The sequence below is a fragment of the Eleginops maclovinus genome, chromosome 18 (genome assembly GCF_036324505.1).
Source record: "Eleginops maclovinus isolate JMC-PN-2008 ecotype Puerto Natales chromosome 18, JC_Emac_rtc_rv5, whole genome shotgun sequence".
Taxonomy (NCBI): domain Eukaryota; kingdom Metazoa; phylum Chordata; class Actinopteri; order Perciformes; family Eleginopidae; genus Eleginops; species Eleginops maclovinus.
Genome location: NC_086366.1, coordinates 5,480,927 through 5,745,926, shown reverse-complemented (window position 1 = coordinate 5,745,926; position 265,000 = coordinate 5,480,927). Strand labels below are relative to the sequence as shown.

General features: G+C 40.7%; 10 protein-coding genes and 1 long non-coding RNA gene across 15 annotated transcripts in view; 9 read left to right on the top strand and 2 right to left on the bottom strand.

Annotated features, from left to right (window-relative positions):
- lekr1 (leucine, glutamate and lysine rich 1) overlaps positions 1-43,701 on the top strand; it is a 76,741-nt gene extending 33,040 nt beyond the window's left edge. The window contains exons 4-12 of the mRNA XM_063907375.1: positions 871-951; positions 4,991-5,155; positions 11,795-11,890; positions 20,479-20,556; positions 22,525-22,728; positions 29,527-29,602; positions 34,764-34,928; positions 35,696-35,866; positions 42,173-43,701. Coding sequence (XP_063763445.1) covers positions 871-951; positions 4,991-5,155; positions 11,795-11,890; positions 20,479-20,556; positions 22,525-22,728; positions 29,527-29,602; positions 34,764-34,928; positions 35,696-35,866; positions 42,173-42,538 — 1,402 coding nt within the window. The 3' untranslated portion in view covers positions 42,539-43,701. The remainder of the gene's footprint in view (positions 1-870; positions 952-4,990; positions 5,156-11,794; positions 11,891-20,478; positions 20,557-22,524; positions 22,729-29,526; positions 29,603-34,763; positions 34,929-35,695; positions 35,867-42,172) is intronic.
- A 5,551-nt stretch (positions 43,702-49,252) lies between these two features.
- On the top strand, positions 49,253-59,573 carry ccnl1a (cyclin L1a). 3 transcript variants are annotated; one of them, XM_063906241.1, is made up of 10 exons: positions 49,253-49,591; positions 50,108-50,182; positions 52,158-52,267; positions 54,141-54,261; positions 54,425-54,489; positions 56,687-56,786; positions 56,897-57,001; positions 57,261-57,511; positions 57,648-57,746; positions 57,894-59,573. In XM_063906241.1, the coding sequence occupies exons 1-10, from the start codon at positions 49,352-49,354 to the stop codon at positions 58,381-58,383; spliced, it is 1,656 nt and encodes a 551-aa protein (XP_063762311.1). In that variant the 5' UTR covers positions 49,253-49,351; the 3' UTR covers positions 58,384-59,573. The 3 variants fall into 3 exon arrangements, with proteins under 3 accessions (XP_063762311.1, XP_063762313.1, XP_063762312.1); XM_063906243.1 differs by lacking the exon at positions 49,253-49,591 and adding an exon at positions 52,668-52,840; XM_063906242.1 differs by lacking the exon at positions 49,253-49,591 and adding an exon at positions 52,668-52,936.
- Positions 59,574-60,917: 1,344 nt separating this feature from the next.
- On the bottom strand, positions 60,918-133,077 carry veph1 (ventricular zone expressed PH domain-containing 1). Of its 2 annotated transcripts, XM_063907899.1 has the most exons (15): positions 132,974-133,077; positions 124,448-125,029; positions 123,927-124,145; positions 121,873-122,047; positions 101,021-101,184; positions 99,211-99,420; positions 93,337-93,557; positions 91,578-91,781; positions 90,510-90,865; positions 85,799-85,938; positions 85,436-85,570; positions 78,175-78,292; positions 69,439-69,575; positions 65,895-65,948; positions 60,918-65,235 (listed from the first exon to the last, which is right to left on the bottom strand). In XM_063907899.1, the coding sequence occupies exons 2-15, from the start codon at positions 124,583-124,585 to the stop codon at positions 65,053-65,055; spliced, it is 2,454 nt and encodes an 817-aa protein (XP_063763969.1). In that variant the 5' UTR covers positions 124,586-125,029; positions 132,974-133,077; the 3' UTR covers positions 60,918-65,052. The 2 variants fall into 2 exon arrangements, with proteins under 2 accessions (XP_063763969.1, XP_063763971.1); XM_063907901.1 differs by lacking the exons at positions 60,918-65,235; positions 65,895-65,948; positions 69,439-69,575 and adding an exon at positions 75,364-75,553.
- On the top strand, positions 109,959-117,518 carry LOC134880780 (pentraxin-related protein PTX3-like). The gene is given in 5 exon segments (XM_063907859.1): positions 109,959-110,250; positions 113,155-113,314; positions 113,539-113,975; positions 115,290-115,615; positions 115,617-117,518. Coding segments are annotated over 5 exon segments (1,392 nt in total). The 5' UTR covers positions 109,959-110,111; the 3' UTR covers positions 115,947-117,518.
- A 1,107-nt stretch (positions 133,078-134,184) lies between the features above and the next one.
- On the top strand, positions 134,185-142,709 carry LOC134880810 (lysosomal amino acid transporter 1 homolog). Its single transcript, XM_063907891.1, has 8 exons — positions 134,185-134,356; positions 135,015-135,377; positions 136,184-136,313; positions 137,230-137,317; positions 137,979-138,088; positions 138,587-138,682; positions 139,754-139,939; positions 140,649-142,709. The coding sequence occupies exons 2-8, from the start codon at positions 135,178-135,180 to the stop codon at positions 140,763-140,765; spliced, it is 927 nt and encodes a 308-aa protein (XP_063763961.1). The 5' UTR covers positions 134,185-134,356; positions 135,015-135,177; the 3' UTR covers positions 140,766-142,709.
- Positions 142,710-144,057: 1,348 nt separating this feature from the next.
- On the top strand, positions 144,058-165,064 carry golim4a (golgi integral membrane protein 4a). The gene is given in 17 exon segments (XM_063907851.1): positions 144,058-144,657; positions 153,202-153,276; positions 154,385-154,434; positions 154,703-154,756; positions 155,270-155,420; positions 156,373-156,455; positions 156,557-156,640; positions 158,280-158,492; positions 158,581-158,787; positions 158,885-159,153; positions 159,610-159,686; positions 159,991-160,061; positions 161,003-161,114; positions 161,117-161,214; positions 161,519-161,587; positions 161,902-161,994; positions 163,335-165,064. Coding segments are annotated over 17 exon segments (2,043 nt in total). The 5' UTR covers positions 144,058-144,470; the 3' UTR covers positions 163,485-165,064.
- Positions 165,065-177,277: 12,213 nt separating this feature from the next.
- serpini1 (serpin peptidase inhibitor, clade I (neuroserpin), member 1) lies at positions 177,278-197,385 on the bottom strand. 2 transcript variants are annotated; one of them, XM_063906872.1, is made up of 10 exons: positions 197,305-197,385; positions 196,732-196,858; positions 185,278-185,569; positions 184,904-185,134; positions 183,939-184,133; positions 181,170-181,374; positions 180,543-180,640; positions 179,299-179,385; positions 178,607-178,696; positions 177,278-178,380 (listed from the first exon to the last, which is right to left on the bottom strand). In XM_063906872.1, exons 3-10 carry the CDS (start codon positions 185,546-185,548, stop codon positions 178,304-178,306), a joined length of 1,254 nt encoding a protein of 417 aa, XP_063762942.1. In that variant the 5' UTR covers positions 185,549-185,569; positions 196,732-196,858; positions 197,305-197,385; the 3' UTR covers positions 177,278-178,303. The 2 variants fall into 2 exon arrangements, with proteins under 2 accessions (XP_063762942.1, XP_063762943.1); XM_063906873.1 differs by lacking the exon at positions 197,305-197,385 and having other exon boundaries at positions 196,732-197,287.
- Positions 197,386-197,508: 123 nt separating this feature from the next.
- LOC134880143 (programmed cell death protein 10-like) lies at positions 197,509-206,957 on the top strand. Its single transcript, XM_063906874.1, has 8 exons — positions 197,509-197,842; positions 200,167-200,345; positions 202,163-202,216; positions 202,928-203,045; positions 203,683-203,809; positions 205,717-205,795; positions 205,896-205,978; positions 206,324-206,957. Exons 2-8 carry the CDS (start codon positions 200,256-200,258, stop codon positions 206,403-206,405), a joined length of 633 nt encoding a protein of 210 aa, XP_063762944.1. The 5' UTR covers positions 197,509-197,842; positions 200,167-200,255; the 3' UTR covers positions 206,406-206,957.
- Positions 206,958-213,397: 6,440 nt separating this feature from the next.
- Positions 213,398-237,630, top strand: LOC134880434 (WD repeat-containing protein 49-like). The gene is made up of 17 exons (XM_063907374.1): positions 213,398-213,478; positions 214,650-214,958; positions 216,660-216,833; positions 217,209-217,292; positions 217,426-217,518; positions 217,738-217,909; positions 220,620-220,787; positions 221,336-221,484; positions 222,507-222,740; positions 223,194-223,358; positions 224,461-224,576; positions 225,775-225,905; positions 232,588-232,700; positions 232,821-232,893; positions 233,747-233,937; positions 235,724-235,921; positions 237,001-237,630. Exons 1-17 carry the CDS (start codon positions 213,398-213,400, stop codon positions 237,163-237,165), a joined length of 2,616 nt encoding a protein of 871 aa, XP_063763444.1. The 3' UTR covers positions 237,166-237,630.
- A 311-nt stretch (positions 237,631-237,941) lies between these two features.
- LOC134880702 (uncharacterized) lies at positions 237,942-239,007 on the top strand. The gene is made up of 2 exons (XR_010167957.1): positions 237,942-238,535; positions 238,629-239,007. It is a non-coding gene; the product is annotated as an uncharacterized LOC134880702 (long non-coding RNA).
- Positions 239,008-259,347: 20,340 nt separating this feature from the next.
- zbbx (zinc finger, B-box domain containing) overlaps positions 259,348-265,000 on the top strand; it is a 34,920-nt gene continuing 29,267 nt past the window's right edge. Inside the window, exons 1-3 of the mRNA XM_063907372.1 lie at positions 259,348-259,507; positions 260,803-260,943; positions 261,416-261,529. Coding sequence (XP_063763442.1) covers positions 260,879-260,943; positions 261,416-261,529 — 179 coding nt within the window. The 5' untranslated portion in view covers positions 259,348-259,507; positions 260,803-260,878. The remainder of the gene's footprint in view (positions 259,508-260,802; positions 260,944-261,415; positions 261,530-265,000) is intronic.

The window sequence follows — 265,000 nt, the reverse complement described above, 5'->3', positions numbered from 1 at the left end:
TTGTTCTATTCAGCCATTTGTTAACAACCATCGTTTTTCAGACACGTTAACTCTTCACAAATCACCAGTGGGGTCCTAAAAAATCCAATGGAGAAATCCTATTGACTCTGAGACAAGGCAACCGGAAGTGGTAAATTGCTAACTCACTTCCGGGTTTTAGGACTGGTTCCTGCACCACTGCAAAGTTTACTACATTTTGTGTCTTTATTTTTCACCATAAAATGACAGCTTGTTTGGTAATCTTGTTCTTTCACAATGATTACAAAACCCCAACAAGAGCTTAAACTTGATCGACTAGCATAACGTTATATTTCCCCATCCAACTCAATCAAAGCCAACCCAATCTGGTGAAACTGGCAAGTAAAGAACAGAAAACCTTAACTTCTTCATGTCTTTAGATCATTATTGGTCATAAAACTAGCCTGTTGTTACCACGTATCATTCTTGAGTTGTCAGCTAATTTTGGGGCTCATGAATGAGATATCATGCATGTACCTCCAGGTAACTCTAAAAATGTAGCACTTAAAAAGGAATTTACTGACATTTTTCTTTTTTTAATCTCTATTTTGCACTTCAATCCCATTAATTATTCATTTGTTGAATTATGAGAATATGAGCAAGAGGGGGGGGGGGGGGGGAGGTCTCTCTTTATATCAATTACCTCTGAGGTACATTTTAATTTTTCATCTCATTCCATTTCATCACGATCATCCTCTGCTCTCCATCATTAAAGTTGCATCATCTATAAGCTCATTTTACCCCATGGGAGGGCAATGGCCTTACGTGAGGCTTAGGTTCTCTAATGAGTGAATATTGCTCACAGCTCTTCACCCTCATTCTTCTTCTCTCGTTCTTCTTCCTCCTCAACAGGCTGGCAGCAGCGGCAGCTTCCACGAAGGAGAAGGCAGAGCAGTTACTCGGAAAAGAGAAGCAGGAAAAGGAAAACCTCAGGTGAGGAAACAAGTAGAAAGAGATCAGAAAGGGGTTGCGGTCAAGTTGCGTATTTCTCTCAGTTCCTTACTGAGTAAAATGACCCAGAAGTCTCTAAGTTTCAGCCATGATAAGCGCTGTTTGAATCCTCTAGATGATAGGAAAGGAGCTTCAGTTTTCCTCTATTATCTCCTTAAGCTTAGGATACATTGGACCATCATTTACGTAAGGAGGGGAGGCAATGGCGTCCATTAATACCTTGCGGCCGCATCATTTACTACGCTGACAACGTTCTTTCGGTCATGGAACCAACCGATCGTGACCGACAAAAGCATACTGATTAAGATACAGTGCTTATTCAGTATTTTACAACGTATGCAATGACTTGCCAAAACACTTATATCTTTTGACCTTTCGACATCTTCAAGCAGTTGACCAATCACAACAGAGCCGGCCAGCTGACCAATCAGAGCAGACTGGGCTCTGGTTTCGGACAGAGGGTGAAAAGTAATAGTAGTATGAGTACAATAAAGAGCTTTTTGAACTTTAAAGCATGGAAACATGTCACAGTAGAGACACAAAATACTAATATAAAACCTGAAAAGGATCAGAATATGGCCCCTTTACGGAATAGTGGTTAGAAAAAGACACATGTCCTGAAATTTTTGATTCAGGTCATATGATATGATTTGGTTTAGCAGAGCTAAAGATGAAACACAAAAACGAAAGATGAAAAAGTCTGCATCCCCCTGATTGGCTGTCAGTTCCTTGACCAGATGTTTGACAGGAAGGCCAGGGCAGATGGGAAACAACTGTGTGAGATGATAGAGGGAAAAAACAATAAAAGAGGGAATGGAAAAACACAGGAGCGAAAGTTAATTCAGATGACCTACTGGCTATTTCCTGGAAATAAAGAGAGAGGGATTGAAAGAGACGTGACAGGAGAGAAGCAGGGGAGAGAGTGGGAGAGATGAGATGTGCTTTTCAATCAGGCCGCTGACGGGGAAAGTTGCTAAATGAGGAAACCATGGAGAGAGCGAAGGCATGCAGTCTCCTTCTCTCCCTCTCTCCCTCTCTCTTTCTCAATATATTAGCCTTATCACCTTTGACAGATCTGGCTCATATCTGTTCCTCCATTTGGTGCTGTCAGCCTTATGATTTATGTCATCTGACATTATAAAACAGGCTCTCGTGACAGGCATTGCCCTCCTACACTCCACACACACAAACACACTCAAGGAGAAGCTCAGAGTCTCCCCCCCTCATCCTGTCTCGTCTTAGACTCGGTTCATTTTTGATCACCTTAAGCCAAAATCTCTGGAAAAGAAAAACAACAACCACTCAACCCTGCTGAGCGCTCACAAACTCAAACTGTCACTCTGCACGCAAGACCCAGACTTATACATGAGTTTGCCTGTGAGTGTACAAAACTAGTGTGTGTTCGTGCAGATGTGGGGGTGTGTGTTCCTGTGAGCAGTGTTGCAAAGTAATTTGTACTTTTCTTGAGTGTTTCCCATTTATGCTTCTTTAAGCTTCTACTCCACCTCATTTGAGAGGCAGATATTTATGTTTTAATGCCCAACACTTATTGCTAACAACACATGATCTGCTTCTTATATCATTTGATGTATTAATGTGTATTTTCAAAAGTATTTCAAAATGGCTCCACATTGCATCCTTCAATGCTGATTAAAAAAGGATGATATAATAACCACAGTGATATAACACTGTAAAACTGTACCTGATATACAAGTACTTTATTTGATACCTAAGTACATTAAGCTAACACTACGTTTGTTCTTGATACTAATCTGAAATGGGCCTTTGTGCAGAATTATTACTCAGTACGAAGTATATTTCGATGCTAACATTTAAGTAGTTGTGACTTTTTCATTCAGATTTGAAGGCGCTATATAACGTGTAACATATTACAGGAAAGGGAAAACGCAAAAAGCCTAAAAGGTCCTCTTTAAATTCATATCCATGAGCCTGGTGCGCAGTGCTGGAAGAAGTACTCAAATCTTTAACTTAGTAAAAGTAAAAAAAACTCTGTTACAAGTAAAAGTATTGGCATCAAAATAAACGTAAAGAACCAAAAGTAAAAATAGTTACTGTGCATAAGATAATGAGGTACTTTAGCAAATGTACTTAGCTACTTTCCATCACTACTGGTTTGTGTCAGTGCGCACCCACCTCTGTGTGTGTGTGTGTGTGTGTGTGTGTGTGTGTGTGTGTGTGTGTGTGTGTGTGTGTGTGTGTGTGTGTGTGTGTGTGTGTGTGTGTGTGTGTGTGTGTGTGTGTAAAAAATAGGAAACTGTTCACTGTGCTCTCGCCTACATGTTCCTTCAAAAGTGTTCTTGGAATAACAGAATGTTCTATTCCGGCACTCTAGTTTTCCACGTCCACGCTCTTTGCATGGATTTGTGACTCCATTGCACATGTGTGTGTGTGTGTGGGTGTGTGTGACTCCAGGAGCTGAGCTAGTGATCTTTCATGTTGCTCAAAGTACTTCTAGTCTGAACATATTTCTTTGAGAGTGAGAGAGATGGAGGGGGGGGGAGTGCTGTAAAACATGGCTGTGCCCTCTTTCTGAGGACATGCCGGTTACATCAGTCCTCAGTTTCCCTCTCTGACATTCAGGCCTTTTTATTTTTTCATGTCCTGCTTTCTTTTTCTGCCTTTTAATTCTGAAGTATTCCCTATTTATGGATTACTAAATGAAAAAAACAATGATTTTTTACTTTTGTTACAACAGAATTAGATTTTCACAGAGAATCAAAAGGGGAGATTGTGTGACTAGATTTCCACAATTATTATTTTAAGTGCAGACTCAAACTGAAAGCAGTGTGTAATCTGTTCAGGTTTTAACATGTGGCACAGAGGTGCTTTTAAACCACCAGAGAAGGGAAAAATAAATATTCTAAAAAGTAGTCTTAAGAGGTTGGTACCACTTCAACTTGATTTTCATCCATTTTATTATTTCAATTTGTAACATAACCAAATTGTTTCCTGTGGGTCTGACCTGGAAGTCAGTATTTCAAGGGCTCGCTCAATAAAAAACAATGACATTTTTCCATTGGATTTCAGTATATTAGCGAAAACAAGCTCATACATGATCTTACACGCTTTGTTCAGCAGGATGATATCCACATATTACCACCACTTTACGATTCTTTAAGTAAAAAGCTAACGTTAGGCTATAAAGGAACTACAGAGTGGTCACATGACTTCACCACCGCTAAGCTAAACTGAACTGCATATTTGTGGCTCTACGTTTTGACACGCAGGACAGTTTAAATATAGTATTTAAAGAACATAGGAGGCAACGCTCTTTGCATGATTGCATGAGGAAGCAGCTGAAGGATTTGGAATAATGAGAAAATAGTGGGACATTTTAAAAAGTTCAAATTTAGAAATTCATTTTTTTTTTGGAAAAAGTGATAATTTCTTTTTAAATAATCTGACATTTTTTAAAGACAACATTTTTAAAAAATAATCTGAAATTCTAAAAAAGTATGATCTTTTAGGAAAAAAGTGATCATACATTTTAAAAATAGTCGGAAATTCAAAAAAGTTGAAATTTGGAAAGGAAATTGGGGGACAAAAAGTCATAATTTTGAAGAAATAGTCAGACATTTACAAAAAAACCTATCCAGGGAGAGTTTTCACAGAACATACAGTCTGCTCTTTGTCAGAAAGGCACACGGTTACACATATTCACCCACAGCTTTCTACTCGTACACACTGATAAACTCCACTGGAGCATGTGGGGATTAAAAGTCAAAGTCTTTGTTAAGAAGTGGGTAAGAGTGAGTTGCCTGAAGAATTTCTTCACCATTTTGGAATTCCAGCTACAACCACACCTTTAATGGCTGGCATCGTTTTATTCACACTTGTCAAATTAACAGCACTTGTTAGCAGCTACCTGGGAAGCTATCAACACTCCTGAGCCACTCTCTAGGTGACGGCTCCCGTAAGATGTTCGGACATGTTAGCTGATGAAGTACTGTCAATTCATTGAGATCAAATTAATGAAATGCTCTGTGTTTGTGTGTGTCAGAGGAGTGTGTGTGCGGCAGCAACAGGCCCTGCGAGCGACTCTTTCCACGCTCCGGGCCTATGGCAGCAAGCTCACAGACCTACGGGGTTTCCTGAGCCAGCTGACAGGGGCCTGGGCAGGCCTTCAGGTCCCAGATACTGCAGCACAGCACACAGGTGTTCTCAGGTAACACACACACACACACACACACACACACACACACACACGCACACACACACACACACACACACACACACACACACACACACACACACACACACACACACACACACACACACACACACACACACACACACACAATGATGCAAGGATAAGGGGCGGGACAACTCTTAAGTGGTTGACCAATGACAACAAAGCTGGCCAACTAACCAATCAGAGCAGACTGGGCTCTGGTTTTAGACAGAGGTTGAAAAGAGGTAGTTTGAGAAAAATAAAGCCCTTTTTAAACATTACGCATCTAAACATGTTACAATAGAGGCACAAAATACTAATATGAAACTGAAAACGAGCAGAATATCCTCCTATAGTGTAATATGTAAGATAATGTCACCGTAGAAAGGAAGAAACACAGATATTTAGGATTAAAAACGTGTCTTAAATGATATGTATAGTTGTATAGTTCACATATGCTGTTTAGTTTAATACATGAATTAAAAGCCAACACAGTGTTTGTATTTAATCAATCAGGTGATTACCTACTGCATTCAAAAAAATATATATTTAAAAGAAAGAAAACTGAAAGTAGCCTAAATGCAAAAGAACATTTGGGAGTATTGTAACACTAGTCACTATAGTATCTTGTATGTCTACTAGGATCTTATTCTTCATCACCAAATCCCCAGTTAAATGACCAGTGCTACAAATAATTGGCTTTTGGGAGACAACACACACTACACAAGACAATTTGATTTAGAAGAAGCACAGCAGACAAAAAGATAAAGCTTGATTTATCCCTGACCTAAGTTTCTGAAAGTGATTGTAGATTGGTTTGGAAGAAGAAGAAAAGGGTATATGTGTTTAATGTATTGCCATCATGCAGGGTTATATATGTGTGTGTGTGTGTGTGTGTGTGTGTGTGTGTGTGTGTGTGTGGTGTGTGTGTGTGTGTGTGTGTGTGTGTGTGTGTGTGTGTATATGTGAATTCCTGGGTGTGTATTTTATTGCATGTGTCGATTCCTGCAGCAGCTGCCTTTCATGCTTGCGCCACTAAACAAACACACACTCACACGGCATCACTACAAACAGCAGACTGCTTTCTTCCTCTTCCTCTATCAAAACCGGTTCCCTCCCTCTTTGCCTAACAAACACCTACACACACACACACACACACACACACACACACACACACACACACACACACACACACACGCACACACACACGACAGCTGTTTAGAACGTGCAGACCCACCCATGAGGTGAGCCTGGGGTGAGCTCTGCTTTGGGGTATTGACTGTCAACTTAAAACACACTCACACACACACACACACACACACACACACACACACACACACACACACACACACACACACACACACACACACACACACACACACTGACACACACACACACAGCCTGGTCCTCTCGCTTGTAGTCTCTTTAAAATGTTCATCAGTTGACAGTATTTACACATTAACCTTTGAACACACACACACACACACACACACACACACACACACACACACACACACACACACACACACACACACACACACACACACACACACACACACACACACACACACACACCCATTCCTTCCTTTCTTTAAAATGTTACAGGAGTTTGTGCAGCGGCCGTAAACACACATTTACACACACTCATTATAGTCTTGTATTGTGGGTGCTTCCCTCCAAACTAGAGGAGTCAACGCAGCCGTTAAACTAATATTTACTCCGGCTCTGAGATTATTTGCTCTCTTGCCTCGATTTATATTTCCAACGTTTCTCTTTCATGTCTGCTCCAACTCGCCGTTACGCAACACACACTCTCTGTGGGGATGTCCTTTAACTGACTTTCATCCATTTAAATCTCAGCTTCACACTCTGTCCGTTTAAACCTCCTCAAAATGCAGAGGTGGAAGAAGTAGTTTTACATTTACCAAAGTAAAACCACAGTATAAAAATACCAGTGGTGGAGGTACATCTACTCAAAAGTAAAACATGGAGGTGCACAAAATCCTTTTTACACGCTACAGGAAATAGAAACCCCGGCCTGCATTATAGGGCCCCGTTAAAAGTGCTTATACAATAGTTTTTGTCTGTATTTCCGTAGAAAAGGACCTATATCCAGCGAGAATGTGTGAAAACATTTGTAGTTGCAGTCTTTAACAAAGCACAGACCTTAGCCTGTCACAGGCATCTAACTCCGTGGTGATATGGGCGTTAACCGGCAATTAAACCATGTGCTACCTGTCTGTCAGCGCTCTATGGTTAGCATCTAACAGCAGAAGAATAGGAGAAGGTGAGGGGGAAGGAAGACAGAGAGACAGAGAGAAACACAAGGAGGTTGGCTAATGTGAACAGATGAATGTGGTTTACGATGAGGCGGAGGAGAAGAGGGAGGAGTCGAGAGGACAACCTCAAGGGATGTGGAATTTTACCGAGAACAAGACGAGCACTGAGGCCTTAAAAACATCATCGATCTCTGTTCCTTCTGAGCAGATGTCAGCAGGAGACTTGTACAGCTTGATCTGAAGGTGGTGGACAGAGAGTTTTCTTTCAACATAGGAAAGAGGTTGAGGGTTGAGGGAAATCAGGTGAAAGACTATGAAGGGTGTGTGAATCTGTGTGTGTGTGTGTGTGTGTGTGTGTGTGTGTGTGTGTGTGTGTGTGTGTGTGTGTGTGTGTGTGTGTGTGTGTGTGTGTGTGTGTGTGTGTGTGTGTGACCGATTCCTGAACCGCAGCCATCTGCCAACACCCCGGGCTATCCTTACACTGTATGGTATCTATTTACCCGGAAGCTAACTTTGTATGTGTGTGTGGCGGCAGCAATTAAAAGAAAAAAATAACATAAGTTCTCACCATGAGTCGTCTCCCCCCGCACCCCTCCCCCCCACTTCATTTGTCCATGCCTGTTTTTTCGATCAGGATACAAAGCCATGTTTTAACTGAAAAAATCTAAGATGATGATTGATATAAAAAATGAAGGAATAATATAACATTAAGACCAGAGACAAGGAAACAGACATTTAATAAACTATAACCATCACTAAAACAATATGTTCAGGACCCATTAATGCACATTTGACCTGGGATTTAACTCTGTTTTTGATATAAATATTAACTGGTGCACAACAGGGTCTTCAGTTTTATTGTATCTCTGATTTGAAGGAAACAGAGCGGAGAAAATAAGTTCTCTGTTTTGTCCAGGAAAGAGCCATCTTGTGATAAAAACATGTTTCTTTGTGAGCTGGGCACTACTTTCTTTCTGGGAGGATAAATGGTAAATTCCACAGTATTCCACTCTGCTATCCTGCACTTGTATGTTCCTTTTACAATTTTTCTGTGGTTCAGAAGTGCTTTTATTACACATAATAAACTAGGCAGACACCCAAAAATGTTTGTGGTTCCCGACCACTGAAGAATGTGATATTATAGTTATAAAGTCTCTCGTAAGAATTCCCAGGTGTTAATAGGGTTACTGTGAAGTGGAGTTACAGTGAGCTCCTCATACATCGACTCACATAATGTTAATCACAGCATAACTGGAGGCGCCGGGTGTGTCTGTGTTCGTTTCAGTTATGGTTTATGTTATTGCAGAACATAGTAAATGAGGGAAAATCAGTTTGTGGTACATTGTGTATTCCTTCCTTGAATCACAGTAATTTGAGGATTAAAGTCTAAATAATACAAACAATACGGTCCTTTCTTTTCACAGCTTATGCAACACTAAGATATATTTTCTTCTTTGGTTTTCATGTCTCGTTGACATTAGCATGTCTTTCTCTTCCAAGTATTCTTGCTTAGCTGCCTAATGGTTATCTAATAGTTAATGATAACCATCTGAGCCACACTTCATTCAGTATATTGGATGATTTTGGATCTGTCTACAACCACGAAATCTGTGAATCAGAGTTTGTTAAAAAGAGTGTTTCCTCTTTTATTGCAGTGTCAATGCATGGAAACATGGCTAATTCTGCTGATGGTGTTGCTGTAAATATATCACATTTTCAGATTTTCACTCACTAAAAACTTTACTTAGTGTTTTATTACTCAGGACTGGACAATAAGTCAAAGATAGGCTGTGATTGACCTGACAATATCTTGTTGTAAAATACGAGTACTTTTGTTCTCTCGAGTCAGGCCATTTTGGTTTCATGAGCACCTTTCATAAGGATAAACAGGGCCCCACCTCCAGTGCTATATCCAGAGCTCTTCATACATCTACCGTATGTTAGCGCTGTGACTCATAATGGAAGCTCCGGAGAGAAGGTCAGACAGGCTGTTTACTATCTTAAGTCTTTCAAGTTTTTATAGAACTAATTGTGTTTGGACATTTCTGTTATAGTGTGTTTTTTGGTCTTTCTGCAAGTGGTTCTCTGTGCTGACAAGTAGTCGTGTGTGTGTGTGTGTGTGTGTGTGTGTGTGTGTGTGTGTGTGTGTGTGTGTGTGTGTGTGTGTGTGTGTGTGTGTGTGTGTGTGTGTGTGTGTGTGTGTGTGTGTGTGTGTGTGTGTGTGTGTGTGTGTGCACGTGAATGCGTGTGTGTTACCTAACCCTGGCGGACTTGTAATGTCACAGTGACCAGAAAGCAATTATCGGTGTATTGCCGCTTTGAGCTGAACCTCCTACACTCCCCTCTTCCTGCTGAGAGAGCAAGAGAGAAAGAGAGGGGGGATAGATAAAGCCACAGAAAGAAAGGAAGAGGAAGACATAGATGAAGAAAGAGTGAGAGGAGAGAGACAGTGGAGAGAAGGAGGAAAGACAAAGGGAGGGAGAAAGAGAGAGAGAGCGCGGAAAACAACATGTGAAAAATGTCAGGCTGACATTACTGGATCAGTTTGAGAGCCGTCCAGAGTCACTGCCCCGCTGCTGCAGGACCTTCACACGCAACTCTCTCAATATACAGTAGACACACACACACACACACACACACACACACACACACACACACACACACACACACACACACAAAAAATACATAACACTTCTTTGACCCACTCCACTACCCACACTGCTAGCCATGCAAACAGCTCAACACCCACATGGAGCTGTCTGCTGGCTATTTTTGCTTTGTAAAACACCAAGGGAAGGCAAAGTACTTTGACTAAAGGTAATATTAAATAAAATCCAACTTTATTAAAATAGTTTTTCATTTCATACACAAAGGTAACACAGTGTGATTCACGAACAAATGACCAAAAATAAAAACATTACTCACTTGTCCTTACCAGGTAATAAACAGCTCTATGATGAATAAGAATGCTTAATACCAACACAGGACTGAATAAAACCATAATAACAATTAATACAATTACATTAAAAGCTCGTTTATAAAGGTTAGCCTTGATTGAGTTGCCCTCAGGTTGTCTGGGGGGCTGATCCGCAGTCTAGGGCTCAATGAAGTTCCTTACAGCAAGAATCTTAGCTGAGATAGTAGCTTAAAATATTGAAGAATTGGGCCTATAACTGACTTTTGTACTATATTGGTATGACTGACGCTCATTTTGGTACTTGAATACAACTGGTAACTTTAACTTACCATCCAACACATGTCTAATCGGACGAATACGCTTTAGTTGTTATCAATATAATTGTGTACGCTAACTATTTAAAAGCCTGTGCTTCATGCCAAAACACTAAATCTGACATCTGAAAGATAGAGGAAATACATCTTGATCTTCAGCCAATTTTACTAAATCATTTTTGATTGTAATCGTTTCTTAGTTTAAGTTTCTCACAGACAGAAGCCAGTGATCAGATAATCCTCCCAGAGACAGTTACCTGCACAACAAAAGTGGTGTTTCCTGAAAATCGTGGCGTGTCTTTAGTTATTAACTATTCAGACCCGGTACTTAAGTGCTTTTCTCTTGCGTGATAGCCACTCCTGCCCTCAGCTGCAGCAGGTCCAGCGCTACACTGTGATGGCCTGACACAGAACTTTAAATATTGCAGTTCAGCATTTCTTCCAGGTCTGTCTTTTTAATAAATGTATTCAGCGGACTGGAAACCTGATGAATGTGCAGCAAAAGGACACTGCCTACCTTTGAAGATAAAAGCAGCTTCAGATTCAAGCAAGGAACAATGTTGACATATAAAGCAGACCATATGCTTAGTTAAATTAGTTGAATACTTAACTCTGATTTGTACACAAGTTGTATCGTACCTTTTGTGGTGAAAATGAACAGACAGACAGTGAAGGGAGGAAACAGTAGTGGCTACTTTATGTCAGAAACACAACAATAATCAGAGGTGTTCAGTTTCACGATTTCCCTTGAGCACAAACTCCCTCATACTCCCTTCATCTCAACACACTCCCCTCCTTCTGCTGCCCCTGGCTTTCTCATTTTCAAATGCTTCCTTGTGTCTCAAATCCCCACCTTTTTTTCAACTCCTTCTCCAGCTCTTGTTTGAGGTTCTCTCAGGTTTCTGCCTCTCGTTTGTTCCTCTTGTTTTGTTTCTCCTTCCAACCCTGTCACAGGTAGATTCATTTGGTTTAGGGTTTCCTACATTTCTGAAGTGTGAAGTAACAATATGATTGTACTGTGTACTGTACCTGTCTGTCTCTTTCTGTAAATGATACCGTGTAACAGCCTCTGGTGACAAGCTTTGTAATCTATGTGTGTGTGTGTGTGTGTGTGTGTGTGCAGTGCTGACAGAGGAGCTGAAGCATTCCACTGTGGAGTTGCAGAAAATGAGAGAAGAGAAAGAGCGCCTAACTCAGCAGCTGATGTAAGTGTCTACAAGTATGTGACAACACACGCGTTTATTAAAAAACATGCACATGCACAGATGGGGACGCAGGTGGATTTTGGTATGTGGAGTATGTCGGGTGAGGAACAGTTCACCGCAGGGCTTGGCTCTCCGTATCATTTTCCTCCACCAATAGAAACCTTCCAAACAGCCCCACAGGTGCCGCCCAAACCAGGAAATGCTCACGTTCCACATACCGAGCCCGCTAAGCTGCAACAACAGAGGATTGGATTTGTATACACTCACACAGAGGTCTAGTCAGGGGTTTAGGGAACTAATATGCCCCTTCGGCTTCTGAAAATATGCTGATGACAATGCTCCATTTTCACCTTGACCTGCGGGAACACACACACACACACACACACACACACACACACACACACACACACACACACACACACACACACACACACACACACACACACACACACACACATTCCCAGAACACATAGTGATGGATGAATCCTGCTGACGTTTCCTCTAGCGCCACCTTGAGGTTGACATTTGTGTTTTTTATTAAATGTCTTGACAACTATTGGATCACATGTAAATGGTCTGACCAATCACAACTGAGCCAGCCAGCTAACCAATCAGAGCAGACTGGGCTCTGGTTTCAGACAGAGGGCGAAAAGAGTTGCTGCAGCACAGGCAGTATGAGAAAAATAAAGAACCTTTTGAACGTTAAAGCATGGAGACATGTCCCAGTGGTAGAAACACAAATATGAAGCTGAAAATGAGCAGAATAGACCCCAGATGAGCAAACGTTAACATGTTAAAGAGACAAGAACTAAGAATGTGAACATGATAAACATATAACTGCATGTTAGCATTGTCATTGTGAGCATCTAGCTTTGATTATTGATGCATAATGTGTTCATCTAACTTTAATAACACTACTGCTGGATATTCAAACCTATAAGTCAATGTTTATGTATTAGTTAATATGACTCTGTTAGTAAAGCCGTCACATAGAGACACCCCATGTTTACCCAGTTACCCCCAAAATGATGTTAAGTACTGATTTTGAGATGTTAAACAATGAAAGGGTCAAATTGACCTGAAGGATAATAGGAGTCTTGGATAAATACATTTGGAAAGTTCAATCTTCAACCGTGTCTGTAAACGACCTGCTATATACTGCTATCACCAGCAGGAGAACACTGAGCTGATCACAGCTGAGGTCAATTTTTGCCATTTTCTTAGAAAAGCTGAAGTTTATATACTCCCCAAAACTCCAGATGGATAAATTATTCCATATTGAGGCATCTCCTGACACTTGTTTGCACTTTCAAAAATGTTTGCATGCGTCTCTCCCGTTCTGAGTTATACTGTTATTTTAATCTTGTTGTGGTGACCTCATTCAGGATATCTGAAGAAATGAACCACTTTAAAGTGCACACATACACACAAAGACTTGGAAAAACACAAACGTCCTCCTACACACAGAGGGAGTAAATGTTAGAAGTTGCTGCTATCTGATAATCACAACATAAAAGAAGTGCTTGACCCAACAGACTCACTAATGTTCAATCCTCCCTCCTCTTTAACCTCCTCATCAGTCACTCATTTTCTCTCCCAACTTTTTTTCTTTTCATACATCTTTGTTTTTCACCTTTAAAACTGTGATAGGGTTAGGGGCCGGCCAGCCAACCAATCAGAGCAGACTGGGCTCTGGTTTCAGACAGAGGGTGAAAAGAGGTACTGCAGCACCGGCAGTATGAGAAAAAATAAAGAGCTTTCTGAACATTAAAGCGTGGAGACATGTCCCAGTAGAGACACTAAATACTAACATGAAGCTGAGAATGAGCTGAACATGTCCTCTTTAAAGTTATACCAATTAATATTGAGTATCAAGATAATAACAATAATCTCCAAACACAATCTTAATTTGCTCTCCAAACATCTTCCCACCAAACTGATTTAAGTCAAAGGAAAGTTCTCAGCCAAATCCCTCTGCTAGAAACCCATGGTGACCCCCTTCCCTCTGCCCCCTTTTCTCCATTTCGTGTGTGTGTGTGTGTGTGTGTGTGTGTGTGTGTGTGTGTGTGTGTGTGTGTGTGTGTGTGTGTGTGTGTGTGTGTGTGTGTGTGTGTGTGTGTGTGTGTGTGTGTGTGTGTTACTGGGGATCAGGTCTGAGACGGGGAGGATGGAGGGGATGTTTGCAGTTGCACGCGACCCACCCAGACATATGGACATATGCTATAGGGAGAATCAGCCTTAAGGCCATGTTGCATGATGAGGTGTGTGTGTGTGTGTGTGTGTGTGTGTGTGTGTGTGTGTGTGTGTGTGTGTGTGTGTGTGTGTGTGTGTGTGTGTGTGTGTGTGTGTGTGTGTGTGTGTGTTTGTGTGTGTGTGTGTGTGTGTGTGTGTGTGTGTGTGTGTGTGTGTGTGTGTGTGTGGAGAAAGGGGGGAGGATGTGAAGGAGCAGGATAAGGAGACGGATGTTTCAAGGGTTGAGGAGAGGGAAAACAGAGGCTCACATATTTATGAGTCACTGGACTCTGATTTCTACTGCTTTTAACCCGAGTTGTAACTTTATTGTCAGGTTTTCCTAAAGACATTTTCCGTTTGACAGCAATTTATCATTTCATATTTGTACCCAAATAACATAAATAAATTCACAAGTAACTACATCGTGTCAGAGGAGTTTGCAGTTGTACATCACATCCTCAATCTGAAGATTAGTATGATCTGATTTGCAATAGGTGCCACATTTAACAAAGTACACATTGGTAGCTTAAATTTAAGGAACAGAAAAATATTTTGTACAATATATATTACAGGATAATATTAAGCACACATATTCGTTGTCACAAGCTTCAGACAAATAGTACAATTATTGATTAGGACAAAATAAAGTGGTCGTAATACTACACTGGAAAATGACTCAGATATAAGTAAAAGTCCAGTGTTTAAAATCTTGCTTCAGTTTCTTTTAGTAGAAATGTACTATATAAGTAAAAGTTGGAAAGGTTTATAATCCTCGAACGCCAACAAGTGTTCCAGTCCCAGCTGTGTGCATCACCTTTTAGTGTCCCCTAGTTTCCATTGTGTTTGGAGCTTCTTGCAGCGTTTTGTATTTGCACTGTTTCTTTGATGGAGCGCTTCTGAACCTTTGAAACAACCAGTCGGAAAGAAATAAATCTCCCTAGTCAGGTCTAGACGAGACGTCTCAGTTGATTGGCTAACCGTCCTTTCACTGTCCAGTTAATTATGATTGGTCGTATGTTTAAAAGCCTCTCAAAGCCTGTGTGTGTGTGTGTGTGTGTGTGTGTGTGTGTGTGTGTGTGTGTGTGTGTGTGTGTGTGTGTGTAATTCTCACCATGCATCATTTCCACTGCTTCACAAACCTGCAGGTGATCCTTGCTCCCGATCCAAGTACAAAAAAAGTACCAGTTTGTTTGTGTGCATGTGGGGTTGCCATCACAACCGCCCAACCTTTGACCCCAACCCCACCCCACCCCCACCCCACTCCTCCTCCATCAAACATTGTCTTTCCGCACCTGTTGGGTTTTTTTTCTGTGGCCCCAGTCGCGTTGGCTTGGAAACGCACATACACACATATTTGAGGGGAGGTCTGAGGACAGCGAGAGAGCTGAGGAATCCCTCTGATCCGGGGGTGCAGTCTGATCAGCATGCCGGACACACTCAAGGGCAGCTTGTTTGTCAGGACACTTAACACACACACACACACACACACACACACACACACACACACACACACACACACACACACACACACACACACACACACACACACACACACACACACGTTCACACTCTCACAACTATACTTGAACAATCTTCAAGACCTTTAGGCTCGTTTTTAATCTTGATTTTGCCCCTGGATGTTTTTTTTTCTCAAACTTTGTGAACATGGATCCATTCTAATGTAGCAAATTGTTAAAGAGGCCCTATTCAGCTTTTTGGGGTTTTCCCTTGTGTAACTATATACTGTATACAGCTCCGGAAAAAAATAAGAGACCACGGAGAAATGTTGTCAGTATTTTATAGAATAGAATAAAAAAACTAAAATGTTTTAACTCAAAGACATAGCTATTGTAAAACCGGAGAAACAGATAATGCTGCAGCTGTAGCTTTTTGCGAGTGTAAATGGTCTGTAAAGATTAAATCCCAAAGTTTTTCTCCCACAAACCCCCCCCCCCCTGCCTGAAATGCCTCCATTGGACTCCTTTGTTTACTTCTGGAATATAGGGACATCACTATGTTACACCTGCGCTTCTATTGGCTATCGTTCCAACACATTGTACGTGATAGGCTCAGAGGCGGGACTCTTAGCAGCACGTATATGGTTTGTTATATGAGTCACAATCTACCACGCACCTCTTTTCCCTTCTAGACAGTCTTTGTCTTAGTGTGCAGGTTTGCCTTGCATGTGGTAAAAAAAAAAAAAGGTGCTTTTAAGTGACAGCGTTTGTCAAAAAAGGATCATAGTGAGCGTCACTGACCCCTGCCTGCGACGTCTGGATGACATGTACGTGTCGGGAAGCTTCCTGCCGCCTCCTGATTGGCACGAAACGTTGAACTCATCCTTTCATCAGAGGATGAACACATGGATCATCCGACACAGACGCAGGCCAGGTTGAAAGGATGGATTAGAGGGAAGCGAGGGAGAGATGAAAGACAGTATAGATGTACTGAGCAAGGCAGGAGAGATGAAAGAGTGTATGATGGAATGAGTGAAGGTCAAGAGAGGAAGAGTAAAGCATTGATGTGATTGATGTGATGCAGCTTGTTTTCATAAGTCTGTGTGTGTGTGTGTGTGTGTGTGTGTGTGTGTGTGTGTGTGTGTGTGTGTGTGTGTGTGTGTGTGTGTGTGTGTGTGTGTGTGTGTGTGTGCATTAAAGTGTGAGCATTGTGTGTGTGTCTGTTGGCAGTTAAACAACTATTGATCCCAGGGTGTATCCAAGGACCTCATTTCCAACGAGATCTTGTCTATTGCCGACACACACACACACACACAGACACACACACACACACACACACACACACACACACACACACACACACACACACACACACACACACACACATACACACACACACACACACCTCCTCCCTCACCTTGGTCCCCTGTTTATCTCACATTAGATAAAAATCACTCAAAGCCCTTCATGAAGGAGGAAGTCTTTTTTCTTTCTGTCTCAGCTTTAAAAAATCCCCTCTCTTTCCCTCTGTTATCATGTGAGCACATGCCGCACACAAAATGGTATTTTCCTGAAATGCAGAGTGTTTTTTATACCCTCTCTTGTGGCTGTGTGGTATTTTGGTGACGTGCCATACACCACAATGGGAGGAGAGGCTCAGCAGGGTGTTTCTGGTACTACAATTTGAGTGTCAGAGAAACACCATGTTGTTCAGCATCGGCTCAGACTGGATCAGCCAGCCACTTACTTTCATTTAAAAAGTCACACCCATATTTATGATACATTTTTGACCCTAACCACATCTATCAGGGTTGTGAGGGTTACTTAAAAAATGGTGACCTAATTTATTACCCTCAATATCAAATGCAATGCAAATAAATGAAGATGTTTTTGACTGAAGTGTATTATGTTAAGACAACAGAAGAACGTGACCTTAGAAAAGAAGAAACCAAGAAAAATGATTTTATTTATAAGACAACCTGCCTTTCATTCAGCATATTCAGACTATACACCAACAATGAAACACATGAGCACATACTACAGTTTAAAGAAGCATAAATAAAATCTGACTCACGGTAAATGCTCCTTTTTAGTTTAATACACACAGTTAAATTCACACACACTATTTTATGAACATATAGGTTCATCTGCTTAATTAAAAACAGAATAAAGGAACCAAATATTCTCTGTTTGGTTTGTATTAACATTGTAATCCTGCTAGTAATCCACCAGTAATCTGAATACATATTTTTTTCCAGTTCCTTGTTTTGTTTCTTCACTGTGTAATCCCATTACATGTAATCCATTACTCCCCAAGCCTGTTAATTACACAAAAATGTTTGTGACGAAGAAGAGTGAAGATTAATGTCATTCACAGCGGCTGATAGCTCTCCGTATAGCAGCTGAAGCCGGCAGGTACGCGCTCCATCGGCAGTCTGTAATTTGAGTGACGCTTGTTGTCAAGCTGTGATTACGCATGCCAGATCCAATGTGGTTACCTTGGCTAAGTCTTGCGCAATCAGCCGACGTATTCACTCGTAAATACGTCGCTCTGATTGATTATGATTCATTAATCTACACAACGAGGGGAGGCAGTGACGTCTTCAGGTTGCATTTCCATGAAAAATGTCCTCTAAAATCTCTCGAGAACCTGTTATTAACGTGCCCGTGACACGCCCACTTATGATGTTTGAAAATAGATTCTTCTAAATCTCACCTTTTTTCCATGTACACCCTCATGCCTGCAGCCACAACATACCCAAAGTGCTCTGCCACTCCTTCGGTGCACTTGACTGCACTTTGAACCTTATAGTTTAATAAAAAACACAGCCACCTGTTTCACATTTGTCTTTCTCTAAACTCCCTCTTCACCTTAAAGAAAAAAGGGTCAGGAACAGGAGAACAGAGGATACAGCTTAGTGGAAACAGCAGCTGGGAGTCAGATATCATGTCATCTCTGACCTTGAGGATAGAAAGACGGGAGACAGGGAAAGACGGGGGGCAGTAAAGTGCTAACCATGTGCTTTAGCTAAACAAGCAGATCAGCAGAATATGTGATTCGTTTTTCCTAATAACACATCTTTTGTTATTCACAGTGAGATTTGGAGCTGTGGTAAGCTGCTGGCTGTATGAGAGTACCGGTTTGGCTTTAAAAAAAACACGTCAACTATATTTTAAACTCTCTGCCGACACGGGTCCACAATGCAAGTTTATAGTGCATTAAATATCATTTATTGAAAACTGGTTTAATTTCAAGTCATGTCATTTCATACATGTAGTCACAAGGAACTAAGAATGTGTAGTTTGTCTTTCTCTATTTGTATTTTCACTGTTAAATGAAATATATCGTTATCAAAGTGTTCGAAAGACTTCCAAATATCATTATCTGTGGACTCCAGCACCAGGATGTTTAGTAACACCTTTGATGCTTAGAAAGCCGGCCAGCATACAATCTGTTCACATGCAAATATATTAAATTATTTTTAGACTTTTATACTGAATCTAATTTGGTAAAAACATACAAATACTCCCGTCTGTTTTCGATTGGCAGTGAAAACAGATTGTCTGTCTGTGAGCTCAGACGGGCAAGCCCTCTCACTCTGTATCCTCTTTGCGTGTGGCTGCAAGGTCACAGGGCTAGACAGGCAGCTACGCACACATGCACGCGCACACACACACACACACACACACACACACACACACACACACATACACACATTAACTGATCATGCCGTCACAGAGGGGATTAGGCTGGGAAGCTGACAGAGTTAGGAGGGTTAGGGTAAAGTCTGTTTGTGTGTGTGTGTGTGTGTGTGTGTGTGTGTGTGTGTGTGTGTGTGTGTGTGTGTGTGTGTGTGTGTGTGTGTGTGTGTGTGTGTGTGTGTGTGTGTGTGTGTGTGTGTGTGCGCTTCATACTGTCATGGCACGCAGAACTAGAATTAAAACTGATTTCAAATTTACTTTCTGAAGAGCGAGGCAGCAGCTGACGTGGAGGAAGAGGTGATTTCAGAAACATAGCTGCACACATGCACGCAACGTATTTAGCAAAAAAAACAAAACTCAATGTCTTACGGAAATCTGCTCCGTTGTAAAATGAATTATAGCGTTTTATAAGCCGAAAGAGTTGTGAGATTACATTCTTGAACTTTTGCTGATCCCAGTGGAAGAAGTCATTGTTAGGCTTCTTCCACCAGGAGATTCATGCGTACGTAGGAGTAAAGCTGTTGTATGCATTTAGAATCTTCCTGAAGTACTTTTCCGATGACACTTGAAATTGTTAAAACACACTCTGGGTGTTAGAGGCCCTATTATGCTTTTTTGGGGTTTCCCTTTGCTGTAGTGTTTTATCGTTTGTTGTGCATGTAAATGGTCTTAAAAGGCCCCTGTGTTCCTTCCAGAGTGAGTTTCTCTCCCACACACACACCCCCCTCCTCCTGCTTAAAACGCCTCCATTAGACTCCTTTGTTTACTTCCTGAACATAGTGACGCACTATTTAACACTAGTGCTTCTATTGGCTAACACTCTTACATTGTACATGATAGGCAAATGGATGGGATATCTCAAAGGGGTTAACCAATTACAACAGTTAACAATCAGAGCAGACTAGGATCTGGTTTCAGACAGAGGGTGAAAGGAGAGCACCGGCAGTATGAGAACAATAAAGACCTTTTTGAACAATAAAGCATGGAGACATGTCCCAGTAGAGGCACTAAATACAAATATGAACCTGAAAATTGGCAGAATATGTCCTCTTCAATATGATATGAATGTAAAAATGGGGGTACAATTAATGTGGATAACTTGTAGGGAGAGAGGAAAAAGCTAATGTATTTCAAGCTGTGTCATCTGTCTGTATCATAAGTGTACCAACTTAAGAAAAGGAGTGATCACGCCGTGTGTTTTGTGTCTCCAGGGAGCAGAGGAGACAGAATGAGGAGCAGCTGTCCTATCAGAAGCACTCTGAGAGCCTGCACCGGGAAACACTACTCAGGTATCTCGTGAGAAATTCCCATCCCTTCCCCTTATCCAACTTTCCCACAATCCCTGTTCTCATCCCACTCATTGTCCTCCACAACTTCCTCTGCTTCACTTCTCCTTCCTCCCAGAGAGAGGTGGGGATAGTAGTGTCAGTTGAGATCTGCTCTTGGATCATTTCAGGAGATCTTAGGCTCCGTAAAGTGCCAGTGACACAGCAGAGAGTCTCGTGTGAGGCCGGCGCAACAGATGGAAGCACTCCCTAGCTGGCTTGGAGTCATGTTTCTCACACACACACACACACACACACACACACACACACACACACACACACACACACACACACACACACACACACACACACACACACACACACACGCTCATCTGTGCACATATTGTAGATATGCAGAGGCACTTCTATTGGAGAGCACCACACCGACACACACCCACAGACGGACATCTACACACACAGAGCCTCTCATCTTTCCATGCAGCCGTTAGATGTTTGCGGCGTGTGTGTGTGTGTTTTTTTGAACATGGTTTCTGCTGGTTTTCTTTTTCTAAGCCACTGGCAGCCTGGTGTGTTCAATTACACTGTCGATTTATTTCCCTTCCCACACAGCAGACTCTGATCTCACCCTTTTGGCTGCTATACACTGCAACATATGATAGCACTCTGCTGGGGGAGGCTATTTCAGAAGGGATGGGGGAGAGTGGGAGAAGAGAGCTCAAAGAAAATGTATCGGAGACAAAAAAGATTGGAGACCATGGGATACTAAAGAGAGGTTTATCTGCTCAACACGGTTTGGTTTCTGCAGAGGAATCAATCAGTGCCTGCTATCTTTGTAGATGCTGCTTTTATGTTGAAAGGGTTGTGAATCTCTCCTGTTTCTCTTTGAGAAAAATGTTTTGAAATGGCTTTTTGTGAATGCCTCAGCTTCTTCTGATTTTCCACTGTAAGATACCATTTTTTTTTGTATTTGTTCAAACTTAATGGCAATTTAATGGCCAACTTTTCCTTAGAGCACAGGTGGAGGGTAACTAAGGGCCCGTGTCCACATAGCGCCTTTTTCTGACGTAAAATCGATTTGCAAACAACATTTCAATGCTTTTCTAAGACAGAGTAGTCTGGATTATATCATCTGTTTGTGCTCCCAATATATTATAATACATTGTTTTATCACTATGAGCACCAACCAGAATATTCTTGCTCTCACACTTTGTATGAATGAGCTTCACCCCCGTCTCTGAAAGCAGAAGAGCGAGGAGGACGATAGAAGTCACACACTCACAGCAGTAACAATCTCCACACATCTGATCTGCTCCAACAAACAGGCTTTTAGGTGTTTGTTATGATCTAAAAAAGACACGGTCAAAAACAAGCTTTTCATCCAATTTCTACGGTGTTGTCACCGCTGCTTTTCTTAGAAGTTGAAATATGTGGACACGGACCAAAATGTATTCCACAGTCTTTGAACGGATATTTTAATGTCCTCCTACTTTACACTTCTACTACACTTTAAGTCAGAGGTTGGACTGTTTTACTTTTATTTTACACGACTTTGGTTCAAATAAAGATTCAGAATATGACTTGAAATTAACAATACAAATATATTGTGTATTTTTTTGGGTTAAGACAGCATTTGCTAATTCCTTTAATTACATCTGGAACTGGGATGCTATCCTAACGTCAGCACATTCTGCAATATATTTAAATCCAATGGAAAAATCCCATTGTTTTTTTTCCAAGGAGCCTTTGCACTGTTTACTTCCTGGTCGGCCTTAAAGAAATACGTCATCACTGCACCCCTCACCACACTACTCTCTCTTATGAAACAAACTATGATGCTTACACTCACCTGTTGACATGTGTACCTGCAGGTGTGTGTGTGTTGTTGTTCAAAACCTGCACACACTCTATACAGATGCAAATTGGGAAATGTTTCCTTCTGTTTAGGCTCATCCTCTGCATCTTTTCCAACAGGTTAAAAGATGAGTTGGAGGAGAAACACGAGATGTGGTTGTCGTGCCAACAAAGGTATGACACCGTGCAGGAGCAGCTGTCGTCATGGCAGCAGAGAGAGGCACAGATGAGCAGGAAGTACCGCACAGCTGAAGAGGAAGTGACGCGACTAAGGGAAACCCTGGAGAAGACCCAGCAGGAAACGAGAGAGCTGAGGAGAGACAGGTTAGGATTCTTTTGATGCTCTTTTTACATCAAATTTTTCCTCTAATCCTGGATTCTTTCTACCTATTTTGTTACCACTTCTTTTAAATATCGGATTCTTTACCTATAACCCTAAACTAAAATGGCACTCCAATCTTCACGAAGGCTGATGGGCGTTTGCATGCTTCTTGAATGGTCCAATTTGTCATGCTGTTTTTCAGACTGCAAAGGGTTTATTGACATTCAATCCGTAATGTGGACACAGAATAAATCCTACAAAGATAGGATGCTGTATTTTCTTCCAGCTCTGACACTGGGAGGGAGCCTCAGTGCTTTCCCCTCCAGCACACACTAGTGGTTGTCCCTGGTCAGGAAATAGACTATTTAGTTCTGTTAATGTTAAATATTTACAAGTCTTTTGTGTCTGAGAGGACACGGGGTGAGTGCAGGCCGGAATTCTGTGAATGTGTTCTCGACAATGCTGAACCAGAAAGCCAGTGTCCCTCTGAGAGCAGAGGGAGAGGATCTAATGGTGCTGGGAACGGTGCCCAGGCTTTATGTAAGGTGTTACCTCTCCCTGTGTGGCCGACTCACACTGCTGAACAACCTTACATTTACGGGTGTTTATCCATCTACTTTATTTTGTTTAATTCTTTTGACTACATGCGTCTAGCGGTATTCAGATCCTCTACTTAAGCAAAAGTACTAATACCGTAGTAGAGAATGACACTTAAAGTAAAAGTATTTCAGTATTATCAGGAATACATACCTAAAATATTGGGAGCAAAAGTAATAGTTGGAAATAAATACATAAAGGGAGGACAGAGGGATTTTCTCTCCCTCACACTCCTGCCTGAAACGCCTCTATTGGACTTAATATAATTAAACGGGTGAGATTCAAACATTCAAACGTACAAATCATTCGTAGGGAAAAACACCCAAAAGTACAGGAAGTTTTATTCAGATGATCCAATATCCAACAGTAAAATGACACGGTTTTCAACTTGCCCCGTGCTTTTCCTGTGGCCTCCTTGTGTTTTCCCTAGTAAAAAAATACTATGCCCATTCTGGTGCTCCAATCCCACCTCCAGCGGTCTCCAATAAATACCTTAATCACCCAGTGCCCACAAACCGCCTTCAAAATAAAAGCATAAAAAACTACTTTAATGAACAAACATTATTACACTGAACAAGGACTAATATACTATAAACAGAAACAATATATATATATATTTTAAACTATCAAATAATATAAATCAAAGTGTAGCTCCAACAACTATTATTACATTATGCATCCAAGGGTTGGCCTCACATGTTATTAACCATTCCTTTATCGTCTCGTACATTCAATCCGTTGTCCTTACTTCCTTGTTGGTGAGGACAAAAAAATATATGAAATGAAAGTCGGATTATTTTATGGAACTATCCTTTAGTATAGTGTAAAAACAATATGTTTAGGAGCCATTTGACTTCCAACAAATGCAGAAGTAATCCTCAAATATTTAAATGCAAAGACGAAGGCCTTGAAATGAACGCTTGTCCCTCGAGGCTGAAATATTTTTTCCAGTTGAACTCATTTCTTGAATAAATGTCAAAAGCTTGGTTGAACACAAAGAGACAGCGAGGCATGTTTCTATGTGCTGTCCTCAGATGAACTGGGTTTAGTGGTTGGAGGGCTGACGGTCATTGTGTTTCTGTAGAAAGGAGACCTGATTGCCCTGCCGGTGTTCTTTTTCAATAATGGCCACCATCATCCCTATTATTACACGGCTACATACTGAGTTGAACCAACAAATTGACTCTCAAAATGTATTTCAAATATTTAGTTTACTTAAAAATGATGGTATTGCTTCCGCTTAGAAACAATAGTCCGTTCCTCTGCATACCAACGTCTGGAACTGCAGCGACGGCCACGTAACTTAAAATGACGGCAGCACTGATCGAGGTTTCCTGTAACCATCCAGGTCTGTTCACGTTTACTTTAAATGCTGCCAGAGCCCATACCGTGTTCCTTTAGTGTTTACTTCCTGTCTGTCTTCTTCTGTTGTTTTGTCTGACGTCCAGCTCTCTGTGTTTTAACCTCTCTCCTGCTCTTCTTCTCTTTTTCTTTTTCTTTACTGGGGACAGTTTAGCCATCATGAATCCAAAGTGTTGTTTTCTCCACAATTATATACTTTATAAAAATAAATAAATCCCACTTTGATCGATTAAACGAATGCTTGTCGTCCACAGCTGATGTTAAATTGACCGGACTTCTTTCTGTGGATTGATATGCCTGCACATTAGTCAGTGTCCTCCTTAACAACGTTCTGCTAGCAAAAATTAGCAGACCACAGAATGTCCAAATTGACCAATCAGAATGGAGTATTTAACTAAACTGTGTAATAAAGACAAGGAAGGAGTATAAATAGAAGCATGAAATGAGAGAGAAAAAGAACGGGAGGAGGCTGAGGGAGAGGGTGGGAGTCAGGGTGGGGGGGGATGATGGAGACTGTGACTGTGGTCGCCGCGGTTACTTCACACACTGCCTGTCTCTCGCATGCAGCCTGGGTCGAAGGGGCGCACACAATCTACACACACACACACACACAAACACACACACACACACACACACACACACACACACACACACACACACACACACACACACACACACACACATGAAACATGACAGCTTGCACTCAGCTGTGGAAAGTAACTAGTGAGTATTATACTTTTGTTTGTATTTAAAGTCCAAATAGTTCCTAGTTTCACTTAAGGAAAAGATGTGAGTACTTTTTCTTCTAACAATGCTTGCACTGGGTTCAAGTTTAACCGTCTCAAAGACAGGGACACAGCAGAGAGAGTGGAGAGAGTAAAAGATTTAGAAGTCAAGAGAGGTCAGGAGTATCTGTGCGGCTTCTCATCCATCGTTAAATACGAGAGGACTTGTTTCAAGTGGTGTTCAGGCAGCGGAGGAATGTGACAGGAATCATGATCTCTCTTCTGTCCCTACGCAGAGAAGTGGTTTAACGCCTTAGGCTTTACCAGGAGCAACTGATTACATGCAACAGAATGCAGGATCTAAAAAAGTAACTATTCCCTTGCAGTGACATAATAAATATCTGATTACTGTTACATTTCTAAAAACTGGGGATTACTAGCAGGATTACAGTGTTACTAAAACCCTAAAAAGAGCGAATAGTGTTTGTTGTAAAAGGATCAGATTGTGTTTCCTCTCTGTAAGCTGCTCTGTTCTGTAGGCTTATACTTTAAGTGTGAATCTATACGCCTACTGCCGGAATCTGCTTTATGGGTTTCACTTTCTTTGGTTCATTTTTTCAGTTTTTAATTCAGTAGGTGAACCTATGTGTTCATAAAATAGTGTGTTAAACTAAAACGGAGCATTTTCTGCTCAGATTAGATTTCTGCTTTAAACTGTAGTATGTGCTCATGTGTTCATTGTTGTGGTATAGACTACTGTCTGAACATGCCGAATAAAAGGCAGGTTTTCCCATAAACAAAATCATTTCTGATCCTAAATATTTTGGTTTCTTCTTTTCTAAGGCCTCATTGTTCTGTTGTCTTACATAATATACTTAAGGAATAAGGTTCTCTCGTATTCATCTGCATGGCATTTCATATTGAGGTAATCCAATAGTAACAGAAATGAATCAGGTTAGATTACTTTTTATGGTGATACTGTTAGATTATTTTACATGTAACTAGTAATTCTAACAGATTAGATTTTTAAAGTAAGACTTTTTTAACACAATAAAGCCAATTAAAGACGTATGTCAGATCTCAGATATTTCCAGTTATTTCCTCTCGTTTCTTTGCCTAGAGTGGAAAATACAATATCGTCGTTGTCTGGGCCTCACTTGCCATAAATTTCCATTTGCTGTAAATTCACATTTTAACAGGGCAGTCAGTTCCTGTTTTGAAAGCGTGGGGGAAAATTCTGGACTTTGAAATCTCAATCCATTTTCCAGAGTTATATTATTATCTGTGTTATATATTAGATGATGTCAGCTGATCTTAATTAACACACAATAACTTTTTAAGACGAGTGATGCTGTAACAGTAAAAAATGATTTGGAGAAAGGTCGGCCTACTTTGTGTGCTAGAATCAGCATAAAGTTTAAAAGATTGAATGTGCCCATGATGAGGAAGCAGCCACACACACACACACACACACACACACACACACACACACACACACACACACACACGGCACATGTACACACTAGCCTGTCCTTAAAAGCAGCCTGGCGTGTGAGTGAATGAGAGAGTGCTCCCAGATTTTCCCATCATTCCTCCCTGTAATCCCCCCAGACCTCCTTCTGAGGGCTGAATTTGCACGCTCACACTCCCCGGGCGGTCACACACAACACACACACACACACACACACACACACACACACACACACACACACACACACACACAGTTGGTTTAAAACTTCAACCTTTGCAGAGTTTTTTTTTTTTAATAACCAGAGACGGAACTATATCTGACAAACACGCAAGCCATCATGCATCAGCAGTTTGGTACATATTCAGCTTTAGAAAACATCAAATCCTCGCTTTCTTTTATTTTCTACCAGTTAACATTTAACTGAAAAACCCATAAAGCGCTTGAGCTTTAGAGATAAAAACAAAAACAAAGTAACGTCCTGATCTGACCCGAGTCTCTGTGTTCTTCTCATTCCTCCTTTTATTTATTTATTTAATTTAATTTGTGTTTAACTTTTAAGCAGAAGTATATATATATATGATTAATTCATTTATTCCTAATTGGATAATATTTCAATTTGAGTTTGTAGTAGATTTGTATATTGAATAATATTGAAATGTATTCAGTATTTGTATATTATTTATCTTTAGATACTTTTGATACATATCCATATTGTTGATAAGTACATATTTACTGTTTATTTCATTTTATTTGTTTTCTATAATATTTTTTACTCATACCTGTTTACTCTCCGCTGCTGTGATGAAAGTGACTCTAATCTCATCTGCTAAAGTAAAGAGTGTGCCGCATGAGTTTTACATTCATAATCTTTTAGAAATGTTTTCGCTCTGGTGGATAGTTTCATAATTCTTGTTTAACAGCCCTTTTTTTTAAGCGTTTGTACATCTCCTCTCTGAATCCCGTCTCGTAACGAGGCTGGGACACATTTAAATGAGCTGCAGGAGTCTTAGGATCTTGGCATCAAACTTCCAACTCTTGGGGAGCGTTCATGCATGGCTGTCTGTCTGCATCTATTTTCGTGCTTCTTTGTGTGTGGTGAGTGTGTGTGTGTGTGTGTGTGTGTGTGTGTGTGTGTGTGGGTGTGTGTGTGTGGTGAGTAGGCTGATGTGATTAGCCAGAGCCAGTGGAGTGAATAATATTGTGTCTGCCCCGACTAGGAAGAGAAGGAATGTAGCTGCTGCTCTTTGTAATACTGCAGATCATCCTCTCCACCATCCGATACACACACACACACACACACACACACACACACACACACACACACACACACACACACACACACACACACACACACACACACACACACACACACACACACACACTCTTACACAGTGCGCTATAAGATGGGGTGGGGGAGGGGGTCTTCGAATCCATTACAATTACAAGTTGTAGTAACATAATAAGACTATCATAATATTAAAGTACTGTAAAGAATCCAAGAGAAAAGAAATATCAGTAAGATGTTTTTTATATTATGTGGGACGACAGAACAATGTGACCTTGAAGAAGAAACCAAGATATTTAGGATATAAAATGTCCAGATTAAATTAGGCTACAACTATACGTTCATATCTGTATGTAATGTCTCCACTGTGACATGTCTCCATGCTTTAATGTTCAAAAAGCTCTTTATTTTTTCTCATACTGCCTGTGCTGCAGCACCTCTTTTCACCCTCTGTCCGAAACCAGAGCCCAGTCTGCTCTGATTGGTTAGCTGGCCGGCTATTTTTTTTATGTAATTGTAAGGGAATACAGTTCCTGCTCTGTAACTATTGAAATGTTTGTGTGTGCATATATTCATTAAGAGCTCTTTCAAAAGAGTGTTTTTCACCAACTCTTACTGTATGAATATTAGTGGTAAACGTTGTTCCTTACCTTGTTTCTGCTTCACATCTTATCAGCCGGACCAGCTGCTGATATTATATTTGGACAGGCGATCAACACATTCTCCTTATCTCAACTCCCATCTTTCTTTTTCCTGAGAATGTTTTCTTCCACTTCCTCGTTCCCCAGAGACTGTAGTAGTTTTTAAATATTCTTGACGCAACCTGACATGCTAAGAGGCTCATCAAAAAACAAGCATGTGTAAATATTATCAGAGCTTCTCGCATCGTGAGAGATTCAGACGGGATGTCGGCTTACTTACTTATTCAACTGCAGAAAGTGCTGCCCTGTAGAAATGCTTAATGCAGTGCTGTGTGTGTGTGTGTGTGTGTGTGTGTGTGTGTGAGATAGCTTTTTACACTTATTTTACCCGTTGACTTTGAACACTCACATCTCATGCCGTGTCACTGCGTGTTATCTTTTTCTTTAAGACGTGTTCAAGCCTTTTTAGCTCATATGAATTTGTTATTTTTTTGCATTTCCTCCAGAAGCTAAGCAGCCAGTGTGTGTGAACATGTGCTTTGGTCTCATATGGGCATCTAAAGGCATTCACACTGGAGCAGTAGTGTTTTAGGAACAGATGGAAGGAAGACTGTTGACAGCTGCTGAATCATGAAGGGGAATGAGTTTTTTGGTCCTAGGGCAGTTATTATTGAAACACTGTTTCACATCTTGCTCTTTACTTTTGTTTGTGTTTACAGAGAGATGCTGACAGAGTCCCAAAGCAGAGCCCTGACAAAGATGGAGGAAGACTGCAGACAGAAAATACAGTCAAAGGTAAATCTTCACCAATGTCGAATCAACATGGAGGCCTAAAATAACGTACCGTAATTTCCGGACTATAAGCCGCAACTTTTTGCACAAGCTTTGAACCCTGCGGCTTATAGTCCGGTGCAGCTTTCTATGGATTTTTCATGATTTTTGTGATATCGTAAGAGGTTTTGTTTTGGTTTGTTCCGCTGTTGTACGGCACTACTTTGTCTGGCGGAAGGGCATGTGATCAGACACACAGTCACGGGGGAAAAGAGTGGTATGTTGGTCACATGTCCGTCCGCCAGGCAAAGTAGTGCACGAAAAAGAGACTAGATTAGCAAGAACAAGACGAGTATTACAGGAGCAAAGGAAGCTTTCATCCACAAACCCTCATTATGGCAAACAAAAGAAATGCATATGATGCAGCTTTTAAATTAAAGGCAGTCGATTTGGCTCTCAACGAGGGAAATAGAGCTGCTGCACGTACCCTTGGTATAAACGAATCAATGGTGAGACGTTGGAGACGCCAGTGTGAAGAACTGGCTCAGTCCAAAAAGACGAAAAAAGCTTTCAGAGGTAATACAAGCAGATGGCCCAAACTTGAAGACTTTATTGAAGACTTTATTGAAGACTGGGTGAACACACAGAGAGCAAACGGGCGAGGTGTTTCAACTGTGCAGGTCCGACTGAAAGCCAAAACAGTCGCCACCGAAATGAAGATAGAAAATTTCAGAGGTGGACCATCCTGGTGTCACAGATTTATGAAACGAAAAGGACTGTCCATCAGGGCGCGGACGACTGTGTTTCAGCAACTCCCTCCCGACTACGCGGAAAAAATAACAAACTTCCGCAAATTCACACTAAGAAAGATAAACGAAGTACTTGAAGTACTTGAAGTACTTGTACATATACGTAAAAAGTTATGCAAATATGTACCGTTAACTTGTTTTTCAAAATGTTAATAAAAGGGATGTGTTCCCAAATAGCCATCTATTTCCTGACAATCCCCTTTGTGCATATTCTCTTACATATGGTGATTAAACATTAAAACACCTGCGGCTTTTAGTCCGGTGCGGCTAATGTATGAACAAAACAGGATTTTCCCCTAATTTTAGCTGGTGCGGCTAATATTCAGGTGCGCCTTGTAGTCCGGAAAATACGGTATGATGATGTATTTAATTGGTTTGATATTTAAACGGACCATATTGTCAGGGTTTGGGGAAATAGGGCCCAAGTGCAGCAAAAAGGGAGGCAGGTATGGGGACAAACAAAAGGCGAGCTTTATTCCAAAGCTGTTTTACAAAAATACAAAGTTAGGAAAAATCCAGGACATGAAAAACACTTGACTTGAACGCATGAAAGACGATAACGAACTGACAACAACACAAGGGAGACAAGGACTATTTGAACATGAGGTAGGGAGCCACAGGTGGAACCAATCAGGGGCGGGGTTTGGGAGGGAAAGCACACAAAGGGAGGCGGAAACACGAGGGCAACAGGTGACAACAATGAAACAATCAGACACAAGGAAAACCAAAAGACAGGAAATAAAAATACACAACAGAGGGAAAACATTTCAAAATAAAACAGGAAGTGCATGACAGGACTGGACATGAGTGACTTGACTAAACTAAAACATACAGGACCAACACCTGAAACTAAACAAGACATGACATAATATAAACATGATTAACAAATTTGACGAGACATAACATATTTACGTTTCAGGCAGTGGGGGAGTGTGTGCGAGGTAGAAACTTTAGGATTTTTACCATTGCAGACCATTTACAGGCGCACAAACCTATATAACACACTACAGGGTAAACCCCAGAAAGCAAAATAGGGCCGCTTAGAAAAAGTGCATTTCGTAGTTGTTTTCCGGACGTAAGGAGGCCTTCAGGTGAAATCCGTAGTCCGGAACTCTTTTTTATGATTGCGATTATTCCCATTTTTTAAAGATTAAGTCTCATTTTTTCACACTGTAAGAGAATACAGTTACATTTTTAAAATCCTGATGATGTAATCCCATGTCATATAATCCTTTACTCCCTAAACCTGAATAAAACACTGGTTACTCGAGTTAACAACCAGACTTATCTCCACACTTTGTCTCAGTCTGGCCATTGGCAGGCTTATACACACAGTTTACATCCTGTGAGTCAGACGAGCATCTGCCCAAAAACGAATTGCCTGCTAATTTTAATTTCGTCCAACATTACACAAAGGGAACTCAGAGCCGCTGAATCATCTTAAAGATAATACGACCCAGACATCCTTATAATTAACTAAAGCTTTCACCAGAGATGTTGCTTTAAATGCTCTATAGATGTGATGTTGTTTTAATTATGCTTGATGAGCTAAAACAAATCAGAACATTGCTCACAGCCACTTTGGGTGTATCAGCGTGTGACTGTCAGACATTTTGTTCCAGTCTGTCGGAGTAAATAGGACGGCATCAAACTCATTGTCACTGTTCAGAGGAGTTTAACAGGGAGGATCCCAACACACCCACACACACACACACACGCACACACAATGTGGAGAAGATTATGAGGCTCCACCAGTCTGTTTGACATGAGATAAAGTAAACACACACAAACACTCAGAACTAATCTGTGTTTTATTAGGCCAACAGGGTTAAATGTTTCTTGTCCGCCTGTCTGGCTGCTCAGTGACTTAGTGAAATGTCACAACAAAAAGGGAAATCTCACAAAAAACACACAATTAAAGAATAATAGGATTAATGGCTTTTATATGTTTTGCTTCTTTCTCATTTGTTGTTGTTTTACAGTTAATTCTTATTCATCTTATGTAACGCTGCCCCCTTTTCAAACTTCTAGTTCAAATTAAAAAGTGTTTGTTGTTTCGGTTTAGCCGATAGTAACGCTGAATGATATTTTGGATCATTCACAGCTATGGTTTGGCAGTACAGTACCTTAAGGCAGGAGGAAATTAGAAAATTGATATCATAGGAGGACGGTTTTAATATCTCTGTAGTGTCTCTGCTATGACAAAACTATAGAAGTACACACTAATTATATCATACAAGCTCGTGAATGATAGCTATCTGGCTGGCTAGCAAACATTGACTAGCTATAAAACTGATAGTTAATGTTAGCTATTTACTTAACCAGCTAGCTAGCTAACGTTAGCTATCTTGTTTAATAGCTTGTTAACATTCGCTTTATATCTAATTAGTTACCTACCTATATAACTAGCAAACACACTCAGTTGAATGCAACCGTTTTGAACAAAAAAAGAAGAATATTTTTATCTTTTGGAATCAAAAGAGTCCAATCATACAAACATTTAAAAAACAGATGCAACCTACCACGTTCCCAAGACTTTTTATACTATTTAATATCTTACTGAAGAAAAGAACCGAAGTATTGGCGTCAAAATATACATAAAGAAGCAAAAGTTAAAGTCAGTTTTACTCTTAATGGCCCATTTCAGAATCATGTGAAAAGGATTATGATTATTGTTGATTAATGTCTTCATCACAGCTGGAAAATGTGCAGCTAAATGTAATTACTTTGTATACTGCTGCTGGAAAAGTTGATTTATTAGTTCATTTAAATGTTGTAAAGTACAAGTACCTCAAAAGTGTACCTAGGTATAACTTTAGTAAATGTACTTTGTTACTTTTAACCACTAGTTGGCACTCCAACCAGCGAAACAGGAAAACACACACATTGCTGCGCCTATTAAGATTCAGACTTCAGTATATGGTTCTCTTAAACTAAACCCTTAAAGTCTGTTTGAGAACTGTGTTTCACTTGAGATCTACTTCATCTTAACCACTGACTAAATTATGCAGCTTAAACACATGTAAATCCAGAAATTCATCAAAGAATCCCACTGTGTCATCAAGCATTTTTGGTCACAATGAAAGAGAAAATGTAACATAACATTAAAGAGAATTATGTTCTGCTTCTTATTGTTATCCTGACCCCATAGTGTGCCAAAGTCACTGTAAATGCCACATGCCAAATGTACATTTACATTTCTTAACCGATTACTAGCTGGAAACCCCAACCCTACAAATGAGCACACACACTATACCATACACTCCACATTAAAAACTGATGTACGCACATTGTTCCCACACACACGTCCATATGGATTATTGTTCATTATGGGTTTCCTGGCTTATATTGTATACCCATGGACAGGAAGTGGTCTCTTTTTAAATACAAATCGCAGCTGTGCACATACACACGCACACTCTCACACAAACAGATTCACACAGACAAACCCTCCGAGCTCCTCACACGTGAACTCAACCCAGCAAAGAGGAAGTGGTGTTTTCTCATTTCATCCAACACACGCAATTCTCTCCAACTGTAACCATCACACACACGCACACACAGGCTGAAATATTTTCACATGCCAATCGTCTGACACCCACAACCACTGTCTGCTTTTGTTTTTTTACACTTGTCACGCATAATTGCACACACAGATAAACACACACACCCTCAACGATCCCGGCCACTGAGGCTCAGTCTGATGTTCCAAAAGCGAAGGTAGCCTTGGCCAAGCTGAACTAAAAATATGTCACATGCTGCATCAGCCCCATTCTTTGAAGAGCCTAATCTGGACTTTTATGTCCCTGACAATTCAATTCAATTTTGCCCCAGTCCGATGACAAGGCCAGTCACACACAGCTGTCCTTGTCACACTGTGTGAGAAAGCTTTGCACAACCACAGTGCCCTCATTTATTATCAAAGGGTGAAGACATTCTTTCTTTATAGAGCTCCAGCCCGCAGTATTAACGCCACATGGAACAATAACTCAGAGGGTAATGACTAAGTTTTAAGATATCTACAGAAGTGTCAATGTGTTAAACTATCCCTGACTGCAAAAAAGATTCCCTCTGAAGGAATATGAGCCTCTGCAGACCATTTACATGCACAAAAAGCTGTAGATCACACTACAGGAAAGGCAAAACCCCAAAAAGCATGTAAAAACACGAAATACAAATATGAACCTGAAACTCAACATCAGATGTCCTTTTTTAATGATGGACTGGAGATTAGCTATAGTTTAATTAGAGACTGGTTTGTAATACACATGCTTCATAGTATATCGTACCTAAAAATACCTATATACCATATCATGTATGTTATATGTTCAACAGCTTTGTCATTATATAGTCTCATGTGTCCTTTGTCTTTGTAGCTGAATGCAGCCCTAGAAGACCAGAGGACTCAGAATGCATTGCACCTTAAGGAGCAGATGAAGGAGTTTCTGAGGGATGTGGAGTTAGAGCTGACCATCGAGAGGGAGAAGAACCAACTGCTGCTCATACAGCACCAGCAGGACAACACACAGCTGCAGCGAAAGGTGCATACCTGCTCATTATATCTGAAAGTATAAATGACCACTGAACACAACACAATATCACATTCAGCATACCCCCCCTTTATATTTTACATCTTTCATGACTGCTTTTAAAAGTATGCAGATGACATGAAGATAAATGTGGTGGCAGAGATTTGGGCAGACATTTTCCTCCCTTCTGCTTTTGTTGCTTCATTTCCATCTGTGTTAAGTCTGTGCTTTCCAGGAATTTATGACGGGGACTTTCCAATGTGTTTCTTCATGGAATGCCTCTGTCTATGTATCTATTCATGCTACATACATGTCATTTATTCCCTCCACCTTTTGCATCATTTAAAACACTAATATAAATCACTGCTACGCATGCATGCAGACAGTGCTGTGTGTACGGAGGGGGTAAGGAAGAAAAAAGGACAGGGGCAGGCATTAAAGCCAGACAGTGGGGGGTGAGACAACAGAAACAATGACACATCAGGTGACTTCGCTTCCTGCTATTTCACACACACACACACACACACACACACACACACACACACACACACACACACACACACACACACACACACACACACACACACACACACACACACACACACACACACACACACACACACACACAAATCATACAGTATCATAAACCCAAAGAAGTTTCAAAACACTTCACTTATGTAACAATGACACTATGTTTTCTTCCTGCTGTGGTCAAAATATAACACAGAACCCAAAGAAGTCCAGTAACATTTATGTAATCTTGATTTTGTAATCTCCAGCTGGAGGAGAGAGAGCAGGTGCTAAAAAGACTGCTGGAGGAGAGGAAGAGCAGAGAGGAGGAGATACTCCGGGAAATGCAGCACTCCCAACAGCAGGAGGCGCTACAGCTGAGCCGAGCTGAAGCTGAACTACAGCTGCTGACGGAGAGGAACGCTGAACTTCAAGAAGAGGTGTCTGTGTGCCCAAATCATCCGTCATAACATGAAGTCATTAAACCCTCCAAAAGAACTTGTTAAACATTTTATCAAGAAATGATTAAGCCTTTAAACAGGAAGTAATTAAACCCTCCAACAGGAAGTAATTAAACCCTCCAACAGGAAATAATTAAACCCTCCAACAGGAAGTAATTAAACCCTCCAACAGGAAGTAATTAAACCCTCCAACAGGAAATAATTAAACCCTCCAACAGGAAGTAATTAAACCCTCCAACAGGAAATAATTAAACCCTCCAACAGGAAGTGAATTACCCCTATAACAGGAAGTTATCAAACCCTCCAACAGGAAATAATTAAACCCTCCAACAGGAAGTAATTAAACCCTCCAACAGGAAGTGAATTACCCCTATAACAGGAAGTTCTTAGCCTTCTAAAAGGAAGTTATTAAATCCTAATTGCGGATTGACATGACTGTGATCCTCCTTAGCAACAGTCTGTTCTCCTTAGCAACGGTCTATTAGCAAAAATTAACAACCTTTGGAATTCTCCAAATTGACCAATCAGACTCGAGTATGCATCTGAACCGTGTAATAAAATGTATTATTTTATGTCTGAGAGATGCTTATTCTCCCCGGTTATGAAAAGTCACGATAGTTCCAGAGAGAGGGGGAGTTCGTCCCACAGCTTGCCGCTGTATTGAGACCTTCTGCCTGAAAGAAGAGAACCTCGTTCAGCTGAGAGTGTGAGTTTATTACACGGAGTGGGTATGGGTCGGTTTGGATTTGGGCTAAGTCATTGTCTCTGTTCATGTGAAAACAAAGAGAGATTTGTGTTTGAAATGTATTCTATGGGTTCGTTGCTGTGCCAACGCATCTCAAACAGAGCTGGATCAAATTTAGTAAGTGTGTGTGTTGCTGTGAGAGTGTGGTCGCAGTGAGAGGGAGTGAGTGATAGGGTTGAAATGGGGGAGAGATAGAGAGATAGAGACAGACAGAGTTAATATTTGCTTTGGCAGCTGAGTGTGCAGTGATGGATGTCGGTGCCAGCAGCATCCAAACGGAGCTGAAATAAATTGTGAAACTAAAAAGTGAAAAGAGCGAGGCAGCAAATAGGAGGAAGACGGATGAGGCGGCTGAAGGAGGCATGGAAAAGAGAGAGTGTGTGTGTGTTTGTGTGTGTGTGTGTGTGTGAATGAAAGAGAGTGAAAAAAGCTAATTATGAACAAAGAGGGGACAGGATGAGCATCCTAAAGTGACTTTGCTAGGCTTTGTGTGTGTGTGTGTGTGTGTGTGTGTGTGTGTGTGTGTGTGTGTGTGTGTGTGTGTGTGTGTGTGTGTGTGTGTGTGAGCGCCTGTCTCAGCTGTTTGGCCACGAACGCACAGTTACACACTCTTTTTGCACTCCATCTGAAAGAAAAACCTGCCTCTTTATTTCCTTTCCTTTACTTCATAATAAGGGAATATGTTGTCACCCAAACCCTCTCACACGACACACACAAATGTAATTTGTTGTTGATTAAAAAGCTTCAAAACTGTACAATGCTTGTTAAAATAACAGCATTACAGTGTCAGCCAAACATCAGAAGCATGTGTGTGAAATCTTCTGCAGTAACTTTAAGCAATACCAAAGATCCCACTGAATCATTTATTCTGCATCTTAACAGTTGTTGCAAAATATGAATACACTATCCATTCTGCTCAACCACAAAGGTTTCCTTCAGGCTTTAACAGCGGGTCATTTTTGGAAATAATTGTACTAGTTTTAGTTGCCAAGATAAAGTGCTTACCACTGGCCTCAACTTTTAAAAACAAAACCGAAAAGGATCGCGTTAAGTAGATCCGTGCTGTACCATGCAGTGGAAAAACGACATCCTGGTCTCTTGAACGCCCCCCTTGCCTGTCCACATACTGTAGGGTTCAGCAGGTTCAAGGTGCCCTGGTGCCAATTACACAGCTGACATGCTCTTTTATGTCATTCATAGACCTTCAGTGCAGCAGCTCTACACCCCCCCCCCCCCCTCTGTTCCTTCACATCTCATTTAAAAGAGACATTTTCACTGTGCTGTGTCTGCAGATCAATCAATGTAATCCCTTCAGATGACCTTTGATTTCTCCTTCTCTCTTTCTTTCTGTCTGTCTTGCCTTTATAATGCTGTCTTTCACTTCTGTCTTTAATGACCTCTCTCAGTTTTTATCTAATTCAAACTCGAGCTTCTATCGCCCTGTTCTTTAGAAAAGATGTATTGATCTTAGGATGTGTGTGTGCGTATGTGTGTCCGTTAGAGATAATCAGGTTTTGATCATGACCTTGTGATATCGCCCCGTTGCCAGGAGACTGCAGCAAAGTTGTGGCATTTTTATCATTAAGTGTTCAAGCCAAATACATTTTTCAAGATCAAATCAAGGAAAGACTCATTTTAGATGTGACCGCCAAAAATCACCTCAAAAGAGGAATTCAAGAGGCCCTATTCTGCTCTCTGGGGTTTTCCACTTCCTGTAGCGTGTTATAGGTTTGTGTGCATGTAAATGGTCTGCAAAGACTTAAATCTGTAAGTTCCTGAACATAGTGACATCTCAATGTAACACACATAATATTTGATAGGCTAAGGGGCGGGACATCTCTAAGCGGTTGACCAATCACAACGAGTCGGCCAGTTTACCAATCAGAGCAGACTGGGCTCTGGTTTCAGACAGAGGGTGAAAAGAGGTGCTGCAGCACAGACAGAGTAAAAATAAATAAAGAGCTTTCTGAACATTAAAGCATGGAGACATGTTACGGTAGAGCAAAAATTACAAATATGAACCTGAAAATGAGCAGAATATATCCTATATTCTATTATCAGTGCTACAGTGGATTGTTTTACAGTCTCTTTAGTACCAACATCTTGTACAAGCATGTCATTCAATGGCTGACACAGTGCAAAGATTAGGTAAGGTGTGTAATCATACACACCCACACACACACACTGATGATAGTCCTTTCAGTCTGATCCCTCTCCTCCGTCACTGCTTTCCTTTTTATTTCTCTCTCAGCCCCACCCATACTCTTTCTCTCTTTTAGTTTCTTTATGTTGTTTCTCTGTCTCTGCCTCCCCTCTCTGTCTGGTCGTGTCTCCCCCCTCCTCCCCACCCTCTCTCTCTGGCTTTGTTGCAGTTGAACCAGGACAAGAGGAAAGGTCAGTGTGTCTGGGGGAAAGGACACCTGACCTTTAACCTCCCGCTCACAGCACTGCGGTCACACAAGACACACAAGGTCAAAAAGTATTGTGTGTGTGTGTGTGTGTGTGTGTGTGTGTGTGTGTGTGTGTGTGTGTGTGTGTGTGTGTGTGTGTGTGTGTGTGTGTGTGTGTGTGTGTGTGTGTGTGTGTGTGTGTGTGTGTGTGTGTGTGTGTGTGTGTATGCACCTCTTTTTTAAGCCCAAAAGCATCTTCTGTACAATTTAATTAGAGTAGTTGACTGTGTTTTCTACATATACGTGTGTGTGTGTGTGTGTGTGTGTGTGTGTGTTTGTGTGTGTGTGTGTGTGTGTGTGTGTGTGTGTGTGTGTGTGTGTGTGTGTGTGTGTGTGTGTGTGTGTGTGTGTGTGTGTGTGTGTGTGTGTGTGTGTGTGTTTGTGTGTGTGTGTTTGTGTGTGTGTGTGTGTGTGTGTGTGTGTGTGTGTGTGTGTGTGTGTGTGTGTGTGTGTGTGTGTGTGTGTGTCGCCACTGGAATGTGGTTTACAGTGTTAGATTAAAAGCAGGGGCTCTGTGGTTCTGCTGCGTGTGACTTCCATCTAACAGCCCTGTAATCCCGCTTTCACTGGGAGCCCCTAATGATGGCTGTCTCTCTCTGCAGCAAGACTGGCATGCAACACACAAACACACACACACACACACACACACACACATACACGCACACGCACACACACAGGATCTAATCCTGCATATAAACAGGGAGGAAGGAGCCTTAAACTCCGAGCCTTGTCCAGAAAAGGAAGTCTGCGAACACGTGTGTGCAAACGGTCACACACACACACTCTCACTGTAAATGCATACAGCGGCATAAGGCGTGACACGCTGCACATGGAACATATGACATAGTTGGCACCCATTAACACGTACACATATGTCGACAATTACACACACATAAAAAGAAAACCATACTCCAAATATGAGCTGGAGTAAACACACATTTACTGTATGTTTTTCAGCACAGATGAGAGCTCTAGTTACACCGTCAAGTTCCCCATGTTCCTCCAACACTCGTGCATACAGAATTTAGCACCTGGCAGAAGAGAGATTCATATTTTCGAAACCCGCAGCAACACACACACACACACACACACACACACACACACACACACACACACACACACACACACACACACTCCCATTAAAGCAACATGTGTTTTGGATCATCCCAAAGCCTGTAATCATCCGGCCTGACAGCTAGACACAGGGAGCTGTTCTCACTGTCACATCTCAGATAAACGCCAAATTACTGCTGAAAACTGATGGACTGCTGAATGCTGTCCGGAATATTAAAGCTCACAAATTATAACGGCCCATGCTGTGCTTAAAATCACTTTACTTTAGATTAATCTTTCTAGATCTAGGTATAGGATGGTGCAGGGATGATGGAGTTTTGGTATTTTGCAGAAAAGAATATAACATAACACACTTTTATGATACTTACACATTTTGTTCAGCAGGATAATCTCCATGTGATTTTTGAAGCGTTAATAAAATCTCCAGAAGTAAAAAGCTAACGTTAGACTATAAAGGAACTACAGCACGGTCACATGACTTCACGTCACCACCGCTAAGCTAAAGGTGGGTAATGTTCAGCGTGATGACATTTCGTCTCATTTAGACACTTTTTTATGACCCATTGAAGCTTTGGACGTTGGGTATTTACTGACATATTTTATGTTGTAGAACCAAATGTGAAAATCTCTTCAGCTTGTGTTAAGCACAGACCAATATTTCAGGCTAACAACCAAAAACATGATAAGATAAAACCGTTGACTTTGAGACGAGGGAAAATGCTGACTCATATCCGGGTTTTAGGACTCATTTCTGCACCACTCTATTAAGGTTTATTAAATCAAAGGGTGTCATATATATATTTTCAATTCATGTTTGCCTAGAGATGAATTTGATTTCTAGTGTAAAGCCTGGTTTATGTTCCTGCAAATCAAATCTGATATCCACTAAAAACCTGACTGTGTGTTATGTGTTTTTTTGTGATACAATACTCCCCCTTTAAAGTAATTCTTCGTGCCAAATGTTTGAGCTAATGGCTTTCTGATTTCTGATTCGACGGTGTCAGTTATATTTGGTTGTCCATTCAGACTGCCAACAGGAATCTCAATCCGTCTTTCGATATGTTTCTGTTCAATTCTAGTACTTAAGTGTCCCAGCAGACTATTTTGGGTTGCATACAGCATGTTCTGTTATCAAACCGCAGATGGTCCAAATGACGTAAAGTATTCAAATGGCACGTGTTTGTAATTAGATGAGCCAGTGAGCAGTGTGTATAGCCGTGCGCCATCTTGGTAGGAAATGCGTGTAAAGTGATGAGAGAGCTACAGTATGAAGGGCCGTGTGAGAGCAGTTGGTTCAATACTTGAAGAGAGCAGCTTTTTTCTGTGTAACGGTCTCATAAGAGGAGCTTCAGTTTGTTTTAATCAACACAAGTTTCCGTTGTGTTTTGTACGTATTTGCATCCATTTTTTGTATGTACTGCTTATAGTTGGTAAAAATGTTCTTCTTCATCGTGTGTTTTGGCACGTTTGTGTTGCAGCGTGTTATCCTAAAGGAAGTGTTTTGGGCTGTTTGCACAACTTCTGGTTTTAATGATTTGGTCCACAACATAAAATACTTCAGTAAATACCGCACTGGTGAATGTGTGAAACCTCTGTGTGTCATCAAAACGGCGGTTGCTAAATGAGACTAAACATCATCACGCCGAACATTAGCCGCCTTTAGCTTAGTAGCCTAACATTAGCTTTTTACATCTGCTGAGTTGTGTTCATATGTGAAGTTTATCCTGCTGAACAAAACGTTTGATAATCTTGTGTTTAGCATGGAGATTATTTTATGCAATATTGGAAGTCCAATTGAAAAATGCCGTTGCTTTTTGTCCAAGCAGCCCCTTATGATGCTAATTATCGAGTCGGCCTTCAACAATACTTCCTCCCATGACCACTCTAAGGCCATATTTCCTAAACCAATGAACTATTTTCTTTAGACTCACAAAGCTGAAGGTGTCTGCTTTCATCTTAAAGGAAATGTGTTATTGTTTTAAGGCCCTGAAATACTCCTCTCTTATCACCCTCCAGGTGGCGTTACTCCAGGAGACGGTAAGGAGGGAGTGTGAGGAGAGGGGGGAGCTGACGACTGCTCTGTCTGAAGTTCAGGAGGAGCTCCTGGGGCTGCGACCCCCAGTGTCTCATCAGCACTCCCCCAGATCTCACCCCACGGAGAGACAAACTCCCCCGGGGTTCAGGCACAGCCAGACCCGGGTGGCTCTTAATCGCTCTTTGAACTCCCCAAACACACTGCAACCCCCCCCTGCCGCCACAGACAAAGACACAAGCCGGGGCACAGATAGAGGAGGTGCAGGGAGGAGCTTTCAGTGTTGGAAAAGTGGTGGGGAAAAAAGACGGGAGGGGACGCTGCCCAGACTGAAGCCAGCCGCACTGTGAGCAAGTCATAATATAGGACCTTAAAACATAAGGTCAGTTTAGATTCTCTGATTGCCTTCTCTCAAAGTCACACACACACACAAATCATATCTACCCATAAACACACACTTTAACCCACTACTTCAGCCGTGAACTCCCCGGACACACTCTCTGACAGACATGCACTTGTTTTCTCACAACCTCCACTCACGCAGTGTCAGTGGCACGCACAGGATGTCACAGAAAAACACCCACACACACACACAGACACATGCAAACACACACAGACACAGCTGTGTTGCAAGGGCAGAGCTGAAGGAGCATGACAGCGTGTCCCCTGCTGCCACCCGTGGACACAAACAAAAGACAGGCAAACACAAAGGAGACTGTAAGGCAAGCACCCCCAGACACACACACACACACACACACACACACACACCTCAAGCATTGTGTGTTATCGACATCATTCACTCCGTGCAAGGTCTTTCCATTCCTCGCTTTCCTCTCCCTCTACATTTGGGATGAATTGGCATGATGGGAGAAATGCGTGAAGTGTGTGTTCAGCATGGAACTAATTTCCCCGCTCCCTGGCACACATGGAAAGCTTTTACTTTGACTTCCTCGTGTCCCTCTCCTTCCAACCCATCTGTGAGACAATGAGCGCAGAAAGGTGGGGCGATAATGATTTTATCCTGCCAACGTTTCCTGTTTTGCCAAAACACACACATATGGTTTACCTGCTTAAAAACCTGGAGAGGAATATCAAACAATGAACATGCGGCGCCATTAAAATCTATTTCTTTTGTCAGCACGGTTAAATTGGAAAATGTCATACTACACATGTCCATGTTGTTCCAGTTGCCCATATCTGAAAAACAACAACACATATTCCGTTCAGAGGTGGCACTTTTTTGTGCCTTGCAGCTGCCATCTTGTTGCCTTCCTGTGTTTCAGTGTGTGATTGTGTGTGTGGCCTTGTGTGTGTTTACTCATTGCAAGAGACGTTGCCATGTGTGTGTCTCCAGTGAGTGATTGTTTCCATCCTAACAGCACCACATCGCTCACTTTTAACAATCAAGTCACGTCACTGAAGGACATCGATTATATGGGCATCACAATGTAATGTAGTATGTGTGTGTGTGTGTGTGTGTGTGTGTGTGTGTGTGTGTGTGTGGGTGTGTGTGTGTGTGTGTGTGTGTGTGTGTGTGTGTGTGTGTGTGTGTGTGTGTGTTTTTTACTTTGAATGAAAGTAAGGTCAGTTTTCTATCGAATTCACTGTACCAACAATGTGTTTTCTCATTACTTGAATAAAAGTGTTCTTAATAACACGTGTTCATATAACACAATAAGAGGAACAGATTGAGCTATACAGTTTATTCTTTGAGCAGCAAGTAAGAATGCAGACTTACTGGCTTGTGACATCACTATGTAACACTCGCACTGCTATTGGCTGGCACTCCAACAAATTGTACGCGATAGGCTAAGGAGCGGGACATCTCCACCTTGGACCAGGACGTTACCTACCCTGGTAAAATAAAATAAAAAATCTCTAAGCGGTTGACCAATCACAACAGAGCCAGCCAGCTAACCAATCAGAGCAGACTGGGCTCTGGTTTCAGACAGAGGATGAAAAGAGGTGCTGCAGCACAGTATGAAAACAATAAAGAGCTTTTTGAACTTTAAAGCATGGAGATGTCCCAGCAGAGGAACAGAATACTAATATGAACCTGAAATTGAGCAGAATATGTCCCTAAAATAGAATACACCGATCCTTCATGTTACTATCTACACCTCTGCTGGACTGCTTTGAAAGATGTCTGCCACATGCTGACCTCCTGACAGCTCCTCACATTCTCCCTGACCGATGATCTTTCCTTTTATACTTCCTCTCACCGTGACCTGCATGTCTCCTGTGTGTTTGAAGAGATAACCTCTTCGCATACCGTTCAGAGGCATTAATACACTCCGCCTGCTCGTACTCTGCACATCAGTGTGTATGCTCTGACCACACACACCTTCTGTCTCAAACCCCCTTCTCTTTTTCCATAAATCTGCCTCTCTGTCAATATTCTTTTAATCTCTTTGGCCTTCTTTTTTTTATCCCACCTCTCTGACCCTGTAGCTTGGGAAGGAATTCCCCCTCAGCTTTATGCTCCCTCACTTTTTGATCCAGTCATCTCTCTCCTTTCTCCCCCTCTCCTGCTCTTTTTTTCTGGGCCTTTTTCCTTTGCTCGTGCCCTTGCTTTACAGCCCTTGACCTGATGTCCTTCCTGGTCTGTGTGTGTTTGTGTGAGAGATAGGGAGACGTCATCAGTTTGTGGCAGACAGATTCTGGCTCTTTTTATTATTAATTAATTCGAACAGATTCCCCCTTTCTACTTTAATGACTGGTTTCCTCCCTGCTTCTAGTTAAAAATGACTTACTTAAGAATATTATATGTTTAGCTGGTCTAGAACCGCTCAGTGTTACACTGCCTTGTGAAGAAAGAGCGAAAATCCTCATCCAATAATACTAAATATCATCAGGACAGTAAAAATTCCTCTGCATATTACTCATGGCAAGGGATGTTGGTTTAAACCTTCCACAGTATTGCTGTGTTTAACAAATCTAGGTTAGAGTGGTGCAGCAATGAGTCCTAAATCCCGGAAAGGACTTAGCACTTTGGGTTCCCTTCTCTCGAAGATAATGTTTTTTGAACATGTTGTTGGTTGTGAGCCTGAAATAAAGTCTGTGGATTAGGGAGCTGAAGAAATTTGAATAGTTTGTTCTACGACGTAAAATACGCCAGCTGAATTGAGACGACTAAACGTCATCACGCCAAACATTAGCCTCCTTTAGCTTAGCGTGTTGACGTGAAGCCATGTGACCGAGCTGTAGTTCCTTTATAGCTTCTTACTTAAATAATCATAACGTGGTGTTAATATGTGGAGATTATCCTGCTGGGCAAAACATGTATTTGCCACAGATAACATCTTCTGCAATATACTGAAATCCACCAGAAGAATCCAATTGCTTTTTGTCGGCCCACAAAGATACGTCATCACCCTGCCACTCCTTAGCAGCTTTGTGCTGTTGCACTTTTGGGGTACATACTTGACTGTCGGTTGTTAAATGTCTGTCTAATTGTTAAAAAAAAACATAATAAAAACAGAAAAAAAATAGTTTAAAATAATTAATAAACAAATGAACTAACTAATGACTAACATAGAGTCCTGTTACGTTGACATGAATCATCGCTCTTGAACAAACCAAACAAACCCGCACGCACAAACCTTCATATTTACACACACACACACACACACACACACACACACACACACACACACACACACACACACACACACACACACACACACACACACACACACACACACACACACACACACACACACACATTTAGGAGTGTTATCTCCTCGCAGTAATTATCATAGCAGGGCAGGCATACACAAGTGTCCCTTGGGAATCTATACAACTTGCTCGTAAACACATGCACGCATATGTGTATAACTAAGCCCTTGTTCGTCACTGGGCGTCCCTGAACGCCTCTCTCTTGCGTCGCTGTGGACGTTCCGGAATCCTGCCGTCCCGTGAGCCCTCCCACACCCCATAATTAGTGTCACCCAGGCAACGGGAGAAAGAATGCTCAGTATTCTTGTCGTCGTGGTAACTGCGTAAGTGTGGAGGCCGGAGGTGCTGGCTGTAGGTGTTTGGTTAATGACGGGGACAATGAGACCTCAGTGTGTGTGTGTGTGAGTGTGAGAGGGGGGGTATCTGTTTGTGCCACACACAGAGCCTCAATCAGGGTATGAAAGTAGACCCTTATGCCATGTTTGCATTATTACAGCTATTGCTTACAGCAGCTTTAGGCGTATGACCTCAGGAACTGTGGAGAGATTAAACTGTTCAGGGGACCCGGGGCAATAATTTGCTCCCCCCCCCATTTCCTCCCTGTGTGAGTTGTGTCTGTATATGTCGGCCCCTATGCACACAACAGACTACCACTGCACCTTATTTCCCTGTTGATCCAGTAAAAAACAAATCAAGTTAAAAAACCGGGGCTCAGGATTGCTGGGTGTGGGTTAGTTTTGGGTGATTTACTAATAACCTTTATTTAACAAGATGCACCGTTGTGGGCAGAAGATACATCTGAGGTGTCTTAAACTGGGTGAATGTTTTGTTACACACAATTTAATTAATCTTTTGGGTTTTTCAGTTTTTTTTGGTGTAAAAAATGATTGAGTTATGAACTTTTTACCTCTAGCACTGAAACAGAAATCCCTGGGATGAAACTGCTCTTTGACAACGCTGAGATAAGATGCAGAGAAACTGGACATACGTGGAGCTGCGTAGTGCATGCATCTTGGTCACCGTTTAATTTTAGGGCCTAAAGCAAGCATCCTATAACAATTCATCTAGAGTCCTTATGCCCCTAAGTGACAAGGCCTAGTAAATAATGTAATTCCCATACAAATGTGCAATTAGTCAACTTACCACATAGGAAATGAATTGCTCTCTTTACCAATAAAGTGAATAAACCAGCAAAAAAAATGTGTATTAGTGTAAATACAGCATCCACAGAAACACATATCCAAAAGGCGTACAACACATAAAGAAACACATGCATTAGTATAGGCCCATAAGTCAAAAAGAAACTGGGTCAAACACTGCACAGACTCCTGCAGCATCAACAAGGTCATTGAATGTCTCAGGATAAACTCTAGAAAGCCAGACGCTTCAATTGGGGGTCCTGTTTTTAAGAAACATCAATTGGTGTGTCTCTGGTTCCCTCTGCTGTCCGTTTTACGCTACTGCAAGGCTTCAGGCTATAAAATCCTGTGGGCTGAACAGAACTGAAACTGAACACAATGTTCCGTTTCCATAAAGCTGCACCTTCTTGGACACATTTTCAAAATCTTAATTAGGTCCATGATTAGCCTTAAAACAGGTTGCCATTTTTTCCCTTCCTGATATTCTGTATCTTTAAATGGTTAAACAGGAAATAACCAAGTAGATATCATTGATTTCCTGTGAATTGTGCCTGAATGACGCATGCCAATACTGATTTCATAACCCTCGTAAAATCTGCCCAGCTGCTGCTCTGACTCCTTATTATTTCAAATGGCGGATGGATATGTTCCATAGGTGAGAAGTCCGGACTTTCCCGTAAAGTACGTCATCGATACCGTGGTGGTGAGTCGCCTCCTTCTGGTGCCTTCATGAAACGTCGGAAATATTACCAACAACAATAAAAGTGTCCGCTTAAATATTTGTTTTACACACATTTTTCGTTAATTTTGATTGTAAAAGCATATGAGAATATTGCTATAAAATAGATAAATACAACTGAGTTCCCATTTAACAACAACCAACCATAGTTTTCCTAAAATGATTGAAACACTGTAATACTTATATTTATATTTTCTATTATTTTTTATGGCTGCATGATCAGAGGGTCTGTGATGGTTCATTATAGTTGTGAAACAGTTTTGGCCTGCAACTTATTTTTTGTCATAGTGTTTATTAGTCATAATTGGTCATCTAACATACTGGAGATATCTGGAGACTGAGCTTTCGGTGAGCAAGTAAAGGAAGCATTAGATCATTTACTATTTCTCATAAGGAAAATTATAGCACAATCATTGTCTCTAAGGTCAACTCATCTGTTTTATTAACACATTTATTTGTATACAATTGTTTTAACTCTGTGAGTATAGTTACAATCGGGTTAGAAAAAAAGGAAAAAAGAATAACGGTAGATATATATCAGTGTAAACATAATACAATTACAAATAAATATAAGCAGCAAATATGACATGTATCCTAAATAATACAAAGTATAAGATATGCTGGGTGAATTAGAATGATTTATAAAAGACAAATAAACTACAGCAAAAGAATATATATAAATGACAGGTGTATGAAGTAAAAGGAAAATGAGTGACCAATTTATTATCCATGATGGATTTCATACCAGCTCGATTCCAAGTAAGACTACAGTTTTGCCATTTAAAAAATATTTAGTTTTTCTTGATAATAAGAGGTGGGAAGTAAATAATCACATAACAAAATAAATCTCTAAAAATGTAACTATAGTGGACAAATTATTTTAACATTTTACAAAAAGTAAATCCGTACTTTGTTTGTCTTCAACACTTAAATGCTACTGATGCAACAATATTACCTATACATGTCTAGATGTCTCTTTATACACACATGAATGTCATCATTGTCTGCACAATGATTACTTTTCCATTTTATACTTTAAGATGAATTTAGCTGATAAAACGTTTGTATTTTATTTTAAGTAAGGTTTTGATTGCAGGTTTTTTACTTATAATTAAGTATTTTGACAAAAATGTATTGGTACTTTTTGTACTCAATGTAAAGCATCTGAATACTTCTTCCACCTCTGTTAATAATTTCTGTAATATGATTTTGTCAGAGGTGGAAAAAGTATTTAGATCTTGTAATTAAATAAATCTCAGTTACTTTACAATGGCTGGATTTCGTTTCTAATAGCTGTAATGAGGAACTATTTTACCCCTGCAGATGTGCACACACATGTGCTGCATCATAACTTAAGTCTTATTTAAGTGTTGTTAATATTTCACATCATTAATCCATATCTGAAAAGTAACTAAGGGTATTAATAAATGTAGTGGATGAACTATTTTACCCCCGCGGATGCATACATACACAAACGCTGCCTCTTTACATTACCGTGACGTCACGGCGCTTTGTCAGTCACCCTGCTCCGCCGTCGCTCAGCTCGTCGAGGCAGGAGGATTTTCTCTTATCTGCTGAAACCGCTGTGTTTTTTTTCTCGGGTGAATATGGCCGCGGGTCCCCTCTCTGTGTCCTCTAACGCGTCCACGAACAACGATGGCATCCTCATCGGTGACAAAGTATACTCGGAGGTGTACCTGACCATCGACAACTCTCTGATCCCGGAGGAGAGTCTCTCCCCGACGCCCTCGATGCTGGACGGCCTCGACCTGAACACCGAGACCGACCTCAGGATCCTGGGCTGTGAACTCATCCAGTCTGCGGGCATCCTTCTGAGACTACCACAGGTAAACACATTAAATAACGTAATTGAACTTGTTATTGTCACATGTAGCGTTACACATGTTTTATTTACACAACACGACTCGGCCTGTTAGCTGTTTGCTAATATTAGCTTCTTAACGTTAGCGTGGTGTAGTCAAAATGGCGGCGGTCCATTGTGCAAGGTTAAGATAGAATAAAATATTTTTTTTTTGTTCCGAAATTTCGAATTTTTTTCGTTAAAGCAGCATGTTAAAATAAAGGCATCACACAATTAGAAAAATAAAGAGTAGAAGGTAAACAACTATACTCACCTCAAAATAGAAAATAAACCGGTGTTACAAAGTAAATTATATACAAGTTTGACTGTAAGATGGACACCTGTACTGATACATGAACCCTGTAAAGGCCACATTGCTGCTACAACAGTTTTAAAGTACGTTATTGGCTATATGTAAGGTTAGGCCTCAGGTTTATGAGGCCTGATTACATGTCTAGACTCAGTTCAGAAGTCATATTTGCGTGTTTTTTTCTCTCTACAGGTGGCAATGGCAACCGGACAGGTTCTGTTTCATCGTTTTTTCTACTCCAAGTCCTTCGTCAAACACAGTTTTGAGGTAAGATCGGTTTAACAGCTCAACATCCGGTCGGTGTTAGCTAGCTACTGTTAGCCTAGCCTAACGTCACGGTAACGTTCTAGGCAGCCATGTTGTCGAAAGCCGTTTTTTGAACTGTAAGACAAAGAGGTGACGAGAGGAGAACTGTTTATCAATAATGAACAATGTAAACACTACAGGATGGACCCTGACTGAATAGTACCAGAATAATATTAGGTATATATCAGTATTGAAACGTTGTTAGCTTCCTAAGAGGCTTTCTTGCCATATTTGCAGTAGCTACAGTGTATACAATAAAAATTGTATTCCTTTTAGCATCCTTTTTGACAGTCATTGTGCAACAATTACAAAGTGTCTTTAAAATACAAACACACTAGACATTAAAAGTAAAAATATACATATTCACAGTAGTAAAGACATATTCACAAGAATACATATTTTAAATTATACAGAATAAATTAGAACACTCTAATATACCAATCTACTAAAGACATAAACATAGTGTACTATAAACATAACAAAAATAGTGCAAAGTAACTTTAATTAATAGTAAAATATCTGTATAGATTCAAATGGTGGTTAGCTGGCTTGTCGGTGGGACATTATACAACATGTTGCGGTGGGTAATATTAATAATCTTGTTATCTTTATAATAGTTGTAGATTTGTTTGGTGTTTCTGAGAAAACAAACCTTTTAAGAACTGATCCAGATGCATAAATCCTCCATTATATTAGCCAGAAATATGTTTGGAAAAGGGCAAACCCTCCCAAAAATCGGGTATTTTTTTGCCAAAAGGAAAAATTAAACGGTATTGCGCATGGAAAAAAAACTTGAGTATAGTGCATATTTGGTATTAACAATAACCAGTGTCACTTAATTAAATATCGTAAAGTTTATTCAAACTTGTGCATTGTGTTGTGCATAGCAAGTGTTTTACGTTTGATACCCTCGCGTTCGCCCCAGAAAAAATTCAGTACAGGGTCATGTAGACATATCCTGATTTAAGAGCCCTTTACTCTTAGATAACGGGCCACTCCGACAAACACAACATTTCCGCAAAGATAATAAAATGGTAGTTAATTATAGGGCTGTGCAATTAATCAAATTTTGATCGCGATTTTGATTTTTGGGTCAAACGATCTCCAAACTAATGTAATCGAGTTCAAACGGTTAATTTGGCATTTTCCGTTGTCTATGGTAGGCCTAGAGGTTTTCTGAAAGAGACGCGCATGCGCAATTCAGTCCCTCCCCAAAAGCATTCAACGCGGCCCTGCTGACTGGCTCTCAAAGCAGCTGTAAAGTGAAGGATGCGAGTTGTGTGTGTGTGGTGACCTGCAGTATTCAAAAAACAGCGCGAGTGGAAAAAGGCAGAGGAAGGGCAGCCCCGTTTGATCGACAAAAAGGGTAGAACAAGTTCTCTTGTATGGGAACACTTGGGATTCGAAGAGTCCAACGAGGCACAGCATCACGTAATGTGCAAAATGTGCTACAAAGTGATATCTGCGCCCCTAGCAACACCACAAACTTATTCAATCACCTCAAACTTAAGCACAAAGTCGCTCAGGACAAATTAATAAAGAAACAAAAAGACAAGGCCACAACCCCCACGTCATCAACACGGACGTCGATTTCAAACACTCTGTACAATGCAAATCCCTATCCGTCGAAGGCTTATCTTTTTAAGGGGAATTTATGAAGTTCTCAGTTACAGTTTTTTTGGAGAGAAATGCTGCATTGTGTTTTCAAACTTAAAAATAATCGTGATTTCAATATTGACCAAAATAATCGTGATTATGATTTTTTCCATAACCGAGCAGCCCTAGTTCATTAGTTTAATCAGACCAAACTTGGTAAATGTCTTAACTGTGTGTTTCACATCTATTGGTTGTAGAGGGCACCCCATCTCTGAATAAAGGTCTTAAGTTATTGAACCCCTTCTTCCAATTTTTTTTGCTTCACTTATCTTCTTTCCAGATTGTTGCTATGGCTTGTATCAACTTGGCCTCCAAGATTGAGGAAGCTCCCAGACGAATACGAGACGTCATCAATGTTTTCCACCATTTGAGACAGAGCCGAGGCAAAAAGTAAGTATCGACAATGAGAAAGAGATATTGTATGTTACATTTGAACACGTTTCATTGGTTCGATCTAATAATGTGTTGTATGATGTTGATCTGTTTTTGCTGTGAAAGTGCTCTTCTGTTATCTATGTGCTCTAAACCATTTTAAAACTTTTCAGTTTCCACTTCACTGGTAGTTACAGAAGTGTAATAACTCAACATATATCAGCTGAGATTGAAAGTACACTGAAATTGATACCTTGACAAATTCACTTAAACAATTGGCGTTCATTTTAAACACCAGAAGACAAGGCACGGCTGCATTATGGGCGCGTGCCTTCGTCTTCGTAGAAATCTGTTCATGTCAAAACTCTAGACCTTGGCATTAACTTGGCTTCTTTTTTCCCTTGCAACCAACTAACAGCGACCAGCTACATTTACCAAAGCCTGGGTGATGTGGAATGGTACGTAAGATGAAGCAGTCGGCATGACAACCATGATGCAAGGGGGTCTCCTCCCCCAGGGCCACCCCACCCCCTCCTGTGGGAAACGCCCGTGGTCTGAGCCACCGCGGGCCACTGGGATCGGGGATGACAGGTTGGCCGAAGGTCCTTGGCCCCCGGGGCGCCTTGAGGACTCCTGTGGTTCACTCTTAAGCTTTGGGTATCAGTCCGTCAATCTGCGGACCCCTGGGTAACGTAGTTTCCTTCACTGACTGCTCCTCACTGTGCATTTTGTTTGTGCTTACAGAAATAAATCCCATTCACCTACTGTTACCCATGGCTTTAATAGAAATATCACCTTGTTGTTCAGTTAGAGTAAATATCTGGATATACTTAATTAATGGTGTAGGCTGAGTGCATGCTCCGTAGCTTTAAGAGAAGACATTATATATTTATAGTAACTTTATATTGGCTTTACAGTAAGGGTACCAGTGTGATGCACCTGTAGTGAGTTTGTTGATTGGATGTGGATTTGATCTGTAATGTTCAGTGCGTGGCATCACACAGATTATTGTTACCATGCATGTGGTTTGTAGCATGTGGTTTAGTTTCTGCTATTTGAGACATCAAAATATTACTATTTTATTTAAACTTTGGTCGTTGTTGGCTCTGTTAAGTTGCTCAACTACTTCCCACAAGTGTTGGAAGTTTTACATTGATGCCGCTGAAGAATCATAAATATGACCTACTGTAGGCGTCTGATAGTTCAGAGTAATCTAAACTAAGGTTTTAATGTTAGAAAGCTGATGCATTTCTGAGTTTGCTTTATTTATTTCTTGATCTGTGGGTCTGCATCAGTAGGATCTGTGTTTAACCAGCAGATGTTTTGTAGGAGAGCTTAGTATCGTTTGCAGTGAAGATGAAATAAAGTCAAGTGACTAAGAAAGCTGTGCTTTGATAGTTCCCCCTTTTTAAAGTTTGGATATCTTGCTTTACTGTTAACAAAAGTCAGGTAGGAAGTGTTTTTCTTACTCTATATACTTTTACTCACTGCTAAGCAAACAGACGTTAGTATAGGTAAGATGTTTTCTTATTGTCATTATAATAGTTGTCTTTATTAGAGTTTGTGTTTGAAGATTTTGATTGTATTGCACGCTGAGGTGGTGGTGTCATCGATGTACTGAGTTGATATTTCTATTAAAGCTGTGACACGGGGTGAATGAGGTCGAGGGCTATCAACAAATCCCATAATGCTTTCACTGGAACCACAGGAGTCCGCAAACCCCAGCAGACTGTCAGGCATGCATACAGTTAGACCTGTTGCTTTAAGTTGGTTGAAACGGGAAACAAGAGAGAGAAAAAGAGTACAAGAAATCAAAAGGGCACTTTCCTTTCTTTTATTTTAATTTCCAAAGGGGGAAACATTATTTTATTTTGATTCCTTTATAAACCAGGGCTCCAAGTTCTTTGATACTTGATCAGAACTACATAAATACCAAAAACCAAGTCATCAAAGGGGAGCGGCGGATCCTGAAGGAGCTGGGCTTCTGTGTGCATGTCAAGCATCCTCACAAGGTGAGTCTAACACACTTCTAAACATTTGAAACGTGCAGTGGAGTTTAGCTATAGCAGCTTTTCCTGCTGATGCAACCACACAGGAAGCAGCTTTAGCAGACTCCCTTCTCAGAACGGGCTCATGTATTGGTTTCTAACGTGTCATTTTATTTTTTGATTCCAGATTATCGTCATGTACCTTCAAGTCCTGGACTGTGAGAAGAACCAGACTCTGGTCCAGACCGCCTGGTAGGTTCCTCCCTTGTTCTGCACTGACTTTCCCCCACAGCAGCAACCTGTGTCATATCTGCCAGAAGTGCCACCAGACCTGGGCTTAAAATTAAAGTTGAACACGTAACAAATGGTTGACTCACTTGAAGAGCACTTGATTTATCCTGGGAGAGTCCCATAAATGGAACCATCGGCTGTCAGATAAGTGATTCTCACGGGCCCCTCGTGTGTTTTTAAGCACAAATTTGAAAAGCCTTCAACAACCATTTTGCCCAGGTCTGACTGCGACGTTACCTCACTCCATTTTTAACCTTCCACCCTTTTCTTTCTGATGAAGCAATGTGTTTAAAGCTGCTGCGTGTCTCACTCTGTCTGCCTTTACATGGCTTTGCTGTTTAGTCTGTTTTGATTTGCGCTGCCCGGGGAACTTGGTTTAACTTTGTCCTTTCTCTCTACTCTTTGATTAAAGGGTAGACCATGCTGGTAAGTCACATAAAGAACCTCTGAACTCTGCCTCCTCCAACCACATGACCTCAGGAAGCTCCCCCCATTGGCTGGCTGCCTCTCTCCTGACAGCCAATCCCAATGCCGAGATTCACTGAAGGGGGCGGGCGAACCTTTCCCAACAGCCAACATCGTCTTGTTTTCTCTTGGGTGTCCAAAAGGATTTGTATTTTTTTGGTCTTGCTAAACAAGGTTTTAACTGTAATGCCTACTGTTGCCAAGTAGCTACATTTGATTTATATTCTGACTTTTTTTCTAGTTTACTTGCATCTAGCAATGAAGTAAACTTCAGCAGAATACCTTTTTTTGACTAGTTAACCTGCCTGTTTTCTTTTTAAACATTAACAGTAGTTTACTGTGTCCTGTCCCCAACTGACGTGGTGTCCAGACATGTCTGTCTTGCAGGTTTTGCCTCCAAGGACCTGTCTCACCCACGCGGGCGTGAGACTCCAGCGGCAGTGTGTTATCTTTAGTGATGTTGACATGGCAGTTTCTCAGTGAGCTGCCACAGTGCAGGGCACTTAATGCAGGCAGGTTAGACAGGAAGTAATCCCTGAGTGGCAGGTTTTCCTTAGGCAAACATCCAGCGGAGAGATTACATTACTTTGACTGTGTGATTATTGACATACACAGTGTATGCATTTTGATTCAGCACCTTAGAAAGGATGCATCTTTGCTTTCTGATTAGTTGTATATTCCCTGGTTGTGGGTCCTTTTGATAATTAAATGGGATCACTGTTGAGTTTTCGGGGTTCTACCATCATGTTTCTGTATTTTGTTTTTTGGACTTCTATGTCTTTTGAGGACATAGATGCTCACACCACCCTGTACTCTCCTAATTCACATCCTGGCCATTTTGTCTTTCCTAATGCTCTCCCCATGGCTAATCTAATTCACCCATTGTCCCAGACAACCCACTGACACGTAATCTGTTCTGCAGCACAGAGATTTCACTCAGCCTCAGTACTGAGGCACGGATGGCCATTCCTAATATCTTTTAAAATCCTTCAGAGGAACGGAGCTGCAGTGAAATACGATCGGTGGATGGAGGTCATTTAAGTTAAAAGTAGTTGTAGTTTAACCTCATCGATGTGTAGGAGGCAATCATACCAGTGTGGCATCATGTGACTTCATCAACAGCCTCTGACTCCCTCACATGCTGTCTCACTGTTCCTCACGTAGAACAATGTGAACGTGCATTCTCCATGAATGTGTTGCATCCGTATGCCTGCATGTCTCCCCCCCCCCCCCTCCCCTCTCCTAATGCAAGGCATGTGTCATCGTCTCAGTCATCATTAGTCTAACTCTAGCTGCTCTAAAGGTCATTGTGTGGTTTTAAAAACAGGGTCTTGGCGGGTCTTCTGTTGATTCCTCCCCATTTGTGTCTTCATGCTTTTCCTGTGACATGGATGCCCCAGAGAGAGAAATGGACAAAGTTACATTTAAAAGTTCAAAATGCTTATCGCTCTTGAATAAATGTTTTCCTGGTTAATTTGACGCTGTTAGTGCATGCAGTTATTAAATCTACCGTCTCTAAATTAGAAAAAAAACCAAAAAAATGAAGGATTTGGCACGACTTTCCAGATTTGTTGACCTTAAGTAACAGCTTAAGATGTGGTGCGTACTGCAACATGTGGGAATGAGGGAGCGGTGGCTCTGTGTGGAGAAGATGCTATGTTTTTGTTTCTATGTGTTGCTTTTGCCTCCGTAGGAACTACATGAACGACACCCTGAGGACGAATGTGTTTGTGAGATTCCAAGCCGAGACCATCGCCTGTGCCTGCATATTCCTCGCTGCCCGAGCGCTGCAGGTAGGAAGACACGTTTACCTGAAGCCTTGCCATCCAAGGTTTTTTTATAATTACATCGAGTGACATTTTTTTCCTTTTGATGTTAAAGCTGTTGTGTGTGTTTCTCTCAGATTCCTCTGCCCACCAGACCTAGCTGGTACCTGCTGTTTGGAGCCAGCGAGGACGATGTGAAAGAAGTCTGTCTCACCACCCTCAGACTCTACACCAGGAAGAAGGTAGGGCATCACGATGTAACACTCGCACTTCTATTGGATCCAACACACTGTGTGATAGGCTAAGGGGTGGGACAGATCTAGCTTAATGTAGAGAGATATCCCATTGAGGACAGCTAACTCTACATCTATCTGCTAAGCTGTACTTGACTATTTCACTGTGTGCTGCAGGGGAAACCTTCACAACAAAGCTATTAGCATCAGTGTGCTTTACCTGCCTCTGTGTTGTCTGTGTAAACTGACCGTGTGATTACTCCCCCAGCCTAACCTCGACCAGCTGGAGAAGGAGGTGGAGCGGAGGAAGGTGTATCTTGCCGAGGCCAAGCTGAAAGCTAAAGGTCTGAACCCCGACGGCACCCCGGCACTGTCCACGCTTGGCGGCTTCTCTCCTGCCTCCAAGCCCTGCTCCCCTGCAGTGAAGGTGGAGGAGAAATCCCCAAACCCCCAGACGCTCAAAACCGTGAAGAAGGATCCCGACAGCCGGAGTCAAGCCAACAAGAGTCCACACAACGGGTGAGAACCGAACACCGTATTTCAGCGGTAGTCCATCTTTTGTTTCAGCACAAGAGCTGTTCCTTAAAACCACTTATCTAACATCTATTCCTCTCTTTTCTTTTTAATTACATAAGCCTTATCTTTTATTTTCCAGCGTTAGGAAAGATGTGAAGATCGGGAGGAACAGTAGGAGCGGAAGTCGATCTCGTTCAAGAACACGATCCAGATCTAGATCCCGTTCCCCGCGCCGACAGTAAGATCACTTTCTGTGTAAAAACCTCTTTGGTGTACTGGTCCTTTGTTAACGTCCTGAACATAGTGACATCACTACATTGCGCCTGTATTTGCTAGCCCTGCAACAGATTGTAACTCTCTAAATGTCTTCTTCTCTCGTCCGCAGTTACAACAGCAGACGCAGTCGCTCAGGTACCTACAGCTCTCGCTCACGTTCCCGCTCTCACAGTCGCAGTCCATCGCCTCGGCGGCACCCGCCCTCTCCCCTCCTCCCCCACCTCAAGTCCAAGTCCGGCCACCATAGCAACAGCGACTCCTCCAAGCCCAGCGGTCGCCACAGCAACAGTGGCGGCGGCGGCAGTGGGGGGTCGGGTCACAAGAGGAAGCGCACGCGTTCCCGGTCACGATCCCGCTCGCCCGTCAAAGTTGAGCGGGAGAGGGAAAGGGAGAGGGAGCGTGAGAGGGAGAGAGATCGCGGCTCGTTCGACCTTTCCTCAAAGAAACATAAACACGAGCGGGGAGGCGGTCACCGCGGCGACAGGAGGGAGAGGGAGAGGTCCCGGTCCTATGACAGGGAGAGAGAGAGGGAGCGCAGCCACAAGAGCAAACACCACAGCAGTAGTGGCCACTCAGGACACAGCCGCCATCGCCGCTGACAACACACACACACGCGGGCTCTAGGACTGACGGTCACTTTACTATTTGCAGTTATACTCAACGTGAATCCGACCTGGCGTGCTCTCTGAAGAATGTTGAATACCGTTGATTGTCTCATAATATCAGTGTGACTCCTGCAGACGTTTTGCAAGTTCTTCCAAAGGTTAAATCTGTGGAAGTGAACCGGTCAAATGATTTCTTTAGCATCGGTTAACGAGAACTTGCACACACTGCAGCTGTAGAAGCCAAATGCAGTAGAGAGAACATGCCTAGTGTGGTTTTGTTTTGAGTATATTGCCAGCTTAATACCATCATGTTGGGTGTCTGGGTTTCTCATACGCATCCTGAAGATGACCATAAGATGTAAACTATATGGTTTACAGGAATCTTGTCTTTTATCACTCTTTCTTTTTATGGCCTTAGCATTTAAGATGAGTTATGTAAATGTTATATTAAAATGTAAAAAGCCTTTACTTTAAAGGCAATTACCAAATCAAATTAACACAGATTCTGCATGTACAAACGTTTGTGACATTTGTCATCTACACAGCCGCACACCTGTAGCTGATATTTAGCAGAGGGGTGTGTTGTGTTAATGAGTGTGTGAGGAACCCAGCGACTGTCTCTTAACCCTTTTCTTCACCGCACAGTGACATCAGTCCCAGACCTGTCGTCGTCCACTTCACATTTTAGGTTTTTCTTATTTTCCTATCATACCTCCTCCCCACACACACCACTACCATCTCTAGCCTACCCATGCGTTCTTAGTTTTACATGTAAAGTTATGGACTTTGGGGGAGACAAAACTTATTTACAGTGTAAAGAAGGATCGATATCTGCTGACGAAATGTGAACGCTTTGATTTATAAAAGCGAGCTGCTCAGTGGAACCGTTGAATGAACAAATGTAAAAAATAAAAAGCCGATCATTCAGGAAAGATCAATATGTTTGCACATTAAGGGACTGGTGGGCGAGTGGTTTTTCTTTAGCTTTTTATTTGGACAGATGTGATACTAAAGCTGTGTTTTGTAAAGTTTAAAAAAAATCTGATGTTTTTCCTTTTTTTTTTTTACAGCAGGAGATGCAGACTTGTTTCAAATTTTAGGGTTGTCAATTTGTTACACTGGTTTTAGTCTGCACGTGTTCATGTCCAATTTTTACTCAATAAAAAGTGAGTTATGCCACTGAACTGTACGGTCTTTATTTGTATCAATCCTAATGACTAAACTAATTGGACTCGTACCTTTATGAGAAGTAAAGAAACGTGGAGCATGAAACCACACGTTATCCTGGTTCGTTTGTATCGCCATAATTGAAAGGCAGTTCAGCAGGGAGGTTACATGTGTTTTAACAGCTAGAGGGTGCTGTTAGCTTTACCAATACAATTGCTACTGTCTGCATACTTGCCGTATTTGGGACGGACACAAGGTATGAAGCAATGGTTTAGGGCAAACATCCTCTCCGTCACACATGTAACTGCGGTTCTGTATTCAATTCTGACATACTACTAAAGTAACTCTCACACAAAAAAGGATAACACCTGCCTGATGACAGAACATCGATCGCACCAACGGCTGGAACTGCGACAACAACAACGACTTTACGGCAGCACTGATCGAGGTTTTCTGTAACTTTTCAAGTCCCTTTACAGTTTCTGATCCCATAACACGTCCTTAAACATTACAGAGCCCATACCATGTTCCTGTTAGTGTTTACTTCCTGTCTGCTTTCTTCTGTTAATTTATCTGATGTTGTCCGTCTCTCTCTTGATCCTCCTTAGCAACGGACATTATAGCGTTAACAGCGGTCGCCGGTCTGTACTACTTTAGTGATAACCCGTCACATGTTGGGAATTGACCAATCAGAATCGAGTATTCAACTAAGCCATGTAATAAACAATAATACAGTTCTAAAAGTTGAATATAAGTAGAAATAAAATGTGTAAAAGAAATCACAGTAGCAGAGTTTTTCATAAAGGAGTAATGAATCAGTCACATATTTTCATACTAATGTTATTGTAAAGGTTTCACTGCTTCTTTCTTCTGTTAAAAAATACAGAAAGGTTAAGCCGAATATCATGCAGTCATACAATCGTTATTTTTTGCCAACGGATCTATAAAACTGAGTCCCCGTTCTCAGCTTGGGGTCTGAAAGTTTTCATTCCTGCAACACAAATCAGTCTCTTAAAATAATTTTAATCGCTGAAAAGCAGAAACAATAAAGGCAGTTTGGGAAAGAAAAACACTTGTTTCTGCCAGGCTGTTTATCTGCGTGTAAAACTGGTCACTGAATCTCAACGATCATAACCATCTGCAGGGTTTGTCAGAGAAAAAGCTCTCTGTTTTGCAGAAATATTACCAAGACATTCACATGGAGTGGGCATGTGGAATCATGTTTGTATACTGCTGCCAGTGTGTGTGTGTGTGTGTGTGTGTGTGTGTGTGTGTGTGTGTGTGTGTGTGTGTGTGTGTGTGTGTGTGTGTGTGTGTGTATCCTGAAAAAAAATAGCAAAGGATGGTTTTTGCACAGAAACTATGTTTGAATCAATTTGTTTTTATTTCGAAGCTCCAGGAAACCTCTCTCCTAAACGTATTTAATCATCTTATTTTACTTCAAATAATCGAAACCGAGTGGGAAAGACAGAGAAATACACTTGATATATTTCACTGGTAAAAATGTTTTGTATACAGAAAAAAAGGCAGTGTCAGGCATGCAAAAGATGCAACAAGCAAATATACAATCCATAACAACTGTCAATAAAATACAGTATTAATTACTATGGAAGAGGAAAGGAGAGACATTCATTGTTTCAGTAATATTTTCCAGACATGATTGAAATGTTACAATAGTAAAAAATAAATATTGACCTTATATCAAAAATCAAATGTCATTTAACAAAACTCATAAAAAACAACAACTTTCCTATGATTCTTTACACAAGGCTGATATACATTCAGAAACGTTAAATCTTCACATTGTGATTGTTGAAATCATTTACAACTACAGCGCTTTCTAAATGTTAAATCTCATTGTGCCTTAAAATAGATCCATATACACTTTACAGTGCAAGACTACATATAGACAGACAGACAGACGGACAGACAGACAGACCGATAGATAGATGGATAGACTATGTACACAGATTCCTACACATGTATTAAGTATAACATTTGTACATTTTGGCAGTTAACGTGCCCCCTGCAGGCTTGGGAACTTGGCCCGCATGGCAGCGTGACGGCGTTCACTTTGTTATTTCCAAAGTTTGACATTCATGTGACCAGACACCAACACATCGACCCTGTGGATCGGAAAAGTGTTGAGTCAGCTTCATGGTACATTTAAAGCGGAGGGTAAAGGACTTTCGGAACGTCACTTGAAGCTGGATTTAACGTTTGCTTGCAATCAACCACGCTATGTGACGTGTGTGTGTGTGTGTGTGTGTGTGTGTGTGTGTGTGTGTGTGTGTGTGTGTGTATGTGTGTAGTATAGCTCAGCACATATACTTTTGTTTGTCTCAGCTGGGCAGGGTGTGCCACAAGACAAATGCAAGATAATAGTAAGAGTTTAAAATTGCATTTGTACTCATATTTATGAATGACAATACACCCGCTAGTTGCCCTGAGGCGCTAATCCTGATCAGTATGTTTGCCTGCTTTAGGACAGTCGATAGTTACTTTAGCTCTAAAGTAAGATTAAACTAAAATAGTCTACAGTCATGCTGGCAGGAAGTGCGCTTGGTGTTCAAGTAGTGGCCAAACTGTGGTACTACGCTTCCTGTGTGAGTCCTGATGTCAATGGGTCCAAAAGCAATTATCCTATTGACTTACACTGGGAAAGAGACAGATACATCTTCTACCCAGGATTAACACTTACATACCAATCATTTAACAATTAGGTAATACAAGTTGTTAAATGCTGTTAAAGTCGATTGATCCGGGTACTTTTTGTACCTCCAGTCAGTTCATTTTTGGCTTTATCGTAAACAGAGCAACTCTCATAGGGATGAAAGATGCCCCGCCTCCAGCGCTGTATCCAGCTCTCTTTATACAAGCCCAAATGTTATATTTAGAAGTAAAAACAAGGGAATGCAGAGGCTAACCAGAAGGTAATGTTTAGATAAATAGTAATACACAAAAATGTTGCTACAGGAAAAGTCAGAGGGATTTATTGTACTCGGACCACGAATGTCTGTACTGTACCAAGAGATGATGAGCTACTTCTGTCACGACCAGCAACATTTTCCTCCCTGTGGTCACGATACCAGACAATCTTAAAGTTTGTTAAATGTATGTTTATAAAACATTTGTTGCTCCGAGGTTGTGGTGCCTAGCCATGTGTGTAGTGGGCCATAAGTCCAAAAACCAACACATGAGTGCAGAAATTAAAAAAGGAAGAGGCAATAATGTGAATACTGTTTTAAGAGCAGATGCACATCAGCTCCTGTGTGAGGAGGAGAAGGGACCAAAAGCACAAACAGCGGTAACCTGACCCACTGGGAAAGGCAGCGTTATGACCGCATATTCACAGCTACAAAGTAAGTGCTTATCTGCTACACAAGTTAAGATTAAGACCACCTTTTTATATATCTTTTTAACATTTCCTTTTTATATATTTAAACAAAAGTGGGTATCGAATTTGGATCTAGATAACAAACTGAATCTGATGTACAGGAGATTTACAGCGACTGACTGAAAGTCTGCATCCTGGTTAGTGAGTAACAAAGGGGAAGTATGATGCTCAACGTAGTAGTATTGCTACAGGATGTCATTTTGTTGTAAAGATGTAAAAACTGAGACTGTAGTCCACTTAAACCGGAAGAAAAACTTGAGTCAAAGCGGTAAAACTCTGACCTTCGCAAAGGATTTCTTTTGAAAAAGACGGGGAAAGAGATCGCTATCCCCTTCAGTCCATTGCTGTTAAAACCTGAATGGTGAATTGAAATCAAATCAATGTGACTGAACTAGAACAGCTTCTAAATCCACAAGGAAACCACTAATTTACTTCAATGTTTTCTTTGAAATCTGCGGTCTAAACTCCGCGATGAGGCAACACTTTCTGCTCCTCGTAAAACACAGTGTGAATCATTGCAGATGTTCTTGATTCGGAAGGCCAGAAATAGCCCGGTCCATACAGTATTGAGATTGCGAAAGAACAGGAATATGACCAAATGACCATAACATGATTCTTAGGGGGCTTTGTTTAAGTAGAAGAGAAGAAAAAGAAAACAGGTCTACATGTTAATCTTATATGATTTCAGATGTTTAAATAACTCAATAAGAGCTCTTACTTACTGACTGGGGTTTGTTAGTGATGAAAAATACTGTATAAATCAGAACAAGGACATCATAAAACTGTTTTAAAACACCGGTTTGAATATGTACATCCACATCTCACCAGAAACTGTATATATAGTATAAGGAAGAGTTTAACATTTCAGGTTTTTTTTTTGGTTCAATATCAATATCACTATCACGTCTGTACGGTAAATGTCTAGCTAGCAAGCCTGTTAGCATAGCTTAGCATGAAGGCTTGTAACCGCTAGTGTGGCTCCATCTAATGCTTAAGAACTTGGATGTGTACTATAGGCTGTTTGTGCGGCCATTTTTGTTGTTGTCACCATTTGTCACAGCCATGAAATACTCCGACACATGGCACGCATAACTCAGATTTTTCTTTGTTTTGAGTACAGATGAAACAAACAAAAGAAAATGTGTTGTATAGCATTAAAAGTAATTGGATTTACAAGGATTTTGTTACTTTTGGACAAAGCCAAGCCAGCTGTGCCCCACTGTTTCTAGCCTTTATGCTAAGCTAAGCTAGTCTAAGCTAAGCTAATGTAATCTAAGCACTCTTCTGGCTGTAACCATGTATGTCGGCAAGAAAGTGAATAAGTATGTTTCCAAAAATGATGTATATTCCGCGCATACGCACACGCACACACGCACACACACACACACACACACACACACACACACACACACACACACACACACACACACACACACACACACACACACACACACACACACACACACACACACACACACACACACAGTAGTGAATGCCCTTCCCATCTGCTTTCCATTAGGCTCCTCTTCCTCATCCTTTCTGCATCAAGAGAAACTGATCAGTCTCATTATTGCTACAAGTCTTCAAGACGTCAGTGAGCTTCTATCAATGTGTGTGTTTTTTTTGTTGTTGTGCTGAATACTACTCTGGCCTCAAATACATCTCAATCATCATGCATAGTTAACTCATAAATCCCAAGTGTCCACAGATGCTGGTTTAGTTTGGTCAGGGAAGCTCCTAGCAGTGTCTCGAGTGTAGAAATGTCCATGTATGATCGAGTCAGGTGAGGATCATGTGTAACTCCGGGCTTTAACACTTACGATGGTCCACAGATGCACCGATGAGTCCATGGTGTAACAGTCAGTAACGGTACATCCTTCATTGTGACTTGACACAGACCAAGTCCATTATTGCTGGTTTATTTAGTTTTACTGCATAAAAATATTATTAGATTTCACCAAAGTAATGCTACTGGCAGTGGACTTTAGGTGCTTTTTGTGCACAGATAAAGACAATGTTTATCTCTGTTTGTTTCCAGAAGTTTGTCATGTTACCAATGGTGTGCACAGATACACTGGTTTCTGGTGTTGTTGTGGCCCTCACAGGTAGGTGGTGGCCTCTCTGTTCTCCCTCTCTCGGGCCTGAGCCACGGCCACGTTGATGCACTGCAGCCACTCCTCAGCGTGCTTCTCATCGTGAGCTTTCAGCACGTACGTCTTACTGTCCGTGAAAATCTCGAAGGCCCGCGGCAGGCCACGATCACGTCGCTTCTTGGCTACAACCTGTGGAGAAAAAGATGACCAACGTCCGTGGAGAGACATCGCTGTCATTTAAAGATGGATGTGATTTGGCTTCATGTAGTCCTCCTCCTTTCTGACTCTACAGTGATTCATGTATTAATTGTACAGCTGTCATACTGTAGAATCTAGGGATGATATCTGCCTGCTTAAATCATATGAACTCTGACTAGGGAGAATTTACACAGAGAACACTCTAACATGATCAGATGAAGAGAAAGAAAACTAATAATAAGAAGACCCTTTATTAATCCCCAAAGGGTTATCAGTTTTTATCTCTGTTATTATGTATACACCACAAATACACACATGCCTTTGGTAATTTCTCTTGATCCATTTATTATGAACTATTGCATCAAGATTACTGATAAATACTGAATATTGAATTTCTTTTTTGGTCCAATTCTGACTTGAACCCTTCAGTTCCCAAGCTTCCCCATAGACAGAGCTACTGCTGCCCCAATGAGTTTGTGATTTACCTCTGGCATATGTTGGATTACCGTGCCTGTCCCTTGTAATTAAGTAAATACTCATAGATGAGAAATGCTCAACAAAGTTTTCCTTTTTGAAAACATATATATAGAGAAGGTACAAATATTTTAGGAGCAGTTTTTTAAACAATGAATTTAAATGATGCTCCTCACCTTGACACTTTGCACCTTGCTCAGCTCAATGGGCATATCATCCAGCTCATCCTTCTGCAGGAAGACAGAACAGGAAGTAAATTAAAACATATATCTTTTATTTTTATTTTGCATCTGGAGCTGTGCAACCTGTTGGATAATGCAGTCTAAAGAAAACAGACATTAATAATATAGAAAACAGTTTGGGCATTTTTGGTTGGTGGGCATACAAAAAACGTCTGCATGTTACTTAAGCAAAAATCAATCTGTAGTTTTATATTATTGTCTTACTGATGCTTACAATGTGGTGGAAGAATATCATAGCTTGTGTAAATACTGTAGGTTTCTAAAACTGTTAAATAACTAGAAACTAAAGCTTTAAGATAAATATATTATAAAAAATTACTATATTTTGCCCCTAAATGTAGTGGAGTCAGTGAAAGGAAAATAGTACCTTAAAAGAGAACACAAAACAGCCCTTAAGTTGGTTGATTTTAGCAGCATGATGTTCATTTTGTGAATGAAACACAGCCACATATAAAAGCTCTCTGTGTATTTTGAGTGTATCAATACTTCATGTTGCCACCATGTCCTGACACTGTGTCTCAGAATTGTTTCCAGTGAGTACTAACTCAGAACAAACCATTCACAGGATGAACAATTACACTTTATTGTTCTGTTGCTTCGCCAGGGCAGGAAATGAGATCCTCCCACTCTGCTGCACAGCGTGTCCATGTTTCTATTTCTAAGCATCTTTGTTTGTTTTGAAGAAGATAAAGTGTAGTTGTGTGTGTTGAACCAACGCCATGTCTCCTTTACCATCTTTACTGATCCGAGTAACGCAAATACACATCCTTTTTTGTCAGGAAGCAAAAAAAGTCCTGACAATGAAATAAATGGAAACCAATGGCTGCATGAAACCAGAGAATGTATATGTAAATGTGGGAAATGCCTGAAATGTAGGAAGATTAAGTTCTGCAAATTTCAGCAACAAAATCAACAAAAGAAGAATACTTTCTTTATACGGACTTATAAAAAAAGGCGCTGTGTCAAATTCAACCACGGAAAAAAGGACATCCACAAATTACCCGGAGGAGGTGTTTCACTCATATTTTTAATTCAGACCTGTTTTTATTGACATCTGTTGTTTTTATGTGTTTCAATTTATCACAAAGTTATGTGTTATTTGGTATTTATTACTTGGGAAGGAGGGGTTGTTTTGTTTTGTTTTATTTTGAGAAGAACATATTTTACTTTCTGTATGAATAAAGTTTGATTTCATTACTTTTTTCTCTCTTTATTGTTTACTGTGTTGAAATGTTCAATGGATCATACTGGGCAATGAGCTACAATGAAAACATAATGAGTATCCTTACTTCATAATATTTGATGCACTTGGTAAATGCCCAAGTAAAATAAATGCACTAACTTAGTAACCAGAGCGAGATACAAGACTTAGCTTTGTGTGGTTTTGGGGGCATTTTTCAAACCTCTTAGTGTGTGAAAGCTCCTCCATCATTCAATTTGGAGGAAACAAAACATTTTTGTGTTCTTAATCTCACTCCCCGTTTGGGAAAAGGTATTTCACAACCTACCAACCACCTCCAGAACATGCTGGCAGAGAAGAAGGCTCTGAGAAAAAAGACACTAAAACTTTCCAACTTGTGGCTGCTGCAGAAGAGAGAGACTATTACCATCTGGATAGGAGCACAAAGACTATTGTTAGGGGTAAAAAAAAAAAGAGCTTGCTCCGTTTCAACCACTAGAGAATACCCCACTGTTTTCAGATATTCCACTTTGAAGTTGAGCCTAGCGCTTGTTTTTGGAAGCTGATTGTATAAACATGTCTAAAAACTGACAGCCTCTCTCCTGTTATCTGTGAAAATTACAGAATTGATAATTAAGAGTTTTTTTGCTGTAGAAGGCTGACAATAAACAGGTTATAAACACACAGTAAAATGACCCTAATAAATCAGATTTCCCCACAAACAGAACTGACTTAAAGAGGGCACATTATGTTCATTTTCAGGTTCATATCAGTATCAGTAATTTACTGTTCAAAAAGCTCTTTATTTTTCTCATACTGCCTGTGCTGCAGCACCTCTTTTCACCCTCTGTCTGAAACCAGAGCCCAGTCTGCTCTGATTGGGTAGCTGGCCAGCTCTGATGTGATTGGTCAACCACTTAGAGATGTCCCGCCCTTAGCCTATCACGTACAATATGTTGGAGAGCTAGCAAATAGAAGCAAGAGTGTTACAAAGTGATGTCACTATGTTCCAGAATGAAACAAAGTAGTCCAATGGAGGCGATTCAGGGCAGGGGCGGCGTGTGTGTGTAAGGATTATTTTTTCACAAGTAATAGTTGTGTATTTAAAATGTTCCTGAAGTAAAAGTACAAAAGAATTGGCATCAAAATAAAGTACCATAACTAAAAGTACTCATTATGCAGAATGGCCCTTTAAAACATTTATCATATCACTGGATTATAATTATGTTTTTTATTTGTGTGAACATCAATCTACTTTTGCAGCTAGTGAAGGTGAAGCTAACTTTGAATGACATGTTGCACTGCCAGGTCTCTTAATCCATTAGTTCATCATTATTCATTTGATACATTTCGTATAATATAATGCTGCTGACTGACTATGTATATTGTCTAACCAATGTGTGAAGAAGCATAAAATGGAAAGACTCAAGTAAAGAACAAGTACCTCACAATTACACTTGTGTACAGTACTTGAGTAAATTTACTTTCCAACCCTTGTGATCAGTGACTTCAGACTTTGTGCGACCTTACAGTAAATCATCAGTAAACACAGGGGAAGTTGAAGGGAAAATGATGCTGTTAAAACCCCTGAGACATCTCATCATCACTTCTTGGATGTCAATTGTCTTTTTTTCAACTGCACATACTTCTCTGTGTTTGCTACTTGTGCGTAGTGATATCTGCTTTGGGTTAAAGTGGGTGAGAATGACTCATATTGCAGCGTCATGCTTTTGGCCTTGGGAGTCCTCCAAGGGTCCGTACTGGGGCCAATGTTTTTTTACAGTCGGATTCACCGGATACTGCCGTGGGGAGATTTGAGCTTATCACGGGATGAAATTTCCACTGTTTCATACATCATGATTCAAATGGAACAGTGAAATATTACGAGGAAATATTCTGCTCATTTTAAGTTCATATTTGTATTTTTGCCTCTACTGTTTCCATGCTTTATTGTTTGAAAAGCTCTTTATTTTTCTCATACTGCCTGTACTGCAGCACCGCTTTTCACCCTCTGTCTGAAACCAGAGCCCAGTCTGCTCTGATTGATTTGCTGGCCGGCTCTGATGTGATTGGTCAACCACTTAGAGATATCCCGCCCCTTTGCCTATCACGTACAATGTGTTGGAAAGCTAGCCCATAGTATGCCTCACTATGGTCCTCCAGTAAACAAAGGAGTCCAATGGACGCGTTTCAGGCAGGGGGGGAGTGTGTGTGTGTGTGTGTGTGTTGACCCTTTAGCCTTTGCAGACCATTGACATGCACACAACTTATGTAACACACTGTAGGAGGGCTACGTACTGATTTGCCTCTCCGGAATAGCAGCTGGTTTCCTGCCAAGGTGAAGTAGCGGGTTTTCCAGCGCTTGATGAACTTCCAGCGGACCTGCTTCTCCTTCAGCTTCCCCTCGATCAGCGGCTGTCCCTCCTGGTTCACAACTGGAAGAACATGAAAACACAGTGAGAGGTCGAAAAACAAGAATGTAGTTGTGAAATAAAGAACTATGTGGCATGTTTCACAACCGACCAGTACGTTTCCAGACTCTGCACGTAGATTTTTACTCCACATGAATGGCCCGATTCCTCCCACCACACCATTTCACAAGACCCCCTACATGGTATGAACATTTTGTTACATCTGGCTTGCAAATATCTATTTTCCCATTCAAATTTTCCCTCAGTGTGTGATCTACCCTAATAATTGAATGTTCTATCTAGCCTGTAACATTGCAGCATAAATGTGGGATTCTCGTGATACAAAAGGCCCGACCTCTCTGGTAGAGTTAGACGACTGTTGTCTATTTGCACCCTGACGAAAATAGATGCACGGCAGCTATTAACACCAATATAGAGGTACAGTATTATATTATATTGTATCGTGTAAAAGTATCGCATTGTCCCTTTTTTTGATCGTCTCGTATTATCTCATATTGTGTCGAAGTTCTAACGGTATCATATCTTCTCTCTTCGCATTGTCTCATATCCTATAGATTCGTATCGTAACATCTGTTCTCGTATCGCCTCGTCTCGCATTGTATCGTATCGTCCCTTATTGTCTCATATCGTCTCGTATTGTTTCATCTTGTAATGTCACGTATAGTTTTGTATCGTATCGAATTGCATCGAATCATATCACCTCGTATTGTCTCGTTTCGTACGTGGCCACTCTGCTGATCTTACATCATTTATCCTGCTGTCCTGAATTTCCCTTTAGTACTCCTCATTTTATTTAAATACAAGATGCTTAATAACCCTTAGGCACTATGAATTTCATTTGCATGAAATTGTGGCATGCAAATTTGAGTTCATCAAGTTCCAGTCAACATTAGTGTGGTTAAAACAACAAAAGCATTTTATCTTTTTGATTAGAGGAGAACTCCCTGGACTGGTCTGATTGGAAACTCAACTGCATAGAGCATTTGGACCATGGTGTGTGTGTGTGTGTGTGTGTGTGTGTGTGTGTGTGTGTGTGTGTGTGTGTGTGTGTGTGTGTGTGTGTGTGTGTGTGTGTGTTTCTTCTATAACAACAGGAATTAATGTGTTTTTAAGTTTATGCGCATAGGTATCTTGATGGAAGACAATTTAACTTCTCAAGTTGTTCTGACCAACAGGAACATTTGAATTAAAGTGACCACAGATCGGTTTTTACTAAAAGTTCTGTGTGTGTGTGTGTGTGTGTGTGTGTGTGTGTGTGTGTGTGTGTGTGTGTGTGTGTGTGTGTGTGTGTGTGTGTGTGTGTGTGTACAGTGAGACTTTTATCTCCAGACCAGAAAACAGATGTTTGGCAGCTTCAGGTTTTAATGCCAGTAATCCAGGACAGAGCCCCTCTTTGTATCCCACCACAATGAGTAAAGCAATCAGGAGATGACTGCAATCTGATAAGAGAGAGTGTGTGTGTGTGTGTGTGTGTGTGTGTGTGTGTGTGTGTGTGTGTGTGTGTGTGTGTGTGTGTGTGTGTGTGTGTGTGTGTGTGTGTGTGTGTGTGCAGGAAAGATGATTCACAGAGGTGCCTGACGCAAAATAAGACCGACCTTCAAAGGTCATCTGTTGTACATCAATGTAAATCAAATATATTTTATTTTGACAGAATGCCAAACTAATTATAAAAGTGTTACTCTAAAAGTTATCTGTGTTCCCTCACAGTTACATTGTAACATATAGTCTCTTGTCGTATTGTCTGGTATCGCATTGTACCAAATCCAATCGTATCCTATGGTATCATATTGTCTAGTTTCGTATCATCTTGTTTCTTCTGATCGTATCGAATCGCGTCACCACGCATCGTCTCGTAGGTAGCCTACTCAAAAAGGTAACTGTTTTCACTGACAGTTACATGAAAGACAGACATAATCAGCTGACTGTTACATTTCTGAAAAAAAGGGGATTACTACCAGGATTACTATACATTTTAAAATGCATTTCATCCATTTCCTTTTTATGGTTTTCACTTTCTTTGTTCATTTGTTCTTTTTTAATTCAGCAGGTGAACCTCTATGTTCATTAAATAGTGTGTGTGAGATAAACTGTGTGCATTAAACCAAAATGGAGCATTTTCTGTCAGCTCAGATTTGATTACTGCTTCTTTAAACTGTAGTATGTGCTCATGTGTTTCACTGATGGTGTATAGCCTGAATATGCTTCATGAAAGGCAGGTTTACCTATAAATAAAATCTCTGAGCAGAACACATTTATGTCACTATATATCTTAGTTTCTTTAGCATGTTTGCAGAAAGACAGAGGACATGTTTGGATCGGATAAATGAAATGCTTAGAGAACATCCCCTGTATTTATGTGTGAGTCAGTGTGTGTGTTGTGTCCTAATCTCCTTGTTTTTGACGTCAGCGTGTCTCACACACACAGTGTTATGAACTCTAGCACCTGCCTCAGGCTGACTACAAATCCAGGAATCATTTTCCAGGTGTCGGCATGACAGAGAGGCCGAAAGATTTATGCAGCAGACAGGTCTCTCTGCACCCCGAAAAAAAATATTTGTTACACCTTAATGTTTGGGGTGTGTTGACCACCAATATATAATCAGTGGTTCTGTCTAAACAGGCAGACAGGAAGTCACACACACACACACACACACACACACACACACACACACACACACACACACACACACACACACACACACACACACACTTGGAAAGAATGTAACTGATTAGTCAGATGGATGGCATTCCAGTAAATCATCAGTCATATATAAAAGCTTACAAATACAAAATCCCTCATCAGTCAAACGCACATCCATTATTATATATTTGTTGATATTATTCTGAATCATTAAGTCTATAAACATGGTGGGGAAGGTTACTAAAAGATATGTCATATTTTTTTAGTTCAATACATGAATTAAAAGCAAACACAGTACAATGTTTAGTTATCTCTCTCTTGTAGAGTAATATAGGTTTTTGTGCATGTAAATGGTCTGCAAAGGATAAAATCTGCTGTTTCTCTCCCAAACACTCCCCCCCTGCCTGAAACTCCTCCATTCGACTCCTTTGTTTTCTTCCAGAACATAGTGACATCACTATGCAACACTTGGACGTCTATTGGCTAGCGTTCCAACACATTGTACGTGATAGGCTAAGGGGCGGGACATCTCTAAGTGGTTGACCAATTACAACAGAGCCGGCCAGCTAACCAATCAGAGCAGAGTGGGCTCTGGTTTCAGACAGAGGGTGAAAAGAGGTGCTGCAGCACAGACAGAATGAGAAAAATAAAGAGCTTTTTGAACATTAAAGCATGGAGACATGTCACAGTAGAGGCAATAAATACAAATATGACATAGAAGAAACTAACAGGACAAAACTCAAGTGTCAAATCATTAGCAGAAACAACAACAACGACAACAGGAAGAGGTGCGAGGAGAACAGAGTTTAAACCACACTTACTCATTCTTGGTAACTACCAATGTTTGGATAAAATGTGGTTAAATGTCAAGTTTTTGCCTCTTTGAGTGATGGAATCTCATAACTGGAAAACATGTAGAGTCATAGCCAAGAGAAAAACTGCTGTCAGAAACATGTCTGGTTTTGCAAAAACGTGTTTCAGAAAGGAAAACAGTTAAAGGAGAGATGACTCTTTTTGGATTGATTTAAGTGTAAAGAGCACAAAAACACACACAAACATAAAAGTATCTTGAAATAAACACAAGAAATGAAACAGCGATTGGATGAAGTCATCGTCTATGAATTTAATGCTTTCCGACTCCTTTTCATTTCACCTCATTTGATCTCCTGCAGTTCAACATCTCCAGCAGCAGGTTCAATGGAATACACTGAAGCTAATACTGTACGACATGTGGCTTTTGTAACCTTTCATTTACAACACTCAGTGTTATTTATTATACTTTTTTTAGTGCTGCCAATTGAGGAATAATACGTTTAAATTATTGTTATTTACTTAAATTAAATTCCTGACAATCTGGTAAAAGAAATCTGAATATTTTCACTTATTATAACATGATACTGCAATATTCTTGCCAAAAACAGAAGACTGAAAAGTGCTTTTAAAGTATAAAAACTTTAAACTTGTTTTTCTAAATGAATGCAGCAATTTCTTACAAAAGCAAGAAGCAAGGAGATATTTTAGTTTGACTAGAATGAATGTCAACTTTGAAATAATCTGCCAACTAAAAAGGACTAACAAGTGAACTTTTTACTTCAAGGACTAGAAAAGGGAAGGTTTTCTTTGGCTGAAATAAAACTAAAATGCCCAAATGTTGTTAAAATGACAACATAAAACCACTGAAAGTTGAGTTAGAAAATGCTGCACAAACCATTACATCGTCGACTGTAATTAAATAAGAATATCTAAAAGCACCTTTGAGAAATGCTGTCTTAAATTATTTAAAAACATTTCTCTATCCCCCAAATCTCCATCTCGGTAATAACACTCTCTGGCACAGTGTGAGGAAAATATCCTGAATTTGCAACATAATTCCTGGATCTCAGAATTTGTGTCCAGCTTGTCCTCACTGATGGATGGGGAAATGATGGAGAGTCTTACTTGGGGTTTTCCATTAAAAAAAAGAAGTACAAGCAAAGGCACGAGGGAGGGAGAGTTTGATGCAACATGTGTGTATATATCTATGTTAAGAGGCTCCATCAGGCTTTTTGTGGTTTTCCCTTTCCTGTAGTGTTGCATAGGTTTCTGTGCATGTAAATGGTCTGCAAAAGGCTAAAATCCCCCCAGCCTGAAACACCTCCATTGGACCCCTTTGTTTACTTCAGGTTGACATCCTTACGTAACATTTGCACTTGTATTGGCTAGCGCTCCAACACATTCTGCGTGATAGGCTAAGGGACGTCTCTAAGCGGTTGACTAATCACAACAGAGTCGGCCAGCTAACCAATCAGAGCAGACTGGACTCTGGTTTCAGACAGAAGATGAAAAGAGGTGCTGCAGCACAGGCAGTATGAGAACAATAAAGAGCTTTTTGAACATTAAAGCATGGAGACATGTCCCAGTAGTAATGGTGCTGGTAGAATGATAATGTACCCACGCATAAAGAACAGTTTTGAGATACCTGTACTTTCATATTCCTATAGTGAGCATGTTTAATGGCCTTTATTTATCTTGTTGACACATTTGATTAATTTGATTTGCAAACACACACACACACACCCCCCCCCCACACAAACACACACACACACACCCCCGCACACACACACACACACACACACACAGCCCTCTGCTCATTACCGCTCCCTTCAAAGGCATTCCAGTAGTTAAAGTAAATCATAAAGCATTATGGGAGTTGCAGTAACCTCTTGCTCCACTTTGACCTTTACAACACTTTAACTTTCTCTCTTTTTGATGCTTCATCAATAAAAACACTAGACCAGCTCCTTGTTTGTGTTTTTGTACAACATCTGCAATAACCCCAGCGGGCAAATGTTTACTACAGTGGAGCATTTAAAGAGTGTAAAATAAGGAAAATGTGGCCTGTTGGCGGCTGTTAATGCAGACAGCATGCACAGATTATGTGCTGCATCTATAATGAAAAATATATATGCTGGATAAAACTTGACAGGTTACAGTTGGACAAAGTTTCCAGAGGCTCAGGATCATTCTGAAGACATGATGAAGCTCTCAGTTTCATCCCAGCCAGCCCAAACAGTCCGGAAACGTTGTTGTCATAAATACACTCCAGATATCGTACTCCTAGTTTAGCTCGTTAGCTCATCCAATATTAGCCAGTGATCTTACGTTTCCCATGCTAAGAGGGGGGAGACACAGGTTATATCTCCTTTTTTCCATAAATCTGGACCCAGCTCTCCTCCTTTCATCTCTTCGGTTTACCCAGCATCCTGTGTGTACTTCTCCAGACTTCAGTGGGGATAGCTGTTGTTTCCGACCGCCTTGCTAGCTCCTAGCTGCTAGCTTACTTTAGTGCAGTCAGCTGTCCCTAGTGTCAATGAGAAAGTTTAGAGAGGACACATCTTAATAAGTGCCTGATAGAAGTTATTAACAAGTCAGATCAAATAAGGACACTAAAAGTTGAAAAATAGTAGAAATCTAGCGGGAGAAACTGCAGCAGGCTGTATGCACGGTTAGCACATCCTCAAAAACAACTACCACAGTGTGATGGATCAATGTTTTCCACAACAGGTGAGGTAGCCCCGTCTCTTCACAGTTATGCTGCGGACTGTCGACAGCTGACTGAAAGTGTTGTTTGAGGCCACTGAGTTCAGGTGACTGACACAAACATGTCAGGCCTCAGGTGGTAAAGGTCGTAGAGGGGTCCCCTGTTCAACTCAGAGGGCTGTTTGAATACAACACAGGGCAGATTTACATCCAAGTTGTCTCTCTCCGGGGAACACACATGTACACACATATCAGGAATACTGTTAAATTCACACTCACAAGCAACAGAAAGTGACTGCAACTCATATCACACTTAATAACACAGGAATGTGTCTCATCACTGCTGAGGTGAAAGGTGTGTGTGTTAGCTTAACAGTAGAGCAGTGTGTGTGTCAATATGTTTTAGTTTAATCAGATACAGGAGGCGTCTCTGGGTCTTACCTTGGTATGAATGGATTAGGAAATATAAGAGACTTTACTCTGCTCTGTTGTGTTTCAACTAACTTTCCTTTTACATTATATTAGATACTTTATGCATCCTAAAGTGGGAAACTTTTTTGCAGTGGCATGTTAAAACCCAATTGTACATTCAAACACAAGTGCTAATTGGTATTTATAATTGTTCTTTTATAACTATGCAGTTTTTTGGTGTGTATTTCTGCTCCATTGATCAACAGTTGGTAAAATGAAATCTATCAACTAACAGATAAAAAGTAACTTTGAAGTGTTTTTATGAATTGTTTTGGAAGAACTCAACGCTTGTTTGACATCAACACTACACACAAAGAGCTGAACAGAGAAACTTCAAGAGTAATTTAAGAGTGTAACTATTTACAGTGTGTGTGATTTGAGAGTAGTTATTTTGCAGAATAATTATGTATGTTTGTAAAATCAAAGAAGCATGCTTCATTTCCTTGACATTTAAGAAAACAAAGCTTAAATAACAAAGGTTGTTTATTACTCTATAAAAACCTGAGAGACACTGATGCAGTAATCTGAACCTTAGTCTCTCTAAAAGCACATAAACAAACACACACACACACACACACACACACACACACACACACACACCTTCCTCTGATCTGCAAACTACAGTACTTCCTCCCTCTAACAGCAGAGCCTGAAAACACCGTGATGGGATGCACGTTTACCGCCCCTTATTGTTGATTTAAAGTTCTGAGAAGCCGTATCATCTGATTGTTACCTCCCCAGCCTCCATATTTCTTCATCCTAAAACATTTGCAACACACTTCCCTCTTCTAAGTCCTCTTATATAAGCAATAACTGGCCTTATGTGAGACTAACAGAGACAACAGAACAATGGGACCTCAGAAAAGAAGAAACCAAGATATTTAGGATCAAACATGTTTTGGGTTAGAGGAAAACTTGCCTTTCATTAAGCATATTCAGGCAGTAGGCACTATACCAACTGTAAGGGATACAGTTACCTTTTTTGTATCGTGATTACATTATCCCGTTACTCCCCATACTGCTTGAAGTCTCCAGTGTGTGGAGGAAAAACACACACAGTAATCTAAATGTGATTTAAGGATTTGGCCACTTTTCCAGGTCTGACTTCATCAGGTCATCGGCGCGGGTTAAGTGAGTAAAGCGGTCCAAAGTAAACTAATCAGAAGTGAATCATGATGCCACTGATTGACTCATTACTGGACCCTTCAAATCAGACTGGCAACCATTAAATAAAAGCCGCTCTCCGCTCCATTTACCTCCACTGTTCTGGGAAAAGATAATTCCCCCTGAAGGCATTTTGAGTGAAAACATCCCGCGGAGCTCGGCACTGCGATGGTGACATGTTTACAAAACGTGAAATAAAAATCTTTCAACGTCTCACTTTACTTGTTTTTTCCCCTGTTTAGAGAAGACGGGTGAAGCCTCAGTGGGATACAGTCTGTCAAAGTGAGTAATTTCATGTTAATGTAGAAGAAGAAGAGAGAAGAGACGCTCAATTTATCAAATTCATTTGAATGTTTTTGTCTCTGCTTCAGCTTTTTGGCTTTGAATTTATTGATTTTATCTTATTGCATCAGCGTGTTCATCATCATTAACTTATTTATTACCAAATTCTATTTACACAAAATAAACGTCATATTAATATGAAGTTAAAGGGCCATATTCTACTCATTTTCAGGTTCATTTTAGTATTTTGTGCCTCTACTGTGACATGTTTCCATACTTTAACGTTCAAAAAGGTCTTTATTTAACTATGTGTACTCTTACTGAATATATGTAAAGGTGGAAGAAGGACATCTTTAACTTAAGTAAAACTAATAAAAGTATAAGCACTTAAGTACAGTGATTGAGTAGATGTACTTTCCTGTCATTTCCACCTCTGAGTATATATACATTTGTGTGTGTGTGTGTGTGTGTGTGTGTGTGTGTGTGTGTGTGTTTGTGTGTGCGCGGGCGTGCGTGTGCGTGTACCTGTGGCCTTCTCAGGGTTGTTGCACATGAAGCAGAGCCACCCTCCCTCCTCCTCGCTGTAGCCGAACAGGTCGAAGAAGCGCACCTCGTCGAGCTGAACCTGGAGACTGTCCAGGTCCTGAAGACAGCAGAGGAGGAAACAGAATATTTATTAAATGTCCTGACACTATATTTGAACTTTTTACTTAATAATATTGACAATAGACCTTGTTTCACTGAAGACATTTCACAGTACAGATGAAAAACAATAAAATGTACGGAGGCTGATTCAGTTTCAGGGTCCTTGTGTTGTTCATATTGGCTCACTGTCATGATTTATGCTGTGAATAAGGCTTACTTGCCAAAAACAGAGTCCAATTTACCTAATATTTAGTTTATTTTATTACATCTGAACATGTTTTCCTATAAGGTGGAAGTGATTTGTACCATGCCTGAGTATAATGCCCCGTACCTCCACTCCCACGCCTATAGCTTTCATATTAGAAATGTTGCTCCATACTTAAGTACACTTACTTCATCATGAGTGTCACATTTGTTTATATTTCCAGTAGAGAATGATACTGGTGCAGGCAGTGAATATTTTATAGATTTCCAATGGGACCAATGCCGCTGAGAAATGCCTTTCAAATCGTTTTATTCGTGTATAACAGCAGTCAGTTTCCTGTACAGTTGGTTTTGGACACATAATGCTGACCATACTGTTCTAGAAGAAATACTTTCTCTATGTAAAGAAGACAAGAGACGGAAAGAGGTTAAAACAAGGAATCAGCAGCAGCAGACAGACAGGAAGTGAACACTAACAGGAACAGCAGAGCAAGACTGAAGAAGACGCCTTGCTGCACATTATCCCTCACAGTTTGTCATATTTGGTTTTCAACTAGAAACACTGAGAAAATAATAAGTCACAGGAGACGTTTAATAACCATCCCACAGAAATCTATTCAAGCTCATCTAAATGCAGTAACACAACCACAAACACATAATGATGAGTGACCCCTCGACTCGCGGAGGTACTTGACATTCCAGTTAAGGACTGTGCCTCAGTGTTTGTGTGTGTGTGTGTGTATGTGTAATTGAAACCAATAGCTATCCCTTAAGACCCCCTCCACATGGTATCAGTTATATTTTCCCTCAAAAACACACAAATATACTTCAGTGACAGTTAAACCCAGGAGATAAAACACATTTATCTTTGGACTGTTTTGGCGAAAAACAGAGACATTTAAGACGATGATTAATTACTGTCATTAGTCCTTAACTCCTTATGATATAAATATCCTTAGGTGTGTGTGTGTGTGTGTGTGTGTGTGTGTGTGTGTGTGTGTGTGTGTGTGTTCATACTGTATTTATACAATAACTCATTGTATTGCTATGTAACCCTAATCTCTCTATGATTAATTCAGGGTTTATATATCCTGACCACCAAAAGGCACAAGTATCTGAAGACTTTTTGCATTTTCTGATCATCAATTTCAGAGTTGTATTTCTCCCCATGAAACCCCCAGAGAACAGGTAGCTGTAACGCTAAGCTACTAGCGTGTTGGACCTTTCGACCCGCGCCTCTTTAAGAGAGTCCTTGATGTTAATGAGCAAGGTTGTATATACTGTTTTTATGTGTGTACTCCCATTTGGAAACTATATTTTACACACACATGATTGATCATCAGAGTATTTGAGTTAAAACAAAACATTTGAGGTGAAAGGGCTCTGCCTGCAGATCCAGATAAACAGGACCATGTGGGGCTAAATGTGTGGTTTTATGTTGATTTGTTTTACTAGTTATGATTCAGAGGACTGAGGGAAAACATGTTGCAACCGTTAGAAATCCTAACACTGATCAATAGTAAAAAACCTGAGAAATGTGAGAGACAGAACTCTGGATAAAGAGGTGAAAGTAGAAGACTGAATAAAGAAAACGAGAGAGAGAATCAAAATAAAATAAAACCCCAAATGAAATAGCGTGGAAAGTACATTTATTAAAGAAGCTATTTCTCTTTGTGTTGGGGTCTTCCCTTTCCCGTAGTGCATTGTAGTGGTTTAGTGCATGTAAATGGTCTGCTAAGGCTGAAATCACAAAGTTCCTCCAGAGGGAGTATCCTGCAACATAGTGACATCACTATGTAACACTCTGGCTTCTATTGGCTAGCGCTCCAACACATTGTACGTGATAGATTTTTTTTTAAACTATATTTTTAAGAGAGCAATGAGAGATAACCAAACCAGTTCATTGGTGTTAAACTCACAGTAAAGTTCTGTGATGCCAAATATTGATTATAGCTACTATTAAAGTACTTTCTCCAGTGAATGGCGATCATTTCAGTTAAATCCAGGACACTCATTTAAGGGTTTTAAGTTATTGAAGTCGGAATAACTTGTGGCCGGAACAAAAATTCCTTTTGAGGATTACAAAAAGGAAATGCTCATGACATGTTACTCAGAATTGCTGCTTGTTTTTTCTGCCAAATCATGGCTGAACAAATGTCAAGGGTATTAACAGGCCATACTATTGTTTAGTGATTACAAAGCTGCTGTGAATCATCTATAACAGAAACAAACAAATAAAATCAGAAGCGGAAAACCGATGTAAGACCGCACCGTGAGTCAGATGCCGAGCAATAACAGAGGACAAATCACATTAGATGAGTCATTACATTATACGAGAAAGGTAGCATTTGCCCATTAAGAGCAATTTGCGTGTCACCGCACGGCACACAGCTGACAGGCTATGATGCAGGGCGTACATGATTTGTGTGTGTTTTGAATGAGCCTTCAGGAAGAAGCCACTGTGTGTACGTTGACAAATGCCGGGCAACACTAAAGAGGACATCATAACCATGTTAGACTCACCAGGAGCAGAGAAGTGGGTCCAATAAAGAGATGAAGGAACAATGGCAGGATTATGTGAGTCTGAATATAATCTATCTATCCTCACGTAACCCCCGTCACCCGTTTAACACAAAGCTGCTTTCTGTAAATCATCATCACATGTGCAGCTTAAACCACAACAATGTCACACTATTTAGTACACTTTAAAGAGGACTTACAATGCTCATTTTCAGAGAGAGAGACACTTTGCAGACCATTTACATGCACAAACACCTTTAACACTCTACAGGAAAGGGAAAAACAACCAAACCAAAAGGCAGAACAGGGTGGTGTTATCTTTACACTGGGCAAGGCTAACTGTTCCCCCTTGTTTTCCAACCATGATGCTAAGCTAAGCTAACTTGCTGTTGACTGTAGCTTTGTTTTATGGCTGGCGTTGATCAAAAATAAAGTAATTTATTTTTGCGTAGGAGATAGGGAAGAGAAACGGGGGAAATAGAAACCTTTTGCTGTCCTGGTGGTACTTTTTTCTCCTTTAATTTAATCAAGATGCAAGATTTTACCTGAACAGGAAGGATTACAACAGCAGCCGTGATGGAGAGCTGCACCGAATCTGCTGTCATGCACAGTTTTAAAAGGCTATTGTGTTAAAATCAGAACAAAATCAGTCTGTAATAAGTGTTTTGGTGGTAGGCTGCTGAAGCATTTGTAAAAAAGCCTTTTGTGAGAGAGCTTTGAAGTCGGATATAAATTGCCCCAAGGGATGTCCCTTGAATCTGGGAATGTCTTTAGGCTACATTAGCAGCTACTACCATAACACTTCCAAATAACGGAAAAAAACTATGTTTGGAAAAGGTTTATTGTGGGTAATCTAGAAAGTTTAATAATAATTCAGATCTTTTTATAAAGATCTGAATTATTATTGATTTTGAAAAAAACAAAACAGAAAACTGACACCATTGAGTTAGTGTTGTTTGAGGTAATTGGGGTATCACTCTGTTGAAAACCTAAATATATGTTTATATTACATACAAAACAGAGAGTTTCTGGCAGTTTAAACGTATTTAACTGGCAAACAATTCACTTCAAGTTCAAGAAATGCACACATTAAGCGGGCAATAATACGATAGTTACAAATGAATCTTCTTGTCGAGGTAGTATAGGTTATTTTGCACCTGGAGAGCGCAGAAGATGAGAGGAGACAAGAAGAGATAAAAAGAGAGGACAAGAGACGGGACAAAGAGGAGAAGACAGTAGAGAGTACAGAGAAGCCTTTTGGAGTTTTTTAAAAATAACTTAACCAGAAAAAATAAAGGCAGAAGGAGGTGGAGGCAGAAAGAGGAGCAGAAAGGGGAGTGTGAGTCAGGAGAAAGGTGAGTGGATGAGAAGTGGGAGTGTTGGAAAGGGGAGGGGCGGAAGAGAATAAACAAGGAGCTAAGCTTTACTTTTGCCTCTCCAACTTTCATCCTTCCATTTCTTCTGCTGTTCCCTTTAGTGTGTATTCCTGTCTGTGTACTTCTGCTGATTTCTTATACTCCCTTGATTCTCCGTAGCAATGGTCTTCTAGCTAAACATAGCAGACCTCTGGAATGTTCAAAATGACCAATCAGAATCGAGTACTCAACGAAGCCGTGTAATAAAATCCAATTAAAGCACGCACAGAGAGGCAACAATTCCTTAAAAAAAACCATACCTTTTTGCTCTTTCTTTTGTCTTCCCATATTGCGTTGTAAGGTCTTTCCTTCCCCAGATATCTTAACCCTAACCCCAGTCTCCACTCTGTCTTAAGCTTCACTCTATCTCTTCCTCCTTCATCCTCTTCCTCCACCACACTTTATCTACTCTAAACTTGTATCAACAAACGCTCACTGTGGGCTGAAGACAGAGCAATGGTGAAACAATAGATGTAGTATCTCCCCTCTCAGGCTTCCACTTCCACATGCCATGTCTTTCCTCCTTGGTCTCTTGCCACATCCTTTGTAACAATTGCCCCACGATGTCCTATTTTATTCAGCCTGTTCAACATCTTCCCACCATCCTCCTGGGTTTTCTATTCTGCATGTTAATACGTCTTCATCTTCAGGTCGGTTTTAGTCTCTACCTATTCCACTTCTCCCTCCCCCCTCACCGATATGCGCACACCAAAAAACCACTTATAAATGATCCGTGAGTTATTTATTTATTAGTATTTTATAATGTATCAATAATATTTTAATTATTCAATTATTATTTACCACACAATGGTGAATTCACACTCAGAAAACCAGGAGATAATAACTTTAAAATTAAACATGTTTATTTATTTTTCACTTATTCCAAAGTCTACGTACAGAAATTACAGAAATGATATTATTTATATTTATTATTAATTTATAAATGTTATAATTTGTATTTGTTTCATTCTATATATTTTTTATTGTAATTATTATATTTATTTTGTATTATTATTTATATCTTCTTTCTCTTGATCTCTTTTTTTGGGATTGTGGATCTTCTTCCAAAATAAGAATGTGTATGTTAACATATATACTGTATGTGTATGTATGTATGTATGTTTGTACCCATAGCCTGAGTATTTTTACCGTTAACTCTTTTACATCCCCTTTGTTCTTCGTTTCTTTTTAACACTTTTCTCTAACTTTACATTTTTCGCTTCTTCTTCATCACTATATTTCCAGCACGCTTCTACCACATTCTTCCCCATCATGTCCTTTCGTTTATCCCTCTCCTTCCTCTGCTGTGATGAACACAATGATGGTGCAGCTCTCTAATTTCTTTCCTTAGGTTTAATAGTTTTATCTTTATATCTTGACCCCTGACCGAGGATTGAACTATTTCCATGCTTTAAACTATTAACATTTTTATTGTTAAAGCATCTTTTCCAATATTGTCTTTCCAGGTAATGGTTGAAGCTCTTACCCCCCTCTCATCTTTGCTCACAGCAGTTTTCTATTACCTCCGTGTCATAAAACTACTTAACTGAGTTGTCAAAAGCTCTCTATTAAATCTCCAGAGCCTCATAAAGCCCTGCAGTCACCTTTTAAATCTCCCTGTCAGTACAGATATAATATATAAAACTTTACTGTCTCATTTAGCTGTCCTCTCGTGTGCATCTCTTCCTATTCTGCACCATGTGTTTCTGATTGGCTGACGATGGTGGAGTTTTAGGTTTAATAGAGAGGAAAAGAAAGAAAAGAGGAAATGCAGAACATATGGATAAAGGGAGAAGTTGTGTCCCTGGGAAATGAAACTGAACCCATTTGAAGCCAAAAATAAATACATTCAAAGTTATTCTGTTAGGGTACATTGTGATCTTGGCAGGTCTGGGGAGTAAAGGATTACATGTAACAGGATCAAGTAACCAGAAAACAATAAAAGGTAACCTCACAGATCATGTGACATTTGTAGGAATTACTAGCAGGATTACAATGTAAGTCAAAACTAAAAAGAGTATATTGTGTTTGTTGTAAAAGGTTTAGATTTGAATTCTTCTTCGTAAGCTTGCGATCCTATTGGCTAGCGCTCTAACAAATTGTACGTGATAGGCTAAGGGGCGGGACATCTCTAAGCAGTTGAACAATCACATCACTGGGCTCTGGTTTCAGACAGAGGCAGTATGAGAAACATAAAGAGCTTTTTGAACTTTAAAGCATGGAGACAGTAAACGCAAAACATATTCATGTGAACCTGAAAATACACATAATAAGGCCTCTTCATAACTTACACTTAAACCCTGCTTAGCCATCCTTACATTCATTTAAAATAAATAATAATTCTATGAAATAATATTGAACAGTTTCAGTGAATATTTGTATAAATGGTTTACTTTTAACTGGAAAAAGTACATTTACCGGATTAGCCTACACACTTTTACTTGAGTAACATTATCAATTCAGGACTTTCCCTTGTGGGGTATTTCTACAGTGTGTTATTTATTGCTAACTTTAATATGAAAGTGTGTGATTATGAATACCTGTGTTTATTCATGATCCGTATGTCAACCATAGCTGCTCGATGTGAGCCACAACACGCGTTTAGAGGAAAACAAACCACAGCTGTGTTTTCTTTGTGGGTCTAATTATTTCCTAGAGAACACTTAGTATGTCACACACACACACACACACACACACACACACACACACACACACACACACGATTAAGATGATGGGAAAGGCCTTGTATATAGAAATGTCCACTTAGTGCATTCCGTATTTAAACAGTGGATGCTTCTTTCTTTTTACTACCAATGACCGCACGCACACACACACACACACACACACACACACACACACACACACACACACACACACACACACACACACACACACACACACACACACACACACACACACACACACACACACACACACACACACACACACACACACACACACACACACACACACACACACACACACACACTTTGGTCCAGTACCTTCCTGTGAGGGGTGGTTTGCTGCGTCATGGCCTTAGGGAAGCTGTGAGCTCCTTTCAGCTGCGTCTTCTCCCAAAGAGAAGCGAGTTTCTGGACACACTCATCCCTGGAGCACAGAGCGACACTGGACTTACTCTAGTCAAAAAATGACAAGAACACAGATGCAAATTAGAAAGAATGTTGTTAAAACAAAGGTCCTTGAACAGATGTTGACATTAAACACATGCAAACACACCCCTTTAACTGTACAGCTCTTCAAATATCCCCCAAAATGAAAACAGAGGAACGGAACATTTTTTTTTAGCACTACGATTATTTCTAAATCAATAAAGTCATTCATAAAAACCCTATTGTTCTCTTCACCTGCAGATGTAGCAGCATGATGTGAATCCAGAGGTGAGGCTGTCTGCTGGTCATGTTGAAACAGGACTTGGCGTACAGACAGTAGTGGCCCTTGAGAGAACAGGAGAACGACAGCTTGGCCACACATCCCCGATTTGAATCTGTCACACGCACACACACATAAAAAAAAAGCACTTTAAATATACCAGATGCACAAGTTAAACCACAGTCAGTTAGATCCTCTCTGCCTCTTGCACATATGTACTTGTGTAACCTTGGGAGCATATTTACAGAGTGATTCATAGCACGCAAGGACACAGCGGCTCGTTGCCATCACGGAACGTCTTCTCCACCACCACCACCTCCCACACACTCCCAACTCAAAGCTGGTTTCTGTGCATTGCATGTAAATAACTTGGTCATTTGAATCAAAATAAAACAATAGTTTCTTTTTGATGTGCCTCATTTTAGTAGCAGTAAAAGAAGAAGTAAAATACTCTTTTAGCCTCATCTAAAATAAGATTTTGTGCAGCAGTTGGGTCTGATTTACTGGTAAAAGAGGTTCCCAATTTCTCCTGTTTTCAGCACTAATTACACAATTTTGGTAAAATATTTATGCTCTTTCCGGTGTAGATGACCATAAATGGTGGTGGCGAAGTCCATAGGGGTGGCCTGGGAACTGGAAGGTCACCAGTTCAAGTCCCCGAAAGACCTAGTGCCACCGTGGTGTCCCTGAGCAAGACACTGGTTACCTACACTGCTCCCCGGGCGCCGTACATAATGGCAGCCCACTGCTCCTAACACTAGGATGGGTCAAATGCAGAGACCGCATTTCGTTGTCCTAGTACTTGTACTCTGTGCAATGACAATAAAGTTGAATCTTCATAAATATACATACAGATGGATACCACTCAAAGCAAAGCATGTGATAGTAGTTCATCCCCCAAAATATTGTTTATAAAGGAAGAGAAGCTCTCTGCATCACTGACTTGTTTTCATCTATAAGCTCTTGACACTGACTGGTGAAAACTTAGACAAGACTGCCAGTTTTTGTACAGATTATTTATGTTATACTAAGATGCTAGGATAAGTGGCTTTAGCTTTATGTAAGAGTGGTATCAATCCTCTCCCTACCTGCCAAAGAAAGTGAGTAATTTCCTTTTTCTAACATGCTCAAATAAATAAAGTATCTTCTAGTTCTTGTCATAAAACCGTAACTCTAAGCTTTGCTGGATATCTACATACTTTAATAACAGTAAAGTAAAAATATAGAAGCTTCAGGTGACTGACGTGGTTCAAAGGGATAAAACTCCACCTTCATTGGGTTTTTTGGTCATGAAGGTAAACAAAAAACTCCTTTCAAATGCATGAAATAACCGACTTTATAATCCCCGATCGTCAACAAGCTCTCCAGGTCCCATCTGTGTGCATCTCTTTTTTGTGTCCCCTGGTTCCCGTTGTGTTTTGAGCTTCTTGCAGCATTTTCTATTTGCAGTGCTTTGTTTACGCAGCGCTTTTAGTAAAAGCTGCTCATGTGTTGTCATGTTGGTGAAGAGGTTTTTTCATTGACATGATTTTTGGCATATCTGTGTTTTTATATTTGCATCGTTTTGGATCTGCAGCTTGTTTCTCCTAATGGAAATGCTCTTGGCCGTTATTACATGTTTGCCTTTGTCGGACATCGGACAATATGAAGCGGAAAACTTTAAACCTCCATGAGTATCAACAGGCTTGGGAACTAACAGATAACACCTGATTACATAATCAGGATACAAAAAAAAGTAACCCTTTCAGTTACAGAAAAACAATCTGAATACTGGTACTTTTTTTACTTTGGGATTACTAGCAGGACTACAGTGTTAAAATAAATCTCAAATTATTTTTTAAACATTTACAGGTAACTAGTAACTGTTACAAAACACATTTTAAAAGTATCCTTCCCAACCCTGTTTGTCCTGCTTCACTCTCACGTGTGTGACATGTGTGTTTCCAAGAGTTTGTTTATGTTCTCGATTGTCGGTGACGCTGTATATTGTTTTGCGTCACCGTGTGTGTATATGTGTGGATGTGCATATCCACTCTTCCGTGTAATCCTCCTCCCTTGAGATGGGGGGTTCTGCAGGTCAGCAGCATGATGACATCATCCAGCTGAGACCACCCGTGACATCATATCCTCAGCACCAAGGGCTTGATTCTCATTAAGCGACTTAGCAATAATTATGTATGGTGTAATTGATGTGTGTGTACGTGTGCAACAGATGTATGTTTACATTTCTTTTCAGATTTAATCAATTAACGGGAGGCAGAGGAGGAGTTTGTTATTTTTTGTCTGCTTTCCTTTTGTGCATGCGTGTGTGTGTGTGTGTGTGTGTTTGTGTGTGTGTGTGTGTGTCTGTGTGTCTGTGTGTGCGTGTGTGTGTCTGTGTGTGCGTGTGTGTGTGTGTGTGTGTGTGCGTGTGGCTGTCTAGGAGTGTAGGTGTGTGTGTGTGTGTGTTTGTGTGTGTGTGTGTGTGTGTGTGTGTGTGTGTCTGTGTGTGTGTGTGTGTGCGTGGGGCTGTCTAGGAGTGTAGGTGTGTGTGTGTGTGTGTGTGTGTGTGTGTGTGTGTGTGTGTGTGTGTGTGTGTGTGTGTGTGTGTGTGTGTGTGTGTGTGTGTGTGTGTGTGTGTTTGACTCCTGGCTGCCTCTTAGTTAAAATTACATTCAGGCCAAAGGGCTGAGCAAAAACATCCCCTCCAGTCAATCAAAATATCATCACCTCTAGTGTGTGTGTGTGTGTGTGTGTGTGTGTGTTTTCTGACAACTTTGTCTGTTCCTAATATGTTCAAAAGACTGTAGCCGTGTCCCTATAGGTCGGGCTGTACTGTAATTGCATTTTTGCGTACGTTTTGTGTGATTTGTCCAGTGTGGACTGATGTGTAATGTTGCATACGGGCACAGGGGTTTCCAGAGTTCTTGTTGCCTAACTCAATGGTAGTCTGTCATTTAGGTTTATGATGTATATCCCATTGAGCTCAGATTTACCATTTCGGGAGGGGCTGGATCAAGTTTTAGTTAATATGGGAAATAACATGACAGTTAAGTATTAATTTAAATAAAGCAAATCAAATTGAAGAATTGAAAATAAGCAGAAATGGTACGGCATGAATGAAAACCAAATATGTAGTCCCTGAATTTAAGAACAATGAGAGAGGAAATGTGAAAATGGATTACAAAGGTTTTAGAAAGTAGATTAGATTAGTTTGGAGATGTAACAGGTTTCTCATTTCATTGTTTTTACATGAACCGTTTGACCCGCTGTGCTACTCAGCACACACTGCAAGAAGTACAGCATTAAAGCAGGCGAGCACACACACAGAACTGCACCCATATATACATGTACTTTATGCATACTTCACATACGCATGACATTCAGCTGTTTCTACTTAAACCTGACTGTGTTGTATAGATCAAACTGAATTCAATAACCCTGCCCACTTCAAAACAACTCTCTGCTTCTTTACCTTGATTAATTTTACAATTCACAAATTAGTTCTGTGACGTTTGCCCAGTAGAGTTTGGCTCATATTATTTATATAAGAGTTTCTTCTCTTCTGATTCAGAACAAGTTCAGGTCAAAAGAGTGTGCAGCCAGAGAGAAGAAAAGGTCTTGCAATATTTTACTTTTTTCCCATGGAAAGACCTGAACCAACAACAAGTTGATCACTGACCTTAATAAGACATTGAAACTGCATGGGGAAAATTTAATTATAAGACAGCCTAATAGTTGTACACCCCACATTGACTTACTTTGTCTCGGCTAGAGCATGTACTATAGTAAGTTTTGATGCTTTTAAACGAACTGTTAGCTTGTGAGGCGATATACTAAACATTTGGATGAACATGTGACAAGAATATTTTGTTTTTGCCTTGGTTTGGAGCTCTGATTAGCTGCTGGTTAAATGAGTTTGGGCTGTTAGCAGAAAGCTTCTAATTCGACAGCTAGCTTGTTAGATAGGTAGCTCTGGTAAGCTAGCTTGTAATGTCGATGGCTAACATTAACTGACCAGGTTAACAGATAAATAACTAATGTTCGCTTTCCAGATAGATTGATAAATAGCTAAGGTTTGCTAGCAAGCTTGTTTGATAAATTGCTCATGTTTGCTTGTAAACTTGTTAGATAGATAGCTGACGTTCGCTAGCTAAATAGCACACTCACAGGGGAATTTGAGTTTGGTTTTAAGGTTAACTTGTTTTTATACATTTCCTCACTGTGGATCAATCCTATGATCACCTCTTCTGGGCTGACAGCACTTCATAACTGGAATCAGAAAGTGGAATATAAATATATAAGGTGTCAGTCCAGAGAAGATAAGTCTATATTAGGACTCAGACTATTACTGTGGTAGAGGAATACAAACACACTGATATGAACTGTGGAAAGGATTCAATTAATGATCAGCACATGCAATAGTAAAATAAAGATACTGCTCCCATAGAAAGAAATCCTCGGGCGATCGTGGCTCAACGTACTCTATGTGTATAAAGGATGAACGTGAGAGGGGAAGACGAGGCGTATTCGAACCACATCATTAATTAACCCCAGCTCGGACTGTAATCTCCTTCAGGTTCAGCAGGTTACACAAACCTTCCCCCTGCCTCTCTCTGTGGACCGCTCTTATCTTCCCCATATACTGCAATAACACGGTCATTAAATCATATCACTGCTGATCTCAAAGAAAGCTGCTTGTGTTACCTTCTATCACACACTGCTCTGGTATGGGGATCTGCTGCACCATGTCTCTGCAGAACTCGCTGATCGCCTCCATATTGTCTCTTAAGTGGATGAAGAGCCTGTCAGTTTCCTCCTCCTTCTCCTTCTTCTGCTCATTGCTTTGACAGTTCTGCGCCTCTTTGACATCAGGGATGAGCGTCGAGCTGTCATCCCTCGGTTTGCTCTCAGCAGGCGGTGCTTCCTGGTTTTCTGAGGGTGAATTCACCTTTGTGTTGGAGAAAATGCCGTCTGGACTCGGCTCCAGGGCCTCAGCGTCCTCCCCGGTGTCGGAGGTGATGGAGCGCGAGCGCACAGCATGCAGGGCCAGGCTCTTTGACCTGAGAGGAAAAAACAGGAAATTTAATCAATCAACAAGATGTTGAGTCTAAACTCATTTCATTCGGTCTGCTTCAGGTTTTTGACACTGTCCAGGAGGTTTGGCATTCAAGGGGGATATTGTTGACGATAATTTAGAGAACTAAGCGAACCACATTCAGCAGGAAAAGGTCTGGATTTCAGTGCATGGCAGGGGTATTGTTTGCATTAATTTGAGTTTGCTAAATATATTGTGTCTGCCTTTCTTGCCAAAGGTAGCTTGTTAGGTAGCAACCTTAGCTGGTAGACATTAGTAAAAGTTACTAGGCAGATACTTAACATTGAGCATGGTGAGCAAATTAACTACCTACATATAAACCAAACACTAACTGTAATAGTTGCCAAACCATAACCATTGTAATAAATAAAAAAAGGATAAAAAGAAATACAAATAAAATGAATAAAAAATACAAATAACAATAAAGTGAAATAAATATCATAATATACATTGTACAATGTCTGTAATTAAAAATAAATAAATAATAATAATAATAATAATATAGTGAAATAAATACAATAACATAATAAATAGCATAATTTTTTATTTAGTTTAAAATAAGTTTAGAGTAAAAACACTTGTTGAAATCAGTTTAAAATTGTAGGACTGGCCATTCTTGGCTGCCATACGCTCAGATATAAGCATATTATGGGCTGTAAAGCTACGTGTTGACAGACCTGTTGAATCTCATTTCCCTCCGCTCCTCCCTGACGGCCTGGCTCAGGCTGTAGCGTCGCTGTGGGGCGGGAGACTCCTCCGTCCCGTCTTCTCCAACCTCCTCCCCCATTTTATCCTCAAAGGCCTGGATTTTCAGCTGCAGTCGCTGCTCTGACCCCCGTCCTCCCCCTGCAAGAGAGGCAAAGGGAGACATCTCGTCGACCCTGTAAAACACACAAACACAGACTGTAAGGCAAAGGGTTGCATGTGGTGGGCAGCTGAGAACAGACACATTTGGATGGACTTCAGTAGCCTTATTATTCACCTCTCCCCCTTTTCCCCCCCTCACGATGACTGGCTCTATTCCTGGGTCTCTCGCCCCACGTGTCCCCCTTTTTCTTGGCAACATCTCACCTCCTTTTGGCTTTGTTTTTCCCACCATGCTGCCTGTCTTCTTTCTTTTCCTCCCAAACCAAAGTACTTATTCCCTTCATCTCTATCCTTCACTTTCTGTTGCCATTCCCCTCCTTAATAACTTCATTAAACACTTCACTTGTTTGTTGAAAGAGGAATTCCAACTGCCTACGTTTGATGTTTTTCCTCCGTCTTCACCCCCATGATTTTTCCCTAATAAACCATCCTGCCTCACTCGATCCCTTTATCGTTTTTCCAGAGGACCCCAAGCAAAGACTCTGGAAGCCTCCAATCCTGCACATCATGTTCTCGTTTCGGGTAGAGCTTTGCGTGTCGTTCCCACACTGCAGCCAGATGAATCCCAGTAAACGTATGAACATTAACACACACACACGCATTCAGATGTTGAGCATGCACACTGCATTGAAAGCACTTTTCATAACTACCATTTGTTGTTAATATGGCAGTTACATGAACAAAGTCATCAGAGGTCAGAGTTAAACATAAGGAAATCCACGTTTTAGTACAAAACATGGATTAAATGTGTTGGCTCAGTATGTGTATCCTCTTGGTTTTGTGCACAGTTGACTACTCACTGTGACACGCTGATAAATACAGCACTTTACTTTAACTTCAAATACCAATCAAAGTTGAAATAATTGTTTTATACGAATTGAGAGTGTCCTTAAATCCATGATTACTTGCTTTCTTGACATGTTAGAAGAGAAGTTGATTACATCTCTAATGCCTTTAGGTTACATATGGAGCTACAGCAAGCTGCCAGCTTTCTTAATTGAAGCATTTAAAGAGGATTTGTCCTTTCCTGTAGTGTGTTGTATAGGTTTTTGTGCATGTAAATGGTCTGCAAAGGCTAAAGTCCCTACGTTTTCACACAACACACACACACACACACACACACACACACACACACACACACACACACACACACACACACACACACACACACACACACACACACACACACACACACACACACACACACACTCATCCCTTGCCTGAAAGGTGTCCATTGGACTCCTTTGTTTACTTCCTGAACAAAGTGACATCACTATGGAACACTTCTATTGGCTAGCGCTCCAAAACATTGTAGCTGATAGGCTAAGGGGCGGGACATCTCTGAGAGGTTGACCAATCAGAGCAGACTGGGCTCTGGTTTCAGACAGAGGGTAAAAAGAGGTGCTGCAGCACAGGCAGTATGAGAAAAATAAAGATCTTTTTGAACATTAAAGCATGGAGACATGTCTCAATCGAGGCAATACATACAAATATGAACCTGAACATGAGCAGAATAGGTCCTCTTTAAGACCTGAATACTTCTTCCACCACTGCCTGTGTGTCACTAACCTGCAGTGCATGGCCGTGCTGTCCTCCAGTCTCCTCCCCAGCAGGCGAGCTATAGCGGTGAAGGAGTTGCTCATCCTGTAGATGTCTTTACCGCAGCCACCCAGTAAAGAAGGGTACCGGTCTGTCAGCGCTCTGATCTCCAGCAGCAGCGTGTGGTGAAAGCTGTGGTCCATGCTGCCCAGACAGGACACCAGGTACACCAACGAGCCGTGAGCGTGAGCCTGGAGAGGGGAGGAAGCACAGGGAGGAAGATAACATGTTAAACTCAAATCAAATGTTATTTATATTGACAAACATCACACATTACAATTATTTCTCAGGGGGCTTTTTACAGTTTAAAAAAACATTAATGGCAGTGTAGAAAATATAACAAAAATACTACATTAAATTGTAACATGTGATTGTTAAAAAAGATCAAATTAAGTCAATTAAAATATAATATAATAAAATATAATAAAAATAAAAAGGCCCATGAGGATGGTGAAGGGAATAAAACAAAATAAAATGAATTATAATAAAATATAATTAAACCAAATAAAATAATACTAAATAAAATAAAACAAAATGAAAAAAAAACAAAATAAAATAAAATAAAACAAAATGAAATAAAACAAAATGAAAAAAACAAAATGAATAAAACAAAATGAAAAAAAAAACAAAATAAAATAAAATAAAACAAAACAAAATAAAATAAAATGAAAAAAACAAAATAAAATAAAATGAAATAAAACAAAATGAAATGAAGATATCCCAGGTGGATTTTCAATGCAAGCCTGAGCCAGGCCTTATAATCAAGCTTTGTTTGTCCAAGAATAAAAATACATTTGGTTTAGTGGTTGTCTCTATTGTTGTGGGTGTGCTTCTGAGTGAACTGAAAATGACTGATTATGGGGCAAGCTTTAAAATGATCGTGTCACCACATGTTTTTTGGTGAAAGAGAAGTGCATTTTACCTAATTCGACACACAAAATTGTTTAACTTTCAAGCAGTTTGGGGTCAGTTTGGTGAAAAGTCTTTTGTTTCCAAATCCTGACAAACAATTATAACTACAAACACATGCTCTCTGCAAGGAAACATGAACTTATTCTTCTTTTTTCCCAATGGCATTACTGTGTACACACATTTCAACATCCTCAATACCGCTTTTTGTAGTAGGAGTATTCAAACTGCTCAATGTCGACACAGAAAAGCACTTTGCTACGTTCAATACGCTATTGTTTGTTGTATTTCTTAAGGAAGGCGAATACTTTTCTTTAATATTTTTAGAAGATTTAAAGGGCTTTTTTTTCTAATGCACAAAAGCTACAGTGCTGTTCTGGTAATACAAATCTGAAGTCCAACAGTGCAAAAAAATTATTAAAAAGACCAAAAAACTAAAATACAGAAATAAAAAGTGCAATAAAATAATGCTGTTTCCAATATATTCGAATGGTGATATGCACAGTGATAGACGTGGAGGACTACGAAGTTATTCTTATATTACATAACGTTTGAATTATCTCTCAATCAAACTCTTTGGGATTCATGTGGATTAAGTGGACAGGAGCAAGCAATATGTTTCAAAGGGAAAAACCTGTGCTTCCAGAGATCAAGCACTGGTATTAATGGTAGAGAAGAATGCAGATACTGCACAGTGTGGACATGTTTTATAAGCATTCTCAGTAGGGTGCTATTTTAACACAAGCTCAAACTACCAGAAAAAGTAGAACTGAGCTTCATACCGTTACAAAATACCAATAAATATTTAGGAGTTTGTTAACCTGCAGGTACAAAGACTTCACTGGGATTTGCACTACTGCTGTTAATGCTTTTATTGTGTTTTTAAGGACTCATTTCCATACTTCCAAACATTACAGCATCAGCAGAAATGGCAAGATGTACTGTTTAGAAGTGATACAGTTCACAGAAATCCTAATGAAAGCCAGCTTGCTCAAATTAAGTCTCAATCATCACAGTCACACATATTTAATTGTCTGGAGAAAGCGCTTGGCTAACTTTTAATGTCCTAAACACGTCACTGGTTTCTCCAATTTTTTATGAAAGTCTTGCGCAATAACAGGAAGTTTAAAAGAACCAAGAACTGTTGAATTTAATAATGACGTTTAATAATGTCCAAATAATTATCGTAGAGTAACAGATATTCCAAGAAAGTGCCAAACCTGACAGCATGGATACGGATCTGGAAAAATAAATCAGTTCTTTCCGTCTCATGTGTACACAAAGACACAGTATGGCCCGTTCACTTCCATCACTTCATTATCATTACTGCATTGACACATGGAGCCAATCTGTTCTGGCGGTAGCACGTGTTTGTAGGGAAGAGATACAGTATTTGTTAAAACACTTCACTGAAGCGATGCATAGTTCTGAGTTCTTTTTACAAATAAAATAGAAAAGAAAACACTGCAACGGTCCAGCAACAACCCACATCACTAACCTGCTTTCTTTTATTGCTGACATTGATATGTGCTTCTTTTGGAGCTGCAGTCTGTCACACTAACAAGCCCCACGGACACACTGCTCTGTTTGAATGTGTGTTTTCTTTGGTTAAATTATCCCTCCCTTGATATTGCTCTATCTGAACGGAGTAACTTAAGATTTTTTAGCAAAGAGCTGTGGATCAAAAGTGATATTCCCATAGTACAACAACATCAAATTTTCCTTATCAAAACCAAATATTAAAAATGATTTGAGTACTTTAATACCCCATTAGTCATTTGATGTGGATAATGACTGAATGAAGGGTACTTCTGTTGCATTACTAGTTACGTTTTAAAAATATAAATGTGAAAGAGAAAACCATAAATCACAACTACTGTCTGAACTGTAAAATGTCTTACTAGAGTTATTTTGGGTAAGTTATGCCTTATTTTGTGTTCAAAAGTATTGTTTTTGCTCGAATTACAGAATGATCTTGCTCAGCAGCAGTTTTTTAAATCCCCTGACTGAATATCATGTTCCCCCTCTCTGCCACTCATTCCCCAACTTTCTGGCATGTATTTGCAAACCCCTGCCAAGTCTTACATTTGTATGAGTTATGAGCAGAGAGGGTTATTTATACCTTCTTTTGAATAGGTTTTATAGGGCTAAAGAGGTAAAAACTAATAATCATACAGCTCTATCTTGGACCCCTTGGGGTTGGGAACCAGTGCTTTATTTTTTAAATAATGACTAAATAAATGTATTTGTTACTTAACCTAAATGCAGTTGCCCTTTTGGTTACCAAAACCATACTGTGTTCCTGTTAGAGTTTACTTCCTGTCTGTCTTCTTCTGCTGTTCCCTTTACTGTTTACCTCCTTTCCTTTAGGACTTTTAGGACAGTTTAGCCATCATGAATCTAGAAGTGCCTTGTTCTTCACAAATATAAAACGATGGAAGAAACCGAATGTGTGTTGTCCACAGCTGACGTTAAATTGAATGGACTTCTTTCTGCGGATTGATATGACAGCAATCGATTTCTGAAACGCCTTAATTCAGATGAAAAATGAAATCTTATAAGCTTGCACTTTGATTAACTTTTGTTATATGACACAAAGTCCTGAAACAAAATGTTGACTACCTCTGTCTTTAGGGGGTAAAGGAAGCCAGAAAGACTGTTGTGCAATCCTGATACAATCAAGTATGTGTGTGTGTGTGTGTGTGTGTGTGTGTGTGTGTGTGTGTGTGTGTGTGTGTGTGTGTGTGTGCTTGTGTATGTGTGTGGCACAACACAAGAATCCACAGGAGGTTCTCTCCACTGCCATCACCAGGAGGCCTTTGCAGAGGCATTTCCCAGAAAAAACACGGCTTATTTTCCAAATGGTTCCAATGTGAAGAAAGACAGGACACTGAGGCACAACCAACTATGCGTGTGTGTGTGTGTGTGTGTGTGTGTGTGTGTGTGTGTGTGTGTGTGTGTGTGTGTGTGTGTGTGTGTGTGTGTGTGGATTTAGGAGAAAAAGTTGCCATGGAGTAATAAAAAAAACTCTGTTATGGTTTCCAGCTCCATATATGTGTGTATGTGTCAGTCAAAGCCATGTTTTCCCCTTTTTGTTAATTTACCATAATTTGTCGTTAAACTGCCTTAAAAGGACCCGGAGCAAAAGACGAGTTGGAGCCCCTCACTGTGTCCGCCTGTCACCTTCATCCCCCGGTCTGCAAGAGTCCTATCGTTACACAAGTGGACAGTAAGGTATTGCTTACTACTTCTTCGCAACAGAAGTTGATACAACTATCTCATACTTTATATACTTATTTATAACACAACTTAGTTGAATAATGGATTCTGATTGGTCAATTTGGACATTTCAGAGGTCGTTAGTTCTCACTAACAGACTGTTGCTAAGGAGAACATGCCATTGCTAAGGAGGATCGAGATCGACTTATTCAGTCATACGAATCCGCAGAAAGACTTGTGGTACATTGAGCATCATCGTGGACAAAAAAGTTAATGGTATACTTTTTCAATATTTGTTTGGTTAGTGGACATTTTGCACACCCCCCCCCCTCTCTCTGCAGCCATCCCACCTCACAGTTTACTCCAACTAGTCAACATGCAATTAGCAGCTCAGAGTTTTTACAACAGCCAACCACAGTCTGTTAACAGCTGAAAAAACAACACTTTCTATGTCAAAAGGAGTGCCATTAAAGGCAAATGAATAGCCAAGTCTGCAGGGCAGCCAAGTGTTAAACTCACAGTGTTGGTCAAAATGAGGCTCATGGGACAGATCCAGTCCACAGTGGAGGCAGAGGAGTGCAGTTAAGGATGCCCTTCTTGTAATAATAACTTATAAAAGCACCTTTCTTGCTTTTTATGTTCCCTTAAAGTGTGTCATGCTTGCACAATAAGGCTCTTGAACTGTTCCTTATTTTGAGAGGTTTTTCTCCCCACCAGAACAGCAGCTTGTTATGATTCGTCTTCTCTATTCAGCTACAGGGAGACAGAAATTTCCTGAGGAGTGGGCATGTGTTTGTTCAGGACAGACGCTTCTTTAGCAGATATCAGACTGCAGATAAAATATCCGGATGTGCCCGGTCTGTCCCGTGGGTTAGTGTGTGTTTTACACTTGGCAGGACAACAGAGAACAAGCCATGTGAGCGTGCAGCCTGTTCCTCCCTAGTCTTTGCAATAATCACTCCTGCCTGTTCCAGAGCGTTTGAATACCTACCGCTACGCAAACGTGCAATAAAAGCATTCATTAAAAAGTAAGAACTTTGGAGCCTGTCTGTGTTGCAGCGACAATAACGATTGGAAAGGTTAAAGAGACCATATTTAGCTCATTTTCAGGTTCATATTAGAATTTAGTTCCTCTACTGGGACATGTCTCCATGCTTTAATGTCCAAAACACTCTTATTTTCCTCATACTGCCTGTGCTGCAGCACCTCTAGTCACCCTCTGACTTAGACCAGAGCCCATATCCTGCCCCGTAGCCTATCACGTGTAATCTGTTGGAGTGGTAGCCAATAGAAGCGCGGGTGTTACATAGTGATGTCAAAAACCAATTGGATTTCTGTATATCGCGGAAATTAAGCTCTTTGGCAAGCACATGTTTATAATACTTAAACATTTTGTTCAGCAGGATCATTTCCACATGTCTTCATGACCCAGAGGAAGCTTCAGAAATTCACCAAGGCTTACAATGAAACTTTCAAATGTCTTCAGCTTGTGTTTGACACAGACCTTATCTCAGGCAAACAACCAAAAACACATTCAAAATACTTGGAGACAAGGGAACCGGACGTGCAGAAAGGCAAACTGATTTCAAGATTATAGGACTCCTTCCTGCACCACGCTATTACCACTGAAGCGTCTCCAAATCAATACAGTGAACACTTCCCTATCAACTTCAAGTCACTGCTGCAAACAGGTGCAAACTTTTTGTGTGTTTGTACCTCACTGATGATTCCCACGGCACCATGGATTTTGGCCACGTGACCCAGGAGAGTTGGGCACTGTTGTCCCACAATCCTCAGTGTTGGCAGGAAGCTGACCAGTGAGGAGGGGCTGGCCTGAGACACATCCACCAGCGCTCCCAGCAGGCACTCTGTTAGGGCCTGGTCTCCAAGGTAGCTGACAAGTGCGGGAACCTGAGGGCTCAACATCTGGATAATAAACAAAGATAGAGGGGGAGGAAAGTTGTGTTCATTACTGTTGGTTGAAAAACTAGCTAGGGCTAACATAGTATATCTTTTACAAATGCATCAATTGCATGTTAGCCTTTCAAAACGCATATTTTGGAACCCATAAACCAATGTTGTTGCAGCGAACACTGGGATAGGCTTCCTCTCATTTTTAAGGAAGTGTAGACATTTAGCTGTCAAACTTTTTTTCTTCCGGGTCTCAGCAGGAGAAGTTATCCTGTCACTGTTTTGGCATGCCCACTCAATACCAAACAGAGGCTCGATTTTAATCAAAGCTGGAGGTGAGGGGATTGACCTTTTGAGAGGGATGAATGGACTGCTTACTAATAGCCAACAAAAGATGGACTGTACCAATGTCTGGACAAATGCAGAGAAGTGGATCCTCATTATCTAGACTAGACTGAATCACACTAACAATGCATACCGTGAATTAATGAGTCATTTGTTCTAGAAATTCATTAAAATATGAAACAATTTCTCTTCCTCAGGGAGAATATGCTAAAGTTAGCTCAGAATTTCAGTATCATTGACATTTTCATCCTTTTTAATACTTCATCATTTCCAGTATTAGCCTGCAGGAGGTTTTTGCAAACAAATGAGCCATAAAGCTGCAGTCATCGCAAGAATATTTAGTGTGTCTGTGTGGGCAGGGGGGGGGGGGGGTAATGCAGATTAAAATAACTCCAGATGGATGGTTTTGTAGTCTTTAGCATGAGTAGCTGTTACCCCCTTGTTTACTGGTATGTGGTACTTTCCACAAATTTTGACACCAGCAGCGCTGCCCAAAATATGCAGAATTCAGGGAATTCCTCCTGAGAAATGTGCACCACACATTGAGTCTGTTTGGCTCCATCTTTTACTGCTGGCAGAAGGTATTTAATACATTTCAACATGAGCTCAATACAGGATATGGAGAAGTTTAATGGAATAAAGGTCAGATTCAGCATGATTCATGTTACTAAAACACCCCACATGTAAGTTGAATTGTGTTTTATTTTCATATAACCCCAGTCTGATGTATTGTGACTGCCTTATTTCTGATATTAGGATTTATTATTGCTGGTTTAAGGTGTTACTCTGCTTTTAGAGAGTTACTGAAAGGTTGACAAAGGTAAGGCTGAGAATGTGTTTCTTTTTTTAAAATATGACTAAATATATTTTAATCACTGGTAAAGTAACTTCTGTCCATGTGGTTAAAAAAATAAGTAACAGTCTGCGAATAGACAGACAGGAAATGGGAACTGCGGTACATTTAGAGGTTTGTCGGCCATTTTTGGAGAAAGCCTCTATAGATAATTGACCTTAACTGCATTTATCATGCATTTCTAATCGTTTTGTTTTGTTAAGTAGTCTTGGGAGTGGCTGTAACACCTAACAACACAACAGTGCCTACCAACCATGTTTAAAAAATGGAAAGGTTAGGCTAATTTGCTAGCTTTACAGTTTAGGTGAATAGGTTGCTTATGCTGTTATCCTCCAAAGATGGCCGACTTGCTGCTGATGACATCACATTCCCATTCCCTGTTACACATCTACACAAACAAACTATGCAAACACTCACTAGAGGGTGTTGCTCGGCAACAATCTGAATGAGCCTGATCAGGTGTTGCTGCTCCGGGGACTCCAGCTGTGACATCATAGCAGTGAGGTTGCCTAGGTAACCGTGGATGGTGTCTGGTTGCCGGGGGTAGACTGAGGGTAACACGCGTAACAGCATGTGGTTACCTGTCACAGAGAGAGAGACTTAAGGCAAAATACATTACATATGAATTAAGGATCGTTATATTAGGTAGACTTAATGCCTGATTTTTTTATTTTTGGGTTAATATTTAGGCTACCTTCATTCCATTTAACTTTCCATTAAAAAAGGTGTGATTTTAATTCACGTATTAAACTCAAACAGCATTTATATGTTATATATATGTTGGTTTAAAAGAAAGTCAACAGGTTACCCTACTTTTATATTGAGATACTCACATTAGGATACTCTGAGGTAACTATTTGTTTTACAGGTAACCAGTAATTGTATGGAATATATGTTTTCAAGGTAACCCTCCCACTCCTGATTATAAAAATGTCAAAAAACAATAACCTTTCATATTTCCCGTTTTCCATATGAACACACACACACACACACACACACACACACACACACACACACACCCATCAAGATACAACATCTGTGTTCAGTAAATAAAACGCTCTCCGTTAGTTGTCAGTATCCCTTCAAAGACGCTGAGGCAGGAGAAAAGAAAGTCAGTGCTGACGCCAGTTTTCTTCATAAAGGCATTTGTAAATCAGCACGCAGCCCAACAAAACCCACGGCATTACCCAACAGCCTTTGACTCACGTAAGAAACATCTTTAAATGATTCACACTGACGAACAAAGACTCTTGTTTTCAGATGGTAGGTTCATTACTGGTGGCATTTCAAGATTTTGAACAATGGCTTTTTGTGTCCTAAATTGAACCGACGCCAGACGACAAGAGATATTGTCGTCGCAATTTGGAGATTAATAGGAAACGTTGTTAAGGGTATTTTTTTTATGTCAGCAGGGTTTAAAACGAGTACGAAATTACATGTGGTGTTGTTGTGACGGGGTTTATTCTAATGATCTTTAAAATGTACGGGACAAATGAGAATGAATGTGTGTTATCTACAACCGGACTTTTTTTGCAGATTGATATGACTGCATGTAAACCTTGGATGCTCCTTAGCAACGGTCATATTATCCTTAGCAACGTTCTGCTAGTAGAAAATAACAGACCTCTGGATTGTCCAATTTGACCAATCAGAATTGAGTATTCAACTAGACCTAGAGTGATAACTGTGCATCAGAGGATTTTCTTATATGAAGTGCTAATGTCTGCTAGGTCCGTCTCAGTATTACGTTAGTGTATTGAGCTATTCTTCTCCCAGTCGTCATTATAGTCATCATCACTAAAATGACATTACTGTTTCAAAATGTTAAGGAAATCCACACAATAGTCATTGAGATATTTCAGACTGGACTGAAATGGTGAACCTACGATAAATGCTGCTGTAAATCTTCATTCAGTAGCAGCAGAATAGCATGTGCATTGATATCTTGACATGAAATTACAGTATTTATCATATTTATTTATCATGAACATCTGCTCAGTAGCTCACATGGTGAACTTTTGTCATATTCAATAAAATCCTACAGCAGGAAGCTTGATAAACGGTTGCTCACAACAGGTGATTTACAGCTATAAATCACTCTAACCACAGGCTTTACTCTGTTAGTGCTCAGTGGTACCGATCAGGAGAGAGGATTGACTGCACTGTACAGAGGCAGAGGAGGGAGGAGGCGTACATAAATACTATGAAAATTATAGCTGGCTCTAATTACGTCCCTTTCTCTTCCTTTCAAGCAAATATTATACCTTTGAAGATCACACACACATCTCTATACCATACAATTCAACATAGAAAGAGACGAAAGAAAGATAGAGCTGGTGATGAACATGAAATTGTAGTATTTATAGGTTTGTTCAGAGGAATGTTAAAAGGCAGGTGGAGACGAGAGTCTGCACAGAAACACACTGAGAAGGATTTATAGAGCGCACCTGCACACTCACCTGAACACACAGACATTAGATATGTGTGACATACACACGCTGTCTTCATTATGAAATGTGATTGATTATCCTGCAATGACCTTTGATTTCAAAGGCACCGTAGACATTTCCCTCCAAAAATCTGTGAACTAACTGATCTGTGAAACATGATGGTTCTGTACTAAAGAAATGTCCCATCAGAATCCCTCTGTTCATACCGAAAAGGAATTAACCAATTCTGGAGAGGCTTGTAACTTGGATGGAAATATTACCTGAATACAGTTTCTGGATATGTTTGTACCTAGGAGGACACTAAAAGGATGTGAGTCATGGAAAGAAAACTGTTTTTGCTGCATAATGGCTGCAGAAAGCCATTATATTCAACAGCAAAGAGAAAACCATAAACTGAAGGTAGCTGTGCTGGAGCCAAATCAAAAATAACTTTCTGAAAGCTGAATTAAAGATGCGCCTGCATTCTTAGTTCACATAATTGACATTTATCTCCAAAGTCCCCATGGAACATTCAAACTGATATATCAGGGATAGCACCTAGACAACCAAAGAGATCCCTTTAACCATTAAAAACCATGCAATATCTCCTGTAAAGGTAAAAAAAATCACATTTAGTAAGTTGTATTATCTGCCAGAGTACATGTACTTGTCTGTTGTGGCAGCTAAAAATAAATGAGTGGTGCTTAGTTTAATCAGGAAGTCAGGAAGTATCTACCAATTATTTCCCAAGCAATCTTTAAGTCTTTAAAAGTCTGCAAGTACCAAGAAACCAAAGTGACAATATTAAATGTCTTGTTCTGTGTCTGTGGAGGCCTGAAGAAGTAGATCTCTTGTGTTACCGTCCTTTTTTAAGATAATTAAAGGAAAATTTGTAATTTGTTGTTTGACGTGCTATACACGACACAGCAGCTTTGAGGCAGTGATGTAGCGCTGCTTGGTTCGAAGATATTTGGCCATAAGTGAGAACGTTGGACAAAAGACACTTTTTGGACCAGATGTTAGACACCTAAGTGCTTTAGATTTATATTATAGGAACCATTAGTCTGAGCAAAAATGTTTTAGCACCAATGTTATAGTTTAGATACTTCATTTATTCAGATATTTGAACCTTGGCGTTAGCGTGGCTAAAGAACGTATGATTCCTTTCCCTGAAGTCTATTTAAAGAAATTATTTAGCATGAAGCTGAAGGCAATGATTTATATATTCCAGGGACTAATCAAATATTGCTGCATCTCCAAGGTAGACAAAGAACGTTTCTTTCATATCCCACATTGTACATCTATTGCCAAAAAACACTGAGCTCTAATGCAAGGGAGGATATTGTGCAGTTCAAAAATGCAGAGATCAGCAAACATAATATCCAGAGGGATGTTTCTGGACAGCTTTACTACTCTAAGCTTCGTCTGTAGCTTCCAACACTCATTTCGTGCACGTATGTCCTGATAGTCGTACATCACACAAGTTCAAATGACTCCATGTGGGTGAAGGCAGCGGAGACTTACTCAACAAAAAAAGAGACAGGAGTCAAATGTCTCCCAGAGAGGTAATATATTTGGGATTCTGCACATTTTTGTGTATAAGAAACAACCCCCCCCCCCCTCCTGCAACCCAGTAAAAATAGTTTGGAGTATTTGGCCCAGTATGAAAGCTCTCTGGAAGGGATCCAGTTAGCAGAGTGCAAAAAAAACCCATGTTACATTTCATCGCCTGAACACATGACTCAGGGTGCTTCATGCATTGAAATATTTGATATCCAAATCATGAAGTAGAAACCATAACAGCAGACCAGATGTATGCCACACACACACACACACACACACACACACACACACACACACACACACACACACACACACACACACACACACACACACACACACACACACACACACACACACACACACACACACACACACACACACACACACACACTCTCACACACACACACACACACACACACACACACACACACACACACACACACACACACACACACACACACACACACACACACACACACACACACACACACACACACACTCTCTCTCTCTCCTGCAAAGTTTAAACTCAATGAACATCTTTCCCTTTCACCCAGATGCCTCAACTCTGTGTTTAAAAGACAAAATGTCCCGTACATGCTGAACTTCTTCATTTTATATATAACGAACAAGAGACCGGTTAAACTTGACTAAAAAAAGTAACCTTACTCTGCGCTTCTTACACTTACTGATGAGTCAGCACACATGAAGCGCAGCCGGATGTGATAGTATACAGAATGAGATTCCTTGCTGTAAAGTCATTTCAATAAGTCATACTTAAAGCAGGGCATTTGTCACTGCTTAAGCATTTCCTGAACACATTCTGGTTGTTTTAACATCTAAAACTGCTGAGCTGAGGACAAATAAGGTAAGACTCCTACTGAATACAGTAAGTCATCACACTCATATGTTTGTCTTTTTGAGCTATTTGAATGCGTTTCCAAAACTGTCATTTTTATCCAGGTCACTGAATTGCCTCCAAACTCACTCAACCTGATTTGCCAATTGGGTTTCAGCCTTTTTTTTGATAGAGTATATTTTATTACAGTTTGCATGCGTAATACTGCTCTTTTCTCAAACAGACACTTTTGCCAACTTCAACAAATGCAGCAGCTTGCTAAGTGACCTGATGACTCTAAACATTGTTTCAGGGTAAAAAAAACTCAAAGTGTCTTCTAACACTAAAGGCCTCTTCTCCAGCAGTTAATGAGTAACAGGCTGATTTGAATGAAGGATAAACAGTGGGGCAAAGTCAGCCACCAACTGTGCACGTTCTCCCATTTAAAAAGATGAGAGATGCCTGTAATTTTCATCATAGGTACACTTCAACTATGAGAGACAGAATGGGGGAAACAATCCAGGAAATCACATTGTAGGATTTTTAAAGAATTAATTGGTAAATTCCTCGGTAAAATAAGTATTTGGTCACCTACAAACAAGCAAGATTTCTGGCTCTCACAGACCTGTAACTTCTTCTTTAAGAGGCTCCTCTGTCCTCCACTCGTTACCTGTATTAATGGCACCTTTTTGAACTCGTTATCAGTATAAAAGACACCTGTCCACAACCTCAAACAGTCATACTCCAAACTCCACTATGGCCAAGACCAAAGAGCTGTCAAAGGAGACCAGAGACAAAATTGTAGACCTGCACCAGGCTGGGAAAACTGAATCTGCAATAGGTAAGCAGCTTGGTGTGAAGAAATCAACTGTGGGAGCAATTATTAGAAAATGGAAGACATACAAGACCACTGCTAATCTCCCTCCATCTGGGGCTCCACGCAAGATCTCACCCTGTGGGGTCAAAATGATCACAAGAACGGTGAGCAAAAATCCCAGGACCACACGGGGGGACCTAGTGAATGACCTGCAGAGAGCTGGGACCAAAGTAACAGAGGCTACCATCAGTAACACACTACGCCGCCAGGGACTTAAATCCTGCAGTTCCAGACGTGTCCCCCTGCTTAAGCCAGTACATGTCCAGGCCCGTCTGAAGTTTGCTAGAGGGTATTTGGATGATCCAGAAGAGGATTGGGAGAATGTCATATGGTCAGATGAAACCAAAATAGAACTTTTTGGTAAAAACTCAACTCGTCGTGTTTGGAGGAGAAAGAATGCAGAGTTGCATCCAAAGAACACCATACCTACTGTGAAGCATGGGGGTGGAAACATCATGCTTTGGGGCTGTTTTTCTGCAAAGGGACCAGGACGACTGATCCGTGTAAAGGAAAGAATGAATGGGGCCATGTATCGTGAGATTTTGAGTGAAAACCTCCTTCCATCAGCAAGGGCACTGAAGATGAAGCGTGGCTGGGTCTTTCAGCATGACAGTGATCCCAAACACACCGCCAGGGCAACGAAGGACTGGCTTCGTAAGAAGCATTTCAAGGTCCTGGAGTGGCCTAGCCAGTCTCCAGATCTCAACCCCATAGAAAATCTTTGGAGGGAGTTGAAAGTCCGTGTTGCCCAGCGACAGCCCCAAAACATCACTGCTTTAGAGGAGATCTACATGGAGGAATGGGCCAAAATACCAGCAACAGTGTGTGAAAACCTTGTGAAGACTTACAGAAAACGTTTGACCTCTGTCATTGCCAACAAAGGGTATATAACAAAGTATTGAGATGAACTTTTGTTATTGACCAAATACTTATTTTCCACAATAATTAGAAAATAAATTCTTTAAAAATCAGACAATGTGATTTCCTGGATTGTTTCCCCCATTCTGTCTCTCATAGTTGAGGTATACCTATGATTAAAATTACAGGCCTCTCTCATCTTTTTAAATGGGAGAACTTGCACAATTGGTGGCTGACTAAATACTTTTTTGCCCCACTGTATATGTATACATATGTATATTTTATGGTGATGAAATAGTCGGTAAAACCAATAGAATTCTCAAAATCAGTCCCATTTATCACCTAGACAACGCATACGATCATTAGTAATGTACTGTGCAAGCACACACTGAAGTGATTTTGTTACTGGTCTGTCAGAGGAACATGTATGATGTGGTGCCAGTTAATTTTCTCCTCAGATGGCAGTCATTAGGAAAAATGTACACCGCACACATGCACAAACAAAGGAACACCCCCATATGTTTATTCCTCCATTAAAGGGGCCATATTCTGCTCATTTTCAGGTTCATATTAGTATGTCATGTCTCTACTGTGACATGTCTCCATGCGTTAATGTTCAAAAAGCTCTTTATTGTTCTCATACTGCCTGTGCTGCAGCACCTCTTTTCACCCTCTGTCTGAAACCAGAGCCTAGTCTGCTCTGATTGGTTAGCTGGCCGGCTCTGTTGTGATTGGTCAACCACTTACTGATGTCCCGCCCCTTAACCTTTTATGTACAATGTGTTAGCCGTGTAATAAGCAAGATAAATATCATTAATTAAAAAAGAACACCTTCAGTTGTGTTGGGAGCCTGCTGTTCTTTTTTCATTAATGACCACCAGGAAATGAAATGTAAAAGTTTTAATAAACTGTCAGCAAGTTAAACTAATATTGTGTTGCCTCATTTTTTGTTATTTCAAATGCTAATAGGGAGACAAATGAAGCATCTCTGGCTTTTTCACACAGCCTCCGCTCTCTGTGTGCAGCTGTCTGAGTGAAAAGGCTCCATGCAGACAACAAGCGAACAAGTATGTGTTTCAGGAAGAGAAAAAAACAACACACACAATGACAAAGAGAGACACAGGCGGGCAGAAATATGGAGGGGAGTGGGAACGGGACATGAGTGGGAGAGGGGGAAAATCCTAAAATGAAAACACACACACACAAGTAGATATAATGTCACACACTCATACAAGGGCACGTACGGTGAATACACACATGCTGAGACTGATAAATAATAAACAGCCCCAAAGCAGGAGAACAATAAACCCATTTAGAAACTCCTGACGTCTGGGATCCATTCAATCTTCCATCAACCCACACACACACACACACACACACACACACACACACACACACACACACACACACACACACACACACACACACACACACACACACACACACACACACACACACGTCTCTGCAAGGGGCAAGAATCAGTAGAGTTTCTGCCGCCCCCCACCTCTCCTCTCTTTCTTTTTCTTGCTGCAGTTATATCTGATTACGACATGCGGGATACCTCCAACGTCGCATTACTCACTGACTCACTGGTAGGCTGGAGCGCTGCTGTAAACCTTTCTAAACTTGTGAAAGCCATGTTTTCACAAGACAGGAGATTTAGAGGATATTCCCAACGTTTAGCCATTTTGTTTTATGGCTGGTCTCAGGTCATACATAACCAAACGAGATTAGGCAATTATAGAGTAGCAAATAAAGGTGAAATACTATAAATAACAATCCACAAAACAGAGGGGGAGGAAAAATGTCAACTAAAATATAGATATGGATATTTATGGACATAGCTAAAAGATAATAACAGTTATTATTAGACTGCTTCCTTGAATACTAGATTCTGATTGGTCGATTTGAACATTCCAAAGGTTGTTAATACCCGTTGCTATGGAGAACAGACTGTTGCTAAGGAGTATCACGGGACAATGTGCAGTCATAATTCCGCAGCAAGAAATCCGTTCAATTGAAAAACATATTTTAGAAATCTGCTTTGGACAACAAACATTCAATTATTATCCATCAGAAAACACATGGGATACTTTTTAATATGTATTTCATATTTGATGAGAGCACAGCCCTTTAGATTCACGGCAGCTAAACTGTTCTAAAAGTCCTAAAAGACAGGAAGTAAACTCTAAAGGGAACAGCAGAAGAAGAAAGACAGGAAGTAAACCCCAACAGGAACACGGTATGGGTTCTGGTGGTGTTTAAAGAATGGTTAATGGAAAAGAAAATGTGAACAGACTTGGACAGCTACAGAAAACATCGATCAGTGCTGCCGTCATTTTAAATTGCGTTGCTGTCTAATCTAATCTTGTCTCATAATGGATACATAATTGAATTTTATATGTACATTAATGTCACATCTTACCAGAAGGATATAAGCATTGTTTAGTGTAACTCACCCATTTGACTCTTCATGGTCAAAAATATGAACTTTATTTCCAATTGTCATTGTTATTTTTTCCATATTTAATTTCCCTATTTTGAGTTTATAAGGTTATTCTCTTTGGGTGTGTGTGTGTGTGTGTGTGTGTGTGTGTGTGTGTAGAGCATGAAGCCCCTCTCTCTGGTTGAAGTACTTTACACTGCCGGGCTTCCTGCCAAAGGATTGCTCAGCATTTAACAAGAAAAGAGGGGTAGAGGGGGGAGTCATAAGGGAGGAGGGACAAACACAGTATGAGAGAGGGGGTAGAAAAGAGAGCCGTGGACCTACAGAACTGCAGAAGGTGAGACAGACAGGGAGAAGCAGCAGAGACACACACACACACTTAGACAAGCAGTTGGGAAGACCAGAAACTTAACACACTCATTCACACACACTCATTCACTCTCACTCATTCAATCTCACTCATTCACACACACTCATTCACTTCCACTCATTCACTCAGCATGTTTCGGTGGACGCTCCCCCAGGCAGTGTGTGCGCTGTCGGCGTGTGTGTGTCTGGTTCTCACAAACGAGTATGATTTTGAGGTCAACTACACTGACCCCTTCTACAATGAAATCGGCGATGGAGACACACCAGAACGTAAGTGTTGAACCCTGTGTGTGTGTGTGTGTGTGTGTGTGTGTGTGTGTGTGTGTGTGTGTGTGTGTGTGTGTGTGTGTGTGTGTGTGTGTGTGTGTGTGTGTGTGTGTGTGTGTGTGTGTGTGTGTGTGTGTGTGTGTGTGTGTTATCAGGTTAGTACTCCCACATGGACGTGGTTGCAGTTTAATTCAATAATGGAGCATGGGATTGATTTCTTGGAGGATTCCTGCATTGGGGTTGTGCGAAAGGTGAGCTCAGGACATTAGGATTCATCCTCCATGTATCATTATAACCACAGTGGAAATCACGCTCTTAATGATGTCACAAATATACTGTAGGAGCCTTAAACTGACAAAAAAGTGGTTAAAACTGAAATTGTCAATATGATTTAAGTATTAAATTAACTATTCTGTGACAGAGAGACAAAAAGAGGATGGAGGGTAAATAGAGGAATATAGCAGGTTGCAGAATAGGAGAGATAAAGACAGTTACAATTACCTGTATGAACATGTAATCTAATCTGAGTATCACAATATAAAAGTATGGTAACCTGATTATTTCCCACTAGTTTTGGATACCTCAATATCAAATGCAATTTAAATAAATACAAGAGAAAAAATGAGTGTTTTATGCAAGACAACAGAACGATAAAGAAGAAGAGAAGAACTGAAAATGCTCCGTTATAGTTAACCAACTGAATTAAAAAAGAACAAATGAAACCATGAAGCAGATTCAGGCAGTAGGCGTATAGATTCACAGTTAAAGTATTAGCCTACAGAACAGACCAGCGAACAGAGAAGAAATACAATCTGATCCTTTTACAACAAACACAAAAGCTCTTAGTCTTTTACTAACATTTTAATCCGGCTAGTAATCCCCAATTATTAGAAAATGTTATTTTTTTCAACAGTAATCTGATTACATATGTTTGTCTGCAACTGTAAGGCAATATTTTATTTGTCTCCGCATTACGTAAGCCGGTTAAATGTAGTGCATTAGTCTGACTGAAGGGTACACAGACTGTTGGCAGAGTCAAAGAATATGCTGAGCCAGAAAACCACGTATATAACAGCATGAGTGGCTGCTCGGTAATCTCAGTATAGCATTATGAAACACTAAACGTCTCTGGGCTGCTTTGGAAAGCGTCCCCTTTTTGTGAGAGGAAAGAATGTGTTCAAGTGTGTACATGAAACAGAGAGTGTTTGTACGGGCCCCCTCAAACTTTGCATTTGTTTGTTGTTTAAAACCCGGCAGGAGGTGTAATTACAGGCAGCGAAACTCTGCTCTGGGCGCAGCGCTGCGATGTGATTAAATCTGGAGAAATGAGTGCCTTAAACACATGACTGAGAGTAGGAAAATAAAGGCACTTAAAGAAAATCATAAAGAGTTTGTTCCTGCCAAAGCAAGGAGGGCTGGTAGCAAGAAGAAGGAAAACAAAGAAGCACTTAAATGGTTACTGTATGGAGTAACATGGGTGTGATAACGAAGTAATATGGGTGTAATTGCAGTGTAATATGGGTGTAATAACAGTGAAACATGGCTATAACATGAGTGAAATAGGCGTGTCTAATAAAAGGAGAACTATGAAAGGAGTAATATGGTGTACTTACGGTGTAACAGGTGTTTAAATGTGTAATATGGATGTAATAACAGTGTAATATGGGTGTAATAACAGTGTAATATGGGTGTAATGTATAAAATACCAATCAATTAACAATTCTAATTTGTGTTTGCCCATTTAAGGGTTAAATATATACATTTCTTAGTGGAATATAAACCAATGGGAGCATCGTAAAAAGGGTCTTGACATTTCCAAATGAATGCCTGGCTAAACATGTGGCCGATAAAAGATAAGTATGTGTTGGCTAAAGGAGGGTACAGGTTGTTCTTCTGCTACATCAAGTCACTTTCCATGTGTCTGTTTTCCACTGCGTGTTGTAATGTACATGTGTGCATACAACGCATGGTGTTTGGATTAATTCCTGCACTTCATTCATGACAGAAGTGGAAACTATTACAGAAATAGAACTAATCAGGTCGTACAGTCATAGATGTTAAACGCCTTCAAACTAAGGAGGTCAAAAGGCTAAGCCCATTTCAAAGGTAATTTTACACCCCCCCCACCCCAGATCCATCAAAATCCTTCATAACCCTCTGACAGTCCTGGGCTTTTAGTTTGGTAAGTCAGAGGGAGCAGAGTGCACAAACCCTTCTGTCTGAATTACTTTGACCCTTCGGGGACAGGCAACCTAAACAAATCCTGCAGTCCTGTGATGAAACCGCTCTAGAAAACATCTGCAGGTATAAACAGAGTGTGTGAGGTAAAAATGTTAATCAGAACAGTGTGTGTGACACATATTCCCACTCCCCAGGCTGTGCTTATCTCTCCCCGACTCCCAGCAGCTATTTCCTTTACAATTCAGTCAAAGAAGCGTTCACTTTCCTTCCTCCAGATGAGGAGCGAAGTGTTTTATGAGTCAATTGTGCTTCTTCTTTCTCACGTTCGTATCTCTCCCCTAACATCCTCACTTCCTCTAGTGTCCCCATCTTAACTCTTCATTGTTCCTGCTCTTCCAGTACACTCAAACATGTTGGACCTTAAAATTCCTGTCAGAGCTGGAGAGATGATAATATGTTCAACTCATGTGAAACAAGTTGAAGATATTTACTGCAAAGCCACACCTGCGCTGGCATCTGGAAAATAACTACATATCATTGAGTAATCATGTGCAGGAATATGTCATTACTTTCCTTTACTCTCGTTTTTTAAACCCAAGGACAGAGGAATGCTTTAGGAGTTTAAACGGTTGAAGAACTGCCTATTATTATCCACTTGCATTGCCGACCTATGTGTACCTTTCACAAATCTTAACCTTTCTCTCTTTCTACTATCCCTCTATCCAGCCACGCCGACTCCAGTTCCTTGCAGTACTCAGGACCTGACCAAATGGGACAAACTATTCTTGATGCTGGAGAACAGTCAGATGAGGGAGAACATGTTGCTGCAGTACGCAGACGACATCATCAAGGTGGAGATGGGATCGCTGCGCGGGGAAATGCTCAGGTTGGTTTGGGCGAAGCGATCGGGGGTGCGATGGATAATAAGTGGAAATGACTGAGCGAAAATATCGGGCATGATTCTAGTACTCGACAAGTATTCTGAATGCATCCAGTTTCTTTACATTTCAATGGTTCAGAGATTAGATTCTGGTGAATAATGAGAGCCTTGGTTTCTGAGAATCATAATTTCCAAGAGGTTTACTTTTTTTTACTGGATCTTTTGTTCAGGTTTGTAGCACAGTATGGCGGTTCCTGTGGGGTTGCGGTGGAGACAGCAGGAAGAAGAATGGCCCTGCAGCTTGATGGCCGCCTGAGAGAAACAATGGAACGTTTCAAAACCAGAGATCAGAATTCTGCTGGGAATTCTGCCGGGATATCCAACCACCAGGAGTCGATGCTGCAGCAGCTCCTCTCCGCAGCACGAGCACAAGCTACCCGACTCACCAAACTGGAGACCAGTTGCTTCAGTAACAGCCCAGGAGCTGGGATGGGGATGGATGTTAAGACGGTATCCAAGCTCCCCGAGGCAGCAGTGAACGAGCACCTGGAGCAAGAGGTCACGTCCCGAGAGGGGGCTTTGGACGGCTTGCTGGCTGCGCTGCAGCAGACGAGGGAGGAACTGGGGGAGGTGCTGAGGTCATCGCGGCAAAGACAATTACCCGCAGGTGAAATATCCATCCTTCATCAGCAATCTGTGTGTCTGTCATTACCTCTCTGTAATTGTCTTCACCTTTCACACCAAAAACCTTCCACCTTCATTTCTCTCGTGTGCTTTGACACATTCAGGTCAAGTTGCTTCCAAACGTCTAATTAGGCAGCTAGTTTATTTACTAAACAGCTTTTCCACTTATCCTGCCTGTCTCCAGGGATGTTGTCCTAACATATCCTTTTCCTTTCACTTACTGACATTAGTCTGCGTCAATGTGGTCATGTCAAAATGAAGAGGATGGGCTAGAGGGCAGGAATAGTGTGAGCCCCATAATGTATTTCTGTTTCTTACACATTAATTATACAGACATTTTAGTGAGTCTTCAAACAAGATACAAATAATTGCATCAAACTTTTCGCTCAGGCCGAGACTTTGTCCATCAAACTTTAAGCTTTGCCTTCAGCCATCATCTTTGATTTTCATTATAGTATTAGAAACTTAAGGATAATAACGAAAGTCAATAAACGCATAGAAAGAAAATGACAGACTTCTTCTTGGACTGACTGTAAGCACAAATACTCTCCGATTCTCAGACATTTTTTTAATTTTAACGAGCTACTACTCTGGTATACTGTGCATTCAAACAAGCATGCACACACCTTTACAGTCGAGAATGTAAATCTGGCCTACATACGGAGAGAGGTGTACTCGTTAGAAGGTCGCTACAAAAGCCACACCAAAGCAATCTGGGCAAAGCAGAACCAGATGGAAACCATCATGAATACATACACATGCACACACACAGCATGTTCAGCATGTGCAGCACGTTCAACGTCCTTGTGGCAGAAACCTGAGACAAATGTAGCGTCAATAATACTGAGAGCAAGAGAGAAGGACAAGAGGAGGGAGAAAGGGATTAAAAAGTGACAAAGAACACAAAGTAAAGGACGCAGGTTAGGATTCTCCTGCCATACCTCCAATAGAGCTCATAAACTCAAAATGCACAAACATTGGATTATGTAATGGAGGATAAATTACCTCGGAAGGACTCCTTAAAGGTCCTACAAAATTAAAATTAAAAGTAGGTTTTCCAATGCAGGGTGAGTTCAGATAAGAGTGATCAAAAAGAGAAAGAACCAGACAGAAAGAGAGTGAAACAAAGCAGAACAAATCCATGAACCTGATGACCCACAGAGGTGTGTGTGTGTGTGTTTTGGTGGGGGTAGGGGAAAAAAACTCCATTATTCATGATGTCATCACCTGATGTTCTTACTGTTTTAAAAAGATGATTCCTATTCAGTGACCCTATCACCCTCTTCTTGATGTTTAGGTTGTGAGATGGCGCTCCTCTTCCCCATGCGTTCCCGTCGAATCTACACCTCCGTGATACCAGATGTCCCTCTGTCCATCTCCTGCTTCACCGTGTGCATGTGGGTGAAGCTGACCGTCGCCTCTAACAGGACCGTGCTCTTCTCCTACGGGAACCGTCGCAACCCTTATGAGATCCAGCTGCTGCTCGGCCAGACCTCCGCTCTCTTCACCATCGGAGGAGAGGCTCACCTGGTGGAGGCTCGGGAGGTGGTGAACCCGTCACAGTGGACCCACCTGTGCGGGGTGTGGTCCTCCGAGCAGGGCCTGGCGACGCTGTGGGCAGGCGGGAAAAAAGGTGGCCGCCACACCTGGGGTCGCTGAAGGACATGTTTTACCCGACGGAGGCTCACTGCAGCTCGGGCAGGAAAGGAACGGCTGCTGCCCCCTGACCCCCAGCGGCGGCAGCGGGGTGGTCGGGTTCGAGGCAGGGTTCGATTCCAAGATGGCGTTCACGGGGAAGATGACAGGAGTGAACATGTGGGACAGGGTGCTTTCAGAGGAGGAGATTTCCCAGCTGGCTTTGCGGGAGGGCCAGGGCTGCGAGCAGAGGGGGAACGTGGTGGCGTGGGGAGTGACGGAGATGGTCCCACATGGAGGCGCTCAGTTCGTCAACTAACAGATTCACAGTCCTCGTGGTGGAAATGTCTTTCTTCACAATCTCAATTGTGAATATGAGCAACGTCGTAATAAGCTTTAATGCTAAAACTGAACAGAGCAACTGCTTCTATCACCTCTGTCTCTTTAGTTACATCTTTTAATTATGTCTCAATTATCATGAATCTAATGCTGCGATGAACTTTACTGGAGATGTTCAGATGAAAGAAAGCTAATTTAAAGAGGCCCTATTATGTTTTGGGGGGGTTTTCCCTTTCCTGTAGTGTTATATAGGTTTTGGTGCATGTAAATGGTCTGCAAAGGCTAAAATCCTAAAGTTCCCTCCAGAGGGAGTTTCTCTCCCACACACTCCCCCTGTGCCTGAAACGCCTCCATTGGACTCCTTTAATTACTTCCTGAACATAGTGACATAACTATGGAACACTCACGCTTCTATTGGCTAGCGTTCCAACACATTGTACGTGACAGGCTAAGGGGCGGGACATCTCTAAGCGGTTGACCAATCACAAAAGAGCCGGCCAGCTAACCAATCAGAGCAGACTGGGCTCTGGTTTCAGACAGAGGGTGAAAAGAGGTGCTGCAGCACAGGCAGTATGAGAAAAATAAAGAGCTTTTAGAACATTAAAGCATGGAGACATGTCCCAGTAGAGGCAAAACATACAAAAATGAACCTGAAAATGTGTATAATATGTCCCCTTGAAGGGAAGATTATTTTAGCAAAGTAACCTTTTGAACTAAGGCAACACAAACACATACACACACACACACTGGCGTACAAAAAGCATATACAAATTGTATTGTGGAAGGAGATGTGCTGTATTTACCAAAGACTCAATTAGACTGCAGGAAAACAAAGAGTGTTTTGTTGAAGCGGACTGGTTCTGACCAGTAAACGGAGTAATCAGCAGACAGGCGTGCAGGAGAGGAAATGAGGTGACACAGATTTACAAGAGATGATCTTGTAACTGTAGAGTAATGATGCATTTACTCTCTTTCTATCTACATCTGTACAGAAATAGCTCAATTATCAATGCAAACTCCTGATTATATAATATTTTATCCACATTGTGATTCAAAGCAGATACTAATGTGTTAATAATGTGTAGTACAACATGTTATTAAAAACTGCTGTACTCGCCTTGATCTGAAGCATGGAAACCAGCAACAGCTTCATACAAACAAAGAATGAGGGACTTATTGTTTTAGACTTAACCTTACATTTCCATGTTTACATTGGTATGAGTTATATAATTGCTGTTCTACTTTGTTCGTGGTTCTCATTTAATCTTAGGGTAATTTATGTGTGTTTTCTTTGGCACCGCATAAAGCAATAATAGTAAAACTGTAATATTTCTAATGTGAATATGACATTATTGCTATTTGATAAAAGAACTGAGGACAATGTTTACACTAATCTTTAAATCGTCTTGTATTATACTGTACATTTTTTTTTGTTGTTATGTTTCTGTGGTATTCTTGTGAAAAGGTGAATGTATTTTTGTACATAAATATATTTTGCATAACATGAGTGGATGGATGGAGAGTGAGACTGAATAAACAAGTTAAAATATAATGTCTTCTCGTAAGCAGTGTTTCTTTTACTTGAAAGTCTGATAAAAAAATACACATTTTTACTGAAAAGTCTCTATGAAGCTTTAAGGTTCACTCAATAAAAATGTTTTAACTTTAACATTCACACACAAATCTTCACTCTGAGTCCAACTTACTCTGTCTTTAGTTATCAGGGAAGCTTTCTGCCGAGTGTTTTGCTCACTGGTTTTGGATTAGTTAACCTGTTTAAAGACCATTCATTTGACACCGACAATAAATCTGCAACTGTATCTTAATTAAACAAGGGCCAAAGTTTAACCTCCACTCATAAAGCTTCTTTACAATAGCCAAATAAATGCATCAAATCATCATTCCCCAAAAATACAATATAGAGGGAACAACATGCTTTTCCCAATGAGTTTTCCCATGTCCTGTTAACTGGGGGTCAAATCACTGAAACAGTCCCTCTATAAATAATGTAACCTTGTACCTGACGGGTTAAGGGGCGGGACATCTCTGAGAGGTTGACCAATCACAAGAGTGCCGGCCAGCTAACCAATCAGAGCAGACTGGGCTCTGGTTTCAGACAGAGGGTGAAAAGAGGTGTTGCAGCACAGGACGTATGAGAATAATAAAGAGCTTTTTGAACATTAAAGTGTGGAGACATGTCAGAATAGAGGAACAAATCACAAATATGAACCTGAAAATGGGTACAACATGTCTTCTTTAAGAAAACTTGGGCAAAGTTTGAATCACACAAACGTATGCCATAGATGGTTTTTCTACTTCTGAAAGAGCAGATACTAAACAGCTAACACATGCTATACAGTTTCCTGAGGCCCATCCTGCTATATGAAATATAACAGGTTTCTCCTGCAGCTCTGCAGAGTCTTCAACTGTGTCTGAAACTGTGACCTGTTAGCAAGTCTTACCTTTCACACTGAATTCCAGCAAACCCACCCTCCCTGAAGTATAATCACTCTGCCTGGTGTTAACCTTACAAGCCAGAGTACAGTATCTACACATGTCTCACAGCAGGGGAGAAAGGAAATATAAATTTGACAGACGACACATACCACACTTCAGTGTTACCATAAGATCAGATTTGACTGTACTCTGAGAAGGAAGGAACCATGCCTATGGGGCTAAAGTAATGCCATATGTGTGCAGGTACTAATGCGAGAGAGAGTGTGTGTGTGTGTGTGTGTGTGTGTGTGTGTGTGTGTGTGTGTGTGTGTGTGTGTGTGTGTGTGTGTGTGTGTGTGTGTGTGTGTCCGACATTTGATAATGACCAAGGCCTGTTGCGGCTTACTGTAGTAGGCTATAAAACCTTCATGCTGCATCCTGCTCCTAGCTTCCTGTTACTAGTAAACACACACACACACACACACACACACACACACACACACACACACACACACACACACACACACACACACACACACACACACACACACACACACACACACACACACACACACACACACACACACACAAAGCTGATCGAAATACAACAAGTAATGTGCCGTCACAAAGAACACATGTGGTGAAACCAGGCTTCACACACACACACACACACACACACACACACACGATCCGTCCATCCATCCAGCTAGCTCCTGTGACCAAGGTTTCATCACACCCCCCATCATCAACCCCATTACATCAGCCCACTTCCTGAACAGAGGGGTTGCTGGGAAAAAACAGAGGTAATCTGTTATTGCTTCGACAACTGTGTGTGTGTGTGTGTGTGTGTGTGTGTGTGTGTGTGTGTGTGTGTGTGTGTGTGTGTGTGTGTGTGTGTGTGTGTGTGTGTGTGTGTGTGTGTGTGTGTGTGTATACAGTCTGGCATGTGTTTGTAGTCTTTTGTTTATGTTGTGTTGTGTTTATGTTGAGGTTTCAGAGGTGGAGAGGCTTGTTAGAGAGTTTGTGATGCAGTGGAGGCTGAAAATGTGGAAACTGCTTAGGCTGCATTCAAAACATAAACTCTTTTAATAAAGCCCTGCAGCAAGTCATCTTCACTTTCCCCCTCTCTCTTTTGAGTTTATGTGTGTGTGCATAGGTGTCATTTACGTTGGAGTCGCTGGAGATATTTCCCCACCACTATTTGAAAGTATAATTTGTTTAAAATGTTTGGAAAATAGCATACACAAAGAAATGAGAGGTTTATTTGCCCAAGAGAAAGTGTGCAATCTTGAGAACAGCTTGTTTACACATGGTTGGTGTATTTCTGGGGCCCTTAGCGGTGTAACTTGGACATATGACACATTTATTATAAATAGAAAATAGAACAAGAAGGAAACCTTGCTCCAGCTTTGCAGTTCCTCTATCTGCTGCTAGAAACACCAAAGTGTAATAACTTATTCCTCCAATCTTGTGGCTTTTTTTCCCCAGAATATCAAACGTTTTTGACCATTACTGACACTATGAAGCATCGATTTCTTCATTGAGGTCCTTGTTTGGTTTGTATAGTCGCACATAATGGATCACATGTGATAAAACACGTTGATCTACACGCCTACTGCCTTAATTTGCTTTACCCCTCCCAACCCTGTGTTTATATTTCGACTCTACTTACCAGGCCCACCATCAGATCATTACCCCTATGAAGCTGGATTATAGCCACTAGAAGCTTTGGTTTTTATTTGCCTTAAACTTTCTATCTCTCTAAAAATATGTCCTCTTCCTTTCACCCTGTACTTCTTTCTTTTGTTCCACCATTTCTCACTCTTTCTAAGCTTTCAATAACAAGGCCAAGGTTCACTTCTTGTTGGTGTACACGAGGGTCCTGAAGTGTGATATTATGAGGAGAGGTCATGCATCTATTGGAAAGAAATCTCAGGGTCAAAGCTCTGAAACAAACATTGTGACTGTATCTCCCCTGAGCGTCAGACGTACAGGAATTTGATATGTAAACTACAAAGTGTGCATGTTAAAAAGGAACATGTTAAAATGACACAATGATAAAATAAAGACAGGATTACATAGTTAAAGGGGGAAATGTACCAGAGTTAGGTACCCTCTGGAGTTCTTCTAAACAAACATAAAACATTATTTCTGTCCCAAAAAATGTGGGTATCATGAAGTCAATTTTTGTAATTGTTTATATTTTTAACTCATGTAAAAGGCCTGATAACTGATCCATCCATCCATCCACTTTACAAGCTTGCTGATTTAGCTACCTAGCCACGTAGCTACCGGTCTAACAAATGTGCTAGCTCTCGTAAGATCTATCTAGCCATCTAGCCGTCTGTCCGTCTGTCCGTCTGTCCGTCTGTCCGTCTGTCGTCTGTCCGTCTGTCTGTCTGTCTGTCTGTCCGTTTAGCTTGCTGGCTAGCATACATTAGTTATCTATTTAACAAGCTAACAAAACAGTTACCTAGCTATCTATCTATTATGTCTTTTTTATTCTTTTTATAAACAACATTTGGCAGCAGTTAAACGAACTTGATCTTAATTCACATAAAACAGGCAATTGTTTTAAAACATTGCAGCCTGAAAGGCAAATTCATCTTTTCAGTCTCTAATCAGAAACAGCTGCTGTCTGTTTGGCAGCGACCACCTTGTGTCTGTATTTTCAGTCACGGTTTTATGAACGATAGGTGTAAAGTGTCTCTTCAACTATCTCCCGCTTTAAGCTCAAGCCTTGGCTTCACTTCAGTCGCAAAATAAACTCTAAGGCAGAGAGCTAAGCTGTTTCATGTGCTGAGCTGCTGCCAGACAATGTGCTCGCTGGGGGCATCACCAGGGTGGGCGGCTCACTCTGTGAGGCTGTGAGTATCTGTGGGGGTGTGGGGTGAGGGGGTGCATGTGTGTTTGAGGTGTTCATTTAGCATGTAGCTATTAGTGTTGAATTAAAAAACACACCTGTGTATACACATTTACAGAGACCAACGAACATAATGTAAAGTGTTCTCTCTGAACTACACAGCAACAGTCAGGTTTAAATGAAGCATGTGTGTGTGTGTGTGTGTGTGTGTGTGTGTGTGTGTGTGTGTGTGTGTGTGTGTGTGTGTGTGTGTGTGTGTGTGTGTGTGTGTGTGTGTGTGTGTGTGTGTGTGTGTGTGTGTGTTTGAGTGTACAGGCCTAAAGCGGGAAATAGATCTCCATCAAGGATTGCTAACTACTGCCCTTAAGACACCTATAACTTACTAATGAGCATCAATGTTATAAAAAGGGTTAAAAGGGCAGAGCTTTGGGGAAATGTCCCTTCACGACTTTCAAGAGGTCAGCACAGTTCACCTTTCGCAATTGTTAAGACAGGAAGTTGAAATCAACACTGACCAGTATCCAGGATGGGGAGGGTCACTTTTAAAATGTAATAAATGTAATCAATTGTCTAATTTAAGTATCGCAGTATAAAAGGACTGTCCTACCTCCCAGCACACTGAGCGTTATGGCCTCGGTGTGTTCAGCCAGCAGGTCAGCCTTGGCGATGGCAGCCAGCGACAGATAACTGGACATGTTCCTGCTCAGCTCCCGGTTCCCTCTCTGCAGGAAACGCACCGCCACAGGGACGGCCAGCATCATGACGGAGGGACAGCTGTAGTTCTGAGGAGAGGAATCAAGAGAGGAGGAACAGGAGACAGCCTTTGTCATATATCCAAAAACAGGGGCTTTTATTTAAGGAGTTATCAAAGACCTTCAGGGTATTTCTTTTTTATTTATTATATATTTAAGTCTTCTCTTTCTCCTTTGGCCTTAAATCTGCACTGTACCTTTTCCCGCTGTGACACCGTAAACTCCCCCACTGCGAGACGAATAAAGGTTTTATGATTTAAAACGTCATTAACGTATGAAAGGGAGGAAAGTGTGAAAGAATATTTGAGGATGCAGGTTTGTATGGTTTGTCCGTGTGAACACTCACAGAAAGAAGAAAGAGAGAACAGGATATGAAATGCACTAGCACCCTCAACAGGACACACTGATATACAAGTGTGTTTGAACATAGTCCTTTGTGTGTGTGATATTGCTGAGCCTAACACTGCAGGCTATTATTGCAAATTATTTCAAATGTAGTATAAACATCAAGTTTTACACTTCTAGGGTCTGCAGCAGTCATTACATACATTTAATTACACGATTTAGTTAAATACTCGATTCTGATTGGTCAAGTTGGACATTTCAGAGGTTGTTTATACTCGATAACACACCACTGCTCAGCAAAATAATAAGTTGCTAACGAGGATCAAGAGAGAGAAGGAAAGAGGATATTGACATTTGTCAGGATGTGTCGTATTCTGGGATGTTCACTGCAACTCTGGGATGTTACAATGTGAGCTCATGTACCCAACATTAAACTCAACCATCATTATTAACTTCTACTTAGAATACCCAGAATGCCTTTCAAGCTGCTGTTGATGTTTTGGAGAGTTTAAAAAGTGTGAAGCCTTATTTTCTGTGTCTTTCACATCTCTGTTCCACCACTAGATGGCAGTGCAGGCAACGTATCCACAAAAACGTTACTCACTCATCAAATTAATCTACCATCATGTTATTTTTATCATCACCCTTATTTAAATCTAACCAAACAGTACATTTTTGCTCAGCTTCCCTATGTACAACTTTATTTTTGGTACTTAGGTATATCTTGATGCCAATACTTTTTCACGATAATTATTTTTCCTAAAGTAAAAAATGAATACTTCTTTCCACCTCTGTCTCTGTGGGAGTTTCAGAGGAGGGGTAAGTAGAGTATTTGTGCATGCACAGATTCAAAATGACAGGATGACAGAGAGAACAGAAGAGATCAGAGAAAAATAAAGGTAGACGGGGGGAAAAGAGACAGTGAATAAGTAAGACAGAATAGAACGAAATCAAGAGGAAAGAGACTGACAGAGTTAAGACATCAGAGCGGCTGTACGTGCCTCTCGGTCTCATTATGATGGTATTAAGCACATTCCCCAAGGAAACGGAGAGAGAGAGTCGGTCTGCTTTTAAGCCTTTTAGCTGCTAGGTCTGATGGGAAACCAGGGCATGATTTACATTTCCTCTGCAGTGTTTATTTTTTAAGTTTATTTGCTATTAAAGAGGCCATATTATTCTTTTTGGGGGTTTCTCTTTCCTGTAAAAAGACATAAAGAGGTTTTTGTGCATGTAAATGTTCTGCAAAGACTAAAATTCTTGTTTTCCCAGAGAGTTTCTCTCCCACATAATGTATTTACTATTAATTTGTATTAAATTAGTTCAATTGAATCGCATTTATTTCCAAGAAATTAAGAAATAATAAAAAATGTTTTAGGCAGCTCTGTGTTTAGTGACTTCTGTTGGTCTAAAGTGTATTTATAAATCTATGTGTTGCTTATTATTTATTTCCTGGCAAGTATTATCTTTGTATTACTGTAAATAAAGTTCGATTTGATCTAGTTAAAGCACTTAGAGCTGCAACATCACAAAACAATGCCTCGTGTGCATGTGTGTGTGTAAGTACCTGCAGGATACAGCTGGTGATGTCAGAGGCTATCTTGGCGTGCGGCGTGTCCTCTGTGTTTTCACCTTGCGGGGTGAGGTTGTGCTCGAGACACGACTCCCACAGCCCCACCAGCGCCGTGCTGTGCTGCTCGATGGAACCCGTCTCCCGTATCGCCGTGGTGATGCGCGTGATGCAGATCTCCACCACTGCCTGGTCGTTGTCATTGGTCAGATAGTCCTGTGAGCCAGCAGACGGTGAGAGGGCACAATTAATTAAGGATGCAGTGAGGAACTGAAGGACAAAAAGATGAATTATGGATAAGAGCATGAATAATTAATTAAACTAGGACATGCCCTTTGATATCTTAGGTAAATTAAATTAAGTGCAGGCTTGGATAGTAACAGATACATGTAACAGGATTACGCATTTAAATAAAAGGTAACTTTATTCCCTGCTTTTTAAATAAAATCTCTGAGCAGAGGACACATTTTTGATCCTAAATGTCTTGGTTTCTTCCTGTCTATGTGTTGGTTTCTGACCTGTGAGCAGGAGATAGCCTTGATCTGGTCCAGAGCCTGAGACAGACCGGCCTCGATCTCTGAGTCCTCCAGAGAAAATAGATCCCCTGCTCTGGACAGATCCCGCTGCCCCAGCACCTGGCTGAACAGCTGGTGCATCCTGGTCCGGTTTTGGGGACTCCTTTCAGACCAGTTTGGGACTGGTGTCCAGTTTAAGAGCCCTTAATGGTGTATGGATACATCCCTGACATATTCTTCAAAGACAGCAATCTTTTACATTTTCCTCCAGGGCAGCATTTAGAGAGAATGACATGTCCTTATAAACGTATCGAGTCTTCAAATATTACATTTTGCACCATTTTAGGTCTTCTGGCTCCTGTGAACTCACTCTAAATTGTAAAATAACTCCAAGAAGTCTTAGAGATCATCATTAATACTTCAAGAATGATGATTTTTTAAAACTCCTCTGCAGTATGGTCCAGATTCAGGTAGGTTGGAGAGGATCGGACGAGTTTCACCAGATGTTTTTCTGGGTCTGCCCGAGGCCCGTTACCATGGAGATGAGGGATTTTCTGGAGGAGGCAGCGTTTCTGCAGCAGAGTCCTGAAGTAAAATGAAGGAGAGGTAGGTTACATTGAGGATGGGATGATGTATGAATGAAACAAGAACAACCTCAGGGTGAGCAGGAACCACGACTTGACTCACAATATTGATTGAAAATGATTTTATCTCTCCCACTAACAAATAATAGTCCGTTCCTCTGCGTACCAGATGCTGGAAATGCGGCGACAGCAATGTTACTTAAAATAAGGGCAGCACTGATGGAGGTTTTTTGTAACTGTCCAAGTCGGTTCACATTTTCTTTTCCATTAACAAGTCTTTAAACACTACCAGAGCCCATACTGTGTTCCTGTTGGTGTTGTCTTCTTCTGCTGTTGTGCTTTCCACAAATATAAAAATAAATATTCAAAAAGCGCAGTAAGTCTAATGTTTGTTGTTCATAGCTGACACTAAATTGACCGGACTTCTTTCTGTGGATTGATATGACTGCACATTGACCAATCAGAATCGAGTATTAAATTAAGCCGTGTAATAAAGAGAACCAATTGCTAGGATGTTCATTTTGACTTCTAGGTCGGCCTACAAACAATAACATAACTTCCTCGACCAAGGTAACTATGCTGTCAAACAGGCTTCATGTGAAAATGACATTTAACAACAAATATCTCCTACTCCTATCATGGTCCCTCATCTATCCCTCCCCCATTTTTCTCTCTTTCCGTTTCCCCTCTGTAAGTTAATATGTGAATAAGTTGTAATGGATGACTCCTTGGTAATGTGTGACATATCTGCTTCAAAATCACACACACACACACGCACACACACACACACACACACACACACACACACACACACACACACACACACACACACACACACACACACACACACACACACACACACACACACACACACACACACACACACACACACACACACACACACACACACACACGCATACACTCTGGGAATGTGTGACTCACAGAGGTGTTTGCTTTAACTGTGCAGTTACAGAGAGCATATTCTACACTGTGCTGGCTTCAAATTAAAGGCCATTAAGCATGTTAAATATTCTCCATCGATTAAAACAGTGTGTGATTTGTTCTATCCCTAATATGCTTTCTAGTAATCATTCAGATGCAAAATAAAATTCATAAAGACAGGATGTTCCATTGAGAACAAACAATTCTCAGGCGTAAAAGTGTTATGAATGAACTCAGAGCTGTGGGAAATTAAAGGCACCGTGTTAACCATTATCACTGTTTCTGTCAGCCTCAATTAAACATTAAACACCAGGAAGTGTTTTAGAAGGGTGGGGGGTGGGGGGGTATGTTACACACACATTCAAATACATACAGAGGCTTGGGGAGTAGAGGATTACATATAACGAGATCATTATGTTATCAGGAAAGTAGTAATTGTGACGGATCACATCTTTGAAAGGTCTTCCCTTTCCTGTAGTGTCATATATATATATATAGGTGTTTGTGCATGTAAATGGTCTGCAAAGAATCAAATCCCTGTGTTCCCTCCAGAGGGAATTTCTCTTCCAAACACTCCCCTGTCTGAAACGGCTCCATTAGACTCTTTGTTTACTTCCTTAACATAGTGACATCATCAGTATGTAACACTCGCGCTTCTATTGGCTACAGCTCAAACACATTGTACATTATAGGCTAAGGGGCATCTCTAAGTGATTGACCAATAACAACAGAGTCAGCCAGCTAACCATACAGAGCAGACTGGGCTCTGGGACTGGCTTCTGTGTAATTGTAAAATACCTGGAACATTAAAGCATGGAAACATGTCACAGTAGAGGCACCCAAGACAAACATAAACTTGAACCATGATCACAATATGTCCTCTTTAAAGACATGCTCCAAAACCCATCCAAAGGTGTGTATCTTCTTTGGCTTCATAACTCTTTATCTGTCCTCTGTGCCACAAAAAAAATTAAGTTTGCAAGTAGGAAACAAACACATTATTCAAAAACAGACACCCACTGTGTCTGCTCCTTCCTTTCAGAAGATCTAAGCATATGTATCTGTGTCATTGTCTGCCTGCTGTTCTCACTTTTCTCTACAATCAGATGGCAGCAAGCTTGGGGAGCAACAGATTACCTCTTTTTTTTTTCAGGTTACTAGTATTTGCAACAGATTTCATTTTTAAAGTAACCTTCCCAACCCTTGACGTCATCTAGTTCTGACACCTTCCAATAAAAGTCACATTGGAGCGAGCCAAAGCCGACCACAGGAAACAAAGCGGAGCCCTCTGGAGACCGTCGTCTGTCCTGCCAACACGGGGATTGGAGAGCAGCCCATTGCTAGGAAACCACATCAGGAATGCTTATTGGTCCGAGCCAGGCAGCCTGGACCAAAAACAACAAAACAACCATAAACACAGAGCGAAGAGATGTATCTGTCGCGCGCACGCACACACACACACACACACACACACACACACACACACACGCACACCTATTACCCTTGATGTGTAGAGCAACAGTCAGGAATGGAAACGCTTGTCCATGCTCTCATCACTTCCAGACTCGACTGCTGCACTAGCATCCTCTATTGCTCACCAAACTAAATACAATCTTCTATGTGTCCAGAACCCCGCGGCCTGCCTGCTCACCTCGCCAAGACAATCAATCCATCATATCCTCCACTATCTCTCTTTCAAATACCGGATTACATTTAAGATATTAATGTCCATTATAATAACGTTTTTCACAACTGTATAATGAAAGACAACAGAACAATGTGACCTGTGTCCTCTGCTCAGGGATTTTATTTATAGGAAAAGCTGCCTTCGATTAAGCAGAATCAGGCAGTGGTCATTTAGATTCACACTATCTGTAAATGATAACCCTACAGAACAGTACAGCTTACAAACAAGAAATGAAATCTGATCCTTTTACAACAAATACTTTATGCTCTTTTTTAGCTTTTTTTTACAAGCATTTTCATCCAGCTAGTAAGCCACAATTGTTGGAAATGTAACAGTATTCTTGTTTTTTATGTAGGTGAAAGGGAATACAGCTACCTTTATGCTGTATCCCGATTGCATAATGCCGTTACATGTAATCACAAGCTTGGAGTAGGAGAATAGAAAGTCAGAAAGATAAAGAGCTAGGGAGGACAGATGGAGAGGATCAGAGAAAGACAACAACAAAAAAACTTCACAGGAAAACAGACACCAGGAGGAGAGGAGGAAGGAGAGTCAGAGGGAGAGAGAAAGCCAGAGGTGGATAAGGTTTCTGTGTCCTGAATTCTCTGTGTAACCTGCAGACAACACACACACTGAGCACCTATTATTCTACCTGAATGCCTCATTAAAAGCCTCACACACACACTTGCACATACAGTATGACAGACACATAATATCCTCTCTCTTCTCCGTATAGTACACTGCTGTGTTTATTTACAGGTAAACTTTCCTTTCAGTAGCAAGCCAACCATGAGTGACTGTGCCAGTGTGCGTGTGTGAGTGTGTGTGTGTGTGTGTGTGTGTGTGTGTGTGTGTGTGTGTGTGGGTGTTGGTGCGGGAGTGTGTGCCAGCTAGAGCATCACATTCATAAACATTTAAGTAAAGTACCAACAACAAAGGTACAACAACGCAACTAAGATATGCTGTTCAGTTAACCGTTAAGTATGTACAGGTGGAACAAGCTGCCACTATCTTTTACTGTGTGTGTGTGTGTGTGTGTGTGTGTGTGTGTGTGTGTGTGTGTGTGTGTGTGTGTGTGTGTGTGTGTGTGTGTGTGTGTGTGTGTGTGTGTGTTTAAAAGCAGAGGAAAAAAACGGACCTGAGGAATTTCAGTTCTTAAACAATCAGCTAGTTACTATTAATCACCCAGCTACAGCTCAGCAAGCTCAGGAATGCAGCCTTTACACACAAGCACACGCGAACACAAACACGCATGCACACACACATGTACACGTACACACACACACACACACACCCACTGACACTTATGATAAGTAGCAGCAGGTAGGCGATTTTTTTACTTTTTGGTTGATAATATCCTTAAAATGTGTGGTATCTAAAGCTCTAACAGGCACCAACATGTTGCACGGGAGATGCGGGTAGTGGGGCACTGGGTGAGGGGTGACAGGGGTGTGTGTGCAGGGGGTGTGTGTTGAGAGGGTCCGGGGCTATGTGAGGACAATGTGACCGAAGGGCCTCTCTTTCCTCTCTATCCTCCAGCGCTGTCTTCACTCAGCACTCTGAGAGAGGAAACACTGGCTCTTTTGTATGACCTATAAGACAGACCTCCTTCCCCCGTCTCCCCCTTTCTCTCTCTCTCCCTCTGCTCAGTCGGCCCTATCCTTCTGTGTAATGTGCACCTGCTCACTCACACACACACACACACACACACACACACACACACACATACACACACTCACTCAATCACTCAAATACTTCAGAAAGGAGCAGAGTGAAAGGGAGAGAAAAGAGCACTGCATTCCTGTTTTCTCCACATAACTGCTTCATATCTTTCTTTCAGTCTTTATTTGTGCATAATTTGTAAGGGGAGGAAGAAGGAGGAGAGAAGTTCAAACTCGGTTGGAAGGCTGCTTTTTTTTAATCATTAGTAAGGAACATTTGATATTTGGCAGCTTTATCAACTTTACTTCCCAAAGAAGTAGTAGTTATTTTATAGCCTAACATTAGCTTTGTTCTCCTAGCGATATCATTTACGCTTCAAAAATCTAAAACGTGTGTACATCATAAACATGTGCAAGCACCAGAGATTATTTTTCTACAATACACTGAAATCCAAAGGAAAAATGCAATTGGCTTTTTGTCGAGGGAGACTACAAAAAGTCCTCGCTGCACTACCGTGTAATCCATACTAGTGATACAATTAAAAGCTGGTAAAGTTGGTAGTTTCCCTATAACTGGGCCATCACTTATGTAACTGATGCCATGAATAAATAAGATGAATAAGTCACAAAGAAGAGATTCCCTGAAGATTTCCCTGGGAATAGATCCACACTGCCAAAGAGAAATCAGCAAAGACTTTTGGAAAGACAGACCCCGGGGTTTGGGAACATAATGTATGAGTGTGGAACGAATGGAAAGGTTTTCCATTATTCATGCCCAGAGGTAATGCAGCTGCAGAGCAACGATTCGGAATTACAGTATGACAGGAGATGCAGTAGATAACTACTGTAAAAGCAGACTGAAGAGATTAAGTCAGACAGAACGGGAAATACGGAGACAGAAAGCAGAGACTGAGCATGACGGGAGAGAGTGAATATCTCACTTTCTCTCTTGAGAGTTCAATGTGGAGCTGATAAGAGCTCCAGACCACAGGAACACTTAATGTGACAAGTATGGATGACACACTGCAGAAAGATAAGATGTGCAATCAACAGGGTTGGGAGGGTTACCTTAAAAAATGTAATCCGTTACAATTACCAGTTTTCTGTAACCTGATTAATGTTCCTCTAGTGTGTAATACATGTTTTTGTGTACCTGGCTTCTATAAGCTAGTGCTCCAACACATTTTATGATAGGCTAAGGGGCGGGACATCTCTAAACTGTTGACTAATCACAACAGACCGCAACCAGCCAGCTAACCAATCAGAGCACACCAGGCTCTGGTTTCAGACAGAGGGGGAAAAGACGTGAAGCATCACAGGCAGTATGAACATTAAAGCATGAAGACATGTCCCAGTAGAGGCACAAAATACCTGTATGTGAACTTGAATATGAGCATATAAAGCTCTTTAAATGATCAGAACCATTGGGAATCAGACCTAAACTCAAGAATTTCTCCCACTCCAAGATTTCTCATGCAAAAAATACATTTTGGGACCTACTTTGCTTGATATCGTGGTGAAATGTCACAGACAGGGAAAGAAAAAACCCTAACAAAAGTAATAGAAGGTCCTCAAAAACTATTTTAAATGGGCTTTACTGTGTGTTTGCAGATGAAAGTGAATGTGTGTGTCAGTAGGCACACTGTGCAATATCCAAAGTGTGGAGGGGGGGGGTTCCTCTTTTAAATTTGCGCTGTGAGACTCAGGCTTCTCAGCGGATTTCCACAGCAGAAGGATGTGCCGGTGCATTACCGTAACACTCAGCCAACTAACATCCACACATTTTCTAAACCATTTATTATTCATTACTCCCCGCTGCAGCCAAAACTCTCCCAGAGCTGAACGGAAGCATGTTCTGCCCTCAGCACATAGATAGAATCGGAGGATGAAACCCTCTTTATTTGTCACATGCATGCACACAGCAGAGCACACACAGTGAAATTAGTCCTCTGCATTTAACCCATCCTAGTACTAGGAGCAGTGGGCAGCTATCGTGCAGCATACCGGTGTGACCCAGGAGTGCAAGCTTAAGGGAAAAAAAGTCAGCGCATTAAATATTATGACCTTGTTCGTGATAGTGAGTTGCTTTCATAAATATATATCCTTAATACATGTTTAATTTGCTGCTAAGTTTAGAACTCCTTTAATAACTTGCTTTTTCCTGAGCAGGCTTGGGGAGTGACATGTATTCCCTCATAGTTATATAAAAAAAGATGTCATTAGATTACTGTTACATTTATAACAATTGGGGATTTCTAGCAGGATTACAATGTCAATCAAAACTCAAAAGAGCATATAGAGTTGGATCAGATTGTATTTATTCTTTGCAAGCTGTACTGTTCTGTAGGCTTATACTATAAGTGTAGATCTAAATGAATTTGCTTTTATATTGTGATACCGAGATTAAGTTACTGGTGGTGCATATCCTGGAAAACACTGTTCTCATACATTAATTGGTTAAAAATAATTGCAACCTCATTTACTCTGCAGATGAAAATGAGCTAAGTAGCATCAGGACAAGGAAATGCAAAGACAGCATAACATGACTCCACAAAAACCCAGTATATCTTTTTCTCTAAACAGAAAACTGAGTGTATCCTCATTCCTGGAAAACAATTATGGTCTTCACTGTGCATCTATGTGCCCGTGCTGCTCTGTGATAAACTGGGAGACATGACAGATTTGGCAGGAGTGCAAAAGGAGTAAAACACTTGAACGAATGGATTGCATGTCTTAAGTTAATTAGAAAGTATTATATTATATTATATAGTCGTTTTCATTCACAATGGAAGTGAAAAAAGAGAATGTGATACAACAAGAAACTGCCAGAGACATCAACATCTGTCTGTGACCTTGAGGAGTGCCCCCTCAAACACACGAGCATGCACACACACACACACACACACACACACACACACACACACACACACACACACACACACACACACACACACACACACACACAGTTGGAGCAACAGTAGATTTCCAGAGCATAACCAGATATACACAGACCAAATGGTATGAGTAATGCGACTGAACTTGCCTTTCAAGCTGTAAGCACACATTCCTCTGTATTTACACCGAAAGACACACACACACGCGCGCACACACACACACACACACACACACACACACACACACACACACACACACACACACACACACACACAAAGGGAGATGGGGGAGAGAGACTGAGAGGCGACATGAAAGTAAAGCAGGTGTAAAATAACAACTCCATTTTTTCCAAATAAACCTACAAATATTCACTGTAGAGCTGCACGTGTGTCCTCTACAGTCCATCGTATTTTTACACGAACATTATCGCGTAAACTGTTAGCATTATGCAATAATTAACTCGTATTTAACCTTACATATTGCATTCAGCGCCTATAAAAACAAGCCACGAATTCCCCTCTTCAATCCACCTGCTCTGTCCATTCATGTTTACAGATGACAATGAAAAGGCATTTTACCCAGCAGGAGAGATTGTGCATGATTCCACCTCATCCAGACAACTTTCCCGACATCAGGGAATGTGGGTGGCATTCATTCCCTTTATCCCAGCAACGCGTTTCTGTCTGTTAACGCTAGATTGCCATGCAACAAGAATGAAAAAACACAAACATGGTTGAATTCCTACAACCGGACGAATTACCTTCTCCGTGCAGCGCGAGGACGCTTCGGTCAGTACCTCCAAACCCCTCCGTCTGCAGCGGCATATAGCAACACACATTCCCCCTGCACAGCTTCGGGTTCTGACCATCCTCGTCGGCCACCATTGGAAAGCGCGCCACCGTGCGGCAGACGAGAGCGCGCCGTGCAACAGGTGGATGGTGGGAGGGACAGGTTGGGATGCTGCCTTCAAGTGTCCCCGGGAAAACATAGGAAACAGCCAACCATAACGTATGTGATTTGTCACATGAGCTAACACACCAGAGTAACAATCTATCAACTTCTATCATTTGAGATCAGTTATCAGCTGAGAACCAGGAAAACTGAAAATGTACTTTGCACTAAAGAGCTACTTGCACTACTGTCAAATTGTGTTGATTGTGTCTAATATATGTAATATTACTTAGTTTTTTTTTGTATACCCCTTTTTAATCCCCCTTTTTTTGTTCCTATGCTCTTATCTTTTTATGTTTTATGTTCTTGTTTATATTTGCACTGTGGGACTGCCAGAAACGGGATTTCAATGTTCTGTATGTATAACACATGTGGAAACTTTGACAATGAAGTGGACTTTGACTTTGAAAGAAAATAAATAAATCCTGCATGCTTTAAACACAGGATCATGTTGTTAATATTATTGTTACTGTTAAAATCAATATCTGTGGGTATAGCAGCAGCAGTAGCAGTGGTACTATTATTGTTGAATAATTGAATGCTTTACTAAAATAAACAATACTCACTATATTGTTTAGTGTATCCTTTATGCACTGCTGATAAGTCTGCCATCAATAGGTGGCGGTATTTCCCCAGCCATTTTGTTGGGAAGTGAAGCTAGACAATATGTCCACAGTTTCTAATGGGTCAAAATAAAAGCTCATGATTTGGCAATATTGTTGGTGGTGCTGGACATACTTGTATATAGGCTCGTTTCTTAATGAGACTTCACATTTTATAATGAACAACCTAATCGCAACTTGGCCCGCTATCCATTCTTGCTCACGAGAATAGACATATTGTAAATCCTGCTGGACATGTCTGCTCCACACAACCTTTTTTAAAAAAATGTTTTTATCTGCACAGCAGAAAATATAGTATATGTATATAGTATATGTCTAAATGTCTTTTTTTTTTTATTTGTCAAAACTATTGTCTTAAAATTTTATTTTGAAAATCCCCATCTGATGTAATGTCCTTCGTGAGGGCTGGTTACTTGGGGAACAGCAGCGATGGATAACATTAAGCTAGTAGCTTATATTGCGCGTTCTTTAAAGACCATAATTATATATTAAAGAAACATAAGGATGTGGGAGGAGTTTAAAAAGAACCGATAAACACTTTCAAGGATTTTTCGAGTCCATTTTATCAGGTGGGTGGTCACCGGAAGCTATTTTTTAGCCGTCTTTTTGTGTTAGCATCTCATCCTCAAGTGTGCAAATTAGCCTTAATGACAGTGTTGAAAGCGAAAGCAAAATAAGAACCAAATAGAGTATCACAATATGGAGGGATTTTCCGAATTATAGGGCTAATCACTAATTTAGGATTTACTCAAATAAAGCAGATGTTATCACTTGCTCAGTGCATGCCCCAAGAAAGTGCACTGGGCATTGAAGCAAATGTTCGTAGTGGCCAAACGGTGGTACTACAACTCAAGTGATGTCATTTTGGCCCTATAAAGAATTGGGAAAGAGACGTCTGTAAGTCAACATGTCATTTTTTTGGAGCTAAATAAACTACCCAGCAGGAACACTTATATAGCCCTTATTTAAGCTTAATCCAGAGTTATTATCTGTCTCCATTCATTTGACTGGGTAGAGCGGGAGATCGAAGGTGGAGCTTAAGGGAAACTCAAGTGCGCATGCTCTACAGGGCAAAAGAATGGATCTTCCGGGTACTTTCTGAATCTACAGTCGCTCTATTTTGGGCTTCATTCGCCACTGATCAACTGTCATAAGAATGAACGGTGTATCCAGTTCTCTTTATACACCCATGGTTCAGTTCCCTGTTGTGGTTTTTCTGTCTTCCAGTCTCGTCCAATGACGGATCTATTTTATGAGGCAGGCAGGTGTGTCAGACCTCGTTTCATTAGGCTTGTTCCAAGAATAAACCACATCTACTCAGGATTTGGGAATAGCAGCAGGAGGGAGGACACCGTGCAGGAAGCCGGGGAACGGGACCGGCATTTGGGCCATGGCCACCGCGCGCTTCCCTGGGAAGAGTGCGGACGTGGCCGCCTCGAACTGGAGCGCTTCTCCCGGCCGGCCGATGTGTGTGAACGGGACCCCGTGGATCCTTTACCTGCTGGAGGAGTGTGTGGATAATGTGTGGGAGTACTGCAGCGTGGTGATAGGACTTATATCCATGTTCTGCTTTCTGCTGTCCACTCTGCCGTAAGTAGCATCACGAAGTGTCACTGATAAACTATGAACTGTTAATCACACACACAAACGCACACACACACACACACACACACTCACTCACTCACTCTGTTACACCGAACACCCACTGTACACTGTTTTAAAATCAGAGGTGGGCGAAGTACTCCGATCTTTTAATAGGTAAAAATAAAAGAACCACAGTGTAGGAAAACTCTTAGTAAGTAAAAGTACAAAAGTATTAGGATCAAAAGATACTTAAAGTAATCAAAGTAAAAGTTCTTATTGTGTAGATTGGTCCAATATGTTATATATGTTGATGTGTTCGTGTGTTTATCAGGCTGGTTATGGTGGAAGACATTGAATTACTTTATTTGACTCTGAATTAGTACAGTAGAAATACAAAGTAATCAAACAGAAATACTCAAGTAAAGTACCTTAAACATTGCTATGAGAATTGCCATTTGGGTCACAATAAGTACATAACTGTAAATTAGATATTTGTAGTTTATTTGCAAAGTTTTCTTTAGCATGTAAAGCTCACAACTGTCAGCAGGAATGCTACTGCCAAATCCAACTAGCTCATGCTTATAAAGTAGCTATCCATCATTCCTTTTTTATTACAGCACCCTTCCGCACTACATTCGTACCGTCTCCAATTTTATTATGCTGTTTACATAATATTTAAATGTGAGATCCAATTAGATTAGATATATTGTATTGATCAATTTAGGACTTGTTTCAGATAGATGCTTATAGAGGTGAAAGCGTTGGTGTTTATGAAATTAACTTGATCTTGTCCATGTGTTGTCTCTATCCAGGCAGGTGTACGAGGCCTATAGGAACGGTAAAGTGGAGGAGGCAATGTCGTTTGGCTTCCTCTTCTTCCTCTTCAGTGGAGACTTGACCAGCTTTGCAGGGTGCTACCTCACCAGCCAGCTGCCAATTCAGGTGTGTGTGTGTGTGTGTGTGTGTGTGTGTGTGTGTGTGTGTGTGTGTGTGTGTGTGTGTGTGTGTGTGTGTGTGTGTGTGTGTGTGTGTGTGTGTGTGTGTGTGTGTGTGTGTGTGTGTGTGTGTGTGCGCTTTGAACTCAATGCCAGTGCTGTTAGTATTTGGCAGATTCAGATCCGTTGGAGTCATTTTTCATTTCCTTTCTTGTCCCTGAAGGTAGCGAGTCACTACATTTCAGAACCCCTGTTCATACTGTAGGCCTTTTCCTGCAATCTCTTGTACTTCTAACACTGTGTGTGAAACTTCCAAAATGTACAGTCTGTTTGCTTATTTTGAAAAGACATTAGGTGCTATTACATTTACAATTTGGTTGCCATATACAGTATACATGGTAGAATGTCTCAAAGGCTGTTTTACTAGGGCTACCAATGTTCAAAATGTTAATAGCAATTAATTGGATGCTGTCCATATTTAGCTAGGGATTAATCACAATTTAATAACAAATTAATTGCACATTATTCATCTGTTTTTAATTGACCTTTTAATGTATATTTTTCAGGTTTTTTTATACTGTTTTCACAATGGGAGTCGTCCAATATGCTTGGTTTATACAAAATGTGTTTTTGTTGTTACTGCAACAATCCAAAACAAAGACAAATGTAGGTTAATTTAAATCAATTGAATCCCCTTCTAGCTGTAGCCATTCATTTAGCTCTTGCTGTTGAAATGTTGTTAATCGGCCATCAAAAAAACTGTGCCGTTAAAAGGAATTTGCTTTATTATGGTTTTAACTTTTAAACCCCTAGTTTTTACCATTTTTTTCTAGCTTACACAGCACTATAAAGGAACCACTATAACAATATAAACTCCTCGACTCACTTTCTAATTACATTTCTTTTTCCATGTGCTCTCTCAGGTAGTCACAGTGGTGTTCTACATCTTCACAGACCTGATCCTCATCTCCCAGTTTCTCTACTATAAGATCAAGAACAGCTCCAGCAGAAGTAAGCACGCTCATGAAGAGCATCACCATGAGGGAGGAAGTGTTTCCTGCTGTTTACATCAATAATCATTTGAGCTGGCTGACTTGCAGGCTGCTGACTTCATAGATGACACAGGCTCAGTCCCAGTTGTTATGTAATTACAGTGTGAGTTGTTACCACCAGAGCCAAAGTGCATGACTGCCTAATGACTCATGTTGAACAAATATACTATATATATATGAATCAGAATCAGAAATCCTTAATTTGTCCCACAGAGGGGACAATTAAATTGTTACCGCAAAGGGAGGGAGGGGGGGGACAGTATAGATAATGACAAAAATAGTCAAAGTAAAAAATGCATGCAGATAATACCAACATTTAAGTTAGCTCAAGGAAACACAAGCGAAGTAGGAATATAATAAACAAATTGGTGGAAATGTAGAAAGTAGCAGCCAGTTAACAGTAGTAAAAGAAAAGGTATAGTAAGAATGTTCAATAAAGACATCATAATCAGTTAACTTGAAATGTCCGGTAAGAAGTTATTTTACAGATTTGAATGTTCAATTTCTCTATTCTAAAGCAACTTTTCAAGCTGATAGTCACACTGTGTTGTGTTGGGGTAGGCTATCATTTGTTTTGTGTGTCTCATTGTGTATTCTTTGGTTTTTGTGTGTGTCTGTAGAAAGCCCTGTGCTGAAATGGCTGTGTTTCATGTGGTGCGGCTCTGCAACGTTAGTCCTGCTGGCTCTACCCAAACTCATCGTAGACAACAGTGCTTCTTTAGACACCAAGGTTGGTATATCGTGTATTGTATATACAGTATGTTAAAACCAGTAACATAAAGACAAAGAAACCAGCAGTAAAACTGAATAAATAACATGTTGTTGTCATTTATGTCAGCTCAGTATTAGCAGTCCCCACATCTGTACACAAAGCTGCCTCTCATCCACTTTAACTAAACTGAGTAAACTGCAGCAGAAACTGTTCGTAGTGTTTTAGTATATCCTTTTCTGAAGGTATCTTCTGCGTGCAACTGTCTCTGTATGCACATTGTACACAGAGGCTAGTTCCTTGTGTGCGTTTACCTACTACAATAAACCTGATTCTGACAAAATATTGAAACATACTATTAAAACACATTGAACAAATCTGAGTTAATTTAATGCTTTATAGAAAAATACTGTGTGTGTGTGTGTGTGTGTGTGTGTGTGTGTGTGTGTGTGTGTGTGTGCGCGTGTGCGTGCGCCGGCCTGTGTTCCTCTTTCTATGTCCTTTCCATATGTTTTCCAGAGTACCTCTAAATCAGTGGAAATCACAGGCTATGTATGTGGATACCTGGCATCTGTGTTCTACCTCAGCTCCCGGTTCCCCCAGCTCTATAAAAACGTAAGTGGCCATTTGTCGGTGTGGTATTTGAGGTTGTGGATGTTGCAGTGCCACCATGATAGAATATCTCAGGGAAAACTCAACTTATTATACAACAGTGAGAGTTTGTGTATGTGTACAAAAACAAGAACCAGACGCTAAAGACAATGGTGCTGTTGTGCTGCATAAACATCTTGGCACGACTGCAGATATTAATCACCGGAGGGGATCGTCTCAGTATGCTTAGAGAAAATCCTCGGCACACACACACACACACACACACACACACACACACACACACACACACACACACACACACACACACACACACACACACACACACACACACACACACACCCAAACACACTATACCTGAATATTTGGTATCAATACGTTTGGGTTGCCCTGTGGAAAGTCCTACATGCTTGCACATGCATCTTTTTCAGCAGAAATCCCAAAACATTTGGAGAGTTATTCATCAGGTTAACTTTTATTATTTACCCTTCAGCAGAATTTGTGCAAATACTTTGCCTAATGTTGGGTCCAGCCCATGTAATACGTGGCACTCAGTTTTCAGAGATTTACACTTGTGGGGACAGATTGAACTGGGAGTAAAAAACTCCATTGTTCAGTCAAGGTTAAAAAGTTTCCCCTGCTTCACAATACTGAATGGATGCTTTCAGACTCTGACAAACACACATCCTGCTGCTGTTTGTGCTGAAAAACCAACCATGAAAGAGGCCCTATTCTGCTTTTGGCTTCTTTTCCCATTCCTATAGTGTGTGTTATAGGTTTTTGTGCATGTAAATAGTCTGCAAAGGATAAAATCCCAAGGTTCCCCTGCCTGAAACGACTCCATTGGACTCCTTATTTACTTCCTGAACACAGTGGCGTCACTATGAAACACTCACGCTTGTATTGAGTAGCGCTCTTACACCTTGTACGTGATAGGTTAAGGGGCGGGACAGCTGTAAGTGGTTGACCAATCACAACAGAGTCGAGGCTAGAATAATAGTGACAAATGCAGTTATGAAGCTGGTTATAATCTATATTTCTGCCACTCTTAATACTATAAACCATTTTTTATTTTAGTTCCAGCGACAGTCCACGGAGGGCACTTCTTACATGTTGTTCGCTCTGGCCATGATGGGCAACGGGACATACGGAGTGAGCGTCATCGTGGTGCTGCCTGCTCTGAAGGGCTCCAAACAGACCTTCATCATCAAGCACCTGGCCTGGCTCATTGGCAGCCTGGGAGTCCTCATACTGGACTTCTTTGTATCCTTTAAAGAACACGTTTAATGTACAAAGCCTTTCAAATCTGAAACTCACTTGAAAACTTGAAAAAAAAGCTAAAATTGTCACTGATTTTAATTTAAAAGGGGATGAAATTGTTTATATTAGCATCAAAATTCATAATCTTTGGGTTTTGTGGTAGTTGAAAAAAGGATAAATGAAATGTAAAACAACAATATAAAATATATATATTTATAAATAAATAAACATTGGAAGTTTAAGTAAGAATGTTCAATTAAAAATATAAAATAAAACAAAGATATTTATAGAAACATAGAGTTATATTAAATTTGACAAAAGAGTCCAAATATTTAAATGAATATCAGATGTTAATTTAAAAGTGCGTGTAAACAAATAAAATAAAAATATTTATGTTAATATAGGTATTTACAGTCAAATTCCTCATGAAAAATACAAATATATATATATATATAGAAACACAAGAAGTTAAAAAGAATATACACATATATTTAAAGACTTTGAAGTCAAATGTCCAGTAAAAAAAACCACCATAAGAATCTAAAGTGAAAATGTGCAATAAAAAGGTCAAATTAAAATATAAAATTATATAAAAATAAGAAGTTAAAGTAAGATGTCCAATTAAAACTAAATAATACAAATATTTAAATGAAAATAAACTTGTACATATTGTTCCAAATTATTTTGGTGTTTGCTCCTTAACTCCTGTCAGGTGACTGCCCAGTTCGTGGTGTACAGGAAGAACAGCTCAGCAAAGGGCAGCAAGCTGCTCAGCGTCCCGGAGGTGGAGCCTCTGCTGTGTGAGGAGGTGGAGCTGTCGCTGTTATAGGAAACAGAACCAAACATGGACTGCCCAATCTGCAGTTTCTGATTTATCTGCTGATTCTCTGTGACTATTGAATAACAACTTCAGAGAAATTGCAGAAGCTATATGCAGCCGTGTTGAGGCACCAGCAGGATCATTACTTTCGAACATGATCAACCCCAAAAATATGGTTAACTGTCTTTTATGTGACAATTAGCCACGGAAATATCAGGTCGAAACATTTTTCTCCAGTTAGTTTAACCACAACCTTTCTGTTTTAGGCAGGCCATTAAGCATTTATCAGATTCCTTGTATTTATTCTGAATAGAAAGGTCAGATTTGTTACATTCATCCACTGGGATTACTTGATTTTGTTTTGGGACGGAAAACAATATTTTTATTGGCCACCGGGGACACCTAGAGGAGGGAGCTTAGTGCCAGACCTCTCCTCCTAAATGCAAGCTTTATGGAATAAATAAGTGCCTGTTATTTATACACACATTTTTGATAGGGAAGCTTAAATACTGCTGTATCATATTGCAATATTGTATGAGGAGGCATAGTAATGGGATTCATAATTTGGTATTTGAGTGCCATAACCTACCAGGCTTTTTAAACATGTTTTTATCTTGGTTGTTAATTTCTGAATGTGGTCCAAGCTCTCTATTTTTATGCAGAATTGTGTGCCTCTTAAAGTTAAATACAACTTTATTTTATATGCATTGTCAAAACTTGCATGTCTTAACTATTGACAGCGTTTTATTGAAAGAGGCCCAATTATGCTTATATATTATGGGTTCTGTGCATGTGAAGTGTCTGCTAAGGGTAAAATCCCAAAGTTCAGGACCATAGTGACATCACTACGGAACACTCGCTAGCGCTCCAACACATCGTAGTGATAGTCTAAGGGGCGGGACATCTCTAAGTGGTTGGCCAATCACAAAAGAGCTGGCCAGATAACCAATCAGGCACAAGATACAAATATGAACCTAGAAATGAGCATAATAGGGCTCCTTTAAGCCTCTGTTTTACTTCTCTTATTACTAACATGTTATGAGCTGCATAGTCTGGTGTCCTCTTATGCAACTTTTACAATTATGACGTACAGAGATAGTCATTAAATAAGTCATTACTTTTTGATAATGTATTTCCAAATGCATCTGAGAATAGAGACATTAATGGGATGTCTTAAAGACGTAGTTAAAGTCATGAGGCTTATAATCCGTTTGCACGTTAGTTTGTTTTTCTGTTCTGTTTGCAGATGCTCTTGTCAAGTCAATTTTAATGTTAACGCGACGCGGTTGAACAAAACAAATACATGAAAACAAAGCAGAACAAAAATGAAACAGAACATATAATGTTCTTAAAGGATATCGGCTTCGATCATTAGTAAAACTGTGGTGCTGTTTCTGCAAAATGAAAGTAATATATCTTTCTACCTCATTTAATGTGAACATAATTAAGAGCTTGATCAAACACATTGTATATACACATTTAAAACATGCAATGATGTTAGGACTGGCTGTTATTTCACTCTCAGCCTGTCACTTGATGCAATAATGTGTAATTAAGTTGATATTTGGGGAATTCCTTGTTACTTTTTTTACTGTAAATGAATATTTTTTTGTAAATTGATGCAATTAGAGTATACATTTTTTTCCAATAGATTGAACTTTTTGCTACATATTTTTGTACTGCACGATTCAAACCTTGATTATTCCTTCAAATGAATAGGAAACACTTTGCAAAGTAGCACAAACAAACTTGTATGACTGTAGAACATGTGTTTATAAGACTAGGTTTTGTCACACTGTATTGATTTCAAAGCATAATGTTATTTTCTTCGTATTGTGTACATGGCAAGCGTCTTCTCATATAAACTGTAGTACAGACCAATGTATGTATGATGATAACTATGTACACAACTTGAATAAACTGCAATATATACTCAGTCAAAAGGTCAACATACACTTTGTGTCAATATGTCTTCTTTTTCGTTTTATATATAAGACTGAAAAGACCAAAAGTGTAGCGTTCAGTCATTTATGAGCAACACAAATATAGTTTCTTGTATTTATTTGCATTGCATTAAATTTGGACGTCATCCAAAAGTAATGGAAATGTCATTTATTTTTTATTTGATAGGGACAATTTAACATAAATACAAAGCATGAAAACTGATGTGCTGCACAGAGAGGTTATAGCTATGGCTAATTTTCAACTCTTGTCCCTAGTTGGGCTTTTACATGTGCGGTGTAGTTAAAATATGTTCTTTGAGTATCATAAAAATCACAAAACACTATAGAAATACAATGAAATACACCTCACATAATACACATACCACAATACAGAAACACCTTAGTCATTTACAATAACTTTGTTAAAAATGGGTACAGCTCTGGTTTGTTTTTAGCCAGCACTTAACCTTTGATGTGAAGGGTTTTATATCTGGAATTAATTTGATTTCAGTTGGTAATGTGTTCGAGAGCTGACAGCCCTTTATGGAGAAAGCTGATTCATCAGGTTGCTTTACTTTTATATTATGATATTCAGATAACGTTACTAATTACAGGTTTTACTAGGTTACTAGTTATTGTAATGCATTGTATTGTAGATTTTATACTAACCCTCCCAAGCCTGTTTATGTGCAGGCTGTCAGAGGGGGGAGAAGTATTCAGAGGCGTTACTTCAGTAAAAGTACCAACACATTATTGTCAAAATACTTCTTTCAAATACAATTCCTTCAAAATCTCAAGTAAAAGCACAAACGTATTATCAGGAAAATGTACTTGGAGTATAACAGCAAAAGTAATCATAGTGCAAAACATTTCAGGTTATATGTGTGTATAATTATATTTATTTATGTGACTAAGTCTATATAAAATGGTTGCATCAAGTAGGATTTTACTGTTGAAGACAAATAAAGTTCTGATTTGCTTTATGTAAAATATTTAAATAATTTGGCTCTGATTTAGTCCACTAGTTTAACTTTTAGAGATGCACTTTGATAATAGTAGCTAAAGCTGTTTAGTAAATGTAGTATTACATTATTTCCCCATTGAAATGTTTCACAGCACTTGAATAATTGTACTTAGTTACTTCCCACGTCTGCATGTTGTACCCGTATTACAACAGGTCGTTTTAATCGGGCAACTCCAAATGTCCCAACACCGGACCCTCACACGCCTGTAGCCGCTTTTTGATCGAGGTCTCCCGCGACCAATTGATAAAACCTGCCCCCCTGAGGGCGGGGATAGGGAAACGTGTTATTTCTTGGTCTTTTTTTTTCAGGAGGAGAAGGAGGGACTTCCTTCAGAGTTGTACCAGGATGGCAGGCAGCTGCTGGGCTGACACGTAACTAAAGTTAAAGGTGGTATGGAGGCCTCGTCGGGGACTTGAGGTTTTATATTTTTTTTCCCGTAAGCTGCTTTGAATTGCATCGTGGGAAACAACAAGCAAGAGAGGGGAGGAAACTCAACACGCAAGCCTTTGCAGGAGTGAAGTGAAGGAAATCTGGAGCGGTTACTTTGAAGTCGCTAATGGCTTTTGCATTGCTACAGTAATGCATACATCGGGGGATTTAAGCACTTTTTTTGACTGCTCGGAAATGGTTTAGGAGTGAGAGCTGTTGTTGTTTTTGCAGTCTTCACTTTAAAAGTTCAGTAGGGGAAGTTTTTTCCTGCAGCAGAGACGGGGTTTTCTCGCTCGGACAGCGGGGAGGGGTCCAACATGGGTAGCGGGGTTTGCTCCCGGAGGCAGCGGAGGATCTTTCAATGTCTCCTGCTGCTCACCGTGGTTTGCGGGATGATGTACGGAGGCATGATGTCCTATGAGATGCACACACAGCTCAAGAGGACCGAGGCCATGGCGCTGAAGTACCAGCAGCACCAGGAGTCCCTGTCGGCGCAGCTCCAAGGTAAACAGAGACGGTGATTTTGCATGGGGAAATGACACGCCAGGCTCCCTTAAGAAAACTGTGATTTTAAGGTTGTAGTGGCTGTTGTTACTTACCTACACATCTTAAAACAAATTCTATGAATTATATTAATTCATTTGGAGCTGCAGTTGAATTCGGTTTCATGCAAGCACCTCAAAGTTTAATAAATCAAAGTCATATTACCAGAGGTGCAAGACGTATTAAGTATTAATATTAGTTTGTAGCACACTTAATGTATAAAGTATCCTACTTTTACATTTTCAAGCTGTAATTTGGGCCCTTCATAGTGGTTATTTGACACATAGTCTACAGATGCATATGTTTTACTGTTAATATACATATTTTCCTTTTTAGTTCTGTTTTATTTTCTATTTTGAGTTTCTATATTATGTTTGTTTGTCTATTTTCTACTTTCACATTATGTGCAATGCCTTGTTTTGACTTGCTGCTGTGGTGAAAACATTTCCCAAATTGGGATCAATAAAGGTTATCTTATCTGAAGTATTTCAGATTGCACTGAAGTACCAGATTGTAGGAATACTATGTTACAAGTAAAAGTCTTGCATTCAAAATATTACTCAAGTAAAAGTAAAAAAATATATGCATTAGAATCTGCTTTATGCAGATTGGCCCATTTCAGAATATTATATGTTTTGATTATAGTTATTGATTTATTAATATGATTATCACATGTTGTACAGGTGAAGCTATGCTTTTACTGCTGGGAAGCATGTGAATTTAATCCAGGTGTAACTAAAGTCTTTATTATGTGTTGATCCTATTGTTTATCATTACTCCAAATCTGCAAAGTAACTAAAGGTATTAAATAAATGTAGTGATAAAAGTACAAAGTAGCATAAAAAGGAAATACTCAAGTAAAGAACTAATCCCTCAAAACTGAACTCAAGTACAGTACTTTACACCACTGCATATAACCCAAAATACACATGCAATGCCAGGTGTATTTTTGCATGAGTCAAATCAAATGCAGAAGTGACACTCTCTATCTGCCATCTTATCTACTACGCTGTTACTACATCGTAAAGCCAGGCAGAGATTTGTCTTTAACCTGACCTTAGGTGGCCTAATCCCGTGATAAAGCAGGTTAAATTCTGAGCAGATTGTACTCAGTGACAGACAGGTTATTTTTAAAGCTCTAGTTGTACTGTAAAAGAGAAATAAGACCCCACTCAGAAGGGGTTTTACTGCTGACTGGAGGCTATGACACACACATTAACACACACCTGGTTGAAGTCCTTGTGTCCCCAGGCTCACCTCACCAGTATACCAATGAGTGTACTTTAAAAGGCATGAGGTCAACCTACACATCTGCTTGTGTCAACCACAGCTGGAGGAACAGATGAGGAAAAGAGGGAACAACCTTGATTTATTACAAAGGCTTGACAATGTTACGTACAGTAGTGTCATTTTAGAAACCATTTAGTGGATTAGTGTCCGCATATTGAACACAGCATTGTTTGCGACACTTTCACTTGTTGTAGCCACATTCTAAAATCCCACTATAACACTCATGCTTCTATCGGCTAGTGCTCCAACACATTGTACATGATAGGCTAAGGGGCGGGTCATTTCTTGGCGATTGAGCATCACAAAAGGGCCCGCTAGCTAACCAATCAGAGCAGACTGAACATTAACGCAGGTAGAGTAGGCTACAGTAGAGGCACAAAATACAGACACCTGAAAATCAGCTTAAAATCTCCCCTTAAAAAAGCAACTTTTAGCCTCATGCTTTACTCTACATAGGGTCTTATCCTACAGTAACGTGACCTATTAACTCCCTCCATAGAAACACACTCCTTGTGCTCACAGGATGTGAGGTTTGTGTCATACCATTATGCAATGAGGTTAAAGTGAACACTGGGTGGAAAGCTTCATCTATCCAGGGGAAGGGTTGTGACCACATCTGGGAGTCAAATAGTGTGTCAGGGTTCTGGTCAGGCTGTTAATTTCATGCAACCTTTGATCCACCTACACAGCAGCCCTCTCTTCATCCAACATGCAGTTGCTTTTAAGCTTCTACTTATCATACTTGTAGAAGTAATAGCCTACATACACATCCACAAAGGCCTTTGTTGTCATGTGAAGCACTCTGTGACAAATTACAACCCTTCATTTGATCTGATAGCTTTAGTGGTAGTGAGACAAGTTACATTTACGTCTATAGAGTGGTGCAGGACTGAGGCCTAAAGCCCGGAAAAATAATAGCACTTTACCACTTCCAAACTCACTTGTCTTAAAGTCAATGCTTTTGGTTAGATGCCTGAAATAAGGGTGTGTGCTTAACACGAGCTGAACAGATCTTCACGTTTTGTTCTACAACATAAAATAGTGAATACCTCACCGGTGAATGTCCAAAGCTTTTTTATGTTATCAAGATTCTACATTCAATTGAATATGTGCTTTCCCCCGAGCTAACAGCAAGTCTTCCGTTTAAACAAATGGCTCCTAGTGCATTTTTTCAAAGCTTCAGAAAAAGCTTATCCATTCAAAAACGTTGCATGAAGTTGGTATTGCTTCATCATGTGTAGACTTTGGTCGCCACGACCTTACTTTCAATGTGAAATGATGGATTATTGGGGTCAATAACAAAGCACAGGCCACTTGATATCCACTGCTGTCTGTAGATTGCTGTGGTGTTTTGTGTCCTATATTTAGAGGTGGGCCATAGCTGGGGGGCTGTGAGTCAAATGTATTGATTCACTGTTGCCCACTACAACCACAGGCTGCCAGTTGTCAGCCATTTAAAAAGATCAGCTGGCACTTTGTGGTTTTACTTGCACTCAAACAAATGTGCGTCCCTTGTCATTTAATACCCCTACACCCCCCTTTTACTGCAGACACACACACACACACACACACACACACACACACACACACACACACACACACACACACACACACACACACACCATGTCATAATACAACACATTAATCAAATGGAATAATTGCTGCCTTCTCTTTATGAGTGGTGTAATCCTTTTTCACCAACACTGTTGTCGCCTACTGTTTGTCATAATGAGGGCGTTCAGTCTGCACGATTTATAGAGAATTAATTGCCATTATATTGACGGAAATTGAAATGTTCAACATGTTTCACAAAATTGGACGGTTGATAACTTTTTCATCATTATCATGGAAAATAAATGACATAATGACGGTGTGATTTTGTACTTGGATATCTTGTATTTTATCACATATTTAGCAGTCAACAAATATGCTTCCTGCACTTAAAATAATGCGTTATTCGGAATCAGAATAACATTATTCCTCCCACAAAGGGGAAATGTACATTTTTACAGCAAAATGAAGATAGAGACAAAAAGAAGAAGTTATATAAAACAATATTAGATAAAAGGGGATGCACACATTTCTTTTTTAAATTAGATATTCAAATCTACAAGTTACATTCGGAGTAGATTCTACAAATTACACATTATTGCGCAACAGTGGTGCCATAGTCTTGTTAGTTATATTATTGCACGTAATAGTAGTCCATATTGCAATAACATTTCCATTATTGTGCAGCCAAGAGTTGGAATTGTTTAGTTTTACACATACCATACAGTAAATACTAGTATCCCTTGTATTTTCTGTGCTTTTTTCTGTATTTTTTAATAATTAAAATTAGTGTTTGCTGTGTAAAAGCATAATAAAAACCAGCATCTCATGTACAGATTACAACTAAATCCCTCCTTTTCATTTTAAAGTTTGTTACTGGGACTTTCTTCTCTGGGTAATGGGTTTCGAATGTCCAAATCTCTAACTCTCCCCATGAGTTGGTTGAAAAGGAAGTGGGTTTCATGCCATGTTCCCACCTGTTTGAGCTGTGGAAACTCACACCACCCAGTCTTTGTCTTCGGAGTAACCTTTTGTGTTTGAAAAAAAAGGAAACCCCTAATGTGTGTGTAGTGTTATGAACAAGTATGGGTTTACATGGTATACAGTTACCTGTGTGGATGAAAGAAGGTAGGAGGTAAACCGGGAGGCAAGGAAGTTAGAAAGCGACAATATGTGTTCCCTTTCTGCCCCGAAAGAGTGGTGCAGCTTTTCTGAAAACTAGCCTGGATCACTCCATCTACAAAACTGGTTTCCAGACATCCGTTTACACAGAATCTGAGGAAAGACAGTGCTTCTGGAAGCCCTGTAAGGTTTTTGGAAGTGAAAGACACTGCCTTTTTTGAGTTACAAATGACCTTTTTAAAGAATACTGATGTCAGAGACTGCCAGACTGAAGTGGAGCCTGCAGTTTTGATAGTGGATGGATTGTGCCATCTTGATAAACAGATTTCCGCAGTAGGATGGTATGTCTAATCAAACACAGCCTCGCAGGGCTTTTCTGCATACTTGTCTGATCATAAGATGTTTTTTTGAATGGCGACAGTATCCGACAATATGTGGAGTGCCCAAGGGTAAAAAATGTAAGACTAAGGGTGTCAACGCTAATTTGTTATTCATATGACACCAAGATAAAAGTACACATGAAGCTCAATCCTGTTTGGTTAAATAAACCCACAGTAAGTCCTCAAATTATTTTCTATTAAATAAAAATAAAAACCTCAATCCTTTTCATTGACTAAGAAAACCTGCAGGCTATAGATAAAAAGTCAAGGTTTATTTGATGCTTCCCATTACATTTTGTTTATTTCTGTATAAAACATTGTGAAATTGTTATATTTAAGGTGCTTTACAAATGCATGTTCATATTATCCTTATTACATTTGGAAAACGATATGTTTAACTTGAAATGTGTGACTATCAAACACTTAAATCAGTGCTCGACCCGCTGCCCTTACCGGTTTCCAGTGTTTACAATACAGAGTTTTACAAGCATAGGCGTTTGCTGTGCCATAACGTCACATCATACGACTCATTCAGAAGAAACATGTGACCTTCAGGTTAAATAAATGTAGAAATGAAATCCAAACAACTTCAAACCAGCCAAATAAGTTCTTTGGAGATGTGTAGTGACTGCATGAACCTCTTTGAGCTTAATCTGACAGAGGTCCAGACACATGAGATCATGGGAGGTCTTATTCTGCTTGTTGGAGGCTCTGTACCCTCCAGCAGTGAGAAGTGCCAAAGATGAGAACATGTTGCTCAGGCCACTCAACACACGCACTCCCACACACACCCTCTCTCTAGGGGACAACATACTGTAGGCAAGCAGGGCAACATCTACAAAGACGCTGCAGTCTAAAAAAAGAAATGTTAATTGAATGTGCATTTTAATTATTAAAACCCACTTTTAGTGCCACGAGGTAGAGTCAGAAATCACATTTCATACAGCGACTCAATGTGCATCAAATAAAAAGCTTGTAACAAAACAGGACAAGGTAAAGAGAGGAAAAAAATACAAATAAATGATGACAAAAACTTCTCGTGCAACATGACATCACAAACTACACCCTGTAAAACTGAATTCAACGGTCGGCTCATCTTCGGATTCATATTTTGAGACTCTTTTTACAGCCTTTAATGTTCAAAAAGGGCTTTATTTTTCTCCTCTTTTCACCTTCTGTCTGAAACCAGAGCCCAGTCTGCTCTGATTGGTTACCTGGCTGGCTCTGTTGTGATTGGTCAACCTCTTAGAGATGTCCCGCCCCCTAGCCTATCACATACAATGTGTTGGAGAGCTAGCTAATAAAATCACCAGTGTTACATAGTGATGTCATATGTTCTAAAAGTAAACAAGGGAGTCCAATGGAGGCGATTTTAGCCTTTGTTGACTATTTACATGCATACAAATCCCCCGAAACTTCATGTAGCCCCATTAATGAATAGACCAGTATACCTTAAAACAAGCAAAACATTCCCTTGAGCTTCTTTACACACTTTCCTTATCTCGTTCAAACCTCAACGAGCATGCGAATGAGCACTTATTGTTAGAGGGTTTCCCCTTCAGACCGATGAAGCATTACCCCTAAGGTCTGGTTAAAGTGAATCAACAGAGCGAGAACAAGGCATCTCTCTATGGCGCTGACCTTTACTGGCCTGCTGGTTTATGTGGAGGAGACTGGATTGGTTAGATTTGTCCAAGTCAGTGTGCTCTGTGAATTCTATTGACACGGAGACATTAGACTGTGTTTGAGGAGTCTTTGTGTGTCTGTTCGCATTCCCTCCCATGGGTACACAAACACAGGAGACTAATTTATTAAGATGACAAGAATAGTTGGTAGTTCAATAAAGCACACAATGTTTGGGCAGTACGTCTACCTATAATACATTTTTATTCTAAATGTATTGGAACATTTGAATCCTGCTAGTTATCCCCATTATATCAAAAATATAACAGTAATCTGATTACATCTTTCTTATGTGACTCTAAGGGAATACAGTTACCTTTCTGTTGTATCCTGATTTTGTTATCCTGTTTCATGTAATCCATTTCTCCCTAAGCCTCGAGTAAATGCACTTTCCACCCTTGGTTTATGTCACCATTAGTCACCACCTTATTAGCAAGTCTGTGTCTCATTCTCTCTCTTAAAGTGTGTGTGTGTGTGTGTGTGTGTGTGTGTGTGTGTGTGTGTGTGTGTGTGTGTGTGTGTGTGTGTGTGTGTGTGTGTTTCCATGACTCTTTCTTTCCCTTCAGTTTCTCCTCTTTTGTGTATTTATGTTAACCCTATCTGTCCCTGTCTCATCTGTGTGAGCCTTCATCAGCTTCACTCTGCATTTCTTGTACTTGAATAATTTGTCTTCTTCAGTTTTGAAATCCTCCTGAAATTATAAAGAGAACATTGCGTTTCTGACAATGAATCTGTGGAGTTGCCACATCATCAGTTAGACCGCTCACCCTGAGTCACAGGGGTCTGGGGGAACATGTCAGTAACTGGAAGATATATATTTTTTAAGCTGCTTGAGTCAGATGACTGGCAAAGGAAAAGGATTAGTGTCAGAATGGATTGTTTTTTAAATATAAATTTAAGTTGGTCCAACTATTATGTACCTTTCTTAAGGAGTTCATATTCTGCTCATGTTCAGGTTCATATCAGTATTTGATCCTCTACTCTGACATGTCTCCATGCTTTAATGTTCAAACAGCTCTTTATTTTTCTCATACTGCCTGTGCTGCAGCACCTCTTTTCACCCTCTGTCCGAAACCAGAGCCCAGTCTGCTCTGATCGGTTAGAGATGTCTCACCTTTTTGCATTTCATATATAATGTGGTGGAACATAGTGATGTCATTATGTTCCAGAACTTTGGGATTTTAGCCTCTGCAGACCATTTACATGTTGAAAAACCTATATAAGACACTACAGGAAAAGGAAAACCCCAAAAAGCATTATAGAGCCTATTTAAATGTCGACCCCAATCTTTCTTCCTCTCTTGTGTCATGTGGTTGTTGTTGCTTGCTCCAACCTTCCTTCAGCACCCTGCCATTTATTATTCATGTGTTTCATTGTGTGTGTGTAACTATCTGTAGTGTCAGCTTCAGAACATCGTACGCTTCTACAACCTGTGGTCCGCTGCTACCACTACCCGTACTCCCCACACGTTTACATGGATTAATGTTGAATCCAATGTTAATATAGGGAATAAAAGAAGAATCTGTGTGAGAGTGTGGAGTTGGGAAGAAGAGTTTGCTCATCCTGTTTCAGTTAGAGTCTACTTACAGCCTGCTCTCAGAAACTCTTCTGTAATTAAGGGCTGCGAAATCACACACATTTGATCGGAATCACACATAAATCTCACATTTTAAGAATCCCAATGTTTGTTAAAGGGCAAATATCTGTTAAAATAAAATGTGGAATGAAATATTGTGGAGCTGCATATATCCCTGCCTACAGATTGTATTCTGCAGACTAAATACAACATATTTGTTTTGTGTAGATCATCTTAAAGAGGTCCAATTATGCTTTATGGGGTTTTCCTGAAATGCCTCCATTGGAAATCCTTAGTAGATGTTTGTAAGATCACCACTAAGGGGCGGGTGGACCAATCAAAACAGAGCCGGGCAGCTAACCAATCAGAGCAGACTGTGCTCTGGTTTCAGACAGAGGGTGCTGCAGCACAGGAAGTATGAGAACATAAAGAGCTATTTGAACATCAAAGCATGTAAAATGAACCTTTAGAAGAGCGTAAAACGTCCTCTTTAATCAGGCAGCCTTACTATAATCATCCATTCTCATGATTGTACTCGTGTTTGTAGCAGACACCTCCCACCAGGCACAAAAGCACTGTGAACCAAACTAGTTTTATCTGTAAATATCTTTGCACCACCAGCCTTGTGAGGAATACCACAGCTTCTTGCAGATGTAATGTGCTGTTGTCCCAGTCTGGTTGAATAAATATCACACCTGGCTTTCATATATACCTCATCCTGTTTTATGTCCATCTCTCTGCAACTGGTGTTTAAGTGTAGAGTGTTTGTGCTGTGAACATATTTGTTTAGTTTATGAACCTTCCTGCAGGCCGAAAACAGGGTTCAAACTGCTCATTAAACCTACTCCCTCCATTTCCTCCCCTTCATCTCCCCCTTTGCTATCTCTTTTTTTTTATGTGCAGTGGTGTACGAGCATCGCTCCAGGTTGGAGAAATCTCTTCAGAAGGAGAGGATAGACCACAAAAAGGCCAAAGAAGGTGAGGAAAATCACATCTACATTAAATTCTGACTCTTGGCCAACATCTCGATTAAAGTTACATTACATGTACCTCAATATTCAGAGATTTTATTTATAGGAAAACCTGTCATTCAGCATATTCAGGCAGTAGCCTATACACCAACAATGAAACACATGAGCACATACTACAGCGAGCTGACAGAAATTGCTCCGTTTTGGTTTAATACACACAGTTAAGCTCACACACTATTTTATGAACATACAGGTTCACCTACTGAATGAAAAACAGAAAAAATGCACCAAGGAAAGTGAAAACCATGAAGCAGATTCAGGCAGTAGGAGTATAGATTCACACTTAAAGTATTAGCCTACAGAACAGAGCAGCTTGCAAAGAGGAAATACAATCTGATCCTTTGACAACAAACACTATATGCTTTTGTTACTCATTTTGTATTGCTGCTAGTAATCCCCAATTTTTTAGAAGTGTAACGGTAATCTGAATACGTCTGTGAGAGTCAGTGAGATCAGACCATTAAAAGGGTTTGTAAACCAGTAAAAGGCAGGTTTAAAATATTGAAAAAGCTCGTACAAAAAAATATGAAACTGAGTGGACAGGTAAGGTGAAACATAACGAAAGAAAACGGTAAAACAAAATAAAACAACCAAACAGGAAGCTTTGAGTAACAAGGGTAGCAAAACCAGGAACGCACACAAGGAGAACCAGGAATCAGACAGAGGCATGAAACCAGAACGACACGGGGAAACATTGACAACAACAAACTGAATGAGAACACAGGGGAGGAGAGGCATATATACTCACAGGGCTAATCACACTGACACGACACAGCTGGAGAGGGCAGGCACAAACACAAGGGCAGCAGGTGAACATAATCGGACAATCAAACAGGCGGGAAAATACAGACAGGGGGTAAAACACAAAGGCAAAAAAGATGAATAATAGGGCCACTTACAGTATAAATGAAAATGAGTGGTTGGGTGTTTTTGGAGAATACAGGACATCATAAGTCAGCATCATTGTTTTCATTTAAAACCAGTTATTTCTCAAGCATTATTTTACCCAACATTGATGAAAATGTACTAAAAAATGCTATTTTTTGTCTTTTTAGATTATCTGGTTTATAAGCTGGACACACAACAGTCACTGAACAAGGAGAAGGTATTTTTACACAGTTTACATGTATATCCTCATGTGAAACATCATTCAACTCACTTTTATATAAATGTATCTGTCTCTTATCACCTGTCCTCGATCATTTCATGTCTACTCATCTTGCTTTAATTAATACTGATGCTACTTTTGGTTATAATTCATCTGTTCACCATCATACTTTTGGAGGAAACACATAGTTTGCTAGGTTTTTCAATAATTGCTGACGTGGGAATTCTTCTTCATAACTTCTCTTGTTGTTTTTATGCTCTTACAGCAAGACTTCAACAGCAGATTCAATTCTCTACAAGTGCAACATCAGATGCTAAAGGTATACATTATTATTACCCCAACACATTATAACACTTTCATAAACTTTATTTCTTATTCATTGTCATCTTTTGTATGAACACCATCTCTGACCTTGGCACACCACATCTTTCCTCTCAATGTTTATTTAATTAATTAGTATAGAGTTAAAAAAGATAGCCATTTGCCTCTGTTCTGCTAAGCTAAGCTAACACGCTGACGATTGGCAGTAACCTCATTTATAAGTCAATTTTGAGTAAAAAGGAAATAAGACATACTTTGCTTGAGTAATATATTGATCGATTTGCTGAATTGAAACAATGATTTGCTTTATTATATTTTATTTCTGTTATTATAAGTAGTTTCGAGCATATGCCACACAAGCATTTGCCTCATGATAAAAAACACTGAAAAAATGTACACAGTTGAAGAAACAAGAAAATGATCATGTCCCGCGACCCGTTAGTTCTGAGCTCATTGAGTTGCTTTATATGTGCGTTAATTTGTTATTTATTTGTTGTTCCCTCTCTGTCAGAACCAGCATGACGACCTGAAGAAGCAGTTTTACGATCTGCAGGAGCAGCACCAGGTTCAGGGAGACGACCACAACCGGCTGCTGGACGAACACAAAGAGCACTACGAGAAGCTGCAGCAGGCTAAAGACGGAGAGATCACCCACCTCAAAGGTACGGATGGCTCAGAGACGTTACGTTAGAGGTAATTAATGTGCAGGGAGGCGGTCAATTATGCAAAAAGAACACAGACAGGATGATCAGGATCCCGACAGCAATCTAAAATCCAGGTTTTCTGTAACTGTCCAAGTCTGTTCACTTTTTCTTTTCCATTAACCAGTCTTTAAACACTGGCAGAGCCCATACTGTGTTCCTGTCCTCTGTAATGTCCAAATTAACCAATCAGAATCGAGAACTAAACAGTGTATTAACATCACTACTCAAATATACTGGGACCAAGTGTTGCGTTCTGTAGTGTTGTGCACAATAAACACTCTTTGTCTCCATCTTCTGACCTCATACAAAACTGCAGTCGTGCTTTATGTGCAGACTTTCAGATATAGATTTTCAGTTTGTAGTTAAAACCGTTAACTAAACTAAACCGATTTGAGCCTCATTTTTGATAATATCTAATAGTTCATTATTGCTTTACGATATTTACCCCAAAGCAGGAATATGAAGAAACAAGTCGGATTGATGAGGAAAACAAACTCAAATAAAATAAACAATATCACTAAGTGTTCTAAACAGGTCTGTAAATGTTTGGCTGAATATTGCTGGTATTATTTTTAATCATTCTCGTTTTAAATCTGCCTTTATTATTTCCTTTAAGAACTTAATAGCCACTTAGAGTAACTTACATTTGCATAATCACGCATTTTAAACATTATTATGCATTATAAAAACATATGACGTTTAACAACTGTGGGATCTATACTGACTAAACCTATTATTCGTAATAAAATGCTTTATAATGCGTGTAATTATTGTTTTGAAGCACAATGAGTACTAACAAGTGCTAATGCTGCTACAGTGCTACAGTATAAGCAGATTATATAGCATTATATTCATGTTACATATCAGAAAGCGTCTTGTTTTCCTTCATGTTTTCTGTTTGTGTTGGCAGATAATGTATATAACCTGAGAGAGGAAAACAAACACCTGAGGAAAGCACACCACGACATTCACACACAGTTGCAGGATGCAGTGGTGAGACTCATCCTGAAGGTTTTTGGCAGTGAAATTTCAGCCTTAGATTAAGATAATTGTTTTTTCAAGATTTGTTTTTTTTTGCATGTTTGTGTGCGCAGGTCGTACATCAGAACCTGAAGGCGTCACACACACAGCTCGCACTGACACTGGAGGACCACAAGAGTGCGCTGGCTGCAGCTCAGGTACGCCAAGCAGCAGGGATGCAGTCTCATTGTCTACTCCGCTCACTGAATAATATTATTAACAGCTGATTGATGCATAACAAGTCTGTTCTTACACATCAAGTGTTAAACAAGTATCTGCTCGTGTAATCAAAGGCTTTGGAAAGAGGATTTGAATTTTAATAACTTGGTTTATCCCAGGGAAAATTGGATTCAGTGAGAGCTAAATTATATAACATTTAAATGTGATGTTTGTATAGTTATAAGAAGTGAAAATGTGTCATACTAATCTAAAAATATCAAATAAAATATCAAATAAATATAATTATTATTGAAGTAAAAATATGAAATAATAATAAAATAAAATATCGAAATAATACAAATTTATATTTTAAATAATACAAATATAAAAAAATGTGGAAAATATGAAGAATTAATATAGATACATATAAACTAAAGAAATAAGAATGTGCATTAAACGATAAAATAAGAAATATTAATAAAAAACAATAAAAGAATCTCCAATAAAAATGAGATATATTAAAGAGCAACAGGCTGCATGCACACTGATGGTTTAAAAGCAGGCGAGTCTCTGTTACTGCAGTACAGTTTGTCAATCATCTGTATAACCTCATTAAAGTCCTGCTCAGCACTCCTCTCAGCGTCTATTCACCCTTTACTTTAACCTTCTCAATAAAACAGAACAAATGTCTATTGCAGCCGACTCCATAGCAGGGAGGAAAAATAATATCTGGTGCTGCTTGGTGTTTTTTGAGGGGTAATTATATCAGATGTTTTCTGCTTCTCCCTGAGACTGACCTCTGATGGTTTATTGAATACACTGCACTACTCTGCTAATTTACTTTAAAAAGCCTTCCTCTTCTCCATCCGCACAAATTCATGCTCCCTCACTCTCTGCTCTCCGTCTGTCTGTATTCTCAAATTTATTTTGAAGCCTGTCCTGCTTTCCATCAGTGCTTCTGGCCGATGGGGTACACACACACACACACACACACACACACACACACACACACACACACACACACACACACACTCACACTCACACACTCTTTCCTTGACTGCATGGGGTTTGGTTTAGTCAGGGCTGTCAGACATCGGCCAATCAGGCAGAAAGCTATAATGGAGGCAGTGAAGCGAGATAAGGAGAGGAGGGGAGAATTTAGCAAGAATTTTGACCATTCAACCCTCAGGCCTGTGTGTACAGCATGGTGTCCTTTAATGGTTAGAACTGTATGGTTCATTTGAAATGAAATGTCTGTACTTGTGTGAGAGTTATCTATACTTATTATAAATAAGATGGTATTAAATGTAACACATTATCACATTAATGGGATACTCTATGTTTATCTGACTTTCGGACTTGGTTTTCAACCTCAACTATGTGTGTCTTTTCTCATTTAAAGGGTCCCTTTTTGCTTTGTGGATTTTTCTCTTTCCTGTAGTGTGTTATATAGGTTACTGTGCATGTGCAAATAGTCTGCAAAGGCTAGAAATCCCTGTGTTCCCTCCAGAGGGAGTTTGAAATATGTCCTCTTTAAACAATATTTAGACTATTAGGTTAATTTTTTTCAATATAGAAAATTATGCAGCATCACAGCATGTTCACTTTCTCCCCGCCTGTGTGTTTTGTTCCCTTCAGGCGCAGGTGAATGTTTATCAGCAGATGAAGGAGACCCTGAACAGAGCGGCAAGTGCGAGACAGCCTGAGGTAAACCCCGCCCCCCCGCAGCCTCAAGCAGCCGCCGTCGCACCTGAACCCCACATTCATGCAGCCCAACAGGAAATTGTACTGCAGCAACCCCACCAAGAGGTGCCCGCACACGGGGAGGAGCACCTGGACACTGATGCCAAGGTAGTCTTCGGGATCACTGTATTAGATATAGGAGTGGTGTTATAAAAACACACACATCTGACTCTTCCTCCTGTTGCTCTGTCCTCAGTTGACCAACAACCCCTTGTCAGAGAAAGAGGAGGACAGGGAAGGGGAGGCAGAGAGGAAGAGAGAGCTGGCGGAGGAGGAGATGGCTCAGGCCGGACAGCCTCAGAAGCTGGAGGAGGATCCCGATCAACCACAGGACGAGCAGCAGCAGGAGGAAGAGGAGCAGCAGCCGGATGAGAACGCCCTGGAGCGAGACAGACAGCAGCCGGTCAGTTTAACATCAAGTACACCACATCTGATGTCTCACATTAGCAGCATTAACTCTATGTGTCTGATTGCTTTTTTCTTTGTTCGTCTCCTCAAAGGGTCCCCACGCAGAGCTGCATCAGGAGGCCCACGCCCAGGTGGAGCGCGTGAAGTCGGCCTACGAGCAGCAGCAGGAGCAGCAGCGCCTAGAGGCTCAGCGGGCCGAGGAGCGCCGGCAGATCCAGCTGCGGCAGGAGGCGCTGCAGCTGCAGAGAGACAAGGTGCTGCAGGAGAGGGAGCAGAGGCTGAAGCAGGAGCAGGAAAGAGAGCATCAGCAGCACAGGGAGGCCGACCGGCGGGAGCAGCTGCTGAGAGAGGAGCACCACAGGTCAGAGGTCACACCAGAGCGAGAGCCTAAAGAGTGGTGCAGTGATGAAGGATTTTTGGACCTTTAACAGTTCAACTTGTGTCATTTCAGTCATTTTATTATCTGTGTTTCTGTCTTATTCTGCTGCTACAGTATAACACCTAAGTTTCCCTACGGGGATCAAAGAAGGTCCATATTATGTGAACTTAAGATACTTAACTTGAACTTTATATTATCTAAGTTAAAGGTGGCTAATGTTCGACGTGATGATGTTTAGTATTTTATTAAGACACTTGTTAGCAAACGCAAGCACAAAAGTAAAATGGTAATATTTGCCTCCAAAATCGAGCGGAGCAGAAGTACTTCTTAGAAAAAATTGGAAATACCCAAGTTAAGTACAAATATTTCAAAATAGAACTTAAGTACAGTATTTGAGTAAAGTATTTGTTGTATTTCTCTTTCGCTGTTTTGATGCAGGAAGAGGAACGAGTACGAGAATATGGACAACGATATCGTTCAAGGAGAAGAGGTGCAGCACCCTGATGATGAAGAAGGTGAGAGAGGAAGATTACCAGTATAAACAAATAATAGTGGTTTTAGCCGTGGTGCTGCAACTGTGATTGCATTTTAGATTATATTTGTTTGGTCTAAAAATGGTAAGAAATATTGAACTATGTTGTAGCTGATATACTGTATTTAAATGTTTGAAAATTAATCAATTATTAAAATAGTCGGCCATTTGTAATCTGTCAATGGACAAATCTATTAATAGACCAATCGTTTCAGCTCTAATCAGATGAGTTCTCAGTAGCAGTTGGTTCAGTGTGTGTGTGTGTGTGTGTGCGTGTGTGTTAACAGACACTGCCATTTTACATGAGGATGAGGAGGAGGAGAATCAGGAAGTGGATCACGACATGCCTCCACATCAGGTGGCTATCTTTCCATCCCGCTCTTCCTCATCTCTCAACACACGTTTGCCTCTTCATCATCTGTCCTTTCTTCTCCTCCACTCACTTAGCATTCACACCAGTGTATCACATGTCATACGTCCATTCAGCCGTCCATCCACACATCGATTCTCCCCTAACATTTCCCCTCATCCATCTTCCGCTCATCTGTCAACAGAGTGGTCTGTTAGAGCTTCTGAATACCAACCAGGCAATTAAAACGGACATGTTTGTATTTAGTGCCTCTACTGGGACATGTCTCCATGCTTTAATGTGCTGCAGCACCTATTTTCACCCTCTGTCTGAAACCAGAGCCCAGTTTGCTCTGATTGGTTAGCTGGCCGGTTCTGTTGTGTTGCCTATCACGTACAATGTGTTGGAGCGGTAGCCAATAGAAGAGCAAGTGTTCCATAGTGATGTCACTATGTTCCGGAAGTAAACAAAGGAGACCAATGGAGGCATTTCAGGCACGGGGGGGAATCTTTTATTAGATTATTTATACTTTATTTATCCCAAATTGGGAAATTGATGAAAATATGAAAGTATGCAAGTGGAATAATAAAAAAAAGACAAACAAAAACTATAAATATATATATATATTTAAAAAGTAGAAAATATAGCATCTAAAGAGGACACCGTATTAAAAAAAAAAAAACTGAATAAATTTGAATTTTTAAAACTAAAAAATGCCTTTTGTCCGTTTTCACTTAAAGAACCAGTGCATTGTGGGAGTTATGGTGGCGGTAGAGATGGTTCTTACTGATGTCCAGTGGTCTCCAGTCAGTGTAGCATGTCTCTTGTGCTGATTCCTCTGCTTTATTTGTCCTTTCACTGCCATGTCATTCATGGTAAACATCCATGCTGAACTAACAGGACTAACTTGGAGTCCAACGTGTTAACCTGATTAATCTGCGCTGCTGTAGGGCGCTGGGATCGGTGAACCGGACCCCGAGGACGACCCCAACAATCAGGGAGAGGATGAGTTCGAGGAAGCCGAGGAGGATCAGCAGCCGCAGCCGCAGCACAGGGTCCCAGGAGAGAGGAGGAGGTGGTGGTGGATGAGGAAGAGGAGGCGCCAGCCAATCACAAGCCTGACACTCACCCCGGACAACCTGCCGTGGAGGAGGAACTGGTGGTGAGTTAGGGACCAAACGGTCTAATACACAGAAACTATTGTCTGGTTCTTCTTATATTATAAGTATATCGTACGTTGCATTGTTGGAGGAGCGAGGGACTTGAGATTTGTATTGCCAATAACTACGCTGTAGCTATTTCCAATACAGTATGAAAATAAAAACTTTCAATTCTATAAATCTTGACTCGAACACAGTAGAGTTTTGGATGGAGACAGTGAGAGTTTTAGATCTGGAGGGCAAGACTACAGGATCCAGAAACACGAATAGAGTCGTGTTTTAACTTGTGTGTCTCTGTGTGTTCAGATCGCCGGAAACCCAGATCAACAGGAAGATACGCTGGACGACCAGTACCAGGAGGAAGTAGAGGACGAGGTGTGTATCTCTCGTTTCTTTTTTCTGTTCTCATGGTCACTGCCTTTCTCTATGGAGATATTTCCTTACCAAACACTTCCTTTACCTTCGTGGGAGTAATGGCAAACAAACATTTGACGTGTTTTAATTCAAATGATCCACCAGCTCATTTACTGAGATGTTTGAGAGGGCAGGTGTGGAATTGGGATAAACCGTTTTGTGATTACCTCTTTTTGAACATAGTACAATAAAACATAATATATAAGCGAGCAAATACAGGAATTATTTTCTTATCCCTTTAATGATTTTCTTCTCTTGTTGTTGGTGTCCTGAAGGTGCAGGAGGATATAGCTGGTGGTCAGAAGAGAGAGGAGGAGGAGGTGGAGGAGGAAGGAGAGGATCCGTATAACGAGGACAACTTAGAACCGGTGGGTTCTTCTTCTTTCTCTTTACTAAAGTCACTACGTTTAATCCTTTTAACCTGAACCGGGAATGACTCAAAGATTATTGAACATTCATAAAGTGTCCCCGTGATACATGTCTATTATAGAGGATGAATCACGATGATATGTAGATGTTGAGTGTCTTTTGATACCACCACATACTGCTGAAAACATATCAAACTAATAAAGAAGATAGGGTTTTGAATATTTACTTAACAGGGATGCATCATCAGTATTAGCTTCACAGGGTTGAAGTTGTGTGTGTGTGTTTGTTTTAGTGTGTGCTGTGTGTCGGTGTGTGTCGGTGTGTGTAACTTGAGCCTTGCGGTCGCCCGTCCTGGTAAATGAAGGAGATCAGGTGTAGAGTCTGTCCAGGTGTCGGGTCACCACCTTCATTTTCAATTTGTAGAAAGAGGAAGAAATCTGTCTGAATGAAATCACACACATTTATAACTTCAATATAAATCTAGAACATAATTGACTTCTTTACAAAATGTTGTAAAATAGGTAAGGTTCTCTAGGCTGGTCTTGATATTTATTTTATATTTAAAAGAAACTGTCCCGATTGAAGAAATTCTAAATAAAAATAAAATCGGAATATTCTGTAGTTTTGTAGCCAGGATCTGAACTCTCTCCAGCGCTCAGCCAGTGAGTGAACAGACTAATGTTTCTGTGTAATCTGAGCTCAGTGGAGCTTTCCCTTCATTCAGCTTCATTCATCCGCCGCTGCAGGCAGAGGTGTCTCAGTTCATCCTCTGCATGAGCCACTGCCTCACTGTATATACAATAGAGTTCAAATCCTGCGTGTTACAATCCTCTGGACCAGAGGCTTTCAGAGGAAAATCTATTTGAAGGGAGGCTCAGTGAATGTAGTTCTTAAATCAGTTAAAGTCAGCCAACTCCAACCTTTTACTTTAACTTTTAATTTAATTGTATTTATTCTTGTTTTATTAAATTATTCCATTTTAATTGTATTCCTATTTAATTCTTATTTTTAATGTATTCTTATTATACTCCTGTTTAATCTGTTTTTTAAATTCTTATTTTATTCTTGTTTTTATTATATTTAATTCCTATTTAATTTTTATGTTTAATGTATTCTTATTTTATTTATATTTATTCCAATTGTATTGTTAATTTGAACAATTATAAATATAGTTTATTGCTGTATTATTATTATTCTTATTTTTATTTAGATCTTTTTTTCAGTCTAGTGTTTGTATTAAGTGTTCTATTTGGGAAGAGAGGGAAACTATTGTTTTCATTTTAGTTTTCTGTTGCCTTTTATGTAAATAAAGTTTGATTTGATTTGTAATTTCTTTCAGGATGAAGTGAAACATCAGGAGGGGCCGAGGCAGGAGGTGGGTCACAGGAAAGAGGCTGAAAATAACGAGGAAGAGAACTACGAAGAGGAAGAGGAGAACCTGGATGGGAACGGTCGGGACAAGGGAACCAATCGGAGGGCAGAGATGTGACGCAGACTTTAAACCAGTTGCAGTGCCTTTTTTTCGGGTCTTTCTTTCTCTCGTTTCCCAAAGGAATACAAACACAGCCATCCGTTCGGAATTCCAATAAGGAAACTGGGGCTGTTGTGCCTGGAAGATGGGATGCTATTCCAAACACTGGGGGTGGAACTGAGCAGCTAACACTGTGGAAATGGACAGGCTTCGTGGAGCAGAAATGGGATGTATACTTTATATATATTTTTTATTCATTTGCTTTTCTGTCTACGCCTGATCGCCTGCCTGGTTTTGTAGGCAGAGAATGTATTTCCTTCATGTCATGTCTTTGAATATTTGTAAAGAAAACAAAGATAAATTATGTTACCTGCATTTTTTTTAGGTATGTTTTTATGAAAACAGTCTTTGTAGATCTCACATTTGTATTTACAACTGGCATTCCAATCGCTGTTATTTATTTTTGATCGCAACAACTCCGACAATCATTGTCCTGACTGAACACTTTGTGTCATCATGTACGGAGGCCGACAAGCGCCGACACGCTAGAACGGCCCAAAATCTCCATTAGGAGAAATGCGCTGAAGCTTCAGAATCGAAGCAAATAAAAAGAAGAAGAAACAGAAGAAACAAATTAATGACACAACTCCAACAACTTTGTGTAACATGCACAGTGTTTACTATAGGCGCTGCAAGAAGCTCAAAACATAATGGAAACCAGGGGACACTTTCAAAGTGACGCACACAGCTGGGATCGGAGCGCCTGTTGACGTTCAGGGATTATAGAGTTGGCCAACTGTCACTGTTGTTGGAAACCTAAAATGTGAGTTTATCAATTTATTTTAACAATGTGATCACAGGATTCCTTCTGATATTATTGCAGACCTGCTGTAAGCTAGCCAGCTAACGTGGCTAACCTAGTCATTTCAAATATGCTGACGAAACACTTTGAAAAGAGGAAACGGACTAACAGTTTGTCAACTTTATAGTCCCCCAATATCAAGAGTGCTCCGTTCCCAGCTGTGTGCGTCACTTTTTTACTGTCCCCTGATGATGTTTACGTCTTACCTACAGCTTTTCATTTATGCGGCGCTTTTAGTTAACGCTGCACATGTTTGGTCATTGATGTTTTTGTATTTGCATCGTTTTTGAAGCTGCAGCACGTTTCTCCTAATGTACTTTTTTGGGCGGCTGTAGTGCGTTTGCACCTGTCGGCCAACATAGTAATGGCTTTTACCAACATACCAACCAAGCGGGAGTTTTTTTCACTGGATATTTCTGCTAAACGCCAGCCAAAAAGACATTTTTTTATGTGCTGAAAGAGTCACTCTGACATGTGCCTTTTGTTCTTGGGAACCTCTACTAGGTCATCTAGTCATTTCAATAGGAAAATCATTTCCACAGGATAGTACAGATGAGAGATGCAATTTAATTATTACAAACTGTTTTAGTCTGCTGTACAATGTATAAGGAAACTAATGCTGAACAATTTTACATTTTTCCACCAGTTATATTTGATACAAAACAGTGTGATTTTGATTGTGTTGAACCATGTTTGCCACCTGAACGTGTGGAATAAAGAGGTCAAAGGATTTTAAGGTCATTGAGATTTCTTGTGTGATCTGAATCAGTCGGGTTTATTGACAAGTAGGTTTACTTTTTTCTCTTCACTGTTGGGATCGGCAAGGTGAGGAGATTGTGTGTGAACTCACTCACGCGGTAAAATGAACCAACAAATCAGGATGAAATGAAAATCAAACGAGAGGGGGGTTTACTGGGAGAGGCAATTACCTCTAATGAACAACATTTGTCCCCGGCACACAGTCTCAATCAAATCATCCCTCCTCCTCTCTATTCCTGACACTCACTTCCTGTCAACACCCCTCTCCTTTCTCTCCATTTACCCCTTTCTCTTTCCTTGCCTCTATTCTCCTGTCATCATCCCTCAGCTGTTGATCTCTCCAGGGAGATGTGGGATGCTGCAGGAGTTAACAGGTGTCTCATTACTGAAGGCCTCAGGGACACACACTCACATTTGAAAAGTGAAAAGCAATGGCAGAGAGATGATAACTCCTCCTCACTTTTTAGTCATCATTTCATTACTGGGCATGAATCATTTTAAGCCCAGAGTCTATATTGAGACGCATGCCCACACGACTGCCACAAATGTTTTAATGTAATTTTAAATATCCTGTTTATCACCAGCGCAAGGTTTACTGGAAAGCTCTGAGCTATGAAAGGAAGTGCGTCTCTTTTTTTTACTATAATTGTTGGGAATATCAACTCTCTCTCACTTATCTGCCATAGTGGAGGAGACAGTGATGGCAAGTAAATTTGCACAAGTACTGCACCGAAGTAAAAATGTAAGGTACTTTTACTTCAATTTGTATTTTATGTCTCTCTGGGACATGTCTCCATGCTTTAATGTTCAAAAAGCTCTTTATTTTTCTCATACTGCCTGTGCTGCAGCACCTCTTTTCACCCTCTGTCTGAAACCAGAGCCTAGTCTGCTCTGATTGGTTAGCTGGCCGGCTCTGTTGTGATTGGTCAACCGCTTAGATGTCCCGCCCCTTAGCCTATCACGTACAGTGTGTTGGAACTCTAATCAATAGAGTGTTACTTAGTGATGTCATAATGTTCCGGATCATCATTCTGCTTTTGTCTCTTTGCAGTGTTTTCATCTTTTTAGCCTATCACGTACAATGTGATGGAGTGCTAGCCAAGAGAAGCGATGTCACTATGTTCTGGAACTGTGGGATTTTAACATTTGCAGACCATTTACATGCACAAAAACCTATATAACACAGAACAGGAATGAGAAAACAAAAAAAAGCATATTAGTTCTTCTTTAAGGGGAAAGATTAGAGTATTTGTTCCGTTACTTGTCAAAATGTTCCCTAAAGATAATCGATAACATTGTGAATCCATCATTTATAAAAAAATCAACAGCTTGTCTTTTGGGCTGGGATCCTGTGTGCAGTGAGCTCATTATACTGTCTCCCGCAGCAGAAATGATCTCCCATTCATCAGCTGCAGACATTCCTCTATCTCCAGACACACACACACACACACACACACACACACACACACACACACACACACACACACACACACACACACACACACACACACGCACACGCATTGCACAAACAATCTTCCACTCTTAAATGAGTCCCAATGAGGCGTGAAACTGTCAGTTTGTGCCCGGCTGTGTGCTTGTTAGAGAGATACCGGCTGCTTAAATTTCTCTGCTTTACTGTGAGGGAAAAGAAACCCAGTGCCCCAGTTTTTAGACCGCTGCAAAGAAAATAAAGCACAGCGACAACAGCTATGTATGAAAGTATGGATTTGTTCTTTTATCCAAAGCACTTTTCAGGACCACACTTTGATTGGGATCTACAGTAAGTCCTGCCAGTGTCAGTGCTTTGCAAGCGGCCGAGGATTAATCGCTGTGTTTTGTATGCGTGACCAGCTGGGTCATTACCCAGTCACTCAGAGGCCATTGTCCTCGGGGGATTCTGGACACTAAATGTTTGATAAGGCTTTAAACGCGATGACCTGTTGTTCTTTTCAGATTTTTCCGGTATTAAACTGAAGATACCATTTAAAATACATGGAGAATTTTTTTATTGTTTTATTTTGTTGTATATATATATATTTATATTTGAGGAAATTATTATTATTGTATGTGATTTCTTTTGTAATTTAATTCATATGAATATTATTTGTATTTTATTGAAATGTTTCATGGGAGTTTTAGTTATTTATTAATTTATAAATATATTTTCATTATAATTATTAATTATTATTTATATATATGATTATTTCTTACTTAATTTGTATAATTTTAAATGCAGTTCTTCTATTAGTTTTGCTATGATTGTTGTCTTGTTCCGTCGAGAGGAGGAGGGAAAGAATAACACGCACACCTCTGTATTTTGTATTTTGCAATGAAGGGATTACCAAGTCACTATGTTGTTGATAAAACGGAAAGTATCTAAGAATCCATACCATAATGCACATATTAGTTGGATTGTGTTTCTGCCGTGTAAGACAATCTTAGAGAAAATGAAGAAAGCTCTGCTTGGTGTGTTTGGTGCAGTCTGCAGCAGATAGTGTGAATGTGTTGGCTCAGCAGAGTCCTGAGAGATGTCGAGTGAGTGGAGATGAGTCATGCAGCAATCTGATCATCCTTCCTCCACTTCCCCTCCATCAAAGCCAAAGTTCGTCATAACCGTTCAATCTTTGTTCTGCACCACATTCAGTTAAAGACAGAGCGAAACAGCTGCAAGACTTCAGGAAATGTTGCTTTTATTATGAAAATATGTGGAATGGATGTAAAAAAATATCATTAACAAAGATCAATAATGCTATGTATAATCGTACTGCATATAAAAGGATTTTGCATGGCCTTAAATCTAGTCAGTGTTTTTCGGCAACTGTAGAGACACAATGTGTGTGCTGAAGAGTTCTTTGCTGACGCCTGGTCATTACTGCAAGGGTCATAAAATGTTGCACATCCTGGTGGTTTCTGGGAACTGTAGTCTGGTGGGTAGAGAGTCTTCTGGCAGCTTTGGGATCCCATCGAGGATCTCAAGCTTTGGCAAACAGAGGAAAACACTGCAAAGAGACAAAAGCAGAATGATGATCCGGAACATTATGACATCACTAAGTAACACTCTATTGGCTAGAGTTCCAACACATTGTACGTGACAGGCTAAGGGGCGGGACATCTGTAAGCGGTTGACCAATCACAACAGAGCCGGCCAGCTAACCAATCAGAGCAGACTGGGCTCTGGTTTTAGACAGAGGGTGAAAAGAGGTGCTGCAGCACAGGCAGTATGAGAAACATAAAGAGCTTTTTGAACATTAAAGAAAAGAGACATGTCACAAAACACTATTATGAACCCTAAGATGAGTACAATATGACCTCTTTAAATGACAATCTTCCTCTAATATAATGCCAGAAAGCAGGACTTCATTTCCAGGAAACTTCTCCCAATGTTTCCCTCTCACGACATCACTTTGTATTGCTTTTTATACTGATAGCATCGATGTGAGGCTCTTTGAAGACAAAGCCTTCTCTTCCACAACCTTTTACACCATCTCTTATTTTACAGTCTCTGCCTCCTTGTTTTGATGCACCCTCTCCTTTACTTTGTCTTTGTCTGCTCACCGCGCACGGTAGTCCTGAGTGAAGGTCACAGGGTTGCGGCTCAGGTTGAGGGAGCGCAGCGGGCTGATCCCCAGAGCCCCCAGCCCCCCCAGGGAGCCGATGGCGTTCTCAGACAGACAAAGGTGCTCCACCGCGGGGAGCTTTGGCAGCTGACGCAGACACACCAGGTGGTTACGGTGCAGGTTTAGCATTCTGCACCTGCAAGGACGAGGCACAATGCCATCAAGGTTAAGGCAATGCTTTATGAACAAACAGGAAAGTACATTGGTAGACTTAATATCGGAAACGACAGATGAAGGGATGGATGAAATCAATAAAACCAATTCCTTCAACAACAGGAAATAGGAAACGCACAATTATGTCACGTTGGAAAGATCATAGAAGAATGCTGGGACAACATAAATCTTCCAGAAAAAGAACAGCTCTCCCATCACACTACAGCAGTTAACTGGTGCACTCTGGGTAATGTGGTTTTCTACCTTGGCAGACGTACAGAACTCAGGTTGATGAGGGAGTTGTCAACCAGTTGTAGTTTCTCCACACGGATCAACCGGCGGAGGATCCGGAGGAAGTTGTCTTTCTGGAACGGGTCACCCAAGTCCTGGTAGGACAGATTTAACTCCTGAGGGCAGAAATTGTGAAGGTTTTCATCTGTCTGCCTCTGTCACAACTCTAGCAATCGCACAACATTGATTCATTGCTCTCACCATTTAAATTATAATACTACCATTTCACCCCAATAGTGTATACCACCATATTTCCACTCATTCTATTTTCCTGATTGTTATCTCTTTCAACAGATTCTGCAATCAGACGATATTTGGTACCAGATGCTTCGTGGTATCTGTTTCTGATTATCTAGTAAACAGTGTTCTCGTAAAACAATCCGGACGTAGACGTTCTCTCTCAACTCCATCTCCAATATTGGATCTCAAGTTGCTAATCTGGTATTAAACTACTGTCTAGCGAAATAAGAAGGAAGTCTAGGCCTGGAGATGTGTTGGTGACACCAGAACAAAGAAGCAGTGCTACCTGCACCTAGAGGAGTATTACGACTGATAGCCAATGGGTTACTAGAATGCTATAATGTCAAAGTTTTCTGTTGTTTGATTGATAACCAGTTTAAAAAAAACAAGTCATCTTTCTCTGACTGTGTTTATGACATGCCCTTGTATTCAACCTTGCTGCGTTTCGATGTCGTTACGGTCCATTTCCTCTCTCCCTCTATTGTTTGCTTTTCTCCTGTATTGCATATTTGTACCCTTATTATACACACACGTACACACAAACACAGCCTCCTGACTTACCAGACAGTTTTCCCAGTTCTCTTGCAGTCTATCCTCCCATCGTTGTCCTTCCTCCCCCCTTCTCCTTCTCCTACCTCTCTCCAGACAGAGGTCATCCCCCTCTCTCTGGAACAGCTCCTCATCTGATGGCCCTTTCATGATGACATAGTAGTAAAATAGATAAGTAATTTCAACAATGTTAACGTGATTATTCTGAATGCAGTTTAAATGTCGGTGCCTTCCAATGAAAGGCTGAAATACTCTTATTCTTATTCTCCTGCACAAAGCAAATATAATTTTCTAAGGTTCTCTCAGACAAAAGAGTCCACATTGTTTCACAGAAAGTTCTTCTGTTAATTTATCCTCCTGTTTCTTTTAATCCAAAGTTACTGCAGCAAAAAGAAACACACTGCTTGTGATTTTTCTCGACTGTCAAAGTGCAAAGGTAGGGGTTTTGTCAGAGTGATACAGACCTTCTCTGACCCTGGGGCAGGTCAGCTGGTCGCCCGTTACATCACACTGCTCCAGGCGATGCCAAGACACGAAGCGGAAACGACTCGAGGGAAGCTGAGAAAGAACAAGAAGAGCGCAGGGTGAGCTTTGTGGTCACTCACAGGGCAAATAAGAGGCAACGGTCTGCTTCAAATGATAATAATTTATAAATAAGGAAGCAAAACGTACCCAGGAACATACAGACCAATATCAGCTGTGCCCTTTCTAAATTAGAGAAATGATGATACATGACAAGAAAATGTGATCACAGGTGCAGCTGTGTGGTTCTGGAACATAGTGACATCACTATGTAACACTTGCACTTCCATTGGCTAGCACTCCAGCACATTGTACGTGAAAGGCTGTCCAAGCGGTTGACCAATCACAACAGATGGCCAGCTCACCAATCAGAGCAGACTTGGCTCTGGTTTCAGACAGAGTGTGAAAATAGGTGCAGGCAGTCTGAGAAAAATAAAGCGCTTTCTGAACATTAAAGCACGGACACATGTCACAGTAGAGGCACAAAATACAAATTTAAACCTAAAAAATGAGCAGAATGTGAACTCATTAAACTTAATGAATGCTAGTTCAAATATAATCATAAGGCTATAAAATATGATGCACAACTCAGCAGTGAGCATGCATAAACAAAGACCTCTGTACCGTTCAGTGTAATGCCAAAGACACCAGTGATTGGGACTAGAGGACACACACTAAAGCTTAATCTAGCGCAGCTTCCATTAGGGCGGTCTTAAACTGGATTCCCTCAGCTTGCAGTTAGTATGAAGCTTAAATCAATGGGTCATTTCTTAGACCATTAACCAATACGTGTTAACAAGTTGAAGGTTTGACTCAAACTCTTTCAGATTTGCTGATGCTTGACAAGGACTAATAATGTTTTATCGTCTGATGATAGAAGCCTCCTCCCTCTTTGCATATATTTCACCCCTTATCTCTCACATCAAACACACCAGAACAGATCTTTCTGCCAGTATTTCAGGTATCACATCACACTGTAGACGATCAAATACCAAATCCAAGTGGGATTTTAATTAAATTAATTGAGCAAGTGAATCTACGCTTTGGTTGTCCTAAAACATTTAAACGTTTTTGTTCAAGCGGCTCTCACCTCCAAATGGAGCACATTTAGAGACTTTTTACTTCAGTGGGATGCAGGAACTCTTATCCCGACATGACCTTTTGAACTCCCTATACACCCATCTCGTTCGACCTTACTTTGTCTGTAACTTTACACCTTCCTCTGTTACTCTAGACACAGTGACCCGCTATACTCATTCACTCACAAACAGCCCCAGCTCACTTATAGAATACTGAAACGTACACTAATACATTTGTTGGATAAGGGGTTGGTGAATTAAATGTACATATAATAATATGATCGGCTGTAATATTAATAAAAAATATGGATTCATTATTTAAAACTGTTGGGGAACAAGATTGAGGAAGCCTCAGAACCAGCAACCCCAAGCTCATCCGAGCTCATCAAAGGGGTAAAAGCTAAAGAGTAGGGGGAGTGGCGGGTGCTACGATACCTCCCCAAAGGGTGTATGACAAACAGTTCACGACTTTTGCACCATGTATGTTGAGTTGTTGGAGGAGCACGCGACATAAGATTTTCATTGCCAACATATACGCTGTATCTGCTGTGCATATGACAAATAAAAACCTTGAAACCTTGAAACCTTGAAACCTTATGAAAGGGGAAGGGTTACAGTCTTCATGGCGGGACCAACATCATGACATTTTGGTGCCAACAGAACAAAGTCTGTTGGAATTGTACCAATTTTTTAGGTACGGCCAAAATGCCTGAATTGATTCCACCCACAGAAGCTCAAACAGGAAAAAGTCTCCAGGGAGCTAAAGGCTAGAGTTTCTATCTGACAATATCTGTTCAAAGGAAGCTTATAGTGGAGGAGGAATCAGATCAGTAGTTCTCTGCCTCTTTTAAGCCCTCTAGAAAAGGTGTTGTCACACTCTGATCGGTCGAGAGGAGAATTGCCCAAAGCTGCTCTCACTTCTTAATTAGCAGCGGGTCCACACACTCTGTGCAACAGGTGATCTGAATAAATCTCCAATCAACTCAGGGGGGATTGTGACATTCAGCCAAAATGGATTTGGAAACAAGCTAAAGGACAACAAGTATCAAAGAATGGGGGACTGCTGCACGTTAGGTACACAAGCAATAAAAATCAACCAAAATCAGTGAAATGTTCCACTATTTTCTACTGTGCAAAACAAATCTGTAACAATCTCTACGATGGAAAAGAAGTCAGGTCCAGAATCTCAATATTTTTGTTTGCAATGAGTCCAATAACCCAGAAGAAACTCAGTATTTTACCACTTCCTGTTCCCCATCGTCTCTAAGTAGACCTTTTGTTATGAATTTTGTTTGTTGTTAAAAAGCCTGAAATAACCTCTGTGGATAACAAAAGCTGAAAATGATTTCTTGTTTTGTTCCTGGTGAATGTCATATGCTTCTGTGTGTTAGTTCTTTTACCTCTTGTGCTTGCATTTACACTTCAAAAATCACAAATGTGTGTTAATATGTGAGGATTACCCTGCTGAACGTAACCAGTAGGTATTATATATGTGTGTTTGCCACAGGGTTTATTTTCTGTAATATTCTAAAGTCCCATTGCTTTCTGTCAATGCGCTGCTCATCACAACATCATCACTGCTCTATTACTCAATGCAGATTCATCTGTGTTAGTTAGGAGAGAGGAAGCTGCCAAAATAAAGACAAAAAATGGCTTAATAAATGCATTAATATGCTTTTAAATGTATCAAAAATATTTAAAAAGCACTTAATGTGTATTTTCATCTCCACATGGGAGGATCCGGATAGATGCCAGCTTTCATCTTTCTTTATTGAAATAGTCAAGAGGGTAAAAAATCAATCTAGGCGAGAGGCCAGCGCCCTGAGGGGTAAAATAGAGAGAGCGGGGAACAGACGGAGAATATTAGGATCAGTTGAGAGAGGGAGGAAGAGAAGAGGGAGGAAGGCTGGAATAGAGAGATTGGGAGATGAGAGAAGGAGGTGAAAAAGAGGAAGGAATAAGGCAAAGCTAACGATGTGTAGCACAAATGCCTTAAGGAGAGCCGCAATGGATAACTGGCTTAATGTGTGAGTGTGTGTGTGTGTGTGTGTGTGTGTGTGTGTGTGTGTGTGTGTGTGTGTGTGTGTGTGTGTGTGTGTGTGTGTGTGTGTGTGTGTGTGTGTGTGTGTGTGTTTGTGTGTCTGTGTCTGTGTGTGTGGGCCACTTACAGGTGTGGATACAAGTCCAGAATCGGGACTCTGGTCCACAGAGAGGGGTGTTCGTGTAACCCTGAGGTCAGAGCACTGGGAAGAGTGGGATTTGGGAAAACTGCCAGTGAGCGTGTTCACACCTGAAGAACTGAGAGACAGAAACATAAAGGCGAGGTCATCCGGGACATTTTTTTGCGTAATGTAAGCCCTGCTGTGTGCTGAAACCCTGACCACCGCCGGGTGGGTAGAGTTACAGAGAACTGGGCCTGACAATGCAGATTAGGACCCGTTGCCACGACAGCGGCCGACACCTGAGCAGGTGCTATTAGCTCATAATAGCACCTGAATGCAGGGGAAAGCTGGACACTGGTGCCTCTGTAATTGGGGCGGCTTGTACAGTAAAGAAAACATTTGACCCCTTTTGGTATTCTATTATTTGCAATGCTAGTATAAGCTACTAGGCCTACTAACATTTAATGAGTATGTAGGTCATTTAAAAAATAACTTCAGGGCTATTAGAACCTGAATGTACTTTATATGTATATCTTAAAACGGACCTCTGTCTGAAGAAAATAATTTAAAAAATGTTTTAACTTAATTAATAATATTATGAAAATACATTTAGTCCAAATGAATTTTTTAACGATTGAAAAAAACATTAAAGGGCATATTCATGTATTTATCAATTCCTTACTTCATTGATTTGTTCCCTCCTATATCTGGTCCCTGATAATGTAAAGTGATTCAATTGGCAAACAGCACCCTATCTCTAAACATGAGATACCTGTTGTCTTACCTTTCGGACATGTCCCAATCTGCTGGTGATAAATTCTCCCGGCCTTCTTTAACGCATCGAGAGCGGCTCGGTTTGGCCCTGCAGAGCTGCAGCTGTTACCCATGGAGCCGCGGGGTTTGTCAGTGTTCACAGAGAGAGAAAGGGCTACCGTCCTGTCTGCTGGCGCTCGCTCCGGAGACTGACACCAGAGTGGGCTGTAGGTGAGATGGTTGCTGGTTACCTGGCAACACTGTTCAGGTGTATAACAATACAGGTAGAGAACAGGAAAAAGTCACATTTAAAGTTCCTTATTATAAACTTGTTCTTCAGCTTCTACCATTTTTATTTGAATTGTATTTATTCCATTCAAATTTGTAACTTGGATCTGTAAATGCCTCAGTAAATATCCATACAGTTATGAATTAAAAACTGGAAAATAAACCAAGTGACTTCCTAACTTCAATATACATTTTCTGTGAATGACAGTACCTGTATGGAGGACTTAAGCATCCTGGTGGCCATGACAAGCCAAAATTGACTACAGAAGAACTAAGGTGTAAACTAAAGGATCAGTAAAGGGAAAAATACAAATCCTTAACGGGCCCCATTATTATATCAGGTTAGCTGGCTGGCTCTGTTGTGATTGGTCAACCACCTAGAGATGTCCCGCCCCTTAAACTATCACGTACAATGTGTTGGAGCGCTAGCCAGTAGAAGAGCGAGTGTTACATAGAGATGTCACTATGTTCTAGAAGGCCAATGACAGCCTCCTGGTGGCCATGGCAAGCCAAAACTGACTGTCAAAACGCAAAAACTAAGGGTAGGAGGAAAAAAATGCTAATCATCACTCAAGTAGTCCAGTTTTATTTCAGAATAACGTCAGGATACAAAAAAAGGTATCTGTATTCTACTAATTATGTCTCGAAACATATTAAGGTAACGCTCACAACCCTGCCCGGTCGGTATGGATATTTGGTGAAGGGTTATTCAGATTTATTAGCAGCACAGAATGAAGACATAAGGCTAAGCTATCCTACCAGCTGCTGAAAGTAATTTATATCATAGCTTCCTAAACCCATGGGCTGTCGTTTCTCAACATTGTGTCTAAGATATTGCAGCAGTAAAACACTGACGGGATGTAAAAGCTATTCGATTTTTCATAGAGGTAAATTAAAACCTCTGGTTCTGCAGGGGACTGTGCACATGATTTCCTCTGACATTATACTTGTGGTTCATCACAGATATTGCTTTTGCAAGTTATTCAAAGACAGAGTTATCATTTTTTTGCAGCAGTCAACTACAGCCTGCTTTCGCTGTTTAGCAGTTAAAGGATTTCACTTTGAGTGTTGTTACTTCATCTCGTGTGATAGCCCTACTCATCTCATGTATAATTAATGTTCTTAAATCGTCAACTGAGGATTATGCAGTCACTTCAAAGCATCATTTTGTGTTTTTTCACAAACTACAAACACTCATATGATGACGGGGAACATTTGGTAGGGATGTAACTATCAAGGTTTTCTTTTCCTAATACTTTATTACAAATGACCATGCCAGTTTCATTCAGACAGAAATACATGTATTTGCTCTGCGGTGGTACTACAGATTTAAGCTAATTGGCCTGAAGCCTTAAAACTACGTACACATTTAAAAAAGGGCGGCTACTTCTTGCACCCGGGTCTCCATAGCTAACGAGGCTATTTGCACCCCGATGTCCGTGACAGTAATAATGAAATCCACCCTATTCAATTATAATGAATTGCCTTTCTAAGCCATGTGTTAGAAGTCATGCAAGTTCTGTTCAAACATTGGCCAGCATAATAAAATAAATAAGTGAAAACACTACACACTGTCTTGTTCTCAGCCCAGGGACAGTTTGCGAACCTGGTGCTGAAAAAATAAGTCCTGTCGGGTTTTTATGAGGAAAGTAGGTCAGAAAATGGTGTAATGTGTTTGGCTTTTCATCATCTGAATGAACTGAAGCTGAATTACTGATTTCTTGGAGAGAAAAACATTACAGAAGTCTAACCCATTTTGAGATGTTTCGCATAATTGACTTTTTTTCGATATGTATATTTTAAAGATGATAAATGTAAGGTTTATAGACCAACAATGATATGGCTGTTAAAACTGAGATCTGAATTTGGGCTCTCCTTGATTTCAGAAGTCTTAGCAGACACCCATACGATGTTGTCTAATAATCTACCACATAAATAACAATATTACTTTAACAGACGGATTCAAAATAAATGTACACTAAGATACCGACTGGATCAACATGTAGGTCTCACTTGTCTTCGGTCACCGTATATCCTTGCCTTGCTGAGCGATACGATCTGTTTCCTTGTGTGTGTGTGTGTGTGTGTGTGTGTGTGTGTGTGGTAGCAGGTGATGCCACAGACCTGAAACCAATCCAAGATGACTTGGCAGGACATTGGGAAGGACAACAGCCAACTTCTGCCCTCAGGTTGGCAGTTTAACTGTAGCAGCCAGCCTTAGGGCATCATATACAACCCATTATATATTCAGGCAGCACATTTATATATATTTATGAACAGGATATTTAAACCGCTGAGGCCTTGCATTTTTTTCAATCTGACCAAATCCTTCATTTTAAAAGAACCTTTTTGTATTGTTGTATTATTGCAGTGCTTTCTGCCTTTCCACTTCAGTTAAATGTGTTATCCATACCTTGTCTGTGCATTTTTTTTCAATAAAGAAACAAAGAGAGAAGATAAATAAATAAATGTTTCAAATAAAACATATTTCACACATGGCTGCTGTATGCATCTCACATTCAAAAAAGGACACGGCTTTGTTTAAATGGGAACACATTCATGTTTTATTGAGTAAAAGACTTGACTACAGCTGGTGTTTCTGTTTCTCCCTGTATGTACATCCAGAATATGGTGCAGCAGATCTTCTTCAGTGCCTGCATGCTCCGGTCCGTCTCCATAGCAACCCGCCTTAGTTACGCAGCCTCCTCTGCTCACCTGTGAGATGCCCAGCTGGGGCCTGATCAACCACTCAGATGTGATAAGGCATATTAGTTCATCAGCAGTGTGCCCTACCGTGTAAAAAATGACTAGAGTACTGTCAGTGTATTACTAAGATTCAGTGTGTAGGGAATGGGAGTGTGACGCCATCAACGGCAAGTCGGCCATCTTTGGAGGATACTAGCGACCCGTGGACTCAACCTGTACAGGACCGACATCAGTAAGAGTGATCGGTCTGTTCTTCTCTTAATTCATACGGACAGATGTAATTAATGAACTGATTTTTTTAAATAACGCTCCTCTGTTTCTGCTATGCTGATAGATAATGATGGCTGCTGCTATCCTCCAAAGATGGCCGCGATGCCCCAGAATGCACCGCGGTTCGCATTCCCTATAGGGACAAAATGTCTATTCTGCAATAAATACTGAGTATATGTGTAAATATAGACCACAATGTCAAATGTACAGGGATGTAATTAAAGTGTCTGGAGTATAAATATTTTGTCGATGTGTGTGTGTGTTGTGTTTGTGTGTGTGTGGGCGCAGGTGAGTTTGAAGCTGCTGAACTTAAAGGGGTTGTGCGTGGATTACGTGTGTTTTCATCTTCCTCATATACAAACCGTTTGGTTACCAGAGAATATGTACATCTTCCTTAGTTCTGCTTGTCTGTATACAATAGTTTTAAAGCTTCCAGTATCAAAACACAGTCACGCTTATATGTCGTATGCCATATTTCAATATATAATATATCGTGTTATATTTTTTTTAAAGGAGTATAAAACACAGCTGAAGATGGCGATAGAGGATAGGTAGCGTTTATGACGTCAGGATCTGAGATCTGTGTTTACATGGAGTCAAAGTCCTGGTCGTTGGGGTCGATGACCTCGGGGGTCATGACCCTGCCCATGAAGAGGATGGTCCCTGAAGAAGAAATGTAGAAAGTGAGGTGAAAACACACCTTCAGTAAATCAGACGCACGTTTACTGTACACACACACACACACACACACACACACACACACACACACACACACACACACACACACACACACACACACACACACACACACACACACACACACACACACACACACACACACACACACACACACACACACACACACACACACACACACACACACACACACCTGTCCTCCGGTTTCTAATGACGAAGAAGAACGGGTGATCGGCCATGACCTGAGGGTACAACACCAGAGTCCGGGTGAGGGCGATCATTCCTGAGAGAGAGGGAGAGCAAAGGGGGAGAAAACACCAGGTATTTATTGATCTATTAATGATTTAATGAGTTAATTAAATAATGTTTTCATTTATTCTTCTATGTACCCCCTCATTTAATTCATTAATTATGTATTTATTTATTAATTCAAATACTCATTTAGGCTCTCCATGAATGAATTCATTCATTTTCTATTTATAAATGTATTTAATTTTTAATTTAATCATTCATTTCTTTTTTTATTTCTCTTAAAAAAAAGATTTACTTATTAATTTCTTTATTTTTGAGAATGAAAAAGGTTGACAAAACACCATGGTTATTCATGTATTCATTAATTCATTTCTTTATGTGTGTACGTGTGAGAGAGAGGGAGAGCTTCACTATTATTTAAATGCTTTTGTGTTCATTTTAAACGAAATTAAAAACAATACAGACTAGTTGAAGTGGAAGGGCAACAAGCTTATAATAAAAAAGATGAGAACAGCATATAATAAAATACCAACAATGAAATAAGGTCAATCCATTTAAATATCTACTATTATGAATAATTATGAAAAGATATATGAATGTCTGTGTGAAGGTGCAACAAGTGTAGAAACACACCTGATCCAACGGCTCCCTCTGCTCCCTCCTCCGTCACCTCCAGGTACGCCTTCTGCACTGCCTTCCCAATGTGCAGGTCCTTACCATCTGTTACACACACACATGGACACACACACACGGACACACACACACACACACGATGCTTATTTATAGTGTTTTTCCTACACTGTGTTATGACTAATTATATTTAAGGTAAATACCAGAGTGCGTCGTTCACTACTGAGCATGCAATCACATCCTGCAGCTCCTTTTGAAAAGAAATCCCGTCTGCTGCGACAGGAAATCTTTATGATTTGATTTAAAGCATACAGCGTGTCCTCTGAAAACATGCAGAGGTGAGGACGGTTTGGTACAGAATGTACTGAAGTGCAGTACAGCCTGCAGACTGCGATTTCACAACACCATGTCAGTTTCACCTGACCAGAGGAACAGGCTGTTCAGCATGAAGCACAGACGGTCTGGAGAATTAAAGCCTTTCATCGCTTTATCTAAAAAAATAAAAGGGGATTTTATTTACTAAACAGATATTTTTTAAATACAATAATTTGTTTCTATTTTATTTGACCTTCTATCCAATAATTTGCTTTAACTACTAATTTGAATATACAACTTTTGTTATGTTTAATAAATATTTGTCTTTGATGTTATTTTGGAAATGTTACTTTTACACCCTACGTTTATAGAAATATAATTATTTTATTCAATATATTTTTTATGGCACATTCTTTCTGTAAATTCTTATTCTTTATTACAACATTTTTTATTCGATTATATTTTATATTAACTTGTTATGTTTATATAAATATCTTACTTATGTTTTTATTGCAAATTCTTACTTTAACTTATGTTCAGATAAATATATATTTTTTGGACCTTTCACTTTAACTATGTTTGTATAAATATTGTTCTTTTATTTCATATTTTTTAAACTTTTTTAAATTTTCACTTCACAATATTTCATTTTATGCTTGACTAATATTTAAGTCTCCTTTCTCTTTGCCTGTGTGTATGTTTGTCTCTCCGGATCTATTTTTGGCGGATGATGATGTGACAGCTCTGACCTGCCCACTCGCTGCCAGTTACCGTGGTTACCTGAGAAAGTACCAGAGGCAACTTCACTGCAGCCAAGGAGCAGAAATATTAAATCACCTTCTCACGTTGAACCCTTCTCTGTATCTATATGTGGTTTATATAATAACTAATTGTCTCACATTTGCCCAGTTTCTCATGCGGGTGAGAGTTACCTGTCATGGCGGACAGATCTGCGTCGTTGGTGAAGATCTTTTTTATTCCCAGCTCCTGCAGCGTGCTCCTCAGGTCGATCTTCTGCTCCACTTTGAATCTGGGAAAAATAATGTGAATTTAAGAAAACATCTGATGCCACGTTTGAGATGGATGCAGAGGCAGTTCTCGAACAATTTGACATGGGGGGGAGGCTATCGTGCTGGGACCAGATATTTTATGAGGCACAGACACAGACAGTGTTCAGGATAGTAATCACGCAGACCCCAAAAACCCATAAGATAATAGGATTGGTATTTTGTGTCAGTTCCTTTTTGATTAAAGGGGCCCTTTTATGCTCATTTTCAGGTTCATATTTGTACCTAGGGCCTCTACTGTGACGAAAAAGCAGGGTGCTTCGAGAAATGTCCCATGACAACTAATCATTACAAAAAAACCAAAACCAAAAGTAAAATGTTGTTTTTGTTATGTTTTATTGATTTAAAGCAAAGGATTGTTCCAAGTTTCCCCCTCAGGGACTTTATTGTATCCCTCTATTAAAAAATAACCACTAATCAACATACAAGAAACCGTGGCATGTTGAGGTACACAAAACAGGAGATGTTGTAGAGCAGAAACTCATCTCTCACCTGGGCAGGTAGACCTCCACCTTCTGCCGTTTGACATTGTTGGCCCACTCCTCCAGCAGCGCTGCTTTGATGATGGGCTCCAGTGAGGCCAGAGGAACCTCCTGCCGTGGCAGAACGATCATCATGGACATGTCCTCCCCCTCGTACGGCATCTCCAGCACCTGGTATACACCGCCGGCCTCCTGTGAGCCGTCGCTGAACTCACCTGGTGGGGGGGGGGGAAACACACACAAATGCAGGTATTTGTACACACACACACACACACACACACACATAGGTGTCTTTTATACTGGGGATGCTGGGGATATAACCCAACCACTTTCTGAAATTATAAAAAACTCTGGCCTTGTGATTCTTTTATTTTATGCGAATAACAATATTTTTGAGCCACCATAATCATTGACATAAAAGCAACAGACCTGAATCCTATCCTCACATGTTCAAGACAGACAGGACATGTTACGCTAATTTTCAGCTTCATATTTGTATTTATTGCCTCTACTGGGACATGTCTCCATGCTTTAATGTTCAAAAAGCTCCTTATTTTTCTCATACTGCCTGTGCTGCAGCACCTCTTTTCACCCTTTGTCTGAAACCAGAGCCCAGTCTGCTCAGATTGGTAAACTGGCCGGCTCTGTTGTGTTTGGTCAGCTGCTCAGAGATTACCTGTCCCTTAGCCTATCATCTGCAATGTGTTGGAGCGCTAGCCAATAAAAGCGTGAGTATCCCATAGTGATGTCACTATGTTCCAGAAGTAAACAAAAGACCAATTGAGTAGTTTCAGGCAAGGGGGGGGGACTACCTATGAAAGGAAGGGACGTTTTTTTTAATTTTGATTTTGTAGACCATTTACATGCACAAAAACCTATAAAGCACACTGCAGGAAAAATAAGTAAAAAAAAAAAATCATATTCAGGACCTCTTTTAAAAAATATGAAATGATGCCATTGCACACACACACACACACACACACACACACACACACACACACACACACACACACACACACACACACACACACACACACACACACACACACACACACACACACACACACACACACACACACGGCAGTGCGGTAAGCACGTAAAGCACATCGATCAACTGTATTGATTACAGTGTGTGTGGTCATGTCCCTGATGCACTAATTAAAAACCACTGGCGCTTCACTTTAACGTCTTTAGTGGTACTCGGTAGAAACATGTTCTACACACTGTAAGCACTGTATGTGGAGGCTGCGAAAGCAACAAATAAACCAAATCTGGGCTCTAAATAAATGAATTCTGCATGTGTTTACCCACACAAAGAGCCTTATAAAGAGCCAGCATTTTATTAAATGAAGTTAAACAGTACATCTTTTTAGATGATCCTTTATCCTGAAAATGTCCACCTAGAATTAAAATTCAAATAAAGGATTATCTCACTCACTTTGCATTTGTGTGTGATGGAGATTACAGCTTTTAACAACGCCAGGCTTTATTTCAACCTTGGCACATTATTTTTCTTTTGAAGCTTCTTAAAAGAGGGAAACAAAAAACGCTTCACCCTTCAGTTACTTGTTGTTTTGTATGAATGCACAGTGAGGCGATGTTGCAGCAGACAGCGGGGTGGGGTTTCTAAAAACAGTTTACATGATTGTGCTTCAGAATTCAAAAGCAGATTTCTCCCCGAGGGCCTGTCCCTGTTCTCCCGTTTTGCACGTGCACACACACACACACACACACACACACACGCACATGCACACGCACGTCTCCTTGATCCTGAGAATGTGTGCACCCTGTAAACGTAGGTGTGTGACCTCACTACACAGAGACTGCACCAAAATAACTCGACGACTTTAGCAGCTCTGCAGTGGAAATCTGATGTTTGGCAGTACGGACTGCAGAAAATAAAGACTGGCATTATTCAGATAGAACAGCGTTATAAACAGGTTCGGGAGTTACTTATAAACGTGAAATTTAACGTCAGCATATCATGTCAAACATTTGTTCAGAAAACACAGTGGAATACTTTTTGAATATTCTTTTTGTTTTTGTTGGAAAGCACAACACTTTGGACTCATGATGGCTAAACTGTTCCCAGTAAAGAAAAGAAAAAGAGAACAAGAGCAGGAGAGAGGTTAAAAGACAGAGAGCTGGACATCAGAGAAATCAGTAGAAGAAGACAGACAGGAAGTGAACACCGACGCCCGAAACGCCTCCATCCGACTCCTTTGTTTACTTCCCGAACATAGTGACATCACGTGAAAGGCTAAGGGAAGGGACAAATCTATCCTGTTGAAAAATCACCAGCCAGCAAACCAATCAGAGCAGACTGGGCTCTGGTTTCAGACGGAGGGTGAAAAGAGGTGCTGCAGCACAGGCAGTTTGAGAAAAATAAAGAGCTTTCTGAACATTAAAGCATGTAGACATGTCCCAGGAGAGGACACAGAATACTAATATGAACCTGTAGATGAGAATACAGGGCCTTTTAAACTCAAACTGTCGCAGTAACGCTAATATTATTTGACATTAACAAAGAAGGTTTTAAAATAATACAACTCGATCAAATATAAATACCAGAGTGTGTGCTAGTGAAGACTTACACACGCATTAAAGCTCAGTTAGCAGAGAAGAAGAGCCTCGTGGGACAACACTCCAAATATGAATATTTCAGATATAAGATTAACATTTTAAACATCCTCAGGAAACACCAGCCAAAACGCGCACACACACACACACACACACACACACACACACACACACACACACACACAGAGCTCCTCCCTACCGTAGTAGAAGTCTCCCTGCTGGTACATCATGAGCGTCTGGACCTCGGAGCCGTCGTCTCTGCTGAAGGAGAAGGTCCTGGTGTTTTCTGGCCTGAACTGGTTTTTCCAGGAGCCCCTGAAGTAGACGGCGTTCACCAGGGTCAGGCGGGTCACGCTGCTGAAGTCATCAGCTGAGAGCAGGTCCCGGATCTTACCTGTGGGGGGAGGGGGGAGATATTGGTAGAGGATCTATATTAGCTTACATCGGCAGGAGGACAGCGCCTGCTGTGATGCAGCATTTAAAGTAATAGTAAACCACAGTGTTGAAAACCTCTGATACAATAAAAGTCCTTCATTCCAAATCTTACTTCAGAAAAATCAACAAAATAACTTGAAGTACAAAAAAAACCCAAAAGTGGTCATTATGCAGAATGGCCAACGTATTTTACCACAGGATTGTAATAATTGATCCATTGATCCTGTAATAAACAGGCTTTGAATTGAACTGCAATTATTCTCATTTCATTCTTAATTGTATTCCTACCTTTGATAATTGTTTTATTGTATTCTTATTTTAAAATTCTTACTCCATTTTGATTCCCTTTACATTGTGACTTTATTATATTATTCTGGTTTTATTTTGAATCGTATTCCAACTTTATGATTTGATTTTCTATTTAATTTATTCTATTCTAACTTTATTATTTTAATTGTGTTTATTCAGTCCTGCTTTGTTATTAAGTTTCTCATTAATCACAAAGTTACATGCTTGTTTATTGTTGTTTAAGTGTTTTATAAATAAAGTTTCATTTGATTTGATTAAAGGGAATATAATGTTCATTTTCCAGCTGCTAAAAGAGGCACTAACTTAAATAACTTTTAGCCATGTATTCATTACAATAGTTTTGGTGCAAGATGATGTGATCTAACTCATCAGATTGATGTCATTTAGTCTGCTGAGATTGTGAGTGTCTCTCTGACTCACTCTCGGTGTGATTTTCCACCCAGTTGTTGATCTGATCGGCCACGGCGGCTGATTCGCTGAAGTCCACGGTTTCCACGTCAGCCTGGAAGTACTTCTTCATCAGGTGCAGGAACTCCGGGTTGAACGTGATGCCTTCTTGCAGGAGCAGGCTGTTGGCGAACCGGATCACGTAGTGGGAGTCGTCTTCGGACAGCGCCGCTGTCAGGTTCTGCAGCAAAGAGAACTCCACACCTGAAGGAGAGAGAGAGAGAGAGAGAGAGACCTCCATAATGTATCTGAGGGTCCATGCAGCTCATTTTTCAAACTTCTCTTCCTTCACCCTGCTATAACCGCAATGCTGCATGTGTACTTGTGTTTACGGTTGTGTCTCTCACCTGGCAGCAGATGACTGAAGCCCACCGCCTGTCGTATCTCCTCCAGCGAGGCCCCCCGGGCCCCTAGCTCCACCATGCCCAGGGCCAGAGCCACGCTGAGCGGGGAGAAGATGATGTTGTCCTGGTCCCCCGCCGCCTGCAGCCGGTGGTACAGTCTGACCGAGAACTCTGATGTCGTGTCCTCCGGAATGTCCGCCGCCCGGCAACCGTAGCGCGGCAACAGGACTAAGAGGAGGAGGAGGAGCGGGGAGAAAACGTCCAGGATCAACATCGCAGCACGGACCAAAGCCAGCTGGAGGGAGAGAGAGGAAGAGATGAGACATTGAATGCGGTGTGTAAAAAGATGAGGGGGGAATGAGGCAAAAAGGCAGGAAAGGTGAGGAGGAAATGGGGAGAAAGGGGGAGGCCAAAAAGGGGAGCATTTAAGACAAGAAAATGAGGAAGGAGGAAAATGAAAGAGAAAAGGATTTGGGGGAGAGAGAGGAGGATTGCAAAACAGGAGGGAGGGGGACAGAAAGATAAAGGTGGAGAAGATTATTGCGTAAGGGAGAAAAAGAGATGAAGGTCAAGAGGATTTCGGAAGAAGAGAACATCTGTCAGTCAGACATTCTGCAAAATGAAAGAGGACATATTCTACTCATTTTGAAACCAGAGCCCAGTCTGCTCTGATTGGTAAGCTGGCCGGCTCTGTTCTGATTGGTCAACCATTTAGAGATGTCCCACCACTTAGCCTATCACGTACTATGTGATGTGAACGCTGGCCAATAGAAGCGCAATTGTTACATAGTGATGTCACTATGTAACAGAACGTTGGGATTTTAGCCTTTGCAGACCATTTACATGCACACAGACAAATAAAATACACTACAGGGAAGGGAAACCCTCAAAAAGAGTAATATATCCTCTCTTAGCTGCCCAAACAAATACAACACAACATGTATATTATAACCGAGAAATATATCCGGAATACAGAGTGGAATAATACATGGACATTTGTTTTGTTGTTTGTCGCTGTGCTGGGCTGTTGTCATTATACAGTGTGTATTATGGGCTGGAATCTGCTGGCGGCTGCTGTGTGTGTGTGGGGGAGGCAGGTGACAGAATGTACCTGAGAGTCGACAACAATGGGAAGCAGCTACAGAGGCAGAGCCCCATCCTGTTGTCTTTTCCTCTGCAGTGCCCTGGGAATGTGACAGAAAGCGATGTTCCCTTTCAAAATAAAAGCGGAACAGCCTCGGGGACGCATAAATGTCACGCCCTACAGGATAAGTCCGGTGATATTTTCTCCTTATTGTAATTTTATTCCAAAGAGACCAAAACCAAGAATGATTTGATCCTGGTGTTCTGTGTCTTTGTAGCCAAAGCGTATTCCTCTGTTGCAATTGTTGTGCACAAACTATAAATATATCAAAGAGCCGCACTGTTGGGTCTATGGCTCCCATGTTAACACGTGCATTGTAGTTTCTTTTGACTCCATCCAACACCTCCGTCACTAGAGCAGCCAATCTGTCGCTGAAAATAGTCGCCCACAAAGTCACAGTTTTTTTCCGAAGCATGCCGTCTCAAGGTGTTGGGTTTAAATGGCAGAAAAGATTAACGGTGACGTCACATTTTAATTGTAGAAATGTCAACTGCCGATCTATTCTGTCTGAGAATTAGGATTACACCTAGAGATTAGAGGGGTTTTTACATTTTAAAGGCCAGTGAGTTTAATTGCACGGAATGAATCAAGTAGTCCGGATTTGCAACTCGAACCAGGAGAGGGTTCTTTTTTTTTTAAGTCACGAGAGAACATTTCACAGCTGGGCGTTGGGTTTCCCCTCTGTCAAAAGTTGGGCTCTTATTCATCAATGGCCAATCTGACAACGTGCCACAACTCCAAAGGTCAGAATGGTGTCACTGTTACACGTAATAGCCAGCCACCCTTGATGTTATTATCCACTCTCACACAGGTTCACACACAATGATGCTCCACACACCACTTTCCCTGGCTTTGCTGCATGGCTGGGTCTTCCGTACAGAAAGCAGCGCTGTCCGTCTTAGAAAAGTTCAGCTCCCACAGCTCAGAAGGTCAGGAACATTACCTCCATTTACATCTCTGCCAGTCGCCCCCCCTCCCTTCTTCTTGCTCTCTCTGGATCTCTTTGCCTTCAGTGACGCACCAAATGTGAGAACATCGTGAACAAACGTGACTAACACTTTATTAACTGCAGTACACAAGGATGTGGCTTCAGGTGTCATTTGATTTTGCAGTTAATGGTGCTTGAATAAACACAGTAAGAGGAATTAAAGGGGCCTATTATGATATTTGGGGGTTTTTCCGTTTCCTGTAGTGTATTATAGTGGTTTGTGTGCATATAAATGGTCTGCAGAGGCTAAAATCCTTGTGTTAACTCCAAAGGGAGTTTCTCTCCCACACACTCCCCTCCTTTCCTGAAACGCCTCCATTGGACTACATTCTGAAACATAATGACATCACTATGTAACAGTCGTGCTTATATTGGCTAGCACTCCAACTCATTTTACGGATAGGCTAAGGGGCGGGACATCTCTAACTGGTTGACCAATCACAACAGAGCCGGCCAGATAACCATTCAGAGCATACTGGGCTCTGGTTTCAGACAGAGGGTGAAAAGAGGAGCTGCAGCACAGGCAGTATGAGAAAAATAAGGAGCTTTTTGAACATTAAAGCAGGGGACATGTCCCAGTAGAGGCACAACACACAAATATGAACCTGAAAATGTGTATAATATGTCCTCTTTAAATAATGCTGCAAAATAAACTACATAACGGGGTGGTTTAAGGAGAGAATTGAACAAAGGATTAATATTAATTTATATTTAAGGTCACAAGGCCAGGGGAGATATAAGAAGGGTAAAAACACACGCGTACAAGAGGTAAAACTGTATAAAACAAGTATATTGTGACATCCTCACATCCAAACACACACACAAACACACTTTGAAGTACACATTTCTACATGACAAGGCAACCAGAGCATCTGCAAGTGATGGACACTTTTCGTTTTGCCAAGCTGACATACAGATTTTTTCCTCTTTAAAGATATCTTCCTCCTTCCACAGAAGCAGATAAAGTCTCTTTCCTGTTTGCACTCACGACTCAGCCTTTTTGTGTCCAACCCCTCCCTCTCTCTGCAAGAACTCTTTAAACGAGCTCCAGTTCTGTCACTCAATGCACTGGCTGACATTGCCTGCTACAGCACACACACTCCCAGACTTCACTCTGTAGTTTTGCAGAAACAAGGCAAGCTCCAGCTCTTCTGCAGAAAGTCCCGGAGCACTATCATCCTTCTTTAACCCACTTCTGCGCTCCAGCTCAAATCACAGCACCCTGGTTCACATCACAGGCTCTAAGTACACTTCCAAACTCATAGGCGCTTTGATGAATTCTGTGAAAAATGCTAACGTCTCTATCCCTCTGGGAATAAACTGCAGAGAAGCGATTATCTCTTGCCCTGAAAAACTTTGAATTTCTGGGATGGACACTCGGTAAAAACTGTCGGAGTTATCTGGCACGATTTCACTGTGAATATGTATAACTTACAAAGGGCTTTGAACTGCAGAGAGAAAGACAACTTGATTATTATTTACAAGTCTTCCTCGAAACTTCCTACATGTTGCTCTAGGTTTTGATTGAAAGTAGGCTCATGAACATTCACACTAAACATTATTAAACATACATGAATGTCCAACTTTTCCCAGTTTGAATAACCACGATTCCTCCCCTATTGGTCCCCCGCTAAAGAAGAAACTCCTCAGATGGATCACAGGATTTTCACAGTGAGGCTGCAGTAAATGAGGCGGTGGTGGCAAAGTGGTTAGGGGGTTTGGCCAGGGAAGGTCACCAGTTCAAGTCCCTGAAAGACCAAGTGCTACCGTGGTGTCCCTGAGCAAGGCACCGTTCCCTACACTGCTCCCCGGGCGCCGTACACGTGCCAGCCCACTGCTCCTAACACTAGGATGGATCAAATGCAGAATGTAAAATTTCCCCTCTGTGGGACGATTAAGAGTCTCCTTCTCCTTCTCCTTCTCCTTCTCCTTCTCCTTCTCCTTCTCCTTCTCCTTCTCCTTCTCCTTCTCCTTCTCCTTCTCATCAGTGGGTAGAGCTTTTAAAGAGGCCCTATAATCCTTTTGGGGGGTTTTCCCTTTCCTGTAGTGTTCAAAGGCTAAAATCCTAAAGATCCAGAGGGAGTTTCTCTCCTAAACACCCATGATCATTTTGGAAAATTATTCCAAACATTATCAATTAAAGATAGAATGGGAGGATGAAACCCTCTTTAATTGTCACATACATGCACACAGCAGAGCACACACAGTGAAATTGGGCAGCTATTGTGCAGCGCCCGGGGAGCAATGGGGAGGGGGGATTGGAGGTGTCCGGTGCCTTGCTCAACGGCACCACAGCAGGGCCTAGGAGGTGAACTGGGACCTCTCCAAGTAGCAGTCCACTTTCCATATTTTCAAGTCTGTTCGGGGACTTGAACCGGCGATCCTACGATTCCCAGTCCAAGCCCCTACTGACTGAGCCACTGCTGGACAAGACGTATATATAAATAATCATGGTGTGTTTTTTTAAAAGAGGATCACTCTGTTAATGAGAGTGTGTAGAACTGGAGATCTCTGCAGCTTTTCAGATATTTTGCTCATTAACAAATATTATGCCTACACTGCGATTTGGATATTGCTGGAGTCCATATTGCTTTAATTGATTGTTCAACCATAAACTGTATTTGAGCCCAAAAATAATAACAAACACACTCATACTTCATTGTTAAAGCTACCAAAAAATGTGATTTACCTGGATTTAATGGAAGAATCAATACAATTAATTAACACAATTATAAATATTAATGTTTAATATTCTTTTCTTTTTTTTTAAAGGTAGGTTAACTGTCATTTTGTAGAAGTGACAATATTTTACCCGGTGCATGTTCATAATTTTTAAACAAAACGCTTTAAGCTTTGACTTCAAAAGCAGCATGCAACGGCTCCCCACAACAACCATTACCGCCATCATATTCACACAGGTATTTCATTTATTTTTCATTGTATGAAATATTAAAAGGCTATGTGTGGGAATACACTTCAGTGAATTACTTTTTAATCAAATCTTAGAATAAGAGCGGTCCCTTAGGCAGATACGCCTGGAGATCAAAACAACAGTAAACTAGGCCATCTCTCTTCCTGCAGACTCAAGGTGACTGTCATTTTGAAAACTGACGACTGAAATTTGTGGTTGCGTTGCCTTGAAAGGTGAAGCTTAATTTTGCTGTGCGTCAATAACTGTAACAGGGTATGAAAACGCAGAATGGAGAGGAGGCAATTATAAAGCATAAACAAAAAGCATGATTTTAATTTGATAAAGCTGACACAAAAACGGGGGCCAGACCAAAACAAACAAACTAAAATAAAGAAAAACTGAACAAGAACATACCGGAGGAACAAGAGCGGGAACATAGACAGGACCTCGAGGAAACAGACAGAAACATAGCTGACGAACAGAGGAAGAACCCAAGAGGAGACAAGACTATATATACACACGACAAATCACAAAGACAAGACAGAGCTGGAGAGGGCGGGCAGAAACTCAGCAGGTGAACACAATCAGACAATCACACAGGCGGGAAAAGAAAAAGACAGGAACGAAACCAGACAGGACACAAAGAGAAAATACGTTTCAAAATAAAACAGGAATCATATAACACAAAAATTAAGATCACGACAATCAAAAGATTGTTTATCAGTCATAATTAAATGTATTATTTACACTTTGAGTTTTGACAGGTAGGAAGTAAACACTAAAGGGAACAGCAGAGGAAGACATACAGGATGTAAACACTGAAGGGAACAGCAGAGGAAGACATACAGGATGTAGACACTAAAGGGAACAGCAGAAGAAGACATACAGGATGTAGACACTAAAGGGAACAGCAGAGGAAGACATACAGGATGTAAACACTAAAGGGAACAGCAGAAGAAGACATACAGGATGTAAACACTGAAGGGAACAGCAGAAGAAGACATACAGGATGTAAACACTGAAGGGAACAGCAGAAGAAGACATACAGGATGTAAACACTAAAGGGAACAGCAGAAGAAGACATACAGGATGTAAACACTGAAGGGAACAGCAGAAGAAGACAGACAGGATGTAAACACTAAAGGGAACAGCAGAGGAAGACATACAGGATGTAAACACTAAAGGGAACAGCAGAAGAAGACATACAGGATGTAAACACTGAAGGGAACAGCAGAAGAAGACATACAGGATGTAAACACTTAAGGGAACAGCAGAAGAAGACATACAGGATGTAGACACTAAAGGGAACAGCAGAGGAAGACATACATGATGTAAACACTAAAGGGAACAGCAGAGGAAGACATACAGGATGTAAACACTAAAGGGAACAGCAGAGGAAGACATACAGGATGTAAACACTAAAGGGAACAGCAGAGGAAGACATACAGGATGTAAACACTGAAGGGAACAGCAAAAGAAGACATACAGGATGTAAACACTAAAGGGAACAGCAGAAGAAGACATACAGGATGTAAACACTAAAGGGAACAGCAGAGGAAGACATACAGGATGTAAACACTAAAGGGAACAGCAGAGGAAGACATACAGGATGTAAACACTGAAGGGAACAGCAAAAGAAGACATACAGGAAGTAAACACTAAAGGGAACAGCAGAAGAAGACATACAGGATGTAGACACTAAAGGGAACAGCAGAGGAAGACAGACAGGATGTAAACACTGAAGGGAACAGCAGAAGAAGACAGACAGGAAGTAAACACTAAAAGGCTCTGGCAGTGTTTAATGGAAAATGAATTGTGAACAGACTTGGTCAATTATAGAAAACCTTAAAGAGCCCTGTCATCACTTTAGTTGTAAAAATAAAATATGAATTAATAAATAATCTTGTGAGTGCAAATATCGGCCAACATGACACTCAAAACTGCCAAAAAAATGGCACAAAACACAGTGTGTCTGGTGCTGTGGGCGTAGCAAGAGCTCATTAGCACCTTTTTCACTCACAGAAACAACTTGTTTAACAACCTAATTTTACCCTTGCAGTTTATATTGTTTGCAGTGGCAGACAAAATTACCCACAGCCCATCCTCAGCTCAGCTCATTTAGCTGCTTGTTAGAGAATGACACGGAGGCAGCCTGAAGTCCCAGGATGCTGTGTGTACACTCCACAGAGGACACACAGAGGTTAACAACCCTTTATTAATCCCTGCTAACAGAGACACCCGCAGGGAGAGAGAAGGCGATAAAGAAGCTTAATAGACTGGGAGAGAGAGCAGAAAAAAGACAACAAAACAAGGATGATATGTGGGTGGGACTTGACAAAAAAGAAAAGAAGGTGATAAAATAGATAGAGTGGTGATGGAAGACTTTTTTTGGAGGCTGACCCGGAAGTTAGCATCGCACGGGCATCCTTGACAAAAAATCTATGGGATTTCTCAGTTGGATTTCGGTATATTTCACAAGAAAATCTGGTGGCAAACAAACATTTCTGATACCTACAAGTTGGCAGGATAATCTTCACATATTAACACCACGTTTCACTGCAAAATAAGTGTCATTGCAATCGCCAGAAGTAAAAAGCTAACTTCAGGCTATAAAGAATCACGGTCACATGGCTGCACGTCACAACTGCTAAGCTAAAGCGGCTAATGTTCAACGCGGCGCCGTCTAGTAGTTTGTTTAGTTTGTCTGGTAGACACTTGTGCAGTATGCAAAAAATAAACACCTTTTCAACATTAAAGCATGTGAACATGTCACAGTAGAGGCACAAAATACAACTATGAACCTTTCCTCTTTAAATAAAGTATCTGAGTACAATTCTACCATTGCTGATATGTTATGGCACCCTGCGTAGCATGAAAGATGTCTGACTGCTCCCCACACTCTTCTAAGACACTCAACCGTGTCTCTTCCCTTTCTCAATATTGGAGAAAACACACACACACACACACACACACACACACACACACACACACACACACACACACACACACACACACACACACACACACACACACACACACACACACACACACACACACACACACACACACACACACACACACACACACACACACACACACACACACACACACACAGCGCTGAGGGAGCGCAGGGAGGAGGTTTGAGATGTAATTGGATCGGCCTCTATTTGGGGTCAGTGGTAAAAGTGAAAAGACTGGAGGCTTTTCCAAATGGACTAAAGACTGGAGATACAACGGAGCACAGGAAAGGTCAACATCAACTAGTCCTGTGGGGAAATGTGTGTGTGTGTGTGTGTATGTGTGTTGAGGCAGTGGTGAAGATTGTGCTCAGTACTCAAATAACTGTACAATTTTGCTTCCTACTTTTACAGCACCACATTTCAGAGAGGACTAATATATTTCTACTATTTCTGCTTTTCTGGAGGTGGGGGGTGGAGGTGTAACAGGTAAGAAAAGGAGACGACACTGAATACCAAGTGGTAGTCAGGTGAAGTGTGAGGTGATAATGAGGGTGTGTTAGGATCGCTTTCAGGGCGTGGAGTCGGTGAAAAGCTGTGAAAACAGAGGAGAGATGAAGAGAGACAATGGTGGTGACAAGGGAGACAGTGAGGAGAATAATTCAAACTGATTAGCCATAAAGTTTGAGCGAGGGGAAAATATGATTATTACAGAATCACTCCGACCATTTTACCGTCCTCCGCACAGAGAGCTGTCTCTGTCGCTCATCTACGCTCAGCCCCCTGCTCAGGGACACCAATCATTCAGTGGATCGATTTCAGGGTGTGTGTGTTTGTGTGTGTGTTTGTGAATCTGAGAGTTCATGTTAGATGGACTGACTGTAAATGATTGAAAGGCTGCGTTTTTTTTCTCCTTCATTTATTTATGTTAAAACTAAAACTGTTTTTTTTCCTTTGCTTTTTTATTTAATTAATTATTGTTTGTTTTCTTGTTGAAAATTGAACAAATAGGTTAATAAGTTTATGAAGAAAAATGCATTCGACAAATAAATATGCAGGTTTTGCAAAAAATAAATAAAAACTGTTTCGTTCAAATCGTTAAAAGTTTACACGCTGTCTTAGAGGAAAGGATCAGAACACGTTTTTCTACAACCTTGTTTAGAGTTTAATTTTTTAATAAATAATAAAAATAAATAAAACAAATGTTATTATATTTTGGAATAATCACGATTATCTTAGACTAATTCATCACAAACTTTTCTGGACAATCATATATGGAGTTCAAAAAAGTAAAATAAATGATGCATCATTTGCAAAAAATACAGTTTCATATTTTTTTATTTCAATGTTTGAATCTCAGTTTGTTATTCTATTTTAATTTTGGTTACAAACCATTCGCAGTTTAACGCATTTACTCACATACACAATTAATTTCCCTTGTGATTTATTTCCTCTCGCTGTGTGTAACTTCCTGATATAAATCCTGACCTGTTTCTCTCTGAACCTCTCCAGTTTCATCCTCGATCTGGCCAGGTATTAAATAATCCCTCGTGTTTTTGCTGCAGCATGCACAGGGACAAACCTGTGTGTGTGTGTGTGTGTGTGTGTGTGTGTGTGTGTGTGTGTGTGTGTGTGTGTGTGTGTGTGTGCACAGGTGGTGTGCCTCAGAGTGATAAGAAAGTGAAGGGAAAAGTGGAACAAATGCATAAATAAAGCTGCTGAAATTAAAAGTAATGATGGCTTAGTTGTCAGGCTCTTTTTCACTATGTTTTTCATGTGTTTCAAATCCATTAACGAGAGACGAATATGCAGTTTTCTCGCTGATCACTGCCTCCCTTTAGTTCTTATACTGCATTTCCAGTAAATTCAAATTCAGTCACCGTGGGCACAAATGTATTTCAGGACAAAGAAAGATTAAATTAGAATTGTTTCACTTCACTCTGCAGCATATAGCAGGTTTGACTCAAGGAAACATGTGAATTCTTACTTACAGTATTCCTTGCTATAAGAGAAGCAATGATCAGACAAATTAATTACAAGGACTTGGTTTAAAGAGAATAACTTAAAAAGGGGCCCTATTATCCTTTTTGTTTTTTTATCCTCTCTCTTTTACCCTTTTCTGATTTCTGATTTGTTAATCTTAATTTGAATGATCTCTTAATCTCACAGCAGAATATGTACCTGACATGCACACACACACACACACACACATTGAAACGCATTGAAACAAGGTTATGCTTCCCAGACACACGGTGTAGCGACGCTGGAAGACACACACACACACACACACACACACACACACACACACACACACACACACACACACACACACACACACACACACACACACACACAGAGAGACACACACACACCCCTCCTGTTGTGCAAGGCTGATTTGAAAGACATTTAATTATTGAAATGCAATTAATGCAGCACTCTGTGGGAACAGGCGGCACACGCACGCACTGATCAACACCAACATAGGAGGGCATATGGAGGATACAGCAGGATATATATTATGAGCTGAGATTAACCAGCGAGTTGGATGCACATGGGATTAATGCATTGAGATTATGACTGAAAAGGGATATTTCCTTCTGAATTTACCTGCTAGAACTCTGTGCATTAATGAGGATTTAGGAGGTCATTATCTTAGTTGCAGAGATAAAGAGATGATAGGTGGATTGAGAGAATGACACATAAGAATGAGCACTGAATTGCTTTTACTGATGTTTTTCCTCACATGGTGTCTCTAACATGAGGTGCAATGCCATATTTTTTACATTTTCTTTTTTTACAATAGATGTGTTGTATTCATCTCTTTTCTTTTTTTTCTGAACTAGTTTCAACCTTCCATGAATTAACACTTCTACAGAAACCTGTATGCAGGAATAACAAGTGGTGTGTTAGTGCGTGTGTGTATGGGGTGGGGATACGGTAGGATCCGGCTACTATAATCTGCCTTCACACACACTCACTCACTGCGCCTTTGCCTGTATTTCAAGGACAAGAACCACACTGCAATGCACTGAGCGTGTTTCCAATGGAAGAGACAACACAAACCAGCGTTGCCATTATAATCCACTGACATAATGATACACAGCATTGGATGGTGGACACACGGGAAACATCTTTAGTCAAAACGCTAGTATAGAAATAGGATTGGCTCAAATCTGCGTCTCCACCCTCCCCCTTGTTAAAAACCTACACATGTTGATTATAGCGTCATAACCCTTATAACAATGCACGTTAAACATATATCTCTATCACAACAGCACATTCCTACACCTTCACTAATAGAACATTAAATGGACAAACTCAGAAATGTGTTATTCTTTTTTTCAAAAAAATAAACATTTACGGTTTGTTGTCCTATCATTTCATTCAAATAAACCAGTGCAGGTTTAGTGAGGGAACCAGTTGTAGGTTATGACTAAATAAAAACAACGTCTCTTACCGATAAATGGTGTTTGGTTTGATGGATGGATGTGTCTCTCTGCTGCTCTCCTCCAGAACCGCAGCTCGATGCCTGATCGTTTGCCGCAGGCCACGCCCCCCTCCACACCAATTGGTCCAATGAACGTCTGCCAAAGAGTATGAACGTGAAACGAAATAGATCCTCTGCCCTGTTTCCGTCTTTGCTTTAGAGAACGATAAATAGTTTGCACTTGTCATATCAATCGTGTCTAAAGTCTTAAGTTACCCCCATTTTCTGAGTTGTTTACATATTGTTTCGAAAAATAATTTCATGTTTAATTACTTATTTCATTTCACAATTTGTAAGGATTCTAACTAGGCCTGACATTGCCCTTCTACAACAGTTAGCATAGCTTGTTTCAAGCAAATACGCAGTTCTAATGTTACATTAATTAAGTTTGCAAAGGTTCTTTAATAATTCCCGTTAAAATGTCATATCAGAGACGTTTTGATTTAATGTTTAAAGCTAGCAGTAGTTGACATAGGAAGATCACTATCTTGCCCTAAAGTGCAGCAGTTAATTGCTATTTTTACTCCAAAAACACCACCCTACCGATGACAGAGAGCCTTGTTGTTCGCTTTTTTAGGAAGTGGAAAAGGTAGTGCGTAGCTATGTCAACGAAAAAGCTGGTAAAACACCCCACCTGTACAAGTTCTGGTATTTGTAGTCTTTTACGGTGTCATTAGAACGGCAGAGGACGCAGGAGACTGACCGAAAGAACTACAAACAGCCGACTCAGTGAAACCAACAGACAGCTCGCGACACCGCCCACCCCGGCTCTCGTCTGCTTTGTCAGGCATCAAACTTCCTGAATAAGACACAAACCACAACAAGAAGACGGTAGATTTGACACAACGAGTCTGCCATTTATTCTTATATACATACATTTTGTATATTTCCGTTGTTTTATCACAGACATTAGCTAGCTAGTTTGGTTTGCTAACCACGGAATTGATCACCTGTTCTTATCCCTACGGCTAATCTCACGTTAACGCTACCTGTAGGTATTATTAGCTTTTAAACATCACCTACAACCTGTTTATTGGCACGCTGCTTGTCTTCTCTTCATTAAAAATACATATCGACACAGGTAAGTGTTTTGCTCTCTCAGTCAGCGACATGTTTATTTATTTACACATTAGTTAAACTGACAAACTTGTGGGGGGTAAGTGGGAGTTGTTTAGTAGTTAAGGTGGTGAGACACTTTAGATACCTGTGTTTAATGTACATAATAGGTCATGGGAACTGCGGTGCATTCTGGGGCGTCACAGCCGTCTGTATTTATCAGCATTCATGTATACAGTATATGGTGTACAGTGGTTTAAAGTAACTAAGTAGATTTACTCAAGTAATGTACTTAATTCCAATTTATTGAGACATGTACTTTACTTGAGTATTTCAATTTGTTGCTACTTTGTACTTCTACACCCCTACAAATCAGAGTTAAACCATGTACTTGTAATCCACTAAATTGGTTTAACACCTTTAATTACTTGAGTTGTTATACACAGTAATAAAAGCTAGCTGCTCCTTTTAACAGCTTTGAAAACACTGTAATGCATCAATACTGACATATGATATATTATTGTGAAGTGGACCAATTTGCATATTGAGTATTTATTCTTTTGGTACTTTAAGAATATTCTGATGCTCATACTTTTCTACTTTTACTTGACTAACATTTTAAATGAAGGACTTTTACTTGTAACAGAGTATTCCTACACTCTGGTACAATATCTGAATACTTCTTCCACCTCTGATGGTGTATTAAATTAAAAATAATTTAAATTAAAACACTTTTATCACCTTAGATCTAAATAATTGTTTCTGGGCTCTCGAATTGTGGGGAACATAACAATGGGGCGAAATTAAACACCTAAATACAATGAGTTTGAGTTGGGACTATAAATTCACTGACAGGTCTTCACATGGTTTCTTGCTTTATCCTAAAAAAAAAAGAGGCGATGTGAAGACACTTTTTATTCTGTAGGCTAATTCCTTACTCTTCATTAAATGTTGACAAATCTGTTGTGTGATGAATAGAAATAAGAGTAGATTCATATTTTATGCTGTCACAGTGCCATACAACAATACAAAACGGCCCAATAAAATGAGGATATTATAGATATCTTTCCCTTAATTTAACCACTGGGATTCACTGTTTCCTCATGCCATATTTATAAAATATGTATGCCAAGGTTGTATATTTATCACAGACATTTTATTGCAGGCAGTAATATTGGATAAGGTGTACCTTATTCGGGTATGACTCATGCCAGTTTTGTTACCATTGCACCCAGTGGAACAGTAAAGCTCTCAGCCTTTGGCAATGTGGCTGTTATGTGATGATCATGTCAGTGACTAAAAGGAAGCGGTACACATCAGATTTTATGACATCTAATGGGAAATACTTAAGCTGGTGTTGGAATTACTACCGAATGGATTGGTGAATCTATTCAATTTCTGACTAAAAAGATTTTCTATGCTCCATTTTCAATTTAGATACAACTAAATTGATTTCTGATTGTAATCATGGAAAGATGGATGATATGGCAGATCTTAAAACTCAAGGAAAAACATCTTAACTTCCCGCTGATGGCTGGCTGCAGTAAAAATGTTGACCCCCTCCATGTTAGCCGATGGGACATTAGGCGAGTCAAACTAAAAGTCAAATAAAAAAAATCCGTTTTAAGTAGTTCTTATTACAGTGATGAATTTTCAGGTGTAGATTTTCTGATAACTTGGTTTTAAATTGTTATTTGATGCCATGAAAAAGAGGGTGTTGTACAATAGAGATGGTGTAGCTTAACTTATCACAAGGCTGTGTTATAAAACCAAGGTTGCTAACAAGGGACTAAGTGAGACGACTAAACGTCACCATGCTGGGTATTAGCCACCTTTAGCTTTGTGGTGGTGAAGTGAAGTGACTGTGATTTAGTTTCTTTATAGCCCAACGCTAGCATTTTACTTCTTGTGATTACATCTAAAACTTAAAAAAGGGCCAGCTTACAACAATCGTCATCACTGCACCGCTCTTATGGTAATTTGTTGTATGTCTTGCCAACCAAAAAGCTACCGTGGTGCTAATTTAGCTACTAATAGGCTCACGCTAGCAAGATGTAGCTATGCTTGTCTCATAATGGGCCCCGATACCATGGCTCCAGCTCAAAGTGACGTCAAAATATCAAGATGGCCGCTCCCATATTCGGAATAATTGGTTTTCGCTTTGGTACAGTGGGAAGAAGTTGAGGCGCGTTGTCCATCTTTATAAACGCCCTATCATTGTAACCATGGTAGAACTTCTGAAAGCTTTTCTTTGATTAAATCTCAGACTATTGTCTATTGCGCCCACCACCATCCATCTCTCCGTGCAGCTTGTTTACCTGCCCTTGTGTTCCTTTTCATCTACTTCAGGTTCCTGTCAGCCTCCGTGAGCGATCGAATGAGGTGAAACTGGCAACAGTGGACAACCAGGCACAAAAAGGGCCATCGATCAGTAAAGGATGATCATGGAAGACATGAAGAATGAAGCCGACGCTGCCTCAATAGTTTCTATGGCTGTGTACACTGTGATGTTCCCCGTCTTTAACCAGGTAAAGAAGGCAGGGTTTCACTTAAAAGGAGGGAAAGACTTTTGATTAGACTTGTGGTAAAAATTCATGTGGAGTAGAGGAGGTTGTGATGTGTGTGTACTGAAAATGATGCATGGTTAACTCTAAATCGGATTCTATTCAACGTGCTTCTGCTGTTCCTTTTAGTGTTTACTTCCTGTCTGTCTTCTTTTGCTGCTGTTCCTTTTAGTGTTTACTTCCTGTCTGTCTTCTTTTGCTGCTGTTCCTTTTAGTGTTTACTTCCTGTCTGTCTTCTTTTGCTGCTGTTCCTTTTAGTGTTTACTTCCTGGTTGTCTTCTTTTGCCAATTTCTCTGACATCCAGCGGTCAGTCTTTTAACCTCTTCCCTTCTCTTGTTCTGTTTTCTTGTTGTTATTCTCTTTTTCTTATCTTGAAATATCTCAACAACTATTGGAGGATTTACATTTTGTGACGGATACTCATGTTCCCCAGAGGATGAATTAAGAAAGCTTTGATTGTCATAAAATCGGGCTTCTGTTGTACTTTTTGGTTAGGGCTTATCAGCTAATGTTAGAATGCAAACATGCCAAACAAAGACGGTCAACATACAAGCTACACTTTAGCAGGGTAGCTGATGTTAGCATTTAGCTTAAAGCATTGTTGTGCCCAATCTAAGTAAGGCCTACAACTTTAACATGTGTAACTATGGGGAGATGGTAAGCAAGTCCTGATTTCTAGCTTGGCATTCAAAATGATGTACAAATATGCTTGAAACATGGCACACACACAGGGTATTAAACAACACAAGAGGTACAAAGGTTACGTCAAAAGTGACAACAACACTTTAAACAAAACAATTAGCTATATTTATCAAATGCATAGCATACCAATAGATTTGAATTTGTTTGGAAACAATTCCATTTGTGCTTGAGAGGACACTTTATTTCTCTGTTCCTTATAGACAACAGTGTTTAAGAATTGGCGAGCACTGTACGTTTGGCATACATTTTCTGAGGGGACCCTGGTGGCCAATTTTTCTCTCTTATTTATGGTCTGTCTATACTCAAATATAGACATAAAAAATAAAAAAACAGCAGTTTTCCACAAATGATATCAATTTGTGTCAGCTTATCGTTCATCTGATGTCTTTACTTTTATTTTTTACCATATGTTATATTTGATCCTCGGAGCTTGAGACAAAGTCGATGATTGAAATACTTGAAAGCTATTTATGTGGGAGTGCAGTGTCAGAGGAATTACTTTAATTTAAACCCATTAAGTGTTGATACTGTTATTTCTGTTAGAGAATATGAAGCTTTGTAATTTGTAAAGAGATTTTTATATTTCGGCCTTTTAATCTATAAATCTGTGGCTTTCAGTGTGGATTTTTTACCTGTCTTTTATGTTGTTTCATCAGATTTTAGGTCGACATGTCTTTGTTTCGTTATTGTTCCCTGCTCTGTGAGGTGTAGTTCTGAAAAAGTTTCAGAAATTGTGATTATTTCCCACTCCTGTTAAAGTTTGTCTGAGAAAATAGTGCACAGTGTTTATATAGACAGACAGTGCTTATAGTTTAAAGTCCTGACAAGCTCTGTAATACCAGAATATCAGCCCAGAGGAATGGAAAAGACTTTTCTGCAGATGGACGGACTCAACACGGCTTTACACAATACAATAACACACTGTCTTCCTCTGATATTGCAGGATGTCAGGCTTGTATGTACTTTCTGCAGAATTACATTTCAGGGCAGAAGAGAGTCCATGATAAGAGCAAAGCTGTGTGTGTGTTATGGTTTCGCTACTGTCTTATGTTTGTGTGTCTGTGTTTACAACTTGCAGTTGGAGAAAGTCAACTTATCAGCAGCGCAGACCTTGAGAGCAGCCATTATAAAGGTAAAAACATAAGCTGATTTAGGTTGAAATTAACTGCAATTTGTCTTTGAAAAACTGTAGCTCATACCCTTATCTGCAGTGGCCGTCAGGTGCAAACGTGCTACAACGGCACAAACTATTTCAATAGTAGAAACGTGCTGCACTCTCAGAAACGATGCAAATACAAAAACACAAATGTGCCAAAACACATGCAAATGAAGAAACATCTTCACCAACTTGACGAAACGTGCAGTATTTGCAAAAAGCGCTGCAAGAAGCTCTAAACACAAGGACACTAAAAAGTGGTGCACACAGCTAGGACCTACTCTTGATGATGTGTGGGGATTATAGAGTTGGCTTGCTGTCACTGTTGTAGTTTGAAAACTTATTTAAACAATGTGATCAGATGATTCATTCCGATGTTATAGCAGATCTGCTGTAAGCTAGCAAGCTAACATACCTAATTTAGACAACTTTATAATCCCTGAATGTCAACAAGCACTCCGGTCCCAGCTGTGTGCATCACTTTTTAGTGTCCCCATTTCCATTGTGTTCTGAGCTTCTTGCAGTGTTTTTTATTTTGGAAGTTTTTGGGGCGCGTTTGCATCTGTCGGCCACCGTACCTAACCTTTCTTGTACATTTTGCACTGTCAACTTTTTTTTGATTTGGAGATGTATTGCCACAAAGGTCTGAGATCACTGTCACACCTGTTTTTGTTCGTGCTTTTCAAGGCAGAGAAGGAGAGTCCAGGTGTAACACAGGATATTGTTCTGAAAATACTGGAGAAGAAGAACATAAAAATCGACTATCATGAGTCTCTACTTCGCATGGCTGCAGACGATGTGGAAGGTAGGATGCCTTGTGAATGATGCATGCGAAAAGAGAAGGAGGGTGCAATATAATGTGTCATATAGAACCACATGGTGAGGACATGCATAGCACTGTCTGTATTGCTCAAGGACAGTTCAAAAAGCTGCAGAATGATCACCAATGTAGCCCTGTTTGTATTCCAGTTATTCCATTAGCTCAGACCTCCACTGGGGGGAGCTGTTTCCCCACAAATCAACCGCTCTCCATGTTCTCAAATATTCCATCTTTCTGTCTGTAGTTGATTTCTTTGTGCCGTCTACAGTGATTGATGGCAGTAATGAATTCACACATGCATACACACACACACACACACACACACACACACACACACACACACACACACACACACACACACACACACACACACACACACACACACACACACACACACACACACAGATAGATGAATTTTAAATGTACCTCCTGCATGGCACAGCTTTAATCCGACTGTCACTTTAACAAACTGTCACCTTAAAGTGCGCACACGGCCGTGGATTACATTTGATACATTTTTATTGTTAATAATTGCTTTGTTTCAGTGTCCCCTGCAGCTCTGTGCAGCTGTGACGCCGTTGAGGAGTGTGTGATCTGTGTTTCTTCCTCTTGATGTTTCCAGAGTTCGTGATTGACAGGCGGGAGCCAGAGTTTCAGGAGCTGAACGAGAGGGCCCGAGCTCTGAAACACATCCTCAGCACTATTCCTGATGAGATCAATGACAGAGTAGGCTTCCTACAGACCATCAAGTAAGACAGCTGAGTGTGTGTGGGGGTGCAATATAAACAAGACTTAATCTTATATACAAGGTTGCAGTCTTGTGTTAGTTGTGTGCATTCGCAGACATTGTCTTTTGAGGATTTAAAATATATATATTTTTTAATTGGTTAATGTAAGTTGCAAGCACCAAAGATTGTTATAAGGTAATTGCATTTAAGCACAGAGAGAGAACAATATGTTTTTCCCTTTGTGAAGCGAATTTTGGAACATGCACAATTGAATGCAACGTCAAAGGAAAAACGCGAGTGGGCGTTAAAAGATGCAAATGCTCTTTCTGTGCAGCGTAATGGGACTAAGAAGATTTGAAAGTGTCTCACTAGTTCCTGGAGAGTGTTGGGCTCAGTCTGAGTCGAAACAAAAACACACACATGCACACTCCACACAATTCAGTGCATATGTTGCTAGCTGCAGCTAACATCAGCTGTTAGGATGTGGTTTAAAGCGGCCCTATTATGCTTTTTGGGGTTTTCCCTTTCCTGTAGTGTCTTTATATAGAGTAGGTTTTTGTGTATGTAAATGATATGCAAAGGCTAAAATCCCTCCAGAGGGAGTTTCTCTCCCACACACTCCCAAGTCTCACACAGGCCAAACACTACACTGGTCACACGCTGCAGCCCAGAGGAGAAGAGGGAAGAGCTCCTGCAGATTCCCTCAGGCTTTTTATCCAGGTCTGATTGGTGATTGGGAACACCTGAGGGAGAGGCTGCACCTGGAGGGAGATAATCAGGGGGAGAGGGAGAGACACAAACACAACATGGCACGTAACTCTTGGGGGAAAAAAACACTTAAGTTTAATGACATAAGCCTACTAGGTACTGCAGATGGAATAAGCCTATAATGATGGACTCAAGTGCTTATGTTAATTAATGTGCATTTTCTCCTCTTAGATACATAATTAAGTACATAAGTCCTATTGTTATTTAAAAAAAACCAGGTAAAACCAATTGGGTAAAAAGTCTCAAACATTGGAGTTTATACGTGACCTTGGAAACAGCAGCGCTACAAAACAATGTAGACTCAGAATGTTTACTTGGAGCTTTTAAAACTATCCCAGAATTCATCAGCCAATGAAAAGGGCTAAGGTGCTGTCACATGACCTTTAGTTTAAAAATCTTATGATTTAAACATGCAACAAAATGTATGTCTGTTCTGAAAGAGTGCTCACAAAACTGTAGTGCACGCCATTTTGTACACACACACACACACACACACACACACACACACACACACACACACACACACACACACACACACACACACACACACACACACACACACACACACACACAGAGTTAAGAGTGAGAGACGTTTCATTTTGTTGGCCCACTTTGCCATTATTTTTGATCGAATTCAATACTCTTAGTGAGTCACTGCTTAAGTAACTTAGCCGGCGGAGAGCTTAGAAATGAATTCAATTCAAAGGAAATGCTTATGTTATGAAACGGCAGACTTCAAGTGCATTCAAGGGGACGAAAAGTTGAAGGGGAAGGCACGCCCTCTAAGAGGAGAGGAAGAAACAGGAAACAACACGCAGGATAGTTGTAGTTAAGATAGATTTTCAGATATCATTTGTTTGAAAGATCACATATTATGCTACGTCAGGTTCATATCTGTATTCTGTGCCTCTACTGGGACATGTCTCCATGCTTTACTGTTCAGAAAGCTCTTTATTTTTCTCATACTGCCTGTGCTGCAGCACCTCTTTTGTGAGCCAATAGAATCACGAGTTCCGCAGTGATGTCACTATGATCGGGAAGTAAACAAAGGAATCCAATGGAGGCGTTTCAGGCGGGTGGGGGTTTCTCTCCCAAATATTCCCTCTGATATATAGTATGGACCCCTTTAACATGCACTTATTTGTTTGTGTGATCTGCAGAGACATCGCCAGCGCCATCAAGGAGCTGCTCGACACGGTTAATACCGTCTTCAGGAAATACCAGTATCAGAACAGACGGGTTAGTAGGAGGATACATGAGACAGACAAAAAGCGTTTTACTCAAAAGAAGTGTGTGTGAAGTAAGTGGAGCTGAAGGGCTGTCTGTATTTATTGTTTAGGTGCTGGAGCAGCATAAGAAAGAGTTTGTGAAATACTCCAAGAGCTTCAGTGTCACGCTGAAAACCTACTTCAGAGACGGAAAGTATGAAACTGTCTTCTTTTTCTGTCTATTCACACACACGTTCAGCCTTTTTACAACACATTTAATAGCTTTTTACACACACACTTTCACACACACACACTGTCACCATCATGTAAATGGTTTGTCGTTTGATCACAGCCCCGCTTCTATCGAATCCACCATTGCTGAAATAATTCCCTTGACCCATTTCCCGTGGATTCATGGGTATTCTCTGAAGCCTGACATCCTCTCCGTTTCCCGCCAGATCAAAGTGTTTCCTGGATCAATCCTAATATTGTTGCCATGGTTTCTCTGCTGCTCTGATTGACACGTGTGTCCTTGTGTGTCTGTCACGCTTGTTTCCAGGGTGATAAACGTGTTCGTCAGCGCCAACCGGCTCACGCACCAAACCAACATGATCCTGCAGGCCTTCAAGATGTCGGTGTAGCGACGCTGGAAGACACACACACACACACACACACACACACACAATTATTTTGGGCTGTATCATTTATAATTCTGCAGCTTTGAGGGAAGATCAGGTAGTTTGAGGTTCAAAGCGAATCAAGTTGACGGTAATTGTCGGGGATTTCTAACTCTCTCTTTTATGTTTTTCTTTTATCAAGATCTTGAGTCGATATTTCTTTATATATATATTACCCTCTCTGTTCAGCGAAAAGTTTAGGAAAGAAGTAATCATTTCCAATGTGCTTTAAAAGCGCATAACATTTAAAAACCTTACACATTCCCACATTTCTGCACTTTAACTCTCACGTTATTGTGTATTTTATCTGTTGTTAGACCATTTTTATTCTGTTTTTATTGTGAATATAATCTTGATGTATCTGGTGGCATCATGTACTATCAGCATCATGTTCAATTTCGATCTGTCAAGAAACCAATACCTGGAGAACCGTTCCAGATGTTTTCTGTGTTTGCTTTCTTTGTTCTGTAATATTCACCCAGTGCATCATAAACACAACCTCTTAAGGTGAACTCACCCACTCGTCTGTCTTACTTTTTTACTTTAGTGAGAGAAGTATTTGTCTTTGCTTTCAGTGTGTATTTACTATATAAAAGAAGACCTTTTTTAATCAAAGGTGATCAGAGTTGCAAAAATCTTGAGGTAAAGAAATGATTCAAAATGTATTTCAATTCGATCTTAACTAAGTTTACACAAATAGTTGTGAATCGTTATCATTTCTCTTTCTCTTAAGTGACATGGCCATGGCACATTCCTTGAATCAAATGAAAACTCTTAAATAAGAGTCATGAAAAGAGTGTTGAAGAGGCATTTTTGTTTTTTATTAATAATGAACTAGTTCTGTCACGTCAGAAAGATTTTCAGAAGTGGGTCTGTTGTATCAAAGTGTTTCATTTCCACTCAGTTGCCCTTGTGTTCTTCTTTCTCTGCATGCACCTCCCCCCTTCATATTCCAGCGTCTTCATTCTTCTCCCTGTATAATAGTGGATTTTCCATGGTGGATTTGTGGTGGGGCTATTTTTGGGGCTCCCATACATGCACCACTGTAATCCAATTGTGATAGTTTTAATTTTTTTAAAGCTTTATTATTGAAATTGCTGAGACCTAATTTTCTGATCCTGTCACCACTGAAGACCGCTGTAATCAGCTAATTCAAGTTATTCCAGGCCATTAAGTCACTCGCGGGGATTGGGTCGTGGCCACTGAAGCAGCAGGGGGCGAGGGAGACGATCATATCTGCGTTGGATGTATAAAACTGTTGTGTGCATTCATGCTTAAACACATCTATTTGACTCAGTTAGTTCTTCCTCATTTTTTGCAGCTTTGGAAGAAGTACTCATGTCTTTTATCTTCGGTGGCCGACAGGTGCTAACGTGCTACAACGGCCCAAAAGAGTTCCATTATGAGAAACACGCTTCAGCTTCAGAAACGATGCCGATATTAAAACTCAAATGTACCAAAACACATGCAAATGAAGAAACATCTTCACCAACTTGACAACACATGTACAGCATTTACCAAAAGTGCTGCAAAAACTAAGCGGAGACGTTGACACTACAAAGTGACGCACACAGCTGGGACCGGAGCACTTGGTGACTGTTGGGGATTATGAAATCTTAAGGAATCATGAGATCACATTGTTAAAATAAGATGAACCTTTATTAATCCCCCTAGAGGGAAATGCTGTGTTCACTGTGTTTTACATGCATACATTAACCACACACAGGTAGATGCAACCATGCACATGCATTTTTAGTACTGTTAGAAATAATCAATATATTGAAACGGAACATTAAAAGATTATTCACTGTTTCAGGACGGATCATATTTGTCCAATTCCGGTAGTATTGTTGTTTTTAGCCTCAGATAGCATATAGCTAATATTGTATTGTATATATGAGTAGAAGGAGAAGGACGAGTGGAGTTACATACTAAACACACCGCCTCTATCTCTCACTCATTGATGCTGTAATGATACTATTGCGCGTTTAATAACTGATAAACCTCAGAAGGATTGCATAATAGAATATCGTAGGTGAGCGCTTCAGGACATCGCTAACAAGATGGCGACTGTGACGTCATAGGAGGACCCGCCCCCGACGACTTCAGCCAATAGAAGAGTCCCCCCCCCCCCCGCTACCAACCAATGAGAGCACGAGACCGGAGCACGTCTTATTTCGAAGTTGTTTATTTTATGACCGGAAAGGGATGGTTCTATAACAGCCACAGCTGTGAAACTTTACTACTTTACTCAACGCTTGCTGCATCCTTTTATTAAATACTCCTATTATAACCTATAAGATGAGCTTCACTTCGTTTTCTTTTAAATCGACTCCTGGGCTTCGAATAAAAGAACATTTCCTACAGTAGACACACAATTTATACACACTACTGTTTTTTTTGTAGGTTGCACACGTGCACTTGCATCTGGAAAAGTGCCAGAGCGAAGGCTGCCAGTCTCGCCGGCGCCAGGGAGCAGTTGGGGGTTCGATGCCTTGCTCAAGGGCACCTCTGCAGGGCCCAGGAGGTGAACTGACACCCCTCCAGTACCAAGTCCACACCCCGTAACTTCTTGTTCCGCTCGGGACGTGAACCGGCGACCCTTTGGTTCAAAGCCGAGGTCCCTGCAGACTGAATAATAAAACAGTAAGTGTGTGTTGCACCACTCAGCAACCATATTAACTTGAGTAAAAATACAATTCAAAGGTCTTTAATTTAATTGTAATTGAGTAAACGTACAAACGTATTTGCATCAAAATATAATTGGAAGTACAAAAAAAGTACAAATCAGTGGTGGGCCGTCAGGGCCAGCAAGGCCTTCTCTGCTGGCCTAAACATCATCAGAATGTAAATTAAATTTTGATATATTTTTTCCACAAATACGTATTGAATTATTCCCCATAGTCTATTCTCTTCATTTTATAGCGTTCGTCTTGGCTGCGCTGCTTCCAGCCTCAGAACGAGATTTGGAGGGCTGGCCTTTATGTTAGAGCTTTTATCCAATCATATTTCAGCCATAATGTGTTGCTAGGGTCAAAGAAATCTGCCCTTAGGCCTTCAGAATCAACAGTGCGGGCGCCTGTAGCTTAAAGTGAACGCAAACAAAACTGTGGCGTTAACCAATCAGATTTCTAGGTGGCGACAACGGGCCAGCTAGCAGGCGTACGCTAACGTTAGCACGTGCACATCTTCTGATTGGATACGCACTATTGAGAGGCAGAGCTAGGCAGTAGGCAGAGCCATACAGTCTATGGGCAAAGCTAGCAAACAGAACTAGAACTTGAGCGAGCTAATTTGTGTAGATTTCTACAAGCTATTTTTTTCAACCCACAATGGCTGAAGGAGGAGAAGAGATCAATTTGGTCGAAGATATAATTACAACGCCATTTTCAAAACGAACTTTTCTAGTAAAGCTACACATCTTGAGAAGGGAACGACCAACTCCAACGCTAGCGAGCCTAGCACAGCAGGGAAACTACGAGCGGTACCCCTGGCTCACAGCCTCCGAGAGGCACTGCAAATTGTACTGCCGGGAATGCCTGGTATTTGCAACTGATCGGTAAACAGGAACTTTCATTTATGGGACACGATGAAAGCGCCGAGTCCAGAAACAGAGGAAACTACGTGGAGCTTCTTTCTTTTCTTGCTGAGAACAACACAGATTTGCATTACCACCTGTACACAAACAACATGTTTACTGGGACGTCAGGCAAAATACAAAACGACCTGATTAATGCTATTGCTGAAGTGATGGGAGAAGAGATCAAAATGAAGATTAAAAAAGCACCCTTTGTCGCTGTTATGGTGGACGAGACGTCAGATGTGGGTAATGTAGCACAGCTGGCACTTGTCCTGCGTTATGTGACAGACACAGGTGTCAAGGAGCGGTTTGTCAGATAATCTGATTAATTAAGTTAACTGTAAATGCTGATGTATTGATTATAAATGCTTCAGAAATATTAATATAACTCTGTTGTACTTGACTATGTTAATGTGATGCAACGCCCGGTTATACTGCGTTTCTGTCTAAATGTATAGTTTCTAGAGCCATGGCGTCATAATGATGGCATTAAGAGGTGGAATAATTCAGGTAGGACTGTGTAGGATATCACTGAAGGCCTAGGTGTGAAATGCACGGCCCGCCACTGGTACAAATTATTCCCAATGTCCCATTTCAGAATAATATTTCAGTATTATCAGCTCAATATTATCAAAATTAAAGTACTCAGGATTTAGAATGGACCTTTTTTCCAGTATTAATATTGTTATTGTGCATGTAAGAGCATTTTATTATTGTAGTTTGTCAAGAGTGGACAACAATACTGCATTATATCATATAAGCATATGTTTTTATTTATAAAACATAACAGTGTCAAAATAAATGTGGTGGAGTAAAACTATAAAGCAGCATTAAATGGAAATGCTTAAGTAAAGCCCACATAAGTCAAAAAAGTACAAAACTTGAGTCACTTTCCACCACTGATTTTTGGTAGTGAGTGTGGCCTACAGGAAGTCCTCTGAAAGGCATTTTAACGGCACCGTAAAGCTCTGCCGCTGTGTGTTTTATTTTTGTTCACATCGCCACTTTTGTTCTCGCTACAATGCACAAACACTTTTATGAGTGGCAGTAGAATACTAATGTTCCTGTGAATTGTGTTTCCGTAGCCATGGAGTGCATGTGTAATTATACCTCACACAGATTATCTTCTCTCCAGTGCCTAATCTCTGAATAGAAGTCACAAACACACACACACACACACACACACACACACACACACACACACACACACACACACACACACACACACACACACACTCGTACACACTCTGTTACATACAGGGCACAAACAACTCTTTTTGACTACTTGGTTGCCAGGAAACTTCGCCGGAGTCTTTGAGAGTGAGGGATAATAAAAGAAACGTGTGTGTGTGTGTGTGTGTGTGTGTGTGTGTGTGCGTGCATGGCCTCTGCCACTGTCTGGGCTGCTGGGGACAGTTGGTTAACTCTCTCTGGGTGTGTGTCAGTGTGTGTGTCTGCAAGCGTTGATTGCTTCTCGCTGGTTCAAGACAAACCTCCAAACTCACAAAGACTCTCCTGCGGTTCGGACACAAGCTCGGCCAGGATGGACCAATCAGAGTTTGGGGATTTGTTTGAAATGTCATACAATTAAGAAAGGATGTTTTAACACTTCAAAGCTCGGGGAAGTTTTTCGTGGAGACCCGTTGTGGACCGGGAGGTGGAAATTGGCCGTCTTGGTAAGTTTGGATTACATTCAATGTCTCTTCAGCTTCAAGATATGATAAGATTGGGTAGTTTGTGTGTGTTGTAGTATTTCCTTCTGATATGTAGAAGTATAAACGGCAGTACTTGAGTAAATGTACTTAGTTATTTACCACCATTGCATATATACAGATATAAGCCAAGATATTGAAGGGCCCCATTATGCTTTTTGGGGGGTTCCCTCTCCTGTGTGATAGGCTAAGGGGCGGGACATCTCTAAGGGGCTGACCAATCACAAGTCAGCTAACCAATCAGAGCAGACTGATCTCTGGTTTCAGACAGAGGGTGAAACAAGGTGCTGCAGCACAGGCAGTATGAGAAAAAAAAGAAGAGCTTTTTGAACATTAAAGCATAGAGACATGTCCCAGTGGAGACACAAAATACAATTATGAACCTGGAAAGGAGCAGAATATGTCCTCCTTAAAGATATATCTATGTATAAGTGAAATATCTATTTCATGATTAAAAACCTGCTACTCTGAAGCATTTGTACACACTGTAAGGGCTGAAAAGCTACAGCTAACTTAACAGTGATGTTGCCGGGCCAGAAGCCCGTCATTGCAGCTTTTTGGACAGTTTGACTGCAGTGGATAATACTTTGTGCAACTTTAATAAACCCCAGACAGAAATCCAGCTGTGACAGTTTGGATAGAGTTGACTGGACGTCAAGAAGCTAGCCAACTTATGTGTGTTTTATTTGCTAACTGTAAGGAAGCCATTGTTTTTTTTTACAGCTTTTGTCTTAATACCAGGGTTGGGAGAGTTATTTCAAAAATGTAGTTCGTAATAAATGAAGAAATGCCGACTGGTTCTATGTCAGCAGCTGGCATCAGTCTTTGAGTATAAACATATCTGTTGCTGCAGTCTAATACTTGCTGACACTGTAAGTAAAGCTGTGGATCATATCAAGATCATACTGCAGATAATAAGAGGTATAAAAACACAATAGCTGCAGCAAAGCGTTGTTTTTTTCCTTTCACTACACACCCTGTCATCTAAATCTCCACTCAGTTTGACGCCACTTCCAGTGAATTTGTCTCGTAACCGTTTTTGTCGGGCTGGAATTAAAAAAAGGACAGAGATTGTCGACTTTTATCTCTCAGACCTCAAACACTCCTTTAATCACCAATCACACACACACACACACACACACACACACACACACACACACACACACACACACACACACACACACACACACACACACACACACACACACACACACACACACACACACAGGCTAATTTAACACACCCTACCTTTTATTCCTGCTGCTCTACCAGACACCAGTATTTTCTTTCACATTACCTGAGATAACAGAGACTTGCTTTGGCAGCCTGCCGCCTCCTCTTTGGGGGAACTCATTCACCCCTCTTTGAAAGCTGAGCAGAGGGGAGATGATATGTTGAAAATGAGAAGACCTTATTCAACAAGGACATGTTTCGGTAGGGTGAAAGAGAGTCAACAAAAGAGTTGCTGTCGCTGAGCCGCCTTATGACAACCCGCTGAGGAACAGCTATAGAAAGTATCGGAGAGGTATGGGATTACTCCAGCAGGGAACATCTTGCATCATGTTACACCTCGAGATGCGGCAATCTATTATTTTGTATTGAGTCCTTTATAACTGTCCTTGTCTGGTGTGTTGGCGATTGATTGACAGGTCGGAGGAGTAACCATGGGAACGAGGATGGAGGTGGCACAGCTTGAGGAAAGGATGAACATTGAGGACTACAGAAAGCTACAGGGCCTTTTCCTGGTGAGGGTTATTTTGTCAGTTTTAAAGACTTACTTTATATTACGCTTTTGCCTACGGTGGTCCACAGGTGCAAACAGACAGCAACCGCCCCAAACATTTCCATTTGGAGAAACGTACATACAAATTAAGAAACATCTAATGTAGCTAACCATCAACAAGCGCTCCAGTCCAAGCTGTATGCAATCTTTTTTTGTGTACCCATTCCCGTCATATTTAGAGCTTCCTGTAGCGTTAAGTATTTGCAGTGTTTCCTTTTTGCATCACTTTTGGTAAATGATGTCCATTTTTCCTCAAGTTGGTGAAGATCTTCCTTCATTTCTATGTGTTTTGACACATGTCTGCTTTTATATTTGCAACGTGTTTTGTGCTGTTGAAGCTTGTTTACACCTGTCGGCCACCATATTTAACTCATGCAGAAAACACTTAAAGAAGAGCGTTAGAACCTTTACTGTATATACGTTTACTACTTAAAGTCCAGGTCTCATATTCAATGTTTTAGAAACAAGAGAAGAGCTGTTGTGTCTTGTCAAAAATGTTAGTCTTGTCAAGGTTCTTGTTTGGGTCATCATGCCCCAGGTCTATGGTTGGTCATGTTTTATGTTTTGTCTAGTCATTTTTGTCTAGTCTCCCTCTTCCTGTTTTATTTTGGTACTCACCTTCTGTGTCTCGTTCCAGGTGTCTTGACTCCCTGTCACTTCCCTCGTCAGCCCCGCCCCTGATTGTTTCCACCTGTTCCCTGTTACCTCATGTTTAAATAGTCCTGTCTCCCCCTGTCTTGTGCCAGTTCGTCTTGTCCTGTCTGTGGGTCAGTAACCAGCGTACCAGCATTTTTGTTTATTAATCCTCCATGTGAGCGTCTTGAGTTCTTGTTTTCGTTGTGCATTTTTGGAAATAAAGTATTTTTGAATACTTTGAATCTGTCTCCTGGGGTCGTGCATTTGAGTCCTACTGCATTGTGTTTAAAGTTTGTGACAAGAGCTTGTTTTGTTCAAATGATAACAAGAGTTTTGTATATTATTGAGTGCTGACACCATGCTTTGTCTCCAGTGGTGAAGCAAGTATAATTTATACTCAAAATAGAAACAAATCCTCTGTTACAAGTGAAAGTCAGGGATTCAAAATCAATATACTTCATCTCATTCCACCACGAATTGGCTCCTCTCTCCTTCAGGACTCCTCGGGTGCTCCTCGCTCCTTCTCCCGAACTGAATTTGTAGATCTGGCTTGGTCCTCGGTTGGACGTGGCTCTAAAGAGGAATACTGCCTCCTGTTTGACAGCGTGGTCGTCACCCAGGAGCCCCGCGGCCTCCTTCTGGACGTCGACGTGATGAAGGAAGAGGAACGAGTCGATTGGGGAGGCCTGTCATGCTTTTTGCTACAAGAGCTTTCTGATAAAGTGAAGAACACCAGAACCAAAAGAGGGCCTCGCTGGAAGCCACTGCGCACTTTGACTTGTCCGCATCGAGACCCGGTTCAAAAGGTAAGAGGTCACTGATGAGGAGAGTTTCGGTGCTGCAATAGATCAAAAACTGTGGCGCTAACCCTCATGTTATCTGGAAAGCATTTGACATTGACTGACTGGAGAATCCAACATTTTGCTGACTGGAGAAAATCCCCATTATTAAACATTGTGCGGGGAAGGTATTAGGGACTTGCTCATCAAAATGGCCCACCTCTTTTTGAGATAAATGGCTCTGGACTCCTTTAAGTTTAACATCTATCAATTAATATGGAAATGAAGCGCCCGGTATAAAGCGCCGACTGCTGTGGATAAAATGATGGCTCACCACTTTAATCTTTGAATCCTGAGAATGTCAAAATGTCACAATGTTGTGTAAGTTGTTTTTCAAATGGGTTGAAGGTTTCGACCCCTCTAGCTTGGACCAGTGGACACACTCATTGGGCTTAAAGGTCTCTTCTGTTTGAAACAGTGTCAGTAAAGTGTGGCATATAATGTGCTACATATTTAAGGTCGCACTGAATCATGTTTTCGGTTATAAAATGCAATATGGAAGGGTTGCTTGTAGCTGGTGGAGACTACAACTGATTTAAAAAGAGAGTGAATGTTTTATGTGTCAGGTGGCTAGAAACACCAAATGACCAACAACTTTTCAGTGTCAGGTTTGAGAGATATTTTTATTTATTTATAAAAGCAATACACAGCAGGTAAACCATCAGAGCTCCCTTTGGTTTATCTGAGAACAAAAGCCGCCCGAAACTCATGGCATTATGCAAAGCGCTGTTGATGAATATGTAATTAGAACAATTAGAGATAAATACATGACACGCCAATCTGACAGATGGCCGGCAGTTGGCTGTGGGAACTGACTCTGCAGTAATTACATTGGTAGTATATCTCAGACCTGACCTCTTTTCTTAAGTATTAATAAACCTCTTCTTCCATTAAAGATATTCTATGTCTCTTCCTCTCACACACTCTCAACTCAAACCCTTTTTACTGCTGCTCTAAGTTCTTTTATTCTCCTAGCCAAGCCAATAAAATGGCATCATTCATTAAGCCTTTTTGTGTAGCACAAAAGAACGTGCACTACTCACAATAAGAGGAAGATTTAAGATGAAGAAGTTATTGAAGTGAGTTTCAAGGATAAAGCTCAGTAAGGATATGAACTTCTTTAAACTGAGATATGTGATAAGAGGCCCTTTAATGCTTTTGGGGTTTTCCCTTTCCTGTGGTGTGTAATATAGGTTTCTGTGCATGTAAATGGTCTGCAATTCCCAAGTTCCCTCTTTTGTCTTCCAACCCCCCGCGTGAAACGCCTCTATTGGACTCTTTTATTTACTTCAGGAACATAAGATAGTGACATCACTATCTCACACTCACGTGTTCTATTGGCTAGCACTCCAATACATTGTACATGACAGGCTAAGGGGCTGGACATCTCTAAGCGTTTTAATCACAATAAAACCGGCCACCTAAGCAATCAGAGCAGACTGGGCTCTGGTTTCAGACAGAGGGTGAAAAGAGGTGCTGCAACACAGGCAGTATGAGAAAAATAAAGCACAAAATACTGATTTGAAACAGAACATCTGTATGTCCTATGTAAGGCTGAAACACAGATTTAACTTAAAAGCTGCATCACAAAGAGCTGTTTGGAAGGTATTCTTTACAAAAGTCAGCAGATAATTCATCCAGGTTGTTTGTTTTGCGATGTCCCTCCAGGTGTTGTACCTGCAGAGTTCGGGTCAGTATCTGACTGTGAGTAAGGGAGGAACCGTGGGTCTGCGGGACAGAGAGGACATGTCCCTCCTGCACACACATCGACTGCAAAACAGCACGGTCACACCCAAAGACCTCTGGGTAACGGACATGGTGCTGCTGCTCAATGTAGACAAGGTGACTTTCACTTGGTAAAACACTTCCTGGTTATGTTGTGACATAGATTAAACAATAGACGCTGTACAGATGCAACCAAGCATTCCTCTCAACCAATGAATTATTGATCAGTGGTTTTGGTTAATGCCATTGCAGACATGAAGCCAGTGAACAATGCTTAGAGAAATACACATTCAGTAATAAGACCATCAATTATTGAACATATTTCACTAGCAATTCTTTGTCCTGCAGATTTGCCGGTGACAGAAATAATTTTGTTGCATAACCCACATGAAGACTTTCCAGTGTTGCTCGAATAATTAGTGAGAGCAATCCATATTTGATATATTTATTCATTTATTATTCATGTCTCTTTGTCTCCAATTATCTCTCTAGATAGCCGTGTCTTTCACAAGCAAGGAGGTTTGTTTCTATGACATTCTGTCAAAACAGAACTTCAGGTGCAAGTGTAAACTCCAGGTGACTATCCTTCATGCTTCTGTTGGTTTTGTATCGCACTCTGGATACTGATTATCCAACGTATATATACCTGAGAAAAGTGTGTATTGACATGAAATAAAATAATTGCACACACATTTGTTCTCCTCCCTAGGGTTTGAAGTTCACTCCCTGGTGTCTGGATTACTGGGTGGATCCCTCTGACCCGGACCAGGCCGTCCTCACCATAGGAGACATCGGAGGACAGGTAATACACAGAATAATAAGCAGTTGGCAACAAAGCAATCCAGCTCACCAATCGTGTGTGTGTGTGTGTGTGTGTGTGTGTGTGTGTGTGTGTGTGTGTGTGTGTGTGTGTGTGTGTGTGTGTGTGTGTGTGTGTGTGTGTGTGTGTGTGTGTGTGTGTGTGTGTGTGTGTGTGTGTGTGTGTGTGTGTGTGTGTGTGTGTGTGTGTGTGTGTTCCCAGGTCAGTGCTTTATATTTCACCTCAGCTCAGATCTCTTTGTTTGAGAGACTGAATGTGAGGACGGACTCAGATTCAGCAGACCTCATCCAATGGGACGAGCTGGTGAGAGGAAAGCATCGCTCCTGTTACACTGTCACACACCGAGCACACACACCTGCCTGGGTTAGAAAAGGTAAGAACACACACACATATCAAGTCAAGTTTAAAACACTATGGCTTTATTTTTCTTGTTGTTCTGTGTTTGTATATTTACGTTTTATTGCACGTTTGTAAATTGCTTTGGATAAGGCCTCAGCTAAATGAAATGTAATGTAATGCACCATGCCAAAAATATCCTAAAGTCGGGGTTTCAAAATGAGTTTCATGTTGGCTAAAGGAAACTTAAACCCTGCAGTTGCGCGGTTCTCTTTTGGGGCCTCGGGTTAAAATACCCTTTTATTCGTGGGACAAAATGAAAGCAAGGATTCAAAATCATTGGGTCAGAAAAAAGAGAACAAACACAGAACCTCACCTTCACACCTGGGAGGAGAGCCACTGTCTTTGATCGCCTGCTCCATTTTTTTCCTTCAGTATCTCTCACAAGAGGCTTATGCAACAGCATGAAAACGCTTGGGAGTGACACATAGAAACACATGCAGTGCGTCCTGAGTCATCCACTTTATAGTCTTGCATAGCCAGCCTTTTGACTATTGGCATAAAGTCACAGGCTGGAGGTCATGCCTCCTGAGACTCCCAACTCGAGCTGATGACGAAGGCGGGCGCTTTAGTTGTAGCTCGATTGCATCATTCGCACAGAGCCCGAATGGGGCTGTTGGATAATGACTCAGCGCTCAGACATGAGCTTGGCTGAGAGCAGAGATCCTGATAAAAATGAGGGGGAAAAAACATTTAAATAAGCATGACAAATTGGGGAAACAAAGGGAAACAATGAAAGGGGGAAACAGAGGAGACAGTGCCAGAACATTAAAAAGCACTGCTTAATTGAAATGTGCATGCTGTGTGTTTGAACCGACAAGAGAGTGTGTTAGGGTCTGCTGTGTGTGTTTGGGTGGGGGAATTAGGGAGTTTGTGTGACTGTATGTGTGTGTCTGAATACCTCTGGGTGCTGCTGCTGTTCTTTTGAAGTTGTCCGCCCTGCAGTAGGCTGTGTACCATTAGACATGGCTGGTTATTTAGACGTGCAAACCTTCAGGCTCACAGGCCACCAGAGAGAGAAAGTGGGGGGTGGGATGAAACAGAGTGGAAATTAGGAGGAAGTTGGAACCGAAACAGATCTGTAAAGATAAGGAAGTAGAGCTCTGAATGTGTGTCTTTGAAAGAGAAAGACATGAACAAATGTTGTGAACAAAGAAATGATCTTCAAGGACAGGATTTGAAGGCATTGGAAGGCAGTTTGCTTGGCTAAGGATTGCATGCTTTTTGCAGACGATGTGCTTCTTATACAGTATAGTGTCATCGGTCTGCGACGTTCAGCACTCATTGGATCGGTTCGCAGCCAAGTGTGAAGCGGGTGGGATGAGGATCAGCACCTCCAAATCTCAGAGACCCTGGTTCTCAGCAAGAAATTGATGGACTGTCCACTCCGAGTAGGGAATGATTCCTTACCGCAAGTGAAGGAGTTCAGGGTCTTGTTCTTGAGTGTAAGGACAATGCAGCATGAGATGAGCCAGCCCGTTAGATGGATGGACCGATGGATTAAGCACCAAGATGGTAAAATCTCCAGAAATGTGCAGCAAAAATGCAGAACCAAAGAGGTTTGCTTTATTTTAGTGCTGCCTTTTTTATTTTTATTATACACTCACAGCATTAAACTGCGACGCCACATACAAACCTGGCTTTAGCAGAAGTTCTGTATGCGGGCCTGCTTCACAAATAACTAGCTGTGTGATTGGTGTGTGTCACTGAAAGAGAGGAGGCCTCATTAATCAATGATAAGTCATACAGCGCTGTCAGAAAATCCACTGATCTTTTATTTTCACAGGCGGGAGGAAAGACGTGGAGTATGAAATGTAATCAGTCGTAATTATTTGCCCAAGCAAAGCGGCCGATCTTTTGACCTGCGACTGTCACATGCCGTCTCACAAGCCACACTTATTTGTGCAGTGTTTGAAAAGCCAAGCAGCCTCTAATGGAGACGTGCAGCATCCAATTTAGCTGTTTTCAATCAAATTGTTAATTGAGACGGATGGTGATGCAAGATCCATTACATTTTCTGTAATACCAGTGAGCAAATCAAACTAATTCTATGCTGTGCTGAGCGCCTGACGATCGGTTGGTCTACTTTATACAGCGGGGCTGCGGTCAATGCACATTTAGCACAGAGTAAATGTCCTTCAGACGTCTGGTAATGAAAACATTTTGGCATCAGAAGGATGAGGTAACTAATGGACAGCATGTCATCATCAAAATATGTTGCAATGTTGTTTTGCATTGGATTTGTTGCAGTTAAAAGTAATTCATTCCCTCCGCTGGTGCGTTATTGCTCCACAGAGAGGGGCTGCTCGGAAAACCCAGATTTCATTTCATCTCTTAAAATGAGATCATTCGGAGATCGTTGAGATTGAATGTGTGCGGATAAACATTTGAATGAATCATTGTTTCCTATCTTATCGTGACGTTCTCTGCTTCGTCACATATTCCCCTAAAGTCGGGGCTTTAGATTAGACACACTTTTTTGTTTATAACAGCTGTAAGACAAGGCGTTATTTACTACTGAATTTATGCCTGAGAAAATGTAAACATAGCAGAGTGTGCAAAATAATTGCAGTGTTTCGATTGAATTTAAATGCACAAACAATATATGTGAATATTTATCTCGGTCATGTCAAAAATAATAGTATTATTTGTTCGTTTTTCTGTCCTTTTCTGTCTCTGTCCTGCAGTACGTTACCTGGGCTCGCTGCAAGCCTTTGTGTCCTGCAGCACGCAGCCGCAGAGCAGCATGGTGATGGGCTGGAGGGAACAGGGGAGCAGGAGTCTACGAGTCACTTCCTTCTTCACAAAGAGAGGTGTGTGGGACATGGACCACCACCGGGAACTCAATCTGATAGGTGAGGACCCAAGTCACACCAATAACCCTTACTCTAATAAAAATAATAGTTATTATTCAGACAGTATGTGTATTGCAGCTTACATGCAAGAAACACAGCACTACAGGCTTTAAAAAAAAAGGAGAAAAAGAGTGGAATGAACTTTAAAACACTTTTAAAATGCCAGAGTTAATGCAATATAAGATGTCCGAGTAGGAAATTTGAATATTTTAGGTTTGAAAACCCAAAGACTTTTGCCTCAAGTGCACTCTTTACCAATCACCACCTTTTACTGATGTGAGAGTGGAAAGCAAGAGTTAAATTCTCAGTTCGTCCACTCAAGTTAATTTCATTTGTATCTGCTGAAACCCCAAATGTTTCTGAGTGACGAATAAGCAAATTGGAAACCACCCAATGAAAGAACCAATGCTAGATTTGATGGTTGCAATCACTCTCTATGAAGTGTTAGCCAATGAAATTGTATTCAACAAAGGCATATCTACACATACAAGACATGCTGTAATTAATGAGCTTCTATGCTAATTTTGGGACGGTCTGATTGGTTGTAGCCACAGCAGGTGTGGACCATCAGGTGTTGCTGTGGAACCCGTGTGTGACCTCGGAGCCGGTGTGTGTGCTCAGCGGACACACCGGCCCCGTCACCGCAGTCCGCTTCATGCAGGCTGAGCAACAACTGCTCAGCTACTCCCAAGATAAGGTAGGAGTGTGTGTAGCTCTCTGCTGGAACAGATAACGTCATGATGATGAGCGCTGTAATATTGATTGTGATACCTGGCTGTAATTACTGCAGAGGAAGGACGCCGTGGTGCAAATGATTGGAAGCCTATTTCAAACTGTTGCTGTTCTAAGAGCTATCACATTTCCTTTCTTCTTTCTGATGCAAAGAGGCTCTTCTTCGCCCCGTGTGTAGCGTCGCCTTTCTCTTTTGCTTTTCTTGAGCTGATGAATATTTTACAAGTGATTTATGTTCCACCTGTCTCCTGCTCAAACACCATCTGCCATTGCAAGAGACTCTAAAAGCTTTAACTCAGATTCTTCTGCAAGATTTCCTGGAACAGCGACAGTTCTCTTGTTTTGTGTCCTAAAGCGAAACGGCAGAGTTTTCAGTGATTTCTGACTAAATGGCATAGTCCTTCCTCTTGGCAATTATTGTATTTTTTCTTTAAGGTCTTGTGATAATTATAGTCTTTTATAGCATACATTTTTCTGTGTGGTGCTTCATACAGCTTCTACCACTCCAGCATATCAGAAAAACCTACCAGTTTTGATCGTACCTTGAAAATGTAATCAGCCCGGGGGAAAGAAAGTACTTCCTTTACTTTAGTTTGGCGGATTTAAAACAAATAAATCTGAATTGTTTCTTGTTGTATATGAGTATGCTTCTTTATGGTTTATTGCACTTATTGTAAGTCACTATGGATAAAAGTGATGGCTAAATGAAATGTTATGGAAGACGATTAGTGCCACATGTGAATCTGACTGAAAAATTGTGAGAAATGAGAAAAAAGGGAAGAATTCGGAGAAAAAAGTCAAAATTCTTAGTAAAAAATTGCAAAATTATGTGAAAAAATATCAACATTCAGAAAGAAGGCAGTCTCTGAGAAAAAAGTCAGAATCTGGAGTAAAATTCTTCGAAAAATCTCACTTTTAAGGATCAACGTGTCCCCAATCCTCTTTTGTGTGACATAATGTAAAGTAATCTAGATGTACATATTCCAGGTCCTGTGTTTTTGGGATATATCTCATCAGCTGTGTGTTCACCGCCTGGCCGGAGTCTTCCCAAAGACGCAGGAGGAGACACACACCCAACTGTTTCTCCACGAGGAGCGAAACCTCCTATTTCTCTCCTTCAACACCCTGCTCCTCCTGCTGGAGACCACGAAGGAGGAGAAGAGGATCAGCAGCCATGAGCGCCCTGTCACCTGTGTGCTGTATAACAGTCTGTTCAGACAGGTATGCAGCTGAACTGGCTCCCAGGGACTTTCTATTTCTTTGATGCTCATCTGTTTCACTCTGTGTTGAGCTTCATCCAGAGACATTAGACAGGAAGTTGTAAGCAGGATGATTGAGAGCTCCATCTTGACCTTAGAAACAACATTTTTATTCTAGTTGTTATTGTATTCATCCAAATAGCTCTTGCGTTCAAGACAAACATTTTGGAGTGGATATTCACTCTTGATACTCTTGTTTAATTCCCACTTGACAGCAGTATTAGTCACATGCTTTCATTAGAGGCTTAGCACTAAAATAAGAGTGTAACAAAGCGCGGAGAATTGTTCGGCTTCACAGAGAACATCAGTGGAGCCCGGCTCTCTCTCAGGCAGCCTGGAGAGGATCAAACTCTCTCTGATGATGGATGTCCTCTCTCTCTCTGTCTCTCTGTCTCCCCCCTCTCTCTCTCTGCAGGCCGTCAGCAGCGACTCGGCCTCCTCTGTGATCTGCTGGCGTGTCGACACGGGCCAAAAGGTCAAGCAGTTTCGCCGCTGCCATGGAAACGCGGAGATTTCCACCATGGCCCTGGATGGTACGCAGACCCGGCTGTTTACTGCGGGCACTGACGGGGAGGTCAAAGTAGGTGGATACACACACACTCATGTTAAGCTGTGAGTCCGCATTGCATTATTTTTGTCATACTGCCGATGCTGCAGCACCTCTTTTCACCCTCTGTCTGAGACCAGAGCCCAGTCTGCTCTGATTGGTTAGCTGGCCAGCTCTGTTGTGATTGGTCAACCATTTAGAGATGTCCCTATCATCAGCTAGGCAGTAGAAGCGAGTGTTACATCTTGATGTCATTCTGTACCAGAGGTAACGTAGTTCTGGAGGGGAACTTTGGGATTTGTGTCTTTGCAGACCATTTACATGCACACAAACCTATAAAACACACTACAGGAAGGTGAAGCCCCCAAAAAGCAGAATAGGGCCTCTTTAGAGCCTCCTCCGTCTCCTGGCAGAATCGTTTCTTGTGTGTTTTTTCCATTTAATTTCCAAATGTGGTTGTAATTTCGAACGTGTGGTGCTCGGTGAATTATTCCACATTCAAGCACTGCCTCCACGCTCAGTGTAATTGTTCTCAACAGATGAGTGCAGTAATTATACACATGGTAATCAATATAATCAACCACATGAGCTCTCTGACCGTGTGAGCCCTCGTGAGGATGCAGCCGTGTGCATCCACTGCATGTGCAAGCAGCGTCAGGTAGGCCTTCGGGGCAATTAGCAACACGATGCATCCTCTCTCCAATTTTCATCAACGCCGAGCCTGCAGTGCAGCAGTTTGGGCCGTTGAGAATTAAACACTATGACCTTTTAATGACGGCGTTCCCATCAGGCCAATCAGCGTTTGTCTTTGTTAAATGCCACAACACAGATGCAAACTGCGTCACCATGCAGAAATAGGAACATTTGGGGTTAAGTATTACCTGCACTGCCATGTTTGATGGATGGGTGGTAGGATGGGGGCTTTATATCTGAACAATATTCTCTTTTAAAATATCTTCTTCTTGAAATAAAAGCCCTGAGACTTTTAAGTAAATACTGTTTCTATTTCTATTTGTTTTACAGAGAAGTAAATAAAGTGAATTCTGCAAAAAGGAGTGACATGCAGGGTTAGGAGGTTTACTTTACTTTACAATGAAGCACATTTAGTTTTGAAGGAGTGTTATGTGTGTTGCAGGTATGGGACTTCAATGGCCGCTGCCTCCACAGAATGAACGCCGGCCTGGGTCGAGCTGTGGACATTTCACAAGTGCTGCTGCTGAGGAGGAGCATTCTGGTGATGGGATGGGACAGGTACAGTAGTGCCTTTTTGATTTATTTAAGTGTTAGTTTGTTGAGCTTACTAAAAAAGAATCGGCATGACGTCCAACTCAAACCCGCTGTGACGGGAGAGCCGCTGTGATCCCCCTCTGTCTAATGTGAGCTACACAGGGCTTATTATCACTGCTGCTATCATACTGCAGCTCTCTGTTCCTACAGTGGGGACCCTGTCCACTCTTTCAAACTCCTGTGACACTTCAACAAACTGGAGCATGCAGATAAATGCCTGACCTCCATGTTCACCTAAAGAACCAGTGCATGGTGGGAGTTATGGTGGAGGTAGTGATGGTTCTTACTGATGTCCAGTGGGCTCCGGTCAGTTTAACACATTTTCACTGCCATGTGATTCATGGTAATCATCCACACTGGAGTCACAGGAGGAAGTTGGGGTTGGCTCGATGTGTGTGTGTGTGTGTGTTTATGTTTGCCCGCTCCCGCTCTGTCTGCCTGCCTACGACTCAAAGCCAACAAAACATCTGGACTCTAACGACTATCACTACCTTGTGCGTGTGTGTGTGTGTGTGTGTGTGTGTGTGTGTGTGTGTGTGTGTGTGTGTGTGTGTGTATTCTTATATCCACGTCACATCTGCTCTTCAGCATCATTGTTTCACACCCAGTGAGCTGATCTCAGCAGTGTGCCATCATCAAGTTATACGACTCTTCTTTCTCTGTCCTCCCACACACACACACACACACACACACACACACACACACACAAACACGCACACAAACAGGGGTAAAGAAGATACAGCTGATGACTCTCATCAGTCGTATTATTTCCTTGCAGCGCAGTTTGTGTCTCTTGGCGTCGTATGAAAGACTTCCGTTGACCCTCTGCTGCTCACACCGTCTCCTGCAGGCTGAGAGCCCAGCATCCCACTGTTTCACATATTCCTCAGTATGATACATGTGATTTCATTTCATGTAACTGCACCTCTTAAGCAACGGTCTTCTAGCGAAAGAAAGTATACCTCTGAACGTCCAAATTGACCAATTAGAGTTGAGTATTCGACTTAGCCGTGTAATAAGGCTCTTTAAAGCGTGTGGTTACAGGTGGTGCTCCATTTGCCTCGTTATATAGGCCTACAGTAAAGAAAGTCTTTAAGAAGCTTTGTATTGGAAACACAAAGCTCTGAACCTCATACCTTCTCTCTCCTTCTCTCCTCTCCAGGATGTTCACAGTTTTCCGTCTGCAATCCTTCTCTCAGTCTTACGTTGAACCGTCAGAGTGGAAGGGAGGCGTTCAGCATCGCAGCGACGTGCTCTGTGCTGCCTTCCAGCCTCCACAGACGCTGGTCACAGGTGTGTGTGTGTGTGTGTGTGTGTGTGTGTGTGTGTGGGAGGAAGAAATGCAGCAGTCTTACTATGGAGAGGTGGTGAAAAATAAACATAAGTGAACTGGGAGTGTCAGTTAGAGGAAGCTGGAGGAGAGGAGCAGAACACACTGACAGAGAAATCGAGGAGTTAACTTTGAAGAAGTTTCCAAGCTCACACACTCGTGAATCTGGCTTTTTGTTCCCGCTCCAACTCCAACTATTCATTTCCTTCCGAACCATTTCTCCCTCCAGCTTTGAAAAAACACCCACTCTTATCTACCTATCCACCTCCATCTCTCACTCTCTATACTTATCTCTAATGTGGACACGTCCCAGAAGGCCAGAGGAGGTCTGCAGTTTATATCAGCGCTCGCACACACATCGGTAAACTCGAAACTGAAATTCCAGAGCGTGACGTAAACTGATACAACTTTTGAAACTAAAAAGCATGCTGCGGTAAATACGGTGTTTGATGGCTATGGAAGTGAACAGCTAGTGGAGGAGTGTCAGTTCAATCCATTGGGCCAAATCTGAGAATGCGACGAGCTTCTTGGTATTTAAAAGTATGTTTGCATACTAAATACGTTCAGAGAGACCAAGACCAGTTCAGTCTTTTTATCAATTATGGCTATATACTAAATGCACTAACGACTTGATTCACATTATTGATTTAAAAATGATTGCATTGCTTCAGCTAAGAAAAAATAGTCCGTTCCACTGCGTACCAACGACTGGAACTGGACAGCAACATAACTTAACTTTTGTTTACTCCTGTCTGTCTTCTTCTGCTGTTCCCTTTAGTGTTTACTTCCTGTCGGTCTTCTTCGGTTGATCTCTGTTGATCTTTTTCTTCTCCTTACTGGGGACAGTTTAACCATCATGAATCCAAAGTTTCCTGCTCTCCACAAATATAAAATGAATTCAAAAAGTATTCCTGTGTGTTTTCTGACGGAGAAAGATAATGTTTGTGGTCCACAGCTGACGCAAAATTGACCGGACTTCTTTTTGCGGATTGATATGACTGCACATAATATATAGTCCCTTGATCAGAGTGTCCTTGCAGTCTGCTGTCCTTATCAACGGTCTTCTAGCAAAAAATAACAGACCTCTGGAGTGTCCAAATTGACCAATCAGAATCGAGTATTCAACGTATAGTTCATTTTATCCTTTGTTAAGATGTTGATAGTTTTAAAGCTTGCTATCGTCGTTGATTGATGTGACAGAGCTTGCCAAACAGGATGAAATACCAAAGGAAAATCCACAAAACCATAAAAAGCTGCAAAAAATCTTGCGCACAAACTTTGTAAGCGCACAAAGGTTTGTGTAAACTCAGTAGTGGAATGGAGTGATTGAAAGGAGAAAAAAACCCAACTTCCATTAGCCAGGGTTGACCGGTTGGTTTTTTGACTACTACGTTTTAACACGACTCTGTTGGATGATCATTTTGACAGGAATTCAGCATATTTTCTGCAATGCATGATCCTATCCTTTTACTTTAAACACACACAAAAGCATCCCCCCTGCTGCTCCAACCTACTACTTTTGCAGACAAACACAAAACAATGATGAAAACAGAAAAAGAAATGTGGTGGTCGGAGCAACTGTCCCTGGAAGCTTTCTGTGGGTAGTTCCTTGCTCACACAGAAGAATAAGGATAAAGTATATGAAAGTTTTCTTTGGAAATATACTGAGCTTGATCTCCCCTTCTCATTAGACTTGTGCAGAGCATAGTACTGTATGTGCTTTAAAAAAAATCCTATATACTGCCTGACCTTTCCACTTCACCTGCTCTTAATACAGCCCTAATTAAGAACTTAATTAGGAAGGAGTTTGCCAATTAATGGGCTTTGACATGTAAAGGTTTCGGCCTGTGGTGAGGGAAAATGTCAGATCTGAACAAAGAGGAATTAATGAAGCTATTGCTCCTCTAAGGAATGAAATACTGATTTATTTAATTTAAAAAGCATCTTTGTCTTTCAGCAGCGTGACAAGGGACAAAAGCTAAACTGACAGTTTTTAATTAGAACATTTTCAATTCATTACACCTGTATCATCTTAATTTACTTCATGGAAATTGATTGACATGAACGGAATGATGCTTAAATTGTCAAAAATATTTAAAAAAAGGTTTCCAGTCGCACATAAAACATGAAGCTATTTCCAGCAGAGAGCGACGTGTTGAGCTGGAGTCCTTTGAAAACAACACCACTTACTTTAATCAGCAGATAACAGCTCCCAGTTATATTTCATTTCACTGAAGTTTTTATATTTATTTCATTTTTATATCCAAGGCTTTGTTATTTTCTTCCATCTCTCTCTTCTCTGCATGAGCCCTCATTCTTAATTTAAGTCATGAAAGTGTCTTTAGTTTTTTTATAGAGAATCAGAGGAACTCTTCTCACATGTTGTTTTTAAATGAAAGCAGACTTCACAATAACTCAAATGTATTATCAAAGTGTGTTGGTGAAAAGGAACGTCATCCTGAGATCAGCACAGTCTTTTTGATTCTATTATTATTATTATTTCACGTTACACTCTGTTTCATTTATTCCATTTTACATATCCTAGCTTACTTTCTTTTGCGCCGTTGTGTCAATGTCTGTTAAAGAGGCTCTATTATGCTTTTTGCGGTTTTCCCTTCGCTGTAGTATGTTATATAGGTTTTAGTGCATGCAAATGGTCTGCAAAGGCTAAAATCCCTGTGTTCCCTCCAGAGGGAGTTTCTCTCCCACACACACTGAAAGACCTCCACTGGACTCCTTTGTTTACCTCCAGAACATAGTGACATCACTATGATAAACTTGCACTTCTATTGGCTAGCGCTCCAACCCTAAAAAAGTGCATAATAGGGCCCCTTTAAAAAATAATCCTAAATCATAACTTCCCCCTATGCTTTAATATCCTGTTGGATCTTTTTTTCTGGCCAATGTGCAGATGTGATGAATTCCTATCTTTTGTACTATTTGTAAAGGGAAGCAAAAGGTGGATGTGAATCTTCAAAGTGCTTTTGTCTACTTTGACTATTTCTTTTTTACACACTCTTTCATCCCCAAATCTGTCGAGCACAAAGACATCGTCTTAAAGCGATGACGCATCAGTTACGGTTGCCAGCACATTTCTTGAGGGTTGCACTGAGTTATGCTGTTTTCACATCCAAGCACACATGCTGCCAAATGCACGTGTTAGCTATGTGCCAAGTGAAAGCGCTATCAAGGCCACCAGCGACAAAAGTCAATTTGTAGTTATTTTGGACACACAAGCTCAGGACTGTGTGTGTGTGTGTGTGTGTGTGTGTGTGTGTGTGTGTGTGTGTGTGTGTGTGTGTGTGTGTGTGTGTGTGTGTGTGTGTGTGTGTGTGTGTGTGTGTGTGTGTGTGTGTGTGTGTGTGTGTGTCCCAAGTTTAATGAAGTTGCAGAAGCAGGAGTGTTTGGCTGATGTGGGACTGAAGCCTCCTCATCCATATTCAGAGTCTGAGCTAAGGTTCCGCTTGGCTTCTCACACACAGACACTGTCACACACACACACCTACACACACGCATACACACCCAGCAGGGTACTTGTACACAGGGGTCCTGTGTACCTCCCTCAGTCACTACCCCCCCCTTTCTTTTCACTATTCCTTCTCTCCTCGGATCCGTTAATCCTCCATGGCTGAACACCTTCCAAGAGGAACAACTCCTCTGAACTTTGATGGGTTGCCAAACATGTTTTAAGAAATGGAAATGCCAGCATGGAAATTTGAAACATTGAATGACAACTTTCTTCAAGCTAAATATTTCATCCTTTCAAGTTGGTGAGCTAAAGGGGAAAGTAAAATAAAACCTTTGGGCGGCTCCGCAGGGGGAAGTCTACATGTGACCTGCTTTATCAAAATAAGTCACACCAAACCATAAATACATTTGAGTTGTATACATCGTTGGAAAGAGGAGAATCTAGCTTTTCAATGATATCCTTAGTATTTTTTATCTCCAAATATTCAGGAAATAAGTTGATCCGTTTGCCGCTTGTCATAGCACATTGACGGTGCGGTGCTGATCAGAGTGAGAGGGATCACTGAAGTTGTCACCCTGCTTTAACCATCTTCAAAATATATTTATTTTATAAATATGGCGCTTAAAGTTTGATATACCACAAAATAACCAGAACAATATACAACCACCAGAACTCTGATCCGCCTCATGGCATTATCCACTATCCAACTGAAATGACAGTTAAGTTGCATTGTGGGTAATTTAGGCTCCATGTTGTTGAAAAGGATGGAAATACTTTAATTTAATATTTTTCCAGCTCCAATTTTTATAATTAATCATTGTGAAAATGAGGTGGATAGCTACACCCCATTTATCCCTGCCAGTCTCTATCATACACAAACACACACGGCATGATAAAAGTCATTTGAAATATAGACGCTGGCCGTGGGCTGCATGAATAATGCAGACGACCCACACACTCATAAACTTTATGCCTCCTATTGCTCACACACATCTTCAGTCGCTAACACACTCCTCACATATCTCATTAACTCCTGCTGTTCAACTGCAGCCACCTGATGAGATTCCTGCCTCATATCATAAACACACACTGGCTGATATATAATGTATATTGCATTATTTGAAAAGCACTTTCTCTGAAGGTGAGTGTGGAGTGGTGGTACAGATGGTTGCTGGGGACGGACATTGAGCTTCTTTTAAATAATAATAATAATAATAATAATAATAATAATAACAATAACTTATATTGCGCCTTTCATGGTACCCAAGGTCGCTTTACAAATAGGGAGGGGAAAAGGGGAGTGGGGGTTAGGGATCAAAGGACTTAGTGCAGAGAAATTATTTTAGGTGCTTTTTGAACATGTGCAGGGATTGGGCAGAGCGGACGTGGAGTGGTAGACTGTTCCAGAGTGTGGGAGCATTGGCAGAGAAGGCCCTGTTCCCAAAAGTTTGCAATCTGGTGCGGGGAGTGGCCAGCAGGTCCTTTTCAGAGGACCGCAGGGAACTTGACTGAGTGTAAGGGTGGAGGAGATCTGTGAGGTATTGTGGTGACAGTCCATGGAGAGATTTGTAGGTGAGCAGGAGGATCTTGTAGTTGATGCGTGACTTGACTGGCAACCAGTGGAGCTGTTGGAGGATGGGAGTGATATGCTGCCAGGGCTTTGTGTGGGTTAGAACCCTGGCAGCTGAGTTCTGGACATACTGGACTCTGCTAGGGGCCTTGGTGGGCAGTCCAGACAGGACACCGTTGCAGTAGTCCAGACGGGAGGTGATGACAACAACATCCTACTTTAAATCACCTTTGAAGTGGTTTAAAAGTGGTGGTTTGCATGATTCAACAGCACAAGGAAAGCAAAAGGACGTGCATTGACACGTTGCATGAAACATAATAATATACAATGTATTAATGAGTAATAATCAGAATGCGATCATTGTGGTATCTAATACTGAAGGTAGATTGTCTGAACTGTGTTCAAAAGAACAAGGCCCATCACACTGTGGAACCAAGAGTTTCAAGGTTGAACGAAAGGCCAATTTTAGTGGATTCAGCTAAAACTGTCCTTCACCTGTAGTTAATGGGGTATGAAGTAAATTATAGTAAAGTGGACAACAGTAAAACTCCTCTCTACTATGGTAGAACACAAACAAGGTCAAGTTTCAGTCGGAGTAATGAAAACATGACCATGGACACCTGTAAGGAAACGGGACCATGGAGACCTGTAAGGAAACGTGACCATGGAGACCCATCCTAGTACTAGGAGCAGTGGGCAGCTATCGTGCAGCGCCCGGGGAGCAATGGGGAGGGGGGATTGGAGGTGTCCGGTGCCTTGCTCAAGGGCACCAAAGCAGGGCCTAGGAGGTGAACTGGGACCTCTCCAAGTAGCAGTCCACTTTCCATATTTTTTCAAGTCTGTTTGGGGACTTGAACCGGCAACCCTACGATTCCCAGTCCAAGCCCCTACTGACTGATACTGACACTGCTGGACAACTTCCTGAGCCACTGCTGGACCTGTAGGGAAACGTGACCATGGACACCTGTAGGAAGCGTGACCATGGACACCTGTAGGAAACATGACCATGAACACCTGTAGGAAGTGTGACCATGGACACCTTTATGGAAACGTGACCATGGACACCTTTATGGAAACGTGACCATGGACACCTTTATGGAAACGTGATCATGGACACCTTTATGGAAACGTGACCACGGACACCTTTATGGAAACGTGACCATGGACACCTTTATGGAAACGTGACCATGGACACCTTCATGGAAACGTGACCATGGACACCTTTATGGAAACGTGACCACGGACACCTGTAGGAAGTGTGACCATGGAGACCTGAAGGAAGTGTGACCATGGACACCTTTATGGAAACGTTACCATGGACACCTTTATGGAAACGTGACCATGGACACCTGTAAGAAGCGTGATCATGGACACCTATAGGAAACGTGACCATGGAGACCTGTAGGAAGCATGACTATGGAGACCTGTAGGAAATGTGACCATGGAGACCTGTAGGAAGCATGACCATAAACACCTGTAGGAGACGTGACCATGGGTGCTTTATCTATAAAAACACTAATACAACTTTTGTTTAACAATATGATCCCTGGCTGTTTTTGCATGTATTGTGAGCTTTTGCACAATGTGATGCTTCTCTTGTGTGCAGGAAGCTATGATGGAGAGATTAAAGTGTGGAACAGCAGCACAGAACATGCGTTGAGGAAACTGCGGCCACTTACTGAACACAGAGAAGGCAAGAAAACTCAATTTAACACAAATGTTTTATTTTGAAACTGTTAGGTAAATGTTTTCCTGCCAGTGATCAGTTCTCTTTCCTTACTTTTGCTTCATTTCTCGGTGCATTGCTTTACTCATTTCCCAGAAACTCATCCTGGTGTGAATGGCAAAGAAGATGCCGATAACTGCTTCGCCATCACTAGATTGTTCTTTATACCGGGACGCACAACTAAAGGTGAAATATTGAAAACAAAAGAATGCTCTGTATAATCCAACGGAAGAAGATTCGTGCCACATGAGAACATTTGTTTTGAGTTCTGACTTCTGGGATTCAATTCAGAATTCTGCCTTTTTCATCAGATATCTGACATCTGATAATCTTCCCATATCAACCTTAAATAGGTTCTGTGATGTTTTGGATACGGCATATTGTTTGAGTAAAAATGCAAGGAAACTTCAACACAGGAGCTCTTCCAAAATAAGGCATTAAATACAAACAACATTCCTTTTACTCAAAAAATTCAATTCAAATCAAGACCAAAACCAGGTGGTGATTCCTCCTTAATATGTTGATGCCAAAGCCAATTTAAACTGTGGTATAGCCTTCGATTTGAAGAGTTGTAGTTGATGCAAACAAAGTGTAGTTACCTCCGAGAGTTCTGCAATCAAAAGCCTTTTTTAAATGCAGTATAAAATGCATAAACTGCACAGATGCACTGCTGTGTTTGCATGTTATAAAGACAGTTAGGCTTCGGGTATGTTGTGCTTGGTTACTTTAGAGTAGCATCAATGATTGTTTGATGTGCTGAAATAGCTTCAAGTTTTGCGTTCCTTCTATTCATATTCAGTCCTCAAAGCTCTCTTTTCTGTGTGGTTTTACTTTAACTATCCTATGGCCTGGGTTTTGTGTTGAAGTTTGATTGCTGCTTTTTCTGTCTGTAGCTGCTGGGTAAAAAAAACATCGTCTAAACCTTGCTGCTCACACTGATTGAGGCCGCTAAGTGTGTGTGCATTGCTAAGCATTCGTTTAACTCCAAATCCAACTCATTTTGCAGGATAACTACTGTATATTCCCATATTTCCAACAGGTGGTGCAGACTTGGTGTCCTGTGGAGGATCAGGTGTGGTCAGACTCTGGAACACCGCCCACAGCCATCTGGTGGGACAGTTCACAGCTCACAACAGCGACCTGGGCTCTATTGTTATGACCGTCAGTCCCTGCGGGAAATATTTAGTCACAGCTGATAGAGAGGGGACACTCAAGACCTGGGAGATACAGGTGGGTAATTGTCGTAATCACTTGTGTTATTGTGTCCAGGCTGCATGACACCATGACATTAAAAGGGAATTAAGAGACAAGCTTCCTTTTTATTTTTGTAAGATCAGGCTTGGTTTTGTTTAGTCTTGAAAAAGCCAGACAGTGCTTTTATTTTCACAGTCTGTAGCTTGCTTGAGTACAAGCAGACAAGTCAATCATGTAGAAAACATCTACTGATATATTACCAGAAGGAGGGAATCTCCTCATCTTCTTTGGTTTTTAATTTTGAGTTGCAGAAGCTGTTTAAATAAATGGGAGGAGTATTTTTTTTTGCAATTTGCATTCCCCTTTCAACACATATTGAAGTGTTTGGCAAATCACCTCAACTAGATGAGGATTAAATCATGACTTCCAGCTGATTTAGCTGATTAGAGATTCACTTCAGCACATGACCTCTTTAAATAAACACATATTTGATAGCTGAAGAGTTTCTGATGCGTCAGAGAGGCCTTTTGACTTTTTGACTCCGACTATGGAGACTTGGATGGTATCATTGGTATCAGGTATAAGGCGTAGCTGCATCACTGTCATGCTTATAATCACAGTAAAAGAACACCCTCACGGGTGTTATTGCCACAATATTCAGAGCTCAACTCTCTGTCACAGTTTATAAGAGGGGATGAATTCAGATGGGTGCGTCTCATTTGGCTCCCAGTTTAATTTATGGAGATTTATGTATATATGTAGCATAGTTGAAGAAGTTAGACAAGCTCAGTGCTCGGGAAGCAATCCTGTCCTTTGGCAAGTTTGTAATCAGCTGGATGACTAACATGATTGCACCGTATACAGTGCTCTCAGACGGGACATTTCTGCAGTTCAGAACCAGCTCTCGCCCTAACGTGATATATCTCATTAGTTTGTGTTACCTCTTACACAACATGCCAAAGTATTCATGTAAATTACAATAGATGGACTGCATGTTTCTCTTGCAGAAAAACAGACAAGGTCACTTCTTTTTTTCAATGTAGATTAAGTGGATTAATCTCCCAAGAATTAGGATATCAATCTTTGCTTATAATTTGCTTGTATTATGTTGAATTAATTTGACTATAATGTTTGTTTCAGACACTTTTTAAATGTTAACAAAATAGCAAACAATCACTTGGTGGCCCCGTTGCAGTACCTCTTTGACCCCCTCTTGTATATCGGTCTGCTTGACTCCGAAATGTATGTTTCCAATATTTCTCCAGGTAGTGCAGTTAGTGACAAAAAAAGCTTTATTCTAGCTTTTACAACTGGAAGTATTAGCGGCAGGAAGCACGGTTTAGCAAAGAGTCAACAAGCTAACTGGCTAACTACAGCTATTGAATATAAAAAAAGAGGATAGTGTTTATTTCAGCCGGCAAAACAAAAGCTGCCTTTACCTATTTCTATCTGGAATCAAAGCAAATCGATAGGCAAGACAAATAATTAATTTCCCTAAGGATAGTTTATATTTATGCCGGCGAAACAATGTTGCTTTTGGTCACTTCTATTTGGAATTAAGCACACATCCGTTTCAAACAAGATGTAGCTAGCTAGCTTGCTATAGCTCATAGGCCTTCAATCAGCAGTTTTTATCTCGGCAAAAGATTGCAGGTTTTGGACGTTTGTATCGTAAACCTTTGAAATACATGGGAGCAATAGCTTAATTTAGGGGGGGGGGGGGTGCTTATGTCTCACATTAATCACAGTAAAATACACTTCTATGTACATCCAGCCTGAACACGGTAAGAATAACTTGCTGCTTTGCCTCTCTGTCCCTCAGGATTATTGTCTCGAGCTACATGATGGAATAACAGACCACCCTCCAAAACTACTGAGCAGTTTCCGCCCGCACCTCGACCGTGTGATGCACTTGGAGATGTGTCTCCATGGCGACAGACTCCTCATTCTCTCAGCATCATCAGACTGCAGTGTGGCACTTAGCTACCTGTGTGGAGATAACGTGGGTCTGTTCGGACAGGTACCCACACACACAAATACATCAGGTCATTTAAGTGCACTGCAGCAGCTTCAGTTCACCTATACGTGTGTGATTTTATTACCTCATAGCACTGATATTGTTTCACACTGTCAAGGTAATGGTCTCAGATCTTTGCGGTTCAAACAAACAGTGGTGCAGGCTGCCTCTAATAAAGACTTTACCTCCCACTCTGCTGCAGGCTGGTGGGGGGTAGCATCCAGTTGACGAAATGGATGTGAAACCCAGCATCAAGCTTTGGTTAGGCGTGTGTGTGTTTGTGTTGAAGGACGCCCATATTCAGTTCGCCGGGGGCAGTGTCTGCTGAGTGTTGCTTCATTTCAGATTGCCTTAGGCCCACACTGACACACACACACACACAAGGCCCACACGCAGACCTACAAATCACAACAACTTAAAGAAAAACATGCATTAATAAAAGGCAATCATGCGTGTACACCCACATACAAAATGCCACGCTGCATTAGCTATTGTTGGATTCACACATTATCGGAGGTGAAGGATGGAAATAAAGACCTTATTCAGCACATCAGGTTATCAAAGGATACACTATTAATTATGAATATGTTTTAGAAGATGCAGAGACAGTGACTTGCATTAAAGAGCGTCCCACTCCAGTTTGATGAGAATTCCTCAGGGAGATGAGGCTGCGTGTTTCAGTACTTAAATATACATGACCCCAGCAACTCAATCTGCAGATTCAAAGGAAGCAATATTGTGGTAATCTTGCTCTGATCCAAAACGTTCATTCTGTTTTGTCTTATGATACCATAATACTGTTTTGTCAGATCAAGTTTGAAATGTTTCTTGCATTTCAGTAGCTCCATTTGCGACATCAACAAGGAAACAGACTTTTAACATAGCCATTACAATCACTGAGAGTCATGTTCAAGACCCTTTAATGTACATTTGATGTGGGATTTGTCTACTCGCCCCAATGACCTAAAGCTGCAAAGAAAATAAATGATAGGATAGAAGATGGTCTATCAAAACACTCAAGTATGTATACGAGAGTACCTGCTTTCCTATAAAAGAAATAAAGTGTTCACTGCTCTACATAGGAGGAGCAATGGTGCTTGGAGAGAACTGGACCTCTGCACCCACAGCAGGAAGCAGAGCGGAAACAGCAAGAGGAGGAAGGCAAGAGGTCACCTCCAGCTGCCAGTGAGACACTCCCTGACCCAGGACCCTCTGCAGGGGGTGGGGATAAAAGGGGAGGACTGTAGCACTTTCTAAGGAGTGGACAGCAGAAAGCATTTATTCCGCTGAAGAGTAGAGTCTTAAGTGTTCCATTTTCCCTGTGCTGTTGGACTCTAAAGTATTGTCTCCTCAGAAACCAAATAACTGTATTCAATTCTGGAAAATTTAAGAGAATGGAGACAGAAGCTCGTGAGATTTATGTGTTTTACTTGCAAGCATGAATAGAAGTTTGCACAATTACGTCGATTGGTGATACAACACATACACACCTACACGATCCATTAATTTCAGAGAGAGCTGTAGGAGGAGAAGGTGTCAATAACAGGAAATCTAAGAGATATATATCTTCTATTTTCTCAGAATTTAAACAATGGTTATATAACTGTGCTGTTTTGCTATCTGCAGCGGGTGTACAATTTTCTTGAGCTTTCCTGGAAGTTAAGCAATCGTTGCAAATTACAAGGTTACTTCATACAGACTGAAATATAGAGTATGTATTGACTCAATACAACTCGATTTATTATATATTGTTATGCTATTAAAGCTGCACATTAGTGTGAACTGTCCTGTAGGTGTGGATTTTTGGGGGAACAGAAACATTTGATCATGATAAAAGTGTTTGTCAAGTTTGTCTTGATATGATTAACTCTTGCTCCTTATATAGTTGTGATGGCCACAGCCACACAGGGTAAACAATTACATTGCACCCACACCTTCAGTAGATTCACTTCAGCTGCAGTAAAACATGCAAATTAACAACACACATTTGATTCAAATGGTAAACTCTTTAGTTGTTTGTAATCAGACATTACTTAGTTTATTTTTCTCTGGATTTTTGGGTAAATAAAAAAACCCAGTTTCTTTATTCCCCCAAAAAATACTGTTTTTTTTTAATTTACCCCAAAGTACAAAGAGAACATTATAAACCAGAATTCTCTACTAAAAAACTTGGCCTATAAAAGAGGTCAACAGAAAATACCTCAAATGAACTTAACAGGTGTTAACTCAACAAAATGATCTGCTATAATGACAGACCAAGGAACCTATATAGTGGCTCGGCCAAACCAAGTAGAAACCAAGGGGCAATTAAGATTGGCAGCATACACAAAGGACACTGACAAAACCCAAATCCCCCTTTGACATGGAAGCCGGTGGTTTGTCTCAATCCGTCCCAATTGGCTGCTTGCAGTATTTATAAGTCCTCAGCCACACCTTTTGCTGAACCAGGAAGTAACCTCCTCCAACGAACACGGTAACTCCAAGACAAAGAAAGTAATTAATACAAACAAATACTTATGTTAGCTGTGTCAGATTACAATCAACTAAAGAGTTTACCTTCGAATCAAATGTGTGTTAAGTGGCATGTTTTACTGCAGCTGAAGTGAATCTACTGAAGGTGAGTGTGCAATGTAATTGTTTTACCCTGTGTGGCTGTGGCCATCTCAATAGTTAAAGTACTGAGAAAACCGACTCATTATTTATCTTGTAGACAAGACAGTGAATAATCATGGCTGCCTTTTTATAACCACAAAGAAATACTTCCAATTCTATCATTTTTACGGAGAAATACTACATTCAACATTTTGTTTTCAGGGAAGTGTGTATTCTGTTTAAGGTTGGAAAGTGATTATGCTTTTGCAAAATAAAAGTCTGTAAATGTTGCCAATGATCGATTCTCAAAGTCCCTCCTCTACTCCCATTTGTTGCCAACGGAGTAGCTCCAGGCTACATTTGGCACCATGCTTTTTATTTTCTGGTTTTTCTACATTAGTGTGACTAATTTTGTATGCCACAAATACTAATGAGGTGGTTGATGTATGATTGTGAACTAATTACTGTAATCATTAAACTAAACTTTAAAGCTCTGAGTATTTATTTAGTGTGTTTACTGGAGAGACGTCTTCATGCCATCTTGCCAATTATTTTCCTTTCTTTACTGACCTTTAATTGATGTGAAGTATACAACTTTTTGACACAAAACACTCCTTTTTCACCAACACTGGCTGCTGCTGTTTGATGAATTTGTGGCAACATTTCCCCCAGTTTTAGCTGATCTGGAAGACCCCTGAGAACAACTTCCAAACCACAAAGATAAAAATAATATTAACTTGGAGAATCTAACCTCTAATGTATGTCTGAAAGTCAAAACGGCTTTTAAATTGTGAATATAAATAATAATACATGCCTTTTGGACCAGAAATGATGTTTTTTTTCCAAGTAGAACTAGCTAATAAACCAACTAAACCCTGCGGGAATTACGCGAACGTTAGCCAAACATAAATTCTAAAGTACTGAAATCTGCCCTAATGCGGGTAAGCCAGTGGGACGATGTTTTTAATATTCACTCCAGCTGGTTTCTGAATTCTCAAAATCAGCCTTAATCAGAAAAGGTAAGACAGCAAATAAGTGTGTAAAAGGTCAATATTTGTTAAAATGAGTTGTGCACCAAACTGAAGAAGAACCGAAACGACCCGACTGCAGCGCTCTGCTTTCTTAAGCCCTAAAATAAGAGTGTCTTAACACCTGATTGGCTGAAAGAGGAAATGCACCAAGCTGCTCTCAATGATTAATTAGCAGTCCCTCCACACACCCTGGTGCAACAGGTGATCTAAATAACCTCCAATCAACTGGAATTCAGACTTTCAGCTAAAATGAATTGGGAAAATGAATCCCAAAGACTGAGGGGCTGCCTGTTCATAGGTGATGTGAAGGGATCTTTAAAAGAGGCCCTATTCAGCTTTTAGGTTTCCCTTTCCTATAGTGTTTTATATAGGTGTGTGTGCATGTAAATGGTCTGCAAAGCCAGCTAGGTAACACTTGCACTCTTATTGGCTAGCGCTCCAACACATTGTACATGATAGGCTAAGGGGCGGGACATCTTTAAGCGGTTGACCAATCACACCGAAGCTGGCCAGCTAACCAATCAGAGCAGACTGGGCTCTGGTTTCAGACAGAGGGGGAAAAGAGGTGCTGCAGCACAGGCAGTATGAGAAAAATAAAGAGCTGTTTGAACATTTAAGCATGGAGACAGTAGAGGAACAAAAAAACTAATATGAACCCGAACATAATACAGTAGGTCCTCTTTAAAAGCACAAATGTAATATTGTTGCTCGAGGAAATGCCAGAGAATCACTTGGAATATATCGTTGGAGGGCTTTGAATATCTGTAGCATGCTTACATTTGATTAAATCCGATGTTAAGATATTTCATTTGGGGATCACTAAAGTCCACCATGAGATATCGAGACCACAGTGGTGGATTGATGGACTGACCGACATTGTCATGTTTAGAGCCACTTAGCTATTCAAATAATCTATCCAAGGTTATCATCACAATGAAATGCAGGTGTAATATTTAGCTATAATCAGAGGTTATCATATGACATGGAATGGGCTCCAGGGAAGAATAAAATCCAAAGCAATCAAGAGAACCATTTCATATTAATATACATTGTAATAAATTCCTCAGGATAATAAAAATAGTAGATAGAATTTAAGTATTTAAGGGAGCCGGAGGGCAGGTCAAAGGATAAAGGACTCAATTTAAAGGAATAGCTAACTTTAGAAAATGCCTGAAAAGTGTGAACTGGAGGGGAGGTGCCCACCAGGGGGAATCAATACTGTGTGTGTGTGTGTGTGTGTGTGTGTGTGTGTGTGTGTGTGTGTGTACACAGTATTGAAGTCATCAGAAAGGTTTGTGTGTTTGAATCGGTGGAAGCTCCAAATGGCAAGTCTATACTGGGCCTCCAGCCAGCTACTGGGCATGAGGTGAGGAGAGGGAATGGCCTCATTCCATCACGGGCTGAGTGTGTGTGTGTGTGTGTGTGTGTGTGTGTGCGTGCGTGCGTGTGTAAGTTTAAGTGCAAGTGTTTTGGTGTTTTGTCTGCATCGCCTCAGTCCATCAGAGCAGCCATTTACCAGTGAGTGAGAGCGTCAGGTCGGTTCCGCTCACTCCTTCACTGTGTGTGTGTGTGTGTGTGAGTGTTTGTGAGCAATAGGGAGTCATGGACATTGATGGGGTCTTGCGGCTCAGGCTAATCTCTGCGGCAACACAAAATACTCTGCTATCCACACACACACACACACACACACACACACACACACACACACAAAGAAGAGGGCAGGGTTTAATCATGTGATTTTGCACAGTCATAAAGAACACTTGAACTTATAACAAACTAAATTAGGGGAGAGAATATTAGGAACAAGTCTTACAAAACAAGCCTGTTAAATTTAACACCACACACACACACACACACACACACACACACACACACACACACACACACACACACACACACACAAACAATGTGGAGGCAAAGAAGCAATTGCAAGCAGGCAGGCTGATTTTGATTTTAATTGGAGCTCTTGCTGTGAGCTCCACCTGTTATCGTCGGCAGCCAACAAATACAACCGTGGAGTTTTCGGTCCTGAAAAAGTATTTCGCTCAGTTTTTATTGAAATTCCTGCAGCCTAATCATCAGTTCCTCCTCCAGGTTCTTTGGAAATTAATTGGCGAAGCAGTTTTGGTACGAAGACGTGATTGGCAGTATTTAGTAAAATGTGTTTTATTATGATTACATTTTTTCTGCAGAAGTTATTAATGAATATTTCAAGAAACTTAGCATGGATTCAGATTTCCACTTAGATTAAGCCCTGCAGTTTTGTCTTATTTTCCTCTGTATCCACTTCTACCTCCGTTTCATAGTCAGTCTCATCGTTTCACTGACATCGTCTTTTACACAATGATATACTTGCAAGTAAAAGCATAGAGTGGTGTAGTGGTGACGTGTTTTTGAAGGCCGACCTAGAAGTTAGTATCGCAAGGGCTCCTTCGTCTAAAAGCATTTTTGATTTCAGCAGGAAATGAGCTCTGTGGCCAGCGCACGTTTGTGATACTTACATCACCAGAAGCGAAAACGTTAGGCTATCACAAACTACATCAGGGCTAAATGGATGCGCATTGTGAAGGAAACTTCTGAAGCAATTGAGACGAAACTCAGAGAGACACGCGAGAGCTGGAACTTTGATGGCAAACACTGAAGGTTTATTATGACGTTAACGGCCGGAGAATTGATAAGACGTGCTGCAGCCACAAGTTGACACAGCGGTTGCCCGACCAATTCTGAAGATCTCCTTTGTAGTCCGAGATTTTAACTAGTTCAGAGTGTATAATCAACATTGTACATCAGCGAGACTAGACAAATATGGACTCTGAATTTAATAAAGCTGTTGTCCATGGAAAAGACTGTACACCAGGGAACCTTCGTTCCAGATAAGAAGGGCTTCTAGACGTCCCTGAACAATAACCATCTCATGGCAGCTTGTGCTCGGTCCTAGACTGGCATCAACAATGCGCCCAAGCTGCCCCTCCTTAAGGGAGATTACAGCAACCCCAAGGCCGAAGAACTATGCCGTAGGAACGGAGACAGAGGAAGGACAAAAAGATGAACTGTGTCAAAGGTTAACTACCTAAGCACAACAATCCCTAACACGCATCAGCTTGTAAACCACAGACACAAACACATTCCCGAAAGATTTGAGACGAGTGAACTGGAAGTGGTAAAATGCTGACTCATTTCCTATGTTTTAGGACGTATTCCTTCACGACTTGATTTGTTTGCATAACACGGTTGGTTTCTTGGGTTTTAAGGTTTGATTTGTTCCCTTTCTTTGCCCGCATAATCCATTTAGAGACAGGTTTTTTTAACAGTTTTTGAAAGACTGGTTAATCTGTTCACCAGACAGCTCAACAACTATGAATTGCATGAGATTTGCTTCAGATACTCGCAAATATGTATTTTTTTTCACATACTTTTCCCACTTCATGGATAGACAGAAGTAATTCACGACATTTCTATATTTTTTAACATTAATTGCAACAGTCACAACATGTTATTCTTGTTTCAAAAGAGGAGCAAAAGTGTCTTTAAGCTTCATCTTATTATCCTATCAACCTTCACACAAGTTCCTGCGAATATATCCTAGTATGTGAGTGTGTTATTTCACACCCATGATACAGTGGAACCTGCCAGCTTAATTGGATGTGTACTGTGCAAATTTACATACGTGATCGATTTAGTCATTAATTTCTTCTGCCTCATCCTTATCATTAAACCCCCTCCCTGCAAACCCAACACATTTCAGACAGATGATGGATTCTAATGAATGGGCTTGAGGTCATTACCATTAATGTAAGCTCTACAGTTTATACACACACCCCACACACACACCCACACCCAAGATCACCAGAGGACTATACGACGAAGCAGGATTTGCGGATTTGCACTGCTGGATAGGCCTCTGCAGATACGGGGGCTGTATGCTACTCTGCAGAGCATGCAGGGCAGAGGTCTTCTGGCATCGACGGACGTTTTTTCCATCTTGTGTTCGTTTTCTTCTTCTGCTTCTTTTTCTTCTTCTTCAAATTGAGTAGTCCCTTATCCTTCTTCCCAAATAATTTAATTCATTGTGTGTAAAATATAAGGCCAGTGCATTGCTAGGAAGTGCTCTGCTGCAGATACTAGCTGCGTGCTCCTGAGCCTGTGGCAGTGTGAGCATTTCAAATTGAGTTACACGCTAAGCAAGCAAAGCAGAGCGACTCATCTGTTTATTGCAGACGCCACCTTGTTTGTTCACCGTTCGTGCGTGTTTGGGTATAGATTTGCGTGTGTATCTTCTTCTAATTCTTTGTCTCAGCAGTAAGAAAACAAATTACATTCCTCTCTGTGTGTGAATGTGTGTGAAGGTATCTGTGTGTACCTTTATTTTCTCCTGTCCCCTGCAGGAGTTTGTCTGTGGGGCTAAACACTCATCATGTAAATCAGTGACCTATTAGGAGCTGGCTCCTCTTCTCGGCTTTTCTTATGAAGATGAATAAGAACCAGACCAGGGATAGAGGAGAGGAGAGGAAATGAGATGAAGTCATCTGGGATTTAAGTGCACTGCTGTACAGGGACTTTTGAGGAAGATATATTGTGTCTTTTTGTGTATTTGTTTTCACATCATTTGCATGCATTTCAGCTGAAGTTTATTTTAATTTAATGTCACTCAGTTTTAAAAAGGCTTTTGGGGTCTTTCCTTTTTTCTGTAGTTTGTTATACATGTTTTGTGCATGTAAATGGTCTATAAAGGCTAAAATCTCAAATTTCCCTCCAGAGGGAGTGTCGCCTCAAACGCCTCCACTGGACTCCTTTGTTTACTTTTAGAACATAGTGACATCACTATGTAACACTTGTGCTTCTATTGGCTAGCACTCCAACAATTTGTACGTGATAGGCTAAGGGGCGGGACATCTCTAAGCAGTTGGCCAATCACAACAGAGCCGGCCAGAGGTGCTGCAGCACAGGCAGTATGAGAAAAATAGAGCTTTTGAACATTAAAGCATGGAGACATGTCACAGTAGAGGTACAAAATACTAATGAACCTGAAGATGAGCAGAATATGTCCTCTTTAAATGTTGTGGGGATCGCCTCACAAACGTTTTTCTCCCATTCCTGTAGTGTATGCATGCATTTGAATGATTATTGTGTGTCTATATATCAAAAACGTGAATATAATTTGTAAAACCATTAAATCGCAATTCCACAGTAAAAGTTCCTGAGCCCATTGCCTCCAGAGAATCGATTCACTTAATAGTGATTTTAACTCATAATTGAGGTTATGGTTATTGCAAATAAACAGCATATAATATGCACACAGTGTGTATGCATGCTGCAAACACTAATTGGCCTTAAGCTCCCAAGCTTGTAACATTGCTTATCTGTTTGAATGGTGCATACATCTTCGTGCATATACTATTTTTAATGACAGCTTCATTTGTATGTACCATATGAGTTTGGCGGTGGTGAATTAGTCTGCATGCACATATCTGGCTGCCTCATTGGAGCATAATTACCATAAATCAAATTTACATTTGTCATGTGATTTAGTACTCATCTCGGTATATAGGCTGGTTAATTTAAGCGTCCACCACAGATAAGATTTATTGTCGTACGGATTAATAACGGGAACCACATGCACACACAAACCTCCCACACATGTCTCAAGGGAGCTATAATAATACCACCAATGTGTGTGAACATTTGACACTTGAGATACATTATTTCACTGCTCAGCGTTCACACTGGCGACACAGCACTGTTCTTACTGGTTGTCTCTTATGTGAATACCATGCACACTGAGAGCAGGTGATACGTTTCAGATTGTAGATGGTTGGGATGCACTGCAAGAACTCATCTACACAGGAGAGATGTCACAGCAACACGTCCAAACTGAACATGCTCCCAATCTGGTTGTGAAATGTTTGAATTTTTAAAGCAAAATATATCGACTTTTATAACCTTATTTAAATACTTACAATCAGCATTTAAAAACTCAATGCTGATTGGTCGATTTCGAACATTCTGCAGTCTGCTATTGTCGACTAGCAGACCACTGCTAGGGACGATCAAGGGACGATGTGCAGTCATGTCCATACGCAAAAAGAAGTCCGCTCAATTTAAGGTCAGCTGTGGACAACACACATTCGTTTTATTTCATCAGAAAACAACAGGCAGTACTTTTTGAATATGTATATTTATATTTGAGGAGAGCACGAAAACTCTGCATTCATGATGGCTAAACTGTTTCCAGTAAAGCAAAGAAAAAGAAGAAAAGGAAAGAGGTCAAAAGACAGAGTGCTGGACCTCAGAGAAATAGACAGACAGGAAGTGAACACTAATGGGAACAGCAGAAGAAGACAGACAGGACATGTTACGAGTCAAGTTATTGGATTATTTCGTATTTAACAATTACATTTATTTCACCTGCTAACTGAAGGTCTGTCAGAGCTGCCTCTCACTCGCAGTGGTCAGTAAGGAGAGGGTACGCTGTCAATATAATTCATGTCTCATTTTGTGATATTAAAAACAGTAAAGCCATCTTATTCTATGCCTAACATCACACTTTTCTCAACTACTGTATCTGTCATAGGGACTCTTAATAAAAAAACAAACACTATTTTCACTCTAAGTTCCTTCAAGTGCTCCATAGCCTTTAGAGACTTTCAAAAGAATCTGAGCCAATTATAAAGGTACCGGGCGAGCCAGGTGGACAAATCCATAAATAAACATCTTTAAATAACCGCAGTCTGTCAAATAAATATGACAGAGATGAAAAGGAAGACATTGCACACTGTGATCATTTTATTTTCCATTTGTTTGCTTTGGTTGACTAACTAAAAAAGCACAATGGGCAATGTGGTAGCCTGTCAGTGATAGGAAACAAACACTTTGTTTTTGTAGTGCAGAGAGAAGAATAGATCAAACTGTTCGAGCTAAAGTTAGGAATTTCTCCAGCCCCAACTTTTATTTACCAAGCAAACACCTTTTATGTTTTTATAGCTCCTGTTTCAACTCTCTTAGATGCCGTTCATTGTTATTAGAAGATTCTAGTTGTGAGGAACCAAAACCAAGACGGATGACAGCAACACTTATAATGTTTATTCTTCATTTGCTTGGCTGCAGTTCAGCTCATTTTATGACAGTAAATTAAGATGTTTAAATGCTAAGAAGACATAATGATCCAATGGTGTACATGTGAGGCCTTTAGGAAATATCTCAGACACTTTGACATTTAAAAAGTCACTTTTCGTTTGGGTTTAGTGAGCAAACAAGCCAAACACGTGCGTGTACCTGACATTTACTGCTTTACTTAGCATTCACAACTAATACTGCATAGTGTGCATGATGTGCCTGATTCTTCTAAAATCTCAACTTTTTCCTTTTCATAATTATCCAACAGTCTGTTGGTGGATACAATGGTGGTGATGCTAATGAAGATGTACAGGCAGGTGACCATGACATGCTGTGTCACCTTTTAAAGAGGACATGTTCTGCTCATTTCACGTTCATATTTGCATTTAGTGTCTCTACTGGGACATGTCTCCATGCTTTAATGTTCAAAAAGCTCTTTATTTTTCTCATACTGCCTGTGCTGCAACACCAGCTTTCACCCTCTGTCTGAAACCAGAGCCCAGTCTGCTCTGATTGGTTAGTTGGACGGCTCTGTTGTGATATGTCAACCACTTAGAGTTGTCCCGCCCCTTGGCCTATCACGTACAATGTGTCGGAGCGCGAGCCAATAGAAGCTTGAGTGTTACATAATGATGTCACGGAAGTTAACAATGTAGGCGTGAACTTTGGGATTTGAGTCTTTGCAGACCATTTACATGCACTCAAACCTATATAACACACTGTTGGGAAGTGCAAACCAAGAAAAAGCATATTAGGGCCTTTTTAATAACTACAATAACTTATTTCTTTAATTTGTTGTTAATGAATGTTTTGTTGTTAATGCAGACTGGGTTGGCCCTGAAGTGCAAAAAGAAATACATTATTTCTGCAAAACAGAGAACAACACATTTGTAAAACGCTTAGTACTTCAGTGCCACCGCAGATTACACCATGAGACTTTAGTAATAACCTTGTGGGGATTGTCTGTAATTGATGGAAACAATTGCATTGTTTTCTTTGTTTCTGAAGCAATTTTCTTCGCTTGTACATCCATCAGCACTGCTGCCATCCTTCTCTACCTGTGTCTCTTTCCTCCCTAAGCAGGGGATTCAACACGGATACTGCCAGAATGAGTTTTTAATTGCGTTATGATTACGGCCGGACTTGTAAAAGATGTAAATGACCGGATATTATATTTTTTACGAGAGGGGAGCTGAGGGAATGGCGAGCGAGGCTGTTCAACCCATTCTGGCGTGTTATGCACAGGAACTACAGCGATGAATGTTGATCACTGAAATCAAGATTATGTGCTGCGTTATCGTCCCCCTGAGAGGCAGGAGTGTGTGAGTGGGCGAGTGTGTCCGTTCATGCACTGTGTTTAGGACATTAAATTAAAGCCAGCAAAAGAAACCCTAAAAACAGGAGATTTGATGAAAACAATCCATCAGTGTGCTATTAAACTGTACCTAAGAGCATGACTATGTTTATACGTCCACTTTCTGTGTGTGTATCTGTTTTGCGTCTGTGCAGGAGGGGCGTTTGACTTAAGATGCATGCTACAAGAATGCTAAGCAGCCGATTTAAACAGACTTAATATTGAGAAGGGTGCAGGGCAATAAATTCCCTTTGACACTGTGTGCTGCTTCCCCGGGGTAAGGCTGCTACTGATCAGCGGGTGCACACACACACTTGGGTTGTAAATACCGATGCCCTCACTAGTCAAAACAGGTTTCTTTCTCGCTTTATCTACCCTAGTCGGCCTCAACAGTGGAGGAGGGAGGGGATGTAGAGAGGATGGGTGTAGACTGCGAAAAATTCACAGGAAATAAACAAGTAAAGGAATATATGATGAGAGGGCAAAGATTGGAGAAAGATGAGAAGCAGTGAAAGACGAGAGTAAGAGGTTGACAGGTAGAAGTGTAGGAAATGGAGAGGTAAAGGAGAGGTTACATATAAAGGGGCAAAAGAGAAATTGTAGATAAATATCAAAGAAAGATAAGGGGAGTGAGGTGAGGAAAAGGTGGATATACAGGTAGTGAGATGAATAGACAACAGAGGATGAAAGAGTGGCTAAAGAGAAGTTTACCTGAAGTTCGTTAGCAAGCAGCCTGTCACACTTTTTTGGCAAGTGTGTGTTTGGTCTTAACACCAGATGTCATGTTACTTCCCTTATTGAAGAAGACATCTTATTATATTTAATATTATCTACATAAGTTAATGATCGCAACACCAATATGGAGTAGTTTTTCCCCCTTTCCATCAGGTGGTATTGAGCTTCTCACCTTACTTGCAGGAACTTCTTCAAACAGTTGGTGTGATCGGCTAATTGGACACAACAGCAGCAGAAGATGTAAAATATAATACCGTGCATGCAGCCTGTTGCAGGTGTTCCTGCTAGGGTTGTGCTATTTTCTACCTTTTCTCTCTGTAAATAACTACTATTAGTGACTGTAACCTCTCTAAACTTTCTTGTAGAGAGACATTTTGGGTATGGCTGCCTTATTTTAACTAGGGAGAAACTAATTGTGCTAAAGCCAGCTAGCATGGTGGTTGGAACAACAGCTATCCCCACTGAAATCTGGAGAAGGACACAGAGGATGCTGGGTAAACCTAAGAGACAAAGGAGAAGAGCAGGTTCCAGATTTATGGAGAAAGGAGATATATGCCTGCCTCCCCCCCTCTCATCATGGGCAACCTAAGATCACTAGGTACTGTGACGCACAAGCTAACCGCGTTAGCCAGGGGCCAGACAGAATAACTGGAGTGTAGTTTAATGAGCTTTATGGAAACATAGCTGCACCAGGATACCTCTCACAACAACGTTTCCATCGATGGCTTCTGGACTGTTTGGGCTGACTGAGATTACACTGAGAGCTTCATCATGTCTTCACTATCAGCCTGAGTCCTCATCATGTATTCACTATGGACCTGAGTCTTCATCATGTCTTCAATATGGACCTGAGTCTTCATCATGTCTTCACCTTGAGCCTAAGTCTTCAGAGGGTCTCTGTGCTGTGGAGAACGTCCTGCCTCTTCCCGTGCCTTAGATGTTTTGTCCCTGAGGCTACAACTTTTAGCGCATATTCATGTTGATATAAATAGTTATTTATTACATTCCAATATGGTGCAACTGTCACTTATCAAAATTTCGCCCAAAAGATAAAATATCTTTATCTTCAGATCAGCGACATTATGTCAACTCCCAGAACGTAAAGGCTCTAATATCCATATTCTTTGCACAATCCCTCTCCTCCGTGTATAAGTAACCGGCCCTTAAGCAGCCAGCGGAAAAGTTCCCGTGCCATCTATAGGTACTTCAGAACGGAGAATGTGGCATAAATATTCATACTATTCTGCTTCCATAGCTGGATATTTCCTCAGTTCTCCTTAAGGCCACAGTGAGCTCTTCAAATCAAATGGATTTCAGAGTACTTTAACATATACCACAAAGTGTGTGTGTGTGTGTGTGTGTGTGTGTGTGTGTGTGTGTGTGTGTGTGTGTGTGTGTGTGTGTGTGTGTGTGTGTGTGTGTGTGTGTGTGTGTGTGTGTGTGTGTGTGTGTGTGTGTGTGTGTGTGTGTGTGTGTGTGTGTGTGTGTGTGTGTGTGTGTGTGTGTGTGTGTGTGTGTGTGTGTGTGTGTGTGTGTGTGTGTGACTGTGTGTGTGTGACTGTGTGTGTGACTGTGTGTGCACTTTCATAGCTCACATTGTCTTTTCTGAATGCTAAAAACCCCTTTGACTTAAACACGTTAGTGTGGAAATCTATACAACAGTGCGTATGTAATTGGACAAATGCTGTACGAAATACACACACACACACACACACACACACACACACACACACACACACACACACACACACACACACACACACACACACACTCACACTCCAGGATGGTGGCTTAACTCCTTTCATTTGCTCTCCCGCTCTCTGGTGTCGGCTCAGAGTGTGGTGTGACAGTCTGGCCCTGTGGTCACATCCCCATCCCTGATATCCCCTAATAATCTCCCTCCTCTTTCCATTCAGTCGCTAACTGGAAGCATGTGTGTGTCATGAAAGTATTAGAGGGTTTGTGTGTGTGTGTGTATCAGTATAAGAGAAGAAAGCATGTTGTGTGACAGAACAGATGAAAAATCACATCGATGACAAAGTATTCCCAGATTTTTGCCGGGATTTGAATTTTTCATGAGACTGAAATATTGAAGCCCTGCACCTGCCTGCAGCGTATATCTTTCTCCTCACCTCCTATTCAAGGTTTTTTAAATTCTGGACAAGCTCTCAGATCTTTTTATCTCTTCCCCCTCACTTTCTTTTTTTCTTATTTCTTTTCTCCTGTGCCCTTATACCCCTCTGTGTCCTCTTTCTCTTCTCCATATCCATTTCTTTCTCTCTCCTCAGTTAGACCGTCTCTCACTCCTTCTCTCATCTTCCATCCATCCTTTCAATCTGCTCTCTGCTCGTCTCATTCTCTCTGTTTCTCCCTCTCTGTCCATGCATCTGCAGCCCTCTCTCTCTCTGCCTCTCTCTCTGTCTCTCTCTCTCTCTCACACACACACACACACATACACACACACACACACCTCTCTCTCTGTTTCTCTACAACGCTCCCTCTCTCGCTGTCTGTTCTTCCATGAAATTAAAGCGCTCTAAGCTGCTGTTTAATCAGAGCCTGTTTGGGAAAGTGCAGCGATGACAGAAACTGTCCATCCCAAATGCTGTGTCTATGCATGCATGTATGTACTGTGCATGTGCATGATGTGCATACCTATATAAGACTATACTTCTATATAATAAAGAGAAAAAAAAGCTTTCCAAACTTTGTGTTTGTGTTTGTTTGGTGAAAGATGTGTTTAGATAGCCATTAATCCACAGATAATCAGTATTAGCAGGTGGTCTGGCCTGATACAGTGATGATTAACTAAAACTCTTGGCTGTTTACTGTTGGGGGCTGGATAAATGAAAGCAGATCAACAAAGCTAATTAAATACCATTTGCCACCACAAAACAGTAGTTAATGCCTCAGTGTTTGACATGGTGGAGGTGGAAAAAGGGAAAGCATAATTGAAGCCTGTTAGCTTGTGAAAAGGAGGCTTTTCCCGTCGTTAATGCAGTATTTCTCCACCTTTTTTCTTACTGGTTTTGATTTTGGTGGCTCTTAAATAAATAGTTAAACAGTTTTGAGAAAGAAAACATACTGTTTTTAAGATTAAGATAAAAAAAATGGTACCACATTGTTCGTTTAGGCTCTGAGACCAGTGGTTGATTAGCTTAGCTTAGCGTAGCTTAGCTTTGAGTCTGGAAGTAGCTAACTTGGGTGTACAACTTCTACCAAACAGAAGAGCTCATGTCAAAAGTTAGGTTCTCAAAGTATTAGCAGGTCAGTATTAGCATGAAACAGAGACGATTCACTAAAAACCTGGGTTGTTTATTGTGGGTTTAGTCGGACTGGATGAATGAATACAGAATGACTTCTGAAAAAGTGGTGTTTTTATGTATTTTTAATGCAGTATTTCTTTGAACTGAAACGTGAATGGCTGATTTTGGCAGTCGGTACAACTAAAAAGCTAACGTTAGCTGACAGATAGAAGCTTTGAGCATTCATTAGTGGAGTAATTACTGAAGTGTATTATGTCTTACAACTCAATGTGAAAATCTCTTTAGTTTGTGTTGACCTTAGACTTGATTTCAGGCTTCTAACCGCAAACTCATTCAGTAAAAAGGCTAGTTTTGAGACGAGGGTACTGGAAGTTGTAAAATGCTGACTCATTTCCGGGTTTTTAGACTCATTCTATCTCTCTATGTAGCCAATATGTAATATTTACAAGGTCCCCTATTTGAAAAAACCTCTCACATATTCCAGCTTTTATCGGAGTTAAAAACAAACAGGAATCAACACTGCAAACTGCTCATCCACCCAAAACACAAACTGAAGGGTCATATCAGACATAAGCAAACAATCACCAGCATTAGATGGTGATGCTGTGTACACAGAGCTCACAGACTCACACACTGAACACAGCAATGGAAGCATATGCATAGACAATCCAAAATACTGGTTTCTTGCTCCTCAAGCACCCAGACATTTTGTCATTTTATGGTATTCTCAACACTGCTGTATTCAAGGTTTACAAATCATTAATGTGCTTGTGACATTTGACTATGTTGAACAGATCACATCCCCATACATATCTGATTATTTCCTCAGCTTGATGTCCAACCCCCTCCCCAATCTATGTGTATAACATCACAATGATAGCTGGAGAGGTCAACAGTCATTTTTCTTATGGCCATAGCTTTCATCACTCTGGTGCATTCAATCCATGATGTGTACCCCTTATGAGCCTTAGATGGCAGTAGAGGTGCAGCTCAACAATACACCACTGTGACTGTGTGTGTGTGTGTGTGTGTGTGTGTGTGTGTGTGTGCTTACATGCAGGTGTGTGCGAGTTACTGCAAAAATGTGTTCAAGAGAAAGAGAGAGGGATTGCAAGACTGATCAAGGAGTAACAAAAAAAAAATCGCAGCAGCGAACGGTATTGGAGTTTCATTTTACTTGCTCACCCACGCACAATGTTTTACAGACGTTTGAGGGAAAATTGTCTATTGTAAATCTTGTTCGTGCCACCAGTTGTCTCTATAATCCATGGCAGAAGAATAGGCTGATGTGATCAAACAGTATCATCTTGTTCCCTGGTTATTAAACGTCATGTCTGACCCAGATTCCCACTCAGCAGTAACTGTCACTACATTTCCTAGAGTTGGATATAATAGAAGTGGGTAAAACTAAATAAAATAAGAATGATTTTATTTCCAAGCAGCTTAAACAAGGCAAGTCAGTGCTGCTGTCAAACCTTCCAGCCGAGCCAAAATGAGCAATAAATCACCGTCCAGTGGAAGATTGTGGTTTACTGTATCCTGCTAAACTGTACACTCATTTTGTAGTCTTTCAACACACATCCCTTTCCATGATTTCATCCAAATGCTTTTATAGGGACACCCTTTTATGCTTTTCAGGGTTTTCCCTTTCCTGTATTGTGTTATATAATCTTTGGTGCATGTAAATAGTCTCCAAATGCTTAATGTGTTGTATACAATATATAGTATTATTATATAGACTGGGCTCTGGTTTCAGACAGAGGGTGAAAAGACGTACTGCAGCACAGGCAGTATGAGAAAACTAAAGAGCTTTTTGAACATTGAAGCATGCAGACATGTCACAGTAGAGCCATTACAATCATTGCCCACCATCAGGCAGTCTGAAGCCCCACTAACTGTCAGATACTCACCTGAGCTTTGATGGATCGGTGTCTTCTCTACTTTTTGTGTGTGTGAGTGTTTAGAGGCTCTCCCCAGAGCCATCAGCATAAGCTTACCCTCGCTCATCCATCTCTCCCTCCCTGCCTCCATCCTTCCCTTCCACAACCCTTCAATTTCTAATTTGGCCTTTGCGTGCTCTCCGCTCCTCTCCTCTCCGCTCCTCTCCTCTCCTCTCCTCTCCTCTCCTCTCCTCTCCTCTCCTCTCCTCTCCTCTCCTCTCCTCTCCTCTCATTACCTCTCTGTCTCAGTGACATCCAATGACCAGTACCTGACACCTCCATGTTCTCATCTCTCTGTCACACACTTTTTTTTTCGTCACTCATACTGCAACTGTCTTTATCACTTAGTAACTCTCCCTTCACTCTCTAATTTCCTATCAGTCCATACACTGACCTCCTCAGTGTGTGTTGGTCTCTCTTTGTGTCCTTCCACCTCTGCTGCTGCCGCCATAATGTGTGAATTTTGCTTTGTCTGTAATTTTTTCTCATATATCCCATGTCAATGTCAATCCTATTCATGGCTTTTATACAGCAGAATAGTCTACTACAGCAAATGTCATTTATTTGACCATATTCCTTATTTTTTGAAAGTCAGCATCCATCTCCCATCTCTGTTTTATTTCTTTAAAGCTCTTTTTTCTTCAATTGTATCCTGTTTTTATCTATCCAATGGCAGAAAACACACACACACACACACACACACACACACACACACACACACACACACACACACACACACACACACACACACACACACACACACACACACACACACACACACACACACACACACACACACAGTGGGAAGTGAGGAGACATCATTAGGAGAGTCAGCATTCTGGACTCTGTTCATGATGTCAAGGACTCGGACAAGTATTCCTGTCCATCGTCTCATCCCGCTGTGGGCTGGTAATGGATCTGAAACTCATTGTCTGCTTCAAGCTCTCGAACCCTTGTCATCTTTTTGGACTGATATATCCACTGAGTACCTCACAGTCATGGCCTGAAAAGGATTTGTCAGTGGAAAGAACGTCAGCGAGGAGGAATGTCATTATTTTCAGGGGATGGGATCGGCTCGACACAGCAGCAGGAGCAAATTATGGTTGCGAAACATCTTAACAATATCCCACATTCAAACAAAGGTGCACCTTTATGGTAGTGCAGAGCCTTATGTAAGGGATAATGTACAGGGAGGTGGTCATTAATGAAAAAAGAAAACCAAAAGAGTGAGCAGGACCACGCTGCAAAGTACATTTTCCCAGTTCTTACACAGTTGCACACAAAATAAACCAAAGATTCGACTCACAATACTGATTTTAAATGATTTCATTGATTTGAAAATGATAGTATTGATCGCGCTAAGAAAAAAAAAGTATTTCAATGCCTTCAACGGCTGAAACTGAAGGAGAAAGACAGGAAGTAAACACTAACAGGACACGCTATGGGTTCTGTTGGTGTTTAAAGACTGGTTAATGGAAAAGAGAATGTGAACAGACTTGGACGGTTACAGGAAACCTCGATCAGTGCTGCCGTCGTTTTAAGATACATTGCTGTCAGCGCACTTCAAGCTGTTGGTACACATTGGATCCGACTGTGGATTTAAATCAATGAAATCATTTTAAATCAGCATTTTGAGTCAATTTGTTGGGTTCTATTTTAATATTTTACACTGGAACTGATCTTCCATGCTATATGCCGACGGAATTAGCATCAGCTCCGTTGCATGGCATTATTAAAGTAATCTCCTACATCACACATTTCTGTCTTTTCAAAGCACTTAAGTTTGATTTGGTAGGATAATTTCAGGTCAGGATACAATTACTATAAGGTTAAACGCTTTCCCCATCATTAATTTTCAGCAGTTAATGTTGTTACCTGACAGTCAAAGCGAGACAGTCCTGGATCACAGGCCAGTTTTATCTGTGATTGTTCTCCCCCGTCTTTCTGTAGCCCCAAAAACATACAGATCAGGTGAACAAGAAGATTAAAAGTTGCCCGTTAAACGCAGATGTCTGCTGTTAATCCAATGATGGGCAGGTGACCTGCTTTCTGCCATTTGTTCATGCAGGGATAGTCTCCACCCCCCTGTGACTTCAAGTAGGTGTAAAGGATGAATGTGTACTACCTTTTTCTCAAGGTTGTTTAACAATTTCTCTATTATTCTGTCGCCCAGGATTAGCTACAACCCCCCTGTGCATACTAGGACTCACAAAAATGCTGGCAACTGTCCTTCTCTGTCTCTGTCATTGTTAAACAGTCAATATATACAGTACATGCAGGATGAGGCCGCAGAGGAAGGTTTAACCCAGCAGATGACATTCAGTGCGGCGCCATAATCATTGCCTCCTAATGAATTAAATAGCCCTGACATTTCACAGCACAGCGCTTGTCCTTTTCCTGCCACTGCTCTGCTGTTGTAGCCCTCCTTTCATGCACTTTGTCTCTTGTTCTTTCTCTCGCATTGCTTTTCCATGTGCCTCCTGGCCCCTTGCAATGCCCTCCTCTCTCTATCTCCCCCCCTTTTTATTTCTATATCCCTCTGTTACTCCTTCTCTCGCTTCTCCTCACTCGTCCGCTCATCGGTATGCTGCTGCACGACCAGCTGTCTATGCAGGCAGAGCAGAGAGAGGGAGAAAGAGAGGAAGGGGAAGAGAGTCGTTGTTTAGCAGCACAGACAGAATCCAGCTGGAGGGTCACAACCTGAAATGACCATCCACGCTCACACACACGCTCACACACACACACACACACACACACACACACACACACACACACACACACACACACACACACACACACACACACACACACACACACACACACACACACACACACACACAGGGATGCTATAAGTCATACACTCACACTTCCCTGATGGCAGGAGCAATAGGTCATACGCCAACAATGTTAGACAGAGACCAAAGGAGAGGAAGGGGGAGAGCAGGATTGAGAGCGGAGGTGGAGGTGTGTTCGCAGCTTGCTGAGCCATAATTGTCCTGTGGTTTGTTAGGGAGGACAGCGAGGAAGGATAAAGATGGAAAAAAAGAGCAACGGAAGGGGCATGGTATGCAGGAGAGGAGTGGTTTTGCAGCAGTGTCAGAAAGTTTCTTTCGTCGTAGAATACAGATCAGGGCGGTATGGATGACTGCACGGCTGCACTGTAATGGAAAGAGACCTGTGTACAGAACGTCATAGGCACAAGGGTATGCATACAAGAACTTAACAAAAAACGAAATAAATTACAAATAAGAAAAAAAAATTAATAATAAGTAAATAAATAAATAAATAAGTAAATAAATGAATAAATAAATAAATAAATGAATAAATAAATAAATAAATAAAAATTATACTAGTTCTTCTTCTATTACTACTACTACCACTATTACTACAATAATAGGTATTAAATACAACCAAACTACTACTACTACTAGTTTGACTAATAATAATACAATTGAATAATAATAATAACAACAATAATAATAATAATAATAATAATAATAATAATAATAATAATAATAATAGAAGATGTTATAGATTTAAATGTTGTCTTAAGAAGAGAAAAAGCTAAATTAACTACATTATTCATTTTTTCTGCTGCAAAGCATTTAGTCTTGCATTTCAGTATTTTGCCTGCTTGTACACACTTGGTCCCTCTGTTCTGTACTTTCATAAAAGTATTTAAATATACTCCTTTTGATTTAAATGAATTTATTTTCAGATACATTGCTTTGTTTTGCGTTTTTTGTGTGCACTCATCAAGGAAAGCGTTGTCATTGGGCTAACCCATATTCCGTTAATAAAGAAACACTATAAGATATGTATATTTATTGTAAGGACACAGACAGTTTAAACAGTTAAATAAATTCTCAAATATTTTTTTATTCTCTTTGCCCTTTTGACTGTTGAATAACTTAGATGTTTTTTGCTATATAAGTTTGTATAATTAACAGATGGTGTTGGAGTTTTACTGTGGACAAACAAACAGTACACATTTAGGCTATATAATGGGTCAGATGGGAAATCATTTTGCTTATGATCTCTAACGCTTGTCATCTTGAAAGTCTGTTAACCAGGGTTCAAAGCTCTAATCAGAGCGATAATACATTCATCTTGATGCTATGAGGATTTTAATTAGGCCTAGAAGGGAATTCCCGCTGCCCATGATCAAGCCTGCTGAAGCAATATGGGACTTGATGTCTTTGAATCTGATGTTTATTCCCCGACAAACAAAGGCACATTACAAAATGTAATACTTTTTTTTTTTTTTACCTTGTTGATCAAGAATTGTCTGACATTGATATTCTACTCAGGTCAACATTTACATATTAAAGAGTAAGAACAAGAAAGATTGAAGATATAAGATGCTATGTATGTCCTCCACATGGCCAACCTTTTCCTTGCACATTCGATCCTCTCATGTAAGTATATTGTTATGTTTACAGACAAAGTTTTATTGTGTATGAACTGATGAAATCAAAAGTAGTTCATTTTCCAAATGATCATCTGCCATGGGAAGCACTGAACAGGCAGTCTGATATAATGTGTTTTTTGTAGTGACTACTACAGTGATTAAAACATTTGTAGTCTAAGCAGGAACAGTGCCGCTGCTAGCCATTTTGGTGCCCTAAGCATAATTCCTTCATGATGCCCTCCCCCCCCCCCCCCAATAAAAAAACATTATGAGTTGTGATGAGTGAGTGGGGAGGGGAGGGGGGAGGGGAGAGGGGGGCACCATCGGTACCTTTGAGTAGTATGCCTAAAAAGTGCCTCATATTTCTATAGTCTACTGAAATAATTTCGGCCTTATAATTATTATGACGATTTTTCATTAGGCTATTTTTGGTGGTGCCCCCTCGACACTTGGTGCCCTACGCACAGCGCGTAATGCGCGTTATGGGAGCGGCGGCACTGAGCAGGAATATCAATCTAGTTTAGGGTTTGGCACAAAGAGTACTTGATAGAGTTATGGAAAGAGTATACTAGTTTTATAGTTAAAAATAATCTGCAGGACTATCTGACAAAGACATCGAGACTGTGGAACATATTTCTCCCAGTGTGAACTTTTTCTTGCATTACAGAATTGGCCTTAATTCTGGTATACTGTATCAGAGGAATTTCTGGTTCATAATTTGATCTGGTTAAGCAAACACTTCACACATAAATGCAAATATCTTAAGGTTAAGCACCACTTCATTGGATGATTAAATTTAACATTTTGGAACAATCACTTCATTAAATAAAGGAAAGAAACGCCTAATTATGTTTGCTTTTTCTGTTTAGTAATGTTACCTTTTGGCTTTATTTATTTAATCTATACAATTGACTTAAAATAAGTGCCTTAACGGTTCGAAAAAAATCTGCGGGAATATCGCGAGAGTTGCGCTGGTTGCCATAGAGACGACAGCTGCATACAAACGCTCTGAGCACAGAGAGAGGAGGGTGAAAACCTTAAATATAGACTTTTGTTTTATGAGATGACATTTCATGATAACAAAGCCGGCGGAATTGTGAAAGGTTGAGCTTGACAGTGCTGGTAAACCCAAGGAGAGTGGCGTAAGGTGAGTTCATGTCCTCAGCCGTTTGTAAAGTTAATGTTCTGTGACGTTAACGTGATGTTACCGACACAGCACTTTCACGTAAACTTACTTTCAATTACATCCTGGTGACATTTACTTAACCGGTGCTGAAACCTTTTAGGTAAGTCACCGGTTACTTTAGCTTTAGTTTAATGCATATTTACATTGGCTCCTTCCTGTAGCCGTTAGCTGTTAGCCACACGCCGTCGTGTAAAGTAACTAAGTACATTTACTCAAGTACTGCTCTTCAGTTACATTATGGGGTACTTGTACTTAACTTGAGTACTTTGTGTTACTATGTGCATCTACCCCTGTACAGTTCATTTAAACATGCTACTCAAGTAGAAGTACACAGATAAAATGAGCTAAATTTACTTCATTTTATATTGTTTTTATCGTTTTAAATACAGGCAAAAGCATTAGGGATTAGCAATACAACATTAATGTTAAGTTGGTCAATGTTGAGACGATATAAAATACTTAATATACTGAACAGTCCATTTCCACTAGACTTTTGGAGCAAGTTTTGTATTTCTTACTCCTTTACCTCTACCTTACAACTGTAGTTACTTTATAGATTCTGTTTACTCGCCATTACCAAATATAAATCAGCTTTAAATACACATTTACATATCATTATAGGTTACTTATGCTAGCTGTGATGGAGACATGAATGCATCGATAATTCAGTAGTGTTTCTAAAATGGGACTTGACTTTTGGTACCTTAAGTATATATTTTTTGCCCATACTTTTTTAATGATTTTGAATGCAGGATTTTTACTTGTATAACAATAGAATAGCTTATTATTATTGCTAATTTGACTTAAATCTGATTATTCTTTCCACCTCTGTCAAATGTTTCCTATAGCTACAAGCAGGTGAAATGTCAGGGTCTTTTTTAAGAAGCTCCCACCTTGAGCAAATCAGAAACTAATCACCTCCTTCTAATGTGACTTTGCAATCAGCTCGGCTGCCAGCAGGTGCGGCTGTCTGGCTTTTTCTGTAAAACAATATGTTCCGCCTCACTGGCTAATTTCCTTATTGGCTTTTACTGCCTTAACATAGTTGCCAGCTATTTGTCAAGCATATACGAATGTCAGATACAATTCAAACGCACAGGATAGCGTGTTTAACTGCCTCTTATACATTTGATCAAATCTGTCCCTGCTTTTTTTTCATTTCATTGCAGCTGTATTCATTTATGGCAGTGTGTGATTGAGCCTGGGCGCAGCATGATAGTCGTTTTTTATCCCATTACTGTTGCTTTTTATTGCAGAAGAGACTCTTCGTAAAAAAAAAAGAGCACAGCGAGAGACGCGGGACGAATTCCAGAGCCCTCGGAAAGAAGAGAGATGAATTTAAATGACTTTGTGGTGCTTCCTAACAACAAGGCCAAATCTGTCAAGCTCAATTCCAGGTAAGATGAGAAAGACATGAGCAATGATGTGATTTAGGGCATTTGGTGGAAGCCCATTAGAGTTACTTGGCGGCCATACTGTTTCCATCTCTCCCATTCAAATTCCACCCACAGAGCATTTCACAAAATGCAGTTTCAGGCGAGATAAACCTGGATTCTGATCATTCTCAGTGCTGGGTATTTGTTTTCTGCATAATTCCCCAGTGCAAAATTGAGTCCAATCTCCCTCAAAGTTTCTCATTTGCCAACAGGTAATAGACTGGATTGATGTCTGGCTTGGTGGTTCCCTGATCCAGTGACTAATTGATTAAAGTATTGATCAGTCATGGCAACAGGGATCTGCCGGTGCAGTAGATGAATAGAACATATTGATGAAAACGCGGCCGTCCAATCTGACGGAGTAGGTCATTTGTATGATTGATTGTTGTTGATTGATTGCACATATGTGAGTGTGTGTTTGATGTTGCCATAGGAACCTTCAAGAGCTGAAGATGGAGACGGTGTCGCTGGCCCACAAGAGCAAAGAGATGGAGGAGAAACTGCAACAGCTGAAGGAGAGCATGAGTAAAGAGAAGGAGGAGAGAGGGTGAGTTACAGTGTTACAGTCAGAGAGGGAGGAGAGAGGAGGAGAAGATAGGCAGACTGTAGAGGGAAGGTGAGAATGGAACATTAGAAGGAGATGGGAGTGAGAGAGGAAGTGAGGATATTGAATGAGTTTGTGCAAGACAAGATGAAGTTGCCAGAGATTCATATTCTGCGAATGAGCTTTTAACTTCCAAAGTTTCAACACACACCATTTTACTGCTTCTGGCGTCGTCCATCACATGTGATAATTGTGAAATAAGTTTGTTGCATTTCGAATTGTGTAGGATTTGATGCTCATTTTCAGGTTCATATTTGTTTTTTTTGCCTCTGCTGTCACACGTTTCGAAGCTTTAATGTTCAAAAAGGTCTTTGTTTTTCTCATACTGCCTGTTTTGAAAGGTTTTCCCTTTCCTGTAGTGTTTAAGAGGTTTCTGTGCATGTAAATGATCTGCAAACTATTGGCCAGCGCTCCAACACATTTTACGTGATAGGCTAAGGGGCGGGACAACTTTTAGCAGTTGGCCAATCACAACAGAGCGGGCCAGCTAACCAATCAGAGCAGACTGGGTTCTGGTTTCAGACAGAGGGTGAAAACAGGTGCTTCAGAACAGGCAGTATGAAAACAATAAAGAGCTTTTTGAACATTAAAGCATGGAAACATGTCACAGTATAAGCACAAAATACAAGTATGAACCTGAAAATAATCCTAATATGTCCTTTTTAACAGTTATTTTCAAAACTAAAATAGATTAAGAGATATTTCTGCCTTAAAACCACTCATTTGTCCACTCTAATCCATCACATAATGTAACATGCTGTAACAGCTACACAATAACAAACAATGGCATGTTATAGAACATCGCATTTACAGGAAATGACATGTTGCCTTGTATAAAAGTCTAAACGATCAAGAGATGAACAGAGCGATCCGAGAGATAAGAGGCTTAACATATAAATGCTGAAAAACACACTGTCCTCCCTGTCAGAGCCGAACACAGGGAACGGAGCAGGAGACTAATGGAAGACAGGAGTCAGAGAGGGAGGTGGGAAGGTGGGAAAAACACTGCAACAGAGAGCGGGCAACAAGGAAAGCAGAGACACTGAGTAATAGAGACAGATGGAGGAGGGGACTAAATAAGGCTGATGACTTCTCTACCAGTAAAGGTCAAGAAAAGGTTGCTGTGGAAGGAAAAAGGGGAGAAATGAAAAAGCCACTCATAGATGAAGTAGGCTCGGTGTAGAGGACTATTCTAAAGGTCAATGCACCAGTAATCTGATTACGCATTTTAGGGAATACATTTACCTTTTTTTTCTATCGTGAATAATCCCGTTACATGTAATCCATTACTCCCAAAGCTTGGACAGCTTAATCTCACAATGTGTGGTTAAAGTATAGGAGCACAATGAGATCTTGTTCTCTCTGAGGTACATGTATTTTCCGCTATAAAAAGTAGCCCAAGAACTTTCCAAGTTCACGCTCACTTGTCAAATGAAAAACGACATGTGTCATCATGACAAGAAAGATTATGTTTTTTCTGCTGTGATGATCAACAGTGGGCCCAATACAAACCCTGTCATGTGTTGACTGATACACACTGTCTGAAGACATGGTTATAGATCTACAGTATGGGGCCCTATTTATTATAGATAAAGAATAGGCATCGGTGTGAGACACACAGAGATGGCAGCAACACATTCTGACACACACACACACACACACACACACACACACACACACACACACACACACACACACACACACACACACTAGAGTTTTTTTCATTACAATTGAATATTAAGCTTTATTGCATTGGTCAGCATACACACAGGGAACATGCCCCCCCCCCCACACACACACACACACACACACACACACACACACACACACACACACACACACACACACACACACACACACACACACACACGTGCTACCACACAATTAAATTGCTATATTTTCATATATGACCAATAAACATGCATGTGCATCTTCACATTAACTTGAAGTGGATTGGATATCTCACTCCCACACACACACACACACACACACACACACACACACACACACACACACACACACACACACACACACACACACACACACACACACACACACACACTAAACATCATTTACTTTCTCTCCATGTTTCATTACGGAGAGCTTGCACCTATGACTATTATCCGACAAATTCAAATTGAGGGAGCATCCCTGCCTGAGGAGCAGGGAATTAATTTGCAGAAAACAAACAAACACTGTTTATTAATGTGATTGTTTTATGCTCCGTTCCAAGTTAACCTCATTTCATTAATAACTCAGAGAGGTGTTATTCAATGTGAAGTTATGGAGAACGGCGTAATAGAGGTGTATATCACAGTATATGAGCACATAACTCAGGGGCAGCTTTAGGGAGAAGCTGGATACGTATATACTACACTTCCTCAAATTGTATCGGCTAAAAAAAGCTCACACACACACACACACACACACACACACACACACATACACACACATACACACACACACACACACACACACATCGCTAATTGCAATAGCAGGGATGACGAGAGTCACTCTTTCCATAGGATGTTTTTCTATGTGTTAGAACAAGGAGTAGCTTTGTGTAGATTATGTAGGTTAATGTTTGAGGAGCTGTTTGTGTGTGTGTGTGTGTGTGTGTGTGTGCTTATATGAGCTCTCCTTCTAAGTGTAGCTCTAATTAAGAAGCCGTACATCAGAGGGGAGAGGGCCTTTCTTGTCCAGGCTGCAGCGATAAGCACATAAACACAGTGTTTCCTGTCACACTGAAGTACTGCAACATTTAACGCTCCACCAGCCCCCCCAAGATACCACAAGGTGTGTGTGCATGGCTGCCTGAGTGTGTTTTTGATTCCGCTCCTCCATAAATAATGGCACCCGTGTTTGTGTAGTTTTTTCTTTTGGAGGGTTGCAGAGTGTGCCGCACTTTTTGATTCTGTCCGTCTTGTGCTCTTTAATCAGTAAAGACACCCGACTCTGTCACTCAATGGGAATCCTGCTTAAGCGGTTTGAAATATTACTAGCTCGGAGAAGATTTCACGTTGCACGATAGGAAGTCATAGTGAGAGTTTTTGTGTGTAGGAGAAAGGCTGGTGTTGCAGCAAAGTGTAGATTTGTGCATAAAAGTGTGCACATGATCTGATGTGGGGACCAGTACCTGGAAAAGTGATCACTATTTAGAGTTGCACAATTAACGGAAGTCAAAACTAGTTTTCCAAACCTAAGTTCTGTAGCTTTAGACTGTGTATATATGTAGCCTATATTTCTATATACACTATCCGGTCAACAGAAGAGCAGTTCCTGTGAGATGTGATGAAGCGGAACACACATGAAGTGTGTTTGAAGAGGAGCAATCATGGAGTAAATTATCAGGCACTAAAACAAACACACACACATATCCTTTCAACAAGATTACAATTGAACCACGCATTAATG

Excerpts from the sequence above, each read along its gene's own strand:
- ccnl1a (XM_063906241.1), top strand. The coding sequence starts at position 49,352 with ATGGCCGCGGGTCCCCTCTCTGTGTCCTCTAACGCGTCCACGAACAAC. Across the intron at positions 49,592-50,107 it reads TCCTTCTGAGACTACCACAG|GTGGCAATGGCAACCGGACA; the intron begins GTAAACACATTA and ends TTCTCTCTACAG. Across the intron at positions 57,747-57,893 it reads TCCCGTTCCCCGCGCCGACA|TTACAACAGCAGACGCAGTC; the intron begins GTAAGATCACTT and ends TCTCGTCCGCAG.
- veph1 (XM_063907899.1), bottom strand. The coding sequence starts at position 124,585 with ATGCACCAGCTGTTCAGCCAGGTGCTGGGGCAGCGGGATCTGTCCAGA. Across the intron at positions 91,782-93,336 it reads AGCACGGCCATGCACTGCAG|GGTCGACGAGATGTCTCCCT; the intron begins GTTAGTGACACA and ends TGTGTTTTACAG. Across the intron at positions 69,576-78,174 it reads CAACCCTGAGAAGGCCACAG|TTGTGAACCAGGAGGGACAG; the intron begins GTACACGCACAC and ends ATGTTCTTCCAG.
- LOC134880810 (XM_063907891.1), top strand. The coding sequence starts at position 135,178 with ATGGCCACCGCGCGCTTCCCTGGGAAGAGTGCGGACGTGGCCGCCTCG. Across the intron at positions 135,378-136,183 it reads TTTCTGCTGTCCACTCTGCC|GCAGGTGTACGAGGCCTATA; the intron begins GTAAGTAGCATC and ends GTCTCTATCCAG. Across the intron at positions 137,318-137,978 it reads CAAGAACAGCTCCAGCAGAA|AAAGCCCTGTGCTGAAATGG; the intron begins GTAAGCACGCTC and ends GTGTGTCTGTAG.
- serpini1 (XM_063906872.1), bottom strand. The coding sequence starts at position 185,548 with ATGTTGATCCTGGACGTTTTCTCCCCGCTCCTCCTCCTCCTCTTAGTC. Across the intron at positions 179,386-180,542 it reads AGATCTGTCCGCCATGACAG|ATGGTAAGGACCTGCACATT; the intron begins GTAACTCTCACC and ends TGTGTGTAACAG. Across the intron at positions 178,697-179,298 it reads AGAGGGAGCCGTTGGATCAG|GAATGATCGCCCTCACCCGG; the intron begins GTGTGTTTCTAC and ends CCTCTCTCTCAG.
- LOC134880143 (XM_063906874.1), top strand. The coding sequence starts at position 200,256 with ATGATCATGGAAGACATGAAGAATGAAGCCGACGCTGCCTCAATAGTT. Across the intron at positions 203,046-203,682 it reads GGCTGCAGACGATGTGGAAG|AGTTCGTGATTGACAGGCGG; the intron begins GTAGGATGCCTT and ends TGATGTTTCCAG. Across the intron at positions 205,796-205,895 it reads ACCAGTATCAGAACAGACGG|GTGCTGGAGCAGCATAAGAA; the intron begins GTTAGTAGGAGG and ends TTTATTGTTTAG.
- LOC134880434 (XM_063907374.1), top strand. The coding sequence starts at position 213,398 with ATGGGAACGAGGATGGAGGTGGCACAGCTTGAGGAAAGGATGAACATT. Across the intron at positions 214,959-216,659 it reads ATCGAGACCCGGTTCAAAAG|GTGTTGTACCTGCAGAGTTC; the intron begins GTAAGAGGTCAC and ends ATGTCCCTCCAG. Across the intron at positions 232,894-233,746 it reads ACCGGGACGCACAACTAAAG|GTGGTGCAGACTTGGTGTCC; the intron begins GTGAAATATTGA and ends TATTTCCAACAG.